General features: G+C 41.6%; 2 protein-coding genes across 15 annotated transcripts; one reads left to right on the plus strand and one right to left on the minus strand.

Annotated features, from left to right (window-relative positions):
- The first annotated feature begins 12,962 nt into the window (after positions 1 to 12,962).
- Positions 12,963 to 125,590, plus strand: arid2 (AT rich interactive domain 2 (ARID, RFX-like)). Of its 5 annotated transcripts, XM_041215750.1 has the most exons (22): positions 12,963 to 13,149; positions 13,319 to 13,412; positions 14,125 to 14,222; positions 54,261 to 54,394; positions 64,921 to 65,139; positions 70,296 to 70,363; positions 81,496 to 81,565; positions 81,951 to 82,201; positions 85,542 to 85,638; positions 85,721 to 85,930; positions 96,206 to 96,376; positions 103,697 to 103,769; positions 106,121 to 106,255; positions 106,859 to 107,040; positions 111,306 to 111,751; positions 112,853 to 114,121; positions 118,188 to 118,336; positions 120,925 to 121,063; positions 121,157 to 121,245; positions 122,767 to 122,887; positions 122,992 to 123,083; positions 124,121 to 125,590. In XM_041215750.1, exons 1-22 carry the CDS (start codon positions 13,046 to 13,048, stop codon positions 124,251 to 124,253), a joined length of 4,344 nt encoding a protein of 1,447 aa, XP_041071684.1. In that variant the 5' UTR covers positions 12,963 to 13,045; the 3' UTR covers positions 124,254 to 125,590. The 5 variants fall into 5 exon arrangements, with proteins under 5 accessions (XP_041071684.1, XP_041071680.1, XP_041071681.1 ...); XM_041215746.1 differs by having other exon boundaries at positions 111,306 to 114,121; XM_041215747.1 differs by having other exon boundaries at positions 103,700 to 103,769; positions 111,306 to 114,121.
- On the minus strand, positions 100,162 to 217,879 carry scaf11 (SR-related CTD-associated factor 11). 10 transcript variants are annotated; one of them, XM_041215752.1, is made up of 17 exons: positions 217,693 to 217,879; positions 213,441 to 213,563; positions 212,163 to 212,250; positions 189,322 to 189,488; positions 172,761 to 172,838; positions 171,970 to 172,052; positions 169,921 to 169,976; positions 169,429 to 169,532; positions 165,611 to 165,714; positions 164,218 to 164,337; positions 161,783 to 161,898; positions 156,094 to 159,567; positions 152,960 to 153,315; positions 147,548 to 147,796; positions 146,997 to 147,116; positions 139,808 to 139,858; positions 135,410 to 135,893 (listed from the first exon to the last, which is right to left on the minus strand). In XM_041215752.1, the coding sequence occupies exons 3-17, from the start codon at positions 212,221 to 212,223 to the stop codon at positions 135,756 to 135,758; spliced, it is 5,277 nt and encodes a 1,758-aa protein (XP_041071686.1). In that variant the 5' UTR covers positions 212,224 to 212,250; positions 213,441 to 213,563; positions 217,693 to 217,879; the 3' UTR covers positions 135,410 to 135,755. The 10 variants fall into 10 exon arrangements, with proteins under 10 accessions (XP_041071689.1, XP_041071686.1, XP_041071687.1 ...); XM_041215755.1 differs by lacking the exons at positions 135,410 to 135,893; positions 213,441 to 213,563 and adding an exon at positions 100,162 to 100,461; XM_041215753.1 differs by lacking the exon at positions 213,441 to 213,563 and having other exon boundaries at positions 147,560 to 147,796.
- Positions 217,880 to 261,564: the final 43,685 nt, after the last annotated feature.

Genomic DNA, 261,564 nt, shown 5'->3' on the forward strand with positions numbered 1-261,564 from the left:
TCTTTTGGTGGAAGCATAAAATTGAGATCTTGACTCAGGCTAAAAAAAGAGGCAAACATCAAAAATGTAAAACATTTAATAGAACAGTACTCAATACAAGCAATATATGTGAAACAATTACATTCTTACTATTCTCCAAAATGTCAAAAAAACAGATGTTTCTCCTGCATTTAGACTCAGCATGATCCTGGTTGTTGTTACACAATCTTCTGTCCAGCCCTGTAACTCAGTTGGATTCATACTAACTAATGAACTGAGCACATGCAGCCAGACATAAACCTGCAACATGTAGCTCCTGACAACAGGTCTGTTGGTCAAATGATAAAGAATCGTAACGCTGCCTTCCCCACAATCTCAACTGGAATTTTCCAACAGGACGTAATTCTCAATCAAACCTATTACTTTAAAAGATGTTCAAGATGTCAATCATCAAATATTTTCACAGAACGGATTGCTCACTTTCTGACCAATTCGTTGATCTATTACAATTGGTTGCAGGAAATTAACAGTTAGGGACACTGCTGGACAGAATGACAGTTATAGCTTTGCACTTTAAGACATTAGCATATTCAACCATACTTTATTCCTCAGAAACAAGTACAGCAAGACAACAATGCATATATTGTGTAATTTGAAAATTAGCAATCAACCAATAACTAATTTTAACCTTGTATGTACCATGATGCAAGAGAAAAGAAAAATACAGATCAAAAAATGCAATGTTGTCATACCTTCAATTGGAATTGTCACTGCGGATTTTTAAGTCTAAATTTATTAAATGTAAATCTGAACAAACTGATTTTCAGTTGTCAATAAGATTATTGCAATATTTGCAAATTCTAAGGGAGCATTTATTTTCTCCATTTCAGCTCAGGTGCTTGTTTCTCAGAGCCAGAAACATTGGGAGAAAAAGGCAGAGCTGGAAAACTCTTGATTGACTGAAGAGAGAATTTCAACATCATTCCTATGTATATAAAATCATAATAAAAAATGCTAACATTTTAGTTCATGGTGTCTTAGCTAAAAACATACACTGAAGAAATATTTACTTGCTGAAATACAAACAGATAATGCTGGAAACACTCAGCAAGTCTGGCAGCATCTGTGTAGAGAAAAATAGAGTTAATGTTTCAGGTTGATGACCTCTTGTCAGAACCAATATGTCAGCAATTTCAACATTTTCTGTTCTTATTGCGGATTTTCAGCTCTGGTACTTTGAAACAAAAAACAAAAATTGCTGGAAAAACTCAGCAAGTCTGACAGCATCTGTGGAGAGAAAGACAGAGTTAACATTTTGAGTGCGTATGACTCTTCTTCAGAACTAGAGAAGTAAAAATGTGGTGAAATATATACTGTTTGGCGGAGGGTTTGGGACAGGTGAAGCTCGATAGAAGGCCAGTGATAGGTGGAGGCAAAGGACAGATTGCAAAAGATGTCATAAACAAAAGGTTGGAGGGCTGTTGATGGTGGTGATACTGGCTTAAGGTGCATTGAGAGTAGAAAGCAGAATGAGCAAGTGACAGATGGCCTGAGTGGGGGTGGGGTGTGGGAAAAAATATCAAAATAGGCTAAACGGTGGGGATAAAACAACGAATGGAAATAGATTTAAAAAAAACAAAAAAGGTGGGAAAAAATATATAAAAATCAAAAAATAAAGGGGATCAAAAAGGGGTGAGGATGGATGAGAGAGTTCATGATCAGAAGTTGTTGAACTCAATGTTAAGTCCGGAATGCTGTAAAGTGTCTAATTGGAATGTGAGGTGCTGTTCCTCCAGTTTGCTTTGAGCTTCACTGGAACATTGCAACAGGCCAAGAATGGACATGCAGGCATGAGAGCAGGGTGGTGTGTTGAAATGGCAAGCGACAGGAGGGTCTGGGTCATGCTTGCAGACAGACCGAAGGTGTTCCACAAAGCGGTCACCCAGTCTGTGTTTGGTCTCTCCAATGTAGAGGCTGCTTCACTTGAAAAGAGTGTTTGGGCCCTTGGACGGTGAGGAGGGGGAAGTAAAGGCACCAGTGTTGCACCTTCTGCGATTGCATGGGAAGGTGCTGTGGGAGGGGTTTGAGGTTTTGGGGGTGATGGAGGAGTGGACCAGACTTTCCCGGAGGGAACGGTCCCTATGGAATGCCAGACAGGGGTAGGGGTGAAGGGAAGATGTGTTTGGTGGCGGCTTCATGTGGAGTTGGCGGAAATGGCAGAGGATGATCCTTTGAATGCGGAGGCTGGTGGGGTGAAAAATGAGGACAAGGGGGGGCCTTATCATGGTTCTGAGGGGGAGAGGAAGGTCTGAGGGCAGGGGCGCAGGAGATGGGTTGGACACGGTTGAGCGCTCTGTCAACCACCTGTGGTACTTTGCTTTTTTTTTACAAAACCATGCTCCATATCAAAACATTTTCGACTTTGTTACGATCCTGTTAGGGACCATTAACATTTGAAGAGAAATCCAAACACCTTATTTTGAGCAATAAAACTATGCCACAAGATTTCATGTTTCTAAATAAAAGCTTTATTGTATACAAAAGACAAATAAAAAAAGCACTATTAACAATAAGGTTTAGTTATAGTTTATAACTATATATACTATGCACTCAGTTTTATGTCTTACTTCCCCCACCCCTCAAGTATAATAACTTATTTACTTCTCTGGGACAATCCAAAAGTATGCCAGAGTCTTCTGGATTTTACTTTAATTCTCCCCAGTTCCAGCTATTCCCAGAGGCGAACTCTTTGTTTAATATCTTTTGACTGTGGATGCCTCAGTCCCTTATTTTGGTTGCCTTCTCAATGCTTCCTAGCTAATTCTGCTGATTGCTTTCTTTGCCACAAGGCTCCGTGAGGACCACTGTAGATATCTTCGACCGACTGCAAGCTAGAGTAAATCTTCCAGCTGCTTTTCCCTCAAGAAATCCAAACTGAGATTAAGCACCAACCCGCATTCCACACACAACAAATTTTCTTGGCTTAACTGTCGGCCTAACAAACACCCATCGGCTTTGGGTATCTTCTCTCAGTGAGCTTCGGGCTGCCACAGCCCAAACTGTAACTAAACTGCCTTTTGAGCAAACACCCAGATAAATTAAACAAAAAAACCTTACACTTCCCACATTTCCATGATGATGTGGCATGCTCTGGGATATCCTCAAACAGACCTTTAGGTGTGATCTGTAGTAGTAAATGGATTTTATAACCACTCCTACTTAAAAATTTCTTGCAAGCTCCCCTTTGATTTTGAGATCCATATAAATAATTTATATTGCTAATGAATGGGGCTGTCCTTTCTCCTGACTCTGACCCACAAAGAAATTTCATTTTATAATGCTTCTTTCACCTGAATTTTCCAAACATAATGTAAGTCATCTATTTAAGTAAGTGGAGACCCTTCATCTACACCCAATGTTTAAGAATGGGTAATCCATTGTTTAAATCCTTACACCTTTCTGATCTTGCACAATAAATACAGATTAGCCTTTAAGTGTAATAACTTCAAGCTTGTTTGAATTGCACCTACTTCAGGGTTGTTGATCAGTTTCTTAGCCAGATGTGCCCATTTATTTACATATAATCATTTAACGTTCAACCTAAAAGTTATATTCCTAGAAACAAATTATGAGCTAAATATTCTTGACAACCTATATTGAAGTGAAATGATATAATGTAAAAGAAATGACGAACTTCAAGGAATGTGGACTAGAGACTGGGTAGCACACGGTTTCAAATATTTGTTCACTGCTTGTAACCAAGGTCAAATACCGTGTATTTGTGGTGATATAAATCCTCTCTGTCAGCTGAGTTTGGGTAATTTCAACTAAGTTTTGAATATGCACAGTGCAAATAAAATATAATTAGTAATTAATAATTCACTCAAAAGCATGCCTACTGTGGAAAATGTTGCATAAGGAATATTTTTAATTTTGAGTGTAAAATAAAAGGACTTGCATTTTTAACTCATATAACACTCAACATGAGAGTTGGATAGACACGAAGTGCAAAAAGATGGAAAATGCTTAAATCCCAACATTTTCATCCTCCACTTTGAGCAATACAACATTTTGAAATATGAAGCATAAAACAAAATGCCTCAACCGTACTGGAACAGAATTCAGCTTTATGTATTTCAACATGGTATGAGCATGTGTTGGATGCATCAGCTAAAAAAGGCAAATGGAACATGTACAAATAGGAGTAATAGCTGTAGATACTGGACAAGTTTAACTGTTAATTTCTGCAGTCCAGATTTGATCATAAGCCATTTCTAAAGCATTACTAAATAAAAACCTGATTGCCTTAATTGTTATAAACTTATAATTGACAGCAGCCCCAGTAGAAAATAAGACTTGGAGAAATAGAATTGTACAAAGATATTTACAAACAAACTTAACTGTAACAATAAAGATAATTGCTTTTGTGCTGCTCTTTGGCTGTTTCCACTGTAACTGATCCATGATTATCAACGTCGCTGGATAGCTTCATTACACAACCATAGTTTAGTTTTGCGCATTTTCTGTTGATTCTTGAAAGTTACAGCAAATTACTCTGAGAAGAACACTGAGGCCAGAATCAGGTAATGATCAGCTTGCTAAAAGTTCATAATGTACCAAAAGCCGGTTGTCAATGTGATCAACAGGAGAATTGCTTCAACAATTCTTCCCACATTAACAGATGAAGTCACTGGAGAGGTAAAAATGTGCAGGGCATGGACACAAAGAAAGACATTGTCTAGCTCAACAATCCAACAAAGTGCAACAAAGTGAAGTCCCGTAGTTTTAAACCATCCCATAAAAAAAGTGAAAATTTTCAGGATTATTTTCAGTTTACGCATTTTCAAAAGAATTTCTCTGCTGGATATCCTGCATCATTGTTCTTCGTAAAATCAGCTATACAAAGCTTTATAATGACGGGAGTTATTTATCATTGAATACAGAACAAACTATTTTGCTGTTCAGGTGAACCTGTATTTAATCTAACTTTAAGAACACAAGTGTAACAACATAAATGGGCACATCCTGAAGTTAACTGTGATTAAGAGTTTTGTAGGTTGGTGGCTGCTTGTAAATTTATACCACCAGGTCAGAAGAAATCAACATGGATATATAAGTGATATATATGTATAACTCCAATATTTTGAAGAATGACATGATGAACACATGCTAGATCTAAGGTTTATATTTACATGATTCTACACCCACTGATAGTGAAGTTTAAACAATGTATGACAAAAGAGTTTATTTTTAATTATTGTATTCACAAGAACATTGAAGTCATTAAATTGTTGAAACTATTAAGTGAAAGACAATGATGCTTTACAGTAATACACGTCATAATGTATATCAATGCCGTTTAATCGCAGGGTGTGGGTTGAACTGATTGGTTTAAAGAAAGGCGAAGTCTTACGGAGGATGAAGGAACGATGAAGATATTAAGTGCAAGCTTTGCCTCAGCTTGTATGAAAGAATGAGATAGTAGACATAAAAGGATATAAGCAAAAGAGCAATTATGCTAACAACAGATAAGGAGGTAGCACTGGAAAGGTTGGTGGAACTCAGTGGTAAAGGTAGCAAGCCCTGATAAGAAGCATCTAAAAATACTCAGTAAAGCGAGGGTGGAAAACTGCAGAGGTTCTTGTCACAATCTTTCAAATATCCTTGAACATGGAAACCATGCCAGAGACTGTTGGCTAAAGAACAAAAAACTGACAAGTGATTAATAAATGTCTTTTGTACTGGAAGAATGTAAATGGTAACACCCTCCAGCAATCGGTATTAGGATCACAGTTTTCAATATAGAACTTATGTGGACTTGGATATAGGAGGCACAATTAAAAAAGTGCTGACAGCACAATTATTAGGTGTTTAGGTGTTGTAAACTTTAAAATAAATACACATCATGAAAAGGCTCAAACGTATCGGAACCAAATCAAAATGTGAATGGATTCTGCACATGCGTGAATTAGCAGGGATACAGTAAGGTAGTTAGACAACTAGAATCTCAGTGCAGAAGAGGCCCTTTGGCCCATCGAGTCTGCACTGACACATGTGAAACACCTGACCTACCTACCTAACCCCATTTACCATCACTTGGCCCATAGCCTTGAATGTTATGTGCCAAGTGCTCATCCAGGTACTTTTTAAAGGACGTGAGGCAACCTGCCTCCACCACCCTCCCAGGCAGTGCTTTCCAGATCATCACCACCCTCTGGGTAAAAAAGTTTTTCTTCACATCTCCCCAAAACCTCCTGCCCCTCACCTTGAACTTATGTCCCCTTGTGACTGACTCTTCAACTAAGGGGAACAACTGCTCCCTATCCAGCCTGTCCATGCCCCTCGTAATCTTGTACACCTCGATCAGGTCACCCTTCAGTCTTCTCTGCTTCAACAAAAAAAACTTAATTCTATCCAACCTCTCTTCATAACTTAAATATTTCATCCCAGGCAACTTCCTGGTGAATCTCATCTGCATCCCCTCCAGTGCAATCACATCCTTCCTATATTGTGGCGGCCAGAACTGCACACAGTACACCAGCTGTAGTCTCACCAAGGTTTTATACAACTCCAATATGACCTCCTACTTTTGTAAGCTATGCCTCAAATGATAAAGGCAAGTGTCCCATATGCCTTTTTCACCACCCCACTAACATGCCGCTCCACATTCAGAGATCTATGGGCACACACGCCAAGGTCCCTTTGTTCCTCAGAACTTCCTAGTGTCATGCCATTCGTTGAATACTTCCTTGTCAAATTACTCCTTCCAAAGTGTATCACCTCACACTTTTCAGGGTTAAATTTCATCTGCTACTTATCTGCCAATTCGACCATCCCATCTATATCTTCCTGTAGCCCAAGACACTCACCCTCACTGTTATCCCGGCCAATCTTTGTGTCATCCGCAAACTTATTAATCCTACCCCCCACATAGTCATCCATGTGGCCAATGTACATTGTTAAGTCATCCATTTTTGGAAACGATTAATGCTCAAGACCTGGCTAGGTAACTTCATACCCCACAGGGAAGATAATGATATAAAAGTTGAGTTACCTTGGTTTATCTTTAAATTACTAAGCTAGATGCCCAGTTTATGAAAAGTAACAGTTAAAGTATTCAATTTTAAAGCAGTCACGTAATTAAAAAGTTGTTCTTTGCCATGTACACAGCTGATTGGAGACAGTTAAAGTTTTGTATTCAAAAAAATCTGCAAGTTGAATTATGCAAAATGTGCATAATGTACAAGTGGTCCATAGCATACAAACAATCTTCCTTTTTGGCCATCAGTCACAAGTAACTTAAGGAAACCCAGAAGATAACATCATGAGTAAATTATTTTAAAACTCTGCTGGCTCAGCTGGTTAAAACTGAGTGGCTGAGCCATTACTTCACAGACCATTGAGATCTGATCTCCAGAATCAGCTGAGTGAGGTCAGTACGATGGAATCAGCAACCCTGGAAATCTGCATAGAATTTCTTATTTCACTTTGCTATAGAGTAACCCCTAAAAATACCTGAACGAATACATGAGATGACAAAAGGGACTAGCCTCAGCTCTGACACCCCCACCATAGAATAGTCTGCCAACACTATAAAAGCTAGGTCATGATAAATGCATGGGAATTTATTTTAAAAAAAAGAGAAATATTAAAGTGTTCTGGGCAACAATTCCCAGTTGAGAAGGCAGACATCTGGCAACGTTACTTTTAAGCCAGTGCTGGAAATGACATTACAGTAGTCTCCTGGGTGACTTATTTGCAATTTTTTCCCTCTCATGAGAAAGCAACTGAACAACTGTCGCCCCTGCTCCTAACAGCATATCTTAAAGCAGTAACTTTGTAAATGAACTCTCATGAACATGCAATGCCTCTACATAGATTATTAAAGTATCACAAAACAAAATTCTAAACGTAAGCTTCTTGAAAAGGAGTTTTCATTTCACACAAATTTCCTCCCCATGACTCCTTGCTGCAGAACAGATTCATAGGCACCAGTTACCCTTCAGAACTCGACCCAAGTAGGCACTATTCATGTTTCTGTGATGACAGGAAATGTTGGTAAACAATGTGCTGGGAAAGTGTGAAGGGAAAAATCACAGCCAAGCCTGAATCTTATCCAAATTCGACAAATGCACACTTCCATCAGGGATCACTGGAATACAGACAAAGAGTAGGAGCACTGGCTGATTCTCTCTAGCTTAAAAAAGGGGTGCTAAACCTGAATCTGTAATGTTACCTACCATCACCATGGCTAAGATCAGCTACCTCAAAATTGGTTGAAGACAGGGCCTGGCCTTCATCGTCTCTATGGCTTCGCTAATCCCTGGATAAGTTGACTGCAATACTTGGCCACTTATCGTTCTGAACGACCCAGCTGAAAGAACACTTTGCAGGTGTGGAAACCACTTTACACTGATATAATACTCGCAATATAAATGCATCCTTAAATATATGGTTTCAAAGTACATAATTTAGTGTTCATAAGCTTCAAAACAAATTAATTTAGAATCATTTAATCACTTTTGTAGATTAATGTAGGTGACTTACTATACAGCTAATTTGTTTTTTAAACCATTATTATCTTTACTCAAAAAAATCCTTGAGTCCAAATCCTTGCATCATGAATCTCCATTATCTCTTCAAAGTCCTTGAATGCATCACCTCCCAAATCTATTCCTATTTTTCTTACAATTCTATGTTAAAATCTCTTCAATTTGGTTTCTACTCCAGTCAAATAATCTTGATCAAAGTCATAAATTATGCCCTCCGAGAGTGGCCTTAATGTATTTTCCCTCCTTGCCCTCCCTGCAGACTTTGACAAAAATGACAAGACCATTCTTCTTCAATGTCTATCCTGCATTATCCAGCTCAGTAGGACTGCTTTTGCTTGGTTTCACTCATGTCTAATTATAGCCACAGCACCTCCAGAAATGGCATTTCTTTACACCCCAGTACTGTTAACTGTGGAGTCCCCTAATGATCCATCTTTGGCTCTTTCCTGACCTATATATTTCCCCTTGGCAACAACTTCCAAAAAGATGTGCAGTCAGCTTTCACATGTACACTGAAACATCTAGCACTACCTATCGCCTCTTCACTCCCAAACATTGCCTGCATTGTTAGACTGCTCGTCTAACATCCAGTGCTGGATGCAATGCAATTTCCTCCAATTAAATATTGGGAAGACCCAAGGGACTATCCTCAGCTCTTGCCACAAACTCCTTGGAACAAATAAGGCTATCTCCTTTCTCAATCAGCATTGCAGGCAGAACAATCCCATTCACTGATGCTGGAGGTGAGTGTCTGACTATCACAGCTTCCTACTTCCACCTCTAACATCGCCTGTCTTTGTCCTAGTCTCAGCATACATGCTGCTGAAATTCTCCACCAGGGAATAGTGACCTATAGATTAGCAACAATGCTCTTGTGGTTAGCCCTCTGCCCTTCGTGTCCTTAAACTTTACTCATCCAAAATTCCACTTCCCATATCTAATCCCAGACCAAAATCACTATTGTCTGGTTTCCTGTCCCCAAATATCTTCAATTTAAAATTCTTGTGCTTAAATCCCTTCATGACTCTGCCCTCACTATCACTACAAGCTACTCTAACCCTACATCCTCCCAAAATCTCCAGTCTTCTGGCTTCCTTTTTGTTCATTCCCTCCTTTACTCCACATATGGCTGTCCCTCAGCCCTATATTGTGGAATTGGCTTCCTAAAGCCTTGTCATCTGCCTTAAAAACCACCTCTTTTTGACCAAGCTTTTGGTAACCCCTAACATCTATATATTCAATTCCCTCTGAATCTGCTTCCACCTCCTTTTCGGGTAGTGTATTCCTGATAAGAACCTACTGCATCAAAAAACTCTTATTTTGCTTCTTGTCAATTATTTTAAATCTGTGACCTCTGGTTATCAACTCCCCCCACCCCACCGCCGCCAGTGGAAACAGTTTCTCCCTATCCACTCTTACCAAGATCCTTCAGAATTTTAAATACCTATTCAAATCTCCCCATAACTTTGAGCTTCAAGGACAACATTTCCAGCTATTCTAGTGTCTCTACAAAACCAAATTCCTTCATTCTTGGTACAATTTTGGTCAATTTCTTTTGCATTCTCTCCAAGGCTTTGACATGTTTTAAACTTGCATAAGAATATAGGACTTAGGAGCAGAAGTAGGCCATTCAGTCCTTCGAGCCTGCTCCACTATTCAATAAGACCACGGCTGACCTGGTTGTGGTCTTAGCTCCACTTTATTGTCTGCATCACATAACTCTTTACTCCCTTGTCTAACAAAAATCTATCTACTTCAGCCTAAAATACATTTAAAGAACCAGCCTTCACTACCTTCTGGAAAAGACAATTCCACAGTCCAATAACCCTCAGAAAAAATTTATCCTCATTTCTGTCTTAAAAGGGAGACCTCATATTCCATGTCGCTGAGTTCTAGTTTCCCCCCACAAGAGGAAATTCCCTCCAATATCCACCCTGTATAGTCTCCTCAGGATCTTATATGTTTCAATAAGATTACCTCATTCTTCTAAGCTCCAATGGGTAAAGGCCTAACATTTTCAACCTTTCTTCATAAGATAAACACTTCACCCCAAGAATGAGTCAAATGAACCTTAACTGAACTGCTTCTAAAGCAATTATTTTTTTCATGAGACCAAAACTGCACACAGTGCTCCAGATGTGATCTCACCAAGGCTCTGTCTAGCTGCAGTAAATCTTCCCCAATTTTATATTGCATTCCTCTTGCCTTCATCTGCCTTCCTAATCACTTGCTGTACCTGCATACTAACTTTTGAGATTCACATACCAGGACACCCAGATTCCCCTGTACCACCAAGTTCTGCAATCTCTCTCCATTTAAATAATGTACTACTTTTCTATTCTTCCTGCCAAAATGGATAAGCTCACATTTACCCATGTTATACTCCATCTACCAAATTTTTGCCCACTCACTTAACCTATCTATACCTCTTTACAGACTATCTCCTCTTGACAACTTATTTCCCCAGCTATCTTGGTGCATTCGGCAAATTTAGCTACCATACATTTAGTCCTTTCATCCAAGTCATTGATATAGATTGTAAACAGATGAGGACCCAGGCACTGATCCCTGTGGCACTCCACTAGTTCCAGTTTACCAATCCGCAAAAGACCCATTTATCTCCGGTTTCCTGTCAGCTAACCAATCCATTTTCCATACTAATATGTTACCCCCTACAATGTGCTTAATTTGGATTCAGTAATTTATCACCAGTACAATTTAAAATATTTTAACTTGACTGTAATTCGTTACATTTAATTGAAATGCATATGTGCTAGTAAAGCAAAAACATAAGCTGTATTTTTTTGTTTCAACTCAATTACAAGGCATCTTTTAAAAAACTAACGCTTCATACGAAATATGTACCTACAACTATAAAAACGCAACGATCTAAAAGTGAAGAAACTGTATATTATTAAGCTTTGCCCAAAATTTTAGATACTTGGCTTAATATCTCCTTACGTGGCTCTGTGCTAAACAAATCCTAGTTGATCCTAGTAAAACTAAAGCCGCGTCAACAGTATCGAATGATGATTCAACCCGCTCAGAAATGAAACTCAATATATCCCACATCACCATATAACATTTGCGGATTTCTACCAGAAAGCAAAACAACAGAAATAGGAGCATCGCTAAACTCTGAACACAACACTGCAGATCCTTACTACTTCAGATCAACTGCTTATTTTGTCTTAAATACGCAACGTATTTAACCATCAACCCATATACAAAATAAACTCCACTGGTACGGGGATATCTATTTGCAAGCCAGCAGCATCCACTGGCGATGACAACCGCCTAGGATTCTCTTTCAACTTTTAGTAACTCGACGCAAACACAACAACTGAACTTAGCAGAAAGTACCCACGACTGCTGTATATCAATTTGCTCACGTTAAAAAAAATCCTTTATCTCTCAAACCAAACGACTGAAGGAGGAAAACCACCTCTTCTCTCTGCTCGCTCGCTCTCTCTCTCTCTCTTATATTTTCATCAGGCGAGGGCCACCGCCTTCCTCATCTCTTTTTTTCCCCCACAAAATAGAAAATAATCGCAACCTTCGTCGGGCGGAGTCCGTGTCCTTCAAATAAAATCCCAACCGGAAACAGCGACAAATCAAAGAAAAAAAATTCAAAAAGAAATTGTCCTCATTCATATACGAATTGAGGAAAAGAGTTTAGAGAAGAAAGGCAAACGTCCTCCCTGCCGAGAGTGGGCGCCGCCATTTTGTGTGCGAAGTCCGGGCCGGGTTGGGGGAGGGAAAGGAGGAGGAGGAGGAGGAGTAGTAGTTGCGGGGTGGGGGGAGGGGTGTCGTGTAATGGTTGAATAGGGGCACCCCCTCCCGGGGCCCAGGCTGTGGTGGCCGGTTTGGTTGAGACGAGGCGCTATTGTTTCGCTTCTCCGAGGGAGGTTCGAGCCGCCGCTGCTGCTGCTGCTGCTGCTGTTTGGTGTCTCGGCCGCCGCCGCCAGCAGCACCAGCACCTCTGCTGTTTTTTTTTGTGTGTGTGTCTCTCTCTCTCTTTCCTACATATATATGTGTGTGTGTGTGTGTGTGTGTGAGTTAATGTTAAGCCGAGCGACTGCATGGAGCTGCTTACAACACTGCAGCCCGTCTAAAAAAAATATTTACACCATAAATACACACACTTATATTTAAAACCACATTAACATACAATAGAGAACAAGATGTAAGTTTTTTTTGTTTTTTTTTGGTTGAAGGGGAGATCGAAAAGAGTGCAGTGAGTGAGTAAAAGCAAGTCGTTGCTCTTTTTTTCTTTTTTTTTCCTCTCTCTTACCCCCTTCTTAAACTTTCGCACTCGCTTCATCAATGACTGAGCCGCGGCGGACCGGCTCTCCTCTCTTATATTGAATAAGTTTCCAGAGGTTATTATTTTTTTAACACCAACCCCCCCCCCCCCCCCCCACACACACACACACACACACACACACACTCTCTCTCACTCTCTCTTTACACACACACACACACACACACACACACCTACAACAATAACAACAATGAAAAAGATGGCAAATTCGACGGGGAAAATGCAGCCTTCAGACCCGAGGAGAAAGAGGCAGGCGTTCCTGGAGGAGCTGCGGCAGTTTCACCACAACAGAGGGTAAGGAATGAGGGGAGGGGGGGGGGGGGGGTGTAGTGATTGGGGTTGGGGGGGGGGGATTTTAAACCTGGGAGGGAGGGATAAAACTTTGGGCACTTTCCTGAAGAGGAAGAGGAGAGGAGAGGAGGAAGAGGAGGAGGGGGTCTGATTTATTCTTCTTCTTGTTCAGGACGCCTTTTAAAAAGATCCCAATAGTGGGTGGAAAGGAGCTGGATCTTCACGCTCTCTACACCAGAGTCACCAGCCTAGGAGGATTCGCCAAGGTGAATATCTCTCATGTTCTTTTCTCTCTCTCTCTCTCTCTCCCTCTTCTTCCCCCCCCCCCCCCCCCCCCCCCAAACCTTCTTAAAATCTCTGTGTTATCTCCCCACACTTGGGGAAAACTTTAGGTGGGCTGTTATTTCTGAAACAAGGAGAGGGTTTGGTGTGGTGTGGTGTGTGTGTGTGGTGTGTTGGTGTGTGGGGCAGGGAGCTGTAAATGGCAGTTGTTGGGTGTCTGTCTGTGTCTGGCCTGGTGTTGTTGCTGCCGCTTCACTGCGCGCACTTCAGCCAAGTCAAAATTAGCGGGCATGCTTAACATCGATAATCGTGAGTGTGCCTGGGGTAGGAAACGCTCTTCAGGGGACCGGCTCGCACCATTCGTTTGCCTTTTTACTCGTCGCATCGGATGGGACGGACTTCTTCGCCGTGTCAGGCTTCGTGGTTCAGGGGGAAATCGTAGGCCTCGCATAGGCCCATAGGACGGGTAGGACGGTGAAAATATTAACATTTTCAACCCTTTTTTTTTTTTGGTAGCCGGATGAAACCAGGAAAGTACAAAAGTTTTTTTTTTGCGCTTTAGGTGCTGCTGACTTTTTTTAAAACAAAAATGCTGCGCAGGTCGTGCTGTTCAAGTGGGCGAAGGAACAGATGGTATATTCCTGGTATCTGATAATATGTCTGCATATTAATCAGGTTTATTGTTTTTTGCTGCAGGTAACTGACAAGAACAAATGGTCACACATAACGGAAGAGTTAAACTTTCCAAAAGGTTGTCCTAATGCAGCGTTTGCCTTAAAACAATATTACTTACGGTAAGATTTATCCGGTATATTAATTAAATGTAATACTTGCTGTATCTGTTAAGAATTAAGGCAAGGGATTTAAGTAGCAATTTCAAAAACTAAAGGGCACTATTTATTTCGTTTTTAAAAATGTAATAATAAATCTCATTTTTAAAGAACAAAATAACAAGGAATGTTTGCAATTATTTTCAGACCTTGTTGCTTAAACTGTGGCTTCGTTTTTGGATTTTTTTCAAGTATACTGGAGAGTTGATTTTAAAAAATTTGAACTTAGAGCTCAAAATACTGTACAGGTGTGACCCACTTTTATGGAATAGTTTACAGTTAAGGCGTTCTGCAGCATTCACAGCCATACAGAAGCTACCTGCAAGGAAGTAGCATAATTGTTTACATGAAAAATCGCAGGTGTTTTGTGTTGGTCAATTTTGTTGCCAAAACTGAACTTTTTAAATGTCCATGTGATATTGTGGCACTGTACTTTAATTGTTTTCATTTTTTTCTTCAAAATAAACTTCTTCAGAGATATTTCTACAGTGATGCTTAACATAGTATGTGGCCTGTTAGTTTTTTCTAATTGAAAATTTTACCTTGTAACTCTTATTCAAAATAGTACAGCCAGTTTTGTTGTAAAGAGTTATATTTTGTAAAATGGATGAAAATGTACAGTGGTACAGTATGTTGGTCTTGCTTTGTCCCAATATTTTTACTTTCCTCTTGTATGATAAAGGATGTTGACTGTCCTGTTTTTCAAAATTATGGAAGTGAAATAATTCAACAGTAGATTTGCTGATCAGTCACAATTTTATGTTGGGGAGATTTTTCTTGCACATTAGAATTGATGGGCAGTTTGTGGATAAGAATGGGGTGAGGGGAGCAAGTTCTGTTTAAATGTGTAAGAGGTGTTGTACTTTGGAAGTACTCTGAAGTAGTAAGGTTTGTAGACTGTTGGACAGCTGTTATTTAAATATTAATTCCAGTCAACAGTGCCATACACATTTACTGGTTCAAAGTAAAATTGCCATTAGGATGTTTTAGACAAGCTGTGCAAAAGGTTTTGTGGTAACTGTAACTTGAACAATATTTAAAATTACCAGGTCATGGTATAGTTACAATTGCTCTGTTCATTTATAAGCTATTGTATTAAAGCTCCAGCAAAGGCGCATCTGTTGAATTCAGGAAATTAAGCTTGTTTGATTTATTTGGCACCTTTTGGCTAACTTGGTATGATGATACTTGAGCCTAATTTAGCAATATTTAAGTAATACAGCAGGGATTATCACAAATGAATTTGAGAGCATTCTCATGCAGAAATAATCATTGGTAAAATTAAAGCTATGCTGATCACCAGTTGGTGTGCCATTTTTTTTTCAATTTACATCCAATTGCATGTGCAGAACATCAGGACTATGGTATTTTTGTATACAAGTTATGTTTTAAGATTAGACTTGTTCCCAGTTGTTTACCCATACTGTACTCTTTCTCCAGATGAGTTATAAAGCAGCAATGCCTATTGCAATATTTTCCTCCATTTGAATTTTACTTTTTTGATATTCTACAGAGACATACATTTCCTTGCTGTTACGGAAACATAAGAAATAACAGTGCATGTGTTGTATACATTTTCATATAATTTCATAGATTTCATTTATAAATGTGGTTAATGTTGATGCCAGCCACAGACCCTTAGAGTACCTGAAAGATACTAAATACTTTATTGTAGATTGGTGAAAGGTAATTAATATATTTATAAGGTTTAAACAAAACATCTTTGCTGGAAGGCCATATAAAATAAATACCGATTACATGTTCATGAGGCACAAATAGAAATCTTAATGTTTTTATTGCACTGCCAACCTTGAGTTTCCAGTTGGATGAGGGGCCTGCCTTAAAATTGATGGAAAAGGCCGATTAAAAATTAGAATGCAGTAGGCTTTCAGAGTGCAAGCAGTAGTGATTAACAATAACTATAATGTGTGCTTAAGACAATTAAAGATGACTGGAACACTGTGGTACAATATTAAATCACCCTATTTAATTAATTTTTCAGAAGACAACCCCATTTATAGTATTGAGAAATCTTAAAAACAATCTTTTGTTTGTGCTGTCGAAATTTCTTTTGGGAAGCATTGTCTTTGTTTTAAAATTGCAGGATGGCTTTTTGCCTGATATGAATTGTAATCAACAGACTCAAGAAAGTCTGAGCAATATACCATTTATTTTTGCTCCCAGGTTAAAATAAATGAATTTTACAAAGTTTTTTTCTTCTCTTTAAGTTCAAAATCTTTGCCAAACATCCCACTTTTCAGAAAAGTGCTATAATTTAAGACTAACAATTATATTGAGTTTAGGATTTGAGAAAGTAAAGTGTACATTTAGTATGTTTTTCATCACTCTAAAAGCAGCATTATGTAAATCAGCATAAAAGGATGTTGAAGCTTTAAGCCAGTTTCTGACAACTACTTTTGATGGGAGAATATTAGTAGCTATAGTCTCCTTTTTGAATGTCGAATTTGCATAGCTCATGCTTGGTTTAAACTGTCTTAGCTTAGCAAGTATTTGTGTTTCTGACAAATGTGCTATCATCTCAACATGTTGATGGAACTGATAACATTTCTTATGCCAAAATGTTACAAAAATATTTCAAATCCTATCTATATCTTTTGTAAATACAGTACCTAGAAAATTGACAAACGACATGGTACAATTGTAGACTTTGTAGCTAATTTTGTTACACAGTTGATTCGCTGCATTAAAAGCAGCTTTTGTACATGAACAGCCCTTCATCCTGTCTCCAGGCCAGATGTGTGTGACAATTTATGGGTAAGGATATTCAAATAGATGTTGATCCTAATCTGGCACAATATGTCATGTATAACGAATTTTCAAATTGCTCATATACCATGTGGATCAAATTTTAATAGTGGGTCCCTTACTATACTCAAGTTGTAAAGTCACATGCACACCATGAAATTAGCATTATTTCTTTTTGGGTATGTGCTGCAAATAAATAATGTTTTACGTTTCAGAACTAGAATTGAGCATTGCAAAAAAAAGTTGCAGGATGGGAAGTTTACAGTTCAAAGTAGTCAGTTGACCTACATCAATTATATAATTATCACCTAATATATAATTACCTAAATTTATCTGAAGAGAACTTGTCTATTTAAATTGATACATTCCTAATGCTGCGGCATAATGAAAACTATTTTTAACTAAAGAGAAAGTGCAGTTTTTTTTTCTTTACTGTAATTTATAGTAAACAACATATAACGTGAAGCATCATGTCTGATCTCTTTGCCCCCAAAGATTATCTTTCAATCTTTAGCTATGTGCAATAAGTGTTTTCAGGCTGTATGTATGTAAAATGGTCTTTCATATTAAAATTATTTTAAAAATTATATCATCATTTAAAAAACTATTTACTCATGGTCCTCCCACTATTGGTTAGAGTGTAAGTTGTTTAGATAATCAGTTGATTGAGTGAAGACAGTCGCCCAAAACTGATGCATGCTCATTGAAAAAGGGATGTTGCAAGTTACCTGCAACGTTTCTGATGTTGAGAGATTTCTTGCAATGAGTAAGTATCAGTCATAAAATACCACTTCATACAGCAAGTGCAGTCCCTATGAATTTGTAAAGAGGATCAAATTGTATTTGTGTTTTTGATAACTTGGATGAAAATGTGTAGAATTGTTGTTAACTGCATTGGATGGGTAATGAATGAAAACATACCATAAACCTTTAAAATTATATGCATGTTGAACCTTGTGTGGCATTTTAGGCAATCTTTCAATGTTAGTGTAACATACTACCGAATATCATAATTTAGATCATGGCTTCATTTTAGTAGGTTATGACTGTAATTAATGGCTGCAGTATACACAAATGTTATAGAATCATAGAATGGTTACAGCACTGAAGGAGGCCATAAGGCCCTTCATGTCTGTACCGCTCTCTGAAAGAGCCACTCACCTAGTCTCATTCCCTGCCTTAGTCATAGAGGTCTACAACATAGAAAAAGGCCCTTCAGCCCATTGAGTCTGCGACGGTCAAACAAGTACCTAACTATTCTAATCCCATTTTCCAGCACTACGCCCATAGCCTTGTATGCCATGGTATAGCAAGTGCACATCCAAATACTTCTTAAATGTAATGAGGGTTACTTCCTCTACCACCCTTTCAAGTAGTGAGTTCCAGATTCCCACCACCCTTTCAGATAGTGAGTTCCAGATTCCCACCACCCTCTGGGTGGAAAAATTCTTCCTCACATCCCCTATAAACCTCCTTCCCCTTATCTTAAATCTATGCCCCTTGGTTATTGATCCCTCCACCAAAGGGAAAAGTTCCTTCCTGTCTACCCTATCTATGCTCCTCATAATGTTATACACCTCAATCACATCCCTCCTCTGCCTCAGGGAAAATAACCCCAGTCTATCCAATCTCTCCTCATAAGACTCTCCAGCCCAGGCAATATCCTGTTAAATCTCCTCTGCACTCTCTAGTATAATCACATCCTTCCTATAATGCGGATTCCAGAACTGCATACAATTCTCTAGATGTGGCCTAACGGCGTTTTATACAGTTCCAGCATAATCTCCCTGCTCTTATATTTTATGCCTCGGCGAATAAAGGCGAGTCTCCCATATGCTGTCTTAACCACCTTATCTACCTGTCCTGCTACCTTAAGGGACCGGTATACATGCACACCAAGGTCCCTCTGATTCTCAATACTTCCCAGGGTCCTACCATTCATCGTGTATTCCCGTGCCTTGTTTGTCCTGCCCAAGTGCATCATCTCACACTTATCCGGATTAAATTCTATTTGCCACTGATAAGCCCATCTGACCAGCCCATCTATATCCTCCTGTAATCTAAGGCTATCCTCTTCACTATTTACCACTCCACCAATTTTTATGTCATCCGTGAACTTACTGATCAACCCTCCTACTTTCAAGTCTAAATCATTTATAAAAACCACAAACAGCAAGGGATCCAACACCAATCCCTGTGGAACCCCACTGGGTACAGGCAACCAATCACAAAAACACCCCTCGATGATCATCCTCTGCTTCCTGCCACTCAGCCAATTCTGGATCCAATTTGCTAAATTGCCTTGGATCCCATGGGCTTTTACCTTCATTATCAGTCTCCCATGCAGGACCTTATCGGAAGGCTTGTTGAAGTCCAAGTGGACTACATCAAATGCATTGCCCTCATCTACGCACCTGGTTACCTCTTCGAAAAATTCAATCAAATTGGTCAGACATGACCTCCCCTTAACAAAACCATGATTTGATTAATCCCTGCCTCTCCAAGTGTAGATTAATTCTGTCCCTCAGACTTGCTTTCAATAGTTTCCCCACCACTGTGGTTAGACTGACTGGCCTGTAATTCCCTGGTTTATCCCTTCCTCCCTTCTTGAATAACGGTACCACATTGGATGTCCTCCAGTCCTCTGGCACCTCTCCTGTGGCCAGAGAGGTATTGAAAATTATTGCCAGCACCCCTGCTACCTCCTCCCTTGCCTCACTCAACAGCCTGGGATACATTTCATCCAGGCCTGGAGATTTATTTACTTTTAAGCCTGCCAGACCACTTAGAATCTCCTCCCTTTCTGTGCTAATTTCTTTAATTATATCACAGTCCTTCTGCCTGATTTCCATACCCACGTTGTCCTTCTCACTTGTGAACACCGACACAAAGTATTCATTTAGAACCCTACCTAGGTCTTCTGGCTCCCCACACAAGTTACCACTATGGCCCTTAATGGGCCCTACTCTTTCCCTAGTTATCCTCTTACTCTTAATGTAAAATAACTTTGGATTTTCCTTTTTATTTTACCTGCCAATGTTTTTTTCTTGCCCCTTTTTTGCTCTCCTAATTTCCTTTTTAAGTTTCTCCCCCTACACATTCTATACTTCTCCATGGCTTCTGCTGTTTTGAGCCCTCGGTATTTGCCTTAAGCCTCCCTTTTTCTCTTTAACCAATCCTGTATATCCGTTGACATCTAGGATTCCCTAGATTTGTTGGTCCCACCCTTTGTTTTTACTGGAATATGTTGGCCTTGTACTCTCCCTATTTCCTTCTTGAATGAATCCCACTGTTCTGATGCAGATTTACCTAAAAGTAGCTGCTCCCAGTCCACTCTGGCCAAATCATATCTGATCTTAATTAAAATCGGCCTTTCCCCAATTTAGAACTCTGATTTTTGGCCCATTCTTGCCCTTTTCCATAACTACCTTGAATGTGATGGGGTTATGATCACTTTCTTCAAAATGCTTCCCCATTGATAGCTCTACCACTTGCCCGGCTTCATTCCCATCTCTCTTGTAGGGCCTTCTATGTACTGGCTTAAAAAGCTCTCCTGGATGTAGTTTAAGAATTCTGCTCCCTCTAAACCTATCACACTATGACTAACCCAGTTAATGTTGGGGAAGTTGAAAGCCCCCACTATTACTACCCTATTATTTTTACACTTCTCTGAAATTTGCCTGCATATCTGCTCTTCTATTTCTCTCTGACTGTTTGGGGGCCTATAATACATTCCCAGCAATGTGATTGCTCCTTTTTTTGTTTTTAAGTTCTACCCATGTGGCTTCATTTGAGGAGCCTTCTAAGATGTCATCCCTCCTTACTGCTGTAATTGATTCCTTGACCAATATTGCAATACCCCCTCTTTTACCTCCTTTCCTATCTCACCTGAAGACCCTACATCCTGGAATATTGAGCTGCCAATCCTGCCCTTCTCTCAACCATGTCTCTGTGACAGCAATGACATCATACTTCCATGTGTTAATTTGTGCCCTCAACTCAGCTGCCTTATTCGTCAGACCCCTTGCATTAAAATAAATACTGTCCATCCTTGCCAAACTCCCTTGTGCCTTAACTGGCCTATAATTTCTATACCTTCCAGACTCGCTTGCTCTCTCTTCTAATTTTGGCTGTGCATCTCCCCCCTGCTGAACATCCTCTCAGGATCTCTGTAGCCCTGCAAATTTTTTCTCTTCAGATAATTATCCAATACCATTTTGAAAGCTGCGATCGAATCTACCTCTACCAGGCACTTGGGCTGTGCATTCATGATTTTATAATTTAAATTAATTAGTTCCATGCATTTTATTTTATGGTATTCAACTTCTCATTGCAGTGGTTCAAGAAGGTAGCCCATCACACCTCATGGGCAAAAAATGCTGGCCTTGCCAGTGATGCTCACATCCCATAAAGATTTAAAAAAAAATAAATTGGAGAATATTACAAGAATGCACAGCTAATTGAAAATTAGTGGATAATGCTGTGTAATGTTTGACAACTCATATGCTTGACAAATGTTAGATCATTTCAGGGAGCAATTGAATGAAAGGATTTAGCAAAGGAAACCTAACTTATACCTTTGGTCATGGTCAGTCTTCAATGTTTGCAATGAGCAGTGAAGTGGAGTTATTTATATTCCTAGGTACAGAGGAATATTCGAAAGGACATGCTTAGATAAAGATAGCCAACTGTGGCAAAGAGACATCTAATTAAATATACCTGTACATTTTAATGAGCCCTAAAGACTACAGTTTCTATGTCAATTTATAGTGAATACTGATTACGTCCATAATATTTCACCTACATGCATGAAATGCAGAAGATTGTAGGTGAATACAAATAAAAGCTTTGAACTTTAAAAAGCATGATTTATACATATATGCAAATAGCAGTTTTCAAATTTGTCATGACTTTTGTACATGGTAAATAGGTGAGACAACCAATATAATAGGATAACAAATCTAACTTGATATGATTTCCCTGTACAAAGTGGCTTATCTTTGCATTTATTTAGCAAGGTCCTTTACTGGTTGGGCGTTCAATTTGTTGTAGAATGATTTTGTTTGGGAAGGACTTTAAATTTCAAAATTCTGCGCCACTTCCTTCAAATTAATCTGTGTGGGATTTGATTCATTGATTTGGGCCAATGCTGCTTATACCCCCATAACATCAACTTGCTGACAGTCTTGTAGAATTGGATCCTCACCAAAAGCTGTCTTTAATTCTGACCTCAATGCTGGTGACCGTAACAGCTTGATGACATTCTTAACAATTTGTTTAAATGAAACAATTTTCATTAACATTGGGGAAAAAACTGATGGATGAATCACTTGGAAGTTGTCCTCCAGTGGCTAATCATGAAGCCTTGATGACAATTGAAGTTAATTTATTTGCTTTGTCCAACTGTTTCACTTGAAGTTGGCAACCAAATGGATAGAAACATAGAAAAATTATGGCATAGGAGGAGCCCGTTCAGCCTGTCATGTGTCTACTGGTCAAAAGAAGAGTTGCAGCGTTTCAAGTACAAAGCCCAGTAGTTTTAATGTAATGAGAGTTTCTGTCTCTACCACCCTTTCAGACAGAGAGTTCCAGACCCCCACATTTCTCTTCAACTCCCCACCAATCCCTTTGCCAATTAATTTTAATTTATATCCCTTGGTTATTACCCATCTGCTAATAGAATGGATAGTAGGGATCAATTTCCATCTAGGCACCACAATTAAATCTCCCTAGGATGAAATGGAAAAGAAACCACTGTTCCAAAGAAGGGTCAGATTAGACTCGAAACGTTAACTCTGTTTCTCTCTCCACAGATGCTGCTGTATCTGCTGAGTTTTTCCAGCACTTTGTTTTTATTTCAGATTTCCAGCATCTGCAGTATTTTATTTTTATTTTCTTGATTAATCCATTCCTTTCTGAATGATGATTTATTCTTTGTCTCAGAATTTTTTTTTCCAATAACTTGCCTGCCACTGAGACTACTGGTCTGTAATCACCCAGAATATCCCTAAATAAAGGTACAACATTAGGCATCCTCTAGTTGTCTGACACCACGCTTGTAGCCATAGAGGATTGGAAAATGATGGTCAGAGTCTCCACTCATCTTCTTTTGCTTCTCTTAACAGCCTGGAGTACATTTCAGCAGTGCTAGTAATTTATCTAATTTTAAGGATGCTACACACCTTAATATTTCCTCTCGCACTATGCTTATCCCACACAATATTTCAGACTCCTCCTCTTCAACTACAATGTCTGCTTCATTCCCCTATTTTGTGAAAGCAGATGCAAAGTATTCATTAAGAATCATGTTCATGTCTTCCACCTTCACATACCAGCTACCTTTTTGGTCTATAATTGGCCCTACTATTTCCTTAATAATCCCTGTACAAAGTGGCTTATCTTTGCATTTATTTAGCAAGGTCCTTTACTGGTTGGGCGTTCAATTTGTTGTAGAATGATTTTGTTTGGGAAGGACTTTAAATTTCAAAATTCTGCGCCACTTCCTTCAAATTAATCTGTGTGGGATTTGATTCATTGATTTGGGCCAATGCTGCTTATACCCCCATAAAATCAACTTGCTGACAGTCTTGTAGAATTGGATCCTCACCAAAAGCTGTCTTTAATTCTGACCTCAATGCTGGTGACCGTAACAGCAAATATATTTTGTAAGTAAAATCAAGAAAAATCCAATATTTTTTCCATGGGCTCTCTCTACTTTCCTAATCTTTTTAATTCTACACCTTCAGTTTCTATACTCTTTCTGTAATATTGAGCTGTGGCATCAGGCAAATGCTGTTTAACATCCAGGGGTCTAGATTTGGAGTTCCAGCTGTTTTTCTTAGTGGAAGTGTATTTGTTCTGAACCCTTTCTTTCTCCTCCTTGAATGAGTCCCACTGCTTTGATACTGATTTATTTTCAAGTAGCTGTTTCCAGTCCACTTTGCCAAATCACTTCTCAGCTTAGTAAATTTGGCCTTTCCCCAATCAAGAACCTTTCCTCCATGTTTATCTTTATCTTTTTCCACAACTATGCTAAATCCAGCTGAATTATGATCACCACCACTAAAATACTTCCCCAGTGATACCCCTTCCACCTGCCCAGCTTCATTTCCTAACATTAAGTCCAGAATTGTCCCTTGTTGGACTTATTACGTGCTGGCTAAAATAAGTTCTCGTGAATGCATTTTAAGAATTCTGTGCACTCTATACCTTTTATATTGACATTTACCTCAGTCAATATTAGGGTAGTTGAAATTCTTTGCTAGTATGCCCTATTGTTTTTTTCACTTCTCAGCAATTGTCCTACTCTTTTGCTATTCTGTTTGGCCCAACTCGGGATATATCGTATGCTATCAGCAGTATGTGTGCTCCTTTTTGTTTCTCAGTTCAACCCATTTGGGCTCATTTGATCCTCCTTAGATATCATCCCTCCTTACACCTGATTTCTTTTTAAATCAGTACTGTAACTCCCACTCTGTATTTATCCCTCTCTCTATCCTGTTTGAAAACTGCAACTAGAAATGTTGAGCTGCCATTCCTGCTCTTTAAACCTCATGTCATGAGAACAGTTATGGCTGGTTAGGAGACCCTGAGAGTGGTGTCCCTACCTCTGAGCCAGCAGCTCCGGGTTCCAGTCCCACTCTGGGACTTGATGGCCATGGTAGGTGTGTTCGTAATGTGGCCAAACAGGTTGATTATCAGTCTGTAAATCCTTCTAATATGCCTGATAGCAGATGAGAGTGGGAGACTTTCCTGGTCAGCCATACTGTAGAAGGCAATGGCAAACCATTTTACCGAGCATAATTATGGACCAATCCAGGCATGCCATCTGAAGGAGAAGACGACTCTGAAGTAGTTCAGAATGTGTTGGATTTGGTGCAGTTTAAAAAAAGAAAAAAATGCATTTAACAGGATGAAATTCTAGGGATTGGGTAGTATTTATAATGTTCTAAAAGAGACAAGAAATTAGATTCTGCTTGTGTGACAGTCATTATGAAAGAATGATGAAAATGAGGGATGTCCTCATCTTTGGCTGTTGCTGATGATTCGCATTTACTGATCATCTTCACTTACTGCATTTTGTCTATTGTGTATATCCAGATAGTGCTCTGTCCAGTGGTCCATAATTCCTTCTTTGGAAGTAATGATTTCTCTCGTAGTAGTATGCGGTGGACCCAATCTGGTGACAATATGGTCCAATGCCTGTTTAAGTCTGGCAAACATTCCATGTGCATCATCATTTCCAGCACACATTTGGTTACGTTGACAGAATTAGTATTTTCTCATTTGTCTAAGGTACCCTTGTTGGACATTTTGGGATTCTTTCCTCATTTGCTGTTTATTTACTCTGCTTGGGGTGTCCAAGTACTGCACGCTTGCTGCTGCCTTTGCCTCAATCATTGGAGCTAAGTCAGCTTCTGAGCATTGAAGCAGCAGAAATCATTTCTTTTCTTTACATCAAGAACGTCTTTTGCTGTTTCGTTCATTGTATCCCTGCGATGTCCATTGCTCTTTTGGAATCTTGAGGTTCACTTAGAATGGATTTTTCAGCAATGACATCAGCTAATGCTTGCTGAAATCCTTTCTCTTCTGCCCTTCTTTGAGGAGTTGCACATTTATCTATGGATGGGCTTGATGCTCTTTTTGAATAAAACTGGCCAAAGACGACTCGCGGTTTATCCACTACATCATGATGCTGGAGAAGATGACGTGTCTTCCACACTGTGTCTTGAAGCTCTGTGTCATATGAGGAGCACTAAAGATGTTGTGTGAACTCCTCTTGTGGTGCGTGATGGAGGGTGTGGCCACAAGGGCCAGTTCAAGATAATTTCTTGGGTCCCTTTTGTGAAAACCAGTGGCGCAAGAAGATCGAGGAAGGAGTAATTTGACAAGGAAGTACTCAATGAATGGCATGACACTAGGAAGTTCTGAGGAACAAAGGGACCTTGGTGTGTGTGTCCATAGATCTCTGAAGGTGGAGGGGCATGTTAGTGGGGTGGTGAAAAAGGCATTCGGGACACTTGCCTTTATCAATCGAGGCATAGGTTACAAAAGTAGGGAGGACATTTTGGAGTAGTATAAAACCTTGGTGAGACCACAGCTGGAGTACTGTGTGCAGTTCTAGCCACCACATTATAGGAAGGATGTGATTGCACTGGAGGGGGTACAGATGAGGTTCACCAACTTGTTGCCTGAGATGAAACATTTAAGTTATGAAGAGAGGTTGGATAGACTTGGGTTGTTTTCGTTGGAGCAGAGAAGTCTGAGGGGGTGACCTGATCAAGGTGTACAAGATTATGAGAGGCATGGACAGGGTAGATAGGGAATACCCCTTAGTTGAAGCGTCAGTAACAAGGGGACACAAGTTCAAGGTGAGGGGCAGGAGGTTTAGGCGGGATGTGAGGAAAAACAATTTTACCCAGAGGATGGTGATGGTCTGGAATACGCCGCCTGGGAGGGTGGTGGAGGCAGGTTGCCTCACATCCTTTAAAAAGTACCTGGATGAGCACTTGGCACATCATAACATTTCAAGGCTATGGGCCAAGTGCTGGTAAATGGGATTAGATAGGTAGGTCGGGTGTTTCTCACGTGTTGCTGCAGACTTGATGGGCCGAAAGGCCTCTTCTGCACTATCTGATTCTGTGACTTGGCTTGCAGAGGAGAAGCTATTTGAGTTGTGGTAATGGATGCTAGTTCACTTTTCAGTGAAATCCAGGGATGTTTCTCAAATTCAGGATGAAAATGAGACCCGACTCAGCACTAAACCCCAACCTCAATATTTCAATAAAAACCAACCTCAACATTCAGCCCCCGCCTCAGCACCAACCTAAATTACCTGTATTCAAATACTTACATTGTAACAATTTGTCCCTCTTTCCTCAGAGATGTCTTACTAGTTATCATGAGACAGGATTTTAGTTCCTGGGTTCTGACCCTGCCACTGAAATAAAATACAGATCAAGAAAGCACGTTTGAGAGTGGCGGGACCAGAGGAAGATTTTGGCCAATAAAGTGGACAATTAAGTGGTCCATTTAAGGACTGAGGGTGAGTTCCCAAGATTTGGGGCCCAATAGTAGGCTGTCCAAAACTGGAAGATCAGCTGTCCCACGGCCAGAGGTGGATGCTGCTGAAGTCAGTGGGCAGCGGTGAGGACATCTCAAGGTGAAGGCCCTCTTTCAATATTTAAAAATAAAAAGTGGCCACTGCTGCTGGGCTGTCATTGTGGAAGGGAATCCCTGCATAAGGTTGCCTGTGGCCACAGCTGTGGCCCTCTCGCAATGGCAGCTGTGGGTGGGGGTTCGGGAAAGGAAACTAAATGATGCATTGCTGGCCTTCTGACCTGCCAAGAGGCTGATTCCATCTATTGGCTAGGCTTCGGCCACAGCAGGAGGGCTGCTTGGAGTGCCCTCAATAGGCACTTTAATTGACCTAAATGGCTACCCTACCTTGCCAATAAACTGAAGGGTGGGGAGCAGTGTGGTGAATAATGAAATGGGGGAATGCAGAATGAGTGTTGCAAGTTTTGATTTTGGGCTCATCCTATTTCTAATTTAACACTAATAACCTGGTTCAAAAGCTCTATACAAATCTGACATACAATCGCTAGCATTGGATTTGGGAACATTAGGCATGGGAGGCCATTCAGTCCTTCGAGCCTTCTCTGCCAACAAATTGTGGCAGATTTGTACCTCAATTCCATATGTCCATCCAAAACTGAATACAGTACTCCAAATGGGGCCTGACCAAAGTTCTTGCTAATATCTTTCCAAATGTTTGAGAAAATTAAATAACTTGAAGATTGATTATAAATGTTGTTTTGTTTTATGTGAAGATTTACTTTAAATGCATGCTCTCACTATTACAGTGAATTTTCACAATGCAGGTTGTTGAGTATCATCATTGGCATGACGGTTGCAATAACTTAGACCATCCAAAAGCAGTTATGCCAGGGATTAAATATGTGTTGACACTTATCTTGAAACTCATCATTTGGTAGTGCAGAGCTGGAGTATTGCTGAAAAAGCGAGACTTTTTTTGATTAAAGCTTTCATCTTGCACTTATCAGGTCAATTCGCAAAAATACCAAATGTAAAGGGAAGAACAATTTATATGAGAAGAGAGTGCTGATTCGTTGGCAAATGGACTCTGGTAGAGACGTTGTCATGGAGAATGCAGTTGACAGTGGCTGATGGTTAACTGCCAAGCATTGATTGAAATTTAAACCAGGCGGCTTAACTCTGCTCAAGGCATTGCCTTGAGGAATGAACCAGCGAATGGCTGCCACTTGTTTTTTTGAAACAGGTGCGAAGTGTCTACAAGTTCTTTCTGTCTACAAAGAGGAGGGTCCTGTGTATTAATATTATGTAACTTCCAGTATATGCAAATGTGCCACATTGCAAGCCCGAATAACGATGTTAAATTGGTTGTCAGCGTGATTCTTAGCACACTGAGTATTATTTAGTAAATTTAGTCTGTACCTTGCCCATTGCGAACAGTGGAAGGGGCATGCTGTTTGATATGACCCGCCAGACTTTGGGGCATATGGCCTACATACCTTGCATCACACAGGCACTGAAATTCATACACCACATTACTCATTTGTATGATAGGCAGAACAACTTTTTGGCTTGACGGCAGCATCCGGTTGGTGGCAAATATACTCTCGTTGCTACTGCATAGTAGTAGCGTGAAACAGCTAGCTTCACCTGTTGCTCAATTTGGGCTGTAGCTTGCAAAAATCAAAACTCAGTGTCCGACATTAGATATGATTGTGCAATTGGATAACATTTTCTAAATAATCCTCAGTGTGCTAAGAATTACGCTGACAACCAATTTAAGATTGTATGTTGGGGTCGCATTTACATGTCCTGGGAACCACATATACTAATATGCAGGCCCCTGTTCTTTGCACACTGAAAGAACATGTACACACTTTGCACCTGTTTCAACTAAACAAAATAAGTGATGGTCATTCGCTGGTTCATCGGTCAAGGCATTGCACTGAGGAATCAGAGTTAAGCTGCCTGGTTTAAATTTCAAACAATGCTTGGCAGTTAGCTGCCAGTCGCCAACAACTGGTGCATTCTCCACGGCAACGCCCCCACCAATCAGAGTCCACTTGCCAATCAATCAACACTCCTCTCATATGGTATAAATGGTTGTTTCCTTTTATATTCAGTATTCTTGTGAATTGTCCTGATGAGTGCAGATGAAAAGCTTCAACGAATGGTGCTGAATATTGTGCAATCATCAGCAAACATCCCCACTTCTGACATTATGATGGATGGAAGGTCATTGATGAAGCAGCTGAAGATGGTTGGGCCTAGCACACCACCCTGAGGAACTCCTGCATTGATGTCCTGGAGCTGAGATGACTGACCTCCAGCAACCACAACCGTCTTCCTTTGCGCTAGGTATGACTCCAACCAGTGGAGAGTTTTCCCCCTGATTCCCATTGACTCCAGTTTTGCTAGGACTCCTTGATACCACACTCTGTCAAGGGCAGTCACACTCACCTCACCTTGGGAGTTCAGCTCTTTTGTCCATGTTTGAACCAAGGCTGCAACGAGGTCAGAAGCTGAGTGGCCTTGACGGAACCTAAACTGGGCATCAGTGAGCAGGTTAATCTAATCAAGTGCCACTTGATAGCACTGTTGATGATCCCTTTCATTACTTTACTGATGATTGAGAGTAGACTAATGGGGTGGTAATTGGTCGGGTTGGATTTGTTCTGCTTTTTGTGTACAGGACATACCTGGGCAATTTTTCACATATCCGGATTGACGCCAGTGTTGTAGCTTTACTGGAACAGCTCGGCTAAGGGCGTGGCAAATTCTGGAGCACGTCTTCACTATTGTTGCTGGAATATTGTCAGGGCCCATAGCTTTTGCAGTATCCAGTGCTTTCAGACGTTTCTTGATATCACGTGGAGTGAATCAAACTGGCTGAAGACTGGCATGTGTGACGCTGGGGACCTCCGGAGGAGGCCGAGATGGATCATCCACTTGGCACTTCTGGCTGAAGATTGGTGTGAATGCTTCAGCCTTATCTTTTGCTCTACTGTGTTGGGTTCCTCCATTATTGAGGATGGGATATTTGTGGAGCCGCCATCTCCAGTGAGTTGCTTAATTGTCCACCACCATTCACAATTGGATGTGGCAGGACTGAAGAGCTTAGATTCGATCTGTTGATTGTGGGATCACTTAGCTCTGTCTGTCATCGCTGCTTATGCTGTTTGGCATGCAAGTAGTCGGGTTTTATAGCTTCGCCATTCTTAGGTATGCCTGGTGCTGCTCCTGGCATGCCCTCCTGCACTCTTCATTGAACCAGGTTTGATCCCCTGGCTTGATGGTAATGGTAGAGTGGGGGATATGCCGGGCCATGAGGTTACAGATTGTGTTCAAGTACAATTCTGCTGCTGCTGATGACCCACAGTGCCTCATGGATGCCCAGTCTTGAGTTGCTAGATCTGTTCAAAATCTAACCCTTTTCGCATGGCGGTAGTGCCATACAACACAATGGGGGATATCCTCAATGTGAAGGTGAGACTTTATCTCCACAGCGACTGTGTGCAAAGGCTACTCCTTCCGATAATATGTCTTTCCCTCTTGGTTCCCTCACCACCTGCTGCAGACCCAGTCTAGTAGCTATGCCCTTTAAATTGGGCCAGCTCAGTCAGTAGTGGTGCTCCTGATTTACCTTTGGTGATAGACATGGAAATCTCCCACCCAGAGTACATTCTGTGTCCTCCAAGTTGGAGTAGCACTGATTCATCAGCTGAGGGAGGGCAGTATATGGTGATCAGGAGGTTTCCTTGCCATTGTTTGACCTGATGCTATGAGACTTCATGGGGCCTGGAGTCAATGTTGATGACTCCCAGGGCAACTCCCTCCTGACTGTATACCACTGTGCTGCTACCTCTGCTGGGTCTGTCCTGCCGATGGGATGTTCCAGAGATGGTGATGGTGGTGTCTAGACCGTTATCCGTAAGATATGATTCTGTGAGGATGACTGTGTCAGGCTGTTGCATGACTAGCTTGTAAGACAGCTCTCCCAATTTTGGCACCAGCCCCCAGATGTTAGTAAGGAGGACTTTGCAGGGTCGACAGGGCTGAGTTTGCTGTTCTTGTTTCTGGTGCCCAGGTTGAAGCCGGGTGGTCCGTCCAGTTTCATTGCTTTTTTGAGACTTTGTAGTGGTTTGATACAACTAACTGGCTTGCTAGGCCATTTCAGAGGGCAGCTAAGAGTCAACCACATTGCTGTGGGTTTGGATTCATTTGTAGGCCAGACCAGATAAGGATAGCAGATTTCCTCCCCTAAAAGACATTAGTGAACCAGATGGGTTTTTACAACAATCAGCATTAGACGTTTTAATTCCAGATTTTTATTTAATTCAAATTCCATCAACTAGTCCCCAGAGCATTATCCTGGGTCTCTAGATTACTAGTCCAGCGACAATACCACTACGCCATCGCCCCTGCCCCCTCCCCCCCGATTATCAGTTCACTTTCGCTAGCTCTGTTTTCACACCCTGGTTTAAGTTTAAAATACTAGTCTTAGACTCACTCTTCTCTCCCTCAAACTGAATGTAAATTCAATGATATTGTGATCACTGTTACCTTAGGGTGCCTTCATTATAAGGTCATTAATTAATCCTATCCTGTTGCACAACGCCAGGTCTAGTATATTCTGCTCCCTCGTTGGCTCCAGAACGTGCTGACCTAAGAAGTGATCCTGAATTTGTCATCTATATTACCTTTCTGACAAGCTCCCACTATTTCTTCTTTGATACCCTGTTTTGTCATGTGATTACTGTTAGGGAGCCTGTACACCACTCCCATAAGTGACTTCTTGCCTTTATCATTCCTCATCTCTACCTAAACTGCTTCTGTGTCCTGGCTTCCTGAGCTTAGATCATCCTTCTCTATATGCTGATGTCATTAATTAACAGAGCCACCCTGCAACCTTTTCCTAACTTCCTAGCCTTCCTAAAGGTCACATACCCTTCAATATTCAGTTCCCAATCTATGCCATCCTGCAGCCATGTCTCTGTAATGGCTATTAGATCGTACTTTTTTTCTGTTTGCAATATTAGTCCATCTGCCTTGTTTTGAATCTCCATGCATTCAGGCACAGAGCCTTAAGTTTTGTCCTGTTATTGTTTTTGAAACTTCTTGCCTTACCTGTTGGTTTACTCTTAGACTTGTACTCTGTCTCCTCTTGTCGTTGTCTGTTTATCATTTTCCATATTAGTACCTTCCCCTCTTATCTGTTTGATACATCACATTTCCCCACATTTGATCCCTTGGCCCCACTATTTAGTTTAAAACCCTTTCTACTTGCTGTTTATGCAGTTTCCCAGAACACTCGTTTCAGCGTGGTTCAGGTGTAGACCGTCCCGACGGTACAGCCCCCACTTTCCCCAATACTCGAGCCAGTGCCCCAAGAACCAGAACCCTCTCCTCCCACACCAGATTTTGAGCCACGCATTCATCTCTCTGATCTTACTTCCCTCTGGCAATTCGCTCATGGCTCAGTTTTGAGGTTCTGCTTAATTTGGTATCTAACTCGTCATACTGACTATGCAGAACCTCTTTCCTTGTCCTGCCTATGTCATTAGGACCTACGTGGACCACGAGCCTCTGAATCTTTAAATCCCTTTTACAATGTGGAGACCAGAATTGTTTAACTTGACTCCCCTGCTTTCAACTCTATTGCTCTAGAAACGAATCCCAGTGCTTGGTAAGGTTTTTTAATGACCTTTTCAACCTGCAGTGCTACTTTTTGTAATTTGTACGTCTGCAACACACATTCCTTTGCTTCTCTTGCCCTATTTAGACTTGCATTATCCAAGCAGTATGTGGCCTCCTATTCTTAGCAAATGCTTCACCTCACACATAACTGTATTCAAATTAATTTGTCAATTATACACCCATTGTGCTAGTTTATTAAAGTATTCTTGAATTTTGTCACATTTTTCCTTTATATTAACTACATCCTCCCTCTTAATGTGGTGTTTTCTTCAAATTTATAAATTATACTTCTGATGCTTGAGAGAAGTGTGGACAACTGTGTCCCAGCACTGATCCTTGTGGAACGCTTCCTACCTTGTGACAGCTTGAATAGAAAGTAAACACTAACTGATGAGTTCACTTTCAACAGGAGCTCCGCTCACTTGCCACTTCAAATGTTCTTTTATTTAAAATTGCAGCTGTAAATGTTTAAATTACTCCAAATTTAAGTCCTGCTGGAAACAAAGAAGTTTAAACTTTTAAAATGCATTTGTATTTCAAGTGCCAGTGAGTGGCATGTATTTTGTTGATTGTGTAATATCCAGCTGGTATTGTGCTCTGCCCACTGTCACTTAAATTAGCCATTCAGAACTTGAGTGTTAAAGGAGTCTGTTGTTGCCAACTGGCATACAATTCAACAATATATTCTGTTCACTTGTACTTTTAAAATCAAAATCAGTTTAAAAATCTGAAAAGCCCTTTGTTTCTAGCAGCAATATGGTTGAGCTCCATTTGCATTATGGTGTAGGTTTTGGGGCAAGCAGTGCTATACTGGCTTCATGGCTATCATATGAGCCGATGAATTAGGAGCAGGATTGGGCCAAATTTCCTGCTTTCTGTCTTCCTAATTTCTTGAAGAAAGGAATTACATTTGTGATTTTCTGATTTGATGGGAGCTTTTTCCAGAATCTAGGATATTTTGGAAAATTAAAACAAATGCATCTACTATGTCAGCAATCACTTCTTTTAAGGCTCCAGGCTGAAGTCCAACAGGACCTGGGGATTGCCAGCCTGCAGTTCTAATTTTCTCAGTACCCTTTCCCTGGTGGTTGTAATTATTCTACGTTTCTCTCCTCCCTTTCACCTCTTAATTTACATTTATTACAATCAGTTGCCAGAAAGAAGTTAAGCCCGCTGGGTCGCTGGACGAGTTATCTAGAGACCCAGGCTAATGCTCTGGGGACTTGGGTTTGAATCCCGCTACAGTAGAGGGTAGAATTTTAATTCCAGATTTTTGTTGAATTCAAAGTCTAATGATGACCATGAAACCATTGTTGATTGTTTTAAATACACATCTGGTTCACTAATGTACTTTAGGGAAGGAAATCTGCAGTCCTTACCTTGTCTGGCCTACATGTGACTCCAGACACATAGCAATGTGGTTGACTAAAATTGCCTAGCAAGCCACTCACTCGGTTGTATCAAACCACTACAAAGCCTCAAAAAAGGAATGAAACTGGACGGACTACCCGGTTTCGACCTAGGCACCAGAAACAACAACGGCAAACTCAGTCCTGTCGACCCTGCAAAGTCCTCCTTACTAACATCTGGGGGCCAGTGCCAAAATTGGGAGAGCTGTCCCACAGACTAGTCAAGCAACAGCCTGACATTGTCATTGTCACAGAATCATATCTTACAGATAATGTCCCAGACACCACATCACCGCCCCTGGGTCTGTCCTGTCCCACCGACAGGGCAGACCCAGCAGAGGTGGCGGCATAGTGGTATACAGTCGGGAGGAAGTTGCCCAACATCGACTCCGGACCCCATTGAAGAAGGTGAGGGAACCAAGAGAGAAAAGCATCCTTGACCTCATCCTCACCAACCTGCCAGCCGTCAATGCATCTGTCTATGACCGTATTGGTAGGACTGACTGCTGCACAGTCGCTGTGGAGACAAAGTCCTGCCTTCACATAGAGGATACCCTTCCATCATGTTGTGTGGCACTGCCACCCTGTAAATAGGATAGATTTCAAACAGATCTAGCAACTCAAGATTGAGCATCCATGAGGTCCTGTGGGTCATCAGCAGCAGCATAATCGTACTCAAAACAGAATCTGTAACCACATGGCCTGGCATATCCCCCATTCTACCGTTACCAGCAAGCCAGGGGATCAGCCCTGGTTCAATGAAGAGTGCAGGAGGGCCTGCTAGGTGCAGTACCAGGCATACCTTAAAAAAAAAAAGAGGTGTCAACCTGGTGAAGCTATAACTTGGACTACTTGCATGCCAAATGGCATAAGCAGCAAGTGATAGACGGAGCTAAGCAGTCCCACGACCAATGGATCAGATCTAAGCGCTACACCTCTGCCACATCCAGTCGTGAATGCTAGTGGGCAATTAAACAACTCACTGGAAGAGGACAATCTACAAATATCCCCATCCTCAATAATGGGGGAGCCCAGCACATTAGTGCAAAAGATAAGGCAGAAGCATTTGCCACAATCTTCAGCCAGAAATGCTGAATGGATGATCCATCTTGGCCTCCTCCGGAGGATCCCGTGTCGCAGATGCCAGTCTTCAGCCAATTCGATTCACTCCTCATGATATCAAGAAATGGCTGAAGACGCTGGATAGTGCGAAGGCTATGGGCCCTGACAATATTCTGGAAATGGTACAGAAGACTTGTGCTCCGGAACTTGCCGTGTCCCTAGCCAAGCTGTTCCAGTACAGCTACAACACTGGCATCTACCCAGCTATGTGGCAAGTTGCCTTGGTATTTCCTGTACACAAAAAGCAGGACAAATCAAATACGGCCAATTACTGGTCCTTCAGTCTACCCTTGATTATTGGTAATGTAACGGAAGGAGTCATCAACAGTGCTATCCAGTGGCACTTGCTTAGCAATAACCTGCTCACTGATGCTCAGTTTGGGTCCCGCCAGGGCCACTCAGCTCCTGACCTCATTACAGTCTTGGTTCAAAGATGGACAAAAGAGCTGAATTTCCCAAGGTGAGGTGAGTGTGACTGCACTTGACATCAAGGCTGTATTTAACCGAGTGTGGCATCAAAAGGAGCCTTAGCAAAACTGGAGTCACTGGGAATCAGGGAGAAAACTCTCTGCTGGTTGGAGCCATACCTAACACAAAGGGAAATGGTTGGTGGTTGTTGGATGTCAGTCAGCTCTTCTCCAGGACATCACTACAGGAATTCTTCAGGGTCGTGTCCTAGGCCCAACCATCTTCAGCTGCTTTATCAATGACCTTCCATCCATCATAAGGTCAGAAGTGGGGATGTTCAGCACCATTTACAACTCCTCAGATACTGAAACAGTCCATGTCCAAATGCAGAAAGACCTGGACAATATCAGGGTTGAGCTGACAAATGGCAAGTAACATTCGCGCCACAAAAGTGCCAGGCAGTGACCATCTCCAACAGGAGAGAAACTAACCATTGCTCCTTGACGTTCAATTGCATTACCATCACTGAATCCCCCACTTATCAACATCTTGGAGGTTACCATTGACCAGAAGCTGAACTGGACTAGCCATAGAAACACTGTGGCTACAAGAGCAGGTCAGAGGCTAGGAATGGTGCAACTAGTAACTCAACTCCTGAACCTCCAAAGCCTGTCCACCATCTACAAGGCACAAGTCAGGAGTGTGATGGAATACTTAGCACTTGCCTGGATGAATGCAGCTCCCACAACGCTCAAGAAGCTTGACACCATTCTGGACAAAGCAGCCCGCTTAATTGGCATCACATCCACAAACATTTACTCGCTTCACCACCGATACACAGTAGCAGCAGTGTGTACCGTCTACGAGCTGCACTGCAGAAATTCACCAAGGCTCCTTAGACAGTACCTGCCAAATCCACAACTGCCACCAATCTAGAAGGACAAGGGCAGCAGATAGATGGGAACACCACCACCTGGGAGTTCCCCTCCAAATCACTCACCATCCTGACCTGGAACTATATCGCCGTTCCTACATTGTCACTAGGTCAAAATCCTGGAACACCCTCCCTAACAGCACTGTGGGTGTACCTACACTACATGGACTGCAGCGGTTCAAGACAGCAACTCACCACCACCTTATGACAACGAAAGGTGGGCAATAAATGCTGGCTCAACTAGCAAAGCCCACATCCTGTGGATGAATAAAAAACATTTCATGTTGCTTGTAAGAACCAGAAGAAAATGGGTCTTTGCTGCCAGCAAAGTATCTTGTGCAGTTAATGCTTTTAAATGCAGCTGGTGGTTGCAAAAAGGCTGTTGGCTGCAGTTTGAAATGTAAAAACACCTTTAGTCTATAGAGGTTGTACAACAAACTTAGTCACTATGCACTAACTGCATAGACACAGCTCATTTGTGATTATTTTTTTTCAGCCTGTACAGAGCAATAGACTATTAGATGTACTGTACTAACCTGATTAGCACAAACAAAACTCATTGATTTAGAGAGTGCTTTTAGCTTTTATAATTGCTGGCAATGGTAAATGAGTTTTTTTTGCAGTTGGGTATAATCAGAAACGTAAGCTGTCAGCCTACCTTATTCTAACTGCTGCTGGATTTCTTGCGCCTAACAAGGTACTGGGTGGAAATGTCGGTAAGGACAGCAGTATTGTTTGACCAGTGGAATGCCACTATCCTGAAATGGGCAATGCAATATAAAATGCAGACAAATTAATGCAATCGCACTTATGGTTTTTTTTTTTAAGAACTTTGGATATGGGCAGCACTGGTTCATTTGCATTTACTCTTCATCCTTGGATTCCCTGAGAAGGTGGTGGTGGGCTTTTTGCTTCATGGTGATTGTTCATACAACTGACTGACTTGCTAGACAACTTCAGAAGACGTTAGGAGTTAACTGCATAGTATGCAACTGGCTTGATCGGCCAGGTGTGATGGGTTACTTTGCCTGCAGGATATTGATGCACCGATTGGATTTTTAGTCTGGCAGCTTATGTGGCTATTTTGCAGGTGCTACATTTAATAATTTCCATTTCACAATCTGCCATGGTGGGATTTGAACTCTTAACCTATAGGTTGCTCATCTGGTACTGTAACCAGTGCACTACCATGCCTGGTGTTTTACTTGAGAATCTTCCAAGATTGATTTCATTTTTGAAAAAGGAATTTTGATTAGAACCAGGAAAGATTCACTCACCCTCTGTTGTTTACATGTTCAGACACTGGTTGATGAGTTATTTCTGACTTGACTTGCCTTTCAACTAAAAGTGCAACATTTAATTAAATTATGAAACTTGATCTGCAAATTTCTTTCTGCAAGTTGTTTTTAAATAATTTGCAGAGACTTAAATTCTATTATATTACCCACTTCTGGAATTGGGACCTAACTCCAGAGTCTTTCTGTTGCTTGTGCATCATCCTTAAAAGCATAATTTTAGAAATTTGTTAGATATATGTCGTAAATTTCTTGAAATAAATTCTTGCTCAGTTGTTAAAAGTTGAGTAGTTGAGGCAGAGGGTATTCCATGTTCTAAGGGAGAATTAGATCAATATTTGAAGCAGAGGAGAGTATAGGCTTTAAGGAGAAAGTAGAGTAGCGGGATAATTATTGAACTGCTATTGCAATGAGCTGGTAGTGTAGCTATGATGATCTCAATGCCAGCCTTTTCTGTTGTAAACTTTCATGGTCCTATGATTCTAAATATCAAAATATGTAGAAGATGGCAAAAAATGTGGAATTGGCCTCAAAGAATACCACTGTAATTGTTGATTAGTGATAAAAACAAAAAACTGCGGATGCTGGAAATCCAAAACAGTGATAGAAGCAGATCATCAAAAGATGTTACAGACGGCAGAATAAAAGAACACATAGGTGTTGAAGTTGGTGATATTATCTAAATGAATGAGCTAATTAAGAATGGATGGTAGGACACTCAAGGTATAGCTCTAGTGGGGGTGGGGGGGAGCATAAAAGATTTAAAAATATTTAAAAATAATGGAAATAGGAGGGAAAAAGAAAAATCTATATAATTTATTGGAAAAAAAACAAAAGGGGGAAGAAACAGAAGGGGGGTGGGGATGGAGGAGGGAGGTCAAGACCTAAAGTTGTTGAATTCAATATTCAGTCCGGAAGGCTGTAAAGTGCCTAGTCGGAAGATGAGGTGTTGTTCCTCCGGTTTGCGTTGGGCTTCACTAGAACAATGCAGCAAGCCAAGGACAGACATGTGGGCAAGAGAGCAGGGTGGAGTGTTGAAATGGCAAGCGACAGGGAGGTTTGGGTCATTCTTGCGGACAGACCGCAGGTGTTCTGCAAAGCGGTCGCCCAGTTTACGTTTGGTGTCTCCAATGTAGAGGAGACCACATTGGGAGCAACGAATGCAGTGGACTAAGTTGGGGGAAATGCAAGTGAAATGTTGCTTCACTTGAAAGGAGTGTTTGGGCCCTTGGACGGTGAGGAGAGAGGAAGTGAAGGGGCAGGTGTTACATCTTTTGCATGGGCATGGGGAGGTGCCATAGGTGGGGTTTGAGGAGTAGGGGGTGATGGAGGAGTGGACCAGGGTGTCCCAGAGGGAACGATCCCTACGGAATGCCGACAGTGGGGGTGAAGGGAAGATGTGTTTGGTAGTGGCATCATGCTGGAGTTGGCGGAAATGGCGGAGGATGATCCTTTGAATGCGGAGGCTGGTGAAGTGATAAGTGAGGACAAGGGGGACCCTATCATGTTTCTGGGAGGGAGGAGAAGGCGTGAGGGCGGATGCGCGGGAGATGGGCCGGACACGGTTGAGGGCCCTGTCAACGACCGTGGGTGGAAAATCTTGGTTAAGGAAGAAGGAGGACATGTCAGAGGAACTGTTTTTGAAGGTAGCATCATCAGAACAGATCGACGGAGGCGAAGGAACTGAGAGAATGGGATGGAGTCCTTACAGGAAACGGGGTGTGAGGAGCTGTAGTCGAGGTAGCTGTGGGAGTCGGTGGGTTTGTAATGGATATTGGTGGACAGTCTATCACCAGAGATTGAGACAGAGAGGTCAAGGAAGGGAAGGGAAGTGTCAGAGATGGACCACGTGAAAATGATGGAGGGGTGGAGATTGGAAGCAAATTTAATAAATTTTTCCAAGTCCCGACGAGAGCATGAAGCAGCACCGAAGTAATCATCGATGTACCGGAGAAAGAGTTGTGGAAGGGGGCCGGAGTAGGACTGGAACAAGGAATGTTCCACATACCCCATAAAGAGACAGGCATAGCTGGGGCCCATGCGGGTTGATCAGTGATTTGCTGCTGAATTGCTGTGTCCTGTGAAATGGCACTAAAGATGAGTGTGATTTACATCCTATCTCAAGTAAGATCCTGAGAAAGAGAACTTTTCCTTTTTGTCCAACAAGGTGATGTATATTGGGGAGCGGACCTCTTCCTGTTTCATGTACCCAGTGAAATAAGCACTTCCTGCTCAGTACAGAATAAAACTCTTTCTTCTCTACCCTAATAGGACCTCAGCTCTAGCTTGAGAAGAACCAAATTAGGAGTACCAGTATGTTGCTTTTTAAAATTATGAACATGAATCAACCCATGGCCTTTTGGGTGAGATCTTAAAATTAATGCTAAATTAAGGACCATTTTGTCCTGTAGGCCAGAGATCAGTAGGAACTGGGTTGTAACTGCCCAAAGTCTGCTCAGTTAGCACCCTAAGAAACACAATTTTAACAACACATGACTTGTTGGCTCTTTTTCCTAGTAAACTTAAATATTTATTAAGTTATAGGTACTTGTCAATTCTTTACCACCACCCCCCCCAATTAGATGAATGTAGTCAGTGGAAAAAGTCATTGTTAGGTGTCATAGGAAGAATTGCAACCATTTGCTATCTCAAAAGAAACAAAATCATTAAATGGTTAGGCATAAGGTGATCCATATGAGGTTGTGGCTGAAAATTACTTTCATATGTTGACTAAATTATTTTAAAAATTGAACTGCAATTGTGCAAGATGTGTTTTTATGTTAATTGTCTTGAAAATAAATTGAGCCTGCATTTGTGATGTTCTAAACCTACAATTCAGCATGAGCACATTATGTAGTGCGATAATTGAAGCCATTTACATTGGGTCACCAGAGAGCAGAAACAGTATTCAATTCCAATCTCCTGACAACTGCAGAAAGTGGTTTCCCATTATCAATCTCTACCACAATGTGAAGGTTTGGTGCCTAATGATATGCTTCCTTTATTATTTAAAACTAAAAATTACTTTTTGAGGTAATAATATTTCCTGGCAAAATATCAGGTTGTGAAACAGGCAGCTCTATCTATTCAGGACTTTAGCACAGGATTTCACCTGATAAGTTGTTCTATAACTGCTTATCCCTGTATTATCGAGTGGTAGAACTTGGGTTCTGGAGCATTTTATTATATAATTGCCATTGGCTTGTCTTGACTCTTTATATTTATAGTTGTCCATGTCCCATGGACAGTTGAAACCAAGAGCACTTTCAGGTCAAGTGGGCATAAGAGAGTGGAGGGAAATAACTGGGCTGGCAAATGAGTTAAAGGACAGGAGATGAGATTGGTGAAAATAGGCAGAGAATGTGGTTGAGTAGGAGTGGGGGACAGCTAATATGCAGGAAGAGAGGCTGACGGTGCCACAGCAGGGTGCACAACCTGTGGGGACAAAAAAGGCAGGTACCTATGATATCACATTAAGATTCTTTCTTAACGCTACAATTCAACGGAATTTTTTCCCAGGGTGGTGGTAGGTGGAAAGTACAAATTGAAAAAAATGGAGATGAGCAATGTGAGATATCTATGGGTACAATGGAAACCAATGGAGATAGGGTGGTGTGCAGATATCAGTGATGGGTTCCTCAGGAAGAGGAAGAGTTTGAAATGGAGATACTACACCACCGCAGCACTTGGTGGCCAGAGCCTGTGCGGCTGTCAATCAGCTTTTTAACCATTAAAAAGTGTCTACAAAGTAACTATTGTTTTAAACGTTAGTTATCATTTAACACTTAATTTCTATCACAGTGCCACCTACAGGAGTAACAGGTCCAACAACCACAACAGCAACTTGCATTGATGTTGTGCCTTTAATTTGTGAGGGGAGGAATTCTAGTGAAGGAGAGCCTGTGGAGGGATTTGAGTATTCACCTGCAAGCAAAACTGTTACCTGTTGTGCTTATTTATTTCACCCCAACTGTGAAAAGTTGTTGCAGCAGCTAAAGGAAAGAGTAGTTGAAGACCTTCCACTTTCCCTCCCTTTAACCAATGGAATACACCATTCTCTCCAAAACAGTGCAGTAAAACATGTTTTTGAATTTTCTTCCAGCACGCTGTGTGATATGCATAATTGGACTCCTTCCAGTTTTAAACATTTCCTTAGTGAAGTAAATAACCAAAAGTAAAATCCATAATGGTGAAAAAACCTGCAACTTAGTTTTTAATTTAATCAAAAAAAAATTACTTAAAACAGCCAACGTAATCCCCAAAAACCTCCAGCGAAGATGTGTTCTGAAATGGCCATGAGCTGACCTGCATTTAATTGCAAGTTGATTGTTGTGGTCCTGCAGCAGCTAGTAAAATACATTGCTCATCTCCATTTCTTTCAATTTGTACCTTCCACCTACCACCACCAAAAAAAATTCTGTTGAATTGTAGTGTTAAAAGAAAGAATCCTAATGTGATATATGATAGCATAATAAGTCACTTGCCTTTGCACATTGTCGACCTGTCCATATGGCCTTTCACCTAAATATAAGACTAGAGTAGTCAAAGGTAACATCGTCGCCCCCTAATTGCCTTCTCGTCCAATTAGTTTTGTCCTGTATCTTGTGCCATAATTAGTGTCTCCACATACACATCCACCTGAATAGATTTGATTGTTGCTGTTATATTGGTGACTAGTCAACTGAATTATAATAAAGGCCATTTTACACATAGTTCGTCCATGTTTGTAAAAGGGCATATATCAGTTCTGTCGGTTGCCTGTTTATGGCTGGAACGTAATTACTAACAAAGTTTTCAATGCTTTTTGAATTTATTGTAAATTGATAATTTTAGCAATGAAGTTACAATGATGTGTACAGTTATGACTGCCAAGACTGGATAAATATAAGGAAGATACATGAACTTGTGTTTTAGTGACTTCTTTAACGTATACATACATCAAGTACTGTTCCATTCAACTTTTATTCAAGATTTTCTTTAGAAACTGGGTCAGTTACAAGAAGCTGATATAAGGTACTTGTTTAGACCCAAGACAAAACTTTCTCTTTGGCAAGTGTATTTTCAGCAAAGAATAAGCCTGAAACTTGCTTGTCAGATTTTGTTAAAAGTTTATACCTGTCGTCATTTTCAGTTTTCTGTGGCAATTTACTGATTCATGATTTGAGGCCTGAAATGTCAAAGTATATTTGAATTCCACATTTTCGAGATTTAAAATGATTTACTTAAGTTGCTTCATATATGTTACCTAATCTTTATAGCTATTTTCTTTCTCTCCCTCCCTGCCCCTTTTATGTAAATACACTGAGAACAACTGAGACCTGACTCAGAAAAGGGCAGACTGGGTACTAAATATTCTTGGATACAGGATTCATGAAAGATGGGGAAGGAAAGAAAGGAAGATGGCTGATGATATTAATTAAAGAGAATAGTACAGTCCTGGAGAGAGAAAATGTTCTGGAGGGATCAAAGGCAAATTATATTTGATTAGAGCTAAGATACGATAGCAGTACTATGACACAACTAGGTGCATTGTATCAGCCATCAACTAGTGGGCAAGATCTAGAGGAACAGATTTGGAAGGAAATAACGGAGTGGTGTAAAAATGATAGAATAGTGATAACAGCAGACTTAATTATCCTAATAAAGACTGGTAGTGGTGGAAACGGAAGATTTGGGGAAGTTTTTGAAGTGCATTCAGGAGAATTTTCCATGTTGGTGTGTTTCTGGTACAACCAAGAGGGAGCCATTGCTGGACCTGGTCCTAGGGAATGAGGTGGATCAAGTGGATAAATTGTCAGGGGAACATGTAAGAGACAGTGATCATAGTATCGTTAGGTTTCAGTTAGCTGTGAAAAAGAACAAGAATCAATCCAGAGTAAAAATGATAAATTGCAGGAAGACCAATTTCAATGGGGTGAGAGTGAATATGGCCCAGGTAAATTAAAATCCAAGATTGGCTGGCAAAAGTCTTTTAAAAAAAACAATGGATTGCCTTGAAAGAGGAGATTGTTCGAGTACAGTCCAGGCACAATCCACCGAGGGAGAAGGATAGGACAAGAAAATCTGGATGACAAAAGTGACAGGGGTAGGATGAAGCAGAAAGAGTGTATATGATGGATGTCAGGTTGATAATAGAAGTGAGAACCAGACTGAATGTAGAAAGTTCAAAGGGGAAGTGAAAATGGAAATGAGAAACAAAGTGAGCATAAGACTGGCAGCTAACATATACAAGGGAATCTAAAAGCCTTCCATAGGCATATAAATAGTGAAACTGTGTTAAATGGAGGAGTGAGTCTGATTAGGGACTAAAAAGGAGATTTATGCATGGAGACAGAAGGCATGGCTGAGGTACTAAATGACTATTTTGCATCTATCTTTACTAAGGAAGAAGATGCTGCCAAAGTCATAGTGAAAGAAGATGTAGTTGACACATTGGATGGGCTAGAAGTTGATTAAGAGGAGATTTTACAAAGACTGGCTCCACTTAAGTCACCAGGACTAGACCAGATGCATCTGAGGATACTGAGGGAAGTAAGAATGGAAATTGGGGAGGTAGTGGTCATATTCTTTTCCTCCTTGGATACAAGGGTGATGCCAGAACACTGCAAACTTGTAAATGTTATACCCTTGTTTAAAAAAAGGTATAAGGATAAGGCCAGCAACTATAGGCCAGTCAGTTTAACCTCTGGTAGGAAACCTTTTATAAATGATAATGCGGAACAAAATTAAGTCATCTGGACATTAGTGGATTAATTAAGAAAATCCAGCATGGATTTGTCAAAGGCAAATCATGTTTAATTAACTTGATTGCATTTTTTGATGTAACGGAGGCTTGAGGAGGATCATGTGGTTGATATGGTGTACTTGGACTTCCAAAAGGCATTTGATAAAAATGCCACATAACAGGTTGGTTTACAAAGTGAGACAAGTTGGCCTGAATTTTGCTCTGGTAATGACAGCAAAACAGAATTTTGTGGTTCAGACATATGCAGAATATCACAAAAAGACTGCTATCAATAGAAAAAAAGGGACATGATCTCCCTTGCAGTCATGAATTGGTGAGAATTTCCACTCTCTCGCTGCTAGCCTCACTGTAAGAGCCTTAGAAAAAGTTGCACTTTGTTGAATGAGGCAGAACTGAGTTTTTAAGTGTACTAACTTCATAATTACTGCCAAACATCCTAATTGGCCTAGAAGGCTAACTTCATATTTGTAGAACCTCAATTATATCCACAATAGTTAAAAATTCCACATTTTTAAACATTTTTTTAGAAGTCTGTTTATTTTCGCTTCTATCTTAACATAGTCATACATTTTTTTTTCATTATCTGAAAAGTGAAGGATAGTAGGTGGTTTTGACTTCTTGGTTTGCTATGTATGAACACTTCAGTTTGTTTGCTGACATGCTTACTGACATCACTGCTGCTGCAGACCAAGACATCCCCTTGACTTGACGCCAGATTTAAACTGCACTGAAGAAAGGGGAATTCCTTCTTTATATCACTTTATAGATGCCCTTTGTGGGTAGCTTTCTTCAAAGTCAGCGGAGAGTGCCTTTGTTTTGCAGCTAATTGCAAAATCCTGGCCATTCTTGCCACACTTACATCTTTTTATCTCTTTTATGTTGTCATCTAAAATACACTCCTCCTCCACCTTGAATTTAAGCTGCCTGAAAAAGTACGAGTAGGTGTTAGTATCTTTTCTCATTTCATTTTACGCTCTTGTGTCTACTTTCAAAAACATTTAATCCAGGCCTTGGAAACAAAAAGTACACATTTTCAGTATTACCATTTGAAAATGTTCTGCCAGTTCAGCAAACATTCAAGGACTAAAAAAAAAAGAACTTATTTATGACCTTCTAAAAATTGCAGCACTAATGATATAAACTGGTTCCAGTTAGAAACTAGAATTAAATGATAAACTTGCATTTAACTAGTAAACTCAGAACTGAATTTTCCTAATAAAAGATGCTGTATCACTTTGTTCTCCTATATCCCTACCCTCAACCCAAATGTGTATTTAAAAAGTTAGCTGCAGTGCCAATCAACACATGTTTTGGACATTGCTATCAGCATCTTTTAAGAATACTCTTAAATTTCTACTCTTAAGCCAATCTTGAGGGTCCTAAATTTGGAGTGATGCAGCATATCTTCTGCACACTCTTCTGGCCATTATTCTCTTTCTGCCAAGAGAGACATGAAACAGCACATGCTGAAAGTCATCATGCAGTCAGAGTCAGATATGAAAGATGACGAGCAGAAGATAGAGTAGGAACAGAAGAATGATTTCACTGCGGAACTCCTAAGTGGCACTGCAGTATATTTAATGCACAGTGGTTGCATTTTTCATGATTGGAAACTTTAATCTCAGATGTACAGCAAATTGGTAGTCTCTAAGACCAAAGAAAAACGCAAATAAAAAAAAAAAGCTGTTTCCAGCCGCATGGTTTTTTAAAACAAAAACAAAAACAGAATTACCTGGAAAAACTCAGCAGGTCTGGCAGCATCGGCGGAGAAGAAAAGAGTTGACGTTTCGAGTCCTCATGACCCTTCGACAGAACTTGCGTTCGAGTCCAAGAAAGAGTTGAAATATAAGCTGGTTTAAGGTGTGTGTGTGTGGGGGGCAGAGAGAGAGAGAGAGAGAGAGAGAGGTGGAGTGGGGGTGTGGTTGTAGGGACAAACAAGCAGTGATAGAAGCAGATCATCAAAAGATGTCAACAACAATAGTACAAAAGAACACATAGGTGTTAAAGTTAAAGTTGGTGATATTATCTAAACGAATGTGCTAATTAAGAATGGATGGTAGGGCACTCAAGGTATAGCTCTAGTGGGGGTGGGGAGAGCATAAAAGATGTTTAAAAAAAAAAAAATATTTGTTTTGTATTTTTTTTATAATGGAAATAGGTGGGAAAAGGAAAATCTATATAATTTATTGGAAAAAAAAGAGAAAAGGAAGTGGGAAACAGAAAGGGGGTGGGGATGGGGGAGGGAGCTCACGACCTAAAGTTGTTGAATTCAATATTCAGTCCGGATGGCTGTAAAGTGCCTAGTTGGAAGATGAGGTGTTGTTCCTCCAGTTTGCGTTGGGCTTCACTGGAACAATGCAGCAAGCCAAGGACAAACATGTGGGCAAGAGAGCAGGGTGGAGTGTTAAAATGGCAAGCGACAGGGAGGTTTGGGTCATTCTTGCGGACAGACCGCAGGTGTTCTGCAAAGCGGTCGCCCAGTTTACGTTTGGTTTCTCCAATGTAGAGGAGACCACATTGGGAGCAACGAATGCAGTAGACTAAGTTGGGGGAAATGCAAGTGAAATGCTGCTTCACTTGAAAGGAGTGTTTGGGTCCTTGGACGGTGAGGAGAGAGGAAGTGAAGGGGCAGGTATTGCATCTTTTGTGTGGGCATGGGATGGTGCCATAGGAGGGGGTTGAGGAGTAGGGGGTGATGGAGGAGTGGATCAGGGTGTCCCGGAGGGAGCGATCCCTACGGAATGCCGATAGTGGGGGGTTGAAGGGAAGATGTGTTTGGTGGTAGCATCATGCTGGAGTTGGCGGAAATGGCGGAGGATGATCCTTTGAATGCGGAGGCTGGTGGGGTGATAAGTGAGGACAAGGGGGACCCTATCATGTTTCTGGGAGGGAGGAGAAGGCGTGAGGGCGGATACGCGGGAGATGGGCCGGACACGGTTGAGGGCCCTGTCAACGACCGTGGGTGGAAAACCTCGGAAATAACCATTTCTTGAGAAAAGCTGTGTGAAGACAATGTTTGTTTATTAACATTAAACAGTGCTGTCCACATTTGCAGACTTACTTACATCAACCAGTTCAAATGATGCCATTCTTCCTTATTTGGTAACATTTGATTTTTGCCTAACTGAAAAGACAAAGCATGACAAACATTAAAACGAAAACATCCTCCTCAGAGGAGGAGTGCAGTTGTAATTTCCTGTGGGAAACTTGATTTTAGGCAAAAACTTCAGATCAGGTCTTTTCTAAGTTTTAATTTCTAATTGAATTAAGGTGGATTAAACACCAAAATATGATGGTAGCTTACTCTGCATGCAATAGTGAATAGTGTGGTTAATGTAAGATCATATACAACCCTGCTTTAAATAGATCAGCTGCGAGCTTATGAAGGATAAGATTTTGGTTCCTGTCAGCTTAATGGGCAGGTCAGAGGTTTAAAGATCCAGGTGCTTCTCAAAGCCTGGATAACAGTGAATAATGCTCCACTGAACTCCTCACAAAGGAGTGTGCTAAGTTGAGCCAAAAAATGTCTTTTACATTCAGCATTGTAAGCTTTATCATTTTGTATGTTAGGTAGCATTGCAGCAGGGTGCAGCTGTCAGAAACTAGAAAGAACCAATGTTTTAGAAAATACACCTTGATGGCTGCTTGAAGTGGGTGGAGAAATTTGTACCCGAAGTACCCATTATGAAAGCCTAATCCATGAAATGATGGATAGCTCTACATTTTAACTTGTATGCACAATGACCCTATCTGGGAGACTGTTCCACAGGTGGGAGAAACTATATGAAGCAACATGAGTTTAAATGGTTACAAATGTCATACTTGGTCTGATCTAAAATAGTTTTTTTTACATGTTATATTTTTTTCATTTATATAAAAAAATAGAATCGAAAAATATAGTGGAATCAAATGCGTAATGAACAGGCTAAGTCTGATAAGGTAGTAGAACATTGCTGTTTAGGAATTTTGTTAGAACTTGTTCCAACTTGTTTGCACCTGAGGTTTTAGCCAGTTAAGCTGGATTAGTTAATAGTTCTAAGTTTGAGTATGCACAGCAATGTTAATATGGCATGTATATCATATCACAATCTAAAAGATGGTGGTCTTTTAAATGAAACATTTAACCATTTAAAAAGCCTGCCATTTTGGAAGGCCAAAAGGGGAACGAGGAAGCTGGAGACTTGCATGTTAACAGTGACAGAAAGGAAAGATCCGCTGATCAATTCAGCTTGTCTCAAGCAATTGTGATGCCTTTTGCACCAAAATATATGTACACTTAACATCATTCAGATCTACTTACAACTTCTCCATTAATGAAGCAGCCTGTGGTAGGACCTAGGTAATGTGTGCTGACAGGTTAAGGTAAAATTCTCTGTTCATTAACCACCAACTTCATCCTGCTCCCTGGGCATTGTTTAGGACTGAACTAGATGGCTTGAAATCTTGATGTCCTATTTGATGTTGAGTTTCTGATGCCATTTTTTCTCTATCATCAAGACCACCTACTTCCAGCTTTGTAACGCTGCTTGTTTCCATCCATCTTCATCACATCTGCTAAAACCACATCCATGCCTTTGTTACCTTTTGGACTTGACTATACCAGTGGTCTCCTGGCCATCTTACACCCTCCACAAATTTGAGCTCATCCAAAACTGCATCCTAACTCTTGTGTTCGCAGACCTATGTTGACTCCTCTGGCCCCTTGCATATCCCTGATTTTAATTGCTCTGCCATTGGTGGCTCTATCTTCAGCTGCCTAGACCTTCAGCTCCTGGAGTTCTCCATTTACTCATAATCTCTCCACCTCTCTACTCTTTTTTTCTTTTCCTTTAAGATTCTCCATAAACCTCTTTGTCTGTTCTAGTATTTCCTAATGTGCTCAGTGTCAGATTTTGCTGGATAACATTCCTGTGGCATGTTTTGGGATGTTTAATACTTTAAAAATTGCTGTATAAATGCTTGTTGTTGAACACAAGTGACTGTTTCCAAATGAGGAAATACTTACTCCTGACCTTTAATGAAAGTATCGCAATCTCTTCGGTGTCAAAACTGGATAGAAGTTTAATTAAGCCAGCTATATCAATAATATGGCGACAATAGCAGGGTAATTGCTCGGTATGCTTCAATGAATGGCTCACTTCCAGACTCCTCGCTGGTCACAGAGGTTAAATCTAGAATATTCACTACTAGCCCAGATGGGTGCAACCACAGCAACTGTCGAAGCTCAACACTATCATGGCAGAGCTGATATTTGATTAGTGGCCCTGCCACTGGAGTCAATATCCATCACCTCAGTCACTAATGCCCTGAAGCTTCAGTATGCAATAAGTATGCATTGCAGCAGATCACTAAGTTTTCTTGAACACTTCCCATCCCTGCAAATTCTATTGCTGAGAAAGACTTAACTGTCATGCCACTCAGTTCTCTAACTCATGCATTTTCCTGATTTGGACATGTATCTGCATTGTATGATGCCACTGGGACAATATCCTCTAATTCCCTACCTTACACTATTGTGGGGGCAGCTCCTTCAACATCAGTGGTACAAAAACACAGCTTAGCATTAGATTCCTTGGTTAAATAGGGACTCGCAATAAATGTGGCCTTGCCAGGGTCACCCACACTTTGACAGCAAATAGTAAATATGTTGTAGTAAATATTTTAAAACAAATCACTTTATATAATCTCTTAATTCAAAGATACTTAATCCAAATTACTTAATTTTTGCACTAAATGCCTACTTATTGGTGTTTACGTCATCCAATAATTTGAATTGTGTAGTTACTTTTGTTTAGTGCAGAATTGGCTTTGGCTGAGCAGAAATAAACTATGCTATGTTATTTGCAACTCCACATGGTTATATGGAATTGAAGTATGACTGTAAAACGTCTTTTCCAGTGAACAAGTTTTAAAGCTGTACTTGAAACTTTTAGAGCAACAAGCATAAAATGTTTTATGTTTTAAAATGGAATAAAAACAGAAAATGCTGAAAATACTCAGTAGGTCTAGCAGGCATGTGGAGAGACAAAAAGTTGTCATGATCTTTCTCTTTTGTACACAAATGCGAACAGCCCCAGGCTACTGCTGAATTGCAGATACAGTTTGAAGTTTGGGAACAAGAATATCCTACATGTTAACCTAATGATATATGATTCCAAACAGATGGGAGCAATGTTGCCTGTGACTGGATCAGCTGCACTTATTGAAACAGTGCATATAAAGGAATCATTTCAGTACGGAATATATAAGTATTAAGATGAGTGACCTCCTGTACCTGAGAAAATATTTTAAGTAACTTTGTTACTATCTAGTATAGAAGCTAAATATTACATGCTGGAAGATGCCCACGGCTGACCGCGATAACTGCTTGTGAAAAGAAGCATTCTTTTTCAAATGCTTAACAACCAAAAGCACCTACATTGATATTTATTTTCAAACCAGCTTCAGACATGGCTATAGAGGTTTGCAGGTTGGAAAATAGCACTCTGGTGCTTCTCTTTTGAACTTATTGAGTGTTTTGGAAGCACCATGTCTTTGTGCTTAGCTTTCTTAATGCTACAAATCGGTGGGGTAAAGGATGTTCACTGCTGAATCACGATTTTTGCTTGAGGATGAACACTGCAGTCTTGGCTCTCGTTGAGAGCACATGTGAGGAAACCACAGCTGTTTTCTTGGCAATTTTCCAAGTGCTGTGGCAAGAGTTAAAGAATCGATGAAGCTGGTTTCTTACACTCAGTCGGACATGCAGTTCCTTTCTTTCATCAAAGTAAATAATCCAATTGATTGCTTAGGTTTCACTGATTTCTCTTGAAGCTATTGGAATGCATTCTTTTTTTGCTTTGATTTGTGATAATGATTTTCTTGATCATTATTCCTTTAACCTTCCGACTTTTAACTTGTAGGATTGTGTTAAATTAAAATAATTATAGGAAGGACATGAAGGATAGAATCCAACAATTATGTATGGGTTTAAATAGAATCACTACTGTATGGAACCATTCTAAAATTGTGAAACCATGGCCCTTGCTTGATTTGCAATGGTACTTTATTAATTGCATGAAAGGTATGGATGTGTTCAGTTTACACTCTTCATCTTGTAGCTGTGAAAACTAATTATATGATCTTCATGCATCATTGACTGCTTAAGAAAATTTTTTTTTAAATTAAGGAACACTGAACTGGTTAAGTTCAAAAGTAATGGATATGTTGAGATTTAAATGTGTAGTTACAATTAAATTGCTTCCTGTCCCTCCACATAAGTAGGCTATTGCTTAAAGCATAGCTTTACAAAATAATTCTTCACCTTCTTGTAGACATTACACTCCAGCGTTTCTTGGGAAACATATTTTGAAAGCTTGACATCTACATTACCTTTACCTTTAAGGCATTATCTTGCTTTTCCTGATATGTTAATAACCTAGACCTTAGCCTACAGGCACAATGTCAAAGTTTGTAGATATGAAACTTGGGAGTGCTGTGAACTCTGAGGAGGATCATGTAGAGCTTCAAAAGGGCATAGGAAAGTTGGTGGAGTAGGCAGGCAGATGAAGTTCAACGCAGAAAATGTGAAGTGATTCATTTTGGTAGGAAGAACATGAGACAATATAAAATGAAGGTACAATTCTAAAGGGGGTGCAGGAGCAAAGGACCCAGGTGTATATGTGCATAAGTCATTGAAGGTGGCAGGACAGGTTGAGAGCATGGTTAATAAAGCATACAGTATCCTAGGCGTTAATAATAAGCGGCATAGGCCTGTAACTTCCGAGCAACCCCAGCATTGGATTTGGGGGTACCCCAAAGATTCATTGGGGAATCCTTCCTTGGAAGTTCCCAGGTAAGGATTTGCATGGCAATTGCCCAGAAGTGCACATTTCCTCTGGACAATTGCACTGCGCTGGGAACCATCCAAAAATGCAGTTTAAATTGCAAACTTCAGATGGCTCCGCCGGGGTTATACCAATAGTTACAAAGAAAAAGTTAGAATTAAAACCTCATCTTTCTTCTGAGTAAATATTGTAAAGACCCAAATCGATCCCATGGGACTCCCCCCGCGACCCCAGCCCCCCACAGAATTCCAACCCCACTGTTGTCACACCCCTCCCCACGCCCTGGGCCTTTGAGTGCCTTCGGCCTCAGGCCCCTGACCTCCGAACCCCAATTACCCCCCCCCCACCCCGGCTGCAGCTTGGGCCCCTCCAAAAGCACCCCCAGATATCCAATTGCCATGCACCTCCCCTGGACCTCAGACCCAACCCACCACCCCTCCGCCCCCACCCAGGTACCTCCAACCCTCTTTTCTCATCCAAACCCCACCCTCCAAAAGTGGACCTCCGACCCACCCCCAAATCCTATTCGCTTACCCTGGCTCTTTAAACTTAACTGTTTTACAGTAGCAGCTGCTGTAAAAAAGGGGATGTTGTCTCCTTGAATCCGCTGGAGCTACACTTTGCTGGGGGCTGCAAGGAGTCTTCCGATGCAGGCCCCAAGCAACTCCAGCAAATGGAAGTATCAACGTAATTTTTAAGACTAGGTAAGTAGATATTTATTTCTTCTAATTCCTGTGGGCCAGCACTTTCCGATGCTAGTCAGAAGTTATGGCCCATAGAATACAAAAGCAAGGGGGTTATATTGAACTTTTGTATAAGACACTAGCCCGGCCTCAGCTGGAGAATTGTGTCCAGTTCTGGGCGCTACACTTTAGGAAGGATGCAAAGGCGTTGGAGAGGATGCAGAAAAAATTCACAAGAATGGTTCCAGGGACAAATAAATTCAGTTATGACGATAGATTGGTGAAGTTGGGACTGTTCTCCTTGGAGCAAAGAAGGCCGAGAGGAGTTTTGATTAGAGGTATTCAAAATCATGAGGGACCTGGACAGAGCAGTTAGGGAGTAACTGTTCCCACTTGTGAAAGGATCGAGAGCGAGAGTGCACAAATTTAAAATACTTGGCAAAAGAAGCAAAAGCGATATGAGGAAAAGCTTTCACGCAGTGAGTGATTAATGTCTGAAATGCACTGCCCAAGAGTGTGATGGAGGTAGGTTTAATCGAAGCATTCAAAAGGGAATTCAGCTGTTAACTGAAAAGGAAGCATGTGCAGGGTTATGGGGAGAAGGCGGGAGAATGGTGCTAAGTGAATTGCTCATTTGGAGAACCTGTGCAGACACGATGGGCCGAATGGCACTCTGTGCTGCTACAATTATGTGATTATTAGTAGTTTTGAGATTTCTATAACACTATTATCTTCAAACACTGATGCTTTTAGAACAAGAGACCTATGATGCCAATTCTGCTGAGAATCATGCTTTATTTAGCTTTGTGTTATATTTAGCAATTGTAAAACGCAAGTTTTTTTTTTTGGCTCAATACCAAAGAAGAATAATGCGTAGTAAATGACGAAGTACTTCGTCACTATATCTAGATTAATACAAAAGTGCAATATTGACAGCAAAAGAGAACATTGATTTTGTAATTGGAAAATATATTGCTTAGTCTTATAGCTCAATATCCAACCTTGCTAAAATCATGTTGTGTACTGCTGCTCATTGATAATAGCTTGTTTTTTTTCCCCAGTTACCTTGAAGCTTATGAAAAGGTACATCACTTTGGGGAAGATGATGACGAGCTTAGTTCAGGTAGTCAACGGGGTCCAGTTCCTGTTGGTGGGGTACCTTCATCGTACAGTTACCAGCAGCATATATTGTCAGGTAAATAATCATTAAATTGTGATTCTGGTCCAGTGGTCCTGCACTAAAACTTGAGTTGTTATAACCTTTATAGCTTTTATGAAACATTCTGTGGCACTCTATATTCCAATTTAAATATTTCAATTTATATCGTCAATCATTGGAAATTTTCAGAATCATTTTTGCAGCTGGTGAATAGGCTAGCGATTTGAAAACTTGCTATCCTTTCGGCACTTAAGGTATTGAAATAAAGACAAAAAAAATAGACTGATGAAGGCCATATGGAATATTTCAGATCAAATTTTCTGAAATTAATTTTTCCTTTTGTGGAGTTCACATGTCAGTTACAAAATGTCAACAATATATGTTCAAGCAGCAATGACAAAATGTTTTTATGAATCCACACTTTATCTTCTACACGAAGGAAAGATCTGGAGTAAATCTTTTTATATGTAACAAATAATACTCTCTCTCTCTCTCAAACTTTATGGTATCATTTGCCTTTCTTAGCAGTTGTTTTGTCATGTGGTTATCTTTATAAGGAATTTTGCCTCAATACACTATTTAAAAAAAAAAAAATTGCAGCAGTTAAGATATTAGTACGTAGGAGTACATCGTCCATGTTGTGGATGGGATGCTACTTCTGGGAGTTTTTTCAGTTGATTTTGAGGAAACGATTTGCTGGCCATGATGCACCAAATAACAGCCACAATTTCTTTTGAGAATTAGACATTCTAGTGGTATAATAACACCAATAACTATAGTTAATTATCATCACAAATATGAAACAGCAGAAAGTACAGAAATTCTCTTCCAATGGTTTCGTAGGAAATTTGTTGAGACTAGCAAAACAGCGCATCAATCCAAATTTTCAGAAAGGCATTTGGAGTTTGGGAGAGAAAGTAATGTCTGAAACTACTTGGTGCCTACAGAGAGCTTCTGAATTTTGTGACCAGTAAAGCAACTCGTGGTGCCTATTGCCTGGCAAGTTTATGTATTATAGAAACATAGAAAATAGCAGCAGGAGTAGGTCATTCATCACTTCGAGCCTGCTCTGCCGTTCAATATGATCATGGCTGACCCTCTATCTCAATGCCGTACTCCCGTGCTCTCACCATACCCCTTGACGCCTTTAGAATCCAGAAACCTATCTATTTCCTTCTTAAATACATTCAGTGACTTGGCCTCCACAGCGTTCTGTGGTAGAGGATTCCATAGGTTCACCACCCTCCTGAGTGATGAAATTTCTCCTCACCTCAGTCCTAAATAGTCTGTCCTGTACCCTGAGACTGTGACCCCTTGTTCTACACTCCCCCTGCCAGAAGAAATATCATCCCTGCATCCAGTCTGTCCATCCTTGTCAGAATTTTATATGGTTCAATGAGATCTCCTCTCATTCTTCTAAACTCCAGTGAATACAGGCCCAGTCAGCCCAATCTCTCCTCATACGACAATGCTGCCACCCCAGGAATCAGTCTGGTGAACCTGTGCAGCACTCCATCTCCTGTGGCAAGTATAAGCTTTCTTAGGCAAAGAGACCAAAACTGCACACACTACTCCAGGTGTGGCCTCACCAAGTCCCTGCACAGCTGCAGTAAGACATCCTTGCTCCTGTACTCAAGTCCTCTCGCAATGAAGGCCAACACCATTTGCCTTAGCTGCTTGCTGCACCTGCATGCTTGCTTTCAGTGATTGGTGTACAAGGTCACCCAGGTCCCTTTGTACATCAACATTTCCCAATCTATCACCATTTAAATAATACTCTGCCATTCTGTTTTTCCTACCAAAGTTAACTTCACAGTTATCCACATTATACTGCTTCTGCCATGTATTTGCCCACTCACTGAACCTGTCTAAATTGCCTTGAAGCTTCTTAACGCCTTTCTCATCACTCTCAGTCCCACCAGGGTTCGTGTTGTCAGCAAACTTGGAAATATTACATTTAGTTCCCTCATCCAAATCATTGATATATATTGTGAATATCTGGGGCCCAACATAAAGCCCTTTTGGAATACCAGAATCTCATTTTCAGTCCTAATCTTCTCATTGCCATCTTACCATCTCTCTTCATATGGCCATGTGCAATCAAATGAAATATATATCAATTTATTTAATATACACTCCACTTGAGTTGGTAACTGTGTTTACCTGTGAGGAATTAGTATCGAAGGAAGAATGGTTTTATTGCCAGTATTTCTTTAGAGCACTTGATCATTTTTGGTTCAACTAAACTTCAGCTTCTTCAGCAACATCTGCTATTTACAACTCAAACTACATTCTTCAGCATAGCTGCTATTTCACTTATTTTACAAACATTGGTTCATCTCTTGCACATAAATGCATTTGTGAATCAGTGAAAAGTAGCACTTCAGAACGTCAGTCAGTTAGGTCAGTTGTTTTTAAACAAGTCCCCATCAGAGAAAGTTCTCTGTTTCTTCTTGTGCCCTACTATAAGATTTATCTTTGAGTGTGGGTCCCTGGAGACCTAATATTTGAATTGTTCCCATATTATATGTTTTAAATTATTTACAAGTACATGTCGTAGATTAGATACATAAATATCACTGTTCCTGTGATAGTAATTTCTCTCCCACTTGCCTGCCCTACCTGTTGCCCCACAGTTGCTTTCAGCCCAATCAGGTCATCCAAGTGAGGTTATTCGACACTGGACATACATCTGGCACACCTAAAAATTAATTTTGTTGCCAGGTGGAGTAAATGGGCATGCTTCTCCACTGGAATGAAAAGCCCTGCTACTGTATTAAAGTTTAACGTAGAGCTTTAAGCAGCAGCCCATGCTGTATCTCTCTGCCACTGGTTCATTCTCGATTAGAATTCTAGCAGAATATGTACTGGATCATTTCATTTAGGATCCTCACAGCCAATTCTATCTATTTGACCATCATAGAATTTGGAGGATACCTATGCTGAAAGAAGTGAGTTCTGCCGGGGCTTAAATTATTGCAGAGATAGTTACAGTGCAGGCTGTTGCTTTAAGCTCTGATTTTTGCTTGTCTGCTTGGCCCCCTCCTATTTCTCTTCTGCGTGATGTCACTTGGTGACATCATCCAAAACAGTGTGTTGGTTTTTAACAAATATGCTGACGACACCCAGTTATACCAACATTTCTCAAGATTCTCTACTGTTGCTGAATTATCAGACTGCTTGTCTGACATTCAGTACTGGGTGGACAGAAATTTCCTCCAATTAAGTATTGATGAGACTGAGGCCATAACAAGCATCTACATCCTTCTCCTTGACAACTGTCTGGGACTGAACCAGAATGTTCAGAACCTTTTGGCGTTGTATTTTACCCCGTTATCAGTAACCGATCTTTTCCACACAATCATTATTTCCACCTCTGTAATGTTACCTGACTCCACCTCTGCCTCAGCTCTATCTGTTGTTAAAACCCTCATCCATGTTTTTGTTACCTCTAGATTTGGCTGTTCCAATAAGTTTTTGGTTGGCCTTCCACATTCTACCCTTGGTAAATTTGAGGTCATCTAAAACTCTGCCTACGAATAACTTTCATCAATTTCTGGTCACCTATTTCCCCTCATGCTGGCTATCCTACGTTGGCTACCAGTCGAGCAATGTCTTGATTTTAAAATTCTTGTCCTTATTTTCAAATTCCTCCATTACATATCTCTATCTCTGTAATGGTCTACAGCCCCACAACTGTCTCAGCTGCATAAGGTGATTATATTAGAGTAGATGGACAAACATTTGTTCAAAAGGTAGGTTTTTCTGAACTATATTGTAACCTGTCAGGGGCAGAGGGCTGCATTAAGGAATACCTCAAAGGAGGAAAAGGGTATTGAGGAGGATATGTTTGAGGGAATTCAAAAGCTTAAGGCCTTGTCAGCACAAGGCACAGCTACCAATGGTGGAGCAGTCAAAATGGTAGATGTTCAAGTACAGCCTTTAAATTTTTTTTGACCAAATGTTTGTCTATCTACCCTAATGTCATTTTATGTGACTCAGTGTCACATTTTGCTTATAAAGCTCCTGTGAAGTGCCTTGGAATGTTTTATTACCTTAAAACCATTATATAAAAGCAAGTTTTAGTATTTCCTATATAACAGAGCTGATTATTATTCATCCAACCAGCTCAGTTCTTGGTAATCTGAACTTTTTTTCTTGTAAAATCAATTTGCAACTCAATTCTTCCCTTGGAACACATGATTCAGTATACTTGTGCAAGATTTGGATAGATATAGCAGTTGGATTTTTACCTTCAACACTGAAGGTGGGCAGAGGTAATATTTTTACTCCTGTTTATTATTCTGCCTGTTTGTAAACAAAAGATCTAAAAAAAAACTAATGAGCAGATTTCAATGACACTTGGTACATGGGGTGTGGACTGAGGAAGAACTGATTAGTTTTTGGCAGCTGGATCCTGGATTTTTTAAAAGGATCAATCAACATTTGGCGATAGGGTGAATTGACTTTCTTAAGGTGGTTGTGGGTTGTTTTATTTAGAATGTTGATTGTTTTAGAATGTTGTAAATTGTCTCAGCTGTTGTAGTGGAATTTGCCATAGCTGTTAAAATGTGAGCAGAGTTTGCAGAGCAGGTTGTTGGATGTGGATTGGCCTGAAGGTGCCTCTGTAAGATGGAAGCCCTTAATAAAAATGTTGCATTTTTTAGATTTGTTGTTTCAGGGCATCAACCAGGCAGGGATAAGCTTCATGGAAGAGCTGTGTAATTGTAATAATGTTGATTTAACATTGTATGGCGGAGGTATGAACTCTACTGAGTGTCTTCTTTACTTGTTATTTCTGTTTCCACTGAAGATTTGTGCCATACCTGGACGATATCATTGGACACTCTCTGAATCACTTGAGATATACCGATTGCAGATCACTAACACATTACCTTCTGGGGCCAGGTGAATGAAAATTTGCTTGTTGGAATAGCCTTCCAAGCAAGAGATTTAGTGCATAGACAGGATAATTTCCATATAGTGGGCTATTTGTTCAAATTCATGTAACCAAGATTGGAGGAAGTTTAAGGACCATTTTTAAACCCAAATGAACTGCACTATTCCTAAAGGATTATGATAGTTATGGTGAAAAATGTAAACCACACCAAGTGCAAACAATGGTGTTTTCATTGCAAGTGACATGGTGTCAGTTAATCAAATGCATTCAGCTATCAGGGAAGATTTTATTTTGGATCTTAGGATGACATGCAGACTGCTTAAAACTGGAACGAACACGAGAGATGATATTAAAAGCATTGTTTAATTTTGAGGTCATGTGTGTGGTTAACCCATTTAATTTATTTATATATATCTATATATTTGTCTCTATATATCTATCTATAAATATATATAAAAATAAATAAACCATCCAAATGGGTTAGCTAAACAAAGGGAGCTGGGAGTGCAAATATAGAAATCACCAGAAGTAGCAACACCAGTTAACGAGGCCATTAAAAAAAAATCACACTAAAATTTGTGGCTAGAGGGATAATTGAAAAGTAGAGAAGTTATGTTGAACTTGGATCAAACCTTGGTTACAGTGTACAGTTCTGTTTGCCATAATACAAAAAGGATTCAGAGGTTCTGGAAAGCATTCAAAAAAGATTTACAAGGCTGATGCTAGAAGTTCAAGGTTACAGCTATCAGGAAAGGATGAATTGGCTGGGTCTCTTCTCACTTGGAAAGTGCAGACTAAGGGGTGACCTAAAATTATGAAAGGTTTTTACAGTCTAGACTCAAGAATGTATCCACTTGTGAGGAAAAGCAAAAATGAAGGCCAATAATATAAGATAGCCACCAAGAAATCAAATAGGGAATTCAGAAAAAACTTTGTTACCCAGAAAGTGGTGAGAATTTGAAACTCACACCTCAAGGAGTAGTTGAGGTGAATAGTATAGATGCATTTAAGAGTAAGCTAGATAAGTATATGGAGGAAGACGGAATAGAGGGTTATGCTGATAAAGTTGGAAAGGATTGGAGGAGGTTAGAGTGGAGCATAAAACCAGCATGAGCTTGGTGGGCCAAATAGAATATGCAGTATAGAAACAGACTATGTAAAAAGTTGAGCAGTCACCTGTGAATGCAGACCTTTCTCAGCTGGTACTGACTTCTATGATGGGTGTTTCACTAATATTCCCCTTGCAGTGAAAAGTTGTAAGGGGAGGGACATGCATTGACATTTTAGAAATCAGCTTAACAATCTGTGCAGGTGGAAGATCGCCTGGAATGCACTTGATAATTGGCCAAATCAATAAGATTTTGAAGTTGTGCAAATATTTCAGATAACAGTGGTGGATGATTAACCTTGATGCAAATCCAGCTAAAATTCAATTTTCTGTTCAATTTTGAATTTCTCACTTGCTTTAAGAATTGAACTGGGATGTTATAACCGGAGGATTTTCCTTATTCTAACCATGTGATGTGAGAGCTGTTGAAATGTAGATTTAAATAACTGATGAAGTAATTTTCCATTTCATTGCTTCTTCAGTTTTATTTATTGTAAATGTTTCTTAAACATTTTTCATTCCTCTGTTTATTCAGGAAACCTAGGCAACATGGGTGGCTTTCTTTCGGGTAAACTGCATAAAGATGTAATAGCTCAATATATCTGTGTCTTAACCTGCTTTTTGAAGTCACAAGAAAAAGATTGGCAGTCCAAAGATGTAACATTGGCACTTTCAGCATTTTATCCCTGCTTCTGGGGTTGATTCCTGATTTTGCACTCTACTTTGGAATTGTTTGCAGAACAGGTTATGGATATCCTGTTGTTGTAGTCTGCTCCCTGTGGTTTGGAAAAACATCTATTCTGTCTTAAATTACTTAATTGCAACTGGTTTGCAGTACTATGTGGTGCACAGTGGCGACTGGTTGGAATTGACCAGTCTATAAGACAAATTAAATTTGTCCTCTGCCGCCCTCAAAATAAATTAGGCAAGCTGCACATTAAGGCAAACCACACAGTGCACGCGTTGGGATATTGTCGTTTTTAAAATTCATTCATGGGATGCGGGCATCGCTGCCAAGGCCAGCATTTATTGCCCATTCCTAATTGCCCTTGTCCAGAGGACATTTGAGAGTCAACCACATTGCTGTGGGTCTGGAGTCATATGTAGGCCAGACTAGGTAATGAAGGCAGATATCCTTCCCTAAAGAATATTAGTGAACTAGATAGGTTTTTACAATGGCTTCATGGTCATCAACAGACTTTTAATTCCAAATTATTTTAAAATTCAAATTTCACCATCCGCCATGGTGGAATTCGAACCTGAGTCCCCAGTGCATTACCCTGGGTCTCTGGAAAGCTAGTCCAGTGACAATACTACTATTCCGCCATCTCTCCTTTGCTCTGTGCTAATTATAGAAAACTATACAAATAACATCCCAGAAATAATTGTGAATGGAGCTGAAAGGCAACTTAAAAGCCCAAACACCAGGGAAAGGATACTGAGAAAATTATTAGAATTGAAAGCTGACAAGTCCCCAGGTCCTGATGGACTTCATCCTAAGGAAATGGCTGCTGAGACATTAGATGCATTGGTGGTAATTTTCCAAAATTCCCTAGATTCTGGAAAGGTCCCGTCAGATTGGAAAATAGCGAATTTAACGCCTTTATTCAAGAAAGGAGGGAGACAGAAAGTAGGGAACTGCAGGCCAGTTAACTTAACATCTGTCATAGGAAAAATGCTGGAATCTATTATTAAGGAGGTTATAGCAGGACACTTGGAAAACCAAGGTGCAATCAGGCAGAGTCAACATGGTTTTGTGAAAGGGAAATCGTGTTTGACTAATTTATTAGTGTTCTTTGATGAAGTAACAAGCAACGTGGATAATGGGGGAACCTGTGGATATGGTGTACTTAGTGTTCCAGAAGGCATTTGACAAGGTGCCCTATCAAAGGTTACTACACAAAAAAAGAGGTGGTGATGTAGGGGTAACAGACTAGCATGAATAGAGGATTGGTTAGCCTATAGGAAATAGAGGCATAAAATGGGTCATTTTCGGGTTGGCAAGATGTAACAAGTGCTGGGTCCTCAACTATTTACAATTGATATCAATGACTTGGATGACGGGACCAGAAGCATGGTTGTTAAATTTGCTGATGAGACAAAGATAGGTAGGAGAGTAAGTTATGAAGAGGACAAAAAGAGTCTGCAAAGGTTAAGTAGGTGAGAAAAAATTTGGCAGATGGAGTATTGTGAGAAAATGTGAACTTATCCTCTTTAGTAGGAAGAGCAGAAAAATAGCATATTTAAATAGAGATTTCAGAACTCTTGAGGTGCAGAGAGATCTGGGTGTCTCTGTACATGAATCACAAAATGTTGAAATGCAAGTTCAGTAAGTGATTACGAAGGCAAATGGAATGTTGTCATTTATTGCAAGGGGGAGTTGTAGTTCCGAAGAAGAGTCTTATTGATCTGTCTCCACAGATGCTGCCAGACCTGCTGAGTTTTCCCAGCACTTTGTTTTTATTTCAGATTTCCAGCATCCGCAGTATTTCGCTTTTATAAAAGCGGAGATGTTTTGCCACAATTGTACAGGGTGTTGGTGAGATCACTTCTAGAGCACCGTGTACAGTTTTTGTCTCCTTAATTAAGAAGGGATATAATTGCATTAGAAGCAGCTCAGAGAAGGTTCACTTGACTGATTCCTGGGATGAGGGGGTTATCCTATGAGGAAAGGTTGGGCCTGTAGCCAATGGAGATTAGAAGAATAAGAGATGATCTTATTGAAACATACAAGATCCTGAGGGGACTGGCAGGGTGTATGCTGAAAGGATATTTCCCCTTGCGAGAGAGACCAGAATTAGGGGAAGCAGTTTAAAAATAAGGGACCTTCCATTTAAGGTGGGAATGAGGAGAATTTTTCTGGGGGCCGTGAGCCTGTGGAACTCTCTTTCCCAGGGAATAGTGGAAGCTGGGTCATTAAATATTAGTAAAGCAGAGGTAAAGAGACTCTTGACTAATAGGGGAGTTTAAGGGTATGGGGGTATGCAAGAAAGTGGAGTTGAGGCCATAAGGACCACAATTAAATCAGCTGTGATCTTATTGTATAGCGAAACAGGCTCGAGGGGCCAAATGACCAACTCCTGCATCTAATTTGTATGTTTGTGTGTACTAAGCCCTGGAGGTAAGTAGGGGAAAAGGGGAAGAGATGCTTGGGAGGGATGGCGAGAGTGGGCTAGCACACATTGCAAGCTCTGACTGGGACAAATTAATTTACAAATCTGGGTTGGAAATAAGCACAGGAGCCTTATTTCAGTATTAAAATGGGGCCTGGTGTCATTCCAGGTGATTCAAAGAGAGGCCTCAACCAATTTATCAGATGGCATATCAGGCATGGATCTTTGCCTTGAGAAATTGGTATTGCTGCCCCTGTTTTACACTTGTAAAATTGGCACAACAATATTGGATTCAGACCTAATTAACCCTGCTTTTAGTTGGTGAGAATAAATTAATTTAGTCTAGGGATGACGATGTCCCTCCAGAAAAAGAAACTGTCTAAAATAATTTGGCATAACATTTTTGTTTTCTTTTGCCATAAAATAATCCTTAGGATGTTTTATTAGAAAAAGATGGAAGTGTTGACATTTGCCTACATTTCTTTTCGACCAATACCAGCTTTCCCCATGTTTCAATGACTTCAGTGCTATTTTTGCTCACGTCATAATCGTAGATTTTATTTTATTTTCAGGATGTAGGTAACACTGGCCAGACCACACTTATTGCCCATCCCTACTTTCCTGATGACTGACTTGTTAGGCTATTTCAGGTGGCATTAAGAGTCAGCCACATAATATGGACTAGGCTCATACATAAGCAATTCTGAGTAGGGGTGACAAGTTCATTAGCATGAAGAACATACAATGATATGGTAATTTAATGTTTTTTTTTCTGGTGCTGGTCACAAATAGCCAGATTTCCTGAGTTTTGCTCCACAAGTTGTTAAGGTGGGATTTGAGTACATGACTTCCAGGCCATAGTGTTGTATTACCAATTTGCTGGCCTGACCTCATCTTTTTCAATGCAACAATGAATGGGCTCTGACATGGAGCTGGTCATCTTTATCTATCCACTGATCCATATATGGGTTTTCCCCATTATCTGCCGCATGGGACAGGATATGGATAGTACAGGCAGTAATGAAACCTGCTGCAATTTAAGTTGTTGATTAAGTTGAAACTCTGTGAAATGCTGTGTGGTTGATTAAATTGCAACCTTTTATTTTCAATGGACAAATGTGGGACTGGTCATTGTCAATTCAAATACAAAAAGAACTCAATGATCCATATTGTAATTCCATGTGATACTCCATGCTCTACATTTGAAACACAATATGAAAATGTATTTTCATTAAATAAAACAACTTGTGACAGAAATATCTTGGATTTAAAAACTGACAAAAATAGTTGACAGACTTAAGAAATTACGTAAGTAATGCAACTTCACCTCAATGTGTAGAGTACTTTTCATTAAGGTTATAAGGCACTGTTGGCATAATTTTTGCTACGCTAACTATAAACATAATTTTTATTTGTGCTCAATCATTTCCTTTTTCTTTAGATTATATTCGACAAAGCTATGGACTTAATACAGAGTTTGTAACACTTAGTGACTACAATAAACTGGTGCTTTCCCTTATGTCTGGACTCCCTAATGAAGTGGATTTTGCAATTAATGTTTGTACTCTTCTCTCAAATGGGAATAAGCATGTCATGCAACTTGAAAAGGACCCCAGAATCACCACCATTTTGCTTGCACATGCAGGAGTTTTTGATGACAGTAAGTTATACAATTAAATTCTAATGCATGTTGACGATATTTGTTGTGTTTTTATTTCATTTTCAAATATATTGTTAAATATTTTTATTGACTATCAAGAGCTCAAAATATGCAAGTTCATAATTTGTTCTTCATAGCTGAATAAGATATCATCCAAATGAGTCCAATCTACTAGAAACTCCACCTGTTAAAAAGTTTGATGTGAATTGTGCCATACTATTGATATGATGTTCCTGCACAAAACTTCTGCCAATTATTTGTAGGTGTTTTTCTGGAATAGCTTATTTTCTTTGCTCCTGTTATCAGTAACATTCCTTATTGTTAGGAAATTGGGAATTGCATTCATAGCCATCATATTTTAACAATCCTTTAATGTCGGTTTGTATTTTTATTATTATATCATTTACAAAGTTTTGTGAACAATTTAGACTTGGGCCCACCACCACTGCCACCTTAAGGTAATTAGGGTAATAAATGCTGGCAGTGCCAGTGCTGCCCACATCCTGAGAATGAATAAGCATTATTATTCACTACATCTGCTATGGATTTTTCAGTAGCATTCAACATGCACAAGTGCAACGTATCACTCTACAGGTCAGAGTGCTGAAACCCTCAAAAACAATGCAAAGAGTGGGGTAACTGAGAGAAGAAGCTATATGTCGAGGACATTCTTGAGATGAAGATTTGTTCCTACTGGTCCATTGTACCAAATTTTATCAGAAGCAAATGACCCAAGTTGGTAACATGAGTGCTTGGAGTCATTGCTGCCAAATGAAGACACTAAATTGCTACAAAAAGCAATAATCAAAACCCCAGTGAGATGAGTATATACTACAGGTAAAGAAAAGTTAGTTTGCAGACACGCCTGGCTGAGATTATTAGATATTCTCTTAAGAGTCAAATGATTGATAATTCTCTTACAGTGAAGACCACACCAGTGAAAATTCCATGAAATGCTGCCAAAGTTTGATAGCATTATTGGCATGGAATCAAAGGCAACTTACACAGCCAGACATACTTTAGGGCACACATGTTTCCTTTTCTAGCAGGAGGAACTTTATGCCCAGCAAGTCTATCACCCGTTGGCTCATCTGGTTAAGGCAGTGAGTAGCTGAGTCATACCGAAAAAGCTATATTGAAACAAACGCACGCTTTATTTTTCAACCATCGTGTAATACTTCTGCATTTATCAGTATAAAATTTCATTGGCAAAAAGCCTGCCCAGTTGCAGGACTGATCAAAACACATCTGCACCTTTTTAGCTGCATCCTTCATTTCTGCTTCTCTCTTTGTCTTAATGTCATTAACAAATCTGGTTGAGTGAGATGTAAAGATTCAATTTGTACACTATGCAAATAGATCGATCAAATATAACTGTACTGGAACTGACTTCCTTGTGCATAGCACTTAGGAGCAGGAGTAGGCCATTTGGCCCTTCGACCTGCTTCACCATTCAATAAGATCATGGCTGATCTTGGTCCCAACTCCACTTTCCTGTTTGTTCTCCATAACCCTTGATTCTGTCTATCAAAAATCTCTCTAACTCAGCCTTGAATAAATTCAATGACTTATCCTCCACTGCTTTCTGGGGAAGAGAATTCCACATGCTAATGATCCTTTGAGAGAAACAAATGTCTCCTCATCTCCATCTTAAAAGAGAGACCTCTTACTTTTTAAACTGTCTCCCCCAAAAGAACACACCATCATGGTATCCACTGTATCACATCCTGTCAGGATCTTATATGCTTCAATAAGATTACCTCTCATTCTTCTTAACTCTAATGGGTATAGGTCCAACTTGTCAATCTTTCTTCATAAGATAAGCCCTTCATTCGAGGAATGAGTCAACTGAACCTTCTCTGATCTTTACATTCATTTGAACTTAAGTTGCTTTGAGTATCCAAGTCATTTCTGTAGATTAGAAATGAGAGTCCAATTACTGACTACTGTGGAACCCATCAATCTGCCTTCTCAAACATGATATTACATGTTTGAGGTAATCTGGGCTTTGATTTTTTAAGTCACCTTATCCAAACATTGTTCTGCCCTGGATTCTTGGGACAGACTTTTATAGATCTTGCCAGGGGGTTTGCAGGCAGCAGGTCCTGTAAAATTCCCCATGTGGCCTTTCCGCTGCCCTCGCACTTGCCCCAACCTGTCTGCAACGTTATGTGGGATGGGCAGGCAGCCTGCCAGCCCTCGCCCCAATTAATTGCCACTTAGGGACCACTTCCCATTCTGGCCACACTTTTGAGGCCAGTGGGAGGGGACCAGGGATGGGGGAGAAGTGAGGATATTCCTGCTCGAACTTCAGGTGGAGGTGCCTCCGTTATAGGCCCCCTTTTTGTAATCGGGCACCCGCTTCTCGGTCTGGACCTTGGAGCTCCCTCCCAGGCTGACTTTCAAAGCACGATCTCCTAGCCTCTCACCCCCACCCCACGGACCACCCTTCTCCTCCCTGCCATGAGACCCCGCACTTACCTTTATCTTGGGGCTCCAGTACTTGGACTGCTCCCAGTGGCGCTGCTGAGACTACAGAGCTGCCGGCCAATTGCTGTTTGGAGCATTTAACATCTACAGAGCATCCCTGATTGGCAGAGATGTGTACCCTGCTGACTTCTCTACCATTAGAAAAGTTCTGCCCTTAGGTTTTCAGGTTAATTTTCCACACGGAACTCTATCAAAAGTATTTAGAATTTTAAAATAATCGTGACTGCATTCTACTTAACTATTTGCTTGAGAAGGTTAAAGGTTTATACGGTAGAATCTCTTTAATCCAACTGTATTATTAAGCTGCTATATAGGATATCCTACATTTTACCCTCTCTCCAAAGGTGCTTCTGTCTTCTCTGTCCATTTTGGAGATCTGTATATTTATTTGCAATTGACTTAGAAAACTGTACTTCTAAAGTACTTTTAATATTTCTGGATTAGTGCAAGTATTTGCTGATGATTCAAATATTCACTTTATTTCTAACCCAGTGTGTCTCCTACCATTGCAATATGGCAATGCAAAATGGCCACCGATACCTGTCTGCGTGTGCACACTGGTCCGCATGTGCACAGAAACCTAACAACGCGTACACAGTTTACCAAACACACTGTCAATTCATTTTGCTTCCCATCTTGGTTATGGCAATATGCTCTTAGCTTGCGGATTCCATGGATCCAAAAAATAATTAATTTGTTTGCGGGTTGCTCGGAATTTCTAGCCCACAAGCTTTTATCGCCACTTGGAGAAAGTGTTACTGAATTTTACGAGGAGTGACGGGGGCAATCCAGAATCGTTACTGAACACCGATGCTTCAACTCACTTTTATGATTCCAGTTGTCTCACGATTTATAAGCGCGGTGAACATATGTTGCTGAATATTCAGTGATCTGAAAGATTCAGTCAAAACAGTGACGAGAACTGTTGCAATGTTGTACTGAACTCGCTTATAGCGGTTTAGTGAAGGGACAGAATCCTCTCTTAAAACGCCTGCATATTCTGTCACATTCTCAAATCCCTTCGGTTTAATTAATCAATGAATTAATAACTTTGCAGAACTAAATATGATTTTACAAAGTACTGGCAGCCACTTTATTTTGATGCATGATACATGGTTCTTTCAAGTAAATAAGCTGAGTTCATGTCTCACAATGCCTCCTGTAAAAATGAAGGCCTCGAATACGCCCTGCTGCCCATTGCTCCCAATAAAGATGGCAACCGCGCATGCATGGTGTTGGCAGCAAGTGCAGTCTTTCTAATCGAATTATCAAATGAACTTTTTGGAAGTGTTTTCATCCTTATTTTGTGTACTGATCTACTTTTTGTGCAATGTAAATTGACAGCAACGAGGAGATTTGAAATAAAAATGACAAGTCTGCTGATTCTCCCTTTTTAAGTTGTGATTTCTAGTTTTCAGATGGTACTGAAGTGAACATTAATGTTACAGTGATAAACCTATTAAGTTAGTTGCACTAGACATGACCTAGCCATTATTAATGCATGTTGGCTTTCTCTTAAGTGTTCAGTCACTTTGTCCTTAATTATAAATTCCAATAATTTCCCCAAAATAGATGTTAGACTACAAGATCTATACTTTTTGGATTCTCTTTCTCACCTTTCTTAAATAATGGGATTGCATTTGAAATTTTCAAATCTAATAGGACAGTCCCTGAATTGAGAGAATGTTAGAGGATTATGGCTAATAGAGGAAATAGATGCTCTAGAGTCAGCTAAATCTTTGGACAGCTTTCCTCAAGGTCTGCAGCAAATACTGTCCCTTGTTACTAATTGCAAAATTGTGTTCATATTGCATTTTGTTTTCTGTTGCATATTTTTCATTTCACTTCCCACTTTCTTTCACTTAGTTTTAACACATTAATTGTTCTTTCCCCTCTTCTAATTTACTCCCAGATTTAATTAGAAATGTAGTATTTTTCTTGTATAATTATTTTAATTTACACTTAGTACATAAAGAAAACTAGAAGCAGTTTTAGTTCTGTTTTGGGGATTGAATTTGGCTCTAATACTTATTTTTAAAAAGACTGCCAGGTTCTTTCACAGACAAATAATAATCTGTAAGAAACTGCATTGTGATAGTCAGCATTGCACACTTGGATTATTTGAAATAGGTTAAGCATGCTTTTAAAATATTCATGATTTAGGAACACCGGAAATAGGACTTAGAAGCAGAAGGTGGCTATTCGTCCCTTCAAGCCTGCTCCACCATTCGATAAGGTTGTGGCTGATCTGGTTGTGGTCTCAACTCCACTTTTCCTGCCTGCCCTTCATAACCTTTGACTCCTTTGTCTATCAAAAATCTATCTAACTCAGTTTTGAATTTGTGCATTTTTTTTTTGGTTAACCATTGGAAGAAAGTAGTTGAAAAATAAGGAAGGTACTTGTCGATTCACTTGCAATCACTGACCAACAAATAATTATAAAAAAATATTTGTTACAGCATTACTTTTGAAGCATAAGCATGCAATATTTTCCTTTTGTTAACTGAAACAGTATAGAGTATTTTTGGAAAAATAATAGCTCTTGTAGTTTTAGCATACTAACAGTAAATGCGAAAGTAATTACTGAATGTTTAAACGCTAATTTTAAGCATTATGACTATACTAGCTGTATTTGTGCTTATTTGTACTGATATGATTGTTTACAGATTTGGGTACCTTGTCTTCTGTATTTGGAGCAGAATGGAAAGAAAAAACAGGCAGAGATTTTGTTAAGGTAAAAATATGATGCTTAATAGATTGATTAAACAATAAATTGCACCTGTACAAATAGTGTAAGATTTATAATGGCAAATAAAATCTGTCAAGCTAATTATGATGGGTTGATTGATATGTACCAATCAGCTGAAATATAACAGCTATTATTTTTGAAATCAACATTGATAAGCGGTGGCAATTGCACTTATTGTAGTTTCTTCATTGGTCTGAAGGAAGTAGTTATGAGCATGTACATATTGATGTCAAGTGTGGTTGATAGAATGAATGGTCTAATGGGAAAATAGGAACGAGTAGGCCCCTTGCCATTTAGTAAGGTTGCAGCTGATCTTTAGCTCCATATCTTTTTATACCCTTGTCTAGAAAAAATATCTTTTGATCTTAGATTTAAAATTTTTAATTGAGCTAAGATCTACTGCTTCTTGTGGGAGAATGTTCCATATTTGTACCACCCTTTGCTTGAACAAGCGTTTCCTAATTTCTCTCCGGAATGACCTGGGTCAGATTTTACTGTTATGTTGTCTTGTCCTAGACTCCCCCATCAGCAGAAAATGTTTATCTTTTCTAAAATATCCATCTTTTCAAAATCCTAAAAACTGCAATCAGGTCATCCCTTAGCTTTCTTAACTTTGTATACTAGGGAATAAAACCTAGTTTATGTAATCTCTCCTCACAATCTACCCGTTGGAACTCTGGTAACATTATAGTAAATCTGTGCTGCACTCTTTCCAAGGCTAGTATATCCTTTCCAAGGTATATGACCAGAACTGTACATAGTACTCAAGATGTGGTCTAACCAGGAATTTATATGTTTGTAGAAAAATTTCCTTTCTTTTATATTCTAGCCGTCCAGTTATCCAGGTTGACATTCCATTATGTTTTGCGAATATTATAGTAAATTAACAAATGTAATTAAAAAAAAATCATCTTTGTGTTGTTCTGGATCAAGAACCCAGAATTCTGAAGAGTAATCGGCAAACAACAAACCGATTTTTATTCTCCTGAGTACATAGAAAAGTTATGGTGCAGAAAGAGGCCATTCAGCCCATCGTGTCTGCGCCAGTGAAAAGGAGAAAAAAGAAACTAGCCGCTCATTTAATTCCACTTTCTAGGACCTGGTCTGTAGCTTTGCAGGTTACAGCACTTCAGATGCAAACCCAGGTACTTTTTCAACGAGTTGAGCGTTTCAGCCTCAACCTCCAACTTAAGTAGTGAATTCCAGATGCCCACCTCCACTCTGGGCGAAAAAGTTTTTCCTCATGTCCCCTCTAATCCTTCTACCAATCACCTTAAATCTATGCCCCCGGTCTCTGACCCCTCAGCTGGGGGAAACAAGTCTTTCCTGTGTATCCTATCTAGGCCCCTCATAATTTTGTACACTCAGTTAGCCACCCCTTAGCCTCCTCTGTTCTGAGGAAAACAACGCTAACCTATCCAATATTTCCTCATATCTGCAATTTTCAAGCCCTGGCAACATTCTTGTAAATCCCCTCTGCACAATCTCCAGAGCAATTACGTCCATCCTGTAATGTAACCAAGAACTGTACACACAATTCCAGCTGTGGCCTAGCTGGTGTTTTATACAGTTCTATTATTACATCCCTGCTTTTGTAATTAATATCTTGCCCAATAAAGGAAACAATTCCACCTTGTCCACCTGCCCTACCATCTTCAAGGACCTGTGGACATGAACTCGAAGGTGTCTCATTTCCTCAACCCCCCTCAATAACTTTCAGTTTACTGAGTGTTCCCTAGCTTTGTTTGCCCTCCCCAAATGCATTAGCGTACACTTTTCAACATTGAATTCCATTTGCCACTTCTCTGCCCACTCAACCAAACCATTGATATCATTCTGGAGTTGACAGCTATCCTCTTCACTGTCAGCTACACGGCCAATTTTTGTGTCATCTGCAAATTTCCCAATCATGCCTCCCACATTTAAGTCTAAGTCAGTAATATATACTGAGCCCTGTGAAATACCACAGGAAACCATTTTCCATTCACAAAAGCATCCGTCGACCATTACCCTTTGTTTCCTGTCACTGAGCCAATTTTGGATCCAACCTGCCACCTTCCCCTGTATCCCATGAGATCTCAGTTTCCTGACCAGTCTGCCATGTGGGACCTTGTCAAATGCCTTACTGAAACCCATGTAGACAACATCCACTACACTACCCTCATCAATCCTCCTTGTTACTTCCTCAAAAAATTCTATTAAATTAGTAAGACATGATCTTCCCCTAACGAAACCATGCTGACTATCCCTGATCAATCCATGCCTTTCTAAGTGACAGTTTATCCTGTGTCTCAGAATTGTTTCCAATAATTTGCCCACCACCGAGGTCAGACTGACCAGCCTATAATTTTCAGGGTTATCCCTCACACCCTTCTTAAATAATGGTACAACATTCACAGACTTCTAATCCTCTGGCACGTCACCTGTATCTAGTGAAGATTGGAAAACGATTCTCAGAGGATCCACTATTTCCTTTCTGGCTTCCTTCTACAGCCTGGGATACAATTCGTCTGGTCCTGTAATTTACCCACCTTCAAGGATGTCAGGCCCTCCAGCACTTCCCCTCTCACTATGCTTATTGTATAGAACATTTCACACTTTTCCTCTTTAACTAGAATGTCTGCATTATCCCTCTCCTTAGTGAAGACAAAGTACTCATTGAGACCCCGCCCACATCTTCTACATCAACCCACAAGTTACCATGTACATCTCTGATAGACCCCACCTTTTCTCTTGTTCTTAATGTTCTGGTAAAACATCTTGGAATTTTCTTTGATTTTACCTGCCAATATTTTTTCACATCCTCTCCTTGCTTTCCTAACATCCATTCTTTCTTCACCCCTGTACTTCCTATAATCCTCTAGGCTTTCAACACTAAGCCTTTTGTGACTGTTATAATGTATAGGAAAAAGATCAGGGATCATCATAAGGCTTGGGGAAACCCCACTTGCATTGTGCTCAATGATTGATCGAGTAAGGCTTTCAATCTAATCCCTCATACTGCCACCATGAAGTAGCTGGAAGCTAACAAATTTTGGATTTTATCCAGATTGTGTACTCCAGCTCCAAGATATATGTCAGGAAAAGATGAGAGACCCACTGAATATCTCCGAAAGAAAGTGAGTTAAGGCTGTTCATTGCCACCTGCTTTATTCAATGGGAGTCATTTTACCTTCATTCATCTGACACACTGGGCAAGTGTGTCATTAATATTGCTCAGGTTAATTACTTACTGGAAAGCCGCCAGAATCCCAATGTCTTAGACTGTATCCTGCTGTTCTGAGCAGGTGGCAAAAATACCAGCCAAAAGCCAGCAGGGCCTTTCTTTAAATGTGCTGATCATAGAACATGGGAGTAGGCTATTAAGCCCTTGGAGTCTGCTCCATCATTCAATAAGATCATGGCTGATCTGATTGTGGTCTCAACTCCACTTTCTAGTCTGCCCCCCATAGCCCTTGACACCCTTATCTATCAAAAATCTGTCTAACTCTGCCTTGAATAAATTCAATGACCCAGCCTCCATTGCTCTCCGGAGAAGAAAATTCCACAGGCTCATGACCTTCAGAGAAAAAATTCTCTTCATCTCCATTTTAAAAGGGAGACCTCTCATTCTTAAACTGTATCCCCTAGTTCTAGTCTCCCCCACAGGTGGAAACATCCTCTTGATATTTACTCTATCAACTCCCCTCAGGATCTTTTTACCTCTCATTCTTCTAAACTCCGATGGGTTTAGGCCCAACTTTTTCAACTATTGTTCATAAGATAAGCACTTCGTCCCAGGAACGAGTCAAGAGAACCTCTGAACTGCTTCTAACACAATTATATCCTTTTTCAAATAAGGAAACCAAAACTGTACAGTGTGCTAGATGTGGTCTCATCAATGCCCTGTATAGCTGCAGTAAAACTTCCCAACTTATATATTGTATTCCCCTTGCAATAAATGCCTGATAAATAGTCAGATACCAATGACGTCATCAAATCCCAACAGTAACTTCAACCCTGGATTTTGTGTCTTTCCTTTTGTGGGGTTAAGAGCAGCAGGGGTGCCCCGAGGCTCCACACAAAAAAAAGTTTGGGCCTCCACATCCAAGACTCCGCTGTGCACACATTCCTTGAATGCACAATGTCTCTGGAATCTGGTTTTGCCATCAGCCTTGTGTTGGCAGTTTTCTGCTGCATCACTTCAACTTGCTATCTGTTTTGGCATCTCAAAACTGGAACTTTTTGTACCACTTTGAGGGTTCTAAGTGTTTGGTTTGCCAACTTGTACCCAAACTATCTAGACTCAGACTGGTTATGTGACCCAAAAATGAATGTGTTTCATACTGACCAAACAACACCCCAACTAGTTGGTGTAGAAAGGAATAGTGCCAGAGGAGTGGTAGACTGTGGTTAACAAGAGAGATAAAAAGTCTCCTCTTGGCTTTCTCTGCTCTAAGACAAACAACTCCAAATTCTCCAGCCTACAACACAACTAATTCCACATCCCTGCAACCATTCTTGTAAATCCCTTCTGTACCCTCACCAAAGCCTTCACTTCCTTAGTAAAGTGTGCTGCCTGGAATTGGACACAATACTCCAGCTAGGGAGGAACTAGTGTTTTATATAGGTTTAGCCTGACATCCTGGCTTTTGTACTCTAAGCCTCTATTTTATAAAGCCCTGGATCACAAATGCTTTATTAGCTGCTTTGTTAACCTATCCTGTCACCTTCACAGATTGGTGCACAAATCCTCTGTTCTTTTAATTCTTACACCCCCTTTAAAATTGTGCCTTTTAGCTCGTATTGTCTTTTCGTTATTCCTACCAAAATGTATCACCTCATATTCTGCAGCGCTGAATTTCATCCACCCCGTGTCTGTCCATTCCACCAACCTGGTTATGTTGTCTTGAAGTCTTAATACCATCTTACTCACTGTATACAATGCGTCTAAATGATAAATTATCTACAAATTTTGAAATTGTACCCTGTACCCGCAAGTCAATAATGTATATCAAAAACAGCTTTGGTACTAGCCCTGAACCTTTGGAAATGCCACTCTGCCTCCCTTAATTCCAAAAAATAGCCTTCACCACAACTTTTTTTTCTATCCCATAGCCAATTTTATGTCCATGCTGCTAGTGCCCTTTTTATCCCTTTTATCAAGCAGCTTTTGAAAGTCCATACACAAAACATCAGCTGCATTTCCTTTATCCAGTCTCTCACTAAAAAGCATCACTAATAAGTATAATAGGGAATTCAGGAGAAATCTCTACCCAGAGAGGTTAGAATATGGAATTCGCTGCCGTAAGGAATAGTTCAGGCGACAAGCATAGATGCATTCGAGAAAAAGCTAGATAAACATGAGGGAGAAAGAAATGGAAGGAGAAGTTGATGAGGTTTGATGAAGAAGAGTGGGAGGAGGCTGGTGTGGAATATAAACTTTGACATGGACCAGTTGGTTCAAGTGGCCTGTTTCTATGATGTAAATACTGTGCAGTACTATGTATGTACTATGTCTTCAATTTAATTTTGTACTTGTACATTACTTCATTTAACTTAAATAGTATTTTTCATAATAGGTAACTCTTTTTTGTGGCTGTGTCCTATTTTGTCTTTTAGTATCACTGTGAAGCACCTTGGCATGTTTTATTATGCTAAAAGTGCAATATAAATATACAAAGTTGTTGTACTCAAGGATTTAAGGTCACGTTTTTGCTCTCCTTTCTATTGCCCCACCCCACCCAACAAAAGGTACTGAAATCCTAAGGAATTCACTACAAAGTAGTTATAACCCTAAGTCTTCCTGAAATAGGAATTTTCTTTATGTTGAGTTCAGCGTTCAGGGCAAGCATCTACGTTTGCTTCCATTATGCTGGGGTATTGTTCTGTGGCTAATCAGCATCTGACGTGAAGCTCAGCATGCAGACCCTGGATAATAGCAATACCTATGATTATTATTTTAGGATAAATACGTATTAGAAAAAAACCATGGAGTAGTCAAGGAAAAGAAGTAAAAGTTGTGCACATCATATTTTGCATAACCAAATTGCCATTTTTTTATTCTCTCTTGCTCCCTTTCAATAGAAATAACTAAATTAATATAACCGTGGCAAAGGCTGATCTAAGTCAGTTTTCATGTATGCTGAAGCATCATAAAATCCATCGGCTGTATTCAGTACTTGGTGAAATAGTGTTGTGCTTTGGTCTGCAACTGCCTACTAATACCCAGCACCCTGTTGGACCAATAAACTGCCATTTGATGTTGAGCCACTCACTCGTAACTTAGATTCAAGACCTTTAGCTACCCTGCTTAACCTCAAATACTGAATTATTTTAAGACAATCATTCTCCTTTCCAAAACCCCTCTGATTTAGTTCAGTGATAAGAGTCAAATTGCAGGTAAGCTCAGAATCAGTGCAAATGAGAGCAACCTTGACTTGCAATGCACTCTGTTGTTAGTCCCAGTGGTTACCTACTCTGAGGAATATGTCAGAAGTCCTTTATAAAGCTTCTAAGAAACCCAAGTTCATACCTTTTCTCAATTTAATTGTCAGTTTTGTTTTGCTGAATTGTGGTATTTGTTATAGAATTAATATTTGAAAATTTTTTCTAGCCGGAGTGACAGCTAATTCCTTACAATGATAGGGCCCTTTTCAATTAATTATCATTCAGTGGAGAAAGAATTGACTTTATTTCTACATGTGATGAGTAATCCTTCCCCAAAGTATCCAAAAATATATTTATCAAGCTGTTGTATGTCTGTTCTGTTAACTAATGCGAATTATGCAATAGGGTTTTGTAAAGCTTGATATGATTTCTACAGGGGTTTTACCTTCCTTTGCTGACAGTAAATAGACTGCACTGCTATGTGCATTTTAAACACGTGTCTCCTTCATCCCACCCCTTCTACAAAGCAAGGCGGATGTTGATTTCTATTTGTTTGATCAATCCATAAGCAGTGCTGTATGTTTTTAATTGCCCCGTAAGTGTATGTAGAAAACCTGGACTGGACTACAGTGGTTCAAAAAAGCAGCTCACAACCACCTTCTCAAAGGCAACTAGGGATGGGCAATAAATGCTGGCCCAGCCAGCGAAGTCCAGATCCTGTGAATGAATATTTTTAAAAAGAGAAAGCTTGTGATCTCTGAATGCTCCAGTTTCTGTGCACACTGACAACACACTCACATAATTTCTGCTAAACGCTATTCTGTAGTTTGTAGACAAGGTACGCACCATGCAGTGAAGATTTGAGTTTTCTTATCTGGAGCATAGTGGCAGATCTAACCCAGATAAAAAATCGTTGTAAAAACAGAAGGATTTTCTTGAATTGAATAAGAAAACAATTTTAAACATTGTATAGTGGCAAACATAAAGGTGATGTGAGCTGTGTAACTATGCCTTTTGGCACATTTGGGTGAAAATACTGTTTTCTCTTCCCACCCCCCCCAGTGAATTAAGTCCCAGATTCTAAGCCAGGAAATACTGTTAGATTTCAATTATGTAGAGAAGGCAAAATGAAGAGAGGAAATAAAAGATGGGATTGAGAGACAAAAAAAGTATTTAAAAATTTGTTACATCAGCACTAATTAAGTTCTGAAGAAATGCGACTCCTCACTGGTAAAGTTAAATTTTCAGTGTCGGAGAGGCTGGTTGGCAGTAATTGTGACATCACCCAAAAAGAATTCACCTGCACCTGAATGCGCCAGCCCTAGCTTTTCTTTAGCTATGTTTAGTGGACAATTTCATACTCTTAGATTCAGCATTGAAAATGAATGTATCAACAAGGTTCGTTGCACAAGAACACAAGAAAGAGCAGGAATAAGCCACATAGTCTGTCGAGCCTGTTGCGAATACAATACGATGATGCTAATCTTGGATTCAGCTCCACTTTCCAGCCTGCTCACCACATGATTCCCTGGGAGATCAAAAATCTGTCTATCCCAGCCTAAACTGTATTCAACAATGGAGCATCAACAACCGTATGTGGTAGAGAATTCCAAAGATTCACAACCCTTTGAGTGAAGTAATTTCTCCTCATCAGACCTAAATGATTGGCCCTTTGTCCTGAGACAAGTGTTTTAGATTCCCCAACAAGTGGAAACAATTTTGCACCATCCACACTATCAAGCCTCTTCAGAATCTTGTTTGTTTCAATAAGATCACCTATCATTATTTGAAACGCCAGAGAATATAAGCCCAATTTACTCAGCCTCTCATCATAGAACAACCCCCTCATCCAGGGGCGAAGTTAGTGAATCTTCGCTGTACCACCTCCAATGCAACTATATCTTTTCTTATGTGTGGAGGCCAAAACTGCATATAGTACTCCAAATGTGGTCTCACTAAAACCCTGTACAATTGTAGCATAACTTCTCTATTCCTATACTCCAATCCCCTTGCAATAAAAGGCCAAAAAAGATGGCACCACCAGCAAGGCAGCACTCCCTCAGTATTGCACACAAGTATCAACCTTGATTTGTGTTCAAGCTCTGTAGCGGGACTTAAACCCAGAACGCTGTGATTCAGAGGTGAGGGTGTTACCTGCTGGGCCACAGTCGACACTTGCAGTTATATGCAGATTGTGGAGGGATACAGATTTTCGCATTTTACTGGGCATGTGAGAACTCCAGAAGTTGCAGTCCTATTTACTCCATAATAGCGCTGAGCACAGTAAACTTTACTGTTATTCTCAACGCAATACCTAGGCCAATATATTCCTTTTTACCTATTAAGGAACTGTTCTGTCCAATGCTGTTAACAAGCATTTGTGCTAACAATCTTTAATCTCATTAGCTCCCCCAACTGGCCTGCTGTGGGGCAGAGGAGGCCTAAGCTTTCCTTGTGGAGCCGAGGAGCACTGCTACCATTACAATAATGAATGATTTACATATGGCTTTAGACCAGAACTGGAAGTCCTGACATATTTTGAAGGGTGTATGCAAAAAGCTCCTCTTTACGGCTCACCCAACTAATTCCAAAAGCCTAAGTGTTCATCTTATTACTCTGAATAAAGAGATTGGCACAACTGCCTACCTTCAATTTTGCCAAATCAATTAGTTCCGTTCAAACTGTAGCTGTTATTATTGTGCCACCTGGTATGTACACTGCAGGGTAGAATTCTATGTTCCCTTGCCAGTGGGGGTGGCCGTCAACTTTGTCGGGTAGCCTTCCCACCAGGCTCCTGCTCACCCGAACTCTTGGTAATTTTACACTGGGACAGGCAAGGCCTAGGCCAGCCTGCCCGTGCCCCAACTGAGGCCCTAAAGACCTAGGCCAGGACTTTTAGGATGGTGCAGTTTGCCTTCCTGCCATCCAAGGAGTCAACGGAGAACATATCCCCGTCGAAGCCAATTACACTCTCTCAAAAGCATTTGTTGGCTGGAGGTGGGACTTTCAGCCCTCTGTCTGATTGGCTGGCAGCCCTGTAGTTCCTGCAGCTCCAGAAGCTACCATGGATAGGACTGGGATTGCAAGTAGCCCCCAAAGTCAAAGCCCTGAGATTCCAGGACCAGGTAAGTTTTGGAGATCCCAGGGTACGCTGGGGATGTGAGGCCCAGGAGGTTGGGTAAGGTGGCAGGGGGACAATTGGGTGTTGATGGAGAGGCTAGAGGGTCGAGGAAGGACCTGCAAGGGTCAGTCCTTTTGTTGGGGTTGGGTGGCAGGGCGGAAGGGAGGGAGGCAGTGGCAGTGGGGGAGGGGGAGGGTGGGGGCACGAGGGAGCCTGATGTTGTAAGGAGGCTGATGATGGAGGTGCCCCACCTGAGGAATGAACAGGGTTACGTTTTGAGCTTCCCCACTACCCTACAACTCCTCCCACTAGCCTGAAAATTGAGGCAGGGCAGGAAACAGCACACAATTTGAATTCAGTAAAAACCTGGAATTAAAAGTCTGATGATGACCACAAAACCATTGCCGATCGTCGTAAAAACCCATCTGGCTCACTAATGTCCTTTAGGGAAGGAAACCTGCCAACATTACCTGGTCTGGCCACAGCAATGTGGTTGACTCTTAAATGTCCTCTGAGCAAGGACAATTAGGGATGGGTAATAAACGCTGGTCCAGCCAGTGACGCCTACATCCCATAAATGAATAATTTTTTTAAAAATGCGGAGAACTCAGAGAGGCAGCTTCTTAATTGGCTACCTCTGGGAGGATCATGACTGACGACTGCCACATCCAAGTTCTTGACCTGGAATTGTGCTGGATGTCAGGCTGATGACTATTCTGGCAAAATCCAGCCCTGTATCATCTTCAGTTGGTTGACGAGTCATATTGTTGTTTGCCTTGCTAAAATACACCATAGATTTTCTGTAGAGGATGTCATGCTGAATTAGACCCCTGGTGACAGCAAGTCTCTGCTGAAAAGCCTGTGAAATTCTGGCCAGCTGTCAATGTAATGCACAGTAAGTGCTGTTCCTTGGCCACTGTCTGCATAATTGCAGCCGATGTGTTTTTTTTCCAAAAAGACTACCTGATTTGAAAATTGCATTGCATCTGAGGAGTTATTCATAACCTGCTTTAGCATCCTCATTTCTGGGTTGTGTTGTCCAAGAGGTTCAAATATAACAGTGTCTACATCCCAGTTTTTTTTTCCACTGGAACTTTAATCAGTTTCTAAGCTGCAAGGAATTAAAAAAAAAACTCACCTTAAAAGCTCCTGCTTAACTTTAGAAATTTAAAACCTTCAATAACAGATGAGTATTTGATATGCTTAGATAATTTTGGGATCAGTAAAGTTCTGTAATATTCAGAATTTAAGTGATGTTGGTTTTTATATATATATATATATATATATATATATATATATATATAATATATGCAGATGCATAAATATATAAACATTTCAAAGTATGTGTATAAGTATCTTGTTTGAAATGTTGCCTAATAAACCTCTATTGCATGATGATTAATTGCCACTCTTCACTTCTGTAAAACAAAATTCCAAATGCCCATTGTTATGGTGTTTTTTGTAATGCTCCTAAAGATAATATTTTGAAGAACTATTGTATGAGTTTGTCTTTGCAGGTTAGATTTCATATGCAGTTTCTATGTGAATACAGTTTAATAAAATCTCAATAAGAAATTTGTTATGCGTAGTATAATTTAAAATGGCTTCTGTGTTTTGACTTTCATAGTTTTGGAAAGACAATGTTGAAGATAATGAAATACGGGAGCTCATTATTTTTAGGAACAATAGATCACAAGGTTAGTGAAGTAATACATTTCTGCAAGCTCAAGAGCCAGAACAAATATTTAACTGAAATGTTTATTTATTATTTATTATAATAATTTTAATTGCACTGTGATTTAAAACTGAAAGGCGACAGGCAAACTGCAGCATATGAATGTTAAATATGCTGTATGATAGAATGGTTTTTTTAAAAAAAAATTGTCACCCTTCATTTTCATGTGGTGAATTCCCAACCTCTGTTGTATTGTTGAAGAAAATATGGAGCAGAGGTTAGCAACTTTTTTTCTGATAGGGAGAGAAGGTTCTGTTTTACTGATTTGTTTTCTGTAGAATTTATATTTTTGTTTATGTAACCAGATTTTTAACCTCATTAAATAAAATTGATTTTTATTAATTTAGGTACGAGTATAGAAATCGATATGGAGACGTCTTTATTCCATCCCTCTCATAAAGTGGGCATCAATGATGTTGAGGGGCAACGTGTACTTCAGATAGCAGTAATCCTTCGCAATTTGTCATTTGAGGAAGGAAATGTGAAGCTAATGGCAGCTCACCGTACATGTGTCCGTTTCCTGTTGTTATGTTCCCATTGTCAGTATGCTTCTCTCAAGCAACTGGGGCTTGACACATTGGGTAACGTAGCAGCTGAGGTATGAAATTATTCCGACAAATAGTGCATTTCAGTCAGTAAAATTGTTTATACTCTGTGCTGTGACAAACCCTAATTTAAATTGGATGATACCATGGTACTTTAACATATTGAACTTAAATCCAGAGGAAAGATTATTTTGCAAGGCAAATTAGTCCTAATTAGTAAAATTTTTGTGTAACCTGTAAATTTTTTTTGAGTTTAGGGAATAATCAACATGCATGTGGAACTGGTGAGATTTCCTAACATTTACAGATGTTTTGGTAACAACTGTACACATTTTGAGCAAGAGATAAAATAATCCTGTATCTAAATCTTAAAGTAGGATTTTTATGATCTGGCGCACACACAATGATAGCAATGAAATACTGTAGTCTCAATTTTTTTGAAATATTCTTCTGCCCTGCAAATGCAGCTGTTGCCAACTTCTTGAAAGCTAAAGAACCAGAACCAGAACAAAAGTTGAATTTATGAAAGCATCACAAGCCTTTTTCATTTCTCCTTAATTGAACCTAGACCATGTGCTCAATTAAGGAACACGTTCAAATCTTCACCAACAATTAAATACTTATTTGCACACCTTAGACCTGGCACTTGGCATGCTACACAAAAAATAGCTATTTTCATTATGTCCCCTTCAGTCATTTCCACTGCTTTCTCTTTTAGTCAAACAATTAAAAATTAATTTTTCTCTGGTTACAGTGCAATATTTGCCACAAGATTTGTTTTTCACAATCACTTATTTTGTTCTCACTTGAACATGTGACCTGATCCTCCCACTATGCTGCGCCTTTTTTCTTCACCATTTTCAAAGATGTTCAGGCAATGAACGTCTCCAACGAGAGTGATTCTAACCATCGCCCCTTGACATTCAGTGGCATTATCATCATTCAATACCCAACTATCAACATCCTGGGACTGCTATTGACCAGAAACTGAACTGGACCAGCTATATAAATACTAGGGTTGCAAGAGTAGGTCAGAGACTGGGAATTCTGAGGCGAGTAACTCACCCTCTGACTCTCAAAGCCTGCCTACCATCTACAAGGCACAAGTCAGGAGTGTGATGGAATCTTCTCCACTTGCCTGGATGACTATGGCTCCAACAGCACTTAAGGAGCTCAACACCATCCAGAACAAAGCAGTCTGCTGGTCGGCACCTTTAAACTTTCGCTCCCTACAGCACTAATGCACAGTGGCAGCAGTATGCAACATCTACAAAATGCAATGTAGCAACTCACCATGGCTCCTTCGACAGCACCTTCCAAACCTATGACCTCTACTACCTAGAAGGACAAGGGCAGCAGATGCATGGGAACACCATCATCTGCAAGTTCTTCTTCAAGCCCCACACATCCTGACTTCGAATTGTATCGCTGATCCTTCACTGCTGTTGGATCAAACTCAAACTGTAGGCATACCTGCACCAGATTGACTGCAGTGCTTCAGAAAAGTGGCTGGCCAGTACCTTCTCAATGGCAATTAGGGATGGGCAACAAATGCTGATGCTCACATCCCATGAACGAATACAAAAAAAATGTGATCTTGGTTGGGGTTGTTTAGAGATGTGGCTGTGTTGGAAGCATAATTGGAAAACTTTGAATGTTGAGTTGCAGGAAAATACACACAAATTTAAGGAATGGCAACACATTAAATTGGGGCATATTTTTCTGTAACTCAATATTTAAAGTTTTTCAACATGGCTGCATTACCAAAATAGCTCTCACTAAGGCGGTATTATTTTTTGTATTCATCAGATGTGTCCACCAGCATTGATGCCCATCCCCCTTGGAGAGAAAATAGAGATTAGAGATGGGTATTTCCAAGGACAGTGGTATTGTAAGATGGGGTTTTGAGAAGAGATTGATTGTCAATTTGAAAAAGAGGGAGACAGTACTTAATGAGGGAACCCGTTACCATGTCAACTAGCCTGAGGAAGGAAAGCTTAGAAGTTTCGGGGCAAGATTGGCTTGATGGGAAAGGAAAATTGTGGAAAGCAGCAGAGGCAGCAAAACAGATAATCTCAGTGACAAACCAGTCCATGATTTCCTCGCGTTTACCGGAAGTGAGATGGTGGTGGGGTAGAAAAGCCTGAGGTTCTCATTGTTCTCTAAAAACATTCTGACATTTCCCATTGATCCTGATGTCAAACTGGAGACAAATAAGATCAAGGGAGAAAGGGATCTATGTATATTGGTGATTCCGTGTATCTCCTTAACTAATCAATTTGAAAGATTGTAAAATTAACAGCACAAGGACTGAAAAAGAAGCATAAACTGGAGTGGGTAGATTCCATCTAAAACGTGGTACAGATAGAGAAATAAAAAGAGTGAAAGACTGAATTTAGAGTGATAATAAAGAGACAAATGAAAAGCAATTTTTGTTTTTAAATCTCTAGAAACAATAAATAACCTGAAGAAATGAGAATTAATTTTTGGTGCCAAAGAGGTGGATTGGTAGTAAATAACACCAACTGCATTGTTAAAAGTATACTTAAGCTTTAAATGGCAGGCCAGAATTTGCTGTCAAAATAATGGTGTGGCTAATGACATCGCCATTATTTATGTGACCTCTGTATATATTTACTCCAAATACAACAACTTCACACCATTCAATGCATTTCAGTGGTGAGGCAGACAGTTGGTTTCCTTTTCCGCAAAGCTAACAGTGGAGTGATGCAATTTAGACAGCAACATTTGGATATTGCCATTTTAAACAGGCACCTGAAGGTACTGTACCATTGCACAAAATTAATTGCAAGTGCCATTAGCCTCCACATTGCTTTGACAGCAAGTTCTGCCACAATATATTGCACTTCACCCAATTTGTAGGGGTGGGACCTCTTATAATAATGATTTGGCCTGCTTCACATTCCCAGTAGAGTTTCCCAATGTAGATGCAATCTATTCCCCAATACACTGTCCTTTAATATTCCACATTCTTTTATTTTTGTTCCTTCCATTATGGTTTCTATTTTTCTAAAATAATAGTATCAGATGATTTCTGGTTTATCAGTTTATAACAATTAATAGCAATGGCTGCTGATTTTTAAAAAAATATATAATACTAGTTGCCAGCCAGCTCCACCTCACATATGGAAGCTTTAATTTTTTTTACACATTAGCTTCACCGTGAACTTGAACATTGTATGCTACAAAAATGTGGTATTACATGTGGTTGTCTTATAATTTTACTTTTTAATTAGTTTTCCAGCCAAGCTTTTTTCTATTCGTTCATATTGTGAACTATGGACCAACAGTGCGCACCGTCGTCAGTTAATAGGAGATGTTAATATGACAACAAGCATGCAATAATGTAACTTACTGTTTTTAATTTTACAGCTTCAGTTGGATCCTGTTGATTTTAAAAGTACCCATCTAATTTTTCATACTGTAACTAAATGTCTACTTTCCTGTGACAAGTGTTTGAAGATAAGAGGTGAGTAGCTGCTATAATAATGTCATTGTTTCTTTTCGGTTTTACACATTGTTTTCATACTTAATTTTGTATAATTTTGTAGGTATGGAAATACTAGGAAACCTATGTAGAGCTGAAGATAATGCAGACTTGATATGTGAATATGTGGATCAGGAGTCTTACAAGGAGATCATATGCCATCTAACTTTACCTGATATGCTGCTGGTAATCTCTTCATTAGAGGTGCTATACATGCTTACTGAACTAGGAGAAGTACCCTGCACAAGGATAGTTAGTGTGGAAAAAAGTGTGGGTAAGTTTAAAGATTGTTGGAGGTAAAGACGGTAATTTCATTATTTAGACAAATTGGAACTTGATCTTTCACCATTCTAAATTAAGTATAGCAAAGTCACTTGTGGTGTGTTTATCGAAACTGAATTTAAAAAAATCAGTGTTCACGTATCTTCTCCCTGGAGAACCCAACTGACATGGTACTACGTTATGGAATGTTGTTCCTACAATTCTGTACAGCGTGTAAGTTAGAAATTAAGATTTTATAGAAGCTAAGTTCAGAGTATTTAAACCCATGTAATGTGTGGCACATTTTCTTTTCTTATACCTGTAGCTTTCCCATTCCCCACATATCTGAAAGCCCATTTCTAAACATATATAAAAAACACTTTGGATTTAAAATGAGGAGGGATGAGCGAAGCTGAACATGCCGTAGCCTCCTAATGTGAGCTTAAAGGGAAAAAAAAATACATCTGTCGCAAAAGATATGGAGATCTACAGTAGTTTTGGGGAAGGAACTGTTAGCCTGTGCTGTACTGGGAATAATAACATAGGGTGAAATTGTATGGTCCCCTGCCCACGGGTTTGAAGGCGGAGGGAGTCGTAAAATGAAGCACGTGGCCTGCATGCTGCCTACCTATCACATTCCACCCCCCTAACCTGTCTTTTAAGGGGGACCATGGAGATGTCAGGTAGCCCACTCACCCTTGGGCCTATTGGTGCCCTTTAAATGGCCAAATACTAGCAACATAAGTACTTCATCTCTCACCTGCTGCTATATTACCCACAGCAGGGGGTAATATACGCCAAGTGTGTAGCTCGACAGCTTTTATTGTGTATGCTAGCATTGGGCAAGAGGATGAGGTGAACCTGCCTTGGGAGTCCTCTGTGCCCATTGGAGGCAGCCAGCCCACACACCAATTACAACCCCCCCCCCCCCCCCCCCCCCCCCCCCCCCACACACACACACACACACACACACACACACACACACACACACACACACACACACACACACACACACACAACCCCCCCCCCCCCACCACCACCACAACCCCAGACTCTCAATCTGGCCCTGCACCCGCAGACTAGCCAGGCCCTTCCGATACCCTAGCCAGAATCTGCGGGGACGCATTTCCTATGACTCTTTGGGTGCTCGGGGCTCTTTGGGAAACCCTGCCATCTGAATAACCCTGCCCATAATGTTTATGTTATTTTAGCGGACTGGTAATCCAGAGACCTGGGCTAATGATCTGGAAATTAGTGCAAATCCCACTATGGCAGCTAGGGAATTTAAATATAATTAAATAAATCTGGAATAAAAAGCTAGTATCAGCCATGTGACAGTCAACTTCCATATCTCGTTTAAAAACCCACCTGGTTCACTGATGTCCTTTAGGGAAGGAAATCTGTCACTGTTACCTGGTCTGGCCTACATGTGACTCCAGACCTATAGCAATGTGTTTGACTCTTTTATAAGCCCTTTGAAATGGCCAAGCAAACCACTCAGTTGTATCAGACCGCTACGAAAAAGAACAATAAGAATGAAATTGGACAGGCTGACATTTCCCTAAGTACTGGACGTTATAAAGACAGTAAATGTTGTAAAGTCCTCCATTCACATCTGGGGACTTCTGCCAGAATTGGTAGAGCTATGCCACAGACTAATGAAACAACAGCCTGACATCATCATACTCTCAGAAACATGTCCTCTTGTACACTAGTCACTGAAAGCAAGCTTGCAGGTGCAGCAAGCAGTTAAGAAGGAAAATGATATGTTGGCTTTCATTGTGAGAGGACTTGAGTACAAGAGCAAGGATGTCTTACTGCAGCGGTACAGGGGCCTTTGTGAGACCACACCTGGAGTATTGTGTACAGTTTTCGTCTCCTTACCTGAGAAAGGATATACTTGCCATAGAGGGAGTGTCACAAAGATTCAGACTGATCCTGGGATGGCAGGATTGTCATTATAAGGAGAGATTGGGTCGACTAGGCCTGTGTTCACTGGAGTTTAGAAGAATGAGAAGGGATTTCATTGAAACATATAAAACTCTTGACAGGGTTGGACAGACTGGATGCAGGGATGATGTTTCCTCTGGCTGGGGGTTCTAGATCAAGGATTCACAGTCTCAGGATACAGGGTGGGCCATTTAGGACTGAGATGAGGAGAAACGTCTTCACTCAGAGGGTGGTAAACCTGTGGAATTCTCTACCATAGAAGGCTGTGGAGGCCAAGTCACTGAATATATTTAAAAAGGAAATAGATAAATTACTGGATTCTAAAGGTGTCAAGGGGTATGGGGAGAGCACTGGAGTATGACGTTGAGGTAAAAGATCAGCCATGATCATATTGAATGGTGGAGCAAGCTCCAAGGGCAGAATGATCTATTCCTGCGCCTCTTTTCTATATTTCTAAAGTACCATTCATTGAACATCCTAGACTCCTCCATCACCATTGCTGGTATGCCTTGCCCTACCAGTAGGGCAGACCCACCAAAGGTGGCAACACAATGGTTTAACAGTTACGTACGAACATATGGAATAGGAACAGAAGTAGGCCATTTGGCCCCTCGACCCTACTCCGCCGTTCAATAAGATCATGGCTGATCCGTTTTTGTTTCGAATTGTACATTCCCATCGACCTCCAATAACATTTGATTCCCTTGCCTGACAAGAATCTATTGACCTCCGCCTTAAAAATATTCAATGGCCTCACTTTCACTGCCTTCCGAGGCAGTGTGTTCCAAAATTACACAACCCTCAGAGAAAAAAATTTCTCTTCATCTCTGTCCTAAGAAGATGACCCCTAATTTTAAAACAGTGCCCCCTAGTTCTGGACTCCCCCTCAAGAGGAAACACCCTTTCCACATCCAACTTGTCAATATCATTCAGGACCTTCGATACTTCAATCAAGTCACACCTCCTCTAAACACCAGTGGAAACAAGCCCAGTCTTTCTAACCTTTTCTCATAAGACAACCTGCTCATTCCAGGTATCAGTCTAGGAAACCTTCTCTGAACCGCCTCCAATGCATTTACACCCTCCTTTTAAATAAGGAGACCAAAACTGCACAAAGTATTTGAGATGTAGTCTCACCAATGCTCTGTATAACTGAAGCATAACATCCTTACTTTTATGTTCAACTCCTCTCATAATAAAGAATCGCATTACATTGACCACCTTAATTACTTGCTGTACCTGCATACTAACATTTTCTGACTCGTGCACTAGAACACCCGGATCCCTCTGTACTTCAGAATTCTGCAGTCGTTCTGTTATAGTAATACTCTTTTTATTCTTCCTGCCAAAGTGAACAACTTAACTTTTTCCCACATTATACTCATCTGCCAGATTTTTGCCCAATCACTCAACCTATCTATATCCATCTGCAACCTCCTTATGTCCTCCTCACAACATAATTCCCTACCTATCTTTGTGTTACCTACAAATTTGGCTACCATGCCTTCACTCCCCTCATCTAAGTCATTGAGATAAATTGTAAAAAGTTGAGGCCCCAGCACAGACCCCTGTGTGACTCCATTCATCACATCCTGCCAATCAGAAAAAGACCCATTTATGCATACTCTCTTGTTTTCTGCCAGCCAGCCAATCCTCTCTCCATGCTAATATGATACCCCCTACACCATGAGCTTTTATTTTCCACAATAACCTTTGATGTGATACCTTATCAAATGCCTTCTGGACGTCCAATTACAGCATATCTATAGGCTCCCCTTTATCCACAGCACGTTACTCCTTCAATAATTGGTTAAACATGATTTCCCTTTCACAAAACCATGCTGACTCTTCCCGATTACCTTGAGTTTTTCTAAGTGCTCAGCAACAACTCCTTGATGATTGACTCTTCACACCTTCCCTACGACAGGTATCAAGCTGACTGGCCTATAGTTTCCTGTTTTCTGACTCCCATCCTTCTTGAATAGAGGGGTTATATTTGCCACTTTCCAGTCTGATGGAACCTTTCCAGAATTGAGTGAATTTTGGAAAATTAACACCAACACATCTTCTCTCTCATTAACCATCTCTTTTAAGACACAAGGATGAAGTTCATCAGGAGCCGGAGATTGGCAGTCCTCAGCTCCATCAGTTTGCTCAGTACTGCCTCCTTAGTGATTGTAATTTCACCAAGTTCCCCTTTCCCTTCCACCTCTTTACAGCTTTACTCTGTAGTGAAGACAGAAGCAAAATATTTATTCATTTCATTTGCCATTTCCTTATTATAAGACGTAGGAGCAGACGAAGGCTGTTCAGCCCACTGGGTCTGGTCTGCCATTCAATGAGATCATGGCTGATCTGATAATCCTGTACTCCACTTTCCTTTTCCCCCTAACCCTTGATTCCCTCACTGATTAAAGATCTGCCTATCTCCGCCTTGAATATACTTAACGGTTCAGCCACTACAGCCCTCTGTAGTAAAGAATTCCACAGATTCACTACCCTTGAGAAGAAATTCCTCCTCATCTCTGTCTTAAATGGGCAACCCCTTAGTCTGAGATTATGCCTTCTGGTCCTAGACTCTCCCACAAAGGGAATCAACCTCTCAGCACCTACCCTGTCAAGCCCCCTAAGAATCTTATATATTTCAATAAGGTCGCCTCTCATTCTTCTAAACTCCAATGGGTACATGCCCAACCGACTCAATCGGTCCTCAAGAAAATCCCTCAATATCTGGGATCAACCTAGTGAACCTTCTCTGGACTGCCTCCAATGTCACTAAACCTTTCCTTAGGTAAGGGGATGAAAACTGTTCACAGTATTCTAGGTGTAGTCTAATTAGTGTCTTGTATAGTTTTAGCAAGTCTTCCCTAATTTTATACTCCACTCTCTTTGAAATAAAAGGTCAACATTCTATTTGCCTTCCCTATTACCTGCTGAACTTATATGCCAGCTTTTTGTGATTCATGTGCAGGGACCCTCAAATCCCTCTGTGCTGTAGCTTTCTGCAGTCTTTCCCCATTTAAATAATATTTGGCTTCTCTAATGTTCTTGCCAAAGTGCATAACTTCACATTTCCCTACGTTATTCCATCTGCAAAGTTTTTGCCTACTCACTTAATCTGTCTATGTCCCTCTGTAGACTGTGTCATCCTCACTACTTGCCTTCCCACCTATTTTTGTGTCATCCACAAACTTGGCGGATTCATTTCCCTCACCCAAGTCATTAATATATATTGTAAATAATTGAGGCCCTAGCACTGATCCCTGTGGCACTGCATTAATTACAGGTTCCTCCTGAAAATGCCTCCCTTATCCCAACTCTGTCTTCTATTAGTTAGCCAATCCTCTATCCATGCTAATATGCTACCCTCAACGCCATGGGTGCTTATCTTATTAAGTAGCCATTGGAAATCCAAATATATTACATTGACTGGTTCTCCTTTATCTATCCTGCTTGTTACCTTCAAAGATTTCTAATAAATTTGTCAGGCATGATTTCCACTTCATGCTGACTCCCCTTGATTATATTATGCCTTTCTAAATGCTTTGCTCTTACATCCTTTATATTAGACTCTCCCCAGTGACATGTTAAGTTAACTGGCCTATAGTTACCTGTTTTTTTTTTTCTCCCTCTCTTTTTGAATAAGGTGTTACATTGGCAGTTTTCCAATCCTCTGGAACTTTTCCAGAATCTAAGGATTCTTGGAAGATTACTACCAGTGCATCCATTATTTCTGTAGCTACTTCCTTTTTATTAGACTATTAACTCCCCATTGTCACTCTAGAGCGCAACACCCTTTACTTATTCTTTTCCTTTCTAAATTCCTGTAGAAATACTTTACTATCCTTTTTTACATTTCTAGCTAGCTTCCTGTCATACTCTTAATTCTTTATCCTGATTAGCCTTTTAGTTGTAAAGGAGTTGCCCTCAGTATTGATTCTTGCCCCATGAAGTCTCATGGCAGCAGGTCAAACATACATATGGAAAGTTCATGTTAATTACAACCTAGTGGCCTCACTCAGTACCCCTCCATGTTAAACACCACTTGCAAGGAGCACTGAAGATATCAAGTGCACAGAATGCATTCTGGGTGGGGGGGCCTTCAATGTCCATCACCAAGTTGCTTGGTCATTCTTGACCAAGCTGGTCAAATACTGAATGACATAGTTGCCAGAGTAACCCTGATGAGTGGTGAGAGACAACACGAGAGAAGTACTGACTTGATCCAGTTGCAGTTACAGCTGTCCACAGCGGTAGGCATGACAACTGCCAGTGCACAGTTATGTAGTTGAAGTCCTACTCTCACTTAAGGACACCCTCATCGCGTTATGTGGTGCTACTGTCATGCTAAATGGGATAGATTCAGAAACAGCAGCTTAAAACTGGGTATCCATGAAGCGCTGTGACCGTCATCAGCTGCAGAATTGGATTCTACCGCAATCTTTAACCTTATGGCCTGACATATTCCTCACTCTTAATGTCTAGCCAGCAGACCAACCCCGGTTCAACACCTTTCATCAGTGCCTTTCTTCCATCATAAAGTCAGGAGTGGGAATGTTGTTTGATGATTTCAGTGTCCAGTTCCATTCACAACTCCCCAGATAATGAAGCAGTTGATGCCTCCATGCAACAAGACCTGGACAACATTGAGGCTTTGGCCTGATGAGTGGGAAGTAACATTTGTGCCACAAAAGTGTCTGGCTATGGGCATTTCCAATAAGAGCAAGTCTAACCATGTCCCCATGGCGTTCAAAGGCATTACTCTTGCTGGATGCCCCACTATCACCAACACCAGGTGGGGCGGAGGTAACGAGATGGTCACCATTGAATTGAAGCATAACTGGACTAATCATACACATGCATTGGCTACAATAGTAGGTCAGAGGCTCAATATTCTGCATTGAATAACTGACCTCCTGATTTCCCAACACCTGTCCTTCATCCACAAAACACATGTTGAGAGTGTGATCAAACACTCCCTACTTGCCTGAGTGAATGCAGTTCCAACACCACTCGAACCTCAACACAATCCAGGACACAGCAGGATTGGCACCTCATCCACCACCTTAAACATGCACTCCCTTCATCACTGATGCATCATGGCTGCAATGCATACCGTCTACAAGTCGCACTGCAGCAACTAACCAAGATTTCTTTGACTCTGCTTTCCAAACCTGTGACCTTTACCACCTAGAAAAAACAGGGGCAGCAGTTGCACAGTTCCTTCTTCACACCCCATCCTGATGTTTCTTCTTCGTCATAGCCTAGGGAATTCCAGGATTTTGACCCAAACTGCACTGTGGAAGTGCCTACCCCACATGGACTGTGGTGGTTCAAGAAGGTGGCTTGCCATCATCTTCTCTAGGGCAGTTAGGGATGGGCAATGAATGTTGGCCTTGCCAGTGGTGCCCACATCCCATGAATGAATTTTTAAAAGCTTGTGTGGTTAAATATTACTAGTATTAACTATATTTGATAAAATGTCATGTTTTACCTGATTAACGATACGCCTGAGAGCATTTTGTATGAAGCGTATATAATTTGAATTGCTGAATGAAGCACTGGGCTACGGTATAAATATATTAAATTGACTTTTTTTTCATGTCTGTTGCACTTCAGCTAAGTTATGCATTTTTGAGGAATTGCAGCTACTTTTTTTAAGAACCAGTTCGCACCACTGATGTTTTGATTTTGTTTATTACTAATGTTCTGTAGACTTGTCTAACCGAAGATTTTCATTTCGGTGTGGAGAACAAGTTGGGAAAGTGAGAACATTTAGGTGGAGAGGGAAGGAATAGATCAAGACACAGTGAAGAATGGGCCCAGAGAGGTGGTCTGAGTCGTAGAACATGTATTTATATATTGCCTTTAATGTAATGAAGCATCCCAAGGTGCTTCACAGGAGCATTATAAAACAAAGTATGTCACTGGGCCACATAAGCACATATTAAGCCACATCTCCAAAAGCATGGTCAAAGAAGTAGGTTTTAAAGAGTGTCTTAAAGGAGGAAGGTGTGGTAGAGAGGAAATTCCAGAGTTTGGAACCTAGGCAGCTGAAGCCATGGCCACCAATGGTGGAGCAATTATAATTGCACAAGAAGCCAGAACTGGAGAATATGCAGAAAGATCAAGGACATGGAGGATTTTGAAAACAAGGCTGAGAATTATAAAGTCAAGACGTTGCTTGACCGGGAATCAATGTAGGTCAATGAGAACAGGGGTGATAGGGGAAGGGGACTTGGTGTGAATTAAGACAAGCAGCAGTTTTGGATGACGTTATGTTTATAGAAGGTAGAATGGGGAAGACCAGCCAGGAATGTGTTGGATAGTTGAGTCTAAAGGTAACAGAGACATGAATTAAGGGTTTCAGCTGCAGATAAGCTGAGGCAAGGGCAAAGTTGGACAGTGTTACACAGGTGGAAATAGGTGGTTTTTGTGTTGACACAAATGTAAAGTCAGAGCTCCTCTCTGATTCAAATTTGACACCAAGGTTGCAAGCAGACTGGCTTATCTCAGACTGTTACCGGGGAGAAATGAAGTCAGTAGCTGGGGAACGGACTTTGGAGCAGGGACTTGAAACAATGGTGCCTGTCTTCCCAATATTTAATTGGAGAAAAGTATTCCTCATCCAGTATCAGGTATCGGACAAGCATCTGATAATTTAGCAACAGTGGAGGAGTTTTCAGAGGTGAGGGATGATGACAGCAGACTGATAAAGATAAACGTACCCTCATCTTTTTCGGCCATTCTGCAGGCTTTGACACAGTTGACCACACCATTCTCCTCCAGTGCTTCTCCACTGTTGTCTAGCTGGGTGGGAGTGGCCTCATCTGGTCCCATTCTTAACTGTCCAATTGTAGCCAGAGAATCACTTGCTCCTGCATGGTCCCCTCTTGCGACATCCAATAATCTATCTCCTATTTCTCATCTACGTGCTACCCCTTGGCAACACCCTCTGAAGACATAGCATTGGTTTTCACGTAATCTGATGACACCCAGCTCTACCTCACCATCACCTCTCTTTTGATTCCTTCAACGTTGCTAAATTATCAGACAGCTTGTTCAACATCCAGAAATAGATGAGCAGAAATTTCCTCCATTTGAATATTGAGAAGGCTGAAGCCATTGTTTTCGACCCCTTTCCAAACTGTTCTCTAGCTGTTGAATTGATCCCTTTCCCTAGCAATTGTCTGAGATTTAAGTCAGTCTATTTGCAAGCCTGGTGTCACATTTGACCCAAAGGTGAGTTTCTAACTTCTTATTTCTGCCGTCACTAAGACAGCCTATTTCCACTTCCCGTAACATCATCTGGCTTTGCCTTGCCTCAGCTTATCTGCTGAAACCCTTACTGATGCCTCGTTATCTCTATACTCAACTATTCCAATACACTCCTGGCTGGTCTCTCACATTCTACCTATTAAGGTAATCAAAACCACTGCTGCCTCATCTTAACTCATGAGCCAGTCCTGTTCCCTATCACCCCTGTGAGGCTGACCTACAGTGGCTCACCGTCAATTATTGACTTCATAATTCTCAGCTTTGTTTTCAAATTCCTCCATAGCCTTGTCCCCTCCCTATCTTTGTAATCTCCTCCAGCTCTATAACCACCTGAGACCTAAGACAACAGTGACCTGATATTTGCTTATGTGACTCAATGTAAATTTTTATTTTATAATGCTCTTTGGGATATTTCGTTACATTAAAGATGCCATGTAAGTATAAGTTGTTGAAATAATTTTTTTTAACAATTTTGCTTACGATTCTTTGTCTCTTCTGGGGATTGTAGAGTGAGGTGCGTCATGGCAAATTGTACACAGTTATCAATGAGCCAAATGAAGACTAATGAAGGATAAACAAGAAAAAAAATAGGTCTTCAGTCAGAAATTAGCCTTACTGGAACTCATCATTCAAAATGTAACAGATAGTACAGTGTCCATACAAGCAACAGCAAAATTTTTGCAACAAAATCCCCCATGATTAAAATCTGGTGTAACTGGTTAAAACAGCCAGAGAATAACTGTAAATATTCATTCTACATACCTTGCAGTGTAGTATTGATTCATAATTCCTGAAGAAGAAGCCATGTGCTGAAGGTATTTATGAAAATTTTAAAAAAATATGCTGGAAATACTCAGGTGAGGCAGCACCAATGGAGGAAAAAAGCAGTTAACCTTTCATCAGAAGTTCTCAATTTAACATGGCAAGAGGGTATTAAATTTGTTAACCAATTTCATGATCTTTCAAAACTTGGCCATTTAAAATTAGAAAACATTTACTAAAACTATATTCGACTTTAATTTTGGACTTGTTTGGTAAACAATTTCTTTTTTCTTATCAGATATGTTAGTATGTCTTGTGTCGGTGGATATCCAGTCATTTGAGTCTGATACACCTACTGCAGTGAAACTAATTGAATATCAAAGTTCTAACCATCAAGTAATCTCAGAGATCAGACCACAAGCAATGGAGCATTTGCAACATGTACCAACCCCCATCACACCAGCTACAGGTATGTGACTGGTAGTGATTAGAAAATTTCAAAATGCTTGAAATTTGAAATTCAGAATCCTCTTGAGAATCGAACCATATGGATGAGTATTCTGATGTTTCGTTGATAATCTTGACTTTTTTATTGGTTTCTGTTTTGGAAAGTGTTAAATAAATTTTGAAGGTAAACTAGCAAGTAATATAAAAAATGGACAGTAAGAGCTTCTTTAAATATATAAATAGGAAGAGAGAGGCCAAAGTGAACATGGGCCCCTTAGCGAATGAGGCTGGGGAAATAATAATGGGGAACCAAGAAATGGCAGGGGAGTAGAATAAATACTTTTCATCAGCCTTCACGGTACAAGATACTAATAGCATTCCAAAAATACTAAATAATCAAGGAGCAAAAGGCAGGTGGGGGGGTGGGGAGGAGGAAATAATACAGTAACTAGTACTAGGGAAACTAATGGGGCTGAAGGTCAATAAGTCCCCTGGACCTGATGGGTTGCATCCTAGGATATTAAAGGAAGTAGCTACAGAGATAGTGGATGCACTGGTAGTAATCTTCCAAGAATCCTTAGATTCTGGAAAAGTTCCAGAGGATTGGGAAACTGCCAATGTAATACCCTTATTCAAAAAAAAGAGGGAGACAAAAAACAGGTAACTATAGGCCAGTTAGCTTAACATCCGTTATTGGGAAAATGCTAGAGTTAAAGGGTGGGATTTTCCCTGCCCACCCGCTGCTGCGATCTTCCGGTCCCTCTGCAAGTCAATGGACATCTAGCTGGGGTGCTGCCTCGCCTGAGGCGGGTCCCGCCCGTGACTGGGTCGGAAAACCCCGGCCAAAGGATGTAATAGCAAAGCATTTAGAAATGCATAATATAATCCAGCAGCGTCAGCATAGCTTCATGAAGGGGAAATCATGCCTGACAAGTTTATTAAAATTCTTTGGGGAGGTAACCAGCAGGATAGTTAAAGGGGGAACAAGTTGGTGTAATATATTTGGATTTCCAATCGGCATTTGATAAGTTACTACGCATAAGGCTACTTAATAAGCTAAGAGCCCATGGTGTTGGGGGTAGTATATTAGCATGGATAGAGGGTTGGCTAACTAATAGCAGACAGAGTTGGAAAAAGAGGGGCATTCTCAGGATGGTAACCTGTAATTTGTGGAGTGCCACAGGGATCAGTGCTGGGGCCTCAATTATTTACAATATATATTAATGACTTGGATGAGGGAAGTAAATGTACTGTCACCAAGTTTGCAGATGACACAAAAATAGGTGGGAAGGCAAGTGGTGAGGATGATGCAAGGAGTCTACAGAGGGACATAGACAGGTTAAGTGAGTGAGCAAAAACTCGGCAGATGGAATATAATGCAGGAAACTGTGAAGTTTTGCACTTTGGTAGGAAGAATAGAGGAGCTAAACATTATTTAAATGGAGAAAGACTGCAGAAAGCTGCAGCACAGAGGGATTTGGGGGTCCTCGTGCATGATCACAAAAAGCTAGCATACAAGTCCAGCAGTTAATAGGGAAGGCAAATGGAATGTTGGCCTTTTATTTCAAAGAGAATGGAGCACAAAAATAGGGAAGTCTTGCTAAAACTATACAAAGCACTAATTAGACCATGCCTAGAATACTGAGAACAATTTTGGTCCCCGTATCTAAAGAAAGATCTAATGGCATTGGAGGCAGATTTAAGAAGGTTCGCTAGGTTGATCCCAGGTTTGGAGGGCTTTTCTTATGAGGAGAGGTTGAGTAGGTTGGGCCTGTACTCATTGGAGTTTAGAGGAATGAGAGGTGACATTATTAGAACTTGTCAGATTCTTAAGGGGCTTGACACAGTAGATGCTAAGATGTTGTTTCCCCTTGTGGGAGAGTCTCGGACCAGAAAGCATAATCTCAGAGTAAGGGATCGCCCATTTAAGACAGAGATGAGGAGGAATTTCTTCTGAGGGCAGTAAATCTGAGGAATTCTTTACCGCAGAGGGCTGTGGAGGCTGGATTGTTAAGTATATTCAAAGCTGAGGTAGACAGATTTTTAATCAGTAAGGGAATCAAGGGTGATGGGGAAAAGGCAGGAAAGTGGAGTTGAGGATTATCAGATCAACCATGATCTCATTGAATGGCGGAGCAGACTTGATGGACCGAAAGGCCTATTTCTGCTCCTACGTCTTATGGTCAGGCATGGATATCATTTAAGTATGATAAAATATTTTTGATGGCTCCTGAAGCCAAGTAATCTGCCAACCTGCACCTGGAGAATGGCCACTTAAAGTCTACCTTCAACTGTAGAACCTGTGTCGCAGGGAAGAAAGTTGGGGGAAGTTTAAAATGCTGTGGTTTAAACTGACTGCTGACATTGAGAACATAGAACAGAAGTAGCAGTCACGAACATGGTCATAACCTCCATATAAAAGTTAATTAGCTCCTCAAACTGTACGACTCCATACCTTATCTCTGCTTGTACCGCTCCTTGTATTGCCGGCATTCACTTTTTAAAACAAGAACTTGCAAACACTTAAACATTTAATAAATGCAATCAAGCATGCTAAAGCTTATTGGTCAGTCATAATGCTTTGCTTCTGCTCAGTTATTAAAAGGGATATTGATATTTTTTAATAAGGATAACTGATGATTAAAATTAATGCTCAAATTTAAGTGCTGCAATGGAGAGCAGAGTCATATATAGAGTCTCCAATCTTTTGGTTATGTGGATTTTGCAAGAATTAAGTTTAAACCCAACCTCCTTGCTAGTTGCTGCATGCCCACAGCACAATTGCATTTAGTTTGGCACAAATTGACAGACCATACTTTGTGTCCGATTGTGCTTGATGTGACAGAAGATGCCCTTAAAGCAACTGTTTCATTCTCCAGTACTGATGTGCATGTGGACTGTCTTTACAAACCATGTCAATGGATTAGCTTGGATTCCAACTGACCTACAGTCGTCGTCATGGGAGAGAAAATATCTGACTGAATTTATGATGAACTAATGGGTAGAAGTCTTTAGTTTTTAAATACTGAATTGGAAAGTACTTATCTGAGCCTTTCCCTTCACCTAATAAAATCACAAGAATTTTGCCTGTGTGACATTTGTAAATTTTGTATTAACTATTTTATTTCCATGTTTTTTTTGTTTTAATTTTTTTCTTTTCAGATTTATATCTTCCACATACAAACACTTGGGTCTCCCTAACTGTACATGTACAACATTGAATAAATAGAAAGTTGCACTTATTTTTCCCCACAGGACCCCCTGCATGGTATGGGTTGTTTCCTCACTATTGGCTTAGGTCTTAAATTCATATTGCCCATTTTCTTCTTTCTAATGTCTCATCCTTCTCTGCTCAAGAGTTCTGCCTTTCTTTTTGTAGTTGTAACTTTATGCTGCTGGATGGTTCCAAGTAGACTTGATAATTTCCCTTGTTACAAGCCAAGTAAACAGCAGGATCTTCAAATCGCCCCCGTGTCCTTGCTGGGTTGTTTTGCCTCAGAACAGCGGTTGTAGGGAAGTTCTGGACATGACTGCTATGGGTTCAGTGTAAGGAGATGAAAGTAATGCCTCAGACAATCTAAATTTTAAATAATCAATATAGGTAAAGACATCAAAACTATCCAGTTACTAGCTAGCTTCTGTAGATTTACCTGATAGCTATTTCTAAATTTCTTTGCACTGCTAGCACCTCTTTATCATAAAACTTGTAGTAGTACAAAGTTGATTGCTGTTAGCTAGAATGATGTTTACAAAATACCAGTGATACCAGGCCATCTTGGGCAGCAGCTAGTAAATGTCATGTGGAAAATGGTCAATTAACATTCGGTCCCTAGATGTTCTTGTTTGTCAATCTCCTTTACAATTTGGAGTTTTTAACTTTCCAACAACTTAATTGGCTTCATCCCAGGCCTGTCACTTGGCCTTTATTCCTAACCAACATGAACCATGATATGGCTGCTGGAAAATGACTGCCATCTTTCTTTGTTCAACAGCAGAGACCAGGCATATTCTCACAGAGAGGAAGGAAAATTTGGAGGGATGTTTTCCCCGGGGCCATGTTCATGCACTTCCTCGTGACTTGGAGAATGGTCTGTGGCGAGGGGAGACCTGAAAAAGTGTAAGGGGAGAAAATATAAACTTACAACAAGATTTAGAAGCAATGTAGTCTTAAACTGGGCAGTAGGGATTTGTTCACTGTGGTTATTGTTTAATTTGATATTTAGATGTGCACTTCTCTGTCCCTGTTGATCTACCTTTTGAAGCTTCCATAGGTGGAAGACCTGTATTTGAAGGAGAAATGGAAGTTGCCCACTGTAATTTCTGTTCTCCAAAGAATGGTTTTCTGGCACAAACTTACTGATCCTCTCTTGGCAAAACATTTTGATACTGTTGTGGGGAGGGGGAATGGTTTGTGGTGGAGAGGTGGTGGTTGGGTAGTGTTAAGGAGAATGGGAATTGCTTTAACAGGTAATCCAGCTGAAAAAGAAACAGTTGAGCTGTGATGGGGCAAGTTGCTTTTTACCTTTTGCAAGCTGAAAAGCAAAACACTGGACAGTTTACAAGTGATATCATTGTCTATCCCTTCATTTGCAATCTTCGTTTCTTCCTTTGCTTTCTTACTGATTTTATTTGTGGCTTGTTTCAGCTCTACCCTCACCAGCAGCTAGCTACCAAAGGTGTATTTTATCTCCTTATAGAATTCTGTTTTATTTATTTAATTTTTTTGACATTCAGGCAGATGCACTTGGCAATATAAAACTAATGTGAATAGCCTGGAGGAATAACTATTTTTTGAGGCCTTAAAGCTTTATGTTCTCTATGCCAAACATCAACTGCAAAAGCGGCAATTTGCATTTGTGTAGCACCTTTAATGTATCAAAACGTCCTACGGTGCTTTAAAAGTGTTATCCAATGAAAATTTGACACCGTGCCATGCAAGATATTAGGCCAGATGACCAAGCTTTGTTAAAGAGGTAGGATTTAAGGATTGCTTTAAAGGAGGAAAGTGAGGTAAAGAAGTTTACCGAAGGAATTTCAGAGCTTAGGACTTTGGCAACTGAAGACATAGCCACCAATGACAGAGTAAATAAAATTGGGAATGCTCGAGGCCAGGACTGGCAGAGCTCCAGGGTATGGCTGGAAGAGGTAGCTGTATATCTGGAAGAGATAGGGAGGGGGTTGAGGCCATGAAGGGATTTGAAAGCAAAGATGAGAATTTTAAAATTGATGTGTTGCTATCTGGGAGCCAAGGTAGTTCAGGCATAGGAGGGGTGGGTGAGCAGGACTTGGTGTGAGTTAGGGCATAGGCAGCAGAGTTTGTGGAGGGTGGAATGTGGGAGACCAGCAAGAGGTGTGTTAGAATTGTCAAGTCTGGATCTGGTAATGGCATGGATGTCAGTTTCAGTAGCAGGTTACCTGTGCCTGAGTTGAGTGATGTTATGGAACTGGAAATGAGCAGTGATGTGCTGGAAAGCTCATCTCATTGTCAAATTAGCATCGAGGTTGCACACCGTCTGGTTCAGCTTTGGATAGTTGCCAGGGAGAGGGATGCAGCCAGTGGCTAAAAAACAAAGTTTATAATGGGCTAAAGACAATGCCCTTTGTCTTCCCAGTATTTAGTTGGAGAAAATTTATATTCATCTAGTACTCTACGTCAGACAAGCAGTCTAATAATTTGGAAACGTGGAAGGATTGAAAGGGATGGCAATGAGGTAGAGCTGGGCAGTGTCCCTTCATTGTGTGTGGTCTCTTTAAGATTGCTACCCATATCTTAAAGCGACTGCTTCTTTTGCGCATAGTGTTTGCTGCTGCATAGTAAGTTCTCGCCTGTTGCGCGACCACACATCTACACAGCTTAGAGGGAACGTTGGCGCTGGGTATCGATGCATAAAGGTGGAACCTGATGCTGAATCTTTGGATGTTGTCGCCCAGGGGAAGCATGCAGATGAGCAATAGGAAGGGACTAAGGATAAATTGTTTGGGGACATGAGAGGTAAAATTACAGGAGCAGGAAGAGAAGCCATTACATTTGATTTCCTAGTTAAATAGAATGGAACCAGGCAAGTCAAGTTCCAGCTAACTGGATCATGGTGAAGAGGTGTTGGATCAGAATTTTGTAGTCAATTTTGTGCAGCTAGATCTAGAAGAGAGTTTACTTTTGTTACAGTCATTTATGTCTTCGGCAAGAGCTGTTTCGGTGCTATGTGGGGATTGGAAATCTGATTCAAGAGATTAAAACAAAGTTCTGAGAAAGATGGGTGTGGATTTAGGAGCCACCAACAAGTTCCAAGGACTTGAAAAGGAAGTTGTAGGTGGGAAGGATCACTAAACCAGTTGTCTGTCAAAGATGTTCAAATTTGTTTCCTTTAAACTTAAATGGTGTGAAGATAGGTATACCAGGGGAACAGCGAGGGTGAGAGTTACTAGTTTTAGTAGTGACAAGGGCGTCAAAGGTGATTTTGCAAAACTAGTAGTTGCAGAAACATCATGACAAATTATGGAACAAAGGCTAGATAGTTGGAAATATGAAAATATAGTGGTAATCGACTTGAGGGAGAGTTTTTTCTGGAGGGCTGCACAGAATGAAATGAAGTTGGGAGGGAAAAAGGGAATGCTGGTAGAGAATGATGTAAGGAAATTATCAGAGATTGCATTATCAGCCATAGTTATAATAGGAGTAGCAAGGCCATGTGAGATAACAAGTTTGAAGGGATGGCAAGTGAAGAGAGTTAGTGGCTGACCCAATTGCAGTTCTTTGCCAGTGCTAATCTGAGCAGGTAGCAATGAACTGAGTGAGAGCAACCAGAGGAGCGCTTCTGATTTTTAAGAAAAAATATTGCTTCTGGTTCCTGGATCTCATCTTCCTTTATTGGCCAAATGATCTCAGGAGCTGAGAATTTTTATCCTACTAGCTTGTGGCACCACCTGCTGGTGCTGAGACTCTACATCACCTCAACGAGTAATTTCAAACTCTTCTCCAGCATTGATGGGAGGGAGCGCCACTTACTATGCAGAAGGTCACAAAAGAGCATGTGGGTACATTTGAAAATATCTACCAACATGCATACAATCAGGTAAACCCAAGTGTTTATATGCAAAGTCGTGTTTGGAGAACAGAACTTACAATGAGGCCTAATTTCCCTTTTATTTTCTAGTTGGAAGTACAAGCGTAAAATCTATATATATATATATATAGAACAAATGTTTAAGTTTTATTGTTCAGAACAAAACCTGTCTGTCCCACATGACTTCTTTATATATGATATTCCTTCTCCACCCTTTCCCCCATCTCCCCCACCCCAACACCATATCATTGATCTTTTGTTCTTACTCACTTGCACAGCAGCGAGAGTTGGCTCCGCATTAGTAACGCCAGCAGGAATAGAAGTTGACAGTGAAAAGTTTGGCTGCCAATGGTAAGTATAAATGGCCAAGGAAAATGCAGTATAATTATTATATATTTTAACTGTAGTAATTTTGAGAGATGGAAGGGCAGTGTTAATGTCACTGGACTAGCGACCCAGAGGCCTAGCTAATACCCAGGTTCAAATCCAACCATGGCAGCCAGTGAAATTTAAATCGAGTTAATTAGTAAATCTGGAATTGAAAGCTAGTCTTAGTAATGTCAACCGTGAAACTATCGTTGATTGTTGTAAAAATCTTGGAATGCTTTATTCTGATATTGGATGCTAGATATAGGAATGGGTTAAATTCCTAGGGCTAAGATCCTTGATGGGACACTTGAGATTGACAATTTATTCTTTTTAAAAAAAACCCTCCGGATCAATGCAACTCAAATTGTGTTTTTAGCATAACAATCTGTAAAATATGCATGCAGTACTGAAGCACAGAGATTATTATACGTTAGTTCTTTGCACATCATGGTTATGCTCTTTTTCTCTAAGATATCGCTAAAGTTTTTGTTTTTATGTTGGCATTTCCTTTCTATTTTGATAGGTAATGTCATGTCAACAATTGGAATGCTTAAGACATAATGGCCAGTTTAATTTTTTGGCTTTTAATGAATTGAAAAGCTGGTCTTTTCGACCATTTTTAGCCCATCCAACCCAAGTTATTTTTACAAGTTGCTCACATCACCAAAAAATGGAGCCAGAAGGAAGCAGATTTTGTTTTTCAGATAAATGTGATGTAGAGAAATTAAACAGCCAGATTAAGTAGAACAATTAAATTTAAAATAGAATAGCACAGAAAGAATGAAAAAGGAGAAAGAAATTAATTATGGGATAAGTAGAATTTGTATTTGTCATTTTGCTTACTTGGATATTCCAAATGGGTGGGTTAATGTATTACAATAATTAAGCAAATCTTGATATTTGAGTAACGTTATTACTAATATTGTTTATTTGAACATCACCATCATTTTGAGCTGAAGAATTACAAAACCACTGAGCTCAAGGAATGCATATTTTTCTCAAGTTAATACCAGTTGCCCGTTATAGCACTTGAAACAATCCCTTTTCACTTCACTTTGTGATGTCTTTCATTCTAGAACCATCTTATTCTATGATGTCATATTCAACTCGAAACATTAGCTCTATTTCTCTCTGCACAGATGCTGCTGGACCTACTGAGTATTTCCAGCACTTACTGTGTTTTATTTCACATTTCCAGCACCAGCAGTATTTTGCTTTCATGATTACGCCATTTAACTCAGGGTTACAGTAGCTATGTTACTGGACTAGTAATCTAGGGGTCTGGACTAAGAAGGGAAGTTTTTGGGATTTGGAGAATTTGAATTCCATTTTTAAAATCTGGCAGTTAAAAGTTGGTATCAGTAAAAGTTACCGTGAAGCTTATTCAGGCCATAGCCATGGTCATTAGTCACAGTCTGTAGACAAGTATTTTCTGTAGAAGGAAGATGGAAGAACTGCCAAAGGACAAGATTCTCGGAAGCTGTCAAATCGAATGACTAATTCCGAATACTTAGCAAATTAGTCAGTTTCTCTATATAGCAGCCTGCAAGGTAAGTTCAGTGGGAACATGAGTAAGATCCAGGATGAGGCTACAAAGCATTTAGAATGAGTCTTCACAATACCCTTTAACTAATTTTGCTATGTATGGTGCTGCAATATATATCCCACCTTGCAGTGAGCCATATGCTGTTTGCTAATGGCTTACCCTTATTTTGCTCTTAAGGAAACAAAATTCCATGCAAAGACCATCCCCAGCAAGAGAGTCTAGCCACTTCTGTTTGACGTTTAGCTGAGTCTGTCATAATTAGCTACATACTTAGTTAATTTCCACTCATTATTTCAGCTTACATTGGGTTTTGTCTTAATTTATTGTTGCCAGTAGGCTAAGATATGTATTGGAATATAAGTGCTCACTAAATATATTTCTGTACTGCTGCTTAACTGTCCAAAGGTCATCAGCACTCAGTAGTTCAAAAATAGCCTTCCTAGAAGTGGATAAAGTATGAAATATTAATTTTTAGCAGTGAATTGTTAAAACTACTTGAATACTGAAAGGACCTTTTTTCTGTTTCTTAAATTGAGTTTATTCGGAAAATTTAATTGAAAGATTAAAGCTTTTGTAGTATAATTGCCAAAGTTACAGAGCCTAAATGAAATGGTTTCTTTAACCACTTAACTCTGGTAACACTAATGAAACTGCAGCAAGTTAAGAAAGTAATTACTATTGGAATGAATTTTTCTGAGCTCTGTTCACTGCCACCGTTGAATTATGCAAGGCACCATATTCTAAGTCTGTAAAATTCTTTCTGAAATTTGGTTTCTTGCTTATTCAGGTTAAATGCATATTTTGAGACCTCCTCGGAAGGCTCCGTCTCACGAGTGGATCTGTATTCTGAATATCTTTCTGTGTGCAGTAAATTAGCTCGGGGTGGAATTCTGACATCAACAGGATTTAACAAATGCCTCAAGTAAGTCAAACTAATTGAAGGTGAAAAATAGTTTTTACTCCCTTCACCGTTGACATTGTTAGTGCTTTTTAGGAGAGTATGGAATAAAAGCCTACCAACAGTTTCTCAAGGGCAGCTAGAGGTGGGCAACAAAATGTTGGCATTGTCAATGAGACACTCAGCCTGAGAATAATAAAAAGAAGATTGTAAGACTTGGTCTTGTTATTTACCAGTTGACTCTCCATGTGCTGGCAGGTAGCTTAGCGCATGGCTTCTGTCAATGCCAGTTCTAAAATGATCTTGAACAAGTGCACAATAGCTTTTGGGAAGACAGTCTTCTCTGACATTTCTGTTTTTCCCACGAGGAAACATGGCATCCCCTGCTCAGTAATCAAGCTTATGTTGTAAACCATACCTGCCCCTTGCTATTGTTGCCTATGTTATGCTTTTAATACGTGCCTGTGCAAAAAAAAAATTGAGAAGTAATCTGTCACAGCATCCAAAAATGCCCAATTACCAATCTATGAAGCAACAGTCACATTGTTTAGTCTGAATAGTTTTGGTTAGAACATTGAATTGGTTGCTTACAGAATTTGACATGTTTTCTTTTGTCTTGTATGCAAGGACTCTATTTCCAACCCATTCAGTAAAACGAATAGAAGATCCCAATAATAGTGGGCAAGCACAAATACACATAGTAGGGATCCAGAGAAGGGCTACACCACTTCCCATGCAGACACACTACCAGCAATCACCAGCTGTTCCCTCCGTTACGGCAGAGCTAACACAGAATTCACCTTCCTCAGGTAAGTTGCTTATTCATGAAAATAAATGCCTGAATACTTAACATATCAGATCAATCAGAAAAAATACTACATTCAGGTATTCCAACAGACATTTTGAATAAATAATACAGAGAAATTAATGGAACTAAGCGTTGGAAAATCCTGATTGAGAGATTTAAGAGATGTCTACACAGAAGCATTGGTTTTGATCTTCTGGAATTCCCTAGCGTTTAGGATGGTCCCCATGGACTGGAAGGTAGCAAATTGAACCTTACTATTCAAAAAATGGAGGAGGCTATAACTAGCAGGATAGATGAAGGGGAACCAGTAGGTATAGTATTTGGATTTCCAAAAAGCATTCAGTAATGAGGTTATTGCACAAATTAAGGTATGTGGAATTGAGGTTAACATGTTGGCATAGATTGAGAATTGCTTTGAAAACAGCAGGAATAAACAGATCATTTTTGGGTTGACAGGCTGTAATTAGTGGGGTACAGCAAGGATCAGTGCTTGGGCCTCAGTTATTTACAATCTGTATTAATAATTTAGTTAAGAGGGACAGAGTGTAATCTATTCAAGTTGGCTGCTGATACTTTTTTTAGTGAACTTTGTATACACTACATACTGTGCAACCCCATCTGAAGCCCGCATCGCCTTGTGAAAAGTCCGGCTCACCAGTCTCGAACAACCCCCAGCAATGGAAATTCTACCGGATGAAAGCCTTCCCCCAGGAGCTAATTGCAACTGGGCAACCTGGAAATGCTTTAACAGATCTAGGACTGGTGTAAGTCGTTCAAAGGTGTCACTAAGCAAATGGGGATATACAACCAGCCCGACAACTTGTGAATGTGGAACTGAGCCACAGACTGTGCAACATCTCCTGCAATGCCTATCGCTAGGGGAACCCTGCACTGTTGCAGATCTTACCGAACTCAACAACAAGGCGCAAAAATGTGTCCAGTTCTGGCTGGGCCATGTATAGACTGTTCGTGGACACGATAAGAAGAAGAAGTGAACTTTGTAAGCTGTGCAGCAGGTTGATTGAGTGAGCAAGTACAGTTTGGGGGAGTGTGAAGTTACCCATTTTGGTAGGAAAGTGCAATACTTTTTAAATGGTGAGTGACTGCAAAATATTGGTGTTCAGAGGGTATCTGTGTGTCTTTGTACACGAATCACAATGTTAGTATTCCGATACAACAAGCGATTAAGAAAGCAAATGGTATGTTAGCATTTATTACAAAATGATGTAGCCTTTTTTACAAAGAGGTTAGAGTATGACAGTAAAGAAGTTTTATAAGAATTACATAGGGCCTTGGTGAATTCACACCCTGTAGCACTTGTACTGTTTTGGTCCACCTTACCTAGGGAAGGATAGGGAATGCATTGGAGGTTCACTACACTGGTTCTTGGGATGATGACATTGTCCTGTGAGGAGAGATTGAATAGACTAGGCTTATATTCCCTTGAGTTTAGACGAATAAGAGGTGATCTCATTGAAACACATAAGATTCTTTAAGGAGCTTGACAGGGCAGCTGCTGGGAGGATGTTTCCCTGACTGGGAAATCTAGAACTAGGAGTCAGCTATTTAGGACTAAGGAGAAATTTCTTCACTCAAAAGGGTTGTAAATCATTGGAATTCTCTACCAGAGAGAGCTTTGGATGCACAATCATTTGAGTATATTTAAGACGGAAATTGAAGGATTTTTAGGTACTAAGGAAATCAAGATATATGGGGATGGCGCAAGAAGGTGGAGTTAAGATAGAAGACCAGCCAGGTTCTTATTGAATGGCAGAGCAGCTTGCAGGGCCAAACACCTACTCCAGCCCCTAGAAAATGACACAAGTGCGTAACTTACTTTCCAGTTGTGCTTTTGACATAACTGTAAGGATTTCATTTTAATGAGAACATTCACAAATATTGCTCTCCCCTCATTAACATGATAGGGATTTTAAAAGGTTACTGTCACAGAGGGCAGAATTTTCTGTCTGTCAGGCGGGCGGGCCTGACCCAATCTCCGGCGGGCGGGGAGCCGATCCCCACCGGAGAAGTGGGCCCAGCCGCCGTTTTACATGGGCGGGCCAATTAAGGCGCCCCCCCCCCCCCCCCCCCCCCCCCGCAGCATGACGCCAGGCAGGAAGCGCTATGCACATCCTGTGGGGGAGGAGGGGGGAGAAGATTCCCCAAAAGCGAGAGTGCGCTCTTTTGCATGTGCATGGAAGAGCACACATCTCCCTGAGGCTAAGTGCTGCCTCAGGGAGATCGCTGACACTTTTTAAAAGATAAAAAAAAAGAAAAAAAATCCTTAACATGTTTCCCTCATGGGACAATGACACATCAGATGGGACATGTTCATAAATTGCAGTAAAACTTTATTAAACTTTTTAAAACCCTGCATGAAACCTCATCCCGCCAGTGGATGAGGTTTCATGTTTTTTCTATTTGCCGCCGGGGCTTCTGGCCTTAAAGGTTGGACGGGCAGGTCCTTTAATTGTTTAAATGATCCTGTCAATGGCCTCAATTGGCCATTGACAGGTTGGTGGGGGCACAGCTGAGTTTGCTGTGCCCCCATCTACTTGAAAATTTAAATGGGTTGGGATGATGTCGGGGATTGCTCCCAACGTCATCCTGTGTCATTTTACGCGTCGGCGAGTGGGCCCCGCCCCCTGCTCACGACGGCAAAATTCTGCCCACAGATCGAGGAATTATTTCATGAGGAGATGGATTTTTTTTCAATTTATAGCTGGCTGGCACTCTGCAGCATGTGACCGAAATGTCTGGGTTTCATGTATGAAACTTAAGATGCTGCTGTTCTGTGGATGACATCACAACCAAGCATGATCCTTATCTTATATTCACATTTGAAATCCTGATTTCGCTGGTTAGTGATCAAAGATGGGAAACATGGCTGTTTTTTTAAAAATTCCTCCTTAACCTGGAAATGGTAGTAATGAGGACCCTCCTCTCACCATGCAAACCTCAGGAAATGAGGGTTCTTGAGAAGTTGGGTATTCCCTTGCAGCCAAACCCATATTAGACCCATAGTGCCCATAGGCTCTAGGGCACAGTGGTTTAGATTCCAAGTGCCTTAATATTGAGCCTCTGCAGATTTTCCAGAGGCCATTTTCTCAACTTATTTACCTTGCCAATATCCTAGAGGACTGTTGAGGGATATGCAACACAATTTTAGCCAAATGCATCAGTGACTTCCAAAATAAACTGCTTGACAAAGATGTGTTGCGAGTGAAAATTGCTTCTGCCAGGTGAAATTCCTGAACTGTTGGACAGGGATTGCTGAATCCTGGATTCTTCATTCATACATCCTGCCTGCAGATGAACATATGCCACCACCTGTTTCAAGGATTCAGGGCTGCCAGCGCCACAGCTAGCTCTGTTTTCTGGGTGTTGTTACGGAGCAAAATTCTGCACATGTCCTTTGATGTAAAATGTCTTTCGCGGCCAGGTAGACAATCTGTCTGAAGTTTACAAGCTTTTTGTAGACTACCTTAAATGAACAAGCTAAATTCTATGGTTTCACTGCGCTTTGCATAAACCTGTACAGGATTCATTGTAGCAGATCTTTGACGTTTTCTTTTGGCAGAAAAAGTGTTGTTCCAAAGAATTAGGTACTCACAGTCAGAACCTAGTCAATGCACTGAATCCTTAGGGAATTGGGGATGGGAGTGTGGGGGTACGTGTGGAAAGTAACATAGATTTATGGCTGAGTGGAGCTACTTGAATGTATGCATCAGAAAGCCCATTGATTACATTGAGATTTCATGTTCAGAAAAAAAAAATAATATTTTTGATTTTTGCTGTTGTCACAGGATGTTAACAAAATACTTATTGATGGCTGCAGCAGTTTTTGTATTATATAATTAGCTGATTGTATCATTGTTGTACCTCATTGAAAGTACTGGTAAATAAATCTATGGTCATGTTTGGGATGACATTTATCCTTAACACATTTCACGCTATATTTGCATGGTTATTTAGGAACTGATTAATGTGGGGTGTTGGGTAGGGTGGGTGAATGATGAAGATCATGTGATATGTAACTTCAGAGAATACAACATTTCTGAAAGAAGACCTGTTCTCTGTGAATCTCTACTCTCTGATGTTGCATATTTGGTCTATACTGAAAATAATGAAGCTGTGTTATTCTTGAATAAACTAAACTGAACTATGAAAGGATTGTAATCTATAAAGGCTGTGCTGAAAGTTGAGACTCAGCTGGAAGGACCACAGTTGTATCCATTGTGCTTATCTTATTTTTTCTGATTTCAGCACAGACAGTGGTAAATCACTTTCAAAGGATGCCTGCAGGTAACCTTTCTACTGGTCAGCCAGGATCTCAGATGATCTACACATTTCAACAAAGTGTTCCAGTTCAGAATGTTACCAAGATGCCACAAGACCAAAATGTCCTGGCACAACCACACCAAAATGCTGCAGTAACTCTTGTGCAAAGCAGAACTCCAATCGCTAGCGAAGCAGTGAGGTGTACAGTTGTCCAGTCTCCAACTTTTAGCACTCATCCTGCGGTTTCAGTTCCACATTCATTAACTGGAACCAGCATACCACAGGGAACAGTGATCCAAAACCATGCCACAACGACAACACAGCCATCAGTTACAATGACGACTTCTCAGCAAGTGCTTCACCATCCACAGTTCTTTCAGCAGCAGCTTCCTGGTCACCAGCTCTCCTTACCAACAGTATCTTCTAATCAGGTGAATACCTCTGCAACAACAACTGTTACTGTGATACAGCAGGCTGTCTCTCACAGCCATGCAGCAATTGGCAGAGTTCAAAGTATACCAGCCACCACTGTCACTGTTTCCCAAGGACAGCTGTTATCGGGTGCAGTATCCCACTCTGTACAGGCACCACGTCACCAGCCAAAAACAAATAACCAGCAAGACACTGTTCTGTTGGCACCTCAGCACTATTCCTCCACCCCGAGTCCCACTGTTGTATCTGGTGCCGCCGTGCAAAACTTTCAAGTCTCAACAGGTCAAGTGGTTGCAATTGCCGGTGTTCAAAGCCCTCCAGCTCCCAGGATGTGTTTCCAGAATATAGCACCAAAACCAGCAGGAATGCCACCTCAGCAAGTTCAGTCTACCATAATGCAACAGCAACCCCAGCAAAGTGTACGTGTGATTGTTAGTCAGCCAGCTCAACAGGGACAGAGTTTTGCCCCTGCCATTCATCAGATATTGTTGACAAATCCAGCTGCTATTCAAGCTGGCCAAACTATTCATTTGGCTGGGAAAGCAAATGTGACCCCTTCGTCCTCGCCGTCTCCTGTACCTGTCAACAACACGCAGGTACAAGTGGGGTTGGTTACTCAACCTTCCACCCCTCAAATGCAAGGGCCTCAAACAGTGAGTAAGATGCTATCTGTGAAACGGCAGCAACAGCAGCAACAGCATCCCCAAAAGCAGTTCCAGATGCAACTTCAGTCTCAACAGACCGGTACTGGAGCTAGTCAACCTCCCCCTGGGGATTCTAGCTTAATAAAACAATTACTTCTTCCAAAAAGAGGACCCCCTACTCCAGGTGGTAAACTTATATTGCCTGCTCCTCAAATGCCTCCCCCTTCCAATACTAGAGCTCCTAGTCCTCAGGTGGTCTATCAAGTGACTCACAATCAGGCAAGTAATTTTGGAGTTCAAGCTCAAGGTCAACAGTTAGTAGTTGGCCAGCAAAATGTGCAGCTTGTCCAAGGTCCCATCCATTCACAGGGGTCAGTGCAGACAGTGCCCATTCCTCATATGCAGATTTTACCAGGTCAGTTGATCTCTGCTAGTAACACTGCTGCTCTTCTCCAGGGAACAGCTGGCAACCAGGTTACCATTACTGTTGTGCCAAATAGCACCTTTACTGCAGCAGCTGGGAGTCATGGCAGTGGAACGCAGATCATTGCCCCTGCAGGAATTGCTGTCACTGGGTCACAAGCAGGAGTTGGCCTCCAAGTACAAACATCTCCACCTATCTTGACATCACAGAGTGGACAGGTAAAAAGCTCAGAATCTGGAATTGCATTCACAGGTGACAAAATTATTTGCCAGAAGGAGGAAGAAGCAAAAGATACAACAGATTTACATCTGCATGAACGTAAAATTGAAATTATGGAGAATCCTTCCTGTTCCGAGGGAGCTACACCAAATGGCGGTTTAAAGGAAAGCGAAACGCAGACAACAAAACTTGTAAACGGGAAAAGACAAGATAATTCACATCTACCTCCATCTAACTCAGGGATAGCTCAGTCTGAGCCCATCCAGTGCACACTGGCCTCAAATGGACCTTTGACAGGAGTAAGTCAAAATGTAACCAATGGGAAGCTGAATGTAGAGCATACAGGAATGCAGGAAATTAAAAAAGATCTTTTGAAAATGCCCATGGTTAATGGGATCTGTGATTTTGAAAAAGGAGATGGTTCACACTTAAGCAAAAACATTCCAAATCATAGAGCTTCCAACCATGTGGAAAATGGTGATGTAGCTGCACAGGAGCAATGGGGCAATATGGACTGTAATCAGCAAAACACTGCCAAAAGTGGTCAATTGAGCAAAGTGCATAATGGACCTGTTTCGATAGGAAATTCTAGTGCTAGCTGTACAGTCGTTTCAAGCTCTGTTGACCAGATCAGTGGTACAAACTCAGGATTATCCAATGGACCTATAACAGCTGGCATAGGCTCAGCGATGCCTCAGCTTCAGCAATGTCCAAGTTCAGTTGTTTCTGTGCAGTCTTCGCTTTCTAACGCTCCCCAGGTACATTACTCTCCAGCTCCACACCAACCTGGACCTGTAGCTATACATTCAGTCCAACTTTATCAGACTCCAACAACCAATGGTTCAACTGATTGTCAGCTTTTAAAAAGGTCAGCTGAAAGCAAAGATAATATATCAGGAATACCAAATAAAGTGGGAGTAAGGATTGTTACCATCAGTGACCCTAACAATGCTGGCTGCAGTTCAACAATGGTGGCTGTGCCAGTAGGATCTGATTCCAGTTCTATAGCCAAAGTAGCTATGGACAATGTAACACAGCAAAATCAGCATCTGCCTGTTCTTTCACATGGCATAGTTAATCAGGTAAGCAAGTAATTAAATACGCAGTATAGCTAATTTCTGTTTAATTTACTACTTTCATAAAATTGTAATTTAAAAATGATAGAAGTTCCTTGTAAAATTTCCGTTTTGATACTGATATTTTGCTTCAGAATCAGGTTTGTTGACTTTGCAGTTTGTTGACTGGTTTTACACTAATATTATTTTGTAACATTTACAATTTACTAAAAAATTGTTGTGTACCATAAAGCTTGAAAAGAGTATAAATGGTTTGAGAATAACTTGTGGATGTCAAGATTCCCGCAGTTTGCCTTGTATCATTTTACATTGAATAGCTTTAAAGCCAAAAAAGGCGATTATGATTGTTCAGAAAATAATGTCACAACAGGTTTTCCACTCCATATTCTTGATTTCTCACTGTGTCTACTGACTTCTGCTATCAGAGCTTATTCTAAACTGTTGTTCTTTGCTGTGCTGGATTTCTTCTCACTCAAAGTCTGCCAAGTAGGTGTTTGTTCAAGAGTTAACATTGGGCAGATTTAGAGGGAAACTGTTCAAAAGTTATCCAAGGTCTGAAGTGCTTCGATTTCTTTTTGGTGGCAATTCCAAGATTTGTTTTACTCAGGCAAATTATTTAAAGTATTTCCCATTGCGTGCGTGTGTGTGTGTGTGTGAAAAAAATCACATTTAAATTTTTTTTTTACAATTTGTTTTGTATTTCAGCTTCTACCTTTAATCCTATATGTGTGTCCCAATCATTAATTTTTGCTCTAAAATTTTAATTAGAATTGAAAAAAATGGCATGTTTTACTTTCTGCTTTGCTGTCCATTAAGATGCTGCTTACTCTGCTTGATGACATAACTTGCTGAATGCCTGCTGATCTCTTTGACTTGATGCCAAATTCAAACTGAAATCAGAGAAGGGGAAATCCACACCACAGAGATCACGCGAGTCGTTATTTCACTTCTGACCATAAAATCCAGGCCCATATATGCACATCATATTCTTTTGTCTGTTAATTTAAATTCTGCACTTGGCTAGGCTTTGTTTTGTTCAGTGGTGTTCATTTTGACTTGTCTAGAGGTTTACAGATTTGAAAAAGTTGATCTTCAATTTTCAAGATAACTTTGCTACATTTTCTGATTTTTTTTTAAAGCTCCAGAGACCTTGTGGCGTGAGTTATGTCTAGGAATTATGATGCTTTGTCATTAATTCATGAAAGCACTCATTTAATGTCAGTTTTGGGAAAGTTATAACTGGAATCTATTGCTAGGATTACAGTGTGACTGAGCACTTGAACAAGTCTGGGCTGATCAAAGACTTGCATGGATTTCTGAAAGGTTGATCATGTTTGACTAATTCAGTTGAATATTTAAGGTCAGTCATATGCAGGACAAAGGAATGCATGTGTCTATTTGGACATCCTAAAGGCAATTGATAAAGTAAGATTCTCTACGTGAGATTATTAACAAAAATTAGAACAGAATTGGAGATAACCTTGTGATATGGATTGATAATTAGTTGGAAGGTTGGAGTAGAGATAAAAGGAATATACTCTGATTGGCAGGTAGTGACAAATGGTGTTCCCCTGGGATCTGTACTAAGTTCTCCATTTGTTATGTATATTGATGACTTGGATGAAGGAGGTGAGAGTTCCATTTATAAGTTTGCTGGTGACACTAAGTAAGGAGGCTCAGTTACTTTCTGCTCCCTTTGACACAAGTAACAACGGGACATAAACCGAATAAGTGAGTAAGCAAAACTCGAATACATGGAATTCAATGTGGAGGAGTGTGAGGTTCCCCAATTTGGATCCAATAAAGTTAAATCAGAATATTTTCATTGTTAGCAAATGATTAAGAATAGTGGAGCAAAGAGAATTTGATGTACAGGTGTACAAATCACTAAAAGCTGGTACACGGGTACAAAATAATCAAACAGGTAATGGGAATATTTTCTTTTTATCAAGGGGTCTAGAATGCAAAAGTGATGACGTTTTGCTTCTGCTGTACAATGCCTTGGTCAGACTGTATCTCGAGTATTACATTAACCCCTGGACACTACACCTCAGGCAAAACTTATTGTCCTTGGAGGACATCCGGTACAGATTCACTAGAAAGATGTCGTGACTTAAAGTATCAAGTCATGAGGACAAGTTGCATAAATGTGGCATGTATAGCCTTGTTTAGAAAGTTGAGCGGTGATCTAAGTCAGCTATTTAAAATGGGGAAAAAATTGATACGGTAGATATAGCAAAGTTATTTCCTCAGCTAAGCTCATCCAATATGATTTGCACATGACAAATATTTCTGCAGTCTGTTCCTTTTAACAGTATTAACAACACTGCCAGTAGAAACCCAGAAGACCAATTTTTAACCTCTTGAGCACATCAGGCTCTTTCACCACACTTCCAACAGGCACCACTGAACAGCGCTAAGGAATGGAACATCTGGGGCAGAATTTTGTCCTTGGCTGGTGGGCGGGGGCAGTTGGGAAGTCACCTGCAATCGACACCGGACCGCAATTTCATGCTGGTGAGCCAATTAAGGCCTACCCAACGTGAAACGTGAGTGGCAGTGCTGAGCGCTGCCTGTGCGCAGGGTGGGGGCGGGGACGGAGCACCATCAGCGTGTCGAGCATGAACTTTGCACATGCACGCGAGTGAATGGAGCTGCCTCAGGGAGATAAAGAGATATGAAAAAAAAATGTAATGAAACATGTTCCCTCATGTGACTCTCACATGAACAGGGACGTGTTTTTAATGAAAAATTAAAATTTTTATTTTTATTTGCTTTTCAAAACCTCATCCTGCCTGTGGATGAGGTTTCTAAAAAAAAAAAATGCAAAGGCCACTTGGCCTTTTTGACTGCCCGCCAACTGTTAGGTTGGACGGGAGGTGGGAAATTTAAGTTAATTGATTACTTAATGGCCTTACTGCCGACCGAACTATCGCACAACTGTGCATTGATGTCAGCTGAGGCCGACGTCAACATTCGCCATTTCACACTCAAGTGGGTCGGGCGCACTCCCACCTGCTGAGCAAAAATTTCTGCCCCTGGTCAATTTTTCTCTCCTTGTTTTACCACCTGTACAATGATCGCTACTAAGACCAGCTAACTCAGCAAATGCTGTTTTTTTTTTAAATCTGTATTGTCCACATACTGACAGTAGCTTTGCTCAGTCAATGGAGATGTGCTTTATATATTTTTTTTAAATTTGCCCACAGCTGGGGTTAGCTGTATTTTTGTCTCATTTAAATGAGTGGAACAGAATCAGTTGATGGTGAGAAATGGAACTTACTGCAGTATTTTATGATTACTTTAGTCATGTTTTATAGATACATTTTATCATGTTCTCCAGTAGTTTCTGTATGCACGACAATGTTTTTACATTTAGGAATGGTCAGTAATGTTAAGGTTAATCTTAATGAAGACAACATTTAATGTTTATTTAATTTAACTAATCTTGTTGAACTCAATTTCATTTTAGATGTAATATAGCATTCAAATCTACTTGTGACCTTTAGAATCTTGATGTGTCCTAACCAGCAAGAGCACGACGGCATTTCTTGTGATAATTAGAAGTATTAAATTACTTTGCAGATGGTGCATATGATTGGACAAGATATGGTGAATAAAATAGATGCACTGTATCCTACCACACCTTTTATTTTTACTTGAACTTAATGATGATCTTCAAGTTTCTACCAAGAGCATAAATTACTGTCGCATTAGGTGATGACGGGCAAGATTTTGCTCAAAGTAACCTGTTATTATTTGAGTACTTGCAGTAACTTTATGGGCAACACATTTTAAACCTAAATTATCATGAGGTACCCCACTCCCAACAAAACCTGGCCTGATGCCTTCAAACTCATGACAGCATCTCAGTCTTGAACCATTAAATTGCCATAGTGCAAAACAAAAACCCTTTGGTCATCTTAGCTAAGAATGTTTTATTGAACCTTCATCGAAGTTCGTCGTAACTGCAGATCTCAGTAGTATTAATGTGCAAGGCTATGAATATTTTTCAGTTATTTTTCCTGGAAGAGTGTCTGTATTGATTTACTTGTGACAAATATTCCTGCAGTCTGCTCCTTTAGCAGTTTCATCAGCACCAATAGCCGCCCAGATCAATTCTCAGCCTCTTCAACATCAAGTTCTATCATCACATCAACATGGCGAGCTAACAAGAAAACCAGGACAGAATTTCATGTGCCTGTGGCAAGGATGCAGAAGGTGAATCACTTTTGCTAATTGAACAATGATTCTGAAAAATTACTTCTGTATTGAAGATAGGTCTGAACTATGGTCTTGATTTCCTGTATCCCTTTAGAACGATACTTTTGAGCCACTCTCTGTTTGATGCAATATAAAACTAGGATGGCTAGTTAGTTTGCTCATGAGGTCCTACAGCTCTATGGTCTGAGGAGATGTGCCACCTGGTTTTGCTTCCTTTTTGGACAGTGTGTCCTGGTACTGTATCACTTCCCAGTGTGTGGCTCAAAGAGAACTTTTTTATCTGCTTCATGTTCAATTCCCAGTGCTTATCTTAATTTTATATTCAAAGCCAATTCTTCATATGCTCACACAATCCAGTAAAGCAGTCTAATTGTCTTACACTAAAGTGTGCGCTTGAATTGCCCAATATATAATCGTAGGAAGGCATAACAGAATTCTGAAGAAGGGCCATACGGATTTGAAACGCTAAGTTGGTTTCTCTCTCCACAGATGCTGTCAGACCTGCTGAGTTTTTCCAGCATTTTCTCTTTTTATTTCAGATTTCCAGCATCCGCACATGCTGTCATTTGTGCTGCTTTTTTCAGAGATTGAAATGAAAGCAAGATGTGGATAGGTACAAATTGTAAGGCTGCTTTATTTTTATGAAGCAAATAAAACTATTCTTTTATGACAACATATTAAACATAGTTTGTTACAAAGAAAAATTAAAATTACTGCAATGGTGGGAAATCGACATTGCAACAGAGACGACTTCAAAATATTTCATTGGCTGTAAGTGCTTTGGGAGGTCCTGAGATGGTACAAGTCTATCTGTTTTCTGTTGATATTGGAAACTTTCAAATGTGTAAGTTGAATCATATTCATTTACAGAACATTATGTAAATTTGAAGAGAGAGCAGGTTTTGCTTATGCACCAAACTCTGAACTAATCAGATTTTCAAAATAATCTTAGACAAAACTGAATTAACATTTTTTACGCTAATTCTAGCCATAATTCCATTAGTATTTTATATAGTAGTTTTTGCAGATGTATTGTGTTGTAAAATCCAGTAAGTTGAAAGCTGAAAATGTCTTTAAGAAAGGATTGTCATAATTTTAAATTGAGTACCGCTGCAACAGATACTTGCTATTTTAAGGATACTATATGAATGCTGAATTTCCCAGTGCGCTTTACAGGAATGGTTATTGAATAAAAGATTACTCTGAAAGCCACGAGGACATATTGAGAAGAGGTAGATTTTATGGAACACCTCAACAGAGGAAGAGAGCTGAGAGACTTATGGAGGGAATTCCAGAGCCTAGGGTGCAGATAGTTGAAGGCATGACTGTCAAAGGTAAAACAATTAAAATTTGGATGCCCAAGAGACCGGAATTGGAGAAGTTTATGGAGATGTGGAGGGGCAAGGCCATGGACAGATTTGAAAACAAAGATGAGTGTGTTGCCAGCCTAGGAGCCAATGTAAGTCAGCAAACGTGATTGATCGGCGAATAGGACTTGGTGCACAGTTGGATATGGGTAGCATATTTGAATGTATTTATGTTTATGGAGGGTGGAAGATAGGAGGCTGATCAGGAGAGCATTAAAATAGCCAAGACCAGAGTTAATAAAAAGCAGATGAGGTTGGTGGTGTTACAGGTTTGGAAGTAGATGATCTCGATGATGGACTAAATGTGTTGTTGGGAAACTCCTATTGGAGTCAACTCAGCCAAGGTTTCAAAAAGTCTAGTTTAACATCTGCAAGTGACCAGAGAGAGGGATGGAGTTAGTGACTAGGGAATGTTGCTTGTGTCAAGGACCACAAAGATACTGGCTTCAGTCTTCCCAATATTTGGTTGGAGGAAATTTCTGTTCATGGATGTCAGACAATCTATGTGGCATATCGAGGAGTTGAGTGAGGTGGTGGTGAGGTACAGTTAGATATCAGCATACAGATGAAACTTGACCATGTGCCTTTGGACAATGTTGATAAGGGGTAGCATGTAGATGAGAATTAGGAGGGGAGGAGGCAAGGATAGATCTCTGGTAGAGGTAACAGTGTGGGAACAGGAAGAAAAGCCATTCGCAGATGATTCTCTGACTATGACTGGATGGAATTTAAGGTCCTCAGTCACAGTGGGGTATACTTAAATTATAGATACATTACTACTTTGAGTTTAGGAATACATTCAATTCTTTGTATTTATTGATTTTTAAAATTATTTTTAGTCTTTTACTAGCTTTTTTTATTCAATTGTCACTTCTTTTTCCTTTCACAGATAAGCGCATTTTTTCTTAGGTTAACAAGCAAATATAAGAAATGAATTTCAGTGCATAACTACTGCATGCTAATGTTGACCTCAAATAGGTGAAAAGAATGAGCAAGATAAAATCTAGAGTGGGGTAGAAAGATACAAAATGAGGAGATGCTGACAGCGGTAGTGCTTTAGGAAGCTACTTTTGGAGGAATCCTTTGTTGGGGCAGAATTGGTGGCCCTCGTCTGCTGGTGGACTCAATTGGCCTAACTAAGAGCTAGCAGTTAAGTACAAATAAACAACTCTGGAATTGAATTTGGGAAAACTAAAGTATTTTCCTTTCAAATTTTAGATGGTTTGATTCGCCATCTCAGGTGTACTACCATGCAGCAACTGAGCATGGAGGGAAAGATGTGTATCCAGGGGCATGTATGTGGGAGGCCTGTGAACACTTTCCACGGCAGAGATTCTCCTTCATTACTCACCTACAGGTATGTAACTGCAAATGTTTGTGAAGTGGCAGCTTGTTTCTTTGTTTTGGCTAAAGGTAATACTGTGGTGCTTTGGTTTTATATTTTAACTAGGATAAACACTGCACAAAAGAAGCACTCCTTACGGGATTGAAGAAGCTTGAAGAGCAAGCACAAAATGGAAACCAACAAACTTTGAATAAGTAAGGAAAAAAGCACTAATGTTTAAATAAGGGAAATTTAAAGACTTTTAGTATACAGGTAGATATGTTGCTCTACTGAAACAGATAATTGGGATACTAAATTATTAAATTTTAGTCAGCCTACAATGAAGTTAGTTCAGGCCTTATGATATTTTATGATTGAGTGGCTTAACAAGCATCCTTCTCTTCTGCTTCCCCATGTTTCCCTTACCTATCAAGCTAAACTGTGCCCTCAGCTGTCCTGTCCCAGCCCTGAACCTATGTCTGCCTTCAGTTTTTCTCCTATCTCTCCTCATGTCCCCTCCAAGTGCATCTTTTCCATGAGACCCACCTCCTGCTCCCTGACCTATTTCCACTAAACTGTTGCAATTCTCATCCAGATCACCATGTGAGCTGATGTTGGACGTGGCCTCATCCTGTACATCTCTCTTTCAAAAGTGACGTAATCGCTTTCTCAAAAAAGCATCACCCTACTGCCCCATCTCAAACCTCAATTTTCTTTTAAGCCCTTGAATGTTTGGTCATCTCCAAAATCTCTGCTCATCTTTCTAATACCTCCATGTTTGAAGTTCTCTGGCCAGGTTTTCATGCTGCCGCAGCACTGAAATGATCCTAACAAAAGTCACAAATTACATCCTCTGTGATTGTGATTATGGTGTATTACTCCTTCATATCAGACCTCTTTGCAACTGCTTTTGACACAGTCGACCCACAACGTCCGCCTTCAAAAGCTTCCCTTCGTTGTCCAGTAAGACTGCCCTTCCTTGAATCCACTCTTGCCTATCCAATCTGAACCAAAGCATCTCTATCAATGGCTGCTCTTCCCCCATCCCCGCCACTCCTTTTCCCCATCTCTATGCTGCCACTTAGTTATATTATCCAAAAACAAAAGCTCAGCTTCCACCATGTATTCTGTTGCTGTATTCTAACCCATTCATAACTGATCTACATTGGCTTCTGATGCTCAAACACTTAAAAAAAAAAACAAAATTCTCCTTTTCATCTTTAAATCCTTTCATGGCTTTCCCTTCCCTACCTCTGTAATGCCTGAAGCCATACACCCACTTCAACCCAAACTTTGATTCTGACCTTTTGTGCCATTGTTTGCTTCACTATCGTTAGCCATGCCTTCAGTTGTCTAGGCTTTATGCTCCAGAATTCCCTTGCTAAAACCCTGTTCGTGCTCTCCTCCTTTAAGGCTCCCCTTAAAGCCTGTCACTTTGTTCAAGCATTTGGTCACCCTTCCTAAAATCTCTTCCTTTGTCACAGTGCATATTTTTGTCTGATTACACCACTGTGAAGCTCTTTGGGATAGTTATCTCTCCAAAGGCTATATAAATGCACATTGTTTTAAGCTGATTTTTAAAAGTAAACCTTTTCATTCATTCTCCTTGAGGGCATAGTTTTTGGTTTGTCACGGGATTGCGGTTGGGGGGTGGGGGTGCGGGGAGGTGGTGGTGGATGATGCGGATATTTGATATGATTCACATTCGCCTGGTTAATCTTTCATTATTTCTACAGGCAGACACCTGCTGGAACTACTTCCATTCCTAAAGCACAGAAGACGATTGTGAATCATCCTAGTGCTGCTCTAGTGGCATTGCGGAGAGGGTCAAGGAACCTTGCATTTAGAGACTATATGGTGAGCTAAATAAATCACGTTTAAGTTTCATTTAAACGGTTTCCTACTGTCTGGCGTACTTTCTTTGCCAAAACTAACCTAATTTTCTCAATTCTCCTTCCTAGGACGAAAAGGAAGGTCCAATAACAAAACACATCCGGTTAACAGCTGCCTTAATTTTAAAAAATGTTGCTAAGTATTCAGATTGTGGTCGCAGGTAACAAGAATTTTTGTTTCTTCACTTGTAAGCGCAAATCTATTGTAGACAACTATTGTCAGTGTCTAGTCGAGAAGTACAGAGGTCCAGCCGTTTGGTCTCATGAACTTGGACTGTCAGGTTACTTGGGAATTCATAGTTGCAATAACTTATATTTACATAGCAGAGAACATGCCAAGCAGTAGTAGGAGCATTAGGAGACCCGAATTTTGAGGTGGAGAGAGAAACTTGTCTGTCGTAAAATGAGAAGCACTTGGCGAGGAACTTTAAGAGGCCAGAGCTAGGGGACTATACGTGGGCTGGGATTATAGTGGGGCTTTCCAAATTAGGATGATGCAACTCTGGATGACTTGTAAAGGATAAGGAATTTTCATTTGATCACTTAGAGACAAAGCCAGAGAGGATGGATACTTGAAGTGGGACGTAGCATAGTTCTCAGCACTTTGGAGTATGTATAGGGAGGAGCTCAGTAGTCTGGGGAGAAGAGCACTTAATAAGTTGTAGTTTGTATCTAGGCCACTCTGGCATGGCTGATGTTGTGGTGCTATATGACTCATTGCTCTCTGATTTGAGGGAAGACCATACCTGGGTGGGAGATCACTTTGAGCACCTTGTCATTTCCTGAGGTATATCAAAGTCTGGAGGCATGAACAATACGATTGTTCAATATATCCAGCCTGGTAATAAAGCTGAAGAATTTTGTATACAGAGAGCATCAGTAGCCTATAAACAGTTAAGGCTACTTGATGCATGGACTGAAGATGGGAGGGCTTTCATCAATGTCCTGCATATAATTAGAATGAGGGACCAGATTGTGGATATTATTCTTCCAGTTTTGAAGTACAACTTCAATAGGTAACTATTTAATAAGGAACCGAGCTTTCCACGGGAACACTAATTCAAAGGATTTCAGGCTAACACAATCATACATTTTATTATTGGCATAACAGCATTGCATTTTATTGAGAGTTGAACCAGCCTGCCCAAAAAGCAGAGAAGTGTTTAAAACTGGTGGATTTGTGCTGTTTTCCCTGCAGATTGCTAAAGCGGCACGAGAGCCAATTGTCTGTACTAGCCCTTAGTAATATGGAAGCTTCCAGCACACTTGCCAAATGCCTTTTCGAGCTGATGCGTCTAGAGCAATTGCAACAACCAGAAAATAAACTTTGAAATGGTGCGTTGAGATGACGTACGTGGCCAGTGTGTACAGTATTCTAAAATGCCCCGTTACCGGTTTCAGAAGAACAAACAAGTCTTCACGAGAAAAGGCCATTGTGGACATAGTTTTGTTTTAATTTTTTTTTCATGATGCACAGAAGTTTTTCATTCTGATTGCAAACTGTTGTTGACCAGCTTTTAATAGGAGTACCAACTGTCTGTTCAAAATCCAGTACCATTTTTTTTTAAAGTTTGGAAATAGTAAATACTAAAACTGAGAGGCTACACAGTTAGAATAATAGCATTAACTATTTTTACCTGTACCCCATATGAGCACATTTTTATATTTCCTAATTAGTGACTAAGCTGGGTTTAATAGAACAGAAATTGACACACTGGATGTAAACTCTGCCATCCACGAGGTCGCAGCTTATTTCTAGTGATGCGCTTTCCTGTTTAGAAATCAGTAGCTTTTTTTTCATACTTGAGCCAATATATTTTCACTTATTTATTATCACATGATCAATTGTAAATATTTGTGAATAAAATTAACCAACTTTCATGCCACTGCAATCACTGGAAACACAGCTTGTGGTATCATATTAGCATTATTGTTAGGATATAGGACTTTTTTCCCCTAGTGTTTCCTGTCAAATGTAAGTAATTGTGATATATTCTCTGCAGTGGATGAATGTTCTTTAAGTCTGTGTAAATAATTCTACAATGGTACCGATGCTGTAAAGTCAAAAACAGTTTTGTGGAACTGATTTTTTTGTATTATACACCTTGTAGAACTCATTTGCTGGTTGAAAGAGTATGGAATAATATATCTCATGTCATTTTGTAGAAGAAAACTATTGAAGGTATTTTTGGTTTACCCTAACTTGGACCCACTGAAAGATATCACTTGGTACAAGCGCGGTGCTTGTACAGGATTTTTTGTATTTGTAAATTAGTTTAAATACAAGGAATTTTATACAGGTTTTTCTCCCTGTTATATTTACATTAGGTGCAGGTATGGTATTTTCTTCGCTATTCATAACCTTTTATTTCCAATCCAATTATAGTGCAGTATTTTAGTGTTTGTTCTTCCATCTTTAATATTGTACCATACCACATTCCTGTTCAGAATCTTTTCATGACTCTAGGTTATGTCCTGAATGGCGTGTTATGTGATCTTTCATAACTGCCTATTGCCTGATGTATTAGCATCCAGAGGAGGGAACACACTCCTTTCCCATTTCCTGCTTTGTCTGTAGAATGTGCAGTAAAAACATACAAGTTTTACATTAGATGACTTTAATTACTTTGGTGACTTTATAGTTTTAAATAAAAGAGACTGGACATTTTTGTTTTTGTTTGCACTCATTTATTTCGAATGTTATACTGCACACATTGTGTTTAAAAACCTGTAGTGTTCATGATCAATACTGATGATACAACTTTGAATCATTTTCATTGCTTTCATGCTGGTGTCTGAGAGTTGATTGTTGGAACTGGTGAAGAGTACAATGTTTCAGTGAATTAAATGAGACTCCACAGTACTCTGCCATGGGAAGCTCAACTCTGAGGAGGTAGAGTGATATTTCTGATCAAAGATGCTCCTGTGGACTTAGTGTCAATTCAAAGTTTTTGGACACTCATTGCCAGGAAAATTGTATTATAATTTGGAGGCAGGTTGGTGAACTTGAACTGAGATGTAACCCCCAAATATCTACTTTGTACAGCATTAATCAAACCTGTACAGAAACAGGCTAGTTCGCCCAATTGGCTTATGTTTATGCTCCTGCCACTGCCTCAGCATATCCATCTAATCTTTTCTCCCTCATGGTTATCTAGCTTGCCCTCCTTGTGGTAGTGTGTTTCACATTCTTGCCACACTTTGGATAAATAAGCTTCTTCTGGATTCCCCATTGAATTTATTACTGACTGTCTTATTATTTATGACCTTTAGCTTTTACCTCCCCTACATTTTTTGGTTTCTGTACAGGATACATTTTAATGTCACTTCTATTGCGAAGCCATGATTTACAAAGCACCCATTCATCCAAAGAACTTTCTAAATTACCGCTTGAATGTTTTGAATGCTAGGAGAATGTTGTCTCCAAATAAAAATGTGATTGACATGCAGAATACTGTCTGATTAGATTGGCGTGTTATTGTATTGCTGAAATGTAATTTACTATGGTTTGTGCATTCATCAGAACCTGCACCTTGTCTTTTCTATTTGACTGGCTCTGCTGTGTGTAATTGCATGTGTGTGGAGATCCATCATCATTAGGCAGAATGTGGCAGACGGCGGGTCGTGTGAATCTGCAAGCTGCTCATTGCACTCCTTGGAGATCAGGACCTGTACTAAACTACAGTGATATCTGGGTAGTTGTAAGAGACAAGAATCAAAACTTTCCTTATGAAACCTTTTAATGAGCAAACAGATGTCTGTCAATAAAGACTTCAGAGAACTTTCTCAAAATTTATAATACTAGAATTTAAAAATATTGCTTTATTTTAACAAAGGCCAGGATGTATATCAACATACAGAAGTTTTGGACTGGAAAAGACCCTGCAGCCATGATGCCTTTTTTGGTCATGTTACAGATGCTCCCTATCCACCTGGAGCCATGCATTTTGGTAGAGGTGAAAAACCATATAAAATCCAGACCAGCTAGGGAAATAGAATCTGGAAAATATCTGCATTTGTACTGTTTATATTCTTGTAGATTTCAGACAAAAATAACTTGGAAGTAAGCTAATACTTGTGGTGAAGTTACATTGTTCAAAAGGCAGCAATTTGGCACATTTTGCCTGCACTAGCTCTGAAAAGCTATCCACGTAGTCCCACTCTTGTGCCCTTTCAAATTTCTAACTCTCACCCACCTCCCTTTTGAAAATTCTGAATTATTCTCCCAGAATTGTTTGATTGATTTGGACATTCCAAATGACCTATTGAAAAAAATTCTCCCAACCTCCCTTTTTTTTCCCTTTGATTTTAAATTTATGCCTACTACTTACAGCTCATTATTCAGTTTGAAATACTATTCCATAGCAAGATGGAAGGTAGTGTGAAAGTACACTTAGATGGGTCTTACAGAAAATAATTGGAATCTAAGACCATGAAATACCAACCCCCGAGGCAGGTCTAGCCTTCTAGGTTCTACTAGTGTGGTGGGTTGTTTTGTCAGTTAGCCATCAGCAGTGGCCCTTTGGAACTGGGGACCTACATGATGGAAGTTCAGAATAATCAACCTACTGACTGACATACTCAAAGGGCATAATCTTGTAGCAACCTCAATCCCACAGATGTTCTGCATCCCTTCCCAACCCAAGGAACATAGTCATTAGTTGATCATCAAATAACTTGATTACATGCTTCAGCTGCAGAGCTCTGGAATGCCTTGGAACTAGTTTGGTAGGAAATCGCAGAGATAGGAATAAGTTGTGAAGAGGAAATAAGGAGTCTGCAAAAGGATAATGGATAGGTGAAATGAGTGGCCAAAGTGTGGCAGATGGAGTATAATGTGGGAGAATAGGAACCTATCCATTTTGGTGGGAAGAATAGAAAAACAGCATAATATTTAAATGGAGAGAGATCTCAGAACTCTGCAGTACAAAGGGATCTGGTTGTCTGAAACATGAATCGCAAAACATTGGTATGCAGGTGTAGCAAATGATTGGGAAAGCAAATGGGATGGTGTCATTTATTGCAAAGGGAATAGAATATAAAAGTGGGGAAGTTTTGCTGCAGTTGTCTCATTTAAGAAAGGATGTAATTGCATTAGAAGCAGCGTAGAGGTTTGAGTGTGATTCCTGGGTTGAAGGGATTGTCTTATGAGAACAGGTTGGGCCTGTATCCCATTGATGTTTAGAAGAATGAAAGGTAATCTTATAAGATCCTGAAGGGATTTGACAGCATGGATGCTAAAAGGCTGTTTTTCCTGATGGGAGAGACTAGAACAGGGGGCACAGTTTAAAAATATGGGATCTCTCATTTAAGACCGATATGAGGTGAAATTTTTTTAAGGTTGTTAGTCTGTAGAATTGTAACCTAACCAGGATAGACACAACTGTTGCTTACATTCTCATATCTGGACTTTAGATATACCTTCTGTTTGTAACATGCCAACCATCTTCATGATCTAGATGCCCATGTTCAACATTGCTGACCATGCTATTAATCACCAGCTCTCTAATCCTGCTCTGCCTATGCTTTAGTAAAGAAGCACTTGTTAAATCCCACTGTAGGCTAGTTAGTGAGCAGTTGTGGTCAACTGGAGCGCTCCCTTTTTGGCATGAATCTGTCACATAGGTTAATCTTGAAACTTACATATGGGGTGAAGTTCTGAAGCATGATGGAAACTCATTTGTGCGTTCGCAAGCTTAGTCTACTTTAATGGCAGTGAAGTCCCCTTGCAGTGTTCTTTATCCCTTTGCACTTATGAAGTTCAGCCTGCAGTTGGGATCCAGTAGGGGCAGGTGTCTCTTGTAACTTACTCAAAAAGATGGATTCTTGGAATAGTTTACAGCAGAAGGATTCAAAGGCTGGTAGGTAGTAACATAGGCAGTTCTTCTACAGTGGAATTATTGTTATACCAGCCAATAGGTTAGTTGTTTCCACATGGTGGGAAAGTTTTATGGGCTCCCATGAATGGTGTAATGAGACTGGGGGTCATCCACATCCACTGGATGTGAACCAAAAATTCAGAGTACTGGTCTTCACTGTCTGGAGTAGGGTTTGAACCTTGCCTCTTCTAACACAGAGCCAGAAAAGTGACCACTTAAGTCAAAGGTTCAAGAAGCCATTAATTACAATACATAGGTTCCTCGACAGATCTGGTCAAAAGACCATGTAAAACCTAGAGTGGTTGAGAATACACCAGTGACCGGAGGTGCCATTTGTGATTAGTGCTGCAAGTTGGACTGAAGGAATTTGGACAGTAATGGAATTGCATCTACAGAGCTGAGGAAAAAAAAGTTATGTTATAAATGGGGGTGTATACCATACTAGATCCCCAGGAATATCACTATAAATTCACAGGCTTTTAGCCACATGTTAGAAAACATCTTGCATACAATACAGTTAAATACTTCATTGTTAATTGAGCATCTATCATTGTTCAGTGCAAAACAGCAGACTTACTGCAAATTTTTGTTCAGCACTTGAGGTCTGCCCAGTTTTCTATCCGGAACACACGTGAATCATACTGGCTAATTGCCAGGTTGTGCAGATGTTATTATATCAAATATTGATTTTAAATTAAAATAAAAGCAAAAAGCTGTGGATGCTGGAAATCCAAAACAAAAATACCTGGAAAAACTCAGCAGGTCTGACAGCATCTGCGGAAGGGAGCACAGTTAACGTTTTGAGTCCGAATGACCCTTCAACAAGTAAAAATAGAAGAGAGGTGAAATATAAGCTGGTTTGAGGAGGTGGGGTGGGACAAGAAGAGCTGGATAAAGGGCCAGTGATAGGTGGAGATAACCAAAAGATGTCCCAGACAAAAGGACAAAGAGGTGTTGAAGGTGGTGATATTATCTAAAGGAATGTACTAATTAAGGGTAGAAAGCAGGACGAGCTAGGTACATATAGCCCTAGTGGGGGTGGGGTGGGGTGAAGGAAACTAAAAAGGCTAAAAGGTAGAGATAAAACAATGGATGGAACTACATTTAAAAATAATGGAAGTAGGTGGGAAAAGAAAAATCTATATAAATTATTGGAAAAAAACAAAAAGGAGGGGGAAAGGGGGTGGGGTTGGAGGAGAGAGTTCATGATCTAAAATTGTTGAACTCAATATTCAGTCCGGAAGGCTGTAAAGTGCCTAGTCGGAAGATGAGGTGCTGTTCCTCCAGTTTGTGTTGAGCTTCACTGGAACAATGCAACAAGCCAAGGATGGACATGTGGGCATGACAGCAGGGTGGAGAGTTGAAATGGCAAGCGACAGGGAGGTCTGGGTAATACTTGTGGACAGACCGAAGGTGTTCTGCAAAGTGGTCACCCAGTCTGCGTTTGGTCTCTCCAATGTAGAGGAAACCACATTGGGAGCAACGAATGCAGTAGACTAAGTTAAGGGAAATACAAGTGAAATGCCACTTCACTTGAAAGGAGTGTTTGGGCCCTTGGACAGTGAGGAGAGGGGAAGTAAATTGGCAGGTGTTGCACCTTCTGCGGTTGTGTGGGAGGGGGTTGAGGTATAAGGGGTGATGGAAGAGTGGACCAGGGTGTCCCGGAGGGAACAATCCCTGCGGAATGCTACGGGGGGGGGGGGGGGGGGGGGGGAGGTGGGTGAAGGGAAGATGTGTTTGGTGGTGGCATTATGCTGGAGTTGGCGGATATGGTGGAGGATGATCCTTTGAATGCGGAGGCTGGTGGGGTGATAAGTGAGGACAATTGGCTGGAAACAGGAAATAGACTAAAAAAAATCCTTTGAAACAGACTGAAGTGATTCCAACCTACATCAAGATGGCTGATAGTAATTTATGTTACAATATATATTGCAAATTCAAACCCTATGGAGAGGAATCGGCAACTATGCAAAACCCACCAAAGACAATGACCATCCCCTGCAACCCCCCCTGCCCCACCCCCACCCCACAAGGGGGACCCTTTCTGCCTTATCAAAGACATCTATAGAAGCATCAACAGTATTCAACAACTGAAAACAAACCATTCAAAAGTCGATTGCTTTTGCCAGCATGACCTCTTTCGGAGACAACTCCCTTACTCTATTTAATCAAGTTGCAATTGAAATATACAACTATTGTTTGAATTACTGGCATCTAGAGAAGTCACAAGCCAAGCCAAGCTCTTTGGTGTGTTTAAGCATGTTTTTCCAGCGGAACTGGACTAGCAGTTGAGTGCAGTGGAAGCTCCTGTCCATCTCTCTCTCTCCATGCAATTAAAAGCTTGAACCCTGTCTATTAATTTGACTGTGTCTCCTTTCTGGTGTAGACAGTGATTTTTAAAGAAAGATTTCAATTTCACAGCAGAGGCTTGAGAGAGGAAGAAATACCAGCTATAGCTTTTCAAACTGCCTCAGCCCTGGAAGCAAGATCATCGGATTCTACCTGCAGCCACTGAAGACCAAGCTACCAACTGTGAACTTTTAATTTTACTAACTCAAATTTGACCAAATCTAACCTCCTCTATAATCTGTGTTTGTGTGTGAGAGAGTTTCAAGTGTGTGCACACACGTGCATGCGGAAGTCAGAGTGTATTCCATGATTTTCCTTAGATTGGCTTAAGTATAAATAAACTACCTTTCTTTGTTAAACTCAAGAAAACCCGTCCGATTGATTCTTTATATCACATAAACAGTTATGTACACAAATTGGCAAGGATATCCTTATCCAAAAGGAAAGAACCCTGTTGCAGTTAAACAAGGAGGGAAAAGAAGGGAATGCTTCGACTCCTCTTCATCTGGTCGTAACACATGATTGTTGAAGATGTCCATCACTGGTTGGATTTGCTTTCTACTGCTGGATACAGCAGCTCACTATGCCACCTCCTCTCTCCATACAATGTTTTTAATGTTTACATGTCCAGCATTTTACCTATTACTCACCATTATAGCTGATAAGTAAATACAAAAAACATTTAAAAGGTATTTGCCCCACTCTGCTTTTGTCACTTTTTTTAAAAACAACAAATGCACCAAAAAACACTGCATATAGATACATAATGTGCATATGTATTAAGATCACATGTCCAGCAATGTGTCCATTGCTCATTTCAATTTACCAATAAAAAATGCAACCAACTACTTCTGAGCTCCCAATCAGCCAAGTGTAGCTCGTGCTAATTTTATTGGACAAGACTGCTTTAGATCACATCCTCATGACTCGTAACCAAGTAAATCTTGGCCATGACATCTGCTACTGGAAGTGCATCTTTTCCACACAAAATAGCAACAGCAGGACATACTAAATTTCTCTTTAAAAAAAAAAACATTCTAAGAGCTTATGAAACTTAAGGTTTCCAGTAGCCGCTTGAGCTTATCCTTAGTTTCTGATATTTATAGTGTAAACTGGCCACAAAGAATAATCACTGTTGGAGCAGGTAGTCCTGAGATACATCCAGTATTGGACAGCAAGCTTCATTTAAATGACACTGGCAAGCTGCAGATACTTGTTGTGCATCCCCAAGGACGTCATCAGTGAAGCCTATTTAAATTTCTGATCACTGCATCACTGAAAGCAGTCCTCAGGAAAGAAAGTGTGACCAGGACAGCGCCAACTAGGGGCTGGTAGTACTCTTTGGGACTATTGTGCAGCCAATTGCACTCCTGGATCTCTGAGCTCCACATTCAGTAAATATATTTCATAAAAACCTACTTGTTAGGAGGCGGCCTCAAAAACATTTGAGGTGCGCTGGCTAGGCTGCATGTAGATTTGGTTATTCTGAATGCAGCCAGTAGTGCAATTTGGAGAAGATGTCCAGTGAACAGGCATTAACAAGCGCCTAACTCTTGTTTCAGGTGCAGAGGCTGGACACCTATACTTCAGTTGTTACCAATCAAACTTAAAACACTGCACAAAAATTTTACAGTCCACGCTAGCCAGCTAAAAGATGATGGGTTCAGATCAAGTCTATGCTGCAAGGTGCCGTATTCCATCGATGGCAAACATTATATGCAGGCCCCACAATTTTTTTTTGACTAAGACTCTCCAGACACTTATCCAGCTCCCTGTTAAATTGTCACATTCTACCTCGTTAGTCACAGGTGTTAAAGGGTTCCATGTTCTAATAATCCTTAATGCTTTAACTTGACCCTTTTTTCTTCTGGTTAAGTTTAACCCATTTGTCTTGATTTACAGCTGAGCAGGTATAACCTTTCACTGCTTACACCCTAAACTTTCAATAATTTAAAAAATCTCTTAAATCCATCTCCATCCCTTACTCTGCTCAGTGGAAAGTCCCTAATTTTGATACCTTTGACTAGAATTGCTCATTCCTGATGTATTCCAATACACCCTACCCGAGGGTCATACAGACTCAAAACGTTTACTCTGTTTCTCTCTCCACAGGTGCTGTCAGACATGCTGAATTTTTCCAGCATTTTCTGTCTTTGTTTCAGATTGCCAGCATCTGCAGTATTCTGCTTTTATCTTAATGTTCTCCAGGAAATTATTTGTGATCCAGAGCTAACATTTAAAGGGTGGTTGCTCCCAACAATGAGGTTCACTCCCAAGCATGTTAAACACGCTCAGAACCATATTAAAATTACAGTGCAGAAAGAGGCCATTCAGCCCATTGTGCCTGTGCCAGCCGAAAGGAGAAAAAATAAACTAGCCACTCATTTTAGTCCCACTTTCCAGCAACTGGTCCATAGCCTTGCAGGCTGCAGCATTTCAGATGTAGATCCAGGTACCTTTTGAATGAGTTGAGCGTTTCAGCCTCAACCATCAACTTAGGCAGTGAATTCCAGATGCCCAACACTCTTTGGGTGAAAAAGCTTTTCCTCATATCCCCTCTAATCCTTCTACCAATCATCTTAAATGTATGCCCCCTGGTAATTGACACCTCAGCTAGGGGAAACAAAGTCTTTCCTGTCTAACCCATCTAGGCCTCTCAATTTTGTACACCTCAATTAGGTCACCCCTTAGCCTTCTCTGTTCTAAGGAAAACTACGCTAGCCTATCCAATCTCACCTCATAGCTGCAATTTTCAAGACCTGGCAACATTCTTGTAAATCTCCTCTGCACTCTCTCCAGACCAATTATGTCCTTCCTGTAATGTGGTGACCCGAAATGTACACAAAATTCCAGCTGTGGCCCAACCAGTGTTTTATATTGTTCTATCATTATATCCCTGCTTTTGTATTCAATACCTCATCCAATAAAGGAAAGCATTCCATGTACTTTCTTGACCACCTTGTCCACCTGCACTGCCACTTTCAAGGATCTGTGGACATGCACTCCAAGGTGTCTCAGTTCCTCAACACCTCTCAATAACTTGCTGCTTATTGAGTATTCCCTTGCTTTGTTTTCCCTCCCCAAATGCATTACCTCACACTTTTCTAGATTGAATTCCATTTGCCACTTCTCATATATGAAGTTCGCAGATCAGAATTTCGATCCATTATTGTTTTCCATTGATATGGTTCACTTTTCAATGTAGTCATACCATTTATAATGCTAGTCTATTTAATGAATTGCTGCATAAAGGATGAAGTTTCCTTATCTGTGGCAGAATGTTGGTCATTTTGTGGGTTGTCAGTAGTTTTTCACTTTCTCAGCAATAAGTTCCTCAGGGTAGTATCCTAGGCCCAACCATCTTCAGTAGATCAAAGGCTAGGAATCGTGCAATGAGTAACTCACCTCCTGACTCCCCAAATATTGTCCATCATCTACAAGGCACAAGTCAGGAGTGTGATGGATACTCCCCACTTTCTTGGATGAGTGCAGCTCTCACAACACTGAATAAGCTGGATACCGTCCAGGACAAAGCAGTCCGCTTGATTGGCACCACATCCACTCCCTTCACCACTGACGCACAGTGGCAGCAGTGTGTACCATCTACAAGATGCACTGCAGGAATTCACCAAGGCTCCTTCTTAGGCAGCTCCTTCCAAACCCACGACCACTACCATCTAGAAGGCAAGGGCAACAGATAGATGGAAACACCACCTGAAAGTTCCCCTACTAGTCATTCACCATCCTGACTTGGAAATATATTGCAGTTCCTTCACCGTCGCTGGGTCAAAATCCTGGAACTCACTTCCTAACACCACATGGACTGCAGCAGTTCAAAAAGGCAGCTCACCACCACTTCTCAAGGGCAACTAGGGATGGGCGATAAATGCTGGCCCAGCCAGCAAAGCCCATATCCTGTGAATAAGTTTTAAAAAAAAGAGAATTATATCCTAAGACCAGTGCTATAAAAAATTGGTTTGAGTATTTTTAAACTTCTTGTTTTCATTGCAAGAACATGAAGCATAACAATGCAGTTCTTTTTATCAGACCATGGAGCACATGAAATGTGTAACGAAGTATAGCAGAATACATCCAACCCATAAAAAACCATCACAGAGAGGGTATTAATTTATACCCTTCTTCATCACCACCAAACGAGTGGAGAGACAAGCATGAAGTCAGGAAATAGCCTGATTTTGATCCAATGTCTTTGTCTTAATGGGAGCAGAAAAATGTTGGTAAATAAAGTATTTACAATGCAAACCAAAATGGTTTTATTAATTTAAACTATGTACATCAAATAACAGGACTATTTACAAAAATAGGTCAAACATGTTAATTTAGCAACCCAGGAAATACACTGTACCAATCTACCATTCTAGTAGGAAATTGATAAATCACCAAATCAGAGAGAAGGGAAAGGAATACAGAACTTTGTTTATAAAATTAAACGTAAGCAATTTTTTTCTACATTATTCTATGCAACATATTCTGTATAAAAGGATCATTTTTAAGAAGTTAGGAGGATTCAGTTAACATGTGCTAAGGACTAAAGCTTGTGCAGATAACCATCAGCTAAACTGTGCTTACTGCTGGAAAGATCTGCTATTCATTCGTTTGGAAAATTCCAGATGGATGATGGGCCTTTTGGAACATCCTGCATGCATCTTGTATTATGATCCTTACAGTTTGCAACTTCAATCCACTTGACCATGATGTATGTAAAAACAAGATTAATGAATCCTGGTTGGCAATGACAAAAAGGGATATATCAACTGCATATCATTGAAACAATATATGACAAACCTACCATTACTACTTCATCAATGCCCACTACTGAGTGGCTTCCACCATAACCAATGTCTACTTCTACCTGCTGCTGCAGAGATGTACATCTAGAAAGTGCCGTGCCAAGTCAATCTAGTTGTAAGGATTGAAAAAACATATGGCAAAGATAAGCTTTTACATGGTGTAACCGTAAAATCATCTTACTCAATGTTATCATTACCATTGTACCATTTTCATTACTAGCACTCCCTGGAAGACTAGTCAAAATTGACTTTGAGACTCTGGAATATGTATCTTAAAGATCTATCCTGATTCACCTAGTTTTGAAGATCCTTGGTTTCAATAAACGATTTATCAACAGCTTCACAGCTACCTCCCTGCACAAAGGTAATCATGAAGATATACATCTTCAAGGATCCTGAAGCAGCTTGTCCTCTGGTAGCAGGGCTATCTACTTTGGGAATTTAAACTGTGTAGCTATCACTTGCAGGTAATTTGTATGGAATCTTGGTGAGGCCTGAAGCTGACCTATATCAATAACAATTGAGATTCTAACACTGCCTAACACTTAAAACAGGCATTCTTCTCTAAGTGGCTCAGTTGGTGTGAACATGTACATTTGTGCTGCCCAGATCAAATAGACCCAGAATTCAGGTCAGTGTTGAGTTAGCTGATCTCAACCAGGATGGCAACAGATTAACAATTGGTCTAAGCACCCCTTGATTACAGAGAAAAAAATATGGTTCCTATCTTATGACACTGCAGGAAATTTAGTAACTCTTTCAAGTACAAACATGTTTCCATCTGTTTCAGATGAAGTTACATTGTTTCATAGTTTGCCATTGTGAGATTTGAACTCTTGATCTTGAGGTTCCAAACCCAGTACCATAACCACTTGGCTATTTAGGCCAAGCCCAAGAAATTTAGTATGAGAACAAGATTAGCATTGGTTATCATTAACCATGCCAATTAACATGTTTAAACTCACCGCAAATGGTCACGATGAAAAATGGGACATGAAAATACATTTTCCCCTCCCCATAAAAACAGCTGTAGTCAATGGCTTCAGAAGGGGGAAAAACACCCCAAGCTGATGTTTGCCATTAGTCCTAGGATACAATGCATGGATAATAGGGGAATGAACCTGACAATTTCTTTCCTGAGGATTGGTTTAGGTGTAATGAGTTGTGGATGCATTTTGAGCCTGAAGTAATAGGATGTAAAGCTGTCTCTTCTCACCCAACAAAGTGAACCTCTTAATACATTTTCCTACATTGTTCCTCTCCAGGATAACGAAGCACAATCTCTCTCAATCTGAAGTGGAAATTAAAGGTATGACCAGCAATTTCTTTAATCCAAGAGACCTTACTTTCTTCCCATTGAAACAACAATTAAAGGCCCTCTCTTATTGAATTACTTAAGCAAAAAGTATGCATTCCAATGTTACAAGGTATGGAAATTCAAGCAAAGTCCACTGAAAATGAGCAACTGCTTTAAGGGTTCTTACAAAAGCACCACTTGTGGAAGCTTTTGTTGAGCTTATCATATGCAGAAATAATACAAATACCCCTTGTTACTCATTTATTCATAAAAATCTAATTAAACTTCTCCATAACACCAAATTTTCTACTGCAATGGATAGGCATTCTGTAGTACGAGAATGAAGAATGTGAAATATTTAAGATTCTAAACATCATTACATAAAGCTGCAAATTAATTTGTTAAGCAACTGTGGGTATGCACATTTAACTTTCAAGATATTCCATTGTTTAAATATATTTCAGCATAGAATCATAGCTTGGTTACAGCACAGGAGGCCATTCAGCCCGTCGAGTCTGTATTAACCCTCTGGTTCACCTAGTTCCACACCCTTGCTGTTTCCTCCTGGCCCTGCAAACTTTATCCTTTTCAGCTAATGACCCAATTCCATTTTGGAAGCCTCAATTGACTCTGCTTCCACCACATGCTCAGGCTGTGCATTCCAGATTCTAACCACTTGAGGAAAAACTTTTGCACGCAGCACGTCCCCATTGCTTCTTTTCCAAATTGCCTTAAATCTGTGCCCTCTGGTTCTCTATCCTTCCACCAATGGGAACAGTTTCTCCCTATCTACTATAACCAGACACCTCATGACTTTGAATGCCTCTATTAAATCTCTTCCCGATCTTCTCTTCTCCAAGGAAAACAGTCCCAACTTCTCCACTCTACCACGTAACTGAACGTCTCATCCCTGGAACCATTCTTGGCAATGTTTTCTGCACCCTCTCTAATGCCTCCTCATCCTTCCTAAAGTGTGATGCCCAGAACTGGACGCAATACTCCAGCTGAGGCTGAACCAATGTTTTATATAGATTTAACATAACTAACGTAACTATTAGGAGGTTGAAAATCATTTTAATCTGGCATCTTGAAGGGCATAAACTGACAATCCTTATCTTCCTGGAATCAATGTATTTCCCATGTTCATAAATTCATAAAATTTGTGCGTGTAAAGCGTTTTAGCAAAATTGATATCTTCAACATGAAATACATAACATGCTGCTTTCCTGATGAGTTGGCTCTTTTCTCAAAAATGCAAGTATGTTCTACTGTGAAAGTGTCAAGTCTCTTGTAGCAGTAATGAAAGCATTTAAAGGAAAGCCCAGTATAGGGATATTCAAAAGCAGATGATCAAAAACTAGAAGCAACTTTATGGTATTGTTCTACATAATTATTAGTTCCAATACAAATATGGTTAAGCACTGCTGACAAAAGTGATTTGCAATTTGTAGAAATTCAGAATGTGAGCCTTTGAAAATACTGAAAAGAATACATTTCACTTGATAATAAAGTCCTGAAGCTTTATATTTAGAATATATATGTATGTGATATTTCAATAATAAGGACTAATCTAATCTGGTAAATTGTCTATTGTCATGATTTGTATGAGAAGTATCTGAACAAGGTCAGCACCAAAGATGAAATAATTACCTTAAACAGAACATACAACTGTCATTATCAACAGAATATCAACCAAAAATAATTCAACTCTTATAGAGGATGCTACATTTGGAGTAAAACTACATTTGCTATCTGAACTTGGGTATATTTAAACCCATACATGCGTCCATCAAGACCCAGAAACTAGTTTGACAAGCAGCAGAAAATTTATTTTGCTGTGTTGGGCAAGTATTACAGAATACTCCTCACATTTTTAACCATTCTTTTCCGCTTTTCTCAAAAATGAAACTATAGAATCAAATCTTTTATCAAACATTTCCCCACTGAGCAACAGTCCTAGCAGTGTTAAGCAATCATCTTTGTTTAGAACCTATATGCACTAAAACAGCTGATCAGCCTCAGACGCCAGTCTTTAGTGCAACTACATGATCCAGATCCTTCCAGTTAAACCTGGAAGCTTTTGTACAGCATACAAACGGTTTACAAAAACACTTAACTAGAGTTAACAAAAAAAAATCAGCAAGAGATAATTTGATACATTAGGAAATCATCTAACAAATATCACATTTTATACAACTGATCTAGTGACAACCCACATGAGGGGCCAGGACAGATCATATTATACGCAAGTGTCCTTACAACTCCAAATAACTAACAACAGCATGCTTTCATTTCACGTTATTGTGTTGTCTCAAATGTTTCGATCTTAGAAAAACACCTAATCTTTGTAGGGAAAAAAATATATGAACCAATAGATAACAAAGTTCCTACTCATCATTCTATTTTGGGTTCATGTTAACACTTGTAACCAATCTGCTGCAGCATTTTATTATTTAAAAAGATTTGTTCCCAATGATACTGCATTCCTCAGGATTTTGCTTTGGGTTCCCTTTCCTTGCATGTTTGTATTTCTCTACATATGCTTTTACCAAATTGGCTACTTTTCCTGGGATGACTTCACCACTCTTGCTATGGCAAACCTAAGGAACAAAACATACAAGGTACAATGAATCTATTCAACAATTGTGCATTTGTGTAGTGGATAGCAATTGCTCAATTTGAAAACAAAATTATTCAGCATGAGATTATACAAAAGGATAAATAACTCCAAGACTCTTAAGATTTTTGATTGACAAGGGAGTCAAGGGTTATGGGGGACAGGCAGGAAAGTGGAGTTAAGTCCACAATCAAATCTTTTTCTTATAATCTTATAAGACAAAGAATAAAAGCCGTCAAATATTACTACACAAATTGTTCCTCCCACAGCTTTCACGGGGTAATCAAACCTAATTTTAATTTTTCTGGTCAAGCAGGGTTAAATGGTGGGGATGGTGGGGAGAAGAGGGTGAACAACAGGAGAGGGCACCAGGCAGGGGCAGAGGTCAGGAGGCAAGGAGGCTGAGGGGAAGGCTGCAGGGAAAAAGGAGGGGAAAAAAAGTATGTGAAGAGAAGGTGGGAGAATGGGAGTTAACAAAGAGGGGCCTTGCCTCTGCCTGGAAATTCCTCTCAATGTAAGGGGTGGGCAGCCAATTACTGTAAAATTTCGCCAGAAGGACAGGAAGAATGCTAACATAAGAAAATATAGACCAGTGAGGATAGGAGATTCAGGTATCACATGGGCAGACAGCCATTGTGGAGGGAGGTAGAGATTGAAGGTAATCCACTTCCAACTACTCCAGATTTCTGCTCAGCTTGACTGGAGCAATGGGTGATGAGACATGGATGTGGGGCCCTAGGGCAGTGATGAAAGCCTGAACATTGGGGATAGATTTTTCTATGCTATCTGTGTTTTAATCAAATGCTGCGGATTCTAGTGCTTCTTTAGATTTCAGCACCTGACATAATTGTTGCCCACTTGGGCGTGTTGTCTTGCACCTACTTGAACATAAGGAATAGGAGCAAGAGTAGGCCCAAACAGCCTGCTCTACCATTCCAAGATGATGGCTGAACTTTTTCATCAATTCTACTTTCTTTTCATATCCCTTGATTCCCTTGGAGCCCAAAAATTGATCATCTCGGCCTTTAACATACACATCCACAGTCCTCTCAGAATTTTATGTTTCAGTAAGATTGTTTCTGCCATTTTGATGCCTCTTCATTTAATGAAGGGGGTCGAAGGAAAAGAAATTCCTCCATTCTATGGGTGTGCCTGGCTTGAGTGGCAGTTTCCAAGGCTCTCCCTTAGTTTTCTGCCAGCAGTTCTATTCCTCTCTGGAAGCTGTGCTTGTTACATTTGTTTGCTTACTTTTATGGACATTTTCTTTCTTGCCACTTTCTTTACTTATTTGCAGATTAATTTACAGTGGTGTGCTAACTATGATATGTCGTACTTCATTCTGCCCATCTGTTAAATAGTATTTTAAAAGTGCCAGCTGAAATGTAGTATGTTCGAAATTCTGAGAGCATCAATGCATTTAATTCATTAATAGGTTCCAAATTGTTTCAATCTCCGTAGAGATTTTATTTAAAAAAATTGGACTTCCAGTTAATAGCTGAAAGGATAAGACAAAATTTCCTCTTTTAAGACTTTTACTCCAACAAAAGATTAAAAACACTATTGATAAATACTATTTTTGTAGGCAACTTATAACTTAAAACGCAAAAATGAACTTATCCCTTTTTAGTTTTAGCACAACCAAAAAAACACACTTCACCAATATACTTTACACTGCCCTTTAAGTAGGCACTTAATTCTCCTGGAACCAGTCCAAGGTGATTCTTAGCTCCCGAGGGTTTACTTCTCTCTTTTCCTTTCTCAACCTGGTAACCTATAATCTCAGAATTATCTTTCACAATGAGTTCTTTCCCCAGAAATCCTTCCTCTAGTGCAAACTAGGTGAATCTTCCAGCCTCGTTTTAATTCCTCATGAATTTGGTCTTTTCAATCCAAGCACAAGCTCCCACCCGCATTCTTGCGTGGTGAGCCACAGCACCTTGCTGCCTATAGCTGATATCTCTCTTCCGGGTCCTGGCAGACTAACCTTATGAATTCTCAAGGATATTTTAGACTCTTCCCCCTCTCAAAGCCCATCTCCATGGCAACGTGAATCACATGAATCCAAGTAGAAATGCTATCTTTGAGACCCCATCTCTATCTTCTAAGTAAATGGACAGTTTAAAGCATAACAGTTTACAACCCGACATTCTCAACACTTTTCTGGGATTTGGAGACTCAGTCTATCCACTGTTGCCATCGTCTCCAAGATTAAACATGTTGCACCTGCCGCTACTAACTCTATTCTCGGGCTAGCTAGCTATTCTATCCCCATTCCTGTTTCTTTCTTTACTTTTGAATACTTTTCCTAAGTGTTTAACTAACTCTTCCTTAAATAAAAAGTACTTGAAGAAAGATGTTGCCAATCAAATCAGCTTTAATCGTCACATGTAGTAATATATTTCTTCTAACCTCCTCCTGTGCCCTTCTAGGAATGACCTTAAACTTTATGCCCCTTTTTACCAATTCAACCAAAGTAAGCGCCAGTATTCAGTTATGTCCTCTCAGAATTTTGTAACCCTCAGACATCTTCGTAATCTTCTCTACTTGAATGAATGCAGTCCTGGTTTTTACAATCTCTGGTCATTACTATACTCTCCCCTCCACATTATCCTCAAAGGATCCTTGAAGAGATCAAATATCCTTGCCGACTCAAGAGTCCCTGGCTTGTAACCTACCAAATTGGAGAAGGTTCATTGGGAGTGCAGCGAACACCTCAAAAGGCTTCATGAGGAGCATGCAAAGACCAATTTGAGACTTCAGAGAGAGCACACAAACCTTGAAACACCTCACCCATCCAATCCGCCAAGCACCACCTGTCTTGCACGTGGCAGAGCCTGCAGATTGCTCATTAAATTTATAAGCCATCTCAGAAGCCATCGAACCGGAGTGGCAGAAAAGAGGTTCTGCATAGCCAGCATGAAGAGCTAGGCACCAAATTAAGAAGCAGAACCTCAAAGTTAATAATCTCTGGATTATTACCTGAGCCGCATGCATATTGGCATAGGGTAAATAAGATTAGGGAAACTAACGCATGGCTCAAAGACTGGTATAGGAGAAGTGGGTTCTGGTTCGTGGAGCTCTGGCATCAGATTGGGGAAAGTGGGGGCTGTATTGTTGGGACTGTCTACGACTGAACCGTGCAGGGACCAGTGTTCTAGTGAGCCACGTAACTAGGGAAGTAGAGGGGGCTTTAAACTAAACAATTGGGTGAGGGATCAAGCTTGGGTAGATGTAGCAAATCAGGGGGCAGAGTCAAAGCAGAAGAGCAAAATAGTAATATGGGAAATGAGGATCAGAGAGTGGCAGGAATAGACGGAAAGAAAAAAATCTAAGAATACACCAACAGTTAAGACTAGTTGTTACAAAGATAACAAAAAGACAAAACTAAAGGCTCTGTATCTGAATGCACGCAGCATTCATAACAAAGTAAGTTAATTGATAGCACACATTGAAGTAAATAAATATGATCTGACAGCCATTACAGAGATGTGGCTGCAGGACGACAAGGATTGAGTCCTGAATACTGAGGGATGTATATAACATTCAAGAAGAATAGGAAGCTAGGTAAAGTGGAGGGGTAGAACTGTTAATCAAGGTTGGCATTGGTGCAATAGTTAGAGATGACCTTGGTTCAGGAGATCAGGATGCAGAATTGTTTTGGGCAGAGATAAGGAATAGTAGGGGAAAGAAGTCACTAGTGGGAGTAATCTACAGGCTCCCTAACAGTATACAAGAAAAAATATTAGGTACTTAAGGGACAGCAATAATCATGGTTGATTTTAGTCTATATCTAATCTGGGAAAAACAGAGTGGCAGGAGTAGCCGGCATGAGGAGTTCATAGAGTGCTTTCGAGATAGTATTGCTCTCGAACTAACCATAGAGCAGGTTAAATTAGACTTGCTATAGTATAATGTGACAGGATTAATTAATGATCTCAGGGTAAAAGCACCCCTAGGTAGCAGTGAACACAATAATGATTAAACTTTGCATCATGGGGGAAGTGGGGTCTAAGACTAGCATTTTAAACTTAAATATGGGCAACTATATAGGCATGAAAGCTGAGGTAGCTGAAGTGAACTGGGATACTAGACTAAAGGACAGATCAACAGAGAAGCAATGGCAGACATTTAAGGGGATATTTCAAAATGTAGAAGTATATTCCAAAATACACAAGTATATTCCTACTATAAAGAAAAATTCACCCAGCACCGTGGTTAACTAAAGAAGTTAAGGAAAGCATCAAACTTATGGAACAAGCATATAACTGCACAAATATGAGTGGCGGGTCAGATAATTGGTCAGAATATAAAGAACGGCAGAGAATAACCAAAAAGTTAATCAGGAGGAAGAAATTAGTATAGGAGAGGAAGCTAGTTAGAAATGTAAAAACAGGTAACAAGAGTTTTTACAGGTATTTAAAAATGAAAAGAGTATGTAAAGTGAGTGTTAGTCCTCTGAAGAGTGACAATAGGAAGTTAATAGGAGATAATAAGGAAATGACAGATGAAATGAACAAATATTTTGCTTCTGTCCTCACTATAGAGGATACAAAAAATCAAGTGGAAGGGAGAGGGGACCTTGGTGAAATTACAATCACTAGGGAAGTGGTACTAAGTAAACTGATGGAGCTGCAGGCTGACAGGTCTCCGGGTCCTGATGGACTTAATTGTAGGGTCGTCTGATTTTAAAAGAGGTGGCTGAGGTCTTCAATGCTTTGGTGTTAATTTTCCAAAATTCCCTAGTTTCGTGAAAGGTTCCATCAGACTGGAAAGTAGCAGCTATAACCCCTTTGTTCAAAGGAAGGAGGCAGAAAACAGGAAATTATAGGCCAGTTAGTTTGACCTTCGTGGGGAAGGTGTTAGAATCAATCATTAAGGAGGTTATAGTTGGGTACTTAGAGAAACTCAAGATAATTGGAAAGAGTCAGCATGGTTTTGTGAAAGGGAAATCATGTTTAACCAATTTATTGCAGTCCTTTGAAGGAGTAGCATGCGCTGTGGATAAAGGAGAGTCTGTAGGCGTGAGGTTGTTGGATTTCCAGAAGGCATTTGATAAGGTGCCACATCAAATGTTGTTGCAGAAAATAAAAGCTCATGGTGTAGGGGACAACATATTAGCATGGATAGAAGATTGGCTGGCTGGCAGAAAACAGAGTATGCATAAATGGGTCTTTTTCTGATTGGCAGGTGAGTGGAATCCCACTGGAGCAAAGGCATGATAGCTAAATTTGCAGATGACGCAAAGATAGGTAGGAAAGTAGGTTGAAGAGGACATTAGGAGGTTGCAGAGAGATATAGATAGATTGAGTGAGTGGGCAAAAATCTGGCAGATGGAGTATAATGTGGGAAAATGTGAAGTTGCTCACTTTGGCAGGAAGGAAAAAAAGCAGAGTATTACGATCACAGAGAACGAGTGCAGAATTCCAAGGCGCACTAGGTGTTTCTCGTGCATGAGTCACAACAAGTTAGTATGCAGGCGCAGCAAATAATTAAGGCGGCTAATGGAATGCTATCCTTTATTACAAGAGGAATTGAACATAAAAGTAAGGATTTTATGCTCCAGTTATACGGGGCATTGGTGAGACACATTTCAGATACTATAAGCTGTTTTAGTCTCCTTATTTAAGGAAGGATGTAAAATGCATTGGAGACAGTTCAGAGGAGGTTTACTAGATTGATACCTGGAACGAGCAGGTTGTCTTATGAGAAAAGGTTGGACAGACTGGGCTTGTTTCCACTGGAGTTTAGAAGAGTGAGGGGTGACTTGATTGAAGTATATAAGATCCTGAATGGTCTCGTTAAGGTGGATGTGGAAAGGATGTTTCCTCTTGTGGGCGAGTCCAGAACCAGGGGGTACTGTTTTAAAATTAGGGCTTGCCCTTTTAGGACAGTGATGAGGAGAAATTCTCTCTCTCGGAAGGTTGTACGACTTTGGAATTCTGTGCCTCAGGAGATGGGATCATTGAATATTTTTAAGGCAGAGATAGAGCATTTTTGTTATCGGGAGTAGATGGGAATATGGAATTTGAAACGCAAACAACATTAGCCAACATTATTGAATCGCGGAGCAGGCTTGAGGGGCCGAATGGCCCACTTCTGCTCCAATTTTGTATGTTCATCCTCGATCCTAAGGGAATGCCTAAGATCATCCTACATTGCATGTTATTACTATGATGGTCCTAGACTGCCCACGATTGCATATAGTACTCCAACAGGGTTTTGTGTTTCATAGAGATTAATCCTTAATTTTGTATTCAGTACCTCTATGTATAAAATCCAAATCTTAGCTGTCCACCGTAGAATTTTTTTCTACTTGTAATTCTTCACTTAAAAGTCAAGTTTATCTGTACCCATATATCTCTATACCTTCAGTTAATTAAGAAGTTAACCAATTAGGGTATACTTCCATTCTTTCTTTTATCAAATGTACCAATTCACATTTGTCCTCATTTAAACTGCATTTGCAAAATTCCCAAGCTAACTGCAACTTTTATTACTTCTTCGGTGCCCATGTCCAAATCATTTATCTATACGACGGAGGAAAGAGATCCAACTTATTCCTGGGCATGGCACAAACCAAATCTTGTGAATCTAAAACAGCTATTTGCTCCTCTCTATCAATCATAGCATATTATCAAAAACATATATCTACTGAAATCACTTTGTGCATCTAATCAGTAATTTTCTCAATGAATTTGATTAAATAGTCATGTGTGACCTCCTTTACAAATCCCTGCTGCATTTCCTTGATTAGTCAATACTTTTGAAGTGCTCATTAATGTTATTCTTATTATGCTTTCTGTGTTCCTACTACCGACATATTTGTAGGTGCAACAAAAGATATTTAGAGTAGCTGACTGGAACTGTAAAAGGATAAATCTCTACAGGTGAAGAACTACACCTGTTTATTCTCCCTTACCTCAGTGCACTAGGGCTACCAACCAAAAAACGTGATAACTAAATGAATAACCAAGTAACCAAGTGTTAAAATTCAAGGCACATATTCCTGCGTGGTGGAGTTATCTTAATTCTCTCCCACTAAAAATATATTTCCTTTCAATCATAATCTTCAACGGCATCAACAATCTTGTGTAAAACTGCAATCCATTTTAAGATGTTACCTTATCCACTGCCTTGCGGACAATTTCTTTATATTCATCCTTGGTAATGTCCTTCTTTTGGTAATAAGGCTTGATGGCTAGTTTCACTTCTTCTACAGCCCTTTCTTGAATAGTACATTTCTATACATTGGGCGGGAAAAGTACCTCAGTTGTTTATTCCACATTAAGCATAACTTCAGCAAATATGGAACAGAAGGTTCAAGCATCAGTCACATCAACAATGGACGGCAGTAATGTAATGTGCATCAAGGAACAATGATACTGTATTATACAAACCCCACGTATGCTTTTTAATTAATGGGTTCAAAAGTTTTAAAAAGATTACAAGCTAAGGCGTACAGACGCAAAAAATATAAGGGGAAACAAATCCTAATCATTGAATAGGCATGCACCACACAGAACTGAAAAATAAAATTGATATCAATTTATAGATCTCTTGGAAACTAATATATAACCATGTTACAAAAAAAACTCACATTCAATTAACAATGTAGCTATAGCTCTCTTATATAACTTAATTAATTGGAATTAAAAAAAGCAATCATTGATACCATTGGACTTGCCTTGTCCTTTTTGAGCTTTTCTGGTTCAAATTCTTCCTTCAAGCTTTCTTTTTCTATTGTAGGTTTTGAAGTTGAAAGAGATGCGAAGACCTGTTGCACAGACTGAAAAGTTGAAGTGGAAATGTCTATAGAAAGTGGAACTTGAACCGTCTTGCCAGGCCCTCCAGCTGGAATGGGTACAGAAGCAGTATTGCTCTGCAAATCCACGTCTGGAACACTACACGGAGGAGGGATGATCTAAAAAGTGAAGCAAAATATTAAGTGTTTTGTAGTTATCCATAGAAGCAGCAAGAAGAAAACCCACAAACACAGTTATGTGAATAGATTTTACAAAAACATGACATGTGGGCATTAATTTTATGATGTGCCAACAGGGGTGAAAAAAAATCAATGGGTTGCTTTCATTCCAACATTTTGGGGCTATTGTGCACAAACTCAGGTCCTCATGTGCAACATTATACCCCAGAAACATGACTTCAATACAAGCAGGCACAACTTAGAGTAGTCAACTTCCTCCATGTAGGTGGCCGTCTGATGTAGATATGAAACAATTCAATGAATGAAGTTAGTTATATGTGCTGGCATCACATAACAATTTTGGCACAGAATAAAGAAATCCTCATACAGGCCTTCCAGGGATGCAGCACGCTGACACCATTAATAAAAAAAAATGTATTCACCCAATCTGAATTTATATAAAGACAGTAATCTGCTTATTTCTCATTCGTATCCACCTGATAGCAGCACATGGACTCATGCAAATCCTGGATTCAGCCTTTCACAACATGCTTGACAAAATAAGTCTGGACCATGCCTTTATAACATAGTAGTGCAATTACAATGATTCAAAGTAAGTCAGTATCGTCACCAGAAATTCAGCAAATGCTAATAGTGAGCATCGCTAATGGGTGAACACCTGTCTTCCTGTTTTAAAACTGATCAAAGTAAATAGCTACACAATCAGCAACCTGAACGCTACCAGCAGGTTTTATGGTGAGTTGTACACCCAAACCCCAGAAAAAACTATACAAGACGAAAGGTTGTGCGATAACTAGGAAACCTGTAATGCTGAAAAAAAAGAGACATGCTATCAAAAGCTTTTCATCCTGCGCTCATCACGGTAATTCACAAAAAATTAACAACTGTAACAGGGAAACAACAATTTATACTGCATGAGAAAACAGCGCTGATTGATTGGCAACCAATCCTCCGAGTGAAGGTACCTCTAGGTAGCAGTGATCATAATATGATTGGATGGAGAAATGAGTGCACCTAAGATTAGTATTTTAAACTTAAATAAGGGCAATTATGAGGGCATGAAAGCAGAGGTAGCTAAAGTGAACTGGCAAATGAGGTTAAGGGATATGTCAATAGAGCTTCAGTGGCAGACATTTAAAGGGATATTTCAGAATACACAGAATATATACATTTCAATGAGAAGGTAAAATTCTCCTCATCTGTCATCAAGGGGAGGGCCCACCGTCTGTGGTTAACTAAAAAAAGTTAAAGACAGCATCAAACCTAAAGAAAAAGCATATGATTACACAAAGACAGGTGATTGGAAAGAATATAAAGAATAGCAAAGAATGATAAAAAGATTAGTAAGGAGGAAAAAATTAGAGTATGAGAGAAAGCTAGCTGGTAATATAAAGCCAGATAGTAAGAGTTTCTATAGATATTTAAACAAGAAAAGAGTTAACAAACTGAGTGTTGGTCCTATGGAGTGTGTGACTGGGGAATTGATAATGGAAAGTAGAGAGATGGCGGATGAATTAAGCAGGTACTTTGCTTTGGTCTTCACTATAGAGGACGCAGTAACACCCCGGAAATAGCTGTAAATCAGGAAATGGAAGGGAGGGGGGAGCTTGGGAAAATTACAGTCACCAGGGAAGTGGTATTTATCAAATTGTTTGGGTTGTGGGCTGACAAATCCCCAGGTCTGGATGGACTTCTCCCTAAGGTGTTGAAATAAGTGGCTGGTGAGATAGTTAATGCGCTGGTTTTAATTTTCCAAAATTCCCTAGATTCGGAGAAGGTTCCATTAGATTGGAAAATAGCAAATATAACTCCTTTAATCAAAAGTGGTGGGGGGGGGGGGGGGTGGGGAACAGAAACCAGGAAACTATAGGCCATTTAGCCTGACATCTGTCATAGAGAAAATGTTAGAAGCTATTATTAAAGATGTTATAGCAGGGTACTTAGAAAAATTCAAAGCAATCAGGTAGAGTCAACATGGTTTTGTAAAAAGGAAATCATGTTTGGTCAATTTATTGGAGTTCTCTGAGTCACATGTGCTGTGGATAAAGGAGAACCGGTGGATGTACTGTACTTAGATTTCCAGAAGGCATTTGAGAGAGTGCCACATCAAAGGCTATTGAAGAAAATAAAAGCTCATGGGGTAGGGGGTAACATATTGGCATGGATAGAAGATTGGCTAGCTAACAGGAAGTAGAGTTGGCATAACTGGGTGTTTTTCTGGTTGGCAGGATGTGATGAGTGGTGTGTCACAGGGATCAGTGCTGGGGCGTCAACGTTTTACAATTTATATAAATGGCTTGGACAAAGGGACTGAAGGAATGGTGGCTAAATTTGCTGATGACAAAAAGATAGGTGGTTAAGTAAATTGTGAAGAGGACGTAAGGAGGCTACAAAGTGACATAGATAGGTTAAGTGAGTGGGCAAAGATCTGGTGAATGCAGTATAATGTGGGAAAACGTGAAATCATTCATTTTGGTAGGAAGAATAAAAATGAAGCTGATTATCTAAATGGTGACTGATAGCAGAACTCAGATTTAGAGGGATCTGGGTGTCCTAGTGCATGAATCACAAAAGGTTAGTGTGCAGGCACAGCAGGTAATTAGGAAAGCTAATACAATGTTATCATTTATTAAGAGCAGAATTGATTACAAAAGTAGGGAGGTTATGCTTCAGCAGTACAGGGCATTGGTGAAACCGCATCTGGAGTTTTATGTATAATACTGGTCACCTTATTTAAAGAAAGATGCAAATGCTTTAGTAGCAGTTCAGAGAAGGTTTACTAAACTAATACCAGGAATGGGCAGGTTGTTATATAAGGAAAGGCTGGACAGGTTCGGCTTGTATCCAATGGAATTTAGAAGAGTAAGAAGCGACTTAATTGAAACCTTTAAGACCTTGAGGGGTCTTGATAGGGTGGATGTGGAGAGGATGTTTCCTCTTGTGGGAGAATCTAGAACTAGGGGTCACTGTTTAAAAGTAAGGGGTCACTCATTTAAGACAGATGAGGAGAAATGTTTTCTCTGAGAGTTAGAACTCTTTTCCTCAAAAGGTGGTGGAATCGGAGTCTTTGAATATTTTTAAGGCAGTGTTAGATAGATTCTTGATTAACAAGGGGGTGCAAGGTTATCTGGGTTAGGCAGAAATGTGGGTTTGAGCTTACATTCAGATCAGCCATGGTCTTATTGAATGGTGGGGCAGGCTCGAGGGGCCAAGTGGCCTAATCCTGCTAATTTGTATGTTCGTATAAGTGGACTCTGATTGGTGGAGGTGCTGCCATGGAGAATGCAGCATAGAACAGTTAACTGCTAGCTTTGTTCAAATTCAAACTGGTTGGGTTGACAGTTTATTCAAGGCATTGCCCTAGGGAATGAACCAGGGAATGACTGTTCCCTAAGCTTTGGTTGAAAAAGGTGCAAAGTGTGCATGTTCTTTCTGTCTGCAAAGGACAGGGCCCTGTATGTGAATGTGTGTGGCTTCTAGTATGCATAAGTGAGCCCCACTGTGGGCCGGACTAACAATCTTAATTGGTTTTCAGTGTAATTCTTAGCACAATCAGGGTTGTTTAATGTGTGTTGTCCAATCACATCTAATGTTGGACACTGTTTTGAGCTTTGCATGCACAGGTTGTATTTACAATGTATTAATTGCTCATTCTCTCAATGTTACAGCATTGGCATTTACCCATGTTAATGGCTAGATGGCATAAGCAGATCAAGTCTTGTTACAAAAGTAATGCAAATCACATACAAATGTAAGTGTAACTATATATTTGTAAAAAAACAAACCCTAAGAATATCAAGTCCAAATGTCCTAAGCAAAAACTACTTGAGCTGAAGTAGCGATGCCATTTGTTACTTCCAAAAATGTACAAACAAAACTTAACTGGAAGATTTATGGTGCGTGCCATATTTATTTGATTTATTGCATTCAATTTTACAAATTCAAATGGTAGGTTTTAGTCTATCAACTCTTGGTTACTAGTAAAGTAGCACAATCAATTCATAACTGTGCTTACAAAAGCTAAATTCCAAATTCACCTTCTTGCTTCATGGAATGCAAGTGTCACTGGCAAGGCCAGCATTTGGTGCCCATCTCCAAATGGTGGTGATGAACCACCTTCTTGTACTGCTGCAGTCCAAGTAGTGTAGGTAGACCCACAGTGCTGTTAGGGAAGAAGTTCCAGGATTTTGACCCAGCAACAGTGAAGGAACGGTGACATATTTCTAATTTAGGATGGTGTGAAACTTGGGAGAACTTGCAGGTGGTGGTGTTTTCATGTATCTGCTGCCCTTGTCACTCTAGGTTTGAGGTCCTGGGTTTAGAAGGTGCTGTTGAAAGAGGCTTGGTGAATTGCTGCAGTGCATGTTATATTAGTACAGACTGCTGCCATTGTGTGTTGATGGTGGAAGGAGTAAATACTTAAGTTTGTGGATGGGGTGCCAAAATCAAGCAGGTTGTTTTGCCCTGAATGGTGTCAAGCCTCTTGAGTGTTGTTGGAGCTGCACTCATTCAGGCACGAAAGGAGCATTTAATCATTCTCCTGATTTGTGCCTTGTAGAAGATGGACAGACTTTGTGGAGTAAGGAGGCGAGTTACATGCCTCAGAGTTCCCAGCCTCTGACCTATTCTTATATCCACAGTATTAATATGGCTGGTCCAGTTCAGTTTCTATTCAATGTCACCTCCAGAATGTTGCAGTCAATACAATCCAACAAATTGCTTTGGCTATTTCTCATCGTATTTTTAAAAAGTTAGAATGGGAATAGCATACATGATACTGGGACAAAACCAGTTATGTTAATAAGGAGGCTTCTGTTATGACTAGAATGCTTTCCAATGGATTACAAGTCTGGATTAAATGTGCAGAGGTGAATTATATCCTTTAAAAAACGTTTATTATTCTGGAAGCTCTTTTAACTTTCAATATATTAACTAGTAAAAGAATCCCAGAGAAAAGTGCTGTAACCATGCAAACAAATGAACTGCATTCGCCTAACATTTAACCTAGTCTGCAAACTTTCCAATCGACTGGAAAAGCAAGCCTAGACAGTCCCTGGAAACACTGACAGAACACTACCTCCTGCTCTCAGTTATCTCCCAGACTTGAACACCGTAAAACGGCATTCATATCTTTTTGCTTACCTGAGGCTGTGCCATGTCATGCTGCTGAATCGCATAGTTCACTGATTGGGCTGGTGGAGGCGGAGGCGGTGGTGGAGGTGGGCTGTTAGGCAGGTTTCCAGCTGCAGTTGGTTGCACTGAAGGAATTCCTGCATGCACATTCAGTGGAGGAGGAGGGTGGATGAACGGATTATGGAAATGCATTAAAGGGGGTGGTGGGTGGACGTTCATTGGATATGGAAAGACATTCATTGGTTGGGGTGGTGCATTCATTGGCTGTGGCAAAACAGGTGGATGCATTATATTAACTGGCTGCTGAGAACCATTCATTTGCTGATTTGCTTGGTCGCTGAAGGCTGGCACCCCATGCGATGAATCTGCCAAATAAGACAGACATAAATTAACAAAGGTTTTGAGGGGTTTCAGATCATTCCTCAGGTCTGTGACATTTCATCCAAAAATATTTCCGATGTGAACATTTGCAGAGTGCCATAAACTTTTTTTTCTAGAAACTTCATTAAGTATTTTGTTCTGATACACATTTGATACTAACTTATGCAATTAACCACACTTAATTCAAGAGAATATTGCCTCACTACACAAAGCTGAGTAGACAACACTCGGAGTACTGAGTGTGTTCTGGGCACGACTCCTTAGAAAGGATGTACAGGCCTTGGGGGAATAACAGCATATATTTAAGACTCTGGAATTTAGATGGTTGAGGGGAATTTGATCAAAACTTTCAAGATACTAAGAGGAACAGGGCGGAAGGAACTATTTCCATGGTTAGAGATTTTCAGACTAGGGGGCACAGTCAAAAATTAGAGCCAGGTCCTTCAGGGGTGAAATTAGAAAAGATTTCTTCATACAAAAGGAGGTAGAAGTTTAAAACTCTCTTCTGTAAATGGCAATTAATGCTAAATCACTTGCTCATTTTAAAACTGAAATTGATAGATTTTTGTTGGCCAAGGTATAAGGAATATAGGGCAAGGCAGATATATGGAATTAGATCGCAGATCTAATGAATGATAGAACAAGCTTGATGAGTTAAATGGCCTACTCCTGTTCCCAGAAATAGTGGTTATGTTAAATATATACAGTTAATTTATACTTTGGACTATTTTGCATAACCCAGCAGCTGAAACAGTTAAGTACTCAAGTCAAAACAACTTCTCTCCAAGTTCATTTGTACACCGTTCTCAACCAGATAGGATCATTAGGAATGAGTTATGGAACCTGATGGAGCACCAAAGAAGAGTGAGGTTTTAAACCATAGATGGAGAGAAAGATAGGAAAATTGTCCAGTGGCTCAGATGGTGGGTGTGGATAAAACTGCAGCTTAGGCTGCCCAAGGGTGACTGCAGTTGGAATTGAAAGTATAGGTAAACTGAGTTTGTACAAAAAGAATATATCCATTAACCATCCTACTGAAGCCATATCACAGATAGAGAGCTCCAATGAAGCACTCAACAAAACACTGATGTAACATTTATATAGTGTTGTGGAGCATTTTACCTATTTAAATTCAAGTTGTTGCTGAGTATCCTTTATTCGAAACTCTCGGGGCTGATTGCATTTCAGATTTCAGATAATTTTGGTTTTTGGATACCACATATTTAGATAAATTACAATAGCCTATGCCTAGGCTAGCTATAGTCTAAAGTAAATAAGAAGGCCAGGAAGGTAAGATGTATCACTGAATAATAAATACAGGGTTCCTGTAATGAGTTTCTTTTTGACATGTTGACTAAAAAAAACAGCAAGGTAAACAGTGCAGACAAACAACTAGAGTTCCCGCACTAAAGGTCAATGAGGTTCAAAAAAAGTGTGGTTTTTGGAGGTGTTCAGTTTTTGGAATTATGCACAAAGGATATTTGACCTTTATGTATAGCTATCAGGTTTTTATTTCATCAATATGGGCTTACTTTGAATCAGGTTTTACAGGTCAAAGTTTTAACTTTTTAATCACATTATTTTTCTCCTATTGGTTCTCTTCATACTCTGGAGCAACTAGTGAATGACTTTTTAAAAAGGTATTTTGCCGTTCACAGGGACTACATATCCACTGTTGCCCCAATAGGAAAAGCATGCCTGGCCACTGAAAGAAAACTACTTCAACCATTAATTTTTAGAATAATTTGATAGGAATTGAAAAATTAAGCTCTGGAAATAATCCAGCATTCATATATGATTGCAACTGAACCATTCTTAACCCTTTTTATTTGTTCCACATGGAAGAGTTGTGAATTGGTGGTGTTTTGATAACCCAAAGGAATGGATCCCAAGATGTTTGATCTAATCATCTTAATAACCATGTCTTCAGCTTTATCTGAAAACCATAAGCCACAGACATGCTTTCAAACAATTCTTTAAACTATTTGATAGTTTTATAAGTAAATTACCTGGGAAAATGCATATTTAATTGCAGTTATTTGCCCCATGGAGGAAAAAATTCTTCAAAATTATCTTATATAGCACAAATTCAGTAATAAATAAGCCTTTTGTTAGGACTCCAAAAGTAGTATAAAATGCAGTTACTGAATCCCAATTCTACTTAAATAAAAATAATTATCAAAAAACACTAAAGGCTAAAAGTGCCTCAGGCTTCTAAGAACTATAGTTTGCATGAGACAGTCAAACTAGCCATCTTATGCATCTCAACCATCGTATGTTACTGGGAGGAAAACCATTATTGTAATTTACTCAAAAAGTACGTGCTCTTGGTATATTCCTTTCTTTAAAATAATTCAGATTATGAATTATTCAGAAGTAGCACCCATATGCTAAAGGTAACACCCTTTTTGCTGGTGTGTGTTTTCTTAAAGTAACTTGTTTCCTGAATTAAAAGCTTCACAAAATACAATTCATTAAGACAATATTTTGCAGTCAGCATTAAAAATAACACAGCAATCCACCAGTCACTAAAACCTATAGAAATCATGTTCCTGTGTAAAAACACAAGTTATCAGGTTTGAATTTTCATTTTCTTCTTCCTCATAATTGTAAATACAGTGTTTGATAGAGTCCTGAATTTTAGCAATAAGCAACATTTTCTTTCAAATGTAGTTCAGCAGTTATAACAATAACCAACACCACACAACTTTTCAAAAGGTTTTTGTAAGCTTTCAAAAAGGAAATGACAAAAAAATGCATACCTTGCTCTGATGAAGCCTGGTACTGTTCCTCTTCAGGCCCTCTCCAGCTTGACTGTGCGCTTGAAGCCTGCCTTCCCCTATTGGCGTAGTAATTTTGGACATCTGCTGGCAGAGTTTTCCTTGCATTCCAACTGGAGAAAGATGACCACCCAGAACGGTCACGGACCTCAGAAGATACATTTGAATCACCTCGCCACCTATTATGTTGATGGTCATTATATCTGCGGGGTCCAGTTCCTTGGTATTTCCCTGAATTATTTTGCTCGCCTGAGAAATTTGACCGTCGATTCTGCCATGGCATTTCACTTTGGTCACCATGAAAGGAACCTCCCCGAAAACGTCCACGACCACGTTTCCAACCAAAGTTCCTATTACCCCAAGAATCATCCCTTTCGTATCTATTTTCTTCCCATTTGGCATCATTCCTGTATTCATTTTCTCTCATACTGACATCAGAAGATGTCTGCAATTGTTCCATCACCCATTCAGGATTCCTGTCATCTATATACTCATTAGTACTTACAGTTGACTGTTCATCTGCATATCTGTTAGTTTGTTGAAATTCTCTACTCCTGTTATCTATCCTGAATCTATCATATCCTCTTGGCCTTTCCCTATCATTCATTCTGGATCTATCCTTTCCTCGAATATTTCTCCAGCTGTCATCGATGTATCTATCTCTTCTCCCTGGAGAAAAACTAACTTTCTCTTCTTTGTCTCCAGAATGATATCTTTTTCTGGATTTAGATCTTGACCTAGAGCGCAGTCTGCTTTTTCTTCCTTTATCTGCTTCAGCTTCCCTCTTCTCAACTTCACTTGAAAGCTCTTCCTTGTCCCCCTCTTTACTGGGAGTCCTGGATCTTTTTCTAGAGGATGGAGAAGCTTGGTTGCTTCGGTCACTATCATCTCCTTTCAAACGGTTTCTTTCATGCACAGGCCTGTCTGAGTGACTATGGTGGTCTTTACCCCATGACTTGGACCTGGATCTTCCCCTTAACCTGGAGCCGGATCTTCCTCGCGATCTTGATCGTCCTCGCGATCTGGACCGGGACCTCCCACGCGATCCGGACCGGGACCGCCTGCGTGATCCGGAACGGGACCGCCTGCGTGATCCGGAACGGGACCGCCCATGCGATCCGGACTGGGACCGCCCACGCGATCCGGACCGGGTCCTCCCTCGCGACCTGGACCTCCCTCGTGACCTGGACCTCCCTCGCGATCTGGACCTGGACCTCCCTCGTGACCTGGACCTGGATTTGCCCCGTGATTGGGACCGAGACTTTCCTCGTGATCTGGACGCGGACCCAGATCGTCCCTGTGACTTGGACCTGGATCTCTTCTGTTCACGTTTTCTTTCCCTTTCTGGAGACCAAGTTGTGGTTGCTGCATGGAATCTAGATTTGCGACGTGGTACACCTTTTCCTTTCTGTTCTAACTTTTTCTTAACTTCACTTTCAGGAGGTTCTTGGACTGCATTTTCCCTATTGGTATTTTCAATAGTGCTATCTGGCATCAATGTCTCGTGATCAGAGCTAAAGGATAAAGCAGAACCTACTTCTTCATTTTCTTTTGAATTTTTTTGAGAATCAAGTTCAGCTTCAGGCATTTGATGGTCATTGATGGGTGAATCACATTCCATAGCCACTACTTCATTGTTGTCCACATTAAAGTCCTCAGCACCACTACTGCCAGTCCCATCAATAAACAACTCGGGTTTGGTCCTTTTATCATCGGAAGCTTCATGTGTCTCTGAAGTCATCTGATTGCGATCACGTTCATCTGAGATTACTCTTTTTAAGCTTTCACCTTCTGTAATTTTTATAGGACTGTCATCAGGTAACTGCTGAGCAATGTCACTTTTTCTATCAGATGTTCGAGATGGTTTACTTAAATCTCGCCCCAGGTCCATCTCAAACTGCTCAGCTTCGAGATTCACAGAACCTAATTCGCTTTTCAAGTTGTCATTCTCCATGAATTTACCAGGGTCTTCAACTGATGACTTACAATCATCAATCTTACAATCTGGTATTTGCTCATGTGCACCCAAAACTTCTGTAGAACTCATCTCAAATTGCTCTGTTTTTATATTCTCCAAGGCTATTTCACTCTTTGGGTTGTTATCCTCCATAAACATTTCAGGAGTTTCTGCAAACTGCTGGCCAATAACACTTTGGGAATCAGATGTTTTCTCAACACCTAACATTTCCAGAGATCCCACTCTTTTAAATATCTCAGGGTTGATATTCTCCAAAGACATTTTGCTCATCAGGTCACTATCATCCATGGGTTTTCCAGGAATTTCAACAAATGACTCTCCAGCAATGTCACTTTTACAATCAGGTGCATGGTTTTCTTCATCTGAACTACCTTTAACTTTTGCAGATTCTGTTTCCTTCAATTGCTCACAATTGAAACTCTCTGAGGACATACTACTTTTGGGATGAGTAGCTACAACATCTTCGCCTGGTCTTTCAACAGGTGACTGCCTTCCGGTATCACCCACACAAGCAGGTACTTGTTCAGAATTGTCCATTGTTTCTGTAAATTCTACTGCTTCATATTGTTCAGAATTTTGATCTTCTAAAAGTACCTTATTTTCTATCTCAGCACTATCTTCATTTGATGGACTTCCAAGGTATTTAACTTGGCCAATGCTTTGATCACTATTAGTCACAGCAATAGAGGTTGCATCTTCACTGAGAGAATAAATTCCATTTTTTGAACTACTCTGTTCATTATCAATAGTTTCTTTGTCTCCATGTTCTGTGGAGTTTCCTGAGTTATGTTCCACACAACTTCCACAATTTTTATCATCAGTAGTTGGTGGAAGATTTGAGTTTCCTGAGTCTTCAATATTAATCTGGTCAGTGATTGGTGCACAGCTTTCTTCACTGACAGAAGAGTTTTTATTTTCCACATGATCATGCTCCTTTTCATTATTTTCCTCCTCACTATCCTTCTCCACTAATGTCATGCGTAAACCACAATCATTAGATGATGTATGGCTTGCATCACTATTATCCAGGTTTGTCAACAGCTCTTCATTGGAAAGAGGAGGTTGAGGCTGATATTCAGTTTCACTGACAAAAGGGCTATCATTTGGATCGGAACTACTAGAACTAGATTTCTTATAGGAACTGCGAGTAACTCTGGTTTTCTTTTTATCAGGGGGAATTTTACTTTGTTCAGTCTCCAATTTCCTTTTTGCCTTTTGCTTTCCAGCCCTTTTAGGTGGAGTTCTTGCACATTCTGGGGGTGTTTTAGGAACTGAGGCACCTGAGCTTGACTGAGGCCTTTGAGTGGAGCTGGCAGATTTGTCCAATTTTTCTGCTTTGCTGATACGCATTGATCTTCTTCTGCCTTGAGAAGCTTCATTATTCCCTGCATTAGTACTACCTGATGTTCCAGATATATTTTTTTTCTCTCCACCTCCTCTGGTGCCTGCAAGTGCACACATCTTGCCAGGAAAATGAACTGGATAAAAATAAATAATATTCAATTAATTATGGTGTCCTGATGCAAACAAAACAATATTGCTACTTTACTGAAAGCTAATTTATAAATTGAGAAAATGTCCATTTGCTGATTGTCAGTAAATCTTTAAAACACTAAAATAGGAAACTTTTTTTTAGTTTTTTAAAGTAATCCCTCAAAGTTCTCTTCCTCATTCCCCACGCAATGGCTAAGAGGAGCTTCAGACAGCAACGGTAGATGGGGGTGGATGTTTGCACTCATCATAGCATGGGATATCAATGCTGGGAAATAAAACACTTTCCAGGTTAGATTTGTCTATGATAGATCTGTATCAATTGTTTAAACTCAATCTCAGTAGAGTATTCCCACTTACTACTCACACCACCCATCTTTGAGAGAGTGCTATTGCTAATTTAAGGGCAATTTTGTAATATAAGAACACGCCCTCGAGGAACTGGGTTGAAATTTCTCAAACTTAATTCACCTAGGACAAATGTATCTGGCAAAGAGAGGAAACCTCATCACTCGTAGTTGGAAAAGGAAAACCTATGTCTCAACGGTGAAATGACTGTCTCCTAATGCACTACACCACCTAGCCCTCTAAAATAAATTAATAATCAACACATTAATGCTTATTTATCTAATTTGTTAATTTGCCTTCTGAACACAATTGTGTTCTTGGGAGAGTTGTTAGTTCTCTTGTCTCTGGGTCAGAAGGCTGCAGATTCTAATAGTAACCTAATACTTTACAGCATCATCTAGGGTGACACTCCAGTAAAATATCAAGAGTGCACAGCACCACTGGTTATGCTAAATCGAGGTCCTAACAGTATTTTCAGATGAGCACCAGATTGCATGTGCTATTTCAAAAGGAACAGGAAAATGGCCAGTGTCTGGGACTACATTCTTCCAGTGGCCATTCCTCTGTGTGATTTCCTGCTACCGTTTGTCTACGCAAGAGCCACATCAATTCAAAATAATACAATCTATGCAAAACACTTTGTAACATTTAAAAGATGTGCCATGGTGCTACATAAATGCAAACTGAATGCATTTATTCAAGGACTGGATAGCAACTTTAATTTATTTTCTTTATTCTTTTGTGGAATGTGAGCATCGCTGGCAAGGCCAGCATTTGTTGCCCACCCCTAATCGCCCTTGAACCAAGTGGCTTGTTAGGCAGAGGACAGTTAAGAGTAAAACATATTGCTGTGGGTCATTAGTCACATGTAGACCAGGTAAGGATGGCAGATTTCTTTCCTTAAAGGACATTAGTGAACCAGAGAGGTTTTTACACCAATCGATGGTCACTATTAATGAGACTAGCTTTCAATTCCAGATTTTTTATTAACTGAATTTTACCAACTACATTTGCAGGGTTTGAACCAGTGTCCCTAAAACATTAGCCTGGGCCTCTGGATTACTAGTCCAGTGACATTATCACCACTGTCTTCCCACAAATAAAGATATTAAAATTAAAATAACAATACTATCATTGGGTGACAAAGGAGGTTCTACAAAAGTGTGCTGCAATATAGAAGTTAATAAAACATATTCCCTAAACACAACTTCCTGTGTGTCTTTGCAGTTATGTTGATAATAGCCCTTGTGGCTGGTCTACCATCATTAAATGTTTGTTACTTGACACCCAGACAGTAAACCTGCCACCTGAAGGATGCATCTGATTGAATCTCATCCTCTATTTGAGCAGGTATGATAATAATGTTCTTGTAGTTATGCTTCAATTCTTCCATTTGATGGGAAGCATTATATTTAGTATTCACAGGACGGCTTTAGAGAAATCAAGCCATTTTATTTTACAATTAGACCTGTAGTTACAAAGACTTTGGGACATTTATCAAGTTTGGAAAAATTGAAATTTTTCACTGTCCTTTTATTTTAATTGGACTGAACAGATTTTCCAAAATTGACAACAGGAATGGAGCGAATGAGTTTACATGACTAACTATTCAGCAACCTCATTTAAGGGTTTAAAAAAAATTTGGAGAAGTTGAGAATAAAAAATTCAAAGCAATTAAGCAAAATGAAGCTGGGAAAAGAACAAAAATTATTTTAAATAGCTGCTAACAAAACAATCCCAATTTTGGGTGTATAAGTTCGAAACATAAACGTTGAACAGTGCAAACCATAAAGGTTTTAAAATCAGGAAGTACCTAGATAAGGGTTGTCTTTGAGTTGGAAATAAGAATCTCACCAGAACGTCCCAGTGCAAATGGGTTTGATGGAAAATTCATTTCTGACATCAGGTCTTGCAGAGGGAGAGCAGTTGCTGCTTCATCATATCCAACAGAATTGAAGTCTACTCCATATCTGTAAAATAATCAAAATTCTCAACAAAATATTGTTTTTTCGCTTTCTACATGTGCAGCAAAGGAAGTTGCACTGGCTCAAAAACCGTAAATCCAATTAAGTTTCAAATGGTCAAACAGCTACTCTAGATTTACATAAGACAACCCACATGATATCACTTCCACAAGTCTCACGAGCATCAATGATCTTTAAGGAGTTTGTGGAAGGCAAAGAGACACAAGAATAAAAAATTCAATATTTTAATCTTCATAATTTGAAGAGACTGCCAGCCACTTAGCTACTGGAGAGATTGGCAAATAGCACAGCACTGAGAAATAAATCTTCTTGGCACACTCACTGAATAAACACTGCAAACACCATCACATTGTGCACACAAGAATTTTACAGCACTTTACAAAACCTCAGGACATCCTAAACAATTCAGAGTCTTGAAACTGTTGCAATCTAGGGAAACACGGCAATCAATGTGCACATGACAAGATACCACAAACAGCAATCAGATAATTGACCAGATAACCTGATATAGATATATTGATTGAGGGCCAGGGCACCCAGGAAACTCCCCTGCTCTTCTCTGAATCATGCTGTGGGATCTTTTATACTCACCCGAGATGGCAAATGGGGTCCTCGGTTTAATGTCTCATCCGAGTGATGATAGCTCTGACAAACTCCCAATACTGCACTGGAGCATCATCCTATTTTACACACAAATCTCCCTTATGGGATTTGAGCCAAAAATCTATTCTTAGAGGTGAGAGTGCCATCACTGAGATACAGCTGATGTTTTAGCACTTCTCACATTGGATTACATAGGATATATGGCAGAGGAACAGGCCATTGGGCACAGTCTATGCCAGCTTATGCGCCACTTCAGCCTCCTCTCATATTTTCTCACCTAGATCTACTATCATTATTACCCATTCCCTGCTCCTTCAAATACTTATCTAATTTCCCTTTAAATGCATCTACATAATTTGCTTCAACCACTCGCTGTGCTATCACTCTTACCACTCTTTGGACAAGGAACTTTCTTCCGAATTCTCTATTAGGTTTCCTGGCGACTATCTTATATCCATGACTTCTAGTTATTGTTCTTTCTCACAACATGAAACATTCTCTCTGTATCCACTCTATCAAAACCTTTCATAATTTTAAAGACCTCATATTAGTTCAAGAGAGGAGATCCAGCCTCTCAATCCTTTATTGATATGTATTCCCTCGCATTTCTGGTATCATTCTCTACAACCTCTCCAGTGCCTTTATATCCTTTTAAATCTTCATTATCCTCTTTATCTTGGAGGAAAAAGACAGCTTTAGTTACTTCTTGGGTCAGTACTTTTAGCTGAGTCACAGGGATCAGCTCAGATGAAGATACCCTTCATTATAGAATATAAATCCTGCAAACTACCATTAAGAGATCTAGCTGCTTCTTAAATTAGTGTCAGGGCCTCATTCATCCTCGTTAGCAGCTTTCCAGCAGTAAAGAGGCCTCAGGGTAGTGATAGTGCAGGAGACCTGGCTCATTTTCCCTTCCACAACCCAGGCTTATTATACAAAGCCCCACTGCCACATTTGTTGAGCGGAACTACCTCAACTTAGGACCTTGTCTGTATGATTAGCTACTCATTTGATAAGCCTGCTTAACCACTGGGGAGTTGTGGATATATCCAACGGGAAACTTTGTGCTGGATAATTGGCTGATCAATTAACAATTGCAGCACCAAATGCTCTGGTCACCAAGAACACAACAGGTGGAATAAAGATAAAAAAGCTGTTGACAGCCCTGACAGAAGTCTCCTATTTCTGCAAAAACTCTTGTGGATAATCAAGAACATGGATAATGAAAGAAGGAATAATTGAGCTTGGATTGTGGTAAGATTCTTTTTTATTAAAAAAAAGACTAGAGACTTGCAAACTGCTGTGCTAAGAACCAGGTAAGGAATTAGAAGTCTTGCAGCAGCTAGTTTGTTTGGTTGAGATAGAACTGAGTCCAAATAGATTGAGAGATTAGGATAATGTGATCTTGAAAAATAACTAATGGGCATATTATCAAAAACAGCTTGCAACTGATAATTTGTCCAACTAACACATCTAAAACAACAAGGTCAGACAACCCTTCAAGAATACTTTAACTTAAACTATTATCCATTATCAGCAAGGTTTTAAGCAATAAACAATGCCACTGGAGCTATTGGTTTATAACTGATGCTGTTATCCTTATATACAACACAAACAAAATTGTTATGTTAAAAAGTTGCTTAACTTATTTACAAAAGATACTACACAAGTATGCACTTCAACTTCACCCTGAGTCAATACCTTAATGTTCCTGTTGTAAGAGCAGTGGCAGCAGTTCGCCATAGGAATCTAAGTGACTCGGGTCCTCTTCTCTTCTGTCTGATTAGTGATGCAATTTCACACATATCAACAAACTCTGCGCTACAAAAGACAGAAAAAGGTTCAGATGGTTAGGAGTAAAATGTAGGATTCAGTTCAACCTAGTATAGTCCATATTTCTCATCCAGTTGCAGAAACACTAGCTAAATTAAATTTGTATCCCTTTCCCCCTCTACACCTCCCACCAGTATACTTACTCTAAAATAACCATCTGCCACATTTTATTTCTTAGCGAAAATATCCCATTTTACTCCACGTGAAATCTGACAATGCCTAAATGTATAATTCTCATCCTTCAGTTCAAAGTCCTCAACGGCCTTGCCCCTCCCAGCCTCTGTAACCTCCTCCAGCCCTACAACTCTGCACTTCTCCAATGCTAACCTTGTGTACCCTCGATTTCCTTTGTTCCACCATTGGTGGCTGTGCCTTCAGCTGCCAAAGTCTTAAACACGCAAATTCTCTCTCTAAATTTCATCACCTTTCTATATCTCACTCCTCATTTAAGTCACTCTTAAAACCGACCAATGTGACTAAGTTTTTGGTCCCCCACTCTTTTGGCTCGGTGTCAAATTTTATTTGAAATGCTCCTCTGAAGTACCTCAGCACATGTTCCTGCATCAAGGGTGCTATATAAATGTAAGCTACTGTCGATCAACTTCCCCAAGAACTTCATTTACTTATATCCTGACTGCACAATTACACTTAACTCCTATTTTTTCTAAATATAATATTTGCCTTCAGCTTAAGGTGATCTCAGGAATTTACAAATGGCATAAGGACTAGCCTCTAAATTATACTGAAACTAAATGGGCTAGTCTGTCGTTCAAACAATATACTCTCAGTCACAGCAAGAGGTTTATTTTTTCAGTTTGGCTTTTGAAAGCACAATAAAAATTGCACTGACTTCTATTCCCACCGTTCATTAATTTTTCCTTCAAGGCTTTAAAAGGCATCATGCACCAAGCAAGTTTTACTTGCTTGCTCCCTCTTTATAAAAAGATTTTTGAGACTTTCAGTTGGGTCCCGTTGAAGCATAAGGATATCTCTGAAAAGAAAACACTAACTTAATGGAGCATATCAAGTGAGATGTGCAAACAAATTGTGCAGTTGTCACCATACTTGCTCCATCGTTTTACAATGTACCAATGAAGCAAATTTAGAACATCAGCAGGCTTAATGCATTGGAAAACCAGTTTTACATGATTAACACATCATAAAGTGTTTAGAAACCTTAGCAGGCAAGACTCTTCTTTTTAACTGTATAATTCTGCAACTTTAATGGGCTGCATAACCTTATCTTAGCACTGAGATTTACCTGTTTTCAGCCTGGGAATGGGATATCTCTGATTTCTCATACTGCGGAGAGAAATTGTTGAGGTCATTTCTCACACATGGCTGGTAACATGTTTTTCTGTTGACCTATTGAGGCAAAAAGGATAACTTCATGAAAAGAAAAATCTAATTTCTTGTAATCTGCAAAGTGAGATGCGCAAATACACAAAGCAAACTAGTTTTGCTTCACTCTTTTGAAAAAAATTAAAGAATGGTGAAACCAGACTTCAATGTGCCAACTGTTCCCTTTATGAGCCCAAGTCAACTTTCTCAGCTTCTATCCATGCTGCTCACACAGCAGTTACTAAAACACTCTTTCTGGCTGTTAGATGAAATTGCCCCTTAAAGGATAGTTACTTGCCTCTACTGCACATGTTGAGAAACATCATGCACGTATACAAACAGTTGAGCTGTGCTGCCAGCGAACAGCATAGATAATTAACAGGTATGTGAAGGTCAGAGAACACTGAACTTTCTGATTGAATAATGCAGGAAGTAGCATTGAACCTGTGGAAACCAGCAGTGTGAAATATGACAAGTATCTATCCAAAATTGTGGCAATACAACCAAATCAGGCCATGAATATTCTGGTAATGTATTTCTTCTAAGTAGCTATAAATAATGCACTGGATCATATTTTGAATGGTAACACCAGTGAAAATAGTAGCCCAGATATATAATGAGGCTCAGCAATTTGGATTTTTCAAAAAGCATTTAATAAGGTGCCACGCAAGAAATTATTACATAAAATCAGGGCTCAGGAGATTGGAGGTAACATATTAGTATGGGTTGAGAACTGGAACATGAACAGAAAACAGAGATTGGGAATAAACAGGACATTTTCAGGTTGGGGGCCTGTAACTACCAGGGTACCATAGGGATCTGTAAAGAACAGCAGCCCAAGTACTATCTATATTAATTACTTTGATGAATTTGCTGATGATACAAAGTTAGGTGGGAAAATAAGTGATGAAGATGCAAAAAGACTGCAAAGGGATGTACACAGTTGGGTGAGAAGACAAGAACACTGCCGATGGAATACAATTTGGCAAAGTGTGAAGTTATCCACTTTGGTAGGAAACATAAAAAATGCAGAATATTTTTTGAATGGTGATTGACTGGGAAATGTTTGCATTCAGAATGACTTGGGTATCCTTGTAAAGGGATCATAGAAAGTTAACTGCAGGTGCAGCAAGCAAATAGGAAGACAAATGTTGTAAAAAGACTTTCTTACAAGGGATTGGAGCATAAAAGTAAAGATCACCTTTTACAATTATTCAAAGCATTGGGAAGGCCACACCTAAGAGTATTGCGTGCAGTCTTAATTCCCTTACCTAAGGAAGGGCACAGAGGGAGTGCAACCAAGTTTCACTACACTGATTCCTGGGGTGAGGGGATTGTCCTGTGAGAATAGATTGGGTAGCTAGGTCTGTATTCTCTGGAGTTTAGAAGAATGAGAGATGATCGCATTTAAACATATAAAATTTGTAAGGTACATGACAGGACAGATGCTAAGAAAATGTTTCACCCGACTGCAGAATCTAGCACACAGGGTCAAAGTTTCAGAAAAAGAGGTTGATTATTTAGAACTGAAACGGGGAGATCGTTTCTCATTCGAAAGGCTGAATGTCTGGAAATTTTCTGACCCACAGAGCTATGAATGCTCAGTTACTGAGTACATTCAACATAGAGCTCAATAGATTTTGGGGTACTAAGGGATATAGGATAGTGTGGCAAGGAGGAGTTGAGATCATTCATGATCTTGCTGAATGGCAGAGCAGCACTGAAGGGCCAAATGGGCTACCCCAGATCCTATTCTTATGTTCTATGATCCATTTTAAGACTGAAATAAATGTAATAAAGGAAATCCAAAGAACAGATTTTCCAGAACATAACAGACTCACTGCTTAAAAAATGGGAGGGAAACAGAGGGTCAAAAAATTTCACAGAAAAGTTACAGCAATTTCTTCCCTCCTAGTAATTTAAGTTAAATGTCATTTATACTACTGCAACAAGTTCTTGGTCACTCAGCTGTCAGGCTGTTGCAAAAACCCAAGCTGTTCTATAATACCCTTTAAGAAAGGAAACCAGTTGTTCTTCCTAGGTCTGACCTAAGCATCACCCCAACCCCACATCAACATGGCTGACTCTTACATGCCCTCTGAAGTAACCTAGCAAACCTCTGTGTTGCATCAACTTGCTGCTGCAGTGGATTAAGATAGCCAACCACCAATTTCTCAGGAAAACTAGGATATGGGCAACTTGATGGTAGCACTGCCAGTGATGCCCACATCCTGAGATTGAATATAAAAATCTTTCAAAAATGCACCAAAAGAGCATTTTAAAATATGACATTGAACACTATTATTTAAAATAAAGAAATCATCATCTTTGGAACCAGCAACTGTGACTGCTTGACAGTATTTATCATTTTTAATAGCCACAATTATACTTATCCTTCAACATATCCTGGCAAACTGCTCCTATGGCGTGCATTGAAACGAAGTATAGGTATTGAGATGCCGTTACAGGAATCTTACAGGGACATTCAATCTATTTGTAACTCTTTCGAGTACAAACACGTTTCCATCTGTTTCAGATGAAGTCACATTGTTTCATAGTTTGCCATTGTGAGATTTGAACTCTTGATTCATAGTTTGCCATTGTGAGATTTGAACTCTTGATCTTGGGGTTACAAACCCAGTACCATAACCACTTGGCTATTTAGGCCAAGCTATAATATATATATGTGTGTAACTCTTTCGAGTACAAACATGTTTCCATCTGTTTCAGATGAAGTTACATTGTTTCATAGTTTGTCATTGGGAGATTTGAACTCTTGATCTTAGGGTTACAAACCCAGTACCATAACCACTTGGCTATTTAGGCCAAGCCCCAAAAAATGATGGGGGGACTCGTCCGGGAATTGAACCCGGGACCTCTCGCATATTAATTCACTACAAATACCCAAAGCTAGAATCATACCCCTAGACCAACGAGCCAGGTGCCTAAAATTGGTTTTGTAACTCTTTCGAGTACAAACCCGTTCCCATCTGTTTCAGATGAAGTCACATTGTTTCCCATTGTGAGATTTGAACTCTTGATACTCTTTCGAGTACAAACCTGTTTCCATCTGTTTCAGATGAAGTTACATGTTTCATAGTTTTGCCATTGTGAGATTTGAACTCTTGATCTTGGGGTTACAAACCCAGTACCATAACCACTTGGCTATTTAGGCCAAGCCCAAAATGTCAAGTGTTGTAACTCTTTCGAGTACAAACACGTTTCCATCTGTTCCTGTTCAGATGAAATTACATTGTTTCATAGTTTGCCATGGTGAGATTTGAACTCTTGATCTTGGGGTTACAAACCCAGTACCATAACCACTTGGCTATTTAGGCCAAGCTCAATCTATTTGTAGGGGTAATCTGATTTTGGAGAACATCAACACCCTCCAGCTGCAATCTATCATGTAATTATACAAAATACCATATAGGAAATGGTGGCAGGTGGTCAGAACATGGAGTGAAATATGCTGAATGTAATCTTATTTTAATAGGTGGCTTGAGAGGGAAGTGATGCACCTAAATTATTTTGTTTTAAAGTCATCATGGTGTTTTTTAATTGTTAGATTCTTACCTCAAATAAAAACAAGGTATATGGGTTGCTTCAATTTAGATAATGCTTTGCAGAATATTTGCTATTTAGCAAATCCCCTAAAAGATGTTTAATACCCACATTAACATACCATTGTCCATCACTCTGCAGATTTGATAAGCTTTATACAATCCTTCAACTAACCTTATTTTTCCTCTTCTTGGAAGCACTGTTCCTTTTGTCAGAGGTCATGATCATTGTGCTTTGTATTTCACAAAATTCTGTTTGTTGCCAAGCAGCACAGTTTCCTGAAGAAAAGAAAAACTTCAATAGCCTTCCTCACTGCATACTATCGTGATATATTGACTAAATAGTCAGCCACGGGGAGCAAACTTTTCTTCAAAGACTATTATGGGACTCAAGACTTTTTGGCTTTTGCATATTTGACCACTTACAATGTCAGGATTATCTCCAAGAAATATTGCAAGGAGGCTTATGATAGGATAATCATACATGGACTCAGGATAGAGCAGATTTAATGGATTGAAAGTCCTTTCCACCATCTAGATTTTATGCTCTTGACATACATCCAGACAAAAATCCAAACCCTTTCCAGAGAATATAAAAAACATTTGCCTTTTCTAAGCAAATTTCTTCCAACTTACACTATCAATATAAAGCTCATTTGTTACTTACTTTCACATATTTTCTTTAAGCATGTGCATAACCCATCATTCAAGACAATGTCTCCTCTGTAATTTGTAAAAGAAACAAAACAGATAAATTTTTTTCAAAGATCTGCATTACCTTAAAAACTAATGAGCTGCATTTTGTTGTAGAAATGGTGGTGAGGCCAACAGTGCACATTGTTATTAAAGTCTCAATTGAATATGAACTTCTGGGAACAGCACATGCACAGTTAAATGCAAAATTGGGAAATTGCTTTCCAAGTTGTGCTCTCTCCCAGAAGCTGCACTATACTACTATCTTGTCGAGAGACTTGGCATTGAAACACATGGAATGGTGCAAAGTTACTGCACTAACATGATATATACCCACAAAACTCACTGGAAAAAGTTTATTCTAGTCAAAGAAAACTTTTTGATGATGCAAGATTAATTATTGCCAAATAATCTCTAAAACTGAGAACTAACTTTAACCCAGTGTGGAGTATGTTATCCATATTTCAAAAACAAGAAAAGCTTTTAAAACTTTTTCTTTGCCTCTTTTGTCCATCTCTATATTATCTTTCTTTCCCTCTCTGTTTTGTTTTCTGTACTAGATTTGACACTGACTTAAATATTCTAACTTGCTTATTCATACTCTGCGCAGATCATTAATGATTCTTCACTCTGACTGGTTGAGATGCACAGTTACTTGCCCTATTCACACACGTCCCAGATCCCCTGTAGAGAGCCCTGCACCAAGTGGCTTTAAAATTTTACTAATTTACAGAGCAAAATCTGACACAGTCTGTGGGCAAGCAAAAGTGTAAAGAATGGTCGGCACAATTAGACCACAGAGAGCAGCCCATTTATTTTTATAAACTAATATAAATCAATTGCAGAAATTCTCATTAACTATGCCAGGTTTCCTTGTGCCAGTGAAGTCAAGTTACTACTTTTAGCTGCAATAATGCAGAGAATTTACTTTGCAGTGTATCCATTATGGTTGTGTATGCTGCTCAAAAATGCTGTCTTGTCTGTGCAGAATAAGCAATGTTATGCAACAGACGTGAAAACAAACCCAGAGCTACTCAAGATGGATAATATTTGAAAACACCATTAGGCTAGAACTACTGTAGCTTCTGTAACACATGAGGGAACCAGAATTATTTTTCAAACAAACTGAGCCTAAATTAATTCACACCAGTCCAACCACACAAAATCACTATCACTAAAACATCCCAATCTGACTAGTTCCCAGGGTACAATATGAATTCAGAGTAGCATTAAATCACTGGAAACATCATTACAAAAATTCCCAGGACATCCAATTTTAATAAACTGGTAACTAAGTTTTACTTTATAAGATTAACAAGTTACAGCCCCTACATAATTATGAACACAAACACATACTTTTGCAAAACCTCCAAGGTTCCCACATCCTGACATGAAACAGTGTTTCCTGTGCGGCTTTGCAATCCATAAATCAAAACTTACTCAAGTATGGAAACATTCCAGGCACGCCTGCACCTGGGTCTCGACCTGCACATATTCCTCTTCCCCCATTATTTATACGGCACTCTTTAACGGTGGCTGAGCCTTGTCTGTTTGCCAGCGAGATACCAGCAATGGGGGTAAAGCAAAGTTGGAATCTGATCATATTACAAGCAATGCAATTCAGTGGCAAGGATGGAAACATTATCCTGGTCTTTTACATATGTATATACATTAGGTCGAGCCCTTGTCCACTATCCTCATATGCAATGTGAATGAAATATAAAGTGCCATTAGTAAAGGACATACAAGGTTCAAATAATGGTATCTGAAGCAACCATTAAGCTTTGCAAATGCACATCACTATATTTACAAAGCATATCCAAATCTAGTGACTAAACAAAAATGTTCAATGATTGTTTAGACACCAATGAAATCTAATGTCCATTAAGAATTTTACTTTTAATTAAAACATGGAAAGCTGCTGTGCTATCTAATTTTGGTACTACCCTAACCCACATCCAATACCTTTATTCTGAATTATGAATAAATTTGGCCTCAATTTTAATAGTTTGGTAGTACATACCTTGTGACACTATGACAGTGCTCTTCATTGCTGCCTTCCTTCTGTTCTCTTGAATTGTTATTAAAGTTTTGCTTTATGGGGATCTGAAATGCCATAAAAACACCACTTTATAATAAACCGATTTACTTTCCTGTTCCAGAGTTTGAGGGCAGAAAGCGTAAGAGTTCATTGTAAACCATGGGCTAAATTTTACGGGGCGCCATGGTTCCCGCCCCATCTAAAAAGTCGAGGGGTGGGGATGGGGTGGTGGGGGAGGCAGGCTGGAGCGCACCCACAATCCAAACAGGGTTCAAGAGGTCAGAGCAAAAGTTAAGGAGGAGAGGGTTGCTTTCAATGGGTGCCAGGGGCCCCAAAGGAGATTTCCCAACCTTGCCCAACCCCAGGCGGCACAGCTAAAGCTGTCGGGTTTTCTGCATGGCGTGGGCCTACCCCTGCCATGGGTAAAATACCAGCGGAAGCAGGATGAGACCCTTAAGTGGCCACTAATTTGCCGCTTAGAGGCCTCAATAGGCTCAAGGGTGGACGGGTTGCTCGACGCAGCTCCCTGTATAAAATTTCAGCAAGGTCAAGGGTACTGCTGATGGACAGATTGCCTGCTGAATTTCACAAGCCCTTCCCGCCTTCTAACCCGCTGGCAAGAGAGCATCAAATCCAGTCCTAAGAATGGGCATTCTTGTGTTTTATTTCAAAGACTGTCCATCAGAATTGCCTTATGCCTAAGTTCATTCTATATTGGATATTCAACCTGTATGCATATACTGAACTAATAAAAATAAATATCTATACCTCACCTTTATGTTACTCTTTATGTTGTCTTGTTTGTAAACCACAGTGAAAGGTTTACGGTCTACTGGGCAACAACTGCGCTTCTGTAAGACAGATACACTTGCATTTGTATGAGTGATTTTTCTGAATTACTCTTCTGCTTTTTACAGTACGTTCAATTATTATATTCAACCATTATCAGCATTTTAGCCTGAAAACCATTCACTGGTTTATAGGTCTTCACTGCAATCACTCAAATTGCGTCATGAGATGAACTCTGAACAGTTTTCTAATCCCAGTGGTGCCATTGTGATTTAGACCTTTCCCATAGAATGCTGCATAGGCCATATGGTCCTCTCCTGCTTCTACTTCTTAAGTTCTCATGATTGTTCTTATGGAAGGATGGGGAAAGGGAAAAGAGATGCAAAAGGAAAGCAATATGAACTTGTCAGAGTCACTACGGCACAGAAGGAGGCCATTCGGCCCATCAAGTCCATGCTGGATCCCTGTAGAGCAATCCAGTCAGTCCTATTCCCCTGCTCAATAACTGCAGGCCTGCAAGTTTATTTCTTTTTAGTGCCCTTCTAATTTCCTTTTAAAAGCATTGATTGTTTCAGCTTCCACCACCCTTGTAGAGAGTCAGTTCCAGGTCATTACCATTGCTGCATAAAAACATTGTTCCTCACATTTCCCCTGCATCTCTTGCCCAAAGCCTTGTGTAGATATGTACAAAGCTTTCTCAAAAGCACTTCATAGAAAATTAATTAGTCTAAGTGAAACTGGTAGTTATTTTATAAACATGTTCCTACAACCAACAATAAGATAAATATCCATTTGTGGTGGTCAGGAACAGCTAAAAATAGGAAAAAAAATTAATGTTTTTAGAATATAACTCTATGCTAGCAACACTGTTCTTTTGATGTGAATGGAGAGGTTTCATCCATTCTACTTGAAATTCTTCCAAAATCTGATGTTTACTCAGAATGAAAAGTCCAGTTTCACAATCTGCTCAAATAATATGCTGGTGTACATGTTTTGTGAGAAGACTCACCTGGTTGAAGTTACAATTCAGAATCAGAACTTTGTAGCTACATTTATCTGCAGCTCTTACAGCCAATCCAAAACTATACTTATGCAGGATAATTGACCCATTATAAAATTTCATAAACACACATGTAGTAACATTCAACAATTCTTCTGGTTCATATTATTTAATTGCAAGTTTTGTAGATTAACAAAAAAAAGAGTATATTGAATCCAAGAAACAGAACACAATAAGCAGTGTAACTATTATTGTCTCTAGTGTGCACATGTGCAAAACTGGAATATAGGAAAAGTATGTCTTCCAGATCATAAGGAACAGCGCCTGCTAACAAGAGGTGTTAAATTCATGGGAGGAGATTGCATGTAACTATAACACTACTCAATGGCATCAATATTCAGGGATTGGCAACATGTAGGTCAAGTGTGTTAGAATTCCACTCTCCACCCCAATGACTTCAGACAGAATTTGGGTCCCATCTGAGTTATCGGCTGCAATACAACAGTATTATATAAATCTTTTTACAGAAAAAAAAATACACCAATCCTTAAAGTCTACAATGTTCTTCCTTCTATGAGCTCTTCTAAATTGCAATACAAATACAGACCTAACTAACTAACACAGCAAAACCTATCGCACTTTCATACAAGTAGAGTTGGAACTTAAGCACTATTATAATTCAACTTATTACCTGCTGGTCGGCACTCATGAAAATTGAGCATGACCAACAGAAACACATTTTATTTTTCCAGTTGTTTTAAAGGATTTTCTATAGGTTTTTGGCACAATTTTAAGGATTTCTGCAATAAGTAGCACTTAAAAAGAAAATTACTTTACTTTTATTCTGAGCATTGGACATAATACAGTGTATTAGAAATGCGAAGAGATTTTAGCTGCTTCATAATTTAAAATGCCTTTATTGCTCCACAGCTGCTCCATAATTGGGATGCCAAAGTAAAGGCTGAAAGAAGCTTACCTGCTAAATTTCTCTCCAGCATTATTCACCAAGATATTTCAGTTTTCACGCTGGAACTTAACTGACCTCCATCCTTCACCCCAGTGTCCCTGCCAATCTCTCAGCCAGAACCCCTGGGGCAAAGAGTAGACATCAGTGGTACAAATACTGTAAACCAGGAAATATTAGCACATAGAATACACTGTGGGACCCAATATTGCCAGCACGTTCACACAAACATAATTTCACTTAGAGATTTGACTCAGAACATGGGCAAGAGCAAAATAGTTGCTATTGTTCAGCATTGCTCACCTCACATAGCATACTAGGAAGCACGCTAGGAATCAGGCAAATTTATAATTCAGACATGAATAATTTAGAATAAAAATGAGTAATTTAAAGTTTCAAGTACTGGGTGTCCTGTTAAAATATCCCACTAGGCAATAGCAAATATTTCCTGATTTACAGCCCATAAACTGCCCTTATCCAAATGGAGCACATTTGATAGGAATACTGCAAGAATGCAATTTAACATGCAAGCCTCTCCAGCTCCAGACAACAATGTGCCTGGAAAAGTTATTCATTCATGGTGCAACTATAGTATACTCTAATTAAATATCTTTAATACAAACATTAATCATGCTTAAACTAAAAATGCTTCTTGCAGCCTTATCTCAATACCGTGTCCACAGTTTTTTTTCATATTGCAATGGAATAAACAGCAAAATCTGACATTTGGGTCACCCCAAAAGAACTACTCCAAAATAAAAATATGCATTGCAGGTCAGCCAACATCCTTAGTGTGTCATTACTATGAAGGAATCATAGTGGCTAGTGAGAGTGGTGTACAGGCCCCCCCAACAGTAACCACAACTTAGGACAAAGTATGCAAGAAGAAATATTGAGTGCTTATGATAAAGGGATGACAATAATCATGGGTGATTTTAATCTACATATAAACTGGAAAAGTCAGATTGGCAGAAGTAGCCTGGATGAGCAGTTCATAGAACATTTGAGGTAGTTTCTTAGACAGCAGGTTCTGGAACTGACTAGAGAGCAGGTTATATTAGACTTGGTATTGTGTAATGTGACAGGATTAATTAATGACCTCAGAGTAAAGACACCCCTAGGTAGCATTGACAATATGACTGAATTTTACTTACAGTTTGAAGAGAGAAGAATAGGTCTAAGACAAGTGTTTTAAACTTAAATAAGGGCAACTATGTGGGCACGAGAGCTGAGCTAGCTGAAGTGAACTGGGATACTATGCTAGGGGATAGATCAATAGAAGACCGGTGGGAGACATTTAAGGGGATATTTCAGAATATTCAGAATAAGTGTATTCCTACTATGTACAAGCTATGTCTACACTCGAATAGGACCAAGAGAATGTCCTTGCAGAGACATTTACTAGTGTTGTTGGGGAGGGTTTAAACTAGATTGGCGGGGGTGGGGGCGGACACCTGAGGGCAGATTCAGGTAGGAAAAATTCAGAGCAGGGAGCAGGGGACAGGAAATTAGCAGGTGACTCTGAAAGACAGAAGCAGCAAAGGTTAAAAGGTTTATAGCACAGGAATGTGGCAATGTTAAAAGGTATTTATTTAAATGCAAGAAGCATTGCAAACAAAGCCGATGAGCTGAAGGCACAGGTAAATATGATATCATTGCTAGAATGGAAACTTGGCTTAAAGATGGGCAAAAATGGCAGTTAAAAATCCTGGATATAAATTTTTCAGAAGAGGGGCATAAAAACGGTGGGGGTATAGCAATATTGGTTAAAGAATCAATTATAGCTGTGAGGAGGGATGATATACTAAATGAATCATCATAATGAGGCCGTATGTGTCGAGCTCAGGAATAAAAAAGGGGCAGCCACATTACTAAGAGTGTATCATAAACCTCCAAATAGTAAGAGGGCGATAGAAGAGCAAATATGTAGGCAAATTTCTGAGTGCAAAAGTAGGGCAATAATATTTGGAGACTTCAACTAGCCTAATATCAACTGGATATTAACAGTGCAATAGGCTGAGAGGGCACAAAATTCTTCAACTGCATTCAAGAGAACTTTTTGAGCCAGCATGTAATGAGAGGGAGTGCAATTCTAGATTTAGTATTAGGAAATGAAGCTGGGCAAGTGGATGAAGTAGCAGTGGCTGACCATTTTGGGGATAGCAACCATAATACAGTTAGATTTAATATAATTATGGAAAAGGATGAAGATAAAACAGGAGTAAAAGTTCTAAATTGGGGAAAGACAAATTTTATGAAGCTGAGAGGTGATCTAACAAAAGTGGACTGGCTACAGCTACTTGAAGTGACAGATCATCGGGAAGCATTCAAAAGCGAGATTCTACGGGCACAGTATATACACATCCCTACAACAAAAAATGGCGGTGCTGCTTATCTGGAAGTATACAAGGTAAAGCAGAAACAGTTATCACAAAATTATAAGTTTCATAATATCATTATGGTTTATTGCAAAGTAGGTTTACGGGTGTGAGTGTAGGTGGTTCTGTCCGTGTGATTTAATTAAATTAGAGTCAGATAGGCTGCAAGCTTGAAATTATCAAAAGAAGTTAGGGTAAAAGGCATTTGAAATGTCAATGAGTTAACATGGATGAGGTCTTAGCATATAGGGTAAAAGGAAATTTGCATTTTTAGATAAGTGAAGGAGTTGTTTGGGTTTCAATGGGATGGTAGGATATTTACAACTAAGATGATAAAATAGGGCACGGTTATTATGTTTATTTTCCCCCAAAAGGTACTGACCATATTGGCAACATGAAAGATTTTTATATTTATAGGAAAAGTACATTTCCAAAGATATATAGAACAATGGAATTTACAGATTGAAGAGAGAAACATATAAAGAGTAATGGAAGGCGATGTTATGGGGCCATATAAGAACTAAATGGAGTGTGTAAAACAGCCTTGGGGAAACCTCTAGCCATGTTCGTGAAAGTCTGCTGTGTCCAATAACAAGTTGGAGAAAAGCCTTTGGAAAATTTAAAATCTATTTTGGGCTGTTGCCTTAAAGGGGGTGTGCAGTAAGGTGAAGAGTGTGTTCCTATACACAGTGAGATGAGGAGTGTGTTCCTATACACAGTGAGGTGAGGAAGGTATTCCTATACACAGTGAGGTGATGAGTCAGTTTAATTGGAAATTTTGGGATTTGTTATAATATTAAGTAACTGTAATCTTATATATGTGCTTGAAATCTTTTCTTTTGTTAATAAATGTTTCCATTTAGTTTTAAATCTCTAAAGGTGTTAGTGGACTCATTACTTCTGAATGCATTGCCCAAATCATCTCATAATAAATACAAATTGCAAAACCATTGAGATAGCTTGGCCAAGTTTCCCTTGTGGATTTGGTCCGCCTGGCACAAATCACCTGCCATGTCATAACACGGTCACAAAACACTTAATACTGTAGAAAGCCTAGAGGAGTACAGAAAGTACAGTGGTGAGATTTAAAACAAGTAATTAGGAAAGCAAAGAGAGGATATGAAAAAATGTTGGCAGGTAAAATCAAACACAAAACTTAGACGTTTTACATTAAGAGCAAGCAAATAACTAGGGAAAGGGTAGGGCCAATTGGAGATTTATATGGTAATTGTGCTCTGATGCTGAAAATGTGGGCAGGGTTCTCTGTCTTCTCTAAGGAGGGGGATGATGCAGATTTTCTAGTTAAAGAGGCGTGTGAAATAGTAAATACACTAAGCATAGTGAGAGAGGGTGTATTGAAAGGACTGACATCCTTGAAAGTGGATAAGTTATCAGGGCTGGTTGGATTGAATTCCAGGCTGTTAAAGGAAGCCAGGAAGGAAATAGCGAGGTGTCAGAGGATTGGAGGTCTGTGAACGTTGTATCATTATTTAAAAAGGGTACGAGGGATAGACCAAATAATTATAGGTCAGTCAGTCTGACTTCTGTGGTGGGCATATAATTAGAGTCAATTCTGAGACACACAATAAACTGTCACTTAGAAAAGAATGGATTAATCAGGGAACGTCAGCATGGTTTTGTTAGGGGAAGGTCGTGTCTTTCTAATTTAATCAAATTCTTTGGGGAAGTAACATGGGGGATTGATGAGGATAGTGCAGGGGATGTTGTCTAATGGATTTTAGTAAGGCATCTGACAAGGTCCCACATGGCAGACTAGTCAGAAAAGTAAAAGCCCATGGGATACAGGGGAATGCGGCGAGCTGGATTCAAAATTGGCTCAGCGACAGGAATCAAAGGGTAATGGTTGATAGATGGTTTTACGAATGATAAATGATTTTCAGTGGCATTCCACAGAGCTCAGTGTTGGGTCCCTTGCTGTTTGTTGAATATATTAACGAACTGGACTTAAATGTGGGTGGCATGAATGGGAAATTTGCAGATGACACAAAAATTGGCCTTTTAGTTGATGGTGAAAAGGATAGCTGATGTCTCCAGAACGATATCAACGGATTTGGTGAGTAGACGGCAAAGTGGCAGATGGAATTCAATCCAGAAGTGTGAGGTAAGGCATTTGGGGAGGGCAAAGAAAGCTAGGGAATACACAATAAATACACTGAGCCCTGTGGAACACCACTGGAAACTGTTTCTCATTCGCAATAACATCAACCAACCATTACCCTTTGTTTCTTGTCACTGAGCCAATTTTGAATCCAACTTGCCACATTCCCCTGCATTCCATGGACTTTTACTTTTCTCACCAGTCTGCCATGTGGGACCTTGTCAAATGTCTTACTAAAATCCACGCAGACAACATCCACTGTACTACCCTCATCAATCCTCCTTGTTACTTCGTCAAAAAATTCAATTAAATTAGTAAGACATGGCCTTCTCCTAACAAAATCATGCGGGCTATCCCTGATTAATCCATTCCTTTCTAAATGATAGTTTATCATGTCTGTCAGAATTGATTCTAATGATTTGCCCTTCACAGAAGTCAGATTGACTAGCTTATAATTATTTGGTCTATCCCTCACACCCTTTTTTAAAAAATGGTACAATGTTTGCAGGCCTCCAATCCTCTGTTACCTCTTCTGTATCTAGTGAGGACTGGAAAATGATCCTCAGAACATCCGCTATTTACTCCATGGCTTCCTTTAACAGCTTGGGACACAATCCAACCGGCCCTGGTGACTTGTCCCCTTTTCAAGGGTGTCAGTCACTCCAGTACCTCCTCACTCACTGTTGGGATATTGGGAGAGGTAGACAAAGTGATACACCTTGGTGTGCACTTCCACAGGTCCTTTAAGGTGGCAGGAAAAGTGGATAAGGTGGTAAAGAAAGCATATGGAGTGCTTTCTTTTATTGGACAAGGTATAGAATACAAAAGCAGGGATGTAATGATGGAACTGTATAAAATGCTGGTTAGGCCACAGCTGGAATTTTGTGCACAGTTCCCGTCACATTACAGGAAGGACATAATTGCTCTGGAGTACAGAGGAGATTTACAAGAATGTTTCCAGGGCTTGAAAATTGCAGCTATGCGGAAAGATTGGATAGGCTGGGGTTGTGTTCCTTGGAAATGAGGAGGGTGAGGGGTGACCTGATCGAGGTGTACAAGATTGAGGGACCTAGATAGAGTAGACAGGGATGCCCTGTTTCCCCTAGTGGAGAGGTCAGTTACTGGGGGCACAGGTTTAAGGTGACTGGTAGAACGATTAGAAGGGACATGAGAAAAAACTTCTTCACCCAGAGGGTGGTAGGCATTTGGAATTCACTGCTTGGTTTGTGGTAGAGCAAGAAACTCTCAACTCATTTAAAATGTACCTGGATCTGCACCTAAAGTGCCGTAACCTGCAGGTTATGGACCAGGCGCTGGAAGGTGGGGTTAAAATTGGCAGCATTTTTTTATTCATTCTTCTTCAACCAGTGCAGACATGGTGGGCTGAATGACCTCTTTCTGTGCTGTAGCTTTTCTATGGTTCTATAAAGACATGCTCTAAGGGGAGGACCCACCATCCTTGGTCAGCTAAAGTAGCTAAGGAAAGCATCAAACTTAATGTGCAAAGATGAGTGGCAAGTTAGGTGATTGTTTAGAATATAAAGAATGGCAGTGAATGACTAAAAGGTTAATTAGGAGAAAGAAATTAGAGTGCAGGAGCCAGCTAGGGATGTGAAAATGAATAGCAAGAGGTTCTACAGGTATTTAAAGGAAAAAATTAAATAAACTCCTCTAGAGAGTGAAAATGGGGAGTTAATAGTAGATAATAAGGACCAAATATTTTGCTTGTCTTCACTACAGAGGATGAAAAAAATGCCAGTAATAGTTGTAAATCAAGGGATGGAAGGGGGAGGGGAACTTGGTGAAAGTACAATCATTAGGGGAGCCTTACTGAGCAAACTGTTGGAACTGTGGGCTGACAAGTCTCCAGGTCCTAATGGACTTCATGCCAGGGTCTTAAAAGAGGTGGCTTAATGAGGTAGTAGATGTGTTAGTGTTAATTTTCTGAAATTCCCTTGATTCTGGAAAGGTCCCGTCAGACTGGAAAGTAGCGAATATAACCCCTCTATTCAAGAAAGGAGGGAGGCAGAAAACAGGAAACTATAGGCCAGTAAGCCTGACGTCCGTCACGGAAAAGATGCTAGAATCAATCATTAAGGAGGTCATTTAGAAAAACTCAAGGTAATTGGGAAGACTCAGCATAGTTTTGTGAAAGGGAAATCATGCTTAACCAATTTATTGGAATTCTTTGAAGGAGTAACTTGCATCATGGATAAAAGGGAGCCTGTGGATGTGCTGTATTTGGATTTCCAGAAGCCATTTGATAAGGTGCCACTTCAAAGGTTGCTTTGGAAAATAAAAGCTCATGGTATGGGGGTAACCTATTAGCATGGATAGAAGGTTGGCTGGCATGCAGAAAACAGAGTATGCATAAATGGGCCTTTTTCTGACTCGACAGGATGTAATGCGTGGAATCCTGCAGGGGCCTGTGCTGGAGTCTCAACTTTTACAATTTAAATCAAAGATTTAGATAAGGGGAGCAAAGACATGGTAGCTAAATTTGCAGACGGCACAAAGTTAGGTAGGAAAATATGTTGTGAAGAGGACATGAGGTTACAGAAGGATATAGATAGGTGAGTGAGTGGGCAAAAATATGACTGTTGGAGTATAATGTGGGAAAATGTGAAGTTGTTCACTTTAGCAGGAAGAATAAAAAAGCAGAGTACTACTTAAATGGAGAATGACTGCAGAATTCTAATGTGCTGAGGGATCTAGGTATTCTCATGCATGAGTCACAAAAAGTTAGTATGCAGGGACAGCAAGTAATTAAGGCGGCTAATGGAATGCTATCCTTTATCACGAACATAAAAGTGAAGGTGGTATGCTTCAGTTATATAGGGCATGGGTAAGACACATCTCGAACACTGTGTGCAGCTTTAGTCTCCTTATTTAATGAAGGATGTAAATGCGTTAAAGGCGGTTCAGAGGTTTACCAGATTGATACCTGGAATGAGTTTGTGGTCTTAAGACGATAGGTTGGGCAGGCTGGGCTTATTTCCACTGGAGTTTAGAAGAGTGAGGGGTGACTTGATTGAAGTATGTAAGACCGAAATGCTGTTAACTCTTGTGGGTGAGTACAGAACTAGGGAGCACTGTTTTAAAATTAGGGGGTGCCTTTTAGGAAGGAGATAAGGAGAAATTTTCTCTGAGGGTTGTGCAACTTTGGAACTCTGCCTCAGAAGGCAGTGGAGGTGAGGGTCATTGAATACCTTTAAGGCGAATTCTCCAGGTTACTACCTGAGCCACCTGTAAATTGGGGTAGGGTGAATAAGATTAGAAGTAAATGTGTGGCTCAAAGATTGGTGTAGGAGAAGTGGGTTCTGATTCATGGGGCACTGTCACCACTACTGGGGAAGGAGAGAACTGTTCCATTGGGACAAGCTTCAATTGAACCATGCTGGGACCAGTGCCCTGGCAAATCGTATAACTAGGGTTGTAGATAGTGTTTTAAACTAATTAGTGGGGTGGGGTGGTGTGGAGGGTTCAATTGAAGGAAAGTTTAGAAAATCAAAAATAAACAAAAGGACAGAGTTGCAGGGTAGTGAAGAGAAGAACAAAAATCAAAATGTGACTGGAAGGGGCAGAAAATATAAGAAAAGTGCAGCAGAAATTCAAACCAGAATGAGTAATAATGGTAAAAAGTCAAAGCTTAAGGCTCTTTATCTGAATACACGAAACATTTGTGAGTTGATGGCACGAGTAGAAATAAATGGATATGACTCGATAGCTATTACAGAGATGTGGTTGCAGGATGACCAAGACTGAGAACTCAATATTCAAGGGTATTTGATGTTCCAGAAAAATAGGTAAAAAGGAAAAGGAGTTGGGGTAGCTTTGTTAGTAAAGGAAAGTATCAGTGCGGTGATGAGTATTGATATAGGTGCAATAGATCATGATGTGGAATCAGTTTGGGTGGAAATAAGGAATAGCAAGAGGAAGAAGTCATGAGTGGGAGTTGTCTATATGCCCCCGAATAGCTGCCTCACCCTAGGCCAAAGTATAAACCGGGAGATAATGGAGACATGTAAGAAGGGTGCTACAATTGTCATTGGGCGATTTTAATCGGCCTATTAACTGGGCAAATCAGGTTGGCATGGGTAACATGGAAGACGAATTTGTAGAGTGCATCAGGGATTCTTTCTTAGAGCAATATGTTGCAGAACCTACCTGGGAATAGGCAATTTTAGATCTAGTAATGTGTAAATCAGGTAGGATTAATAAGAGATCTCGTAGTTAAGGATCCTCTAGGGGGTAGAGATCACAACATGGTGGAATTTCAAATTCAGTTTGAGGATGAGCAACTTGGATCTCAAACCAGTGTCCTTAACTTAAATAAGGGCAATTACAGAGGTATGAAGAAAGAGTTGTCTAAAGCGGGCTGGGAAAATAGATTAAGGGGAAGGTCAGTGGATAAGCAGTAGCAGACATTTAAGCAGATATTTCATAACCCTCGGCAAACATTTATCCCGGTCAAAAAGGAGGACTTGATAAGAAGGATGAAACACCCGTAGTTAACAAAGGTGGTCAAGGAGAGTATCTAATCAAAAATTAAGGCATACAAAGAGGCAAAAACTAGCAGTAGGCCAAAGGATTGGGATTTTTTTTTTTAGGAACCAGCAGCAGATAACTAAAAAGCTAATGAAGAGAGAGAAAATTGATTATGAAAGTAAATTGGCAAGAAATATAAAAACAAACAGCAAGAGCTTCTACGAGTATATAAAAAGAAAGTAGCTGAAGTGAGCGTGGGACCCTTGGAAAAAGCGACTGAAGAATTGTTAATGGGGAACACAGAAATGGCAGATAATTTAAATCAATACTTTGCATCCATCTTCACGGTGGAGGACACTATAAACACGCCAAAGATATCAGATACGCAAGGAGCTAATGAGCGGAAAGATCTTGTAACAGTCTCTATCACGAGGGACAAAGTATTTGACAAATAATGGGACTAAAGGCAAACAAGTCGCCAGGACCTGATGGCCTGCATCCAAGGGTTTTAAAGGAAGTGGCTGTAACGATAGTAGAGGCATTGGTCGAAATATTCTAGAACTCACTGGATTCCGGGACAGTGCCAGCGGATTGGAAAACCGCTAATGTGACACCCCTGTTCAAGAAAGGAGGGAGACAAAAAGCAGGAAACTATAGGTCAGTCAGCCTAACATCTGCCAATGGGAAAATGCTAGAGTCCACTATTAAGCAAGAAATAGGACATTTAGAAAAGCTTAATGCAATCAAACTGAGTCAACATGGTTTTGTGAAAGGGAAATCATGTTTTGACAAATTTGCTAGAGTTCTTTGAGGACACAACAAGCAGAGTTGATAAAGGAGAACTGGTTGATGTATTGTATTTGGATTTCCAGAAGGCATTCGATAAGGTGCCACATAAAAGGTTATTGCACAAGAGCTCACGGTATTGGGGGTAATGTATGAGCATGGATTGAGGATTGGTTAACACACAGACGACAGAGATTAATGGGCGTTTTTCAGATTGGAAAGACATAACCAGTGGAGTACTACAAGGATCAGTCCTAGGGCCCCAATTATTTATTATCTATATTATCTTGGAGAAGGGGGCAGAGTGTAATGTATCCAAATTTGCTGATGATACAAAAATTGGTGGGAAGGCATGTTGTGATGAGGGCATGAAGAATCTGCAAGAGGGTATAGACAGATTGAGTGAGTGGGCAAAAAAACTTGGCAGATGGGGTTTAACATAGGAAAGTGTGAGGTCATGCACTTTGGTAGGAAAAATCAAAAGGCAGACTATTACTTAAATGGAGAGAGACTCCAAAAAAGTGCAGCACAGAGTGATCTGGGTGTTCTTGAGCATGAATCACAAAACGTTAGCATGCAGGTGTAGCAAGTAATTAAGGTGGCAAATGGAATTTTGGCCTGTATTGCTAGTTTTGAGTTTAAAAATAGGGAAGTGTTGTTACAACTGTACAAGTTGTTGGTGAGGCCGCCCCTGCAGTACTGTGTGTGGTTTTAGTCCCCATATTTAAAAAAGGATATACTGGCATTGGAGGCAGTTCAAAAGAGATTCATTAGGCTGATTCCTGGGGTGAAAGGGTTGACTTATCAAGAACAGCTGAACAGGTTAGGTTCTTATTCATTAGCGTTTAGAAGAATGAAAGGTGATCTTATTGAAATGTACAAGATGCTGAGGGGGATTAATTGGGTAGATGTTGAGAAGATGTTTCCACTAGTGGAGGAATCTCGAACTAGGGAACATAGTTACAGAATAAGGGGACACTCATTTAAAATTGAGATAAAAAGGAATTTCTTTTCTCAGAGGGCAATGAATGTCTGGAATTCTCTACCTCAGAGTTGTGGAGGCAAGATCACAAAGTATTTAAAGAGGAGGTGGATAGATTTTTGAAACATCAAGGAGTTGAGGGCTATGAGGAACTGGCACAAAAGAGGCGTTGAGCCTGGGGCAGATCAGCCATGATCTTATTGAATGGTGGGGCAGGCTTGAGGGACCGAATGGCCTACTCCTGCTCCTATTTCTTATGTTCTTATGAAGGTAGATATATTCTTGTTTGGTAAGGGAATCAAATGTTATTGGGGATAGATGTGAATGTGAAATCAGAAATACAAATAGATCATCCATGATCTTATTGAATGGCAGCGCAGGCATGGAGGGCCGGATGGCTTACTTCTGCTCCTATTTCGTATGTTCGTACATCTTTAACATTAAAAAACCCAAGAGGAGGAAATTACCATTTCTACCCCTGCCTCCCCATCTCCTCCACAATTGTCTCATCTTTCTAATGAGATAATTGTTCCATTTATGCTTCCAGCTGTTTTTTGAACCCAGGCCATTTGAATGCACCTTCTTTTGGGGCACAATTCCCCCAATAACAGCGTAAATTGTGAAAAAAAATCACGGAATTTTAAGCACAAACTTCATGCAGTGCAATCCTGTTTCCACAGTCCTTTGTGCTAGATCTAAAATACTACGCAAGAAGCAGGCCCTGCCCAGACCAGCCACATCCCAAGGGTGAATTAGTCATCATTGGGAGTTCATGTTAATTGCTTTCATTTAAGGCCTTTGAGGAGGCTCCAAAAAAAAAGTTGGAACTTTTGGGCACAAGGTGCATTTTGAAAGGTTCTGAATGAGTTCTTATTTTAATTTGCTAAAGGAACTCACTACTGTATCCCAATTTATTTAGAAAACAATTTTGTACATTTTTCAAAGGTAACTTTCAGTCATTTAAACATCTGATTTCTCACAGGTGGTGGATTTTCATCAACTTAAAATGGATTAGTTTTTGTGACAAATCCATTTTCAGCTGTGGTAGTCAAACTTTACTAAATTACCACTCTTGAATATAATCAAGAAATATTTTTCAAAGCTATGCTTTTTTTTAAAACCACATTTTAAAATGCTGTCCTTGGCAGATCTTACATTTGGTGATTTGCCAATGATTTTGAGCGGAAACCAGGATTGAGGGAGACACCCATGCATTTCAAAACAGGAGCAACTTGCAGCAGATTCACCGATTGCGGCCATGGTAGAAACTCTACTATCTAATGTTTTTGCGCTTAAAAATCATGCTTGGCAGATTATTGTGATGAAACAAAAATTCTTTCTAACTATTTAGTTTTAAATTATTCACTATGTTCCACTCCTAATCTCTTGGCTTGTTTTAAATAAACATTTTGGGTTTGTCTTGTTCATGTCATTTAATATTTTATACACATATTTCTGTGCAGTCCCCCTCCTTATTACTGCACCATCACCCCTCTTTCATCCACCACCACCCCCTCCTCAGGTTGTGATGGTCAAGCTTCTCCAATATTTCCTTACAACTCATATACATTTAAAGGGTAACCAGTCTTGTAGTGATTCCCTGCATTCTTTCCAATGTGTAGATGTGTTTTTTGGTGACAAAACTGAGGAACACATTTCTCTGAATGTCATCTGCCTACAGCCTTGCCTCTATAGACGTGTACTGTGTGGCTCAGATTATATATTCCCAATATTCTATTAGTCTTTTTAAAAGTTATTTTGCCACAGTGTACATACAATTACTTTGAGGTATATATCCAAGTGACTCCCCTATAATTTAGTAGAGCATTTTATAACCAATGCTCAAAGCTCTATGTTTATTAAAGTTTAATTTAAATCCACAAACCATTTGTTGCACCTACTGTCTCTATTGCTCTCCCTATATCATTGTTGCCAAAAACTCCTGGAAAACATATATTTGGTTTAGCTATTGGGGTCAAAAATGTAGGCCCAAAACAGGAATGTACCAAGCACTAATTCATCAGGAACTTTCCCCATCATGGCACGTCACTTCCCAAGAAGCCTTTTAAAAACTATTGCCAAAAATCTTCTAAAAGTCCAAATATCATTGGGAGATTCACCATCTAATTTACCTGTAAAGTCCTCAAAGAAGCTAAAGATGTTTGAGGGGCAGGATCCTTCCCTTCTAAACTTCTCTAGTTGTTAAATTATCTTTATGCAGGGATTCGCTCAGATAACCTCTTAGAATAGCTTCCATCATTTTACCTATGGTTGATATTAAACTATTTCTCCAATTAGGAAATCATGACTGGATTCTACTTTCAATTTGACTAATAGTTTTTTAAGTGCTTATTTTCATTGAAGTTTTCATCAATAATTTTGTATATATAATTCCAAAATAATATTGGGCCAGATCTTGCTAGAGCAGGCAGTCACAGCGCATGACGTTTTTCTGTATTAAGTTCATAATTTTTTGGGCTATTAATTGCTGAAAGTATGAGCTGATAACGGGGGGAGAAATAGCAGTGCATCACCTTAACTAACAAGATTTAAGGATTGAAAAAGAAACAGGAACAACAGAGAAGAAGAGTGAAATAGTGTGTGAATCAAAGTTAAATCAGGTACACAAGGAGAAATAGAAAGGATAAGAGAGGAGAGACAAATTAAATATATGAAAAAAACTGATGTTATTGATTGTTAGAGATTTGTAAAACATGCAGGAATGAGGCTGAATACTTTAATTGGTTCCTAATCTGGGTCAGGGAAGATTGACATTGCACTCACATTATCATTAAATTGGTACTTACACCTTAATTATCAGATGCAGTTATGTGTGGTGCAGTTAATGCATAACTGCATAGGAACAAGAGTAGCCCATTTAGCCCCTCGAGCCATTCATGGATCATGGCTGACCTGTGACCTAACTCCAGTTTCTGCCTTCTCCTTATTATCTTTGGTTAACAAATATCTATCTCAGGTTTGAAATTTACATTTAATCTAGCATTAATTGCCATTGTGGAAGAGAGTTCCCAACTTCTACCACATTTTGCATTCAGAATTGCTTCCTAATTTCACTCCTGGAAGGACTGGTTTTAATTTGTAGACAATGCCCCTGGTTCTAGAATCCTCAACCACTGGAAATAGTTTCTCTCCATCTACCTTATCGGTTCCCCTTAATATCTTACAAATTTCAATCAAATCACCATAAAATTCTAAATTCCAAGAAATACAAACCTAGTTTGTGTAACTAACTAATGGGAGAGGTGAAAGGACATTTGTGCAAAACAAACAGCAAAGTGATCTAAATCTACCAACAAATTCTGGAGATTCATAACTCGTGGTACATCTCTTAACTCTCTGAACTTGCGATTAATATGGACATGTGCTGCCAACATGCTGTTATTTTCCCAGCATGACCTGGTCCATTATATCAGCTACTGTCACAAGGAGATACATATTGTCCTGTCCTGTATTCTCCTGTACAGGACATCAGCATTCAATTAAATGTCACGGCTCATCCTTAAATTTGGGAAAGCAACTCCTATCACTCTTCTGCCTCCTGCTACACCACACCCCACCAACAGCCCCACACCATAATCCTGCTAAAGTTTACACCAGATCATACCTTTTGAGACCTACTGTTCACTTGGCTCAATAATTCCATTTTATAGATTCAATGCATTAATTTCATAATAGATTGATCACCCTGTGCAACCAAATTAGATTAACCTTATTCACTATTCCTATATTTTCATTTCACTTCCAAATATGAAGTTTTTAAAAAAATATTTATAACATTGTTTAATTAGGAGTTAATATTTTTCTTACTTCAGCCCACGCAAGAATGCACCTCAGGCAAAAAATGTGAGAACAGCTCTCAGGAACAGCCACTTCTTGTTCCACAAAGTGGCTCAGGCAGATAGGACACCAGTCAATTTGACCAGTTGTTGGAGCAAACACCCCATTATCAGCACATTCTTGAGCATTTTCTCCACCTGTTAACAGAATCAGAAAAATAGTCTCAAAGAGCACTAACTCATATTATAAAGTAAACAATAATTAACCACAATCAGGCTATAAAAATGAATATTAATTCATGTTAATAATTTAACTCATCACCTTAAACCATGATAATACCAATTAGACAAATAACTTGGAAGTAGTTGATGCAATTCAAACATCTGTATACCCTCAGCCACAAGAAACACATATTTCTTCTTGTATTATAAAATTAATAGTTTTACTTTCCATTTTTCATTTTTCTTTTACATTCAACCACACTTTCAGTCAAATTGTATTTTCACCATGTTTCCTGTGTTCCTCCAATGTCAATTTCCTTAAATGCCAAGGTATTTCTGCAAGAAGCAACTACTAAATTATTTGTAATTTTTCATTGTTGGGCAAATGTGTTCTCAAGTTTACAAAATCTCAAACTTAAAAGCAAGGAGAGGGAACGTAAGAACGGTATTCTGAATGCATCTAAGCAAGATTTTCACAGAATCACAGAGCAGAAGAGGCCCTACGGCCCATCGAGTCTGCACCAACACGTGAGAAACAGCTGACCTACCTAACTAATCCCATTTACCAGCACCTGGCCCATAGCCTTGAATGTTATGACATGCCAAGTGCTCATCCAGGTACTTTTTAAAGGATGTGAGGCAATCCACCTCCACCACCCTCCTGGGCAGTGCATACCAGACCGTCACCACCCTCTGGGTAAAAAAGTTTTTCCCCACATCCCTCCATAACCTCCTGCCCCTCACCTTGAACTTATGCCCCCTTGTGACTGACCCTTCAACTAAAGAGAATAGCTACTCCCTATCCACCCTGTCCATGCCCCTCATAATCCTTGTACACCTCGATCAGGTCGCCCCTCAGTCTTCTCTGCTCCAATGAAAACAACCCAAGTCTATCCAAACTCTCTTCATAACTTAAATGTTTCATCCCAGGCAACATCCTGGTGAATGTCCTCTGCACCCCCTCCAGTGCAATCACATCCTTCCTATAATGTGGAGATCAGTTAATATTTTTGTTCCTTTTTTGGAAATACTATTCATTCTTTTGCTTCACATATTCTTCTGTCCTTTCCTTTTCCTGTTAAGCTATCTTTTAGTCTTTGTGAAGCCTCAAGAGCCACTTTTAAATTTGTGTTTGCATTAACATGCATTGATCACATATTGCAGATACTAATGGACCTGTTCTGATTTACGATAAGTCTATCAAGGAGGCCACTGTGGTAAGAACAGTCATTCCTAAGCTCCTTGGTACAAAAAAGTTGGCAAAAATATTAGAAACATACAGTCAAAATGATCAAGGTGCTAATATTTCACAGCTGCTTTGCCAGGGCCCAAGCCACAATCTGGATAGTCTGTTGTAAAGTTTTGAAAGGTTTTTATATTTTGGGGATAAGACCCATTGCAGGGTCAGGGTCCCCACTGATAGCTAACACACAGCTTACCTCATTTGAGTGATGAGTTATTATTGCTATTGAATAACATACGCAAATATGTTAGAACATCATCTCTTCGTTTTTAAAAATTCATTCATGGGATGTGGGCATTGCTGGCTGGGCCGCATTTATTGCCCATCCCTCATTGCCCTCCAGAAGGTGGTGGTGAGCTGCCTTCTTGAACTGCTGCTGTTCATGTGGTGTAGGAACACCCACTTAGGAGGGAGTTCCAGGACTGGGACACAGCGAGTGAAGAAACTGTGATATATTTCCAAGTCAGGATGGTGAGTGGGTTGACGGGGAACTTTCAGGTGTTGGTGTTCCCATGTGACTGCTGCCCTGGCCTTTCTAGGTGGTAGTGGCTATGGGTTTAGAAGGCGCTGTCTAAGGATGCTTGGTAAGTTTGTGCAGGGCATCTTGTAGATGGTTCACACTGCTGCCACTGTGCATCTGTGATGGGGGGAGTGAATATTTGTGGATGTGGTGCCAATTAAGCGAGCCGCTTTAACAAAAACAAAAATACCTGGAAAAACTTAGCAGGTCTGACAGCATCTGTGGAGAGGAAGACAGAGTTAACGTTTCGAATCCGTATGACTCTTCATCAAAGCGAGCTGCTTTGTCCTGAATGGTGCCAAGCTTCTCAAGTGTTGTTGGAGCCGTACTCATCCAGGCAAGTGGAGAGTATACCATCACACTCCTAACTTGTGCCTTGTTGTTGTGGACAGGCTTTGGGGAGTAAGGAGGTGAGTTACTCGCTGCAAGATTCCCAGCCTCTGACCTGCTCTTGTAGCCACAGTATTTAAATGGCTAGTCCTGTTCATTTTCTGGTCAATGATAACCCTCCAGGATGTTGAGAGTGGGGGATTCAGCGATAGCAATGCCATTGAATGTCAAGCGGCAAAGGTTAGATTCTCACTTGTTGGAGATGGTCATTGCCCGGCAATTATATGGCGTGAATGTTACTTGCCACTTGTCAGCCCAATGATGGATATTGTCCAAGTCCTGCAGTACTTGGACATGGACTGCTTGCAGCAAATGGATCATTCAAGGGAATGGTAAATCCTGCACCATCATTAAGCCTGTATTTGGAGTTAAACAACTATAGAAAATGCCAAGAGGTACATGCACTCCAGCAACAGCAGTGAGCAACTAAATCAGAGGTCAGAAAAGTGATAAATTCAATCCCTAGCCTGTAGTGAGTTGTCAGATAAAGCACAGGAAAGAACATAGTAATCAATCTCATTGCCGAACAGTTTTGTTGCAAGGGCATGTGTGAACAAATAGTTATGTACTTAAATGTGGTTTTAAAAGTAGAAGCAAATTCTCACAGAAAGGAAAATCTTGGGGACTTGCATAGGCCTTTAGGCTTTCATGCACAATAGTTTTTATACTCCTGTATAAGTAATGGAATGTCCCACCTCAATGTATTTCTGGTTGTTTTAAGTTGTCAGTTTTTATGAAGCCATTGGGCAGTTTTTGGTAGTTCCCAGGTGGTATGATATAGCAATTGCATTTCCCAAATATTTCTCCAAGGTCCAGTCATCATAAACATTCTGCACCCTCAACTTATATACCCATCTATTTAAAACTTATGTCAAAAACATAACCGAAATTCAACTCGGAAAAAAGCCATCCCATCATCCAACCACCATAACAATGCTCCCTTATGCATGGCCTTATATACCTCACCAGATCTTATGAATATCACCAGACTTGAGTACATGCTTTTTGATGCTTCTGGACCACCGGCCACTCAATTGAATTGTGACAATTATTTTCCAGCTTGTTTCCCTTCTAATTGGTCTGGGCTTTTAAAATCTGGTTTTAAGCCTTTTGTAGATTACACGGTTTCTAAGTGGATTGGGTGATGCACAAGGCATCCCAAATATATGGGACAACCTAGATGGACCAGTTGTCTTTTCCAGTCTGCTATGCTCTGCTACTTTTGTACCCTGAGCCAAACATCCATACTGCAAATCTTCCAGGTTACAAAATACATTATACATGGCACACAGCTGTAAAGCACAAGGAAGAATTCCCAGAAGACAACACAGTCCTAAATCCCAAACTTAAGATGATGATATACCAGATGATGGCTGAGGTTGGTTGGAGGTCAATCACCTCAGCCTCAGGACATTACTGCAGGCATTGTTCAAGGCAGCATATGCTAGTCCCATCTATTATCAGCTGTTTCATCAATGACCTTCCCTCTCTAAGATTGGAAATGAGTAGTTCCATTTGCAACTCCACAGATAATGAACCAGTCTATGGCTGGATGCACCAACAGCCAAGACTTGAGACGCAAGTACTGAGTAACATTTACACCACAAAAGTGCCAGGCAATTGCTACTTAGAAGAGAATCAACCTTAACAATCAATTACAGTACCATCAATGAATCCCCCTCATCATCAACAGCCTATCCGTGCTCGATGGGCACCGCGGGGACTGGGGTGTTTTGTTGACCCCTTTAATCACATTTTGATTTAAAGTTTGTAAGGTTCCTTTAAACTTTGTCCTTGGTTTTACAGCTGACCTGAATTAGGGGCTGTGCCTGATTTATCCCAATTTTGTTGATTTGGTTTTCATTTAAAAGATTATCATCAACAGCCTGTGGGCCACCCTTGAATGGAAACAACTGGAGCAGCCACATAAATACCATGGCTACTAGAGCTGGCCAGAGGCTGGGAATATCCCTGAGTTCCCAAAGCCTTTCACCAATCTACAAGGACCAAGTCAGGGGTGTAGTGGAATACTCTCCAGCTGACAGGATGGGTGGAGCTGCAGCAACACTCCAGAAGCTCAACATGATACAAGACAAAGCGGTCCGCTTAATGAAAACTTCATCCACTACCCTAACCACCCCAGGTGACTGTCACCAGCATATAATGGCTTCAGTTGTACAATGTATGTGTTATGAAGTCCATTCATTCAGTGTGCTAAGTTAGCTGTGGAAATTGTAACATTTAAAGTACAGGATGTTCTAATGCTTGTTACATTTGTTCCTGCTTAGTAACAAGGGCGGGACCCTAATGAAAGTGTTTTGATAGGTCACCAGATCAGTTTAAGGGTCAGTGAATAGCACTCCTTGAACAGTCAGTTGGAGTCAGCTTTTTAGAACCAGGAAATGTCCCAGAGGTAAGGAACAAAGATATGGACAGGAAGAGGTCCCAGTTCAGTTAAAAAGCATATAAAGGGCTGCAGTTAGCACATTTTAAGTGAAGTGGACTTGAGGGAAGCCCAGAAGATCCACAAAGACAGCCGAAGCTGATGACTCCATGCTGTGGACCATTAGGGCAGAAGTATACCTTTTGAGCAGTGGTGTTCTGCTTAGCGAAGCCGAAGAGCTGAAATTATGCTTGTCAGCCAGTATGAGTGGACTCGGGAATCCAGGGGAATGTAATTTCAGAAGGTGAGACTGAAACCCTGTGAGGTGGGCCATCGTTGAAGCCTTCTGAAGGAGCTGCTTTTTGAAGACAAATCCAAAGCAAGGTTTTCAACTATGGAGATTGGAAACCCTCTCAAGAAATAAGTTGTTTTAGTGAGATTGGTTGGCTCACAATGTGACAAATGTCTGGGTGGGTTGTTGCGAAATCCATGGAATTGGGTTAGTCACATCTGTCACTTATTCTATAGTGTGTTGTGTGCCACCAAGTTTGCCCGTTAATTCACGGTATGAGTTACATGCGAATGTTAGAGTATAAGATACATATTGTAAATTGTTTTATCTTCCTGAACTTATTTAGTAAAGTTTATTTTCGTTTGTTCCAAACTAGTGAAATCTTGTGGCTTTATTCACTTACTAAGCATCTTGAATCTCAAACTTCATATAAAATGTTATTGGTCTGCTAACTGGATCTGCACCCGCCCCCCCAACCATAGACAAAAACGAGTGCTGATACTTGCTGATAAAATTTGCATGGAAAACTTATCATACTGATTGAAAAACAGGATGGCTTAGTCAAGTGCTAAGATTTTTCTGAAGACTTATCCCTGAGTGATTTGTGACTATTAAAGATTAGTTTAATTGCACAAGCAGAAAAGTTGAAGTTAAGAATTAAAATCGGGCTAAGCCCCTTTCGAAGCTTTGATATAACAGAGTCTTTGTCTATTGCCCAAATTCACTGAGACAGGGTTGAGATATTTATCTCATTTGAAAAGGCAGCTAACCAACAAAAGTGGCCAAAGGATGCATGGACTCTCATTTTGCGAAGTGTTTTGGTTGGGAAGACTATGGATGTATATTCTAGTCTTTCAAAAGAACAATCTTTAGACTATGAGACAGTTAAAGCTGGCAGTACTTAATGCTTACGAACTTATCCCTAAAACATATCAGTTGAAATGTTGGACTTTAAAGAAAAGACCGAATGAAATGTTGTAGAGCTTGCTACAGAAAAGATGTTGTGGGACCGGCGGTTTCAATCCCTGAAGTTAAAACGAAATTTTGTTCTGTGAGGGAGCTAACGATACTAGAAGAATTTCAAAGTAGTTCCCAATAACTATTAGGTCACACCTGGAAGACCATAAGGCTTCTAAGCCACAGGAAGTAGCAGCTCTGGTAGATGAGTATAATATATCACATAAGCAGCATGGGGGCAGTAGATCCCTAGTTGTAAACCCACAGGGAAGCTGGAGGAACAGAAAACAGTCTAGCTTTATGGAGAAGGAAGATGATGTTCCAGTCAAGAAAAATGATAGTGCAAAGAATAAAAAGGGTGAAAATAAAGCAACAAGCTTTTATTGCCAAAAGACAGGGCATCTCAAAGCCCACCGTTGGAAGTTGAATGGTAAACCGGTGGCAGTGTTAGGAACACTTAAGGAATCCTCAGAAAAGGAAATAGGTTTTAAAACCATAGCCATTGCAACAGGTGAAACGCGTCCCCTCCGAACCTACTAGAAGGGGGGATATGGCTCAGAATAGTCAAGAGAATTCTTCATTGACTATTGCTAAAGGGAGTCAGGCTACTGGAGGTTCTAAATGTTTTGTTTCGAAGGGAGAAGTGTTCCCTTACTCCTCACAAATTAATATTTTTAGAGATACTGGGGCAGATCAGTCATAGATGGTGGCTGATGACACAATTTGTGTTCCAGATAGTTTGATGGAGGAAAAAGTATTCATGGGGGGCATTAATGGGATTTATGAACCTGTTCCCTTGTGAATTCCCTTCCCTCCTTTATGTATATTTGGTCTAGCTCAGATTCATTCTTCCTTTCCTAGACTTGCAATCTTTGGAGATTGAACTTATCTGTGACATATATTAGCATCCACCGAAGCTCATAATGCCCGTTTATAATTTTCCCACAACTTCCCACCAGGATTCCATTTCCTCTTTAATAGAACAAACTGATACCTGCACTAAACTGTCAGTGCTGTCCTAACCCTCCCTAATGGTAACCATAGCTTGTTGCAAATTTTCTTTCAGGTAGAATTTTTTAAAAATTCTTTCATGGGATGTGGGCATCGCTATTTCTTGCCCATTCCTAATTGCTCATGAGGTGGTGATGGTGATGAGCTGCCTTCTTGAACATCGAAGGACACAAAGATATATATCCCAGTGAAATGTATAGAAAAACAAGGAGTTTAAACTTGGAAGACCTTATGTTGGAAAAGAAAACTAACTTTCAGTTTTGTTAAAACTCAGTTGCCTTTATACTACCTATATCTGTTGTCTCTATCTAGGCAGAATGAGCTCTGCATGCATTTTAAGATAGGTGTCAGGCATTTGGGCATCATTTGTAGAGACTTAACAACCAAATGTGTAATCCTGAGGAATCCAAGGATTATTTTCAATCGCATAATAGTTATTAGATGGCATCCAAAATGAACATGTAGATGATTTTAGCTGTACCTCCCCTCAACAAAACAATGAGAAGTTTATTTTAGCAAGGAAATTGCAGTCCAAAAAGTTTTGCTTTGTAGCAAATACTCCGTTTGCGTGCACGTAGAAATCAGGTTAAATTTACTTTGAAGGAACTAGTAGTTTTAATTAAGTGCCAAATTCAGAGACCCATATTTGCACCCCTACTCAAAAGGATTAGATCCTCCCACTGGGCAAATGCACCACTTAATGTAATTCTGAGATATAATCCAACAGTGCAGTGAGTGAATAAAGTAACATGTACCTTCTGTTGGTGCCTCTTATGGATTCACATCAATATTTATGAATCTTAACCATCAAAATAGGTTCCAAAAAATGCGGCTATTTTCATTAAATTACATCTCTTTAGAACAGACTTCAAAGTTTTTAAAATGATGGAAGAGAATAAATTTTGTTCAATTGGCAAGTTCTTTGAGATCAATAGGTTGGAAGGATACGATCATAAAATATATAAGCAAAAAATAAGGTTGGAGCTTATTGTACAAGGACTAAGGAACTCGAATTTAAGAATTTGGGCAAGAGATGCTGAGGAGATATGAGGAAAATCTTTTTTTATTATGCACGTGGCTGTGGAAGCAGGGACAATCAAAAATTTCAAAAGGAAAATGGATGGGCACTTAAGGGAAATAAATTTACAGGGCTATGGAGGATGGAGTGGAGGAATGGGGCTGATAGATTGCTCTACAGAGAGCCAGCATAGACTCAATGGACCAAATGGCCCCCTCTATACCATAATCACCCTATGTGATGCAAGAATGCATTTCTTCTCACGGACAGTGATTGCCCTGTGGAACAGAGTACTGAAGAATGCAGTGAGTAGGAGTTTCCTGCAATCCTCGAAAGGCAACTGGACAAGTTCCTGAAAGGGTTACAGAACACGAAAAGCAGGAACGAAATAAGAAGGAATACACATATTACACCAGGCAGAATGATGTGCACATTGTGGTTAAACGAGGAAGTACAAATGCAAGACACCTCTGCCAGATGCGAGTAGCTGTCCTTTACGTCAAGGCAGTATTTGACAGAACGTGGCATCATAGCAAGCCCTAGCAAGACTGAAGTCAATGGGAGTAAAAAGGAAAATCCTCCACTGGCTGGAGTCATACCTGACAAAAAAATGTCAGTGGCTTTTTGAGCTATCACAAAACCAGGACATGACTGCAGGAGTTTCTCAGGGAAGTGATCTTAGCAGGACCATCTTCAGCTGCTCATTCAATGGCCTTTCCTTCATTATAATACTGGAGCTAATCTTTATTTACTTACAAGTTTTTACTTAGAAATAAACATTGCATTCAGTGCACCTCCAACAAAAAAAACCCTCTTTCAGCCTGCTCCTATATATTCTTTAATTACATTGAAATTCCACCACCTGTCCTGATGGAATTTGAACTCACATCCCCAGGGTAGTAACCTGGGCCTCTGGATTATGAAGCAGGTGACATTGCCACAACACCACCATCTCCCCTAAAATACTTCATTGGCAGTAAGTAAACCCTTTGTGGGATTTGAACTCACAACCTTTGGACTATAAGGCATGAGAGTTAACCACTGAACCATAGCAGGGCAGGTCTTTTTTAAAGAATTAGCCTGGGTCTCTGGATTACTAGTCCAGTAACATGTGAGCGCTCAAGTTCCCAATTAATACCTATTACCTGAATAGAATTAACACCAATTGTAATTGAGGTTGTGCACTATTAATTCCACACTTTCAGCTCCATTCACAACTCCTTGTATAATGAAGTAGTCCTTGCCAGTCTATAGTAAGACCAGTAAAACAAATAGGCTCAGGCTGACAAGTGCCTAGTAATGAGCACCTTGAACAAGAGGCATCACCATAGCCGAGTGCCCTGTCACCACATCCTCTGGCTCATCATTAGCCAGAAGCTGGAGCAGACCTGTCATATTTGCACTGTGGCTGAGAGAGCAGGCAGGGGCTAGGCACCTTGTGATGAGTGGGTCACTTCCTGACCCCTCAAAACCTCTCTTTCAATTACATGGCCCAAATCATGAATGCAATGGAATACTTTCAATTGCCTTGATGGGCGCAACTGCAACATTCAATAAGTTCAACACCATCTAGAACAAAGCAGTTCACCTGAATGATGCCTCTACCACTGGACTCACCCTACAACGGTCATCACATCACAGCTTTATTATGTGAAATCCACATGATTTGTCGTCACTGGTCAATATCCTGAAAGAATATAAGTGTGAGGGCACCATCATCATAAGGGCTGCAGCAATTCAAGAACAGTGCCCATCACCCACTTCAGGGTCTTGCCAGTCAGTACTGACAACATTCCAGGAGCAAAAAAAAAAATTAGCAAAACAGTCTCAGCTTCAAGATAAAATTTTAAAAACTCAAATTTATTACTAACGTGCAGGAATTTTAATATTTCAGATGGACTGTGAAAAGGTTTGTGTTCACCTTCTGTTGTGGCTGATTAGATTCTTTAAATAGACTGTAGTCAAAAAAAAATCACATGTCAGTACAATTGTAAATTTTGAATAGAAAGATTAAATATAATTAATTGCTTACTACAAAACTGACAGTCTGTTTTTGATATGAATACTGTCTCTGCTACAATGAGATAGATACCTGTATCCTATCTTGCAACAATCCAAGTTCAGCAGAGGCAAAGCTTGGATGTGTGTCAGTTCAAATGATCTAAGCTAAAGGTGCTCGTTATGCGAGTTATGCTGTAGCATCAAAATGACAACAAGCCATATTTCAGGTCCAGCTGCTGTGGAAACACCAATTACCTCAATGGTTTCTACAGCACCAGGCGCAAAATTGTCCCATATGTGCTGCTGTTTCTAATCATACACAATCTTTTCTTGTATTATTTCACTGGATGTGGGCGTCGCTGGTTGATCAGCATTTATTGCCTATCCCTAATTGCCTTTGAGAAGGTAGTGGTGGTCTGTCTTCTTGAACCACTGCAGGCCATGTGTTGCAGGCACACCCACAGTGCTGCTAGGAAGGATGTTCCAGGATTTTGGCCCAGTGACAGTGAAGGAATGGTGATAAAATTCCAAGTGAGGACTTGGAGGGGGACTTGCAGGTGGCAGTGTTCCCATGCATCTGCTGCCCTTGCCCTTCTAGATGATAGAGATAATGGATTCGGTAGGTGCTGTTGAAGGAGCCTTGGTGAGTTTCTGTAGTGCATCTTGTAGATGGTACACACTGCTGCCACTGTGTGTCGGTGTAAAGGGTGTGAACGTTGAAGGTGGTGGATGGGGTGCCAATCAAGCTGGCTGTTTTGTCCTGGATAGTGTCAAGCTCTTCAAGTGCTGTTGAAGCCGCACTCATCCAGGAAAGTGAAGGATATTCCATCACACTCCTGACTTGTGCCTTGTAGATTGTGGACAGGCTTTTGGGAATCAGGAAGGGAGTTACTTGCCACGGATTTCCCAGCCTCTGACCTGCTCTTTTATGCACAGTATTTATATGGCTGGCCCAGTTCAGTTTCTGGTCAATGGTAACCCCCAGGATGTTGATAGTGGGGGATTCAGGGATGGTAATGCCATTGAATGTCAAGGGGTGATGGTTAGATTCTCTCTTGTTGGAGATGGTCATTGCCTGGTAGTTGTGTGGCATGAATGTTACTTCCAACTATCAACCCAAGCTGAAATATTGTCCAGGTCTTGCTGTATGTGGATAGAGACTGCTTCAGTATCTGAGGAGTCACAAATGGTGTTGAACATTATGTAATCATCAGCGAACATCCCCAATTCTGACCTTAGGATGGAAGGAAGGTCATTGATGAAGCAGCTGAAGATAGTTTGGCCTAGGACACCACCCCAATCACCATATTCAACATTCAGTCCCTCCACCACCGATGCGCAGCAGCAACAGTGTGCATGATCTACAAGATGCACTGCAGCAACTTACCTAATCTCCTCAACAGCACCTTCCAAACCTGCCACCTCTACCACCTAGAAGGACAAGGGCAGCAGATGCATAGAAACATCACCACCTGTAAGCCAAGCCAGTCATCACCTTGACTTGGAACTATATCACCATTCCTTCACAGTTGCTGGGTCAAAATCCTGGAGCTCCCTCCCTAACAGCCTTGTGGGTGTACCTACACCACATGGACCGCAGTGGTTCAAGATGGCGGCTCACCACTGCCTTCTCTCTCTTAGAGATGGACGATAAATGCTGGTCTGGCCAGCGACACCAACTTACCATGAAGAATAAAAGAATGCATTAATTACACAACTTTTTTTCTGGATTGATTTCAGACAAAATGATATACCAGCCTCAACATTTTACAAATACAGCAAATACACATGATTATTTTGATGGCTTCAACAATCAACATGCAGTGCTGCTGATCAGTGAATTATATAGAAAATAATGGATACTCGAGCATGATGGGCAGCAACAATATTACATAAGTGATGGCTGATGAGAAGTATATGTTGTATATTAATCTTACAACTAACGTGGATGTCACATGTCAAATTTCACATCAAAATGTGTCAAAGTAAGAGAAAGAAGGACAATCAGTTTGTGCTAGTTTCATCCAACCTAGAACTACCAAATAACCTGATTGCAGATTGGTTACTTTACTTTTGGGGGTAATAACGGAATTAGAACTGAAATATGCTTCACTCTTTATGGGTTACTAAGTAAAGACACCGTCCTGTCCAAACAGATCAGGAACAGTTTTTGGTTGAATATTACAGCCCATTATGCAGCCAGATCACATCTACATTGCAAAATTGATTTTGGATTACTTAAGTCAAAAGGCCAATTTGTTACAGTGTGCCCTGATTCAATACATGGTCACCACTGCATTTGAAATACAGGTGTATCCAGGAATCACAGCAGCTCTATACTATATTCAGAAAAAAAGGTTTGTTCTACTGAACCTATCAAATGGCCACTTAAAGTACATATATTCAGCAATCTTGATAATAATGAATCTGATCTCCAAGCCATTTTTATACTTCAGCTCCAAAACTTTTGTTGAGGCACTGTGTAAGTCAGATTAACATTAATATTTTATTTTGGTCTTCTTATTTAAAGGAGGGAAATAATTGCATTGGAGGTTGTTGAGAAGATTCACTAGGGTGATTCCTAGCACGAAGGGTAAAAGCAAAATACTGCGGATGCTGGAAATCTGAAACAAAAACAAAAATAGCTGGAAAAACTACGGAGAAGAAGACAGTTAACGTTTCGGGTTCGTATGACTCTTCATCAGAACTAAAGAAAAATAGAAATGAGGTGAAATATAAGCTGGTTGGGTGGGTGGGACAGGTAGAGCTGGATAGAGGGCCAGTGATAGGTGGAGGCAAAGAAGAGATTGCCAAAGATGTCATAGACAAAAGGACAAAGGGGTGTTGACAGTGGTGATATTAGCTAAAGGATGTGCTAATGGTGACATTAAGGGTAGAAAGCAGGACGAGCAAGTGACAGATGACCCTAGTGGGGGTGGGGTAGGGGGAAGGGAAGGCTAAAAGGTGGAGATAAAACAATGGATGGAAATAAATTTAAAAATAATAGTAGAAATAAGTGGGAAAAGAAAAATATATTAAAAAAAATATAAATTATTAGAAAAAAGGGGGATCGGAAAGGGGGTGGGGATGGAGGAGAGAGTTCATGATCTGAAGTTGTTGAACTCAATGTTAAGTCCGGAAAGCTGCAAGGTGCCTAATCGGAAGATGAGGTGCTGTTCCTCCAGATTGCATTGAGCTTCACTGGAACATTGCGGCAGGCCAAGGATGGACATGTGGGCATGAGAGCAGGGTGGTGTGTTGAAATGGCAAATGACAGGGAGGTCATGCTTGCGGACAGACCAAAGGTGTTCTGCAAAGCGGTCGCCCTGGTTTGAAGGGGTTGTTTTATGAGGAAATGTTGAGCAGTTTGGGCCTTTACAATTTGGAATTAAGAAAGGGAGGTGGTCATACATAAACATAAGATTCTGAGGGGGCTTGACAGGGTAGATGCTGAGAGGATGTTTCCCCTCATAGCAGAATCTAGAACTAGGGGGCACAATTTCAGAGTTTGTGGTCATTCATTTAATATGGAGAGGAGGCGAAATTTAATCTTTGAGAAAGTTATGAATCTTTCTACCTCATGGGGCTTGGAGGTTGAGCCACTGAATACATTCAAGGTTGAGATTAACAGATACTTTCAACTGGATGGGAGTCAAGGGTTATGGGGAACAGACAGGAAAGTGGAGTTGAGGCCAGGATCAGTTCAACCATGATCTTATTTATTAGTGGAGCAAGCTCAAGGGGCTGAATGGCCTATTCCTATATATTATGTTCTTCTAAACACACTGTAGGTGTTTAATTACTATATTTCAGCCAGTAATTTTTTTTAAGGGCAAGTCTTTCAGAATTTGTACATTCTGTTCTAAAATTTTTAGAACTACTTTGTAAACTGACAAGAAAGGAAGTCTCTGAAGGTTTTATCTTCAGTAATCAAATCACGAGTTAAAATTTAGATTTCAACCAGCTTAAAGAAACATGAGACAAATACAATATTAGATGTTGCTAGTTTGGTCGCAATTTACCTTGCTTGAACACGATTAATATTTAAAATTCCACTACAATTTAATTTTCCAGAATAAAGGGTCTACAAAGGTGGTTATTAATAGAATGGAAATAGGCTGTAATCTTGCTGCATATTGGTTCTCAGTCCAAATATATAAATGTAACATATGGCTGCTTCATGACCCAGATGTCAGGGAAGTCACAAGAGGCAGTATTTATCTTGACCTGGTAACAATAAATCACCCAGATAATATACAGGGAGTGGAAACAATGATACTCTTCAGAGCCAGCAGCCACAATATATTCAATCTGATATGATCTGGGTTCAAAAACGTGATGGAGATAGTCATCAATGTACTTAATATATTAAACGGTTGCAACATTTACTTTCTGTAAAACTTTTTTCATTCCACTTTCTTGGTAACACTCTTGCTCTTCATCAAGCAACATGTCCTCTGATTCACTATATGTAATGTCTTGGAAGATTTGCTACTATTACTTGTCACAAGGTTATGCCCCTTTATTTTTGAAAATATGATTTTTCAACTTTCAACTGACTGGAAATTTTGCAATCTGAACTGAGACAGGGCAAACTTCTTAAAAATGCAAGGCCATATTCCAAGGTGAAAGTGAGAAACAAACAAATCATCCTTAGGGGTGTATGAAGAGAGAGATATTTCCTATAATCCAGAGTCGCATTGAAATTCGTAGCAGTCTAAGGAAGAAAAATGCAAACTACTGGATATTGAAACAATGGCTGCCACAGACAGGCCCAGCCAAAACTCTTGGAAATACACAATGGGCGAAGAGCTTCAAGGCAAGGCTACCCAGCTACAAGAGAGAGGTTGCAAGTGGCACAAGCGATATCAAAAAAGTCTTCAGCAGAAAAAACAGGCTGAAGGCTGCTCCCGCTCTCTTTTGGAATAAGAGTGTTGCCCAGATCAAGAAGCCGACTCTACCAGAAACATACCAGTGAACCGAGATCTCGTAATAATTGCAATATCTTCTACATCTGACCGTATCCAAGAAACCAACTAACCTAATTCGGCCATGGCATTTAAAATCAATGCCTCAAGGACAATCAAAGAGCATTTAACCGTATATTCTTTTACCTTTATTCATTGGACTCTAACTCCCTTTATTTCTGATACTGGTGTCTGTGGGGGCCTGAATAATTACACAAGGGCCGAATGCATGACGTTGCGTTTTTATTATTTTTCTTGGGTTTGTTCTTTATTTGACTCAAGAAAATTTGATTGGCTCCTTATTGCTCACAGCTTAAATAGTTAAATGAATTATGATTTGGAAAAGGCATATCTTCATGAAAAAGAAACTTAAACATTTATTGTGACCAAAAAGGTTGAATAGATGGGAGCCAGTTCCCCCCTTCTCATCTGGTCAAGACATACTTTTAAGAGGCTTCGAGAAAATCAGAGCTTATCACAATGACTGGGGGCATTTGATCAACAACACTTCAGTGATGAACAAGCGGAACAGCTTTAAAGACATAATGCTGAGCACACAGGATTAAAAACACACACACATGATTAATAATATGCTAAGCAATCTTGACCCCAAACGTTAGCAACTTAATTAGAAAAAAAAGGAGGCAAAAACCTCCATGACGAGAGGACAAAAAGGCTGAAATAGATCTGGAAAATAGCACAATGCAGACCCAAATCATGAAAGTAAGAAATTCTTTTAGTTTTATAGAGTAAAAAGAGAAATGAGAGCCCTAAAAGATGGTAACATGAACTAAACTGAGGATGAGCACAAGTATATTCTAGTTAATATTAAATGATTGCTACCTTTCAGTATTCATTAGGGAAGACATGAACATGTCTTCTCAAAACAGTAATATTCTAAGTCGAAATTAATGAGATATAAATGAGGTGGAAATTCTAAACAAGCTGAAAGGGTTCTCAACAAATAAATCCCTTGGGATGGACCAACAAGACACAATAGATGACATTTATGAACCACTGAAGCCACTAAACACCAGGGTGGTCCAGAGAAATTAGAAGTAGGCAAACATTTTCAAAAGGTCCATTTTCAGAAAAGGTAACAAAACATATGCAAGCAACTGCAAGCCAATTAGTCATGCATCAATGCTCTGCAAAATAATGGAACTGATCATGCGCAACCCTGAGAATACTTGTACTACGATATCACAGTAAACAGCACCCAATGTAGATTCAGAAAGGTAATATTGCTTGACCCCAAAGTTTTTTGATGATGTGGCAGCCCAGAAGGCTCTACTTGTGGTGTGCCTTGACTTCAAAATGGCACTTGAGAGAGCTCCTCATGAAAGATTAGAATATTTAAAGTAGCAAGGATTCTCATGCTGCTAATGAAAAGGAAATTGGTTGGAGGGTAGGGATTGGTCAGCACCTGTTGGCGGAGAATTCCATTGGTGGAGGGGGGTGGTGGGCATGGGGCAAATGCTGAGTGGAATCATTGTTAGTCTCTCTTTCTAACTTACATTAACTACTTATTGAAGAAGCTTAGTCCAAATTGATCAAATTTACTGATTACAAAAAAACCAGAAGGGGAAGTTAAGCTTGATGAGGCAGATAAGATACTACAAAATATGCAAAACATACATGGAAGTATACAGATAAAATTTCATACAGACAAGTTCAAAGTATAGCACATTAGAAGGCACTGGGGACAAAACCCCTAAAAGTTTCAATTAACTCAACAATCAACATGATCTAAGTACACAGAGCTTTAATCAAAGCAAACAGAACACTGGACTACATATCCAAAATAGTAGAATTGAATTGAAGATGGAGAGCATCATGTTGAAATCGTACAGTGCTCTTTTCAGACCATACCTTGATCACAACGACTTGTTCCGATTCCCAAAAAGTCATTCGAGCCGGGGGACTGTTGGAAGATGAGCTACTAGACTGAACATACGAACAACATATGAGCAAGAGAAGGCCATTCAACCCCTCGAGTTCGCACTGTCATTCAAGAAGATCATGGCTGATATGACTATGGCCTCAACTCCACTTTCCTTCCTACCCCCATACCCTTTGACTCCTTTGTCGATCAAGAATCTAACTCAGCCTTAAAAATATTAAAAGACCCTGCCTCCACAGGTCTCTGGGCAAGAGAGTTCCACAGGCTCACAACACTCAGAGAAAAGATTTCTCCTTGTCTTGGTCTTAAACAAGAGACTCCTTATTTTTAAACTGTGTCCCCCAGTTCTAGTCTCTGCCACAAGGTGAAACATCCTCCCTGCATCACCCTATCATGTCCCCTCAGGATCTTATATGTTTCAATAATGTCACCTCTCATTCTTCTAAACTCCAATGGATACAGGTCCAACCTTTCCTCATAGGATAACCCCTTTATCTCAGGAAGCAACCAAGGGAACCTTCTCTGAACTGCTTCCAATGCAATTATGTCCTTTCTTAAAGGAGGAGACCAAAACCATATACAGTACTCCAGGTATCCTACACAATTGTAGCAAAACCGTAGCCTACCTTATATTCCATTTCCCTTACAATAATCGACAACATTCCATTTGCCTTCCTAATCACTTGCTGTGCCTGCATACTGTTTGTGATTTGCGTACCAGGACACCCAGGTCTCTCTCTACCTCAAAATTCTGCAATCTCTCCCCATTTAAATAATACACTACACTTTTATTCTTTCTGCCAAAGTGGACAAATTCACATCTGCCAAATGTCTATATCCTTCTGCAGACTCTATGTCCTTTTCACAACTTAACTTTCCCATCTGTGTCATCAGAAAACTTAGCAACCATATATTCAATTCCTTCATCCAAGTCATTTATATATATTGTAAGAAGTTGAGGCCCCAGCACTGATCCTCTCATTACATCTTTCCAAAGTGAAAATGATCCATTTATGCCTACTCTGTTTACTGTTAGCTAACCAATCCTCTATCCTTGCTAACATGTCACCCTTACATCATGAGCTCTTATTTTGTATAGTAACCTTGATGTGGCACCTTGTCAAATGCCTTCTGGAAATGTAAGTACACCACATCCACAGGTTCCCCTTCATCCATATTGCTTGTTACTTCCTCAAAGAACTCCCATAAATAATTGAACTAAATGCTTGAATAAAGTGAATTGGAGCATTAAAAGATCAAATTGTGAGGAAAGATGGGAGAAACTTAAGCCACCCTTGTCTGCCTTGAAAGAAGAATCTGACAGCAGCACATAAACTGGTAAAGGCAAATCCAGAACACTATGAAATTAAAGCATTACGGGCAGGACAGGAGATTCAGGGTTAAAGGAGAAAAAGGTAAATTTAGAATGGTGTAGAGAAGAGTCAGGTGGAATTGAGTAAAACTGTTGGTGTCATTTTGGGGGGAGGGTGGGATTGGGGGAGCGGGGGTGGGAAAGCAGTCATACTGTTCTTAAAGAATAAGATTACCTTTCTTATCTGCCTCCAGCACATATTGTACAAGAGTTTCAATGAAATTACTTTCTGTAGATGACAAATGAAATTTCCACTCCCAGAAGTGCTTTTACAAGCTTAGATTTAAAAAAGTATCACCAAAACCCACATTATAAAAATAAGATTCCTTCTGGGATTTTAAAAATATTTTTGCTTAAAGAGCAAGTGTAGTTGAAATCTGACAGAGTGGTTCGAATTAATGAGGCTTTTGGAAAACTTTTAAGTGACATAGTCAGGAAATCGGGGATGATTCAGCATCAGCTTTGCATTAATTCAGTTCCCCTACATGGTCAGATTCAGTATCCTAATAAGGGGACTGCAGCGGTCATGGTGCAGGCCTAGCAAAACAAAGGTCTTCAGTTCAACTGTGGCCAGTTTACATTTAACAAATCTGATCATTTAATGGGCTGGCAGCAAGAAGAATGATTAAACCTGCTGAATTTTCACCAAAAATTCAAACTGGTCCATTTATATCTTTCAGGAAAGGAAAGTTTTTTTTATTTATTCATTCATGGGATGTGGACATCACTACTGCCCATCCTTCACTGCCCTCAAGAAAGTAATGGTGAGCTGCCTTTTTGAACTGCTGCTACAGTCCACGTGTTGTAGGTAGCCTCACAGAGCTGGTAGGGAGTTCCAGGATTTTGACCTAGCAACAGTGAAGGAAAGTCGATATAGTTCCAAGTCAGGGCTGTGTGTGGCATGGGGGTGGTGGGGGAACTTGCAGGTGGTGGTGTTCCCATGCACCTGGTGCCCTTGTCCTTCTAAGTGGTACAGGTCACTGGGGTTTGGAATGTGCCTTGGTGAGTTGCTGCAATACATCTTGTAGATCATACACACTGCTGCTAATGTACAGTGGTGGTGGGAGTGAATGCCTAACATGGTGGATAGGGGGCCAATCAAGCAGGCTGCTTTGTCCTGCATGGCGTTGAGCTTCTTGAGTGTTGTTGGGGTTGCATTCAACGAGGCAAAAGAGGAGTATTCTATCACATTCCTGACTTGTGCCTTGTGAATGGTAAACAGATTTTGGGGAGTCAGGAGGCAAACTACTCTCAGAATTCTCAGCCTCTGACTTGCTCTTGTAGCCACAGTATTTATATGGATGGTCCAGTTCAGCTTCTGGTCAATGGTAACCCCAGGATATTGACTGTAGGGGATTTGACAATGGTAATGCCATTGAATGTCATGGGGAGATGGTTAGATTCTCACTTATTGCAGATGATCATTGCCTGGCACTTGTCGTGAATGTTACTTGTCACTTATCACTCCAAGCTTGAATATTTTCAAGGTCTTGTTGCATATCCAGTATCTGAGGAGTTGCAGATAGTACTGAACACTGCGTAATCATCAGCGAACATCCCCACTTCTGGCCTTATGATGGAGGGAAGGTGACTGACGAAGCAGCTGAAGGTGGTTGGGTCTAGGCACTGGGGAACTCTTGCGGCAGTGTCCCTGGACTGAGATGATTGACCTCCAACACCCACAATCATCTTCCTTTGTGCAAGGTAGGATTTCAACCAGTGGAGAGTTTCCCCTCCACCGATTCACATTGACTTCAGTTTTGCTAGGGCTCCGCGATGCGGCACTTGGTCAAATGCTGCCTTGATGTCAAGGGCAGTTACTCTCACCTCACACAACTCCAGTACTCCAATACGTGGTCAACTCTGAATGCCCTTTGAAATGACCTTGCATGCTACGTAGTTATGATATAATTTTAGATCATATCTAATAGCAATAAGCCCCAAAAGACTCTGAAACTTCGTCATACTAGTATTTGTACACTGATGCATTAAGTTGAGAGCTATCCCAGAGGGGTCAAGCAAGAGCCCGACAAAGTCATTTTCACAGACTCCTCTAAGCGCCCCAGGTTACATCAACAACTTGTATTTATATAGTACCTTTAACACAGCAAAACAGTCTACGGCATAAATTTTATCCTGTGCCATTAGCAAAATAGATCCACCAGAGGGGAAGTCACATTCAGGTCGGAGTGCCCTTAGGAAGGGAGTCCTCAACACTGGCTCCTGCTCCATTGATGAAGTATCATGGCTTCATATTAAATAAAATCAAAGAAACCTCCAGCTGATCACCATTTAACCACATCCCCACCAGCTGACAAATCCATACACCTGAATACCATTTAGTGGAGACACAGAGGTAAATATATTTGAGATGGGGAGGAAGATGGAAGGGCAGGTGTTATTATCAGTGCCAAGTCAAAGGAGTAGGCTTCTAGACTGGACCTCCATCAGATGGTGAAGGAACCAATGAGTGTAATCCACGTGATATCCTCACTTACCCACATGTCTATCAACCATTGCATTGTAGGAGAAATCACACATTGTCTTCACAAAAACAAGGTTGTATTTGTAGCACTGCAGCTAAAAAAGACAGGTGTAGAAGCTCTAAGCTGGATGTCCTTGAGCCTCTGTGGACCTTCAACAACAAGATTGTACAATACAATCTGCAATCTCATGCTGGTCACATCTCTCTCACTTCTATCACCAACATGCTTGCAGCCTATCACTGATAAGCTTGTAGACAAATCATGGTTCAGTGGGAAATATAAAAGGGTATGCCATGAGTTGTACCAGGCTTAACTCAGGATGAGCACCAAGTTACTGAAGCCACAACACAGGACTATCTGTGCACTAAATATCAAAAGCAATAGTTTACAGTCAGGGCTAAGTGGTTCCAAACCAACAGATGGGAGCAAAACATCCTTCTGGGTGCAGTCGAGAACAGGGGTGGACAAATAGATAACTAACAAAAAGAGGAGGTTCCATAAACACTTTCACAACTGCCAGGCAATGACCATTGCCAGCAAGAAACACACTACTAGCAGCATCATTACCAAGTCTCCCACTGTTAATATTATGGGGGGCGGGGGGATCACCATGGATCTCAGATTGGGTATTCTGAGGCAAGTGGCTTACTTCCTTAACCATCTTCTATAAGGCTCAAAGCACAAGCGTGATTAAATACAGCCTACTTGCCCGGTTGGGCGCAGCTGCAATAACACCTATGGAGCTTAATATCATCCAGATATTGATACCTCTACAACTGAGCTCAATGTACACTCTTTCTGTACCAACACGCTGTAGCTGCAGTATATACCATCCACTGGATACACTGATGTAGCTCAGCAAGCTTACTTCGAAAGCACCTTGGGACCTCTATGACCAAGGATGGCAAAAGGAGCAAGATCATAGGAATACCAGCATCCCCAAGTTCTGCTCTAACTTACATCCCATCCTGACTTGATATTTACCACCAAACACCACTGTCACAGTAATTTCCTACCCAACACCATCTTGGGAGCACCAGGACAGCAGTGGCTCAAAAAGGTTGGCCAGTACCATCTCAAGGAAACAAAGAACAGGCATCATGCAAATATATCAAATAAAATATCAGCTATCATCGTCATGAAAAACAAGTCATTGAAAATATACAGAGCAAAAGTACGTTAGCCAACCTTAAATAGTTCAGAGCCAATTTTTAAAAGTGCTCATGACAACAGATTCATTTTTAAAATAATAATTCTCAACAAAGTGCCAACCTTGAAAAGCCCAAAGTCCTTGATGGAATTAGGCAGCAGTTATGCCAGTAAGCCATCTTGACATCGACATGGAGAGAGTTTTGAAAAACACTCAAAAAGCTCCTTTATGGCCATTTCAGTAGCTGCAGTTTGTAAGGCTTATATGTCTGCAAATATTTGTTTTCAACAAAAATTACTTCTGGCCAAGAACAGTCTTTGCATAAATTAGATTATTCACATATCAACTCTGTCTCAAGCCTGTGACATCTGTTAAAGAACAAAACAATTGACTATCCAGAGTAGAGTGGAACAGTGATTATTCAATATAATGGAGAGGATATCTCAAACTACTGTACACTCCGTATTTCCCTTCTCCAACTGCACTCACTCATACACCCGGTAGCAAGATAGGCCTGCTAAAACTGATCAGCTGATTTACCATTTACACCAACAGAAACCCAAGAGAGTTGGCCAAAAGTACCACACAAACCCTAGCTTTAAGATCAGCATTACACAGTAGCTATTACTCTCCTACCATCTGCCCATTTTCTGAAATAAAAAAGATGACAGACCAGATCATCACTTATTTCAATTAACTGCAAAAATTCTTAAATAATGGAGATTGCAGTTTACTGGGAGCATGGATAATCAAGGTCCCTTCAATGTTTAAAATGCATTTTTCACTGATACATCAAAATAGTAGGAAACTCCAGGACTACAACCTTTCCCTCAGTATTAAACAAGGGTTTATTCCCAGAACAGCAATTGGTTACAAACATAATTACATTGTAAAACATTTCTACTTCACAAAGTTTTCAAAGTTGACAGGCACACATCAGAATGCAAATAAACTTACCTTCAAAATCTTCATCGTTATCTGGAGCTGCTGCAGGTTCAGTTAATTTCCGACCTCCCATCTTTTACACTCAGTTGAAAATGCAAAACTGCAAATTAAACAAATTTTAAATGCAATAAAAGTTCAAGACTTCTTATACATAATAGTTAAGCTTTCTCAATACAACATGGGTTTCTGATCCAGAGCTAAACAAAGAACATCTGCACAAAACTGTATTATCTTAATAGCTAGAATGGCCACTTGTTTCAATTGATCATCTGAGACTGGGAGGTGCGCGTCCTAATAAAGACAAATCATCAGGTAGTTTATCTGTCAGAAAGGTTTTGGCATAGTTATGGGATTGCTGCACCACCTCCCAACTAAAGGATGGAAGCAGGGCAAAGAGAGACAAAATTACAAAGGTAACAGTTAATGCAATGTAGAGTTTATGAGGTTGGCTGATATAATTCCCATTTATCATATGGTCCCTTATATCAATCCTCCATGTGTACAATTAACAAGGTATAAGCTAGCCCTCCTTAGGAAAGTTTAGATTAATTGTGATTTCTCACAACTGACGATTAAATACTACTGTTTTCCAAAGTAAAGAGCACTTAATAGCTGAAATCCTAATTAATTCAAATAAATACATAAAAGGAGCAGGCTTCCATTCAAAAAGTCTTGTAAAGCTATCAGTTCTTCCAATAATCGAATCATTTGTTACAAATGGTCACCAATCTACTCTAATGACACTAAGATGTGAAATATTATCTTCTTCCACTCCAACCATACATTTTTCTCCAAGAGTGAATGTCTTAGAATGTGATAGCACTTGCAACCAACAAGTGCCCCACCCCCTCATTTAAAGGAAGACCCAAGAGCCCCAGGGGAAATATCATTCTAATCAAATATCACATGTTAACAACCATGCCATGATCATAAGTTCATTACAGCAAGTGACAAAACTGAATTTGATACACCAGGTAATTTCAATGACAAGACAAAAAGAGATAAAAGTACAAATATTAATACTACAAAGATTAGCTAGCTTACTAATATCCTGCAGAAAGGAACTCTACCACCCAGGGAGGTTGAGCATACCTGCAGACAGAATGGAGATGTATTTGGTTTCTCCTATGAAGAGGAGGCCATCTCAGTGCACAAGATTAGGGGCAGGTTGTAAGCTTCTGCATTAGCTCTTTTTCCAAATCTCTTAGGTTGACCACCCACCCAACCCCCAGCCTTTTTATTCGACATAGATTATTGTGAGGTTTTGAGCAGCTGATCCAAAGTGCTAACCTGTCTTTTACACAGATGCCAACTGACCAGATGTGTACTTCCAGCATCTTGTGTTTCTGTCGGGAGATTCATGATCTGCAATTCTGTTACTCAAGGTCTAAATGTGTCAGACCATAAATCACTCTATGCAAAAAAAAACAGAATATTCCCTTCATTAGCCTAACAAAAACGGTGTAGAATTACAAATTTCTTTATTGATAAATGTGTTTAAACATCCAGATTGTGATCAAAACGAACCATTCCAGAATGAATCTATCCTCTTAATAAGACTGAGCCCCTTTAACATCTCACAAATATATCTAAGTTACAGCCTTTCTCTAACATGCGCATTTAGTACCAAACTTTTACGAATATCAACGGAACTGAAACTGATCTTAAGTCATCGTTCAATTAAGTCCATTGTTCCCACTGTCAAATCAGTCAGTAGTTAAATCATTCCAAATGTACTCTTGGTATGAAAGCTTCAGTGAGTTCAGAAATATTTACACCCAAGGGACAGGAAGGAGCTAAGACATGTGCTTTTTATGTGAACAGTCAAAACCAAGTCCTGCTTCTTGCATGAAAAACCATGTTGCCTTAATGTTAACCTTCAAGGGACCAAAATCGCTTACTGCTAAACAGGAAGTGGCAGTACACTCAACTATAAATAAATGGTGATACTAGGGCATCAGAAGTAAGCAAATTTTTGTTAAATAATATGTACAAGTTGTTCATGGAACTTTTACTTTTAGTTTTATACCTTTTTGGCTATGCTTTCCTACTGTCAATAGTTGTCAAAATAACAGATAAGTGAACAGATTTTTAGTCTGGTTCTGGTACAAGTGAAAACTAAACAAGAGTAGTGAATTGGAAATTTTTTTCCCAATGCTATTAAGACTGCAGATTGTTTTGTAACTGAAGTATATTGTAAACAATTGTTCCAAAGCAGTGAACACTCTAGCCAAGGAATGAGTTGAGTAAATTTTTTAAAAGGACCCATGACCAACTAACAATTTAGCTTAAAATGTGTAATAAACCATTGCAATGGTGTGCGTCAATTCCAAAGGATTTAACGTCACATTTGAGAGTTTAATGTAGCCTAATAATTAGAATCCGACAGTACAGAAGGCTAACACTCGGCCCATCATTCCTGTTCCAGCTCCTGAAAGAGCTAGCAACTTAGTCCATTCCTCTGCCCACTCTACAAACCATTGTCATCTTATTTGTCAGTTTACCTTTTGAAAACGTGCTGTGAATTCTTATAAACATAACTAGATTGCAGGAAATGGTACATACAGAAAAGTGAAAGTATTGAACAGGAATGTGGAACAACAAAAAATTAACTGTTGGAGTTTTATTGCAAGTTGGAATTCTCTACAACATAACTGAAGATTATTTCAACTGCTCCACACCACTCAGGGGTGCAGATTATATCCAAATTTATCATTCCCCCCCACTCCAGGTGCAGATTATACCCAGACTCCTCCGCATCCAGGGTGTATATTATACCCAATCTCTCCCCCCTGCCCCACCTGGGGTGTAGTTATACCCAATCTCTCCCACCTCCCCCCCACACCCAGGATGCAGATTAGACCCAATCTCCTCCCCCTCCCCCCCCACCCAGGGTGCAGATTATACCCAATCTCCTCCCCCTCCCCCCCACCCAGGGTGCAGATTATACCCAATCTCCTCCCCCTCCCCCCCCACCCAGGGTGCAGATTATACCCAATCTCCTCCCCCTCCCCACACACCCGGGGTGCAGATTATACCCAATCTCCCCTCCCACCCACCCAGGGTGCAGATTATATCCAGTCTCCCTCCCGCCACCTGGATGAAGATTATTCCCAGTTAACCCCTCCTGGGCGAAGATTATTCCTAGCTCTCTCCCCACCCCCCCCGGGAGAAGATTATCCCCAGTCACCCACTCCCCACCCCGGGTGAAGATTATTCCCAGTCACCCACCCCCCCACCCTGGGTGAAGATTATTCCCAGTCCCCCCACCCCTCCCGGGTGAAGATTATTCCCAGTCCCCCTCCCCCCTCCGGGTGAAGATTATTCCCAGTTCTCCCCCCAACTCCGGGTGAAGATTATTCCCAGAAACCCCCCCTCCAGGTGAAGATTATTCTCAATCTCCCCCCCCCAACTCCGGGTGAAGATTATTCCCAGATCCCCCCCCTTCGGGTGAAGATTATTCTCAATCTCCCCCTCCTCCTGGGTGAAGATTATTCCCAGTCCCCCCACCCCCAGGTAAAGATTAGTCCCAATCCCCCCCCCAACACTGAGTGAAGATTATTTCGTCTGTCTGTCTGTCCCCGTTAGCCCCCACCCGCCCAAGGTGAAGATTACTCCCAATGCCTGCCCCCCCCAACCCCCGGTGAAGATTATTCCCAGTCCACCCCCCCACCCCGCCCCCGCCCCCGCCGGGTGAAGATTGTTCCCAATCTCCTCCTCCCAGGTGAAGATTATTCCCAGTTCCCCCCTCCCAGATGAAGATTATTCCGAGTTCCCCCCTCCCGGGTGAAGAAGATTATTCCCAATCTCCCCACCCGGTGAAGATTATTCCCAATTGCACCCCCCTCACCCCCTCCGGGTGAAGATTATTCTCAATCTCCACCCCCCCGGGTGAAGATTATTCCCAGTCACCTCCCCCGGGAGAGGATTATTCCCAGTTTCCCCCCCTCCTGGGTGAAGATTATTCCCAGTCCCCCCACCCCTCCCGGGTGAAGATTATTCCCAGTTCTCCCCCCAACTCCGGGTGAAGATTATTCCCAGATCCCCCCCCTCCAGGTGAAGATTATTCTCAATCTCCCCCCCCAACTCCGGGTGAAGATTATTCCCAGATCCCCCCCCTTCGGGTGAAGATTATTCTCAATCTCCCCCTCCCCGGGTGAAGATTATGCCCAGTCACCCATCCCCCCACCCTGGGTAAAGATTATTCCCAGTTCTCCCCTCCCCCCCGGGAGAAGATTATTTCTAGTTCTCTCCCCCCCCCCGGCCCCCCCCCCGACCCCGGGAGAAGATTATTCCCAGTTCTCCCCCCCCCCCACCCGGGAGAAGATTATTCCCAGTACCCCCCCCCCCCATCCCCGGGAGAAGATTATTCCTAGTTCTCTCCACCCCCCACTCCCCCTCGGGAGAAGATTATTCCTAGTTCTCTCCACACCCCCCCCCCCGTGAAGATTATTCCCAGCCCCCACCCCCCCCCCCCCCCGGTGAAGATTATTCCCAGCCCCAGCCGCCCCACCCCCCCCCCCCCGGGTGAAGATTATTCCCAGCCCCACCCCCACCCCCCGGTGAAGATTATTCCCAGCCCTACCGCCCCCCCCCCCGGGTGAAGATTATTCCCAGCCCCACCGCCCCCCCCCCCCCGGGTGAAGATTATTCCCAGCCCCACCCCCCCCACGGGTGAAGATTATTCCCACCACCCACCCCCCCCGGGTGAAGATTATTCCCAGCCCCACCCCCCCCACGGGTGAAGATTATTCCCACCACCCCCCCCCCCCCCCCGGGTGAAGATTATTCCCAGCCCCACCCCCCCCCCCCCCGGGTGAAGATTATTCCCAGCCCCACCCCCCCCACGGGTGAAGATTATTCCCAGCCCCACCCCCCCCACGGGTGAAGATTATTCCCACCACCCCCCCCCCCCCCCCCGGGTGAAGATTATTCCCAGCCCCACCCCCCCCCACGGGTGAAGATTATTCCCAGCCCCACCCCCCCCACGGGTGAAGATTATTCCCAGCCCCACCCCCCCCCCCCGGGTGAAGACTATTCCCAGCCCCACCCCCCCCCACGGGTGAAGATTATTCCCAGCCGCCCCCCCCCCCCGGGTGAAGACTATTCCCAGCCCCACCCCCCCCCCACGGGTGAAGATTATTCCCAGTCTCCCAGTTGTTTACAATAATTAACCCCTGTGTTTTTGTTCTTTATTTACAATCAGTCTCTGCCCCTCCCCCGGCACAGCCCGTGTGTCCTCCGGGCCCCGGGTTCCCGCTCTCCCGCCCCGGCCCTGGCCTCTCCCCTCTCGGGCCAACCGGAGGCGCAGGGCCTGTTCCCCGGCTCCGCCGCCCGGACAAAGGCGCCTCAGGGCCTCCGCCTCGGCTCTCCGGCGACCGGGCGACCACATAGCCGGGCCTCAGGGCCCGGAGCTCACGGTCCCCGAATCACCCCAGCTGGAGGCCCGAGGCGGCCGCACACGCACTTTGTAAAGTCCCCGGGCCCGAACCTCTGGCGCTTTCCCTCACCCCCACCCCGGGCCCGGCCGGCCCTGCCCTACCTGAGTCCGAGGCCCGCTCTCTCCGCTTTAGCTCAGTCCCTGAGGCCTCATGTGATCATCGTCGTCCCGACCCACAACTGATTCCGATGAGAATGCGCCCGTTCTCGGCCCCCAAGCGCCTTGAGAAGCGACTCACTCACTGCGGAAACGCGGGGCCCCGAGCCTCACGGCCACATGTCGCTGAGTGGGGGAGGGGAACAACAGTCCCGGCCCTGGCCACTGGCGGCGCTGTGTGCCCTGCAGTACCGGTACCAGTCACTGGCGGCGTTGTGTGCCCTGCAGTCCCGGTACTAGCCACTAGTGTCGCTGTGTGCCCCTGCACTCCCGGTACCAGTCACTAGTGTCGCTGTGTGCCCTGCAGTCCCGGTAGTAGCCACTAGTGTCGCTGTGTGCCCTGCAGTTCCGGTACCAGTCACTAGTGTCGCTGTGTGCCCTGCAGTCCCGGTACCAGCCACTAGTGTCGCTGTGTGCCCTGAAGTCCCGGTACCAGCCACTAGTGTCGCTGTGTGCCCTGCAGTCCTGGTACTGGCCACAGTGACGCCGTGTATGCCTGCAGTCCCAATAGTAGCCGCTGGCGGCGCTGTGCACCCACAGCCTCGGTGCTGCCCACTGGCGGGCCTGTGTGACCGCAGTCCCGGTATTGGCCACTGGCGGCGCTGTGCGTTGTAGTCCCGGTACTGCCCACTGGTGGCGCTGTGTGCCTTCAGTACTGGCCACCAGCGGGGAGGTGACGGCGTAGTGGTGTTGTCGCTGGACTAGCAATCCAGAGACCCAGGGTAATGCTCTGGGAACAAAAACAGAATTACCTGGAAAAACTTAGCAGGTCTGGCAGCATCGGCGGAGAAGAAAAGAGTTGACGTTTCGAGTCCTCATGACCCTTCATCAGTTGGGTCATGAGGACTCGAAACGTCAACTCTTTTCTTCTTCGCCGATGCTGCCAGACCTGCTGAGTTTTTCCAGGTAATTCTGTTTTTGTTTTGGATTTCCAGCATCCGCAGTTTTTTGTTTTTAATGCTCTGGGAAATTGAGTTTGAATCCTGCCACGGCAGATGGGGGAATTTTTAATTCAATAAAATCTGAAATTAAAAGCACTACTACTAAAAGTGTAATCGTGAGCATTGTCGATTGTTGTAAAAACTAATCCGCTTTAGGGAAATAAATCTGTCGTCCTTACCTGGGGGCCTATATGTGACCCACAGCAATGCCCTCTGAAATGGTCTAGTAAGCCACTCAGTTGTATCAAACTGCTACAAAGTCACAAAAAAGGAATTAAACGAGACGTACCACCCAGCATCGACCTAGGCACTGGAAACGACAATGGCATTCCTAGCCCTGTCGACCCTCCTTTAGCTAGTCTCAGAGACTAGTAAAGCAACAGCCTGACATAGTCATTCTCATGGAATCATATCTTATAGATAATGATATCCAGACACCACCATCACCATCCCTGGGTATGTCTTGACCCAATAGCAGGACAGACCCAGCAGAAGTGGCGGCACAGTGGTATACATTTGGGAGGGAGTTGCCCTGGCAGTCCTCAACATCAACTCCAATGTCTCATGGCATCAGGTCAAACATGGGCAAGGAAATCTCCTGCACTCCCTCAGCCGATGAATCAGCACTCTTCCAAGTTGAACACCACTTGTGTGATGGACACTTCAATGTCCATCACCAAGAGTGGCTTGGTAGCACCACTACTGTCTGAGCAGGCTGTGTCCTAAAGGACATAGCTGCTAGAATTGGTCTAGTGAAGGAACCAACAAGAGGGAAAAACATACTTGAACTCATCCTCACCAACCTGCCTGCCACAGATGCATCTGTCCACGACAGTATCAGTAGGAGTGACCACCGCAGAGTCGTTGTGGAGACAAAATCCCACCTTCACATTGAAAATACCCTCCATCATGTTGTCTGGCACTACCACCATGCTAAATGGGATAGATTTCAAACAGATTTAGCAGGCCAAGACTGGGCATCCATGAGACACCATGGGCCATCAGCAGCAACAGAGTTGCACTTGAACACAATCTGTAACCTCATTGCCTGGCATATCCCCCCCCACCACTCTACCATTACCATGAAGCCAGGGGATCAATGAAGAGTGTAGGAGGGCATACCAGGAGCAGCACCAGGCATACCTAAAAATGAGGTGTCAACCTGGTGAAGCTATAACACAGGACTACTTACGTGCCAAACAGCATAAGCACCAAGTGATAAACAGCTAAGTAATCCCACAATCAATGGATCAGATCTAAGCTCTGCAGTCCTGCCACATCCAGTCATCAATGGGTTTTGGACAATTAAACAACTCACTGGAGGAGGAGGCTCCATAAATATCCCCATCCTCAATAATGGAGGAGCCCAGCACATCAGTGCAAAAGATCAGGCTGAAGCATTTGCTACAATCTTCAGCCAGAAGTGCCGAGTGAATGATTCATCTTGGCCTCTTCCAGAGGCCCCCAGCATCACAGATGCCGGTCTTCAGCCAATTCGATTCACTCCACATGATATCAAAAGATGGCTGAAGGCACTGGATAGTGCAAAAGCTACGGGCACTGACAATATTCTGGCAACAGTACTGAAGACTCGTGATCCAGAACTTACCACGCCCCTAGCCAAGCTGTTCCAGTACAGCTACGACCCTGGCATCTATCTGGCGTTGTGGAAAATTGCCCAGGTATATCGTGTACACATAAAGCAGGGCAAATCCAACCTAACCAATTACTGCCCCATCAGTCTACTCTCGATCATCGGTAAAGTAATGAAGGGGGTCATCAACAGTACTATCAAGTGGTACTTGCTTAGCAATAACCTGCTGACTGATGCCCAGTTTGGGTTCCACCAGGGCCACTCAGCTCCTGACCCTTACAACCTTTGTGCAAACATGGAAAAAAGAGCTGAACTCCTGAGGTGAGGTGAAAGTGACTGCCCTTAATATCAAGGCTGCATTTGACTGAGTGTGGTATCAAGGAGCCCTAGCAAAACTGGAGTCAATGGGAATCAGGGGGAAAACTCTCCACTGGTTGGAGTCATACCTATCACAAAGGAAGATAGTTGTGGTTTTGGAGGTCAGTCATCTCAGCTCCAGGACATCACTGCAGGAGTTCCTCAGGGTAGTGTTCTAGGCCCAACCATCTTCATTTGCTTCATCAATGACCTTCCTTCCATCATAAAGTCAGAGTAAGGATGTTCTCTGATGATTGCACAATGGTCAGCACCATTCGTGACTCCTCAGATACTGAAGCAGTCCATGTCCAAATGCAGCAAGACCTGGACAATATCCAGGCTTGGGCTGACAAGTGGCAAGTAACATTCGTGTCACACATGTGTCAAGCAATGACCATCTCCAACAAGAGAGAATCCAACCATCACCCCTTGATGTTTAATGGCATTACCATCACTGAATCCCCCGCTATCAACATCCTGGGAGTTACCACTGACCAGAAACTGAACTGGACTAGCCATATAAATACTATGGCTATAAGAACAGGTCAGAGCTAGGAATCATGCGATGAGTAACCCACCTCGTGACACCCCAAAGCTTGTTCACCATCGACAAGGCACAGTCAGGAGTGTGATGGAATTCTCCCCATTTGCCTGGATGAGTGCAGCTCCCACAACACTCAAGAAGCTTAATACCATCCAGGACAAAGCAGCCCACTTGATTGGCACCACATCCACAAACATTCACTCCCTCCACCACCGGCACACAGTAGCAGCAGTGTGTACCATCTACAAGGTGCACTGCAGAAACTCAGCAAAACTCCTTTGACAGCACCTTCCAAACCCACGATTACTACCATCTAGAAGGACAAGGGTAGCAGATAGATGGGAACACCAACACCTGGAAGTTCCATCCTGTCTTGGAAATATATCGCTGTTCCTTCACTGTCGCTAGGTCATAATCCTGGAACACCCTTCCTAACAGTGCTGTGGGTGTACCAAATTGACTGCAGTGGTTCAAGAAGACATCTCACCACCACCTTCTCAAGGGTAACTAGGGATGGGCAATAAATGCTGGCCCAGCCAATGAAAACCACATCCCGTGAACAAACAAAAAAAATGTGCCTGTAGTCCCGATGCTGGCCACTGGCAGCACTACGTGTCTGCAGTCCTGATTCTAGCCACTGGGGACGCTGTGTGCTGTAGACCTGGTACTGGCCACTGAGGATGCTTTGTGCTGTAGTGCCAGTACTGACCACTGGGGGTGAAAAAGGGGTGCCGGGGGGTGGTGGGGGTTGGGGGGGGTGGGGGGGGGGGGGGGGGGGGCGGTGAGAAAGGGATGGAGTTTTGGGTGAAGGGGTGGAGCCTGGAGTTGAAGAAGGGGTGGAGCCTGGAGGTGAAGAAGGGGTGGAACCTATGGGTGGAGCCCGGAGTGAAGGGGCAGGCCTGTGGGTGAAGAAGGGGTAGAGCCTGGGGGTGAAGGGGTGGAGCCTGGGGGGGGGGTGAAAAAGGGGTGGAGCTTTGGGTGAAGAAGGGGCAGAGCCTGGGGTGAAGAAGGGCTGGAGCCTATGGGTGAAGAAGGGCTGGAGCCTGTGGGTGAAGAAGGGATGGAGCCTGTGGGTGAAGAAGGGGTGGAGCCTGGGTCTGAAGAAGGGGCTGAGCCTGAAGCCACGAGGCAGGAGAGAGAATGGAAGCAGGAGCAGTGGTTCATGACTTTTGAGCGGCTGCATGGAGGAGCCAGGGCCACATATAGGGCAGCCCAAAGCCTCTGATGGTGGCTTGGGAACCGGGAAGTGGAATTGGAGTGGGCTGGAGGCCTAGGGGTGCTCTACCTGGACAGTACCTCTGATTCCGGGAGGCAATGAGGAGACACAGATCCCCTTCGTGCCTGGGAGACAAGGTAATGTGGGTGACAGGGAGTTAGCAGTAGGAGCTCCACCAATGGACTCTGCTACCTGCTTAGTTACAGATCAAGAGTTAAGGTCTCGACAGCCTCCTCGTGCTTCTGGAGCATCGGCTGTGACTATTCATTGTAAACAGTTTGTTTCCCTAAGTTTGTAAAGATTTGATGCCAGTGGAATAAAGGATCCCTGTTTTATACCCTTTGTGCTGCCCTTGTGCTTTAATCTCATGTAGCAATTAGAAATCTAGAGGATCATTAAAACGCCACCAGATGCTATTCAGCCAATTCCTAGTGGGCCAACTGGAATGAACCAATCCAATTTATCCTTCCTATATACTCTTATTGATTCAGTATCAAATAGTTCTCCAGTTGTACGGCCTGCAGCGTTTGGGAATTCTTAGACACTCCTTGCAGTCTGGATGACCACATGTGCAGGAAATGCCACCGGCTTGACCATCTTGAGCAATGGGTTTCAGAGCTTGAGCATCAGCTGGAGACTCAGTGGTGCATCCGTGAGGCTGAGGATTACATGGATAGCATATCTTTAAATGTGGTCACTCTGCAGCTTAAGGAGGTACAGTCAGAGAGGGAATGGGTGACCACCAATCAGAAGAAGGGAGGCAGACAGGTAGTCAGGAAAGCCCCAGACTGCATCTCACTCAAGAACCATTTTTCTGTGTGGAAAGCAGTGAAGGTGAAGGTTCCTCTGGAGAGTGCAGCCAGAGCCAAGTTCATGGCACTGTGGGTGGCCCAACTACGCAAGGTGGGAGGAGTAAAAGTGCATGAGCAGTAGTGGTAGGAGACTCAATAGTGAGGGGTGCAGACAGGCGCTTCTGCGGCTGTAGACGTGACTCCAGGATGGTGTGTTGCCTCCCTGGTGCCAGGGTCAAGGATGTCACAGAACGGCTGCAGGGCTTCCTGAAGGGGGAAGGTGAACAGTCAGAGGTTGTGGTTCACATTGGTACCAACGACATAGGTAGGAAGAGGGATGAGGTCCTGCAACAAGAATTTAGGGAGTTAGGTAGCAGATTAGAAAGCAGGACCTCAAAGGTTGTAATCTCTGGATTACCCCCTGTGCCATGTGCTAGTGAGTAAAGGAATAGAAGGATAGAGAGGATGAATGCATGGCTGAAGAGATGGTGCAGGAGGGAGGGCTTTAGTTCCTGGATCACTGGGTCTGTTTCTGGCAAAGGTGGGGCCCTGTACAAGTCGGACAGGTTGCACCTGAACCAGAAATGGGACTAACATCCTTGCAGGGAGGTTTGCTAGTGCTGTTGGCGGGGGGCAGGGGGGTTGGGGGAGGTGGTGGTGAGAGGGGGTTTGAACTAATATGAGAGGGTAATGGGATACAGAGTGGAGGTACAATAAGGGATGATGCACAGCCAAAAATAGAAGAGAAGCTAAGTCAGTCTGGAAGGCAGAGCAAATATAACCTGTTAAGGCACAAAGGAATAAAGCAAGGCTGGATTGCATCTACTTTAACGCAAGGAGTCTTACAACTAAGGCAGATGAATTGAGGGTGTTGATTAACACATGGGAATATGATATCGTTTCTATCACAGAGACATGGTTGAGGGAAGGGCAGGACTGGCAGCTCAATATTCCAGGGTGTAGAATCTTCAGGTGTGATGGGGGTGGTGTAAAAGAGCAGGTGGCATTACACTCTTTATCAAGGAATCAATTACTGCAGTAAGGAGGGACGGTATCTTAGAAGGTTCCTCAAATGAGGCCATTTGGGTAGAACTTAGAAACAAAAAGGGGCAATCACTTTGTTGAGAGTGTATTGTAGGCCTCCAAATAGTCAGAGGGAGATAGAGGAGCAGCTATGTAGGCATATTGCAGAGAAGTGTAAAAATAATAGGGTAATAATAGGGGATTTCAACTTCCCCAATATTAACTGGGATAGTCTTAGTGTGAAAGGCTTAAAGGGGGCTGAATTTTTAAAGTGAATCCAGGAGAGCTTTTTGAGCCAGCACGTAGAAAGTCCTACAAGAGAAAGGCGGTACTGGACCTAATCTTAGGGATTGAAGGTGGGCAAATAGTAGAAGCTTCAGTGAGTAAGCATTTCGGAGATAGTGACCATAACTCAGATTTAAGGCAATTATGGAAAAGGACAAAGATGGACCGGAAATAAAGGTTCTGAGTTGGGGGAAGGCCAATTTCAATATGATAAGACAAGATCTGGCCAAAGTGGACTGGAAGCAGTTACTTATCAGAAGGTCTACACCAGACCAGTGGAAGTCATTCAAAAAGGAAATAGTGAGAGTTCAGGGTCAACATGTTCCTGTAAATGTGAAGGGTAGGACCAACAAGTCCAGGGAACACTGATGTCAAGGGATATAGAGGATTGGATAAGGGAAAAAAAAGAGACTTATGGCAGTTACAGAGGGCTGAAAACAGTGGAAGCCCTAAAGGTGTATAGAAAGTGTAGGGGGTACTTAAAAAAGTAATTAGGAAAACAAAGAGAGACATGAGAAAACAGTGGTGGGCAAAGGAAAATCCCAAGGCATTTTATAAATATAAGGACAAGAAGATAACCAGGGAAGATTAAGACCCATTAAGGACTAAAGTGGCAATCTGTGTGTGGAGCCGGAGGACATAGGTGAGGTTTTGAATGATTACTTTTCACCTGTGTTCACTATGGAGGAGGACATTGTACATGTATAAATCAGGGAGGGGGACTGTGATATACTTGAACAAATTAGCCTTCAAAGGGAGGAGGTATTAACGGTTTTAATGGGCTTAAAAGTGGATAAATCTCCAGGCTCAGATGACATGTATCCCAGGCTGCTATGTGAGGGAAGGGAGGAGATTGCAGGGGCTCTGACTCTAATTTTCAAATCCTCTCTGGCCACAGGAGAGGTGCCAGAGGACTGGAGGACAGCAAATGTGGTACCATTACTCAAGAAGGGTAGTAGGGATAAACCAGGTAATTACAGGCCAATGAGTCTAACATCAATGGTAGGGAAACTATTGAAAAAAAATTCTGCGGGACAGGATTAATCTCCACTTGGAGAGGTAGGGATTAATCAGAGACAGTCAGCATGGCTGTCAGGGGAGATCATGTCTAACACATTTGATTGACGTTTTCGAGGAGGTGACTAATTGTGTCAATGAAGATAGTACAGTTGATGTAGTCTACATCGACTTCAGTAAGGCTTTTGACAAGGTCCTGCATGGGAGAATGGTCAAGAAAGTAAGAGCCCATGGGATTCAGGGCAATTTGGCAAATTGGATCCAAAATTGGTTTAGTGGCAGAAGGCAGACGGTGATGGTCTTTTGTGATTGGAAGCCTGTGACGAGTGGTGTACCATAGGGATCAGTGCTGGGACCCTTGCTGTTTGTAGTATACATTAATGATTTAGATATGAATATAGGAGGTATGATCAGTAGGTTCGCAGATGGGACGAAAATTAGTGGTGTCATGAATAGTGAGGAGGAAAGCCTTAAATTACAGGATAATATGGATGGACTGGTAAGATGGGCAGAGCAGTGGTAAATGGAATTTAATCCTGAGAAGTGTGAGGTGATGCATTTTGGGAGGACTAACATGGCAAGGGAGTACACAATGAATGGTAGGACCCTAGGAAGTATAGAGGATCAGAGGGATCTTGGTGAACATGTCCATAGATCGCTGAAGGCAGCAGCACAGGTAGATAAGGTGGTTAAGAAGGCATATGGGATAATTGCCTTTATTAACTGAGGCATAGAATACAAGAGCAGGGAGGTATAAAATGCTAGTTAGGCCACAGCTGGAGTACTGTGTGCAGTTCTGGTCGCCACACCATAGGAAGGATGTGATTGCACTGGAGAGAGGAGATTCACCAGGATGTTGTCTGGGCTGGAGCTTTTCAGCTATGAAGAGAGACTGGATAGACTAGGGTTGTTTTCCTTAGAGCAGAGAAAGCTGAGGGGGACCTGATAGAGGTATATAAAATTATGAGGAACATAGATAGGGTAGATAGGAAGAAACTTTTGCCCTTAGCGGAGACGTCAATAATCATGGGGCATAGATTTAAGGTAAGGGGCAGAAGGTTTAGAGGGGATTTGAGGAAAATTTTTTTCACCCAGAGGGTGGTTGGAATCTGGAACACAATGCCTGAGGGGGTGGTAGAGGCAGGATCCCTCACAACATTTCAGAAGTATTTAGATCAGCACTTGAATTGCCATAGCACACAGGGCTATGGGCCAAGTGCTGGAAAATGGGATTAGAATAGATAGGTGCTTGATGGCTGGAACAGACATGATGGGCTGAAGGGCCTGTTTCTGTGCTGTATAACTGGAAGGCTCTATTCTCTTTGAAATGATGTAAAATGTCTGCCTCTAGTCTGAAAACATTATTTGTTTTAATAAACCACTAGGAGAATAAAAATTAGATTCCCTGTTTGCTTTTTTATAGATAAAAAATCTTGATTCCATGGCCCGTATTACTTATTCATTAACTTGTGGAAACAGCTTTTCATTATTTACCTAGGCCTGCCATAATGTTGAATTTCTTTAGAAAATCCCTTTTTAACCACACTGACAGAACTTGCCATGCAGGTTTTTAGTTATAAACTAGTGGTCTAAATAGTCAAGGGGCAAAAGGGTGGGGGGGTGGGGGGCTGGTGCGGGTGGGGGTGAGGGAGTAAGGAAATGGTTACATTAACTATCACTAAAGAAAAGGTACCAGGGAAACTGATGGGTTGCACTCTAGGATGTTAAAGGAAGTAGCTACAGAGATAGTGGATGCACTGGTAGTAATCTTCCAAAAATTCTTAGATTCGGGAAATGTCCCAGAGGATTGAAAAGTGCCAACGTGACACCCTTATTCAAAAAGGAAGGGAGACAAAAAGCAGGTAGCTATAGGCCAGTTAGCTTAACCTCAATCATTGGGAAAATGTTAGAGGCTATTATAGAGGATGTAATAGCAGAGCATTTAGAAATACATCATGTAATCAAACAGAGTCAGCATGGCTTCATGAAGGGGAAATCATGCCTGACAAATTTATTAGAATTCGTTTGAGGAGGTAACAAGCAGGATAGATAAAGGGGAACCAGTAGATGTACAGTATTTGGATTTCCAAAAGGTTTTCGATAAGGTACTACGCATAAGGCTACTTAATAAGATAAAAGCCCATGGCTTTGGGGGCAGTATATTAGCATGGATAGAGGATTGGCTAACTAATAGAAGATAGAGAGTTGGGATAAGGGGGGCATTTTCAGGATGGCAACCTGTAACTAGTGGAGTGCCACAGGGATCAGTGCTTGGGCCACAATTATTTACAATATATAATGACTTGGATGAGGGAAGTGAATGTACTATCACCAAGTTTGCGGATGACACAAAAATAGGTGGGAAGGCAAGGGGTGAGGATGACACAAGGAGTCTACAGAGGGACATAGACAGGTTAAGTGAGTGGGCAAAAACTTGGCAGATGGCATATAATGTGGGAAAAACTGAGGTTATGCACTTTGGCAGGAAGAATAGAGGAGCTGAATATTACTTAAATGGAGAAAGACTGCAGAAAGCTGCAGCACCGAGGGGTTTGTGGGTCCTTGTGCATGAATCACAAAAAGCTAACATACAAGTTCAGCAGGTAATAGGGAAGACAAGTGGAATGTTGGTCTTATTTCAAAGGGAATGGGAAGCTTGCTAAAAATATACAAGGCACTAGTTAGACCACACCTAGAATACTGTGAACAATTTTTATCCCCTTATCTAAGGAAAGATATACTGGCATTGGAGGCAATCCACAGAAGGTTCGCTAGGTTGATCCCGGGTATGGAGGCGTTTTCTTATGAGGAGAGGTTGAGTAGGTTGGGCCTGTACTCAGTGGAGTTTAGAAGAATGAGATGCAACGTTATTGAAACATACAAGATTCTTAGGGGGCTTAATAGGGTAGATGCTGAGAGGTTGTTTCCGCTTATGGGAGAGCCTAGGACTAGGGGGCATAATCTCAGAGTAAGGGGTCGCCCATTTAAGACAGAGGTGAAGAAGAATTTCTTCTCTGAGGGTAGTGAATCTGTGGAATTCTTTACCACAGAGGGCTGTAGAGGCTGGGTCGTTAAGTATATTCAAGGTTGAGATAGACAGATTTTTAATCAGTAAGGGAATCAAGCGTGATGGGGAAAAGGCAGGAAAGTGGAGTTGAGGGTTATCAGATCAGCCGTGATCTCATTGAATGGCGGAGCAGACTCGATGGGCTAAATGGCCTGCTTCTGCTCCTACGTCTTATGTGACCAACAAGCAGAAATCTTCAACAGGTGCTCTCTGGGAAACGATAACATCAAGTTGTTATTTGAGCTTTGATTTGAAGGCAGAGTAGTAAGGGGCTCTGGTATGTGGGGAATTTTCATATCCCAAAGGCATTGGCAACAGAGAGCAGTCCAACATGCTGCTAGATGTGTATCTCCAGTGGAATCTCCTACAACATAAACTGTGTTCTTTGGAGCATCTTTGTGAACCAAGCCTGGTTGAGGGGATGCATTCGCCAGCTTTACTATAAGTAACCTTGATATACCGGGTGTCCTCCTGGAGCGGTTGGAGAACTAAGGGAAACAACATTAGGGCCTGGACTGCACTGTTATAAACTGGATTCGGGCCACCATTTTCACCCGCAAACCATGCAATCCATTGTCAGATGACCCGGTTCTGACGAAGTGTCATTGAATTGAAAAGTTAACAGATGTTGCCTGACCTGCTGTGTACTTCCAGCATTTTTTAAAAATTTCAGACTCCCAGCATCTGCAGTATTTTGCTCTTGGTTCAATTTTGAGGCCCCTGTGGTTTGTTATCTGCAGGCTGCTGAGTCTTTGGAGCGAGTGAAATGAAGTGAAGCGTCCAGCAAGAACGATTGTGTTTAGAGATCCTGAACTTGCTGCTAATGAGCTGAGTGAAGTGTGTTTACTGCAATTCATTTGATTTGTCAAAAAATTAGGCTTAGGAGACAATCAAAAGTTACCCATGCAGTAATCGAGCAAATAATGGGCAAATTAATCCAAATGAAGACACATTTTAACTTGATGCAAATTTCATTATGTTTTAAATACAGAAGTAGAGAGAAAGGAAGAAAGAAAGCAGAGGAGATTGATTTGCTTTTTTCTCTATATTCTTTCATGGGATGTGGGCATCACTGGAAAGGCCAGCATTTGTTGCCCCATCCCTAATTACCCTTGAACTGAATGGCTTGCTAGGTCATTTCTGAAAGGCAGTTAAGAGTCAACCACATTGCTGTGGGTCCGGAGTCACATGTAGGCCAGACCAGGTAGGAATGGCAGATTTCCTTCCCTAAAGGGCATTAGTGCACCAGACGGGTCTCATGGTCACTGTTAAACCCACTTTTAACTCCAGATTTTTTATTAATTGAACTTAAAATCCACCAGCTGCTGTGAAAAATAGGATGGAAAATGGGATAGAAGGGGGGATAAAAAAAAGGGGATAAAACCATGGATAAATTAATAAAAATAAATATAAGTTGATAAAAAATAAAAATGAATGTAGAAAAATAGGGAATAAAAAAGGTGAGGACGGAGGAGAGAGTTCATGGTCTGAAGCTGTTGAACTCAATGTCAAGTTCAGAAGGCTGTAAAGTGCCTAACCGGAAGATGAGGCAAACGACAGGGAGGTCTGGGTCATGCTTGCGGACAGACCGGAGGTGTTCCACAATGTGGTCACCCAGTCTGCATTTGGTCTCCCCGATGTAGAGGAGACCACACTGGGAGTAGCGGATACAGTGGACCAAATTGAAGAAGGTACAAGTGAAGTGCTGCTTCACCTGAAAGGAGTGTTTGGGCCCTTGGATGGTGAGGAGGGAAGAGGTAAAGGGGCAGGTGTTATACCCTCTGCAATTGCATGGGAAGGTGCCGTGGGAAGGGGATGAGGTGTTGGGGGTGATGGAGGAGTGGACCAGGGTGTCCCTTCCCTTTCTTACTCTAGTGCTATCTGTCCCTTCCAATTCTTTGTGCACCTTTCTCTTTCTTCCTAACGTAGCATCTGGGTTCCCATCCCCATTGAACAGCTCAGCATGAGGAGTGGTAAATGATGTAGTTAAATAAAGGAACCACCAGATGGTGCCAAACTCCAACAATCATGCATGGAACTTATGAAGGCCAAGGATGGCAAAATGATTGAAATAAAAACAATGGGCTCTAAAATCTCCAGGCTCACTCCACTGGCACAGGTATAGCAGAATAAGAATTGTGCGCTATCACTGACTACTACCCTTGACCCACAGAATCTCCTTTATCAGGGGACCAGTATCTAATAAATACATACGAAGGATGCAAGAGAAATTTGCAGGACAATAGGCAAAGAGCAGGGGAATGGGACTAATTGGTAGCTCTTTCAACGAGCCAGCAGAATGGCCGTCTTCTGCACTGCATGTTTCTGTGATTCTAATTCATGGATCTTCCAGGCTAGATTGGCGGATACTTTACTAGCCAATTCTGCACTGCAAGGACCTGATTGCTGGGTTTCTTCCTGGTGTAAAGGAGGCAGGTGGAGTAGAATTCTAACAGGTAATGGAGGTACAGAGAAGACAAGTCCCATTTATTTACAAGGGTGAATTTGTTAGCTCCAGATAAGTGGCTGCAAGACTGTGGTTGCATGATCTTTGGAGTTTGCCACCATCTGGTGGTTCCTTTATTTAACTACATCATTTACAGTTCTTCATGTTGAGCTGTTCAAATCCAATTTCAGAGAACAACCATCACTTCTTTTTCCACGCATCACTGAGACCAAGGCTGGTTGAGTCCCAATAAGTTCATGTGGCCGTAGCCTAACCACGTATCACTGACATCCCTGACTCTCTGCTGTCACCTCAGCAGAGCACCAGGTATAAAAACAGCATGCAGTGATGGAAAACTGAAAGCAAAATATTGCAAATATATATGTGTAAATTAAAACTACTGTATGATATTAAGAAGTATGCCTCTTCTTTATGTAGTGTTTGAGAGAAAGTTAGGAGGTGCAGAGTTCCTTTAGTGACTCATAATTGAACCCTTGATCCCTTTGGTGCATTCTCATGGAAACAGAGTCTGGTGGGATCGATACTCCTGAGCTGGTCTTCTGCTTTGGTACAACATGCCTCTTTCATTTCCTCTTCCTCTTGCCCCTGTTCTGCTCCTGTTATGAGAGTATATAAAGCAATGATCATAGTGAGTCCTCTGATAAGGTCCGCATGACAGAAGGGGGAGAAACTAAAGGTGTTTCTGCCTGAAATTGTTAAAAGCCATCTTGTGGAATTTTTGTTTAAAAGCAGCATAGTGGGAAGGGAAAATAGACAAATTGTATCAGTCAAAGATAATATTTCGGAATACGTTTGCAGACAGTCCATGTCTGGGAACTCAGCCTCTTCCCAGTATGACAAGCCGTGCAGATAACTTACTTCTCCATTTTAATTCCAGCAACTTTGGCTTAAATGTTCAAATTTCTGTATTCTCACTCCTGCACCATTTCCCTGGGTGCACCAGTTTGGAGGTGGGCACATTTCCTGCCAGAAGCTATTTCCACGGAATTTTGTGCACTTTAGAAAACATCGAAACCAGATCTCCTATGTCAGGCTGAACACATTTTTACTCCCCCACCTAAAGAAATCACAGACCCTTGGGTCTAACAGGTGCCGTGTGTTGGTCTTGAATATAAGACAACTGGTACATCTTAACACTTTAATTATTCATTAGGCATCTTGTTAAGAAGCAGAATCTGATGTAGGATATACTCTAGGAATTAGGAGCTTGGCCTAAATAGCCAAGTGGTTATGGTACTGGGTTTGTAACCCCGAGGTCAAGAGTTCAAATCTCACAATGGCAAACTATGAAACAATGAATGTGTTTGAGTGAGTTAAAATCTTACCTTAAACACTGTCTAGTTGTTTTAGCTTGGCCTGAATAGCCAAGTGGTTATGGTACTGGGCTTGTAACCCCAAGATCAAGAGTTCAAATCCCACAATGGCAAACTATGAAACAACTTAACTTCATCTGAAACAGATGGAAATGGGTTTTTAGGGGCTTGGCCTGAATAGCCAAGTGGTTATGGTACTGGGTTTATAACCCCAAGATCAAGAGTTCAAATCTCACAATGGCAAACTATGAAACAATGTAACTTCATCTGAAACAGATGGAAACATGTTTGTACTTGAAAGAGTTACACCTAGTACAAAGTTTTAGCTTGGCCTAAATAGCCAAGTGGTTATGGTACTGGGTTTGTAACCCCAAGACTCAAGAGTTCAAATCTCACAATGGCAAACTGTGAAACATGTAACTTCATCTGAAACAGATGGAAACAGGTTTGTACTCGAAAGAGTATCAAGAGCTCAAATCTCACAATGGCAAAACTATTGGCAAACTATGAAACAATGTAACTTCATCTGAAACAGATGGAAACAGGTTTACTCAAAAGAGTATCAAGAGTTCAAATCTCACAATGGCAAACTACGAAACAATGTAACTTCATCTGAAACAGATGGAAATGGGTTTGTACTCAAAAGAGTTACATCATTTTTTTTTGCTTGGCCTAAATAGCCAAGTGGTTATGGTACTGGGTTTATAACCCTAAGATCAAGAGTTCAAATCTCACCATGGCAAAACTATGAAACATGTAACTTCATCTGAAACAGATGGAAACGGGTTTGTACTTGAAAGAGTTACAAAGATGACCACACTTCAAAGTGCTGTGAAAAGCAGAATATTGTGGATGCTGGAAATCCAATGAAAGGTTGTCGACCTGAAACATTAACTCTGTTACTCTCTCCACAGATGCTGAGTACTTCCAGCATTTTCTGCTTCCATTTCAAAGTGCCTCATTAGCTGTAAAGCACTTTGAATGTCCTGAAGTGGTGGAAGTTGCTATCTAAATGTAAGCCCTTTCTTCAAAAGCAACCCCCAAAACATTAAACACACTAATCAGTTACTGTGGGATCAGTATTTATTCAGTGGCAGATGGATCCCCTACCCGAGGAGCTCAGGCCTTTCACCTGGAGCAGGACCAGCCTCCTCTACCTGGGGGTCCATCTCTGCCCCGCTGAGGAATCCTGGCCGGCAAACTGGCAGGAACTGGAGACGAAAGTCACCGCTCGCCTGCGGCGCTGGACAGGACTGCTCCGAGTGCTATCTTACCGGGGTCGAGTTCTGGTCATAAACCAGCTGATCGCCGCCATGTTGTGGTATCGGCTGGTCACTTTGACCCCTCCCCCGGACTTTGTCACAAGAATCCAGAGATTGTTAGTCGACTTCTTCTGGGACAAAAGATTGCACTGGGTCGCTGCCGAGGTTCTGAGTCTCCGGCTTAGGGAGGGTGGTCAGGCGCTAGTGTGCCTACGCACACAGGTGGCGACTTTCCGCCTTCAGACCCTGCAGCGATACCTCTACGTTGAGCCTCCTCCTAGATGGTGTGCCCTGATGACGTATTTCTTCCGTCAGGTGCACGGCCTGAATTATGACGTGCAGCTCCTGTTTATAGAACAGCTGGGCCTCGGTGGCTCCTTGCAGGCGTTGCCCGTCTTTTACCAGGACCTGATCAAAGTCTGGAAAGTGGTCGCCTCGCGACGCAGCTCTCCCCCGTCAGGAGTAGCGGCTATCGTCAGAGAGCCGCTGCTCAGGAATCCGCCCCTCCGTCCTTTTCAGTGGTTGGCGGAGAGGAGGGCTGTGGCCGCAGGGGTGACCAGGATCGGGGACGTGCTGGGTGGCGGAGGACTGGGCTGGATGCTCCCGCAGGAGTTGGCGCGACGCGCGTCTGTGAGTGTCCAGGTCGCAGCCGATGCCATCCAAGACCTGAGAACGGTCGTGCTCGGACCCGACGTTATTTTGGGTCTTGAGGTGGCCCAGGTGCGCGGTGGTCTTCCGTCTGAGCGTTCCCCTGTTCGGACGGAATTCCACATTGGCCCCAAGCCCCGAACCCTCCCTCGGGTGCTGGTGCCCCGCAATATGAGCCGCCTCGGGGACATGCCCTCTGTGCCTTTTGGCACAGCAAAGAGGGGCTTTTTGTATGGACTGCTGCTGCACACCTTCCATTTTCTCGCCCTTGTCCGTCGACCGGACACGCCCTGGTGTGCCTTGTTGCCGTCCGGCGGCGGAGGCCCTCGATGGGAGGCCCTCTACGGAGGTGTCCTCCCCCTTTCTATCGGGGACCTGGGTTGGAGGGTGTTGCATGCGGCAGTCCCTTATAATAAGAGGATGCATAGGTTCACGGACTCTCAGGACACATGCCCTTTTTGCGGTCTTGTGGAGTCCGTGGACCATGTATACATAGGGTGTTGTAGGCTGCACTCCCTTTTTAGTTATTTGAAAAACCTTTTATTGATGTTTTGTTTGCACTTCAGCCCCACGCTCCTGATCTATGGGCACCCGGTGCGGAAGGGGGTCGGGAAGGAGGAGGACCTCCTCGTGAACCTGCTCCTGGGCCTGGCCAAGTTGGCCATTAACAGGTCCAGGCAGCGGGCGATCGACGGGGGAGTCCCGCCTGATTGTTTGTCCCTCTTCCGCGGCTACGTTCGCTGCCGGATGTCCCTGGAGAAGGAGCACGCGGTGTCTGCTGGCACTCTCGAGGCCTTCCGTGCTCGGTGGGCACCGCGGGGACTGGGGTGTTTTGTTGACCCCTTTAATCACATTTTGATTTAAAGTTTGTAAGTTTCCTTTAAACTTTGTTCTTGGTTTTACAGCTGACCTGAATTAGGGGCTGTGCCTGATTTATCCCAATTTTGTTGATTTGGTTTTCATTTAAAAGATTATCAAGAGCTCAAATCTCACAATGGCAAAACTATTGGCAAACTATGAAACAATGTAACTTCATCTGAAACAGATGGAAACAGGTTTACTCAAAAGAGTATCAAGAGTTCAAATCTCACAATGGCAAACTACGAAACAATGTAACTTCATCTGAAACAGATGGAAATGGGTTTGTACTCAAAAGAGTTACATCATTTTTTTTTGCTTGGCCTAAATAGCCAAGTGGTTATGGTACTGGGTTTGTAACCCATGATCAAGAGTTCAAATCTCACAATGGCAAAACTATGAAACAATGTAACTTCATCTGAAACAGATGGAAACATGTTTGTACTCGAAAGAGTATCAAGAGTTCAAATCTCACAATGGGAAACAATGGAACAATGTGACTTCATCTGAAACAGATGGAAACAGGTTTGTACTCGAAAGAGTATCAAGAGTTCATTTTCTTAACGATCTCGTGGAGGTAATTGTGGATTCAGTTGGTTTCCTGATACTGAGGAGAGAAGGTGTGTGGTGTTGGTGTTGCTGCTCCTCAGTGTTTCAACTGTTTCTGCTGCTGCCTTTGGGGTTGTTGCTTCTGCTGTGTGCTGCTGCTGCTTCTGCTGCTGCTCCTCCAGTGCTGCCAAAGGAGAGAGAGGGAGAGAAGAGAACAGTTGCTACTGTTGCTACAGGACAGGAAGGCCAGGAGGCCAGGACTGAGTTAAAAAACAACATCCTAGGTGGGTGTCTGAACTGTGTATTTTTGTTTAAGGTGGGGGCAATTAAGGACTGTGTTTTTGTAGGGGGAGGCAAGAAGACTGCAGGAAGGTTTGGGGAAGGAAGAGAGGGGGGTGTGTGGTTAAAACCACCATTCTGCTACCCCCCCCACCCCACCCAGCCCTTTCCCAGTAAGGCCAGCGGTGGCTGGTGAAGACATCGCCTCCCCCTGCAAGAAGATCATCACACCCCACCTAACATCCACCTTTCACTGGAGACACCCACCTGGACTCTTCCCTTTTCCCTCCTGTGCCTCCCTGTCCTTCACTCCTCTCCCTCCTCTCCTCTCCTGTACAAAAGGGGGAGGTTATTACTACCTCCCTCCCTAGGGAGGAACATTGTATATTTAATAAAAAAAAAATATATATATTAAAAAATATATATAGTTTAAAAAAAAAAAATGGCCAATCCTTCCCAGGGTGGGCGTGGCTCTGGCCTTAAAGCCAGTTCAACATCTCCTGTGGCCGGGCCCTCGAGGGCTAATGTGGAGGGGGCTTTGTCACCGGTGGCAGGGCCTACAAAAAAGACTTATGCGGGGGTGGTTGCTTCTGCGGCTCCAGCTGCTCCCGCTGCCCTGTCACCATTCCGCCTCCTCACCAGGGCCCTTGGGGTAAAGAGCTATGCTCACCCTGAAATGACAATAGAGGCCTGCGTAATGGCTATGGCTGGGGTCGTCGGCCCCTCAGCCATTGTCGCGGCCTCTAAAATGTATGGGAAGGCCATATTCTTCTTGAGGTCCGAGCGGGCGGTGCACCTCGCCCTGCAAAAAGGACTCACTGTGGGCGGGACTTTTCTGGCGGTGGACCCCCTTGAGGCCACCGCCCAGAGAATTATTATTTCGAACGTCCCGCCTATTCTATCCAGTGAGCTCCTCCTCCCCCACCTTAATAAATTGGGGGAGGTCAGGTCGGGGGTTGCACCAATCCCGCTCGGCCTCAAAGACTCGGCCCTCCGCCATGTGTACTCCTTCCGGCGCCAGGTATTTGTCCGCTTGGCCCGGGAGGAGTGCCTGGAGGGGGCCTTCGTTATCAATTTTGAGGGGACCGCCTATCGGGTCTTCTGGACCGTGGAGGGCGTGCGGTGCCATGCTTGTAAGGAGGCGGGGCACGTGAGGAAGAACCGCCCCGCCTCCAAGGCCACGAGCCCCACCCAAGCGGCCACGGCTGGCACCGCCCCTCCTCCCCCCGCCACCACTCCATCTCCCTCCCCGCAAGGGGAAGCGACGCCGGCGGCCACTGCCATCTCGGCTGCCGGTGAGGCGGGGGGAGAGCCCCCGCGCCGTAAGAAGGCGCGGAGGAAGACCCGCAACCTGGAGGCGGCCCCTGAAACGCCCCAAAACCCTCAAACACCTGCAAGCACTGGCTCGGGGGAAAAGACATCATCCGGCCCCGGCGTCGTGTCCGCGTGTGCTCCCGGGCCCGTGGGTGCTAAGGCGCCGAGTGCTGGGCCCGGCGTCGTCCCTGCGCGTGCTCCCGGGGCCGGCGGGGAAAAGACGCGGGACCCCGAGCCGGGGAATCTAACGCCCAAAACTCAGAGGGTGGAGTGTCCGGGAGGGCTGGACAAGGAGGAGGGGGCCTCGGAAATGGAGGTCTCCCTAGCCCCCAGCCTGACCTGGAAGAGACGTCACGCTTCGGAGGAGGAGGTGGGTGATGCCCAAACTGAAGAAGTTGGGTGTGTCCCTTCCCCCGATGAAGAGGTGGTGGCGTCTCCACCAAGTAAAATCTCGCCCTGTCCTCTGGGGGAACTCAAAACCCCTGCACCGACTCCCAGCACTGTTACCCCCGTCAACCTGCTGCAGTCCCCTGAACAGGGCCCCTTGGGGGTCACTGAAGGCACCTCCCTTGAGGTGGTGCCCAACTCAGGAACCCTCGATACCCCCGAGGTACCTTCTGGCTCGTCGGGGGACTGTAGCTTTCAAAATTTAAAAAATGTTAACGGGTCATTGGGTGGCGGCGAAAAGGAAGGCCTTCCCGCTCCCTCCCAAACCTTCGCACCGGGCGTCCTAGTTTTGGGTCAGGAGCTTGTCCTGAGCTCCCCGGATGACCCGGTGCCGGGAGGAGAGCGGGCATCAGAACTGCCGCTGCCCTCTGACCCAAAACGTTGAGAGGAGACCAGAGAGGACCCCTCTGGCCTTGATCCTGGGGGTGGGATCGAGGTACAGGTGGGGCCAGCTGGCAGCTCCGAATCAGCCCCCGTACTCAATGCGGGGGAGGGGTCGGAAGCTGGAGGCGACGACCTGGAGGAGGACGGGGTGTCCGTGGTGAGCGCTGGAGATTACGCTGAGTCGCTCTCAAGCGAGGCGGTGGATCCCCTGGTGCCCGCCACTGACTCCCCCCTCATCCCCCCAAGGGAACTCCGGGACTTTTTGGCGAGTCATCGTGGTTGCCGAGACGGGGTTCAGTTGGCCTTGGACCGGTGGCATTCTTTTCCGCTGGTGTTCTGGTCCACTCGCGAGGCTCTCAAGTCTCCTGAGTTGGATAGGAACGCGCGGCGGAGGGTCCAAACGTTTCTCGCTGGGCTCCTGAAGGAGAGGAAGGACTAAAAAGTCCTCTTCTTCTTTTTAATGGCTTAAGGTGAAGTTTTGATGTACCTTTGACAATGAAGACGACTATAGCCAGCCTCAACATCCGCGGCAGCAGGGCCGCCCAGCGCAGGTTCCAGAACTTCTCGGTCCTCAGGGACGGGAAGTATGCGTTGTGCTTCCTGCAAGAAACCCATACCGTTCCGGGAGACGAAGCCACGTGGCTCCTGGAGTGGCGAGGGGGGGTCTACATGAGTCACCTAGCCTCCAATTCTGGCGGGGTGGCTATCTTGTTGGCCCTGCATTTTCAGCCGGAGTTCTTGGGGGTCAAGGAGCCGGTGCCAGGCCGGTTGCTGCACCTGACTGTGCGTCTGGGGGGGGCGGTGCTTCACTTTGTGAATGTGTACGCTCCCCTGGGCACGCAGCAGCAAGCGAGCTTCTTTGAAGAAGTGTCCACTCATCTCGGCTCCATCGACGCTGGCGAGTGCATCGTCCTCGGGGGGGATTTCAATTGCACCCTCGGGGTCCGGGACCGTCACGGTACCCCGCACTGCACGCGAGGTGTGAGTAAGTTGCGGGACCTGGTCAGGTCCTTCGACTTAGTGGACGTCTGGCGAAATCTCCATTCTGACTCCAGCGTGTTCACCTTTGTGTCACCTGGAGTCGGAGCGTCCAGACTTGACCGTCTTTACGTTTCGAAGGCGTACGTGTCCTGCGTTCCGGCTGCTTCTATACAGCAGGTTCCGTGCACGGACCACCGTCTGGTGTGGGCGGAGCTCACTTCGTTCTGCGCTCGGACGGGGTCCGCGTAATGGCATTTTAATAACCTGTTGTTGGAAGACCAGCGGTTCCTGGACTCGTTCCGTCGCTTCTGGGCCGGCTGGAGAAGGAAGCGGGGAGGCTTCCCCTCCTTGAGGCTATGGTGGGACGTGGGCAAGACTCACGTCCGAGTTTTCTGTCAAGAGTACGCGAAGGGGTCGACAAAGAGACGCAAATCCAGGGTCGAGGAGTTGGAGAAGGAGGTGCTCGACCTGGAGGCACGTCTCCGTCAGCCCGATGCGGACCCGGCCCTGCGGTCGGTGTACGATGAGAAGAAGGGCGCGCTGCGGGACCTGCAACTGGTCGGGTCTCGGGGCGCGTTCGTGAGGTCGCGGATCTGTTTCCTAAAGGAGATGGACCGTGGCTCTCCCTTCTTCTACTCACTGGAAAAAAGGCACGGGGTCCGTAAGCAGCTCTTTACGCTGCTGGCCGACGACGGATCCCTTGTCTCGGATCCGGAGGGCATCAGGGCCATTGCCCGAGATTACTACACTGCCCTGTTCTCTCCGGATCCGTCCAGTGAGGAAGCTTGCAGAGTTTTGTGGGAGGACCTGCCGCAGGTCGGCCCGGAGTGCGCCGGAAAGCTCGACTCCCCTATAAGTCTGGGGGAGCTGACCGGCGCACTCGACGGTCTTTCTAGGGGCAAAACCCCGGGACTAGACGGGCTGACCGTGGAGTTCTTCAGGGCGTTCTGGGACGTCTTGGGGAGCGGCTTCGCGGGGGGTCCTGGGGGAGAGCATTGCTACCGGGGAGATGCCCCTTTCGTGGCGCAGGGCCGTGATTGCCCTGCTGCCGAAGAAGGGGGATCTCCGCCTTCTTAAAAACTGGCGCCCGGTCTCCCTCCTCAGCACGGACTACAAAATCTTCGCCCGAGCCATGTCTTCTCGGCTCGGCACTGTGCTGGACCACATGATCCACCCTGACCAGTCCTACACCGTCCCGGACCGAAGCCATTTATGATAACATCCATCTGGTCCGGGACATCATCCACCATTCCCAGAGGGCTGGTCTGTCGAGCGCCTTCCTGTCTCTCGATCAGGAGAAGGCGTTCGACAGGGTGGATCACGAATACTTACTCGGAACTCTGCGAGCTTTCGGGTTCGGTACGCATTTTGTCGCCCGGATCCGACTTCTGTACACCGCCGCGGAGTGTCTAGTGAAGGTTAACGGGTCCCTGACTGCGCCCCTTCGCTTTGGGAGAGGGGTACGTCAGGGCTGCCCCCTGTCTGGCCAGTTGTATTCTATTTGCGTGGAGCCTTTCCTGCGCCTCTTGCGGAGGAGGTTGTCGGGATTGGTTCTGCGCGGGCCGGGCATCGGGGTGGTCCTTTCGGCTTACGCCGACGACGTGCTCCTTATGTTTAGTGACCCGGCTGACCTGCGGAGGATGCGCGAGTGCCAGGAGGTCTACTCTGCCGCTTCTTCTGCCAGGATCAACTGGGGTAAATGTTCTGGACTCCTGGTCGGTCAGTGGCAGATGGATCCCCTACCCGAGGAGCTCAGGCCTTTCACCTGGAGCAGGACCAGCCTCCTCTACCTGGGGGTCCATCTCTGCCCCGCTGAGGAATCCTGGCCGGCAAACTGGCAGGAACTGGAGACGAAAGTCACCGCTCGCCTGCGGCGCTGGACAGGACTGCTCCGAGTGCTATCTTACCGAGGTCGAGTTCTGGTCATAAACCAGCTGATCGCCGCCATGTTGTGGTATCGGCTGGTCACTTTGACCCCTCCCCCGGACTTTGTCACAAGAATCCAGAGATTGTTAGTCGACTTCTTCTGGGACAAAAGATTGCACTGGGTCGCTGCCGAGGTTCTGAGTCTCCGCTTAGGGAGGGTGGTCAGGCGCTAGTGTGCCTACGCACACAGGTGGCGACTTTCCGCCTTCAGACCCTGCAGCGATACCTCTACGTCGAGCCTCCTCCTAGATGGTGTGCCCTGATGACGTATTTCTTCCGTCAGGTGCACGGCCTGAATTATGACGTGCAGCTCCTGTTTATAGAACAGCTGGGCCTCGGTGGCTCCTTGCAGGCGTTGCCCGTCTTTTACCAGGACCTGATCAAAGTCTGGAAAGTGGTCGCCTCGCGACGCAGCTCTCCCCCGTCAGGAGTAGCGGCTATCGTCAGAGAGCCGCTGCTCAGGAATCCGCCCCTCCGTCCTTTTCAGTGGTTGGCGGAGAGGAGGGCTGTGGCCGCAGGGGTGACCAGGATCGGGGACGTGCTGGGTGGCGGAGGACTGGGCTGGATGCTCCCGCAGGAGTTGGCGCGACGCGCGTCTGTGAGTGTCCAGGTCGCAGCCAATGCCATCCAAGACCTGAGAACGGTCGTGCTCGGACCCGACGTTATTTTGGGTCTTGAGGTGGCCCAGGTGCGCGGTGGTCTTCCGTCTGAGCGTTCCCCTGTTCGGACGGAATTCCACATTGGCCCCAAGCCCCGAACCCTCCCTCGGGTGCTGGTGCCCCGCAATATGAGCCGCCTCGGGGACATGCCCTCTGTGCCTTTTGGCACGGCAAAGAGGGGCTTTTTGTACGGACTGCTGCTGCACACCTTCCATTTTCTCGCCCTTGTCCGTCGACCGGACACGCCCTGGCGTGCCTTGTTGCTGTCCGGCGGCAGAGGCCCACGATGGGAGGCCCTCTACGGAGGTGTCCTCCCCCTTTCTATCGGGGACCTGGGTTGGAGGGTGTTGCATGCAGCAGTCCCTTATAATAAGAGGATGCATAGGTTCACGGACTCTCAGGACACGTGCCCTTTTTGCGGTCTTGTGGAGTCCGTGGACCATGTATACATAGGGTGTTGTAGGCTGCACTCCCTTTTTAGTTATTTGAAAAACCTTTTATTGATGTTTTGTTTGCACTTCAGCCCCACGCTCCTGATCTATGGGCACCCAGTGCGGAAGGGGGTCGGGAAGGAGGAGGACCTCCTCGTGAACCTGCTCCTGGGCCTGGCCAAGTTGGCCATTAACAGGTCCAGGCAGCGGGCGATCGACGGGGGAGTCCCGCCCGATTGTTTGTCCCTCTTCCGCGGCTACGTTCGCTGCCGGATGTCCCTGGAGAAGGAGCACGCGGTGTCTGCTGGCACTCTCGAGGCCTTCCGTGCTCGGTGGGTACCGCGGGGACTGGGGTGTTTTGTTGACCCCTTTAATCACATTTTGATTTAAAGTTTGTAAGTTTCCTTTAAACTTTGTTCTTGGTTTTACAGCTGACCTGAATTAGGGGCTGTGCCTGATTTATCCCAATTTTGTTGATTTGGTTTTCATTTAAAAGATTATCAAGAGTTCAAATCTCACAATAGCAAAAAACTATGAAACAATGTAACTTCATCTGAAACAGGTTTGTACTTGAAAGAGTTACTCTGGGAATCACATAAATTATAAAGCTGTGTGTGAACCAAAGAGGGTGATTCAGTTGTGGAGAGGCTTGGAAATCAATGTTAAACTGATAGATTAATTAACCAATTTGAAGACAAAAACCCTTCTTCATTATGTCAGAGACCAATGCAAACAGCAAGGGCATTTGTGCAATGCAGTTCTAAACATTTCATTATCTCTCTTTTAAAACATGAACTTATATCTTTCATGCTACATGAAGACATAGACCTGTGATATGCTCCTAATGCAAGTGACTGCGCCAGCAATTGCTGTCAAAATAACGGTGAGTTTAATGGCACACAACATTATTAATGGATAAATCATTCAGCATGTGGCATTGAAGAGACACCCTGTGAATTGTGAATCTCCACCAATTGCTGTGGAAACAGCAGCTCACTTTCAATTTCCCTGTGACTTTCAATAAATTGGTGCCCACCCCCCCCCCCTCCCCACTCCCTGCGCCCTATCCTGCATTCCCCCATTCCAAATGGCCCAATTCCACTCTATTTCATTCCTCATACCCCTGCTCCACTCTGCCCAATCTGCGCAACCCCACTCAACTCACTGCAAAAGTTAAGGATGGCATTTAACAGTGTTAGCACCTTTTTAATGACAAGTTTTATGCTCCTTTATTTATTCATTTGTGGGATGTGAGTGTCACTAGCAAGGCCAGCTTTTATTGCCCATCCCTAATTGCCATTGAGAAGGTGGTGGTGAGCTGCCTTCTTGAACCGCATGTGGTGTAGGTACACCCACAGTGCTGTTGGGGAAGGAGTTTCAGGATTTTGACCCAGCGACAGTGAAGGGACAGCGATATATTTCCAAGTCAGGATGGTGAGTGGCTTGGAGGGGTAATTCCAGATGGTGGTGTTCTCATGTGTCTGCTGCGCTGGCCCTTCTAGGTGGTAGAAATTGCCGGTTTGGAAGGTGCTGTCGAAGGAGCCTTGGTGAGTTCCTGCGTCTTCTAGATAGTACACACTGTAGCCATGGTACACCAATGGTGGACAGTGTGGTTGTTTAAGGTGGTGGATGGGATGCCAGTCAAGTGAGTTGCTTTGTCCTGGATGGTGTCAAGCTTCTTGCATGTTGTTGTAGCTGCTCTCATCCAGGCAAGCGTCACACTCCTGACTTGTGCCTTGTAGATGTTGAACAGGCTTTGGGGAATCAGGAGGTGAGTTACTCTGCTCAGAATTCCCAGTCTGTGTCTTGTAGCTAGCAACCACATGATCTTCCTTTGTGCTAGGTATGACTCCAATCAGTGGAGCGTTTACCCCTGATTCCCATTGACTTTAGTTTTGCTGGGGCTCCTTGATGCCACACATGGTCAAATGCTGACTTGATTTCAAGGGCAGTCACTCTCACCTCACCTCTGGAGTTCAAATTTTTTGCTCATTTTTGACCACGACTGTAATGAACTCAGGGGCTGAGTGGCTCTGGTGGAATTTAAACTGAGCATTGGTGAGCAGGTCATTGCTGAGCAACTGCAGCTTGAGAGCACTGTTAATGACACCTTCCGTCACTTTGCTGAGGCTTGAGAGTGGACTGATGGGGCGGTAATTGGCCGGGTTGGATTTGTCCTGCTTTTTGTGGACAGGATATTCTTGGGTAATTTTCCACCTAGCCAAGTAGATGACAGTGTTGTGGCTGTACTTGAACAGCTTTGCAAGGGGTGTGGTTAGTTCTTGAGTACAAGTCTTCAGTACTATTGCCGGTGCCTTCAGCCATTTCTTGATATCATGTGGACTGAATTGCATTGGCTGAAAACTGACATCTGTGAAGCTGGGTACTTCAGGAAGTAGTCTAAAGGGATCACCCACTTGGTCCTTTTGGCTGATGATGATTGCAAATGTTTCAGCCTTACCTTTTGCATTGATATGCTGGGCTCCCCTATCCTTGATATTTCTGGAGCCTCCTCCTCTGGTCAGTTGTTTAATTTTCCACCACCATTCACGACTGGATGTGGCAAGACTGCAGAGCTTTGATCTGATCCATTGGGGTTCACCTAGCTCTGTTTGTTTCCACTGTTTAGCTTGCAACATAGCCTTGTGTTGGAGCTTCACCAGATTGGACCTCATTTTTAGGTATGCCTGGTACTACTCCAGGCAACTCTCCGACATCCTGCATTAACCCAGGGTAGATCCCCCGGCTTGATTTTGGTGCACTTACATTTCACACTGAGGAACAACTGTGGTAGCAAATGGACAGACTCCGTCACTCCTGTAGAGTTTGGTTTGAACATCAGGATCAGGAAAGGCAAATCTCATGGTCCAGGATGTTGCCATTCCACCATCTACCAGCATTGACAATGTGACACTGGAGGTTGTTGATAGCTTCATATATCTAAGCTTCACATATCAAGGCTGCACAATCACCAGCGATCTGTCATGCGGTGCTGAGATCAACACACACGTTACAAAAGCTGCAGATGTTGTGTCCAATCTGAGTAAGAGAGTGAGGAACAATAGCAGCAGCCAGAGTGAGAACACCAAACTGTGAGTCTACCAAGCCTGTGTCCTCAGTGCATTTTTCTACAGTAGTGAGACCTGGACAACATGTTGGACCGGAGAAGAGGCTGAACAGTTTCCACCTTCGCTCTCAGATGTATCCTTGGCATCTTGTTCCTCACAATGTCCACTCTGGAAAGAGGAGTACTCCATGGTTTACAGACTATCTCAAAAAAAAAAGTCCGCCAGAAAGAGGCAATATATACCCGTGTTAAGCATTCTTGGTGGGATAGGAATTTCTCAGGGAAGCATGGGTTTCCCCCTGGCCATGGCTCCTTAATCTACCGAGTTCTGGTAGTGGACCCACTTTAGCCATGGCTCAGTTCGTGGCAATCTCGCCTCTGAGTGACAGGGTTCAAGTCCCGCGCCAGGACTTGAGCACAAGAATCAAGGCTGAAACTCCAGTGCGGTACTGAGGGAGTGAGTGCCATCAGAGCTGCCATCTTTCAGATGCATTAAACAAAGGGCCTGTCTGTACTCTCAGGTGAATGTAAAGGATCCCAGGGCACTCGTTCGAAGACGTACATGCGAGTTATTCCTGGTCGATATTTACCCCTCAAATCAACTGTACATAAATTGGTTGCCATGTTTCCCACATTACAGCAGTGACTACTCTTTGAAGGTGCTGCATTAGCTGTAAGGCACTTTGATATGTCCAGTGGATGTGAAGAGCACTATCTAAATGCAGTTCTTTCTTTCTTCTATTTGCTGGTACCCTCTTGATGGAGCAGAATCCCATCAGAACTGAGCTCCAATCCAGTTTTCCCCTTCACCGTCTCTGAAATGTCTGAGATGCACATGGGAAAAGGACACCATTTCAGGTTCTATATGCTGGCTAGACTTAGGAGCATTTTTCAGACACAGAGGCCAGAATGGTCCAGCCCCCTCACGCTGGCGGGATCTTCCGGTCCTGCCGAGGGGAACCAAGATTTCAATGGGTAGAATTTTCTGGATGGGTAGAATCAGCGCTTAAATATTTTGGTCGATGGGCGCACTATGCAGCGGCATGCGCTCTCGCCATTAATGAAAGGCCTTGTTAAGGCCCTTAACTTGCCAATTGATGAGGGTTTGGAGGGGCCCGTGTGAAATTCAGCTCAGCGCACAGGCACAACGGGCAGGCAGGTAAGTGATTTTTTTAATCAAAACTCATGCACTGGCGGGATATGTGGGCTCAGAGGGGTTGTTCATGTTTTTCATGAAGTATTTATTGCAGAAAGTGTTTTAAACTTGCCTGTGTGATTGTTAGCAGTTCAGATCGATTTCCAATAGCTTTCTCTGTACTTTGAAGCTTCAGCTCCCCAGTCTGCAGACAGTAATCTTTATTGGGCCTGCAACTTTCCGGAGGCTTCTATTTAGCCTGGGGTTATGGGTTCTGACATCTCCACTGGAGGCAGCTCCTCTGAGGAGGAAGGGAGGGATAGAATAAGGAGGAGACCAGGAGTGGACAATCAGCCTCCAGGGGAGCCACCTTTGGGAGGACAGGCGCAGGCACAAGGGGCGCAGGGCCAAGAGGTTGTCCAAGGCAGAAGGGGCCGCAGAAGATGCCACTATCCTGTTGCCAGGGTATACAGGCGGCAAAGCAGCCACCTCAATATGACTGAGGTGCAGTGCTGAAGGAGGCTCTGTCTGTCAAGGGAAACAGTCAACTATATCTGTCAGATGATTGGGCCTGAGATCTCCCCTAACTGTTTGGGTGGACACCCCATGCCAGTGGCTCTGAAGCTCACAGTTTCCCTCCACTTCTATGCCTCTGGCTCCTTCCAGGGGTCGGTGGGTGATCTTTGTGGTGTCTCCCAATCAGCTGTCCACACTTGTGTCAAGCAGGTTACAGACTCTCTGTTCTGACGGGCATTGACCTTCATCCACTTCTGTTGCGACCAGGCAAGTCAGACACAGCGAGCCAGAGGCTTCACAGCCATTGCTGGCTTCCCCTGTGTCCAGGGTGCTATAGACTGTACACATGTGGCCATCAAGGCGCCAGCAGGTGAGCCCAGTGCCTTCGTCAACAGGAAGGGCTTCCACTCCATGAACATGCAGATAGTGTGTGATCACAGGATGCAGATTCTACAAGTGTGTGCAAGGTACCCAGGCAGCTCCCACAACGCCTACATCCTCAGACACTCCCAGGTGCCGGGGCTCTTTAGTGCTCCAGCCCGGCTGGATGGACGGCTGCTGGGTGACAAGGGCTATCCCCTCAGAGGGTGGCTCATGACACCTCTCCACCATCCAAGAACAGAAGCTGAGCAGTGGTACAATAGGAGCCACGCACCACAAGGGCTGTGATGGAGAGAACCATTGGTCTTCTCAAGATGCGCTTCCATTGCCTGGACAACTCGGGGGCATGCTCCACTACCCCCCAGATCACGTCTCTGTGATAGTGGTAGCATGCTGCGCTCTGCACAATCTTGCGCTGGAAGGGGGGGATGCAGTTGACGATGAAGACCTTGACGCAGTGGATGTGGCTGCACACGATGAATCCAGCAGTGGCTTAGAGGATGAGGAAGCACAGGGCGATGATGAAGGGCAGCACACCGACCCGCTACTACACCAAGGAGGCAGGGACACCCGGGACACTTTAATCCAATGAACCTTCAGCTAGCTCCACACACATGGATCAGCAGGACCAGCATTGCCTGGCACTTCCAAACGTGGCACTTAGGTGCTACATCTTCCACCTCATCAGCTGCAACTAAGGGCTTAGTACAGAAACATCAATATCCACTCAAACACTCATGATATGTCTGTGAAACATACAAATGCAGCACAAAGGAAACACCCTCAGCCATGGTCAGAGAACTGGACTACACTCTGTCCAACATCAAACACAAACATCTCTCCTACAAACATAACTATTTGTTCCCTAATCTAGGGCAAACACAAAGTCACCAGTGACAAACCCGTGGAGTTCCTAACGTGCCTTATGCTTACGTTTACGGGTGCTACGTCTAGGTGCCACCCCCTCGCTTAGAGTGGCCTGCTGCTCTGCTGTCCTGTTGGCCTTGATGACCTTGGCAGCCGTCCTCTGACCCGTGGAGCCTGTGATGGCCCTGCCTGGGAGGGAGTGGTCAGTTCCAGAACTGGCACCTCCCCAGTTGTTGCAGCCTCAATGGATGCAACGGTCACTGGAGTTGCTGCCCTCATCCGGAGCGCCCTGAGAGGACCTCGCAGCGACGACAGGCAGCTGCTGCACTGACGTGAGGTCACATTGGACTTCCCTGCTCACCGTAGATGGATGGGCACCCAGCGCTGACACTTGGTGCCCAGAACATGTCCCACATTGCAATAACCATCTGTGGCCATTCGCACTGAGGACTTGCAGGTCAGAGCATAACCGAATCAGAAGCTTCTCAATCCGATTGAACCCCCTCTCCATGAGATTTGCCAATCTCTCAGCTGAGGAAGCCTGAAGCTCTGTCCTGAGGTTCATGCTATCACTGACAGTCTGCCTGGATTCCTCCACCACAGAGACCAACTGAAGCAAACCCTCATGCAACCCTGCCAGATGCTCCCGCGCACCCTGCCGCTTGTCCTGCAGCTGCTGCATTGGTGACATCTCCAGAGGCACATCGTCAGTGCCGGACTCAGCATGTGCCTGGTCCCCTGCAGTCCTCCAGCTGCTGGCACCATTGGCACTTTCTGTCTGTGCCATCTCCTCCAGCGATTGTGAAGTGCCGTCTCCACTGTGCCCCTAGACACTGGTCGACGTTACATTCCCCACTCAAGTGTTTGTTGCTGCGCTGGTGCCTGGCTCACTGAAATGATGTGATGCAAGTTGCACGTCTTGGCCCTCAGGTGTGGAGGGGGCGCTCTGGACTTGTTGGTGGCGGCCATGCAGTGGTGATGCTGAAACTAACAACAAGGACAGTGCATCAGTTAGCGTTCAGTCAGTAACACTATTCATCCTTGTCCTCCCCAGCCTCATAATGCGCTCACCCTTCAAGAACCAAAGGAGATGAACATTGGTAGGGTGGAAAATATTCACGAGGAGGCCCAAACATTACAAGTGCATACAGACAGGCTGGTCAGATGGCCTAAGGAATGTGACATGGAATGTTATGTGCCATTGGATTGGGGAGAGTGCAGAGGTTCCTGACCTGGATGCATGCTGGCCTGCAGAGTTGGAGTTATGAGGAAACATTGCAAACACTTGTGACATTTGCTGTGGAGCACAGGAGATTGACAGGTCACATTATTGACCTTCATACCGTTATGAGGGGCATAGACCGGGTGGACAGAAGGCAACATTTCCCCTTGGTGCAGGGATGAGTAACGTGGTGGCATTTATTTAAGTTGAGTGCCATGAGGTTGACAGGTGAGGTGCTGAGGACCTTTTGGACAGAGTAATGTGGGACGCACTGGCTGAAAGGGTGGTAGGAGTACAAACCCCCCTAAGATGCAAAACATCTTTGGATGTGCAGCAGCGATGCCATGGCATGTTAGGCCATGGGAATAGTGGTCACAAATGGTATAAGGCGACTTTGGAAGGTGCTAGAGATGGGCATCCTCAAGGGGCCGAGGGACCTTTGTGTATGACCCACACGTCTGACTGTATCAGTCTGTGAATGAGCAGTGTTGCTGAATTAACAATTGCAGCAACCATCAGTGTTTGGATGGTGGGGAGACAGAGTGGATGGGACTGTGGCCCTCAAATACCTGGCCGCTACACCCCAGCCTCACCGACACCTGTCGACCTGGCCGCCTGCCTCCTCCCCACTACATGGCCTGCTCCTCATAGTTGGTGAGGCGCTGCAGCACGGTGTGTCCACCACCAGTGCTCTGGCGCTCCCTGAGATTGTGTATGGTTTTTGCCTGCAGAACAAAGAAGAGGATTTATTGGGACTGATCGCTCATGTACTCTGCACATGCACACCGCACCCCAACCACAGTGGCCCATCTGGGGGTTGTTTGGCGGGGGGGGTGGTTTGGTGGGTGTGAAGGGTGTGGGTGGGTGGGGGGGGGGGGGGGGTGTGGGTGGTGTGGGGGGTGGGGGGTTGGGGCCTAGTGGGGTGCAGGGGGATGGGGGGGTTGTTGGGGGGTGGTGGTGGTTGCTGGAAAATTCCGGCCAGAGGACATGACCAGATTTTTTGAATGGAGCTCCCACTTTTGAATTATGCCTATCAGGAATGCTTACTTGATAGAAATTTGCATTCGAAGATATACATATAATGAATGAAAGGAGATGAAAATGCGAACGTTTAGTATTGTTTGATTGTTCGGATTTGTGCTGTGTCACAGCTGAAAATGCATTATTATTAATAATCTTGCACCACAGATTGTAAAATTAAAACCTTTGGCTGATTAATACCAGATGTCGCATTGTACTTTTCAACATCTGGTACAATTGTAATAAAAAAGATAAGGATTAAAAAAAAACCCAGATCAACTCTAACAGACAAATAAGTGAGCCATTAATCTGCGGCATGCTGTAATATTCTGTTGTAATATTCTTTAATAAGCTGTAATTATCTGATTGTGATTTAAAATCTGTTTATTTAAGCAGGTGACACAGCTAATATTTTTAATCTCACGCAGACTTCAATATTTAAGCATACAGTGAAATTGCACTGTTTGAAGAGTCATGAATGCCTCATGTATGTAGGAAATTTCATTGTCTGCGATGACAGTGCTACTGCCATGTGGCCCAATTTTATTGTAATGGAATATTGAATGTACATGCATATTTACAAAGAAAACTTAGCATTTGAAGTATAAGAATCACACACTCAAATATCCAGACTCAAGTTTCTGTATTGCCATGAATATTTCTGTCTTACTGTATCAATATTCCCAGCACAAATGTGTAAAGTGGGAATGAGTTTAACCTATTCTTGCTTTTCACTGAAATGGCTTGTTTCCAATGCAACAACTGAATTTGCAGCCCTTCCCTTGGTTAAAAAGAGGTGGGCATGAAAGAAGTCCATATACGGGAAGATTTGTATTTAGAGCACAAGGTAATGATGAGCTGCTTCATACTATTTATTACAAAAGATCTTAAGAAATAAGAATAGGAATAGACCATTAGATCCCTTGAGCCTGCTCTGCCATTTGATAAGATCATGGCTGATCTTGTGTTTTGATTTCCACCTTCCCATTTAACCCCAATAACCTTTGATTCCCTTGCCTAACAAGAATCGATCTACCTCTGCCTTAAAAATATTCTATGGCCCCCGTCTCCTTGAGCAAGGTAATGTTATTGACTGTGCTACTTTACTCATGCACAGTGTTGCAGCGGATAGTGCCCCTAAAGTCTGAGAATACGGGGTAGACCATTTAGGACTGAAATGAGGAGAAATTTGTTCACCCAGAGAGCGGTGAGCCGGTGGAATTCATTACCACAGAAAGTAGTTGAGACCAAACATTATATGTTCTCAAGAAGTAGTTAGATATAGCTCTTGGAGTGAAAGGGATCAAAGAATATGGGGAGAAAGCGGGACCAGGCTATTGAGTTGGATGATCAGCCATGATCATAATGAATGGTGAAGCAGGCTCAAAGGGCCGAATGGCCTACTCCTACTCCTAGTTTCTATGTTTCTACCTCTGAGTTAGAAGCTCTGGGTTCAAGTTGACAAAGCAGGTTGATTACCAGCCTGAAAGCAGAAACTCAGCAGGTCTTCGGAGCTTTAAAAAATTGGACTCAAAACGTTAACCCTGTTTCTCTCTCCACTGACAGTGCCAGAGTTGCGAGTTTTTCCAGCACTTTCTCTTTTCATTTCAGCTCTCCAGCATCCGTAGCATTTTGCTTTTACATTATTGTTTCTCAACCTGTAAATCCTTCTCACATGCCAATGGCAGGTGTTAAGAGTGGGAGAGTCTCCTGGCCAGCCATGCCTGATGCGGAGTGATGTGAAGGTTCAAGCTATAGCCTCTGGCAACAGGCTGACGACCTGTTCCAGGAAAAAGTAGCCATGGAAAGGGACGTAAGCATGTGCTTTGTCTGCCTCATGTGCCACTGAGATATGGGAAAGCCTCTTGTAATGTTACTCACGCACGTTACAGGCTGACAAGCTGTGTGAGGACATTGATAACTGACGCAATGTTGCACTGTCTGTAATTGTTTTGAAAACTGGCTTTGCTGCAGAGAGTTGTCTTCAGCTTCAAGGAAAAGTGAGATGAGACTCGAGGGGAGAAGTTCATTCATGGAATGCCTTCGTGCGATGCAGAGCAAAACAGGCTCAGAATATACAGGGTTTCTCTACTTTAGACAAATTCTGAAGGCTAGAAAATTAATTCAACCTGATTACTTATGGTTCATGGCCCTTACTTATCTTCCAGTCTACCCTGCTTAAAAGGGGCGCTAAAAAGCTCAAGCCTGGGTATGAGTACTTTTGTCCACATCATTAGGACAGGTCCTTTTGACTTTCATGGGTTATCATTTTCGAACCTAGGAAATTGGCTGCAGTGTTTCCCTACACTACAGCATTTTTCAAAAGTAATTCATTGCCCGTGAAGTGTTTTGAGATGTCCTGAGGATCCGTGTGGATTATAAATGACCCCTGTGACTGTATGATTGACGCCTGTGAATTCTTGTTGCTTTCAGGAATGAAATATACTTGAACTCAGATTTTAAGACATTCTGAAGGCATTAATTATGTGGTACTTTTCTAAATGTGCATTCTAAGTGTTGGTTAGATATATGAAATTAAGTGACATTATGTTAAAATAATCATATACCTTTAATATCACTGAGCTATGAGAATCTTCTGGGTTATTATATTTGCTGCTTCCCTTCCGTACTGAAGAGCTTTTCTGAGCTCTGGCATGTCGTTTAAAACGGATTAATGTCCCCTTTCAAAAGTAGCATTCCAATCTTATTATTGCATTCTTCTCCCTGTAATCCTTCTTGCATCAGCCAGTCGCTTGCAATTTGAAAACATTTATTTTTAGGTTTCTTTCTGCCCAGGCTGCTTAACACTGGTTGTAATATGCCCTTGTGTGCCTAAGGTACATAAGCTGCAAAACTGGACAGGGCGCAATAACAGGTGTAGGGATTGCAACGCGGGATCAACATGCCTGTCAATGCCAATGTAGATAGCACACACATTTTGACCTGTATGCTAATTTAAATGATTGTAGAGTACAGCCAGTATCAAGCACGCTATTGGGTGGCTGCACACCTGGGCAGAGGTGCAAAAATTCTGAGAGACTGGCACAAGTTAAATCTCACCTGCATTACTTAAAGGCAGCCTCCACCTTTTTAAAGAAGAGGGACTGGAACAAGTGCTGAAGTGCTTTGGAAGTGGAGAATACTCAACAATGGCACAACACAACAAGGCTGCAAGAATTTTTGAATTTGCACAGGGAGGCCTTGATGTAGAAGATGGAGCAAGGGAGAGATGTGATCTGCACACAGGAGGCTCACGAAACAAAGAAATGGTGTCTGGTTTGACTTGCATCAGGACACCATTTGGACCTTTAAGGTCATTCATAGCACTCAAAATATGAGCACCTGGCCTCTGAATTTTGGAATATTAATCTGCCTTACTCTATCATATTCCGATTGCTCTGCTATGCATTTTCATTATTTTCTGCTTTGATTTTGTAGAAACGTATTGGTCATTCAGTGGACTTACTTCATGAACTGATTCATCTTTACATAATTGTATTTTTACTGTTGGTGGGTCATACAATATTAGATTAACTTAGCTGTTCTCATAAACAATGACATCTTACAAAATGGAAATCAATTCTTACATTAATGTTGAAAGATGCAAAAGTCAAAATCTACTTTAGTCTTCGCATTATCATAGCTATTATCTTGACTTATATTAGATTTTCTTTTTAAATTCTATTTACATGATCAGGATTATACTGACTGTGTAAAATATGAAAAAGAACAGCATAATCAAGCCATATAGAGCTTTGGGACTGATAAAGTAATGTCATTCTGCCACTTTTAGGCCAATGTGAAATCAGTTTGGTGGACATATTAATCTGTAAGTGACCATATCATTCAGGAATAGTTTAGGGCTCAGCAAGAGTATCTGTCCAATTCTGGGCACTAAACTTTAGGAAGAATGTCAAGAATGTAAAGGAGATTTATCAAGAAGAGGGACTTCAATTATGGCAAGAGAAACCCTGAACCACATAGACTGCTCTGTGCATATTAAATGAAGTCAGGGAAAGGATATCAGAGACACTATTACATGTAAATAAAAATGAATTAGAAAAGAGAAACGCCGGTTGACTGACAGACAGCTAATGTGTTCCTAGTTTTAAAAAGAGAGATAGAATAAATTCAGGGAAATAAAGAGCAATGAACTTATTATTGGAAAGTTAATGGAATCTTTACTCAAAAGGGGTAAGAGAAAATCATCTAGAAACTGAAAATGTAATAAAATGTAGTCAGCACAGGTTACACAAGGGAAGGTCATGAGAGATTAACCCTACTGAACTCTTTGAAGAAGTAACAGTAGACAAGGGTTTTTTGTTTTTAGTCATTTAGTGATGGGATGTGGGTGTTACTGTCTAGGCTAGCATTTATTGCCCAATCCTAACTGCCCTTAAGGTGGCTGTGGTGAGCTGCCCTCTTGAACCACTGCAATCCATGTGGTGTAGGTATACCCACAGTGCTGCTAGGGAGGGAGTTCCAGGATTTTGACCCTGTAATGTGTTAAAGAGGCAATTTTAGCTGAATAGGCTGAAGAGCCTCCAAGGTACCCTTGTACCAAGTGGGAAAGGAGTTGAAATCCATGCCCGGAATGACTGCTTGGAGAATCGTTTACAGCCTGATTGGCAATTAAATTGTCTGCTAATGTTTGTTAAAGAGGCTGCTTGACATTTTGGTGGGTAACACTTCATTTATCAATTGTTCCTAACTATGACCAGTTGAACAAGAATAAATACTTTGTTGCTGAGGATTTCAGGCTTTACTTAAAGCCATGCTCAGCTTTCAAATTCCACTCGCTAACTGAGATTGACTGACCACACTGTGCTTAAAGAGGTCATATGAGACACATTAGGAGACTTTGTGGGATACGCTGTCAAGACTGTGCCAACACACCCATTAACGTTTTTCCCTGATATTCTCTCAGGACCTCATCTAAAAGGAGTGAATGCCGTGCTACTCTGCCTCACAGGAGTCACCAGGTGAGAGGGAGTGCTTGGTCATAGGCATCTTGCTAGCGGGACCCTCTTCCTCTGCATGAGGAATTGGGGAGATGGAGGTGAGGGCAAACCAAGCAGCATAGGCTGCTACAGGAGAAGAATAAGAGGGATTGGAGTGCGAGGTGGACTTCACACAAGCAGCTCTATCCACTCAGGTTCTTCAGCGAGCACTCCTCCTACATTCACATATCCAAACCAGTGCACAAGGAGGATGCACTTTACCAAGGAGGTCATTCCAAAATTTGTTACCTCATGGACTCCATTGACTGTGGCAGTTAAGGCCACAGTAGCATGTAACTTTAATGATGCTTCAACCTTCCAGGCTACCACAGATGATATAAGTCACATCTCACAATCCTCTACATTCTTTTGCATAAGAGGAGTCTCTGCAGCTCTGGCAAATGATTACATATTGGTAGAGAAGACTAAGAGCAGAGAGCTGTAGGATTTGACAGGATTGCCAGATTGCTGTGGTCCAGGGAGCCATTTGTACGCATGTGGTTATGTGAGACCCTCGTTTAAATTTGAAGGTGTCCCAGAACAGGAAGGAATTCCATTCCCTCAATATACAGTTTGTCCACAACCACTGGCAACACACCAAACGGGTGAATGCTGGCTTTCCAGGGAGCTGCCATGTTGCATTTATAATGATTCAGTTAACTGTCTCACAGATCTTTAAGTCCCAGTGCAATGTGTATGGCTGGCTACTAGGTGACAAGGGATACTCTTTAATCAATGTGCCCTTTAATTTTCTTTCACTTTGCATGGCCTGTTTCTTGCACTGTGTGATCCCTTTAATGTAGCATGTCCTCCAGCAGCAGGTGGAGATGTAGGCAGGGAGGTGTGAAACACCAAGCAGGGGAATTAGTCAGCCCCTGTGGGCCTGCAGGAACCAGTGTCATTGACAAGCTGAGGGGATGGAGCCAGATGCCATGAGGCAAAGGACAACCCTAAGACTTGTGGGTGGCAGTGTTGTAGGAGCCTAGGGCAGCTTGAAGCCCCTGAGAGCAGCTAAAGAGCCAGAAAGGGGAACTAGAGAACTAGTTAGACCAACTGGTAGCACCCTTGTGTCTAAGAAGCCTCTTGGGGAAAGAGGAGAGAAGGGCTGCAGCCAGGAGCTGGAGTAACTGTTCAAAACTAGTGAAATAGTGGAGGAGGTGGTCCTTATGGACAATTGAGTTCAGAGAGGGCATGAGGGCAGACAGGTGAGAAATTAGAGGAAAATGCAAAGTCACGACTCGGGGGATGGGGTAGTCTTGAGGGAAATTTGGCTTGGTGGGCTAGGGGATGGGAAGGATGCAGAAAAGACACCGGGATGGATGGTCTATAATTAGTGCACAGTTTTGAAAGAGGGAGTCAGGCCCAATAATCCTTGATGTGGTCCAGCCAGATTTACTGTTGTATATGCTAAGCAATTGTGCTGACATAAATGGTTAAAGTTACGTCCCTTGAATTTCAGAGAGTGAAGATGGTGACTGTACCACGGGGAATGACCAGGGGATTATTTTATTTAGGGGGATGATTTTCTTCTTCCTGCTCCTGGATTGATTGGATTGCTTTTAGCCAATGCGGGAAAGTCAAGCCTGGGAAACACATGCCAGAGGATCACCTGGTTATCTGTGCAATAATTTTAAAGGGATTAAAAACAATCATGTGATTGTGCTCTTTTCCCACCTAATTTTCCTGTATTCATCATATTAATGGATTCCAATAGCCCCAGAAACAGGAAAGTCTGCCCTTGTCTTTTGGGTATCACCTTTCAAAATAAGATATTTTTGATTTTTATTATACATTCAAAACTAGGCAACTTTGCATTATTAATGCTGTGTAACCAAAGAACACCTTACAATCTAATTCTAACTAACAGACTGACTGAAGACTTGGACAAATGTGACTGATCAGAGATGGCATGGACCTATAAAGTATAAGGTATGTCTAATCTAATTGAATATATTGAAGAGATTACTGTTGTGACAGATAACGGACTGTCTGTAGATATTATTTATAAGGACCTCCAGAAGACTTTTGATAAGATTGTACCAAAGCCTCTGTTAATGAAAATGAAATTGGAGGCAACCTATTGTTATGGGTAATAGGTTAGGAGGAGCTCTTGTGTTGCAGAGGTAGCACTTCTACCTCCGGGCCAGGAGTCCTGGGTTCAAGTTCCACTTCAGGACTTGATGGCCATGGAAGGTGTGTTCATAATGTGGCTAAACAGGTTGATTATCAACCTGTAAATCTTTCCAAAATGCGCGATGGCAGGTGGTAAGAGTGGGAGAGTTTCCTGGTCAGCCACACTGCAGAAGGGCAAACCACTGCAGTACCCTGCCAAACATAATCATGGACTCTTATTGACCAATCCAATGGAAGTCCATGGTCATCGACACCCTCTTAGGGCATGTCCCTGGAGGAGGAATAGGTTAGAATGGTAGGGATAATGGATATACACTCCAATTGACAGGATGTACTAACGGTGTCCCTTAGATGTCTTTATTGGGTCTCAGTTTTTCACTATATTTATCAATGACAGATAAAGGAATAAAGAACCATATACCCAAGTTTATTGATGAAACTGAGTTAGGTGTCACAGTAAGTAGCCGCGATGGGAGCAGGAAATTTGCAAAGGAGCATTAATGGATTAGCTGTGTTGGGGGTGAGAAAAGATCAGAGTTCAAAATCGGGAAATGTGAAGTCATTCGCTTTGGAGTTAAGAAAGAGAGAACAGAGTATTTTCTAAATGGTAAGAAGCTGGGATCTGTGAAGGAGCTGAGAAATTTGTGTCCAAGTACAGAAATCCTTAAAAGCTGGTTGACGTATATAAAAAATTAGTTAAAATGCCTAATGGAATAAGAACATAAAAACACAAGGAATAGGAGTAGGCCATTCAGCCCTTCGAGATCACCCCACCATTCAATGATATCATGGCTGATCTTATATGTCAACACCATTTTCCTGCACTATCCCCGTATCCCTTCATGTTTTTAATGTGTAGAATTCCACTGATCTGTCTTGAACGCACTCAACAACTGAGCCTCCACAGCCCTCTGGAGCAGAGAATTCCAAAGATTCACCATCCTCTGAGGGAAGAAATTCCTCCTCATCTCAGTCCTAAAGGGCCTTCCTCTTATTCTGAGGCTGTGCCCCCTGGTTCTAGACCCGCATAGCCAGAGGAAACATCATTCCTGCATCTACCCTGTCAAGCCCTGTAAAAATATTGCATGCTTGAATGAGATGACCTCTCACTCTTCTAAACTCCAGAGAATAAAGGCTCAGAATATTTAATCTTCCTCATAGGACAATTCCTCCATCCTAGGAATTAGTTTGCTGAAACTTTGTTGCACGCCCTCTATGGCAAGTATGTATTTTCTTAGGTATCTTTATCTCATGGGGGTTTGGATAAAAAGGGGTGCAGTTGTACAAAACTCTTGTTTAAGACCACACCTGAAGTATTGCATTCAGTTCTGGGCACCATACCCTCAGAAGGTACTTAACACTTGCCTTGGAGGGAGTCCAGCACAGATTCACTAGAATTATACTGCAGCTAAAGGGTTAAATTATGAGGTCAAGTTATATAGACTAAGCTTGTATTTCCTTGAGAAGATTAAATGATGATCTAATTGACGTCTTTACAATGATTAAAGTAATTGATAGGGTAGATAGAGAGATATGACTTTCTCAGATGGGGGAAGTCAGAAAAAGGTAGACTAACTTTAAAATTAAAGCTGGGTCATTCGCAGGGCTGTCAACAGGCACTTGGTCACAAAGGGTAGAGGAAATCTGAAATTCTATTCCTCAAAAAGCTGTGGTGGTGAGATCAACCAAAAATTTCAAAACTAAGTTGAATAAATCTTTTTGTTGGGTAAAAGAATTTGGAGCTAAGACAAATAAATAGAATTGGGGTACAAATCAGCCATGACTTAATTCAATGGCAGAACATGCTGGAAGGGCTGAGTGGCCTATTTCTGTTCCTGCATTCCTATTATCCTCTGAACAAAATTAAGTAAAAAATGATTTTTTTTACAAATCATTGCATTTTGATGTCAAGATGGCTGCTGGGGTCCTCAAAAGTTAAACTTGACGCAATATAAAGTAACCACTCATCACTTCCTTTAAAATTGTGGTTTTTCTAAGAATCTAAACATTACAACTTTTCACTCGATTTGGCAAGATTTCTTCTTGAGGTCTATGAAGAAAAGCATACACCCGCATCCAAAAAAAAACCTGTAGTTTGTGAATTTTAAAGTATTGGAAAACAACAGTAGTACCCCGTATTCTCGCATTCAGTGTTAATGATGCATTCAAGAAATTACAAACATAAATTGTACTGTTTGGTGTAAAAATGCCTCCCATCATTGAAGGTTCAAGAATGACTCCCTCGTCTTATGAGATTGTTGGGAACTTCATTTAAGGCTTCCTTTAAGCAGACTTTACTTCATCTACGCTTTACAGAATCAAAAGGTTAAAAGAACCTCCACTAAGCAGTTATTTGGTGACACTGTCTGACTGCCTTGATTTTGGCCTGGTCATTTCCTAACTCTGCAAAGTTTGTCTTGGAAAAAAACTCAGCATTGATAGTAGTTGTAGTGATAGACACAGCCATTCCCTAACCATAGGAAGATTCCCTCATAGAGAAAACTGGACAAATTGGAGAAAGGGAGAGCATGAGAGCAAGATCAGCAGACTTTGTAAGAGTATGTTTGGACGTAGAAGGCTCTTCAGAGCATTTCATCTCTCCTTTCTAGAATACCAACCCTAATGCCCACCCTCTGCAGAATTTACCTATTTCTTGAATGATTCCTGTATCCTGGCCTGAACCATATTTCCTGGTAGGCCTCCAGTTGTTGCTTAACATCTATGTAAAAGGGAAACACTCTGGCTTTTCACGGCCCTGAACCTATTTCCCTTGTCTTAAAAACGTAAGGACATAAGAAGTAGGAGTAGGAATAGACAATTCAGCCTGTTCTGCCATTCAAGAAGATCATGGCTGATCATCTACCTCAACTCCACTTTCCTGTTTGCTTCCCATATTTCTTGATTCCCTGAGAGACCAAAACTAGGGCCAGGACTTCACGGCCCCACCGCAGTGTGTCCCCCCATCCCCAGCGGATGCAGCGAGCCATTTAAATCACCTTCAGTTCGGCGGGACCGTAATATCCCGCTGGGTGGGAGGGGCCACAAAATCTTGGCCTATGTCTTTCTCAGGTTTAAATATATTCAAAGAAGAAGCAGCCACAACCCTCTGGGGCAGAGAATTCCAAAGATTCACAACCCTCTGACTGAAGAAATTTCTCCAGTCTCAGTCCTGAATGATTGGCTCCTTATCCTGAGACTGTGCCCGGTATTCTAGATTACCCAATTAAGAGGAACAATCTCTCAGTATCTACCCTATCAAGCCCCTTCAGAATCTTGTATGTTTCAATTAGGTCACCTCACATTCTTATAAACTCCAGAGAGCGTAGGCCCAGCTTACTCAGCCTGTCATCATAGGTCAGTTTCCTCATCACGAACCAATCTAGTGAACCTCTGCTATAACCCCTCCAGTGTAAGTATGTCCTTCCTTAAATATGGAGACCAAAACTGCACACAGTACTTCAAGGCCAGAATCTCTGAGTCGGGGTGCAGGGGCGGGCCTCGCTCGCTGATGCGTAAAATGACGTGTGATGATGTCGGGCGTGCGTCCTGATGTCACCGCGCGTCACTCCGATTTTGAGTTCGGCAGGCGCGCAGCCGACTCCAGTGCGCTCCCGCCGAACTGTCATTTAAAAACTAATTAAAATGATTAATGGAGCTGCCTGTCCAACCTTAAGGTTGGCGGGTGGGCGAAGAGCCCAGGCGGCCTTCGCACGTATCACGAAACCTCATCCATGGACGGGATGAGGTTTCGTGAAGTGTTTATAAATTGAATAAAATTTTGCATTGAAGTTCATTGACATGTCCTAGCTCATGTGACACTGTCGCACGAGGAGACATGTCTTAAATTTTTTTTTTTACTTTGTTAAAATTTTTGGTAATCAAACTAATCTCCCTCAGGCCTCAGGGAGATTTCTGCACTCTTTGTGCAGGCCCCGACTCAGCCTACACCCCCCGCCCTCACGGAGCGCTCAGCACTTCCGGGTGTGCATCATGCTGGGCAGGCCTTAATTGGTCTGCCCACGTAAAATGGCTGCGCGTCTGCCTGCGCCCACTCAGCCCCCGCCATGGGGAGAAAATTCTCGCCCTCTTGCGTGGTTTCAGCAAAGCCCTGCACAATTGTATCA

This window comes from Carcharodon carcharias, chromosome 21, assembly GCF_017639515.1.
Source record: "Carcharodon carcharias isolate sCarCar2 chromosome 21, sCarCar2.pri, whole genome shotgun sequence".
Classification (NCBI taxonomy): Eukaryota; Metazoa; Chordata; class Chondrichthyes; order Lamniformes; family Lamnidae; genus Carcharodon; species Carcharodon carcharias.

Excerpts from the sequence above, each read along its gene's own strand:
- scaf11 (XM_041215751.1), bottom strand. The coding sequence starts at position 212,223 with ATGGGAGGTCGGAAATTAACTGAACCTGCAGCAGCTCCAGATAACGAT. Across the intron at positions 169,533-169,920 it reads CTTAAAGAAAATATGTGAAA|GAAACTGTGCTGCTTGGCAA; the intron begins GTAAGTAACAAA and ends TCTTTTCTTCAG. Across the intron at positions 147,797-152,959 it reads ATGACATGGCACAGCCTCAG|ATCATCCCTCCTCCGTGTAG; the intron begins GTAAGCAAAAAG and ends TTCACTTTTTAG.
- arid2 (XM_041215746.1), top strand. The coding sequence starts at position 13,046 with ATGAAAAAGATGGCAAATTCGACGGGGAAAATGCAGCCTTCAGACCCG. Across the intron at positions 13,150-13,318 it reads CAGTTTCACCACAACAGAGG|GACGCCTTTTAAAAAGATCC; the intron begins GTAAGGAATGAG and ends CTTCTTGTTCAG. Across the intron at positions 103,770-106,120 it reads GAAAAGTTTGGCTGCCAATG|GTTAAATGCATATTTTGAGA; the intron begins GTAAGTATAAAT and ends TTGCTTATTCAG.